General features: G+C 40.9%; 10 protein-coding genes and 2 non-coding genes across 18 annotated transcripts; 5 read left to right on the forward strand and 7 right to left on the reverse strand.

Moving 5' to 3' along the window:
- Positions 1–20,320: 20,320 nt before the first annotated feature.
- dnah2 (dynein, axonemal, heavy chain 2) lies at positions 20,321–82,080 on the forward strand. Its single transcript, XM_053343890.1, has 87 exons — positions 20,321–20,353; positions 20,508–20,672; positions 20,783–21,017; positions 21,838–21,948; positions 22,329–22,567; positions 22,916–23,107; positions 23,710–23,867; positions 24,165–24,252; positions 24,561–24,766; positions 25,509–25,638; positions 25,765–25,947; positions 26,178–26,392; positions 26,579–26,725; positions 27,269–27,425; positions 27,603–27,712; positions 28,080–28,209; positions 32,810–32,998; positions 33,139–33,283; positions 33,542–33,734; positions 33,936–34,136; positions 34,880–35,036; positions 35,330–35,504; positions 36,020–36,183; positions 36,387–36,548; positions 36,802–36,905; positions 37,527–37,683; positions 38,781–38,863; positions 40,253–40,433; positions 40,882–41,020; positions 41,371–41,588; positions 41,807–41,899; positions 42,007–42,132; positions 42,539–42,649; positions 43,152–43,340; positions 43,824–43,927; positions 44,433–44,622; positions 44,724–44,904; positions 45,098–45,225; positions 46,464–46,616; positions 47,318–47,443; positions 48,179–48,397; positions 49,274–49,391; positions 49,637–49,773; positions 50,357–50,494; positions 50,751–50,909; positions 51,111–51,263; positions 51,588–51,679; positions 51,837–52,035; positions 53,534–53,758; positions 54,013–54,117; positions 55,180–55,368; positions 55,709–55,794; positions 55,961–56,091; positions 56,273–56,422; positions 57,168–57,335; positions 57,681–57,841; positions 58,093–58,232; positions 59,020–59,152; positions 59,866–60,005; positions 60,226–60,436; positions 60,575–60,691; positions 60,954–61,095; positions 62,016–62,185; positions 62,278–62,394; positions 63,011–63,175; positions 63,375–63,497; positions 63,706–63,854; positions 64,126–64,192; positions 65,581–65,731; positions 65,888–66,036; positions 66,170–66,303; positions 67,814–67,958; positions 68,203–68,402; positions 68,739–68,865; positions 69,020–69,206; positions 69,828–69,976; positions 70,178–70,361; positions 70,811–71,001; positions 71,183–71,374; positions 71,700–71,884; positions 73,258–73,492; positions 74,856–75,007; positions 75,845–75,959; positions 79,914–80,090; positions 80,478–80,552; positions 81,576–81,726; positions 81,926–82,080. Exons 1-87 carry the CDS (start codon positions 20,321–20,323, stop codon positions 82,078–82,080), a joined length of 13,326 nt encoding a protein of 4,441 aa, XP_053199865.1.
- LOC128384340 (cold-inducible RNA-binding protein A-like) lies at positions 29,126–29,974 on the reverse strand. The gene has a single exon (XM_053343896.1). The coding sequence runs from the start codon at positions 29,917–29,919 to the stop codon at positions 29,440–29,442; it is 480 nt and encodes a 159-aa protein (XP_053199871.1). The 5' UTR covers positions 29,920–29,974; the 3' UTR covers positions 29,126–29,439.
- Positions 82,081–87,603: 5,523 nt separating the features above from the next.
- On the forward strand, positions 87,604–181,804 carry kdm6ba (lysine (K)-specific demethylase 6B, a). 4 transcript variants are annotated; one of them, XM_053343894.1, is made up of 26 exons: positions 87,604–87,642; positions 88,037–88,078; positions 122,982–123,048; positions 153,695–153,756; positions 168,759–168,845; positions 170,780–170,901; positions 171,361–171,484; positions 171,698–171,793; positions 171,911–172,196; positions 172,322–172,399; positions 172,615–172,785; positions 172,897–173,085; positions 173,375–173,929; positions 174,064–177,692; positions 177,928–178,054; positions 178,385–178,490; positions 178,713–178,918; positions 179,091–179,191; positions 179,277–179,345; positions 179,704–179,852; positions 179,969–180,083; positions 180,171–180,358; positions 180,488–180,629; positions 180,920–181,046; positions 181,393–181,563; positions 181,668–181,804. In XM_053343894.1, exons 7-26 carry the CDS (start codon positions 171,366–171,368, stop codon positions 181,683–181,685), a joined length of 6,642 nt encoding a protein of 2,213 aa, XP_053199869.1. In that variant the 5' UTR covers positions 87,604–87,642; positions 88,037–88,078; positions 122,982–123,048; positions 153,695–153,756; positions 168,759–168,845; positions 170,780–170,901; positions 171,361–171,365; the 3' UTR covers positions 181,686–181,804. The 4 variants fall into 4 exon arrangements, with proteins under 4 accessions (XP_053199869.1, XP_053199866.1, XP_053199867.1 ...); XM_053343891.1 differs by lacking the exon at positions 181,668–181,804 and having other exon boundaries at positions 181,393–181,650; XM_053343892.1 differs by lacking the exons at positions 87,604–87,642; positions 88,037–88,078; positions 122,982–123,048; positions 181,668–181,804 and adding an exon at positions 134,111–134,246 and having other exon boundaries at positions 181,393–181,650.
- A 6,335-nt stretch (positions 181,805–188,139) lies between these two features.
- On the forward strand, positions 188,140–194,681 carry tmem88b (transmembrane protein 88 b). The gene is made up of 3 exons (XM_053343895.1): positions 188,140–188,605; positions 190,514–190,927; positions 193,935–194,681. Exons 2-3 carry the CDS (start codon positions 190,520–190,522, stop codon positions 194,217–194,219), a joined length of 693 nt encoding a protein of 230 aa, XP_053199870.1. The 5' UTR covers positions 188,140–188,605; positions 190,514–190,519; the 3' UTR covers positions 194,220–194,681.
- Positions 194,682–196,216: 1,535 nt separating this feature from the next.
- On the reverse strand, positions 196,217–196,381 carry LOC128384842 (U1 spliceosomal RNA). The gene has a single exon (XR_008324574.1). It is a non-coding gene; the product is annotated as a U1 spliceosomal RNA (small nuclear RNA).
- A 2,267-nt stretch (positions 196,382–198,648) lies between these two features.
- Positions 198,649–198,812, reverse strand: LOC128384843 (U1 spliceosomal RNA). The gene has a single exon (XR_008324575.1). It is a non-coding gene; the product is annotated as a U1 spliceosomal RNA (small nuclear RNA).
- A 2,818-nt stretch (positions 198,813–201,630) lies between these two features.
- Positions 201,631–205,063, forward strand: si:cabz01076231.1 (calcium-binding protein 2). The gene is made up of 7 exons (XM_053343012.1): positions 201,631–201,683; positions 201,954–202,080; positions 203,573–203,603; positions 204,220–204,363; positions 204,477–204,586; positions 204,749–204,896; positions 205,035–205,063. The coding sequence occupies exons 1-7, from the start codon at positions 201,631–201,633 to the stop codon at positions 205,061–205,063; spliced, it is 642 nt and encodes a 213-aa protein (XP_053198987.1).
- Positions 205,064–207,281: 2,218 nt separating this feature from the next.
- tdrd7b (tudor domain containing 7 b) lies at positions 207,282–223,296 on the reverse strand. Its single transcript, XM_053343011.1, has 19 exons — positions 223,090–223,296; positions 221,808–221,952; positions 217,806–218,010; positions 215,020–215,102; positions 213,702–213,910; positions 213,031–213,399; positions 212,541–212,848; positions 212,262–212,454; positions 211,950–212,061; positions 211,602–211,804; positions 211,386–211,520; positions 209,996–210,079; positions 209,584–209,718; positions 209,316–209,426; positions 208,980–209,128; positions 208,607–208,830; positions 208,306–208,489; positions 207,950–208,110; positions 207,282–207,502 (listed from the first exon to the last, which is right to left on the reverse strand). The coding sequence occupies exons 1-19, from the start codon at positions 223,294–223,296 to the stop codon at positions 207,282–207,284; spliced, it is 3,438 nt and encodes a 1,145-aa protein (XP_053198986.1).
- A 5,250-nt stretch (positions 223,297–228,546) lies between these two features.
- Positions 228,547–240,511, forward strand: LOC128383378 (dynactin subunit 1-like). 4 transcript variants are annotated; one of them, XM_053343010.1, is made up of 32 exons: positions 228,547–228,655; positions 230,551–230,616; positions 230,752–230,946; positions 231,108–231,180; positions 231,275–231,306; positions 231,412–231,432; positions 232,010–232,033; positions 232,535–232,621; positions 233,230–233,373; positions 233,568–233,591; positions 234,062–234,259; positions 234,507–234,711; positions 234,801–234,879; positions 235,273–235,432; positions 235,574–235,678; positions 235,865–236,056; positions 236,154–236,270; positions 236,393–236,545; positions 236,687–236,847; positions 236,935–237,103; positions 237,259–237,327; positions 237,502–237,714; positions 237,818–237,979; positions 238,099–238,221; positions 238,322–238,447; positions 238,542–238,684; positions 238,812–238,978; positions 239,068–239,189; positions 239,288–239,483; positions 239,597–239,670; positions 239,755–239,844; positions 239,933–240,511. In XM_053343010.1, exons 2-32 carry the CDS (start codon positions 230,575–230,577, stop codon positions 240,068–240,070), a joined length of 3,804 nt encoding a protein of 1,267 aa, XP_053198985.1. In that variant the 5' UTR covers positions 228,547–228,655; positions 230,551–230,574; the 3' UTR covers positions 240,071–240,511. The 4 variants fall into 4 exon arrangements, with proteins under 4 accessions (XP_053198985.1, XP_053198982.1, XP_053198983.1 ...); XM_053343007.1 differs by lacking the exons at positions 232,010–232,033; positions 232,535–232,621; XM_053343008.1 differs by lacking the exons at positions 232,010–232,033; positions 232,535–232,621 and having other exon boundaries at positions 239,071–239,189.
- Positions 240,512–241,164: 653 nt separating this feature from the next.
- LOC128383448 (PC-esterase domain-containing protein 1A-like) lies at positions 241,165–244,650 on the reverse strand. Its single transcript, XM_053343068.1, has 8 exons — positions 244,578–244,650; positions 244,201–244,280; positions 243,843–244,075; positions 243,376–243,526; positions 242,663–242,903; positions 242,038–242,103; positions 241,513–241,722; positions 241,165–241,301 (listed from the first exon to the last, which is right to left on the reverse strand). Exons 1-8 carry the CDS (start codon positions 244,648–244,650, stop codon positions 241,165–241,167), a joined length of 1,191 nt encoding a protein of 396 aa, XP_053199043.1.
- A 1,593-nt stretch (positions 244,651–246,243) lies between these two features.
- Positions 246,244–254,711, reverse strand: rpgrip1 (RPGR interacting protein 1; the record flags this gene model as incomplete). The annotated part of the gene is made up of 30 exons (XM_053343069.1): positions 254,624–254,711; positions 254,421–254,474; positions 254,020–254,137; positions 253,689–253,894; positions 253,472–253,574; positions 253,209–253,349; positions 252,849–252,954; positions 252,727–252,750; positions 252,461–252,607; positions 252,284–252,357; positions 252,002–252,192; positions 251,709–251,815; positions 251,532–251,582; positions 251,251–251,430; positions 251,022–251,139; positions 250,671–250,834; positions 250,241–250,586; positions 249,960–250,120; positions 249,528–249,760; positions 249,129–249,244; positions 248,751–248,971; positions 248,495–248,551; positions 248,228–248,382; positions 247,912–247,990; positions 247,703–247,769; positions 247,332–247,417; positions 247,000–247,189; positions 246,831–246,915; positions 246,602–246,729; positions 246,244–246,428 (listed from the first exon to the last, which is right to left on the reverse strand). Coding segments are annotated over exons 1-30 (3,981 nt in total), but the record flags the coding sequence as incomplete, so codon positions are not given.
- Positions 254,712–256,222: 1,511 nt separating this feature from the next.
- Positions 256,223–259,838, reverse strand: LOC128383761 (E3 ubiquitin-protein ligase TRIM39-like). The gene is made up of 8 exons (XM_053343349.1): positions 259,741–259,838; positions 258,597–259,169; positions 258,374–258,469; positions 258,004–258,237; positions 257,612–257,759; positions 257,466–257,492; positions 256,923–257,068; positions 256,223–256,831 (listed from the first exon to the last, which is right to left on the reverse strand). Exons 2-8 carry the CDS (start codon positions 259,164–259,166, stop codon positions 256,409–256,411), a joined length of 1,644 nt encoding a protein of 547 aa, XP_053199324.1. The 5' UTR covers positions 259,167–259,169; positions 259,741–259,838; the 3' UTR covers positions 256,223–256,408.
- Positions 259,839–287,987: the final 28,149 nt, after the last annotated feature.

Here is a 287,987-nt window from a genome sequence, read left to right on the forward strand (position 1 = left end):
GCTATAGCAATGTTACAGTTTTAATGTTACAGCTTACATGGCTAGGTACTATATATACCAGCAAGCTTATCTTCTACTGCTTGTCAGCCACATCTAATAGCTGTTGAGATATTTCAGTCTGGAAAGTGATGGACCAACCTACAGGCCGAGACTGCCATCCCTGGAGCCTCGCCGCTGGCACGGCTAAAAATGATCTGTCAATTCTCTGAAAGACCAAAAAAGAATGGAAGGCTAAAAAGAAAAAAAAAGAAAAAGCATCAAGGCCCCAATTTATTTTTGGTTTGTGCCCTCCGTTTAACCTTACAGCAATCATAACTTGTCTTGTACACACTTCCCATACACTGACATCTAATGTATTTGAATCATTAAAACAACCCTTTATGGTTTTTATTTTGCACTATAATTGTTTGTTCATTTCACAAAGAAGATAACAACACTAACAAGAGATTCAACATCATGCATTCAACATAATATCACCCTATGTTCCTTTTCTTGATTAGACACTGCTAACCAAGGATCAGATTTTTAGTGATTTGTGGAAACTACTTCTCGAGTGCTGTGAAATATAATGATATGAATAATGAATCAAGTGCACCGGGGTGCAGGTGAAATGTCTCCCCTCTGACTTACTGAGACAAAATTTTCATCATGATGATCACAATGCTGTAACCCTGGAGCTGTAGGATAAAAGATACAAGCACATACTGTTCAACACAAAACAGTTGAGGGATATGGAGGAGATCACAAAGAAGGTGGCAAACCAGGAAAAAGTTTCTGTTCTTATAAGAATCACTCAGACTAGGAAATGAAACTGGTAGTTATAAAAGAGAGAAAAAGTGTTTCCACCCTAACCCCTAACCCCTAACCCTCACCGGTCTGTGTGCTCTTTACATTATCGACAGGAGGAGGCGATCAGGTCGGTAAACTTTAACATAGACAACACATTGGACCGAGTGTTGAAGATGATTAGTCAGAATAATCTTTTTTTCATTGGATAACCTGTCTGATCTCCCCACAGGTGCAGAAGTTAGAGATTCAGGTTCACCAGAGTCCACTTTCACTAATTTGTTTTTTTTCAATTTGTACTGTCCAAGCCTGCAGCAATCAATGAAAGACTAAAACATTCAGGGTCTGGCCTCTGACAAACTCCCAACCAATCACTTGTCAGTACATTGACACACAAGCGAAAGTGGAGAAGGAGTGAACAACGCTTTACGACCTGCGATAATGATGCAGGTTTCTTAGGTGTAAAACAGTAAGTGATTTATATAAAAGATAGGATTTTTGTTTCTCACTTTTGCCCTGTTTCTATAGACTTCTTCTTTAAGTACAGAAATGGAAAAGTTTTAGATCTGTGGTTAGCTGAAGAACTCTTGTGGACGATCCACCCATGCATCAGCTTTGTGTTACATCACTGTCACATTCATGTAGCACTTCCTCCCCTTGTTGTTTTGTTTAATTATTTATGAGATGTGCAAATCAGTGTGTGTTTGCTTCTGGTTACATGTTGACTTTGTGCACATTTGCCATCTTCATATTCCTCTTTGTGTTTTATGATGCTGCTGAATGCCATTTGCTGCATATGCAGTGCAGGTTGTCTCTCTCTCTCTGTGTGAAGGGGAGCAGCTAACAGGAAACTTGGTGCAGCTGAGAGTTTTTACAGAATGTCTTTTGCAGGGAGCTGAAAGTGCTGCAGCTTCACTCTACTGCCTGGATGTGACGGGCACTGACCAACCCACCCCCCCCCCCCATCCCCCCACCATATGCCACGCTGGGTGATTGCTTATGTTGCTCGTGCCACTGGTTACCTTCCATATTCTTTCACCATACGTTCTCCCTTTAAAGCAGTTTAGCCTCAAACATTAACAGGTTTAGAAATGTAATCAGTGTATTGAAAACAGCCTAACATGAAAACGTGAGCTCTTGCACAGGCCTTTGTAATGGAAACCAGGTTTTGTCTGGAGCCGTTATCAACAGAGGCATTGAGGTGAAGTGCATTATGGTCATATCTGAAAAAAAGCCTCTTGATATTTTGAAGGCATTTAGTTTGACTGGATATCAGGGAAGCCATCAGCAGTGGAAAAGCCAGAGAACGCTACAAAGAAAGTTTACAGGAGCTAATGTATCCTTCCTGTTTTACTATGACACAACTTCTGTTCTCAATTTCTCTCATGTGTGTGTATATATAGTCTGCATGCTATTTGTCCTTAAATTTGTAGCAGCGTTCACATGGAGCAGTTTATTTCAGCGGTAATTAAAATTAAAAGTTTCAAAAATATCTTATTGCAACAAACTGGCCCATTGTGAAATAATAAATTCATAAATGGCTAATTAAAGATTTCAGAAACCGTTTTTTTTTTTTTTTTTTCCATCAGAAAGTAAAGCAACAATAGTGTGAATCACTCAGCACAGTCTTTGTCATTAGTTTGCTTGAGACGGATTGCTGAATGTAATGGCTTTGTGCTTGACAGATCTTTTATGTCTGATTACTGAGTGTGGAGCAAGTAAACAAGACTCGTCTGTGATCCAAATGAAAACGACTCGGTTGCGCCAATAACAAATTCAAAGCATAAGTTTCAAACTGTCTGTCGCCCCTAAACTTGATTAGCAAGTACTTTAATACACGGACAACACAAACTGCTAAGATGTGGATGTTTTCTTTGGTTTTAAATGTTTTTTGGGTTTTTTTTTTTAAACATTTGTTGTATTTTTAACACAGGAGTGAAACTGACCTACAGTTATAATCAGGTAAGGCGTAAAATATCGATGTGTGAGAATAGCACACACTTAAATTTAGGTGGTTACAAAAGTAAGGAATTGTACTTAATGTTATTTAGTCATCATGTCTACTTGTTTGTGGAAAAAACCATTTAGAGTAATTGAATTTGGAGAGAATGACGTGTACAGCTGCAGTCTGTGTACATTCCGTCAAAAAGTGACTGAAGTTCTGTTGTTCCCCTTAAAGTCCTGAACGTGTCATGTGAAAGAGATTGCTGTAAAGTTTTATGCACTATCAAAAAGAGAGAATGGGGAAGGGGTGAATCAGGTAAAGGAGAACGAGTGATTAAGTGACCTCTCAATTTTTCCATCATGATCTGTAGGTCACCGTCGATCTCATCCTCCTCGCTCTTTTGAAAATGTCCTTCGTCTCCACAGGACCTCACCCTTCTCTCTTTTCTTTTCTCTGTCCAATTTCTTCCCAGTGTGTGCCATTCAGGCACTTTCTTCCTCTTTGGTCTCGCTGACCTTTCGCTCTCTCGCTCTCTGTTTCTCTCTTCAGGTCTTTGCTCTGCTTCATTGGCCCCACTTCATCCAGCTGCCTGTTCACAAAGTAGCCGCAGCGTGACATTTTGGGACAATTGAGTTGTGGCAGTTATAGATCGCAACTGCAGCGTTTCAGAGTAACGTGTTTGTCTAATGGCAGACTTTGTTCCTTCTAACTTGCCAATAATCAATAACCCTCTCTGTTTCTTTGTCCACTCATTCAGCCATTTTTTGAAAGCAGTAGTAGTACTAGACGTATTATTGCAACTCCCATACAATCCAACTAACCCATGCGGTTATGAAAAATGAACACACTCCAAAGAGACTAATCCCCCTCTCCATCAAAACAAAAGGGTGATTAGCCTACATTGTGCTTAATTTGTCAATAAACACAGTTCTCATTGTGGATTATCCCCCACATCAACTCTTTTTCTATAAACTTGATTTTTTTTCCCACCTTAATTTTCAGTCTTTCCAGAGCTTCAGACAGAGCGCTCCATCCTCTTGAGAATCATGAGATGATTATTTAAAGTTCTGGGGGAAAAAAACTACTGAGTGGATCCCGAGATAAGATTGATTGTCACATGTCTAATTATTGTTTTTGTTCCCAGTGTTTTGGTAGGTTTCATACTTGCTTATTCTTGCAGTTGAGACTGCTGGATCATCATATCAGCTTCAGTTTATTTTTGGAATACATTGTTTCACAAAACCGAGACTGTGAATTTTGTTCCCCCGTCTCTTCAGGAAGGAATCTCTTCACAGCCAGGATGAACAAGCGGAACAATTACAGCAACCAACCACTCTTGAAATGTACTTATGGGTAAGTGAGTATTGTTTTAAGATTTTTTAAAATGTGCAGCTAGCCTTTAAAGAAAGAAGGGATATTTTACAATTGATTTAATGTATTATAGAGTTAGATATCGATAGTGTCATAAATTATATCTCTTTCAATGATGCCACAAAGATGGTATTATCTATACTACTACTTTTATGATGGATCTTAGAGGAATGGAATAACCTTGTGTGATTAAAATATGTGTGCAGATTGGATTAGGTAGAGAGCAGATGAATTGATGCATCTGCAAATTGTACCACAAAGTTACACGTTGTATTTAAATGTTGCAGCTCTTAAGTTTTTTTGGTTTTTTTATTCTGTGGATGAGTAATTGATAGCGATGCTAATTATTTCATGTGTTACGGACTGTGATTGTTTTTAATGTTTGTAATGATCTATTTATCTCTTTTTGTCCGTGGGTCTAATTGAATGGGATTGATGCTCGAGACTGTGGGAGTATAGCGAGATGACGATCTTAATAACAGACCGTAGGAGGACAGGGAAAAATGAAGGGATGATCAGCAAATGAGGGGGTGGATTGGTAGAAGGGTGAGGATGTAGAGAAAAGGAGGGGGGGGGAGAAAGAAAAATAAAGTAAGGGAGTAGGGAGAAAGAAGACAAATAGTAAGTGAAGGAGGACAGAGGGCAAGGGATCTCAAGGAACAGGAGGACTTAGGGGGGAAGGAAGAGGGATACAAAAAAAATAAAAGGTGGGGAAGCCTGGAATGATTGAAGATTAAAAGGAGTGCTGAGGTCAGTAGAAAAATAGTTTAAACAGCTAAGGACAGAGACGAAGAGGGAGAGAAGAGCAGGGATGGTCTGTAAACATTCAATAATAAATGATAAAAGACACAATGTTCATCTCGATACAAATTAACTTCATATACTCCCCTGTTACAGATCGATACAATATACTCTTTTATGGACAGTCATCCTTCTTGTACAGGCACAGTTTCATCCACTTCTTTATTGTTATACTGACTTCAGCAACGGCATGAAACCAGCAGGAAATATTGACATAAAATGATGAAGACACGTAAAGTCTACAACCCAAGAGTAAAGAACAAAGACTCAGAAGAGAATGACTATTTAACACAGCTGGGTATTGTAGAAGTGCACCGTGGAGGTGGAGAGTAGACTAGAGCAGAGACTAATTTCCACTGCAGCAATGCTGATGGATGGACTAAAGGAACCTTATTTTACCTTATAAATTTTTTATTCCTAGATCCTCCAAACTATTAGCTGCTTCTCCTTTGTTCCTTTTCTCTGCCTCTCTACCTTTCTTTCTTTCCCCTCAGTCAACCTCTCCTAAGCTCTCTGCTGGGATCAAACTTTCAGAATAGCTCAGACTTTATTCTAAGTCAGCTTGTTCTTAAAATTACAGCAGAGGCTTTGACACTGCCAGTTTGAACTTGCACTCACAAAGAGCACCATGACTAGAAGCTGGACAGTACTAATGACTTACTACTCTGTACAGTATATGCCATATACTGTATGTGTGGAGACAAATACAACTTCATAATACAATTCTATCATATAAACCTTGGGTACCTAGGTTTGGGTGGGTGTAGGTTAGCTTGTTTTGGGTTTGGTTGAGATGAGAAACAAGTAATAGACTCTCAAGGTATATTATTTAAGATCAAAATCTACTACATACTGAGGCAAACAATAATGTCAAGGAAGCTTTGGTGCAGTAGCAAAACATGATTACATTTGATGAAGAGATGGATTAGATGAATATTGACTAAACTCTTCAGGGAGAAAAGGGGTTGAAGTCACATGAAATTAAGAAGTTTCAAATATTACCTTAGAACTGTGGAGCATAACTTGTGTCCTTTGATCTTGGAAACACACAGTATAATATGCCTTTACAGAACATTGAGTCTGTGCCAGATTGGAGGTATGGTCGGCTGAGACGCCCGTAGAAACAGTGCATGCCAGCCTAAGAGATAAACAGTAGTTGCTTTGAGTTACTGTAGCTGACTCTGTATGTGTGTATTATCTCCTGCATGTACAGTACACGTGCCGTGGTCTGTTTAAGGTCCACGAGCTGCTCTTCAGCTTCCAGATGTGTGCCAAAATCCTGGAGGTAGCTGGCAAACTCAACATGGATGAGTACAATTTCCTCCTCTGAGGAGGACTAGTGAGTATACACAAAACACACTTGTAAATGTATTGTTTTCATCTAATTTGATTTGAGATAATCCAACAGGAGTAACATTTTATTTTCAAAGGCTTGGAACTGCTTAATGCCCCAAAAGGGATCCTGCTGAGATTTCTAAGGTAGAGGTTTTGCTTCCACTCAAAGACAGCCTAAATTCACACTGATTTTTTTCCCCCAAAGTAAGTCCATTTGGAGACAAGCTGAATGAGCAGCATCATGTCTTCTTTCAAACAGTATCCCTAATACTGGAACATTTGGTTTTACCAGCTCTGAGCCAGAGAACGCCACACTACTACTCCTGCCTGTATTGTGAGAGATTTTTATTTTTTCTTTGTCACATTGTTTCTGAAGAAAAGTCCTCCCACCAGGAACATTAAAGTAGAAGTGAACTCAGGTGTGAGGGCGGATGTATTTGACTGTTTGAAAGAGGCAGCTATGTGTATTTACGCCTTTATCATGCTTTCACTGCTGCACATTGAAAAGATTCAAGCTTTTGTTTAAGTATGACACTGTGAAAATCGAGAACAATTGCGCAATTGATTAAAAAACAATCCCCTACTGTGTGTGTATATATCATACCCCGGTTATGATGAATATGTGTCCTCTCCCCCGCTTTTTTCTGACAATTGTGGCTCTATTCATGGGTGCTTCAGTGAAAAGAAGAGAAAGCAAGTGAGTGTGTGGGATTGCGGATCTCTGTCACTCACTCCTGTTGCTTTATTCCATCAATGGGAATTAGATTTGACAAAGTTGAGCTCAATATTAACGTGATCATTGGATTTTACCGCTGCTAGCATTTCTTTCCCCTTCAGCTTAGAGTCAAGTGTTTATCTAGCTCTAGTTAATGATGTAGGGTCATGATTCACGAGTGGTATTAACTCAACAAGTTTGACAAAAGTTTCACTGTTACATCTTCTTAATGAAAACCTACATTAAGCAGTACTTTCTCACCTGTTCCCCTTTCTCCACCCACTCCTTATGTTATGTATTATCTGCCCTTTCCACTTCATTTCTCACTCTTGCTGTCTTGCTTTACACCACCTTATCCATTCACCCATTCTCCCTCACCACTGCCTGGAAACTTCCCTCTACCCTTCCTCTCTGTTGGTGAGTGGAAGAACAAATGTAATGAGCTCCAGAAGATGCCGATTGTGATTGCTCTGTACGTCAGACCAGCTTCTCCTCCCGCATCACCTCCTCCTTCCATTGTCAACATCCTCGGCTCTCGCTTTGTGGAGCTGCTTGCTCTCGTCATGAAAGCTGTGAGTGTCAGCTGTTATCCAATCAGTCCGCATTGCTTCTTGTGACTCTCTCTCTCTCTCTGCCTCTGTTTTTGTCTGACTGAACCCTCCCACCGACACATACAGCACGCTATCATAAGCCCCTATATTTGATTGACTCTGCTGACTAAAATGGCTACCACATACTGAAGCAATGCCACAATGGTACTGTTGGGTGTACGTTGAGAGTGTTTCATGCATCAGTAGACTAATTCTATTAGATTGTAACACACTTGAAAACGGTAACACCATAATGAAGCCCATTACAGTAAGTGTCACCTTGTTAGGTCATCCATTCTTACTTTATTTGTCCCTCTTCACTGACTCTTCTGTCTCTGTCCTGTCTGCGGGTAGTGGAAGAATCCTCTGATCCTTGTTCTGTCTCCCAGGATGGACCCCACAGGAGCCCTGCTGCAGCTAGCTGAGGCCTCTGGCATGAGCAAAGACTTCCACACTCTCGCTATCTGGGCCAGGGACAGGCCTCCATTGCCAAGAGCGCCATCGAAGAGGATGTGTGAAACGCTACACCATCTTTGCTCCGTCCTCCCGCTCTACTCTTCTGTCACAGATTTGTTCTGTTGCTTAACAGTGTTTTTTTTTCCCACAAGTGTTTCTCATAGGCTCAAGTGTCATTTGCGCTTGACAAAGTGCACAAAATACTTGATGAATATTTGATTGATTTGGTTTATTCAGATGAATCTTTCACTGGCTGTATCGACCCACTGTTTCCCTGCTCTCTCATGCTCATCAGCATGATTTGCAGCTATTTATTATACCAGTGGAGGCCTGACTGTCAGTTTTTATGGTTTGTTGCTTTTCAGACACGCCTCTGTGTAACTAGGGAAATGTCACTGTTATACATCAAGCAATTTGTTTGTTTGGGGAAGTCGATTTTTATTGTTTTTCCTTTGATTCATATTCACCCTTCCATGTCCTCCTCCCTCTTTGCCTTAGATGCATAACAGCGTGGGTACAAGTGGCACACAACCAGCTGGCAAGCAATGGAGTTCCATCACTTCATAGCTACTACCATATTAGACTCAAATTCTATTGTTACCTGATTATATCTCCCAACAGAACAATGATTGTAAATAAACTGTTTTAAGATGATTTCTGGAAACATACTTCAGCTGAACAATCAATGTGAGGGTGTTGACCTGGTTGGGATTTGGTGGCTAAATGCTACATGCTAAACACAACACAACATATATCTATTCCTTGCTCTTTTGATTGATTGTTATATGATACTGTGTCATCAAAAAGCAGTTATTCATTTTTCATCTGGCATTCATGTAGTATGTTTATGTCCATTGTTATTTTAGCAGGAGCCGTCCACAACTGTTGAGTCTCACATACAGAACAACACATGTAATTCTCACTGAGACTTAAATGGGCTTCTTTATTGTCATATCAACACAACATTTGTTAAAGAAAGGAATGTTTTAGATGTTAATGCAAGTCCACATTGTTTTTGGTGGTTTTAGTACTTGGTGCTAAATAATGGCAATAATACAACTAAACATGAATAAAACAATGTAGAGAAGTTATATTAGCTCTAGTCCTTTTTGTCTACTCAGGTTACTGGATGCTCCTCACCATCTATCACTGATCTCTGTCCTGGATGCTTCAGCTGGATTCACTGGTGGAGATGCTACAGGTGCAGAAGCTCCACACAAATGTTGGACTTAAACTTCAGGCATGCACTCTAAGCCTCTCCAAATGTCCCCATACAGGCTGCAGGCCAGAAAACAGTATACATAAACAGTAACCATCAAATGTGTTTATTGTGTTGAGCCCCAGAATTGAAACCACTCTAGCATACAGTACAAAGTCACAAAGATGGACATCTTAGATAAGAACATCTTATTCGAGAGAATGAGAAAGTGTGTCCAAATCCTTGACTGGTACGGTCCATCTATGAAGGTAAAAATTTAAACACGTACATTTATAAAAGGTAGAAAAATAGTCTTCATTCCGCCCCCATCGCCCTCAGCATGTAAAAGCTAACATGACCTTCTTTTGTAGTTTTTGCCCTGCGTCCAGCTGGAAAAGAAAAAGTTTCTACTGCTGGACTGGTACATTGTCTGTGGCTTCAACAACTCTGACTTTGAGGTCAGGGCCTTATCTGACACTAAAAGGAACAGCGACAGCTATTGGCATATCTGCCATCAGATGGACTGTCATCAGTCCATTGAAGACGATGATTGTGACAGCTGCTGAACGCTGCAGCTCATTATGTGGTTTTGGTTATGAAGAGGATAACTGAGTGCATGGTTGATGTTTTCCTTGTGATTTATCTGCTCTAAATCACAAATATAGATTTTACTCAAGCAGAAAGGCCATTTTATACTCTGTCAGAGTGGAAACCAATTAGACTAATCGATAGTGACAGTCCAGTTCAAATGCATGAGATTGAATCCTACTTATGGTCTTTGTTCAAATGTCTTCCTCTTCATTCCGTCTTTAATATTTCTGTCTACTTTCTGCAGAAGAACTATTTCATTTGCCCTTGGTGTGCCGTCTAGCATTTCAAAGCCAGTCTGTTGAGACCATCTTCTTGATGCCCTCCTACTGTAAGTGAGTGAGAGTCTGCTGAGTCGGTACCTGGATGAATATTACTTATATGACACCACCATCAAACAGCCATTCTTCAAGTGAGACATTGTAACACACACAGCATTTGTGTTGTAGTACAGCCAGTACTTCTTCAAGTCTGTCAGTCAACAAAAACCGGTGCACAGACGACGTTGGTTAACAAATTATTACAAGGTGTACTGCCGTAGTTGAAATACATGAAATTACTTTGTTCTCCAAATGCATACAATCCACCAAAGTAAAAATCCCCCCTTTTTTCGGTGGAGGTGCACTGCAGCTGCACTCAGCTGGCAAAGACCACTTCAACTCCCTGCTGAAGGTCTTTATGTTCACAGAGTGCCAGCACCACCAAGTGGACTATGACATTTTTACAGCCTAGGAAATATAGACAGTGGCATACTAGTGAACACTGACAGGAACACTTAGTCCTTGCTCTTTTTTTCTTTTTTCCATTTAATCACTTACATGAATGCACACAGGCAACCATGTCCACTTGCTTCATTTCAAACCAACCGCTCTTAAAAGAGTTAAAGCAAGGGCATGCTGCAGTAGAGCAGATAATGCTTTTCCTTATTTATAAAAAGACTGTTGTCACTTGATCCAACTACAATGGACACGAATACAGTTTAAGGACATTTGAATAATTCAGTTTAGTAAACACTAAAAACACCTTCATGCTGAATTCACACCAAATTTTTAGATGGAGCGGCGGCAACTAGTTAATTTTACTAACTTGATGATGATGATTTTTTTATTTTTATGTTTCTACTGTGTTTTGTATTTTACCAAAAAATTTAAAAAAATATAGCCACTAACTTTTTTCAGTTGGCCCAGGCATGATGTAGACAACCACAATCAGCAATAGGCTGTGGCCAGTAGAGTGTAATACATGTGGAGGCAGTCCTGCTTTTCTAACAGTCTATGAAACACAGCTTCTTGTTATACATTGAATGGCAATCTCTTCTGTGCATCATTTGAAAACATGTGCAGTAATAATTGATGGAGCACCAGTGATTGAATGACGAGTACAGTTATAATTCTGTTTGACATTCTCAAGGTTTAGATTTAAAACCCTTTCATCTGGCATTACAGAAAACCAATAGCGTGACATTATCTTAAGTATAAAGGGCAGGAACTCATTCAAGCTTTATAGTTTACAGTGTGGTTGAAGCTGTGCTGAGTCAGTCAGTTAACAATCAAGGAAAATACTATTTGACTGAAGGAGGAACAAACACCTCTGTTAAGTACTAACAGTCGGTCCTTACCAGATTGGCACAGACCAGATGCCCTCGTTTCTGTTTTATCTTCTCACCATGTTATTCCAAAAACATGATTGAATCAATGTACAATGCTGGGGCTGATCTAGACTAGACAGGGAACTGCAAAATTGTATCCAGTTATAAGAAGACTCGCGCACACACACACACACACACACACACACTCAGGATGTACACATTCCTTCCAGTATGGGTGATACTACAAACCAAATTCTTTCAACGCTACAACAACTTCTGCTTTTGATTCCTTCTTTTAATTCCAAAATCTTTTCTTTTTTAGGTTTAATTGTAATGCTGATGCACTAATTTCCTTATGTCCTCCTTTTTTCTCACCTCATAAAGTGGGCAGACTAGCATGAAGAAGCACTGCTTGGATCAATTATATTAAGACTGCTGCTCTTTAGAGACTGAGTGGTCTTGAATAAAACAAGACCAAAAGAAACCCTCTGCTGAGTCAGGATTAAAAGTGTAAAGAAACAATGCTTTTAAAAAGGTAGGAAAAGATGAAAAAGTTATAGGTTCACTGACTTAACCTCCCTATATTCTTTAGGTCTAGTTTTTTTTTCTTCTTTTCTTTTGATCACTTCCACTTCATTTAAGTGCAACAGATTTCTGTGTTACATTTCCATTTAACATTTAGTTATACAGTGTCTTATTCTTAATGATCCTGGACTCTTTTGTATTAATCTTTGTGGTTCTGATCTGATCTGCCCAAATCTATTCTGCTCCCTTCAGCCAGTCAAACAGCTGTAGGCCTTTCTCTGTACTGACTCACTGGTCTGTTAGTAAAGGCGTATTTATCCATCACTCTGCCTGGCTGCACAGACACACACTTATTGTTCTCCTCTGTCCAACCACAGACACACACAGACACACACTTATTGTTCTTCTCTATCCAACCACAGACACACACATACACACACACACACACACACTCACAGGGTGATGGGGTTCTGGCAGCATTCCAGCTGTAATTCTGTCCTAACGCTCCATTCTGGCTTCATTATCACTGGACCTCTCTTTACAGTGGAGAGAGAACACAGGGTGCTGTCAGCCCGGGTCAAGAGGCTAGAAAAGATTCTGGCTACAAGTCTGTGTGTGTGTGTGTGTGTGTGTGTGTGTGTGTGTACGTGTATGTCCACTGAGCAGGGGTCATTCAGGGCAGTCTGTGTTTATATTCAAGTGTCTGATTCTGCCCTTAGTATGGATGGTGTATTAAAGCTTGTATGCAGATGCGTGTGTGTGTGTGTGTGTGTGTGAGTGGCTCTTCATCAGGTGGAGCATACCTTGGTCCTCGGTGGCAGAACAAAGCCAGCGTCTGTGGACTAATCGTAGTGTAATAAACAAAGTAAACCTTCCAAGGCCTGCTCCACTTTCCTAAAAAGACCCTGAGTTCATTGTGCTCTAGCCAGAGGCTTATTACTGCTAGATGTATTGTATGTGCATGTATGTGTGTGTGTATCTATTTCCTTTTATAGGAGTATTGGACAGCTATTAGTTCTGCTGCCTCCAGCTGAGCTTCTCTATTCTCCTGGCCACTTGTGAACTAAACAACTGTTTCTCTTTTCCCTCTCCTCATCTTTCTCATTTCACTAAGTGCCACTGTATATCTTCGGCCTCATCCGGTCCAGGCAGCAACAGCATCCCTTCATAGACTCACTGTCCTCCTTATTTATCCCTCCATCCCTCTCCTCTCCACCCCTCCTTGGCATGGCAGGCTGTCATTAGTTCTGTGCTCGCAGACTCATGGCTTTAATTTTGGCCTGCCTGTTTCTCTGTTTCCGGCCATTATGTATCTGATTTCTTTACAGGGCTCTCCTGTTTGTGTGCCTTCAGTGGTTGTATGGCACATGTGCATGTACAGTGAGAAATTATGTCATTTCTGGAAGCATGCCTGCTTTCATTCATCTAATCCAAACATGCATGTGCATCTTTGTGTGCATACACGTGTTGTTGCTCATGTATATTTATGTATGCTTGGGTTAGTACATGTATGTTAGTTTAAGATTATACTAAGCTATGAGTTCCTTATTAAAATATTCATGACTCTTCAGGCTCTCAATCAGGGTTGTGCATCCATCTAGTCATGTGTTGGCTTACCTGCACACCTCTTATTCCCTCTTTTCAAACTATAATTTTCAGTTCGCACACTGAGTTGATATGAGCAGACAAACTTAATGCTGTCACATTATGTCATCATTAACATGTCTGTTACTGGTTATTTGAAATATTTGAACCACAGAGAAATATTTTTACTGACTAAGAATTCAATTTATTTTGATTAGATACACCCACAAGTTGCACACAGTAAGAAACACACAAATGCAGGCACACATGCAAACAATACAGTTAATCAAGGTGAGGTAAGGGATATTTTTATGCTAATTCACATTTCCCTCAAGCTGAAAAAGAGGACAAAAAGAGAGAGCAACTGAAGGAGAAATGAACCTATTCAAACAAATGAATTCTAATGAAGCTTTACAGACAAGACGTTTGGAGTCGCTCAGAGTTGTGGGAGAGAAGGCCCGGACTTCCCCACTGGAAAGGACTCAGCCCAAACTCCTGAAAGGGATGGAGAGAAAAACAAGAGAAGGACCCTGGAGAAAGTGAGCCGGGAGGAAGAATGGTCCAGTAATGAGAGAGGAGAACCAGAGAGAGGGGGGCCTGAGTTCAAGGTTGTATTCAGACTTAAGGATTGTCCCCCTGAAAGACCAAACACAGACGTCCTCAGGGTTTAAGAGCCTCTTTATCAGACCTATGTCTCTCTCTCTTTCTCTTTCTCTCTCTCTCTCTCTCTCTCTCTCTCTCTCTCTCTCTCTCTCTCTCTCTCTCTCTCTCTCTCTCTCTCTCTCTCTCTCTCTCTCTCTCTCTCTCTCTCTCTCTCTCTCTCTCTCTCTCTCTCTCTCTCTCTCTCTCTGGTGGTGGTCTCTGGTTGGGTGGGAGATGGAGGGGGGCACACTCATAGCAACATGCTGAATTCAAATTCAAATAGGCTTATTCTCAGATCTGGTTGTAACACAAATTTCAGGCTTTAGTAGGTGTTTTATGGATAAAAGCTTCAGTTGCTGTTAATATATAGAAACATTTTAGATGTGTAATTTATTATGGGGTGATTAACTCTTTCATGTCTTACTGAATAACAATGGTGTGAATAGTACTCGACTGTATTGTATGTTTTGTGGCTTTAGAAAAGCCACAAAACATACAGTACAGTTGAGTACTATTCACAAGCTAAAAAGATACAAATTTGCATTTTGTACCATTTTGTTTGACATGGTGTTCAACCTGTGAATGTTTCATTTTGGTGTTCACATTGCCAGGCCATAAACATATTTGCAGAGGTCAATGGAAGCCAGATCCTCCCATTTGTTTTTCCACTTATAAACTGTAAGTGGGTGTAATCTTAAATTCCTAGTTTTTAAAGGAACTTGTGAAGACTTAGTAAATGTCAATGAGTAGGTGTTTCATACAACAATTTACTTAAAACTAGATTCTCTGCAGCCCTGTTAGTAAAATGACCTCTGTCACTTAAGTGGATAAACATGGTGAATAATTTAGTCTTATTGTACTGTCTTTTGCTAAAAATGCTTTATCTGCAACTAGGTGAGGAATCCTTGACAAACACCCTTCGCATCCTTCAGTGCCAACCTTCTGTTTGTTGGCAAGCATTAAAGGGTTTGCTTTAAGTTGTTTTTTAACCTAGTGTAAGAGCATGTTCTAATGTTGGCCAACATACGCTCACACTGATTTACAGTTTATTGAGAAAAAACAGGAACTTAACAAGACATTACTAAACATCTCCAAAACAAAAATTTACTGATTCATCAAGTGGTTCTTCACCCTTAGGTAACAACCACTTCATTTTGAGCTAGTTGTGAGGTGGACACTTGGGGCCCAGTTGTTCTCCAGTTGTTCTCCCAATAGTTACTGGAATTTGGACAAGTTGTACAGTGTTTGCCAGTGACTAGGGAGGTAGGACAGTTAGTGTCTGAGAGTCTTTCACTGAAAATAAAAACTAAAAAAACAGAGGGAGGAGGGGAAAGAGCCATTCATGAGAAACATTTTTTTTTTTAACAGACTTTAGGAATAGACCGTGTTGGACCTTTCGTCTCTGTGAAGTGGATATACCTTTTGTCAACAACAGATTACTAAATCAAAGGCAACTGCTGTTTTATCATTGGAGTAATTTGCTTCTTCTTTCGCATTGGAAGAGTAAGAGGAATAAGAGATGGGCAATATGGGGCTGGTTGCATTCATAGCTTAGCTCAGATTTCTGTGCCTGCACACTCTTCTTGCCTTTGGGCTTTCCTGTGAGTAATGCACAGCATATCCCTTAAGAAATTAAGGCTAATTCATATAATGTTTGTGATAATTGGGACTTTATTCCATGGTGTAGGTCTCTAATCTTTGAATACTGGAAAACTAAAGGCATTAAGATTGTAGTGGATCTGTTTCAAGAGGGACATCTTATGACATTTTCCTAATTACAACAAAGGTTCAGTTTACCTAAGGGGCATGTCTTGTTATCAATACACACACTTCTCCATTGTCTGATATACTGAAATATAGTACTATTGTATCATTTTCATTGGCTCAAAAGAACACAAATAATTTATATTTTTATGTACATTGTTAAACTCTGTGAATTCACTGTGTATGGACAACATTCAGTCCAAATGGAAGAAGGAATTGGACAGTACATACATAGAGTATGACTGGAGAGAGACTGTTTCACTTGCAATAGATTGAGGGAAAATCAATATAAAATGATTTATAGATTACACAATGGATTGTAATCTGTCACCTCCATTATGAATCGTAAAGAGCAAGGGAATTATTTTCATCTTTTTTGCCAATGCAAATCCATTTCACAGTTATGGAATTCTATAGCCAAAGAAGTTAGTAATTACATGTAAGAAAGAACCAGGCTTCTTTTTGATGAGTCTACCTGCTTAAAATGTGTTACCTCCTTTTCTGAAACATGAGCTAGGTGTTTGATAAACTACTTTTGGCAAGAAAATGTGTTCTGTTGAAACAGATTGTGGACATCCCTCCTACTGTCAGCATGTGAGGTGTTTCTGCATGAAAAACCGAACTAAAAGGAAATGTTCAGGAGTTCATAAACTCATGGAAACCTTTCCTGGATCTGCTTTCTGTTGAAACGTACAATGCACTGATGAAAGGACATTGTGCTGTGGAATGAATGGCTTTGAGAAGGGACACTGAACTGTGACCAATGATGGACTGATGATGGGACTGAAAGCTTCAGTCATCTGAGATACAGTGTGGGGAAGGGCTGGACTTTTCAGGACAGTTGTGTTTTTTTCCCCGTTATGTCGTTGAGTCTTAATGTATCTTGATCAGCCACACCTTAAACATTTAGCTGAACTGAATTTAAGCATTTAGGCTTAATATTTAACTGACTGAGCAACATGGTTGTGCAGTGGAGCGAGAAGAAGGGGTTGCATTATCATTTTTCGCTATTTATATTATATTTCAAATAGCATTGTATCTATTTTTTCTGTTCTTTATACTTTCTTCTTGCTATCCCTGCAGCAGTGCAGTCATTCTACCACTGGATGGCGACCCAAGACAGTATGGGGGATGTCCCACCTAAAGAGACAGTGTGTTACTGTCTCCTTACATTAATGTGAATTATGCTGTCAAATGCCATAAAACTTTCCAGTAGGTAAGTAAGTTCAATTCAGGATCACCATTATTTTTCATGAGAATGATGATTTTATACACGATGACAAGGTCACACTACATATGCACATTTAACCTACCTGCCATTCACAATAAAAAATCAAATAGGCTAAATTAACCCAGAGAGACTGGCCTTTCCTCCATGTTAATAAATTGATTTCCATCTGGCTCCCTTACAGCTGCTGTGTGCTTGGTGTTTCTGCAAACTGGACAAGTCTGATGTATTAAAAAGCTGAAAACAGTTATGCTGGAAGAGGATATTCTTTCACCAAATGTTTTTGTTTTTGGGGTGTTTTTTTTGGCATGACAACAGAAAACTTTAATGATTTATTCACAGATCTATAAAACACGGGTTTTCAAAGTCTGAGACTGGGCCTCCCCTTAGGATACCAAAAAGCTTTCTCACTCTGGGAACGTGGGAAAACCGGTAAAATTCCCCAAACTACTGTAGCTCTAAAGTACTATCTCTTCAGCCAAATCACACACATTTAGGCTATTCTATGTGATCTCTTTTTGATAACTGATGTAGTATTTTTTCACTTCCGTTCAAAGACTCTCCATTGAAACTGTTAGCAGTCCCACTCAGGAGACTGAAGTTTAGTTCTCTCCCTTTTGTGGTAAGCGATTTACATGATGTATGACTCATGTTGACTAGTCTGACTTTGCATTTATTTAGTTATGCTAACAGAAGTAGCTTTCACTAAGTTTACTCAAATTCATAAAGTGATGCATTAGGGGACTGCGATTGGAGGATTGCGTAAAGATGTCAGGGCAAAGCTCTGAAGGCTGATGACAATTAAAGTAAACAGTTAAGTTTTTTTGTAATTAATGTGTTATGCATTTTAAACATAATTTGCATGTATTTTTTAATTGCAAAAAATGTAATCTGTTAAGTTAATATCCCTGCATGTTTTGAATATGTTTTTAAGTGTGTTGCATTTTCCAAATGAAACGTGTTGTTAAGCAAACATTCGGGTTCACATTATGTTTACTGTATTCTACATTACATTTTTGACTTAACTGTGCATAATCTGGAACCATCTCTAAGTGCATCTGTGCAGCAATCAAATTATTAAATCATTAACTCTGCACTATGTTTTTCTTAAACCTAACCAAGCATTCAAATCCATTTGCACTGGTAATTGGTTCTGGTTGTTTTAAATTACATGCACATTTCATTATTGTCATGAGGTGCAAACATACTGCAGAATGGGGTTTGCCCACAGACTTGCACAGCTCATGGCACACATCCACAGAGTCCCCTCCTACTCCAGGACACCATGCTTTGGGACACACCACACATTCAGAAACCATGTGGGCTCAGCTATGTGGTAAATGGAGAGGTAGGGCCTGAGAGTTTTTATTGCGCTTCTTAAATATCTCTTGTTTATGTGGTTTATAGTGTTGTATGATGTATCCTGTTGCTCCCCCTACGCTTTCTATGTATAACACTTTATAAAATGTTTTTAAAAAACTGTTTTTAAAGAAAGCCAGAGGTTAAGGCTTCTTTTATTCAAACACCTCTTCTCCAGTTCATGGACCACATATGGAGTTGCCCCATTAGCTGATAGGTGTGTGGATGTGTATGGTTGTATGATTGGTTGGCTGGTATATAAATATTTTCTGCTGCATACATGCCCTATTTAAATGTAGTTTGGAATGTGTATAATGATGTCCTTCTATATATTTAAAGTGTTGCTAGAGTTTTTACTTCCTCAGACACCCCCCCCCCCCTTCTCCATGCAGATTGGAAGTAGATGAAGTTGTGCCAGAGAGCCCCAGGTTACCCTGCTTGTATAGTGATAATAAAAATAATTAATTATTCATCAGTGGATTTGGTCCATATTATCTGCATTCCTTCTAGACGTAGTCAAACTGTCCTGGGTCTATATCTGAAGAATTGGGATAAATAAACAAAATAAAACAAAATGAATTAATTGGAATTTATAAAACAATGTCTAGCCCAAACATTAAAAAAACAAACAAACGCAGTAGGCTACCAGTCAACAGTTTAGACACTTTCTCATTCAACTGAATGGGAAGATGTGACTCCACACACCACCCCCTGCGTGATCCCCTGTCGCCAGGTCTCCCAGGCAACCAAACGTTTCTATGGCAACATGTACACCCAGCCACTGGTTTGACTGGAAAGAGAAGTTGGCCGTGGAAAAGAAGAGAAATGAAAAGCTATCGCAAATAATGACTTTTCGTGAAACATTTCACCCACATACACATACATTTGTTGTAAGTTAGCGGACTCGTAAAAAAGTGAGAAGAAATACTTTTGCCGTTGTTCTGTTTCAGCTTGTGACGACTTAAACGTGATACCTGAGAGGTAAGTGGTTGCTTAAAGTTTGCTAGCTGGCTAAAGCTACTCGCTAGTTAATAACACTTCATACATGACCACTAAACTTTCCCTGTCCGCTAACAAAGGTTGCTTGAACAAATTTGACAGAAAGGCTATTGACCACAACAATTATAGAATTGAATCAATTATAAGTAATTAGTATTGAACTGATATGGTCTCTGATACATTGATAAGTAGAGTATAGTGGATAACAGCAGATATAAATTCCTAAAGAAATCCAGGTTTAACTAACAATATTAATCATGGCTTTATCTCCTTTTTTTTTGGTGACTATTGCAAAGTCTGTTTGATTCATTAGAAGTAATAATTTCTTATTGTACATATATCATAATTCTGATTTTTAAGTTGAATTATTTAGAGAATATGCCTTTATTTTGGCAGTTTGTGTTTTCATACACAAACTGTGATTGTTATATATTGTTGTTATACTGTATTGTATATTGTTAGAAGCCAGATGAGTTGGCAGTTACACGTTGTAGTCCTGCTGAAGACCAGCCAAATCACTGTTTGTACTTATTTATTCTTTCAGATAAAGAAACATCCTCCTTCTTCCAAAACAAAACACCCTCACAATTATTGAGTGATTTGCGAGTGCAACACTGGCATGGCTTATTGAAACCCCTTATTAAAAATGCAACGTTATTTATTTCACAAATCACAGTCTCACATCTAAAAGTGGTCTGATAGGGGTTAGTTTGGACAATGATAGTTAAAGTATAATGCATGCGTATTAGTATAAGTAAGCATAATATATGATGCATTTCAGTATGTGTTGAGTATGTGTCTGTTTGTGCTTAGATGCTTCAGTGATCACTGAGAAAGAGGAAAGAGATGGAAGAAGAATACTTGAAGAGCATTCGTCTGGTAAAGCTGGGTCATTGATTGTAATTTGTAATGTTTACTTCTACTTAAATGTCTGTGTGTGGGATGTGTGCAGACTATCTCACAAAATATCCTAATTTCACCATTTTCCCTCCCTCTATTTCTCCTTGGACCCTCCTTTCATATCCCCTGGAAGTTGTTTATTCGTTGTGTGGCTATTTCTGGTGTAACCGAAGAGTCGTGGTCAGAGGAAAATGGGAAGGCACTGGATCAATTTATTTTGGACACCACCATCACAACTGTGGTGGTCTACTTGCATAGCCAAATGGAGCTACGGGTAGAGTACTCAGTGCCACTCCAGGTACAGCATATTCTTTGCTCCACTTTCTGTCCTTTATTACTTTTGATCTGCCTTTTTTCTCATCATCTCTCATCAATACCAAACCTAAATATTTTTTTGTACATGGACAGCTGGCTGGGGATGAGCAGCTGGCCTATTTTATTCGTGAGCCAGGGGCCATAATCACAGCAGAGACTTTTGATGCAGCAGTAGAGTTTGGCACAGTGAGGTGCGACCCCACCGACAGTGTGCTTCGTTACATGACCTGTTTGCACGCACCCTTAGTCACTCTCAGCACCAACTGGGAAAAGAGCAGCAAGGACAACTACACCAACCACATGCACTGCTACCTCTCTGGCATCACAGGTGGGTACTTCAGTGGAGCAGAAACAGTTCACTACACAAGGTAGTAGTTCAAGGTGCTATCTTTGCCTCTTGTTACCTTCACCATGATTTGACGATGAGAAAGTTTGGTGTCTCCTCTATACGTCATTAAAGAGACTGACAGTGTTTGTGACCGTCTCTGAATTTTTTCCTTTATGCTCCTATTTATTGGACGTTTATTTCCATCCACTGAATAGACCATTAGATTTGCTATTTACTGCCATTAGTCAGCCTGTTAAATTGTGGCCGGCTGCTGAAAAGACAGCTGGTTCTGAAGAAAGTGAGGATAATAATGTAGTATGGTTGGCAGTGGTGTGGAGTGGATGGACTGATGCTTTCATGCCACACTTAAATATGCTCATACACATGTTTAACTGGTGTCTGTATAAAGATAGATAACAGAAACTGCTGTATTTACAACCTAGTGTTTACCAGACATTCAGATGCAGATTAGATAGTGCTCACAGAAATCTTTGTCAATTTTTTTTTTCATCTTGCAAAACATTTTTCAATCAATACACTAAGATTAAAAGGCATTTGAAGGATATTTAATTCCAAGACTCCAATATCTGGCATCCTGAGAAGCCAAACAGCGAAAGTATGTTAGAGAACATAGGTATTCATACAGGTTGGACTCCATGCCAAACTGGTGTGGGAGCAATTATGAAAAGAATAATACACACACAGCATTTGTATGCAGGCAAAATGGTGACCGAAATAAGGTGTTGGCTTCAGTTGTTGTATTTGCACATTTCAATGTTTGTGATGTCTAATGTTTTTTTGTGTAATTATGTTTGAACAGATGATGTTTATAAAAAGGTGGGCAAGATAGTACTCTACATCCCAATGGAAGGCTTGCAACGCAGTGCTGAGGAGGCCAGCAAGGACAAGAAGCTAGTACAGAGAATGGAGAGTAAGTGGGGTTTAGGAGTGTGTGTGTGTGTGTGTGTGTGTGTGTGTGTGTATGTATGTGTGTGTGTGTGTGTGTGTGTGTGAGAGAGAGAGAGAGAGAGTGAGATTGACTTTCTCTTTCCATCTATCTCTGTGGGGCCCTCTTAAGTGCATCAATCCAGTTTGTTCATCGTTTTTGTCTTCCACTCTTGTCCTACCCATCATATTTCTCTTTCAATGTATCTCCATGATTGCTGTCTGTCTTAAAATCCATGTTCTATTCCCTTGCTTTTCTACGCTCCTGTTGTCTTTTTATTTTTTTCATTTTCCGTTCCTCTTAATTTCTTCCTATTGAATCTCTATCTCTCTTTTCTTCTACTCACTTGTTCTCCGTGTTTCTAGCTGTTATGATCAACTGGACAGATCAGATCAAAGAGCTACTGAATGCCCAAGAAATACTGAAGACAGAGGGCCACTGTGGTCCGCTGCAGGAGATAGCCTTCCGAGAGACTCGCTCTGCCAAGCTGTTGGACATCAGCCACGAGCTGCAACAGCCAGGGGTCAGGCACATCCTGAACATCCTGCAGCTTTCCAAGTCACTCTATGTACAGCGCTTCTGTAAATTGGTCGAGGAAATACAGGTACATGGAGTGTCAAAATCACGTCTTATCAGAGGTTAAAAAACAATACATTACAGCCTGAAGTAAAGAACAGTACTGAGTATTCATGCGATATGTTGGAGTTTCTTGTTTTTGATGGAGTATGGTTCATTTCCATTAAACTCAATAGTCTTGATTTATTCTTGTTTACTCACAGACTGAGATGCTGCTCAGTGTTGCAACATTACTGCATCTGTGCTACCCACTCGCTTCCTAGCCAAGCAGTTAGAAAAAAATTATATAAAATCTTTAGTTAACATGGCTTTATTGCAGATGCATGGCATTAGTATCATCATTAACATTGTCATTTTTCCTTTGTGTGTTGCCCAGGATTTCTCTCATCAGGCCCAGTCAAACCTGTCCTTCCTGTCCATGTTGAAGGAACCCTGTGAAGAGCTTTCCCAACTCAAACCTAGCCTTGTTGTTCCTAAGATGCGACACGTTGTCAGTCTTATTCGCATCATCTGGATCAACTCAATCTACTACAACACCAGTGACAGAATCACTGGTCTCTTCCGCAAGGTAACTGCATTACTGTTTTTAATTTCAGTTGGCAGCTCCAAAGGTAAAAATGTTAAACCTCCATTAATTATGTTCTGCCCCACCATTATTGGAATTGTTTGATTCCTTTCTTCATCTTATTTACCTCTGTTTAATTTATAAACATTAGTATTACAAGCAATATGATATCCTTTGCCTTCCTATGTCTGTCTAAGAGAAAATTGGTGTTTTGTTCATTTATGTGAAACTTTACATTGCTCACATGGCAACTGTAATTGTCCTCTTGATGTCAGGAATGTTGCACAAAGAAGACAAGTTAATGGTGGGGTAGCACAGGCAGGCAGACGTGCTTGTTCAAAATGCAATCTAATTCTCTTTTCAACCGCTCACTCAGTTGGCCAGCTTAATAAAGAAATTATAAAGCATAATGCACAAAATTCAGTCACAGCACATAATATAGAAACTCAACACAGAATTTAAAATATATGTAGATCTTGTGTAAATTGCTTTGTTATACTTCATCATTTGAGCGTATAATGAATGTGAAAATGAGTGTTGATAACTTCTCCAAAAATGTATTATTTTTGACATTTTGTGTTTGTTTTCCGCTGTGTTTTCCGCAGATGAGTAATGAGATCATCCGCCTGTGCATACAAAGCATCTCTCTGGACAGGATATTTGAGGGTTATGTGATATCCAGCAAGAAAAACCTCAGCGATTGTATCCAGTGCTGCCTGGCCTGGAAGGAAATTTTCCTGCATGCCTCCCAGATTCACCACAAGTAAAAGAAATCTCAGCCTTCTTGTCATCTGGGTAGCTGTGAGGACTTTTAGCCTGGAAAAGTCTTTTGTCATTTGCTGTAGTGTAAAAATTTAATTGATGTTTAGTTGAGGCAGATTTGTATGTGTTTATGTGCACTTTAAAATATTTTGACTGCTGTAGATACACCTCCAAAATACTAATCTGTTTTGAGATGTGCTTCTCAGTGTAACATTCTCTTCATTTCTATTTCTGACTGTCTCTCCTCTTTCTTTTTCCTCTTTTTGTTTCTCTCCTTTCCCGTTTGTTTTTATATCAGGTATTCTCCAAAAGGGTGGGTCTTGGACCAAACCAGCATTTTTGTCCTGGTTGACGCCTTCATTCAAAGGTTCAGAGACCTGCTTGAGGTGAATTTGTCCCTCACTCACACCTATAGTAGCATACAGACACACACCAGCACACTCACAGCTCATTCATGTTGTTAAATTCCAAGCAACGAGCCCCGTAAACTTGCTGAATCCAAGCAAGAGTTCCACAAGACACTGCCTCTAAATAATGTGCTTTAATGTTGCCAGTACCTGACACCAGTATTGCCAAGTCTCTTTTCTAAATCAACCCTTCTGTGCAAAAAGAGCAATACCAAAGACAAAACACACAGGATTCTTCTGGCTGTCCCCATGGATTCTCCATTATCCTTTTTTTGTGCCTATTTCAGGTATGTGACTGCCAGCATCAGTTTGCCCGTTGGGAAGATGGTCAGCAGAGAGCTGTGCCGTGCTTTAGTGGTTGCCAGGGACCAGAGTTCACACGCTCCCTCCTGGAGATAGAGGGCAACTTCCACCGTGGCCTGCAGAACCTGCGCACCGTTGACAAGGGCATCCTTGATGTCGAGAACACCACATGGTGCAATGAATTTAACAAGTGGGTCTGTTACTCCTTTACACACTCAAGTCACAGACAGTTGTTCTGCTTGGTTTAAAGTAGTAGAATATTGTATAATCATCATTAGACATACACATGTAACATTGTACTTAACCACTTATGAATTTACAGTGAGCTAAGATCTTTAATGATATTTGATCTCCTCTACGTTTTGACTGAGGAGTGAATGACTCACAGTCTTGATTTATTGTAATACAGGAAAATAAACCCAGTAACAGCTTGTCCTCCACAGAAAAGATGCTGTTTTCTAAACCCTTTGTTTGTCAGTCTTCACACTTCTTTTCAGTTCTCCTCAGTTCAGGAGTGTGCTGTGTGAATATTGTTGTTACAACCTGTGTATTTGTTGACATCTCTTATCTGTCAACATAGAGCAGGGAAATTATCTCCCATTACTATTATACAACGGTCAATTTTGTTAACATTAGTAACCATATTTCTCTTACTTTTTCTGTTTAAGTGATTCAATTCAGATAATTAGTCATTTGAATCAGCTGTGTTACAGCACTCTCAAGCATTTGTGGGATCACCAGATTAATTTAATTTAATTATACAGACCTACTATTTCTACCTCACTACACAAACTCAAATAAAAACATAGAGACATTTTATAGTATCTTTTGTTCTGCCTCTCTACATTTTTTTGTGTGTGTTTCAGATGTGTGCATTTGACAATTCATCATCTGATTATGATGCATATGTGTTTTCATGTGTGTACACGCAGGTTTCGTGCATTGATAAAGGATCTGGAGATGATGATGCAAAACCTGATCAATTCATTGTTTAAGACAGTGAACACAATGGAGGAAGGACTTCGGCTACTGGACATTTTTAGGCCTATGTCTACTCGCAAGGTGTCTCTCTCATCAACACGCACATGTATTACTCAAACACACTTTAATTTTGTTTTCTTTGCCACTCAACTTTCTCTTCTCTCTTCCATCTCTTCTCTCTGTTCCATCCCATCTTCTCCATCACAGGCTATTAAGCGCACAACAGAGGAGAAGGTAGAGGAAGTATACAGTATCTTAAATAAGGAGCTCAAAATGGTCAGCAAGGAGCTGAACCAGGGGCCAAGGTCCATTCCTGACCATATGCCCAAGATAGCAGGCCTTACCTTCTGGGCAAAAGCCCTCAGACATCGCTTAGAGAGACCCATGGAGGTTAGTCTATTGGACTACATAATAACATATTTCTTTTAATCTTTGTACATACTTGTTGCTTCAAGCTGCAGAAAATCAGTGTTCAAAGTAAAGACCTGTATTAGAATTGTCTACACTGCTCAGCCTTGGTTGGATTTTAGACATACGTTGACTGTAAACAGATGTGTTCTTGGTTTCCTGCATTTCCTTCATGGACTTCCTCTCCATCTGTTTCCTTTGCTTCCCCCCAGGTGCTTAAGAAGGCTCACTTCATGCCAGAGACATACAGCCGCAAGCAGGTGTTTTACACCTATACACAGATAGTCCAGGTTTTGGATGAGATGGTGAGGAAGAACTTCAGTGAGTGGAGCCAGAGCCTGGATGGACATTACCTCAAGAGACTGGAGCAGCCGCTTCTGATTCGCAGCAAAGACAAGACTGCCAGACTAGACATCAACTTTGACAGGTGGGTTCCACAAACCTTCACATTTACATTCACACAGTCTCTTACACAATGATGTCTTCTATGTTTTTGTGACACATACAAATCCACACACATACATTCATATAGTAACCAAACTGTCTTTCGCATACATGTCACAGGCGTTTGCTGATTGTTTAATTTGTGTGTGATTTTGTGTTTTCTGTCCAGCAACTTACTGAAGCTGTTCTCTGAGGTCCACTACTGGGAGCGGCTAAAGTTTGAGATCCCCCAGTGTGTGTCCGACATTTACCAGGACAAGGAGGACCTCAGAGGCCTGAGGGAGAGAACACTGCTACTGATCAGAAACTATAACAGGTCTGAGAAAGAGACACAAACATACGTGCAACACTGATGTGTTTTCATATTGTAATGATCAGAATTTGTTGTTTTTGGAAGATACTGTGCTTTAAATCCCCATCGGCACCCTGAATTTGTCCAACCAAATAAAATAACATCATGACTGTAGGAGCTAAGCTAATAGTCACAACATTACACTGCAGTAATGTTGTGTGAGGTGTATCACTGGATTTTAGTAGTAGAATCAGTAGTGATAGTGTTTAATATATCACTTATGTGCTACCCTGATGTGAGTTTGTGGTAGAGAGGTGGTGAGCCTTATTTCCTGTCCACCACTGTTGTCATTGTATCATGGCATACACCTTCATAAGCCTGCTTAACTCAACAGTGCTGGAACAAGATAAAAAAGCCAAGTCTGTTAAACATTTTCAATCAACTATTAACATTTAGACAAGACATGAGAGGGTATCATCTCTAAAGACATTGATGGAGTTGTAATTATCCACAATCGACTCCAGCTGTGCTTACTCAGTTAACAACACTACCTTGTGTGTTTGTCAGAATCGTTGAAATGCTGTCTCCTGATGAGCTGGGTTTGTTTCGGGAACGAATTAACTTCCTGGATAAGAAGATTCAGCCGGGGCTGAGCAAATTGTTATGGTTGTCTAAAGGAACTTCTAACGTCTTCGTCCGTGATTGTCTCCAGCATGTTGACAAGGTTTTAACACACAGTTCACCATTAACCAATATGAGCATGTTTACAGTTGCATTGCTACTGTAGTAATTACACTTTTCTTTTTGGGGGCAACTTGAGAAGTTTGATTGGATTGTAATAACTGAACAGCTCCTCTCTTCTCCTCTCCTCTCCTCTCCTCTCTCTCTCATTACTCTCCAGGTCCAGTTGATAGTTGATGAATACAAAGTATCAAATCTCTCTATCTCCAACCTTTGTCGTCAGATCAGTGAAACATTGCTGGTTAGACTGGATGGAAAGACTGTGTACAGGTAACAGCAGATATATGATGCCTTCTTAATTGCATGGGATGCCTAATACTGTAAATACACAAAATAAGATGTGCAGATATTATTTAATATATTAAAATCACATCTCATGGCACAGTTATTATACGTATATAATTAAAATATATTCATGAATTACAGTAAAACAATAGGTAATATATTTTATTATTATTTATTTTATCACACCACCCATTGCTAACAGCTCACTGAGAAAGTCAAACAGCAGACATCTCTACTTCTTGACCTGATGCACATGAGTCAAATCTCAATTGAACTGTTTTTCCAAATGGACATTGGTTTTCCTTTGTTGGTTCTTAAGCATCATGGCTGTTTCTCGTGACATTATTCTCAGGAACTTGGATTTTGAGGATGATCAGAAGACTCACCAACAGAGCCATATCCAAATGCTTCGCTCAGCGCATCAGCACATTGTTGATATCATGACCCGCATCTACAACATCTTCTCTAATGATGGACCTGAGGTATGTGCTCTGAGTTTCTGTAATTTATTCAGTATCAGTGGCATTCTTTTAAAAGACATACATGAAAATCACTCACCTTTAGGCGAAATTCGCCGTTTTGAAACCAAAATAGATGACCTACGTGAATCATGCCGATCCGATGAGATTTTTTTTTGGGGGGGGGGGGGGGGGTCAAGTGGCCAGTGATTGTGATTTGGAGGTATACGGGAGCCTTGAATTGGGAAGAGAAAAAAAAAGAAGAAAAAATACCCAGAGGCCTCCGTCACTTGGTGTTTTTTTTTTCTTCTTGTGAGTAGACCTCATTAATACCATAGATAGACGATTAATACACTTTTTTTCCCACAGTCTGTTTAATAGGCTCCATGAAGAAGAAAAAAGTTGATCATACAAACAAAGTACAAAACTGTTCCCGATTGAAATATTACTCTGGGGAAACGAAGTTACATTTTTCGATCACTTAACAACATTAGTCCACTTTACAGCAAATTTAAAATGCAGATGTTGAGCAGAGCACAGAAGATACCTTGGACAGACTGTAGCATGCTGCAATTTGCAACTTCATGAACAGCCGGCCACTTCGGATGTGTAGTTCACCAGTCTGAAAGGAATTCACTCTTTTGGGAAATTGAACACACAGGAGCCCCAGCTAAACTAAGTGTTTAATAGTAAAAAGAAATTTAGCATACAAATCCCCCAAAAAGTCTATTTCAAATGTACATGAATCTGTTCCCTCACTCAGTTTAAAACCTGGCATGAGGTCAGTCACAAAAGACCGTGAGGGGAAAAAACAAGCCCCATCAGATATCAATATAAAAAAACACATTAATAAATAAGGAATCAAATCAGGAAACACTTCAACGTGCTGGACAAAACTATAGCGAAAGTAGTGGCTGATCAATGAAAAGCCACGTGGAGAGGTGTTGTTGGGTCCCCTTAAATTGGGCCTTACAATATTGATCAGATTACGCAGATGCCTTTTAGTGAACAGACGGCTGATGCCCAATCAAGCAAGATAAAGAGTCCTGAACTGCAATTTGTTTTAACATGGTTCTTTAGGAATGACCAAAACTTCATGGCTACATTTTTTTTTTTTTTTTTTTAAAGATGCTTGAGCTACTACAACAGAACTACAAAACTAAAAAGGTCAGCAATAACACGTGGACATTTTTCTTGAGGAGCGCATCTTTGAAATACAGCCAGCCACGTGATGATCTTGAATCAGGGAGATGCTTACTCGTGTGTAGCATAGCGGTCATATCCATCGCGGTAGGATCCAGAGCGGTCACCATATCCACCCTGTCCCCTATTTTCTCTGTATCCGCTTGAAGAGTATCCTCCACCGCCAAAGCTCCTATCCCCATAACTCCTGTCTCCATCGTATCCGCCGCCTCTCCCCCGGGAACCGCTGAATCTTCCTCCACGGGGTCCTGAGCCGCCAAAACCTCCTCTGGAGCTTCCTCCCTTTCCAGCTTCATCCACGCGAATAGCCCGTCCATCAAGAGTCTTGCCGTTCATGGCCTCCAAGGCATCTTTAGCATCTTCTGCGTTATCGTATTTAACAAAGCCGAAACCACGAGACCGTCCTGTCTCTTTGTCTCTGATCACATCCACTTTCTCAATGGTTCCGTAGTTGCCGAAGGCCGCAGACAGAGACTCCTCGTTGGTCTCGAAGCTCAGTCCTCCGATGAATAGTTTACCTTCGTCCGACATCTTGAGTCCAACTGCTCTCTGTGTGTTTCAAGTGGCTGCTGTGAGGCTGTAGGGCGAATAGGGGGAGCAGAACACGAGCACTCGCCTTTTTCTAGACGATTAGTAGTACACGCACCTATTGTCACCCACGTTGTCGTCGGATACATGTCCTCATTGGCTTTGGAGACACGTGCTGCCTCATCCTAAGCACTGATTGGCTGTGTGTGGTGTCGTATGAAACAGTCACGTGTCCGACAGATGCACGCGTGAGTCAGGAAATGACGTATATGGTTTGTTCCGCGTGTATTACGTTACGTGTTGGACTAAATTGAGGAAAGTATTCCGGTTAGAAGGAAACGGATTTCATATTTCACAAGAATGGATACTTGGCGATCTGTACAGAAAGTCCCGAGTCATAAGATGATCGTTGTGGATAAAGGGAAGACTTTGAAGGTACGTAGCATTATAGCTGTTCTTACTTTGGCTGAGTGGCTAGCCGAGCTAATCGCTAATACTATTACGGCTGTGAGCAACCATATAAGTCGCGAGTGGTCTTGAATGAATCAGGGCAATCTAAGCTTTATAACAATGTACGGCATGAATATATATGTTTAAGGGTTGGTGTTTAAAACATTCAGAAGAACGTGTGGCTACCTCCCAACTTCCGGTCCGTCCCGTAGGCGGAACAGCGTGTTTTAAGTGTCTGCACTTCCGATCCTTCATGTTGGCTGAAACAGACAAGTCACCCTCAAACATGCTGAAACCATATTGAAGTTTGGCCTGCAGTTAGTCTTCCCTAATGTTTATGTGGCTTTGAGGATGTTCCTTACGTTGCCGGTGACAAACTGTGAGGGGGAGCGATCATTTTCTCATCTGGGGAGAATCAAAAATGAGCCTGAAGTCCTTCTCATTACTGGCAACAGAGTCTGAACCTGTTAGAGACCTGGACTTTAGAGATGTTGTGGAGGAGCTTGCTAGGAGAAAGGTCATTGCATAAGGGAACTACTCTAATGTGTATGTGTGTGTGCGCGTGTGTGTGTGTGTGTGTGTGTGTGTGTGGGGGGGGGGGGGGGGGGGGGGGGGGGTGTTGTTAATGTGTATTGTGTTTTTTTTATGACTCTGAAAACATTTGTTGTTGGATGTTTGATATTGTGGAGATTCTAAAAAGAGGTTGTTTGCTAGACTGTTTTGATAATACACACACACACACACACACACTGCATGTGCTGACAGTCTTGTGTTGAATTTATCAGTCAGTGTGAATCCTGTGCAAGTACAGGAGTTTCCAACAACTACTACATCCACACTTGTGCACTAGTAAACTAGTTGTCTGTTGTGTTGGTGCACATACATGTGTGTGTGTATTTAACCATTTCCATATAAATGGGATGGGATAAAGATGTGGTTTTCAAGCAGAAATTTACATTGAACATGTTTCTTTTAATCTTTGCACTTTCATCAAACTGTACTGTCCTCCGTCCGTCTTCTGCCGCTTATCCGGGGTCGGGTTGTAGTTCTGCTTGAATTTCCTCTCAAAATGCAGATTGATGCTTTCAAGCCCTAACCTCCCTAGAGGGGTCGTATCCTTCTCACCTTTGTCACCCATGACCCGTTTCCATGTCTGAAAAGATGTTCTTGCACTTTTAGATCTTAAGATGTATTTATTTATAGGGCTGTGGTCAAAAAATCGATCCGCGATCCGATATCGATTCACGCTGAAAAAGCACGATATCGATCCAAAAATGTCTGGATCGATCTTTTCCAGGTGACTAAAGGCACTATTTTCTTTGACGCGCAAGGCGCACTATAAAAAGCGAGTGCCGGCTAAACGAAACCGAAACTTAAGATAGCGAGATGGCTGAAGCGGCACCACTAAAATCACCTTCTGGAATGAAGGCTGATGTTTGGCAACACTAGCCTGTCTATGCATACTGTATCTTTACCTATTAAATACATAAAAACATTAAAAGCGGAGAAAACGGTTCCCTTTCCCTCCGTCCAAAATGCTGCCATTACGATCAGCTGATAGTCAGCTGACATGACCGACTGGTCTCTCTCTCTCTCTCTCTCTCTCTCTCTCTCTCTCTCTCTCTTTCTCTCTCTCTCTCTCTCACGGCACCACTAAAATCACCTTCTGGAATGAAGGCTGATGTTTGGCAACACTAGCCTGTCTATGCATACTGTATCTTTACCTATTAAATACATAAAAACATGAAACGGAGAAAACGGTTCCCTTTCCCTCCGTCCAAAATGCTGCCATTACGATCAGCTGATAGTCAGCTGATCGTAATGGCAGCATTTTGGCGTTTTATTTTTTTTTCAATCAAGCCATCTGTTACATGAACAACCTGTAAATGGCATTTCACAAGTATCTGGTTGTCAAAGACTGGGTACAGGGGGTTCTTGTAGTTTTCCAATATAGAGGGCCACTTAATTTTAATTTATTTATATTTTATTTGGTCATTGTTGTTTAGTTCTGGTCATTGTTTTAATGCCATGGATATGTTACTGAAATTTCAAATAATACTTGGATTTTTGTCTAAAATAAATACTTGATTCTTGACTCTTCTCTCTCTGTGTCCCTCTTACACGTACACAATCACAAACACATGGAGCACATGGGACAGTATTTATTTGCATTATGTCTGTAAATAGATCGATATCGAATCGAATCGGATCGAATCGTGGATCGAATCGGATCGTGAACTTACGAATCGGAATCGGATCGATCCAGGAAATTCGGATCGATTCCCAGCCCTATTTATTTATTTTAGACTTACTTGATATGATATCCTTTACGTGTATAAGACTGTGGCAGACACTTACAAACACAAGAGACAAGGTTATTTATTTGCAACTATTATGTGGTCAGTACATGTCATGTGTGTACATTTTTATTATGCTGTTTAAGGTCCAGGAGCACTGGGTGACCTACACAGAGAAGGTGGACCACATGGTGGAGGAATCTCTCAGGAGCAACATCATGCGCTCTATGAAAAAGCTATCCAGGGCCATCAATGGAGACAGCAAGACATCGCCCAATCCCTTGTTCAAAGTTCTGGTAGCACTGCGCCAGGCAGCTCCCCAAACCACTCCAAAGGTACCAGCAACCACTCTTCAGTCAATTTTCATTCAATAATGATATGTTTTATTTAGTTATCGTTTTATTTATTTAGTGTAGTTGGTGATTTGAATACTTGGTCTGTGTCTGAGTCTGTGTGTGTTTGTGTGTTCTGACAGGTCGAGTTCTCCCCGACACTTGGAAAGCTTGCTGAGATTGTAAACATTATGCCTCAACTCATCAACACCATCTCTGAATTCAAGCGGATGCCTGAGCTTCTATCCTGCAAAAGCTCACAGGAGAATCCAATACACGTCAACATTGGTTCGAACATTATTAAGAACATGTTCCTTCATTTTATTGAGCATTTTCTCCTTTAGTGAATCTACATTTTCAGAAAAAGAGAAGCAGTGTGCATACCGCTAGGCAGATGTAGATATAAAATCCTTGTAAATGAAGGAATTGCAGAAAGTGATTTCTATGCAGGTCTATATGTATGCACATAATGCTGTATGTAACCATTTCTATCTGTGCTTCTACTTTGCAACCTCATTCTTACCCTGTTCTTCTTTGATCCTTCAGAGCAAGACGAGGAGATAAGGAAGATTCAGGCTGCAGTTGCCACAGGGATGACAGCCAATGCCACCCACCTGCAGGCCTATCTAAAGACCTGGGACAAATACAGAGATATCTGGGAAACCAACAAGGACTCCTTTATACAACGATACCAAAGACTCAACCCACCAGTCACTTCTTTTGATGCAGATATACATAGGTACGGTGCAATAAAAACTCATCTCTAAACACAATTCCTCAGTTGACCTGTCTAAGGGACCAACATGTAGGATTTAGTAGCATGTAGTGGTGAGGTTTCAGATTAAACCCCTCTGTTTATGTACCATAATGAAGCTTGCAGATGCATAAATCTCCATCTCTTATATTTCTGTGTTGTGTCCACGCTCTGGTTCACTTTCAGGTACACAGAAAAAGCGAACAGTGTTCAACAGGAAGAGACGGTGGTGAACATCCGGTTTGTCATGCTGGATTGTTCACCTCTCAAGTCCTCCTTGGTGCAGCACTGCAGTGACTGGCAAACCAAGTTCACTCAGCTGCTCAGCCACATGGCCAGCAACCGCCTCAGAGAACTTCATGCCTCCCTTCAAGACCATGCTAACAGGTGGGGATTTAAGTGAAAGGACTGTATTTTACAGAGCATATCTATGCCTTATTTACAGATAGTAGAGAGAGGTGAAACGAGGCAGTGGTGCCCCAACAATGCTTCATTTTGAAAAAGAGGTTTTGCAATTGAGGTTTGTTTTAATTTGCAAATCTGTATGTGTTGTCTGTATTTTAATTAAATTCAAATCACTTTATTTGTCTCCAAAGGCCAATTGCAGAGGCATGTAGAGACGTACAATTACAAATAACACAATACAGGAAAATGTAAAATACATTAAAAAAAACACATTACATATGGTGCAACAGTGCTGATTTAGAGTGAAAAATTAAGCTATACACATCATACTAATATGATTATAATAGCAATGATTATATATAATATACTAATAATGGTGCAATAACAATATAAAACTGGTAGTAGTGCAATGATATAGATGTAGACAGACAATACTGAAAAAGAAACTTTTTTATGTGGTAATTCACCTTGACCATGAATTACCAGATGACTGTCAGTGCTTGTCTGCAGCCTTGAAATAAAAAGCCCATATCACCATCTGCTGCAGGTGCTCTGGGACGACAGGGCAGCACACACTGCGCAGGATCTCAAATTTTATGCTCAGGAAATGTAGTTGGAGCACTTCCTCTTTACATGAAATAGACAATGTTAATTCTGGTGAAAAATATAAATGAAGAGATATATACTGTGCTAAATGTTGTGTTTTTGTGTGTGTGTGTTTTAAGGCTGAGACAACCGCCCCAGACACTGTCGGAGCTTGGTGAGAGCCTGACGCTCTTGCAAACTCTCCAGGGAGATTTGTCTAAGACAGAGGCTCAGATTCCTCTCATCCATGAACAGTTTGCTATCCTGGACAAATATGAGGTCCCGGTGGAACAGGCTGTAAGCACCTCGCTAATTAATAAAACATTTACACACATATACAGCAAATCCTCACTACACAGGACAATGTGTGTGTGAGATAATTAACTTTGTGCTCATTTGATAGACATATGACATAGCAGCAAGGGTTTATAAACATAAAATCTAATCTAATCAACATCAACTGATGAATTATTCATTCTCTCTGTTTTTGGTTCCAGCAGAATACAGACAAAACACTGACTTCAGTGGTTGTCATGGATTTCCCATTATTGTCAACAGTATTTCAGTCCTACCACTTTGTTCACCCACAGGTCCAGGATTTGCGGGAGGTTCTGAATGGGGAGTGGGTGTGGTTCCAGCAGGTGTTGATTGACAGCGACATCATGCTTCAGAAGCACAAGGAAAGGTTTAAGAACAGCCTCCTCCTCTCCTCTGAGGAATTCAAAACCAAGATCCAGACCACTGTGCAGGAGTTCAACGCCACAGGTCACACACCTCTTTGTTTTTTGTAGCTTGTTTCTCACACAGTCATATACATGATCTGTACTCTCTCTGCTTCCTCTGTCCTTACTGAGCAATTACTGATCTATATGAGGCCTCGTCAGATCCAAACATTTTTGCTAATGCAGTAAATAAAGTACCTGACAAATCCACTTGATAACATTAATGCAAAACAAATCCTGTAAATCTAAAAATTGCCCAAAACAATTAAATACAACAAATCTCTCTCAAGACGTGTGTGCTGGGCAAAATAATGTTTTTTTTTACAGTCCTCATGACAGAGCAGTTTTCCCCTGCTGGTTTTGATGACCAAGTTATGATGGTTTTACTATATTTGCAAATCTGTGTGTATCCCAAAGATACAGGAGATATGTAAGATATGCTTAATGTGTTTGTATTTTTGTAATTCTGTGTGTGGATAAATGTGTATATATATATGCTTGTTTGTGTGTGTTTGCTTTTTCATGGGTGTGTATCTGCTTACTTTTCTGCCTGTTCAGGTCCATTTGACAGTGCGCTGAGCACTGAGGTGGCCTTACAGCAAGCAGCAGGGCATCGAAGCCAACTGGAGGCTCTTAAACGGGAGGAGAGCACCATCCTCCAAGGCCTGGGCTTCTTCATGATAGAACAGCCACCCTCCAAAAGCATCCAAATGCTGGAGAAGGTCTGACACACCATCAGACTTGTAGTTAAAAGATGACATAAACTTATACTGACTCTGATAAGACGTTTTTATATTTTGGGTATTTTTACGATTATTTGATTGTATGTATTTATAGAAAATTGTTTGTATTGCAAGCCTTGTAAGAGTAATGCAAGAGATGTTTAGTGATCATGTTTTGCTTATGTCTGTATGTTTTTGTACAGGACATAGACAACCTGCAGCAGGTTTGGGAAATTACACAGGAGTGGAATACAAACTGGAACATCTGGAAGGTTGGTCAGTTTGCTACGCTCCGGACAGAGAGCATGGAGAGCACAGCGCAGGACATGTTTAAAAATATCCACAAACTACAGAGAGAACTCAAGGTTAGTTCTACCACACATTGAGTAGCTTCAGCAACAATATATTACTTGTGTCTGTTAAGGTTTTGCTACATGCATATAAAAGGCATACAACCCCCCCAACCCCCACCCCCCCACCCTCTCAAAAAAAATACTAGCACTGTATGAATAATATAAACTCTGGTATTTATATCTAAAATGTGCCAAACCAAACTCTGCAGCAACTCTAATATAAACATTAAGCAATAGTAATGACCTGACCTTGGTCTGATTGCAGGATAAGGAGTGGGACATCGTGGATTTTTCCAAGAACAAGATTGATCAGTTCAAGAGGATCATACCTCTCATTGCTGACCTGAGAAACCCAGCCATAAGGGACAGGTACTGATTGGAATGGAAGAATCTATTTGTTCATCATATGATTGTGTTTTTAGTCCAAGTAGTAATAGTAGATAAAGCATTAACACTTAGAAAATGACTGACGTTATATAGACTAATATTAGTAGCTGTGATCAGCAAAGGATTAGAAAATCACTTCTCCATTCAGAATGTTATAACATTTGAGCTAGTTGTGTACTGTAAATAGGCAGCGTCTAATATATAAATATATAATACTCTTGTAATGTTGTAAAATGTAACTTTATTTTAGCTCTGAGAAATCAATTTTTACAGCATATTGCCAGACTATACTGCAAGTGGTGAAGTATTAGCATTTAATAAGTGTGTGTTTTTGTAAAATCTTATAAGCTGTGTTTGTCTTAGTATATATAAGATATAAGATAGAGAGTGTAATGTGGTGTTCAGTTTTTATAAAGCCCTTGGAGGCAAATGTGTGATTTATGAATTTTGGACCGTAGAAATAAAACTGACTTGACTTTCGTGGTGAAAATCAGCTGGGAGGTGTCAGTGTTCACCATTACTTTTTTTTCCTTCAGCTCTGTTTTTGCAGATCTACTCAGGTCTTTCAGAATAATTATACCTCCAATGCTACCTTTCTTTCAGGCATTGGAAGCAGATCTGTGATGAGCTGCAATGCTCCTTTGATCACACTAGCGCTGAGTTTACCCTGGAGAAGATCATATCACTCGGCCTTGACAAGTATACTGACAAGATCTGTGAGATCTCTGGAGCCGCCAGCAAGGAACTCTCCATAGAACAGGTCCAGTCTCTATCTCTAGTCTAGACTAATGTTCAGTGGCCATTACTGTAACTTCACCTGCCTCCATTCATTCTCATAACCAACTCATGGAGCAGCTGTGCCTGCCTCTCAGCTTGTATCAACATCAATCCTGCCCCTAACCCCACTCCACTCCCCACCCCAATCACAGGGGTTGGTGCACTTTCAGGGCCAGATTCATGCATGTATGCGTATGCATATTCAATTTGCAACTGCAATCTGCATGTAATTAGCAGCTGATTTACTAAAGCAGATGGTAATTGTGTAATTAGAATTGGGGACTACATTGTAGGCATGTTCTGTGAGTGAAGTAGAGCCTGAAAGGTGCAGTCATGTCACAGGATTTAAATGTGATTAACCAGATTTTAAAAAGGATCAACCTGTAGTAATTCTTAAAGGGGACGTATTATGTTTTTCCTTATTTTCAGTGTTGGATGTTTATATTAAGAGTGGTCAAAGTGTCAAATAATGAGGTAAACATATGCAAAAAGCACCAGCTTTAGACTACTCTGGATGCTCGGTTTCCCAATGTTTTTTTCTACTTTCGGTCCGAACTGACAGATTTCTTTATATGGTCATCTGCTCTTCACACAGCACACAAGTGCAATGCTATGCTCCACTAACAATATGGCATTTTTCCATTATTTTGGAGGTAGTCAGACCAAGCCAAAATCAAAATATAGAGCTGGAAATGAGCATAATAGACCCCTTTTAAATTGAAATACTACATAAGGTTTCACAAAAATGTGTCCTTATTTTTGGTGTCTAGACATGCCTATTATGATATTACAGTTATTACTGTAGTTACAGACAAGTTTGTAAATACAGTATAATGTCATATCAGTGTTTACTCAAATAAAATGACAGAGAAAGAACAGAATAACATAGTAGAGTGTAGAGAAAAAAGAGCTGTCATCACACTTATTTCCAAAAGGTTCTCCATCTCTGATGTGTACAAGCAGTAAAATTAATCAAAAACTAAAATCAGTGGTCCTGTTATTCATAATCTAGTGATGAACATACAGTGTATCATTAAGCTTGTGTCCTGTTAATATTTCTCCTATTTTCTCCTATTTAAGGGCCTGGAGGACATTACCAAGATATGGGAGGAAACATTCCTGGACATCACACCTTACAAAGATGATGGCCACTATCGGCTAAGGTGAGAAATTGAACCTTAAGTGGAGGGTTCAACTCCCCAGACACTGAAAACACCGTGTGCTATACAGGAACTTTTACATAGTAGTGAAGGTCACAACTGCAAATCATCTGTTGCTTTGTTGTCCTCTTTTTGCCACACACATCTATTACAAGGAAAAAGCTGTAAAAGATGGATAAAACATTTTTATCAGGATTAGACACAACTCTACTAGGTCTAATAGAATCCTAATTGAACGAGCCATCGTTTTTGATTCATTTTAGACTCATACAAAGTCTAATTAAAGCTGGATACATTGTTTTGACTTGCTATTTTTTGTCAGAGAAATTACAAATTGTAGAAATGTGCTTGAATCTGGAATCTGTAACCCAGGCTGAAAGCTGCTCCAACATATGGCTATGTATTTGTGTCTGTGTCTTATTCACCTGCATCACTACATCTCACAGCCCAGTACAGCTCAATACTGCCATCCAGTGATGTCTCACTCTAGCTGTGCCTTTGTAGCATTGCTCTATAGCACAGTGCACATATGATGTGACAATGAATCTCTTTGTTCTTCCTTGTTCAGTCATTATTAGGGAGTGAGTGTGTTGGTTTGTAGTCAGAGATGTGTGAGCAGAACAGAGTTTGGCTGGTGAAAGCAGGAAGGTCCAGTCCATCTGCTTGCATATGACAATAAGTAGAGTCAGACCTTAAGCTCTGTCCAGTTGGCAGCCTGGTCATTGCCACTGATTCCATAGAGGCTGGCTAACGGCTGCCGCTGGCCACATAATGACGAGAGGCAGGGAGAGAGCGATTGTAGAGTCAAAGTAGAGCGAAGAAGAAAAAAAAGTACATAACATGAAACCTGTCAAACATTTAAAGAAATTCTTCTGAGAAATTAACCACTCATGAGAAGAACAAGAAACAGACACGCCAGAGAGCGACATGACTGCTGGTGGATATCAAACATTTTGTAGATGTTGAAAGTGCTGTGTCTGTCTGTGAGGTTGATGTAAAGTATGCAACAGCAGCAATGAAACATACTGTAGTTACCTCACTGGAAAAGAAAAAAATGTGCCTTTTGTCTTCCTTTATAGTATCAAATCATCCATGTGATTTTTTTTTCATGATAAATGATGTAAAATCAAGTAATGATTACATATGTTGTATTAACAGAGGCCTCATTTAACTCTATTATGCACACGAGAGGGGGGATGAATATCATAGTACTTCTCAATATTATGCAAATGTAATCAATAATCAGCAATTATGTGAGGGCATCAGCACTTCCCTTACACAGTTTTAACAAATATGGAACAAAATCCTCCCAAATATATGATTTATTGCCAAATTCATGTAACTGCATTGGACTCAATAGGCTGTTTCATGCTCCCTACCTGACTCTCCCAGGGGCACAGAGGAGGTTTTCCAGGCCCTGGAGGACAACCAGGTTATCCTGTCTACAATGAAGGCTTCTCGCTTTGTCAAAGCCTTTGAGCAGGAGGTCGACCGCTGGGAACGTCGGCTGTCCCTAGTGCTGGAAGTCATCGAGACAATCCTCACTGTGCAGCGTCAGTGGATTTATCTGGAGGTAAAGGAGGCACACTCACATACTATGTCATGTAGTTCTTTAGTAAGCACAAATAATAACTATTCATTCTCTATGAATGTTCATCATCTGATGACATACACATTTTTATTTGTTGTGGTCGTTTGTTATTAGAGAGATTAGATTAGATACATTTATCGCACAGTATATAGTATGAAACCCCTGATGTTATAGAACACAGCTTTACTTGATGACAGACTATGTTGCTGAAAAGTCAATACGATGATTTAAATATAATTCAGTAGAAGTGCTGTTGCTGCTGATTATTCTTTTTACCTGTCTCTATGACAGACATTTGGTTTTGGCCCTTTTGCTTTGCTCCCTGTTATCCTGTTCCTATTTGTGTCATTTACACAGTCAACCTCTTTCCACTACAGTATCTCCATCTTTCTCTGTCATTCTTTACCCCCCTGTTTTTTCACCCTCATAGAACATTTTCCAAGGAAAGGACATCAGGGAGCAGCTGCCTCAGGAATGCAAAGAGTTTGAAGAAGTTAGTTCTAGTTGGAAGACAATCATGGTCCGACTCAATGAGGATAACAACGCCTTGCAGGGAACACACTACCCTGGTATTACAAAATACTGTGTGTCTTTAAAAATGTGCGGTTAACAAAACCATATATATCATCACATTTTATTGGATGTCTTCAGCGTCTGTCTGTACTGTATAATGTATATACATTTCTTAACCGTGGGTTGGTTTTTGCATATTATGATTTATGTATTGAGAAGTTTGATGTGTAACAGGTGTACAGTTGGTAATGCATCTTATATTTCATCCTAACCTTGAACAGGCTGATCCTCTGTATTATAAATTATTATAAATGTGTATTTGATGCTGACAACTTCTACACTGCCAATAATTTGCAAATGTGATTAACACAATCAGCTTCTGTAAGCAGTCACCTGTGTCTTTCAGGCTTACTAGAGAAGCTGTCAGAGATGAGTGCCAAGCTGGAGGAGATCCAGAAGGCCCTGGACATGTATCTGGAGACCAAGAGGCAGATATTCCCAAGATTCTACTTCCTGTCTAATGATGATGTGCTGGAGATCCTGGGGCAGTCACAGAACCCAGAAGCCATGCAGCCTCACCTGAAGAAGTGTTTTGACAATATCAAGAGCCTGCGCACTGAAAAGGCAGGGGACATACACAAACACAACCAGAATCAGAAAAAACAATCAAAGGCGCAACACTGACATACCATACCTGATTAAAGAAACTTCATTTTTAAATTTTCAGGATGAACAGGCGTCCAAATATGGTCCTCAAAACACAGTTTCAGATCACACAGAGTCAGAATGGATGGATCAGTACATAACAGAGAGATGCCACTGTGCGTTTATGTCTTCCATAGATTGCCGTTAAGCCAGATGCTATGGGGATGTACTCTGCTGATGGGGAGTTTGTTAAGTTCCTCCGTCCAGTGCAACTGGACAAACCTGTGGAGGTACAGTAGCAATGATGCTTATGATTGTGGTTATGATGACAGTTCTAGTGATATAATGAAAGTCATGGTGGATAATATGAGTACCTTTTTGTTGTGTGTGCATGTAGCTGTGGCTGTGTGATATTGAGCGGGCCATGCGTCTTACACTGAAGGATCGTCTGAATGACTGCCTTTCTGCTCTGAAGAGGATGACAGCACACAGAGACAAATGGGTCAAAGAATGGCCTGGACAGGTATATTTGTCTTTACGCACTAATCCTGATTTTGACCTATCAATCTGACATTCTGATTGACTGACTGACCCTGAAGCTGTAACATGCTCTTGATTTACTGTCTCTGTCAGTCATAAAAATAAGCTTCATTTTAAAACAGTACAAATATATTTAACAATTTGAAAACCAGTGTGATATACCTAGTGTGTGTAATGCTCCTTTTCCCCAGATGTTTCTTTAAATTGAATCCATGTCACTAAATATTTAAAGTAAGACCTTGCTTTAAGTCTATATTCCCTAACATTAAATTTATAGAATCCTCTCATGCTTATGGAGTTAATAAATGTGTCATTACATTAAAATAAAATTGAAACAGGTTCTTTAAATGGAAGGATTCCCTTTCTTTTGTGTACTCTTCTTTTTTCAGATGCTGATCACAGCCAGTCAGATCCAGTGGACTACTGACGTCACTCACGCTCTCATAACCAGCAAAGAGAGAGCTGACAAGTCTTCCCTTAAATCCATTAAGAAGAAACAGGTTTTACTGGTTTTACTGATATTATTGCTTCTTTCTCTTCTGAAACGTGTGTGATATTGTCTTTATATAGATATTTTTTGAGTGATTATGATTTGTTAACACACTAGTACGTCTCCATCAAAACATTTCATTTTTCAAGGCTACTTGAATGTTTTCTTTATCATACTTACTTTCATCCTGTAATCTACACAAACACATCACATAAAATACAGCAAGTGTGATGACTTTAAGTTTGTAAGCTTGTGTCATCAGTTTCAGATAGTAGCTGACAGTATTTATTTAATGCTTTTTGGATATGATGTACAGTACCAGTCAAAAGTTTGGACACACTTTCTCATTGATGTGAATGGGAAGGTGTGTCCAAACATTTGACTGGTACTGTTATGTTAAAATTTGTTTATCAGCTTTTTTCAGCACAGTGGGCAGCGACATAATGATGTTAAGAAACAAAAGGCTTCCGCTAAGCTCTTGAACCTTTTCTGTAACTGTCTTTTTCTCTCAGGTGTCCATGCTTAACACCTATTCAGAGATTATCCGTGGCAACCTGTCCAAAGTCCTACGTCTGAAGATTGTAGCTCTGGTCACAGTGGAGGTTCATGCTCGGGACGTCATTGACAAGCTGGCCAAGGCAGGCTGCAATGACGTCAATGCCTTTGAGTGGCTGTGCCAGCTACGACTATACTGGGAGAAGGTATGCGTTGAGAGAGCCCAGTAAGAACAAGAGACCGGGTAGAATGTGGTGGAAAAACAGAGCTGATAGGATCTCTTCTATCAAGCTATGATTTCAGAAACATTTCTCCTGTGGTTTTTGGTTTTTGCATGCTTAAGAGTTTTTCCATCCTGCTATTTCAAGAAATATACTCTGAAGTCTATACGAAAAAAAAAGAAAAGAAAAGCTGAAAGCAATAGTTTAATGGAACAGGTGGAGGTGTAGATAAGTAGCTTTTAATTAATCAGTAGTTTGTGGCAGTAAAACAAACACTGCAGCACATACACTTTTTCTCTGCTTCACATTTTTCCCATATTATCAGCCTTTCTTTCTTCCATTCATTTGTTGGCTGGCCTGTCTAACAGTAGCAAGAAATCAATTACTTTGAGCTGAAATTAATTAAAACCAAGAAAACATCCACCTATCTTGTCGATTCCTCTGTTTTTGTGTTTGTTCTCCCAACAGGATGTGGATGATTGCATAATTCGACAGACCAACACACGTTTCAAGTATGGCTATGAGTATCTGGGCAATTCTGGACGGCTCGTCATCACTCCGCTTACTGACAGGTCACAATCAGTCATTCAGTCAATCAATGCACCTACTAACAATATATAATAATATATCAGCTAATTAATTAATCACAGTAATTTACATTGGTGTTATATTCATCTTTATAATGTCACTATTGATTATCAGACTATCAGCTATTTAGTAAATTACATCAGAGCAGACAGAAGCTACCATTAGCACTGTTAGTGCAAGCACTACATCACACTTTGGCTATTTGTGCATTCATAGTTAAAGGATTACTGCTAGTTTTTATGTAAACAAGATGTAACAAAGGATAGATTAGTGATGACATCATATATATATTAGGTCACATTCAGAGCATCTCACATGTTCATAATACAGCATAAAAAAGATAAAAAGCGTACTGTGGCAGGCAGATAAAATGACAACTTGTTTTTTCTTTCAAAGTTAGGTTTATTTAATTTTTTTAATTTGAATTAATATATTTGTACATATCACAAATGAAATATAGAGTAAATGTCGGTTTTTGACTCTGTGCAGGTGTTACATGACTCTGACCACAGCACTCCATCTGCATCGTGGGGGCTCTCCCAAAGGCCCGGCTGGTACTGGGAAGACAGAGACAGTGAAGGACTTAGGCAAAGCTTTAGGGATGTATGTCATTGTAGTCAACTGCTCTGAAGGACTAGACTACAAATCCATGGGCCGTATGTACTCTGGCTTGGCACAGGTAGGAAGAGACATGGATGACTGTAGTCAACATTATAATGATGTGATATTATTAGTTTCTTCTTATTTTTCACTCTATTTAATTGTATCCACCCTGAACAGACAGGAGCATGGGGCTGCTTTGATGAGTTCAACCGTATCAACATAGAGGTGTTGTCAGTAGTGGCTCAGCAGATCCTCTCCATCCTGTCTGCCCTCTCAGCTGGACAAACAAAGTTCCATTTTGACGGGCAGCACATACGTCTGGTCTGGTCATGTGGCATCTTTATCACCATGAATCCTGGTAGGTCAACACAGATGAGCAAAATTCATACATTCCATGTTATGTTACTATATATTAATATGTGGTGTTAACATTTGGTACATGTTGAGCATACAAGCAAACATAAGAGAAGTGGATTAATTGATGGCTCTGTCAGTGTTTGCAGTTACTATCTGTCATCTCTATTGTGTCCTTTGTCTCCTTTTTCCCCTAGGTTACGCTGGACGTACTGAGCTTCCAGACAACCTCAAGTCCATGTTCAGACCTATCTCCATGGTAGTGCCAGACTCTACTCTAATTGCTGAGATCATATTGTTTGGAGAGGGCTTCAACAATTGCAAGGTACAACCACTCAAAGACAGAGAGTAAAACTGAACAGATTTTGGCTGCAGGAAAGATGCTGAGAGGAAGACTTTGAACAGCAGTGATATAGGCTTGGTAAGCCAAAATTGGTCATGTTGTAGATTAGAGACAATGTGTCAAAGTAAATATATTTTATTTCTCTATGTAACTATAAAAGGAAACCTCACTGTAGCTGCTTTAAGGCTTTGTCTGTATAGTTGCATCTGTTTAATGGATTCTGTCAGGGTTCTATTTTTACCCTGTACACAGCTCTGAATGCGCTCTGATTTCTGAAGTATATCTTGTTGAATTATCACAGTCTTAATGAAACGTCCCAGCTTCTTTTATGTGAAGAGCTCAGGCAATCAGTAGATGAGATTGAGTTCTTCCACACTGATAGAGATGCAGTATCATCAAATCAATCTGATGAATTCAATTAAATATATCCTGCTTATGTTTTTCCTGTCAAAGTTACAGACTTACAGAGGTTTTTCATTATTTATTAAGGCTTTCAGCAGATAATTATACTTCACGTGCACGCAAACTGATGTGGACCAGTGGAGATTGGTGCCGGGTCAGAGTGTGAGAAGAATAGTTTGTGTAACTAGTGTGATGATTACCACAGACACAGTCTCTGGGGCCAGTAATGAAACAGGATTAGTGCTGACTCACTTGCAGCTTCATGCCACTCTGTCTGTGTGTGTGTGTGTGTGTGTGTGTTTATTGGGAGACAGAGTTAGTGTGCATTAGTTTAACATTTGTGTTACATTAACTAATATGTGTTCTTCTATTTGTACAAGGACATTTATTGAACAAAAATCTTTCTTGGACCAAGCAAGGTTGTAAATCTAATCTGTAGTGTATTTTTAAAAATGGTGCATAGCTTGATTATGTAAGTGAAGACTAGACTAGATGAAGTTTAAATGGAATAAATTGCAAAAAGAATTCAATATGTATACAAAAATGAGAAATGTCCAAAGTGTTCTTCTTTTTAATATAACTTGTGCAAAGCATTTTTATGCTGCATGTACACACATATAGATACACAACCAACCCAAAAAAGAAAATACACACCTACAGCATGCTGAGTAAATTGCAAATTTTAATCATATTCATCCAAGGCTGATATTAATGTTTCTCCTTCATCCTCCTTTATCTACCTAATTTCATTCTTCGCTGTCTCTACCTTTATCCTACTCTGTACCGCTCTACCTCTGTCTCCCTCTTTGCCTTCATAGCTCCTGGCTAAAAAGGTGTTCACCCTCTACTCCCTGGTGGCGCAGCAGCTGTCTCATCAGGACCACTATGACTTTGGCCTGCGTGCTCTCACCTCTTTGCTCCGCTATGCTGGAAAGAAGCGCCGTGTTTGCCCTAATGTTCCTGGTGAAGAAGTGGGTCTCTCAATCTCTCTGTTGGTCTTTTTCCCACACACACACACACACACACACAAACACACACACACACACAAAGGTTTGAGGACTTGTCACTACAGGGTCATTAAAACCCTCAGTAGCTCAAGATGCTGCCCTGATGTCCAGTTCCAAACAAAGAAATATAATTATAATAATTGTATTGATGATATTGTGGTTGTTGCTACTGATGTTATTCTTACACGATAATTATCATTGTGACAAAACTTTGCATCATGCCAAGCTCCCGTTTAACAGGCCATCACGTCATTGTCTTCAGTGCTGGCAATTCTTTCAGTGGCTAGGTTGAGCTTTATTCACAAACAAAGACAAGAAACAAACTGTTTGTTAGTTGTTACTCAAAAAATGTCATCACTTTTTGAAAAGCCCATTATCAGGCATTTCATAGTCATAGAAGCTGCTGTCATCTTTCTCTCTGTGGGGCTGCCCTGATGACTGAGTGGTCGAGGACACATTTGCATGGGAATGGCAGGCTGCTGCTATAACTTCAAGGCCTGGAATGTGAACCCAAGCTGTGCTGTCATCTCTCTTTTTGTGTCCTATCAATCTGCTGCCAAATCATGCACTATAGATGTATCTGCACTAACTACTTCCCTTTCAAGTGAACTAAACTTTTCTATAGTGAAGTGAACTTGTGAGTGACTATGTATCTCTGTCCCCAGATCCTGTTAATGGCAATGAAAGACATGAACATCGCTAAGCTGACCTCTACTGACCTGCCACTGTTCAATGGGATCACTCAGGACTTGTTCCCTGCTGTGGAGACACCCGTTATAGACTATGGCAAGGTAAGAAGATGATTCATCTCTTAGTAGTATTGAAACTAGATTGATCAGGGTTTCACAACACTTAGACACCCTGCATCCCAGTCTAGACAAAGGCCCAGCCAGAGAAAATTGGCTTGGTGGGAGTTTGGACTGCATAGTTTTGAGGGTGTCATTAGTTTGGCTGGGGGCTCCTTCACTATTAGCTACTAGATTCTCAGTCATCTGCTCTGACAGGCGCCACTGGTTACTCATTCCCACCTTCAAGCTGAGACATCTTTGTGTGGTTTAACTCTTTCTGGCTGTGTGTCTGGTTCACTATCATTCTCCCATATGTCCTTCTCTGTGGTCATCCTTCATACATTTCATTAACAGTCTACTGTCTTTGGTTTGCTTTATTGCAGCTTCCTCCCATAACCTTTGTAGAACCTCAACACTTTTTTGATATGTCAGTGTTTATAAATTCATCTTTATTACTGTAAGTACACTGTGTCAGTATCAGTGTCACAGATGTCACCACAAAAAAATAAATAAATTAGCATTTAACTAGCGTCTAATAAGATTTGAAAATTGAATGGGTTGTACAGTAGTCTAAGCAGAGCCTGAGGCACATTATACATAAACCCAAAATAGATCAACATAAATGTGGCCCTGGCACATCATGGTCAATATATCAGAATGTTCTATATATTTACAGTATCATTCAAGGTTGCACCACCTCTGACTGTCTGTCTGTGTTTTGCTGACATTTTGTTTCAGTTGAAGGAGGCCATAGAGGCAGAGCTTCGTCAGAGAGGTTTGCAGGTGACTCCATTTACCCTGACCAAAATCATTCAACTTTATGAGACCAAAAACTCACGACACTCCTCCATGCTGGTGGGCAAGACAGGCAGTGCCAAAACAGTCACCTGGAAGGTCCTGCAAAGTGCCCTCACTACCCTGCACCGCAAGGAAGTGCCTGGCTATGAGCTTGTCCAGGTGAGTGTGCATGGAAAATAATGTAATTTATTGGTGCTGCTCTACCTTCGGGTACAAATAAAGTTACCTCACCTTACCTTACCTTACCTTACCTTAATCAAAAGGAACATCTTGGGCTCACACTCTGAGGGGCAAAATAAAATTTTAAACCACATCTGGCTCCAAGATTGAGCAATTTATCCAAAAAATCTTCAGCAATTTTCTTATAGAAAATGAGGGAAAAATGATGGTATTTAGGAACACATTGTAAACAATGATTTTGTTGTGAAAACAACTTTTTCTCCTTAGTGCCTGCTTTTAGTGCTCAGATATCTAGGGTACACTTCCCACCCAAGTGCAAGTCAATACCATCGCCCTATTATTAGTTTATCCCCATTTCCTTTCGTCTCTCTCTTCTTTTCCTCTTATTTCTCTCTCTGTTCTTTTCATCTAGCTTTCCTCATACTTATGCCTCTGGCTCCTGCTTCTTCTTTTTTTTTGCTCAGTGCACTTTGCATATCTATTTCAGTCTGTGTCTTTTTCTTCTTCTTGTGCCAGCATCACCAACAAACAATTATTATGTAGGAATTACCCTCTGTAAATCAAATAAAAATGTAACAGTACAGTGAAGGATGGATGCATGGAATGCAGCTGTGTTAACATGTAAACTGAGCTAGTTCCCAAAGCTAATCTTGCAATAGATGAAACATGAAGATCTGAAAAAAGACTGGAAAATCTACTGTGAATTACATTTAGTCCTTTTTAGCTGACAAACAAGATGGTCTGCAACAATTATGAGCTGCCAGTTGAAAGCATATATATCAGTTTTTACAACATTACAATTTATTCATGTTAGTTCTTACAATCATTCTTGCTTTGAACCTTGTGGCACAAAAGGAATATCCTCTGAACCCCAAATCAATGAGCCTGGGAGAGCTGTATGGTGAAAATGACCTCTCCACCAATGAATGGAGTGATGGAGTACTCTCTGCCCTCATGAGAACAGCCTGCGCAGGTACAGACACTAAAAACACACAGCACTAACATCACACATATCCTGGTGGCAGTAACCAATTCAATTTTTAAAACCCAGTTCAGCTGCTAATTTCAGTTATTACATTTTCCAATTTCACAAAAAAAACAAAAACAACTTTCCACTTTAAAAAACGTCATAAGCAGTAAATCTTACTTTATAAAATGTAAATTGTGGTATAAAGATTTACTGCGTGTGACACCTCACTTCTGTTCTCTATTCTTTAGATGAGAAACCAGATGAGAAGTGGATTGTGTTTGATGGGCCTGTTGACACACTGTGGATAGAGAGTATGAACTCTGTCATGGATGACAACAAGGTGCTCACGCTCATCAACGGAGAGAGAATCTCCATGCCTCAACAGGTGAGTGTGGACCGTGAAACGCTTTCCAAATGGCAAAAGGTTTGTTAAAGTAAACATACAATGAAGCTGTTTTGTTTTGGACTCCAACTAAAAGTTTTCCAAAGGTAACAAACTGGGGCTGTTTATGTTTCTGTCTTTTAAATCCAACAAAGCAAAATACCAAACAAAGATTTATAGCTTAAATATGGAGAGAATCCTAGAACATCCAAGTGGTTTGATATTTTTAGCTGACAGTCTCACAAGGCTGTAGAAAGTGAATTAACTATTGATGGATGGTGCTTTAGTGCTTTACAAGCTGGAATATAATACTCTCCTCTTTAGACATATTAACAATAAATATCTAATATAACTTCATGCTTAATATTATACGTTTCTTTGAAATTAATCTCAGCAGTATGAGGGGAACAGCTGCTCTCTTCTCTTAAATGGAGAACATAGTAACATTACAATGTAATATAACTGTAGCTATGTAATGTGGTGCGTGGTCCCACATAAATAATCTATCAACTAAAACTACGTCTAAATATTTGTTGTATGTGAAATGATCACAACAGAACAACTAGAGCTAAGTTCTTTCTCATAGGTGTCTCTGCTGTTTGAAGTGGAGAACCTGGCCATGGCCTCTCCAGCTACTGTGTCTCGCTGTGGGATGGTCTACAATGATTACACTGATCTGGGATGGAAGCCTTTTGTTCAATCGTGGCTCGAAAAACGACAAAAGGTACATATTCTTTTTGTGATAGTTCAGCCAATTTTAACTGTAAAAAGTAAGAAGGAACTTTAGAAATGGCAAAGTTATTTAAATGCATGCTGGTATAAATATTTTTTTTTCATGATGATGATGGAGATTGTAGACTTTTATAACGAATTCATTAAAGGAACATGACACAACCATTTTGCTCTTGCCTCTTTTCCCTGCAACCCCCCTTTCCTCCATGTTCATCTGTTGATCCCTACATTGCTCCATCTCCCTACAGGCTGAGTCGGACCATCTTAAGCGTTTGTTTGAGAAATATGTGGAGAACACGTTGAACTTTAAGAAAAGCAACTGTAAGGAGTTGATCCCCATCACTGAACTCAATGGAGTCACATCACTCTGCCGTCTCTATGACTCTCTGGCTACACGCAGCAATGGGGTGAGACATGGAGAGCACCTTGTAATCCCTCCTATGGACACCTGTTTTCTAGCAACACTTAAGTGTCGACCCTACAGTAAATTGCATTTGGCGCAACTGACTTAATACTAAATCCCAAAACAAAGGCAGACATTATCTCTTTGGCATCAGAAGCCCAGTGTGAAAAACAATGTAATTTTCTGTCTCTCTTCGTCTCTTCAGGTGAACACTTCCGACACAGAACACTTTGAACGGATGGTTGAACTGTGGTTCATCTTCAGCCTTATCTGGTCTATCTGTGCCTCTGTCGATGAGGATGGACGCAAGAAAATGGATAACTTCCTGCGGGAGATCGAGGGCACGTTCCCTATCAAGGTCTTCTGTAGAGCATAATACTTGTTTGCACACTAATGCCACATACAAAGTCAGTCAAATGGCTCATCATTAGGCTGTTTTTAGTGTACTTTTACTGTACAGCATGTTAGCCTGCAAAAACAACAGCTGCCATTCTGTTTAGGTCTTTGTGTTTCAAGTTAGTCTCAATGTCAATCAATGTGATGTGTAGATGGTTTTAAAACTGAAAAGCTTAGATGGATTCATGTTAGCATTTTAAACAGACATTACTAATAACAGATAACACTGTACACGCTGTCTCTGAACTTTTAATGGATTCAACTCTTCCTTTGTGGACACTTTAAGGATACGGTGTACGAGTACTATGTAGACACCAAGAACAAAGCCTGGGCTTCTTTTGAAGAGAAACTGCCCAAGGGCTGGCGCTACAATGCCAAGTAAGTAAGCAGATTTATAACCTTAGTTATGCATGGATGTGTGAGTGTCTGTCAGTTAAGTCACTACGCTGTTAAAATTGAACATATCATATATGATATAACCTATCTCTAACATATGAGATGCATCTATGTCTCTACCTCTGCTCTCAACTTGCAGCGCTCCATTCTACAAGATTATGGTTCCTACAGTAGACACAGTTCGCTACAACTTCCTGGTCAAGGCTCTGGTGTTGGGTCAGTACCCTGTGCTGCTCACTGGCCCAGTGGGCACTGGTAAAACCTCAGTGGCCCAGAGTGTCCTGCAAGGCCTGGATAACGCCAAGTGGGCTGGCCTCACTGTCAGCATGTCTTCACAGGTTGGTGCTATGTGTGTGTGTGTGTGTGTGTGTGTGTGTGTGTGTGTGTGTGTGTGTGTGAGTGTGTGTGAGTGTGTGTGAGTGTGTGTGTGTGTGTGTGTGTGCGTGTGTGTGCGTGTGTGTGCGCCAGTTCTGTATCCTAGATCTGACATTTTTGTAAAAAAAGATTGTTTAGGCTGATACTCAATTTGTCAAGGCTGTAGTTTGAATCAATACACAATAATGTTAGTGTTTGAGTTAGCTTTAGGTAGGATAAAGGCACATAGTGGTGAGGATTGAGTAAAGGGCATAGACAATCTAATAAACGAATAGTTAAACATGTTGTCTATTTGTTATTTCTACTCCATAATCTATCTACAAATTGCAGACTTATGACCTGTTAAATGGGGACGGTTTATCCAATTGGGGACAATCGCCCTGTACCCACTTGGGAAAAAGCTGACTTTTGGGTCAGTGGCTAAGGTTAGGGTTGTGTTGATGGATACAGATAGGGCAAATCTCTAGGAAATGAATACAAGTCTATGTAATGTCTCCAAAAGTGACCATGATCTGATATGTGTGTGCATCACTGCGAGTGTGAGAGAGAGCATCTGCTTCCATCTGACCACATGACAGCTCTGAATAGCCTCCATCTTCCAGCTTCACTACAATTAGAGTAAAAGTGCGTTGCTCTAAGGCGCCGCAATTAGGCTGAGTCACGCCAGCGCTGGACAGTTCTGATGAAGGGCTATTAGAGTGCCAGGGATGATGGAGGTGCTCATCACCCCCCTCAACCCTTACCATCATCATCATCTGTCACCACTACCCCCACAGCCTCCTCCTTCACATCCATCACCATTGCCGCTAAACTTTCCCAGGCAACTACTCAGAGCATAAATCATTCTAATCTGGCAGCTCTCACCCCGCCATTTTTCTTTCCTCTCTCTTATACATCTGTCTCATATCTCGTATTTTGGCATAAGTGCTCCTTTCTTTTTCTTCCCTCATCCACCTCAATTTCATTCCTGTTTCAAGTGAATTAATTTTGATACTGGTAGTAGGCATTCACATATGGCATTAGTACTGATTTTAATAGATGATTTATCACTTAATTGATTCAATATTTTTTATTAACATTAGTGCCTGTGCAGATTGTGTCAATATCACATGTATATATAAACTGTATATATAAATTTCCATTTTCTTTCTTTCCAAATTGTAACAGAATTGTAAAGGAATATTATTAGGAATGGATGTAAAATTTTATCCCATAATGACAATGGTACTCCAAACAGAGGTATTCCATTAACATTCAGTTTGTCTTGTAATAAATGTAACAACACATTTGTGCACACACTTTTTTCATATATTTTCACAGTATGACTCTCAGTGGGGATTGTCACATTGTTTGTCTTGTTTCTTAACATAAACATTTTGAAGGTACACAATGAAACATAATATTCCATATTTGTTTTTCTGTGTTTCTGTCTCTCCCTCCATATATTCATGACTTTTCCAGACCACCTCTAATAACATCCAGGCCATTGTGGAGAGTCGCATAGAGAAGAGAACCAAGTGTGTGTTTGTGCCAGCGGGTGGGAAGAACCTGCTCTGCTTTCTGGATGACCTCAACATGCCGGCTCATGATCTCTTTGGCTCCCAGCCACCACTGGAGCTGCTGCGCCTCTGGATCGACTATGGCTTCTGGTTTGACCGCCAGAAACAGACCCTTAAATTTGTCAGAGTGAGAGAGGACATTCTGTACTGTAGAGGGAGGGAGTGTGGTTAATCATCTCTCTTTTTTACATAATATGTAATTACATGTTTATGTTATAAATGTTTATGATATAAATATAAATACACAAATACACATAAATGGTGTGTGTGTGTGTGTGTGTGTGTGTGTGTGTGTGTGTGTGTGTGTGTGTGTGTGTGTGTGTGTGTGTGTGTGTGTGTGTGTGTGTGTGTGTGTGTGTGTGTGTGTGTGTGAACTGTTAGGGCATGTTCTTGCTGGCTTCGATGGGCCCCCCTGGTGGAGGGAGGACTCACATCTCTGGTCGCCTACAGAGTCGATTCAATCTCATCAATATGACCTTCCCCAATGTAAGTCCTTCTGACCCTGAGAACTAGATTTAAAGGGTAATTAAATATATTGAATATGCCTATAGAATCCATTTGAAATAAATGTCTCATTGCATTCATGTGTATATGTAGAGACATACATTTATACTGAAACAAAGATAGACAGGCTTTATAAACTGTGTAGTTTTGGGGTTATATTCTATTTAACTTGAGGTGGCTTAAACCCATTGTTGGAACCTCTGCACATATAGTCTAGTACAGCATAGCCTCTTCACAGTGTAGTGTAGTTGTGTATTTATTTTTATATTTGAGTGAGGCTACTTAGTTATAGTATATAATTCAGCCTTTAATTGTATTTGTTTTTTATGTATGTCATGATTTTTATGATTCATGTTAAATTGCTGCTCTAAATCTGTGATTTCTTTGGGGTTAATAAAGTAATCCCACTGTCTCTCTATTTTCCTCTAACTATTTCTGTGTATATCAAAGTAAGGCAAGGTTGTTATTTACTTGCATTTTGTTAATTATGTCCACTGCAAATTTCAACAATTTCTAACACCAGTGCCTGGAAATGCTTCTCCCTCTGCTCATTGACTTTCTTCTCACCTGCATCACCTCTCATTTTTTCCTCTTGTCTTGTTTTTTTAATTATGATTTATTTTTGCTTGCTCACTCCCTCTCCTTCTTGTCTCTTTTCAGTTTTTCAATTTTCTTGCAGTCTTTCATCTCTGGTTATTGTGCTCCTTTCAACTTCCCCTGGTCCATTTTACCTTTGCCACTTGTCCCTAGCTCTCTCCTTTCGTGCTCCTTGTTTTCATCCCCCTTATTTGTTTTCATGTCTCTGTCTCCACTTTTTCCTCTCTACACTATTTTGCCACTGCCATAAAAGTACAAAATAAATTTGCTTTGGAAAGTGTCTTGAGTCACTTGACACTTGAACTACCTCTTTGTTACAACTCTCAGAAAAAACCTATGCTGTTTTTCTTTCTTTTTCTTGACAAGCACAACATAGAAATCTGTGACATCTCTGTATAATTTATAAGATCTATCAAACTTGAACAGAAATGTCCTCTCTGTATGCAGGATTCCCAAATCAGACGAATCTACAGCACCATGATCAACCAGAAGCTACATGGTTTTAAGGAGGACGTGAAGCCCATTGGAGAAATTCTCACTCAGGCCACGTTAGAACTATATTATTCAGTTACAGCTCGTTTTCTTCCTACTCCAGCCAAGATACACTACCTCTTCAACCTCAGGGATATCTCCAAGGTGCACATAAGAACATATATATCGATTTATACAACAATACCCACAGCACACAAAAACATAAACTACCTAAAAATGTAAGACTATACAACTGGAGCCTATTTGACACAGTTTAACTAGCCGTGCTCTCTATACTAAGCCTAACATTGGTGATTCTGTATAACCATTTTCACTGGCTACCAAGACAGCAAGTTTTTCAAGATTAACTGAAGGCTTATTTAACCTGTTTTGTTACACAATGTAGGCATGAATTGTATGATCAAATTTCTCTTGCAATAGAAATACTTATCTGCATATCTGCACATTAAAATGTATTTGTTTTTTCATTTGCTACCCCTTGTAGGTGTTTCAGGGTCTTCTAAGAGCTCACCCAGACTTTCATGATACTAAAAACAATATCACTAGACTGTGGATCCATGAGTGCTTCAGGTAAGGTGTTAGCATGTTAGCATTCTTATGTTAGCCACAGCAGTGCTTTGAACTAAATAGTGAGTACAGCCTCACAGAACCGCTAGCATGGCTGTCTTGTGTTTCAATAAATCTCTGACCATCTCACAGTCATCCAGCAAATTTATTGTTTTGTTGTTGATTTCAGGGTGTTCTCTGACCGGCTTGTAGATCACAGTGATATGGAGGCCTTTGTTACTTTGCTGTCAGAGAAACTGGGCTCACTCTTCGACCTCACGTTTCACAACATCTGCCCCAATAAAAAACCTCCAATATTTGGTACATCTATTACAGAGCACACACACATACACACTAATATCAGAGTGCAAAAATGATCTAACAGAAAAGATGATTAAGTGATGAACTGTCATTAAGTGTCAGTAAACTGGTTGACTAATTGATTATTAGATAATTACAATAGGACTGTGTTAATGTGTATTTATTTTGGTGTGTGTGTCAGGTGATTTCCTGAGTGAGTCTAGTGTGTATGAGGACCTACTGGACATGAAGGGTCTCAAGAAGTTCATGGAGACCCACCTGGAAGACTACAACTTGACACCTGGCGTAGTGCCCATGAGCCTGGTGCTCTTCCGTGATGCCATCGAACACAGTGCGTACGAAAACACATTGTACATACCCACACAAACATACACACACACTTGCAATAAAGCAGGCAGCTGTGTGTCTACCTCTCTCCCAGTACACAGTGCAGTAAATTCCGCTGATGGATCGACCCACAGCATCAGTTCCACCGATCCCATTCTGTCCAGGCAATCTAGTGCATTACCTCAATCAATAATAATAATAAGACATACTCATCTGCTGTATTCTGTACTTTCAGCTCTGTATTCGCTGTTTGCCAGTTTTGTGGTTTAGACCCAGTTTAAAACTCCTTTGAAAAACACAGCATGAGGCATGGCTGAAAGCCACCCTGTAGTTGAAAAAGAGAAGGCTTCTCAGCACCAGGCTCTGCTCTCTACATACTTCTGTCAATGTGCCTCTTTACCACATGCCACTGCAAATCAATAGCACTACATTACTATAGAAACAAGATGAATCAACACTACTTTGTTCATGGCTGTGTGTCCTGTGGGTTTGTATATTTGTGCTGGAATTTCTATGCACACTGAAGCTCCATTGTGTAGAGCAGATTGTACACTAATGAGAGCTAATAGAATGGTATGAATGTAGATTCTGTTACATGCAATATACCAATGTATTAGCATCTTATATGAAAACAGATCATCTAAATATTTGTAAGAAACTCTTGCTAGCTGTGCAAATCATCTCATACAGAGCAATTAGAATTAGAAATAAAGAATTTGGTTATTTAATTAATTTTGTTTCCTCCACAGTAACCCGTGTTGTGCGTGTGATCAGTCAACTTAGAGGCAATATGCTGCTGGTTGGTGTTGGTGGCTCAGGCAGACAGAGTCTGTCTAAGATGGCTGCCTCCATCTGTGAGTATCAGGTATTCCAAGTGGAAGTCACCAAGCAGTACCGCAAGATGGAGTTCAGAGAAGGTGAGCTGTTCACTGATATTTCAAAGAAAAAGCATGACTTCTACCATAGCCTTCTACTTAGTATGTAACCTTATTGTCTGGAAAACACAGAAACAGGAAATGTGGAACCAAAGAACAGGAAATGTGGAAATTAAACAAGATTGGTGACAATTGTGACTCATATATTTTATTATTCTTTATTGTTCTGAGTAAAACATGAAGGTGTTTAGCTCCCAACTGATTCACCCAAATGTGTTTTTTGATGAGTTACCTTTGCCTATTTACAGACAGTTTCTCTCATCCCCCCTGCAGTCATCTGCATAACACCTGAGGCAAAATAAGTGATTTTTCTATCCTTGCTTACAGACATCAAGAAGCTGTACCGTTTGACCGGTGTGGACAACAAGCCCACAGTCTTCCTGTTCAATGACACCCAGATTGTAGACGAGTCCTTCTTAGAGGACATTAACAACATCCTGAGCTCTGGAGAGGTGCCGAACCTCTACAAGCAGGACGAGTTTGTTGAGGTCTGTACTGCCGTCACATCTTTCTGGCCTCCTGACTGTCTCTGTCTATTGCCAGAATCTGGATCTTTTTTGTCTATTTGCATACTTGCAAATTTCTCTTATTTAATAAACAGGTATCACAGTAGTGTTAAAATAATATATTTTTCAACCCGAAAGTGGTGAAAATAATTGGTCAGGTATAGCAAACATGTCTCCAGTTAGTTAAAATTTCCAATTCATATTACATGTATCTGTTGTTTGTCCACCTCTAGGTGTGCAATGCCCTTTCAGAGTGTGCCAGGAAAGACAATGTGGTGGAGACTCCTGACTCCTTATTCAGCTACCTGATAGAGCGAGTCAGGAACAACCTGCACATAGTTCTCTGCATGAGCCCAGTGGGAGAGCCCTTCAGGTAGATTCTGACAGTGTTCCCTGTAGCACACTGTGTCCAATAATATATCCTGGTACACAATATGTTCCTGCATGCCCTTTGTTTCTCTTTTTACTCCTCTCCTCTGTTTATACACACAGGCTGAAGAAAAGTGGCACAATATGAATCACATTGAAGAGCTGGGGATTATGTTGTTTTTCTCTTACCTCTGTCACACACAAATTTCCTCTCACAAAAGAACACCTCTTCTCCCTCAAGCATTCACGCCTTGGTTGTGAATAATGGCACAAGGTAGTGGTCAAACATAATGCTGCTAATTGGGCTGACAGGAACCGTTACCCAGAGCTAATCATCATTCCCTGGATGATGATTTATCCTGGCCCTCTGACCACTAGCTGCTAGCAGGATCCATATCACATTGCCAGAGCTACGGGAGCCTTACTACACCAATTAACCAGCTAAACTCACTGATTCACACTGTAGGCGTCTGGCATACTCTGCTATACCTTGCTTCTTTCAAAAGGGGTCTGTGAGGAGCTTTTGTGTCAAGCTGCTTAATGCAAATGTTCTTTACACACTGATTTTAAGGAACCTTTCTGAAAAGGCAGCCTTTTTGAGCAAAGAACAGCATTTCACTGAATGATTTTGAACCATATCCATAATGCATAATGGCTTAATCGTTTTCCTAGATTGTTTGTTTCTAACCAGCTGCCAAATACACCTGCAATAATTTGCAACCATATGATAGGGATTGTTATATCCACAAATTACACTTGAATAAAATGTATAAATCGTTGTTTGCCAACAGGAATCGCATCCTGCAGTACCCAGCACTTGTCAACTGTACTACCATTGACTGGTTCTGTGAGTGGCCCAAAGATGCCCTACTGGAGGTAGCTGAGAGGTACTTGGACAAACTGGAGCTGGGCTCCTCTGAGGGGGTGAGACATACAAACAGACACACACAATTGTGTGGGCTCTCCATTTCACACCGTTAAATACGTGCTTGTTTAGCACTGTGATTCATTTTCACATGATCCTACTCTCCAAAAATCAGTAAATCAAGTCAAGTCACGTTTATTCATATTGCGCCAAATCACAACAGAAGTTATCTCAGGGCACTTTTCACATAGACCAGGACTCTATACTGTAACTATAATGGCAGATGATCTGTCGGCTTTCCACCTCAGTATGAATTAAGTCTCCTCGCCCTTTTTCTGACATGATGACCTTTAGAGCCCTTTAAATTGTATAGCCAGTCTTACATTTGGGAAGACAGAGTGGAGAGGATGACTATCTGGAATAAAAGTAGACACCTGAACATGACTCAAGAAGCTTTGTTTTAAGGATTGACTTCATTGTCAATTTAATTGTGAAATAAAGCTTCAGGTTCCATAATATAATGCAGTATGTCATTTCAAAGTTTAATATCATGATAACTCTTGTGATATAAAATCTGCTTTATGAAAAAATGCAAAGTCTTGAAATAAAATGAAAAAATCTGTCTGTTACACACTTAACAATTAGCACATCAATGAATAAATGGTGAATAATCTTACTCCTGAAGTTGGGTTCTAATTGAGTGTCAGATTTAAAACATCAGGTTTGATTCATTAGATATGAACATTTCTACATGTGGTTTATGACGTTGTAGATCCAGACGAAAGTGGCCAGTATCTTTGTGACCACACACCAGTCAGTTGCACAGGTCTCCGAAAGGATGAAGTTGGAGCTAAAAAGACATAACTATGTGACACCTACCAACTACCTGGAGCTGGTGTCTGGATATAAAAAGTAGGCACCTTCAAATTTACTCCTTCTCTTCTTCTTCTTGCTTATTTTAGACTTCTATACTGTAAATAAGGACAAAAAGGGATCCTCTTGGGAGTAATAATTATATGTTTATTGACGGTGTACGTATAGATGTTGAAAAGCCCCTTGAGGCAAATTTGTGATACTGAACTATATAGATAAAATTGACTTGACTTGATTGTGTGTGTGTGTGTCCATCCAGGCTGCTGGCAGAGAAACGCAGTGAGTTGGGAGAGCAGGTGAGCAAGCTGCGTAACGGTCTTTTTAAGATCAGTGACACACGAGAGAAGGTGGAAGCCATGTCTGTAGAGCTGGAGGAGGCCAAGAAGCAAGTGGCTGAGTTTCAGAAGCAGTGTCACGAGTACCTGTCTGTCATTGTACAGCAGAAGATAGAGGCTGACAAGCAACAGAAGGTAGGCCTTGTTATGGACAGTAAATACTGTTTACATGTACACAAATTATTCATCAGATTACAGTAACAGTTTGATCAAGGTGTTTGTGTAGTCTACATTCATGTGATTATTGATTTATATTTGTGTGTTTGTTTTGAGGCGGTGAGCGCTAACAGTGAGAAGATTGGTGCAGAGGAGCTACAGTGCAAGGCCATGGCTGACAATGCACAGAGAGACCTGGATGAAGCCCTGCCTGCCCTAGAAGAAGCAATGAAGGTAGATATATGCACTGCTGTGCTTCCCTCTGTCTGTAGGTCTATTTGTCCTTTACTGTACATGCACACTTTTTTCATTATTATGTCTAGTTGATGAATTTCTTACTTTTCCTCTGCAGTCAGACTATGTAAGCAGCCTGTCATTTTAGTGTGTGTGTGCTTTCTGTCCGTCTAAATTTGAATTAAATGAAGAAAAAGAAAGTACTACACTCCGCCTTCCTAAATCCACACATTCTCTGTACCCTTTCTATATTTGCACATAGGCTCTGGAGTCTCTGAATAAGAAGGACATGACGGAGATCAAGTCATACGGCCGTCCCCCAACACTGGTGGAGACAGTGATGCAGGCTGTCATGACCCTTCTGGGCAAGGAGCCTACCTGGGCAGAAGCCAAGAGACAGCTGGGTGAGAGACAGCAAGAAGCAGTGCAGAATTTAGGAACAATAAAGAGTCTCAGAAAAATCCTTTAATTGGGAAAAGTCAAGAGAACAGAAAGTAAAGATTATCTGGAGAGGGGACTGTAATGTTAGGAGTTCCCTCTGTAATGCAGTTGGTAAGATTTGCTCTTTCTTTCTGATTACCCTGCTTTCTTTCAACACAGCACTTGTAAGTCCTAGTTTTGCCAGAATAACAATTGATTATGTTGGTAAGGTGCAATCCTCTCCAGTTCATTGGGTCAAAAAGAAAGATACACTCAGTCTGTAGTAACATGACTTAAATAGAACTGATCAAAGAGATAATCACAAAATATTGGGTCAAGTGTCATTTGATCATTTGGCATCATGAACACAGTATATTTCCTTGTTTCCTCTCATCTCATGATATGAGTGTTTTTTACAGCCTTGCTCAAACTCTCTCAGGCACCAGATGTGGTTAAGATCAAAAGTGGGAGTTTGAACTGGCTATTCCAAATTGAGATAAAGTGAAAATGAAAACAAAGTAACTCATTGATGTAGCGGCATAAAAATGAACTTGCAGGGAATCTCTTCCACACCAACGATAGAGAAGCATGAAGCAGTTATTCTGTAACTTTATCTGCACACTCTGTCCACACACACAACAAACTGTATATGTTCAGTGTTTCTTTTGGCAAACACTTTGCAAAAAGTACAGCAGATGATTTTTTTAAAACTTTTTTAAAATTAGATTCTGCTTACAAAAGGATACATATATTTATGTATCAAATTTAACAAGTGGTGCACATTAGGACGACACTTTCCTGAGGCAAAGGAAATCAATCAAACTGAGCTACAAAGAAAGACAGAGAAACAAAAGAAGATGTTGATGTATTCTGATCTGTGTGACTTTGTAATGTTTTTTGGCAGGCGAGTCCAACTTCATCAAAACTCTGGTTAACTTTGACAAGGACAATATATCTGACCGTGTGCTGAAGAAGATCGGCCAGTACTGCAGGCAGGTAGACTTCCAGCCAGATATCATCGGCAAAGTTTCTCTGGCTGCCAAGTCCCTGTGCATGTGGGTCAGAGCTATGGAGGTACAAGAGCAAGCAGTCACACACACAAATGTACTCTCATACATGCATACACCCAGAACAAAAATCAATGGAAGTGATCACTTATCCTCCAGGTCTACGGGCGTATCTTCAGGGTGGTGGAGCCAAAGAGGGCCCAGCTGAATGCTGCCACGTCTCAGCTGGCAGAGAAACAAGCTGCGCTGGCTGAGGCCCAGAACAAACTGCGTGAGGTAAAAAGCACAGTGCTTCTACAGTAACAACCTGATTGATGTTTAGACACTAATTCAAGTCAAGTAATGTTTACATACATCAATGGAATTAAAGTCTAATTTGGTATGATAAGACAAATGTAATAGGTCTAATAAAGTGTACAGAGGTAAAGAGTTGGCTCATGAAAAAAATCCAATAGTTCTTTGTTGTTCTAAACTGACATGGAGATTCAAAGACGGTTCAACAGGAGAGAAGAGCAGCGCACAAAAAGTAGCGCACACTCTTTGCAGCAGAGGACCCAACTCCTCTAATTGGGCAGAGAGGAAGCACTTCATAAACCTGACACTCACATGTAACAGGAGAAGCAGGGCTCAGTGCATCTTAATCAGAAACCCTTGTATTTCTTAAAGGGCTGTGACTGCTTTGACATGGTCTGCTATATCCACTAAAACACATTATTTGGATTACATGAATATTATCAGTGTAAGAGTCAAAGCTATGAATTAGGTCACGGTGGGATACATCCACTATTACTGTATTAAACTACTATATATCTATAACAAGTTGCAATTCTGAATCATTTGGCTGGTATTTCAAGATTGGTGTGTATGTGTGTGTGTGTGTGTGCGTGCACAGGTGGCAGAGAAGCTTGAACAGCTGAAAAAAGAGCATGACGAGAAGCTGGCCATGAAGGAGAGTTTGAGAAAGAAGTCAGATGAGATGGAGGTGAAACTTGACCGAGCTGACAAACTGGTGACAGGACTTGCTGGAGAGAGGGTCCGCTGGGAGGAGAGAGTTACTGTAGGCCACACACAGACACACACACACACACACACACACACACACACACACAACACTCAGGCCTAAAAATTGGTCTTTTCAAGTCACCATCTGTCTGTCTTTCTATTGTTTCTATGAGGCATTTTAGAATGAGACAAATTATTCAAAAGATAACTCACTTGCAAATGCGTGTACTTTAAATAATCTGTGTGTGCTTCAGGGTCTTGAGGAAAACATGGGATACCTTGTAGGAGACTGTTTGCTAGCAGCATCTTTTTTATCGTACATGGGCCCCTTCCTTTCCAACTATCGAGATGAGCTGCTTGCCGTCTGGATGAAGGAGGTGAGACACACATACACACACAACACCACAAATATCTTGGTGTGCAGTTCAGTAAAGTACTTGCCATGTACTTTTTATTGTCGCTGCACCATTACTGGCAACTGACAAATATTTTAAATGTTATTTTAGGTTAACAAGTTTCTGGTTGTATTTCTAGTAATCCCTGTTTTATTCCTCTCTCTCTCTCCCTCCCTCTTGTTCTACTTAGGTACGGGACTTGGAGATCCCATGTTCACCAGGGTTCAGTTTTGCTGTTTTCCTGTCCAAGCCCACAGCAGTGAGAGACTGGAACATTCAGGGTCTACCCTCTGACGCATTTTCCACTGAGAATGGAGTTATTGTCACACGTGGAAACCGGTTAGAACTTTTAGACACAAGTTATTTATTAAATAAGATAGTTGTAGTCCAGTACGCACATAATGTTAAAATGCCCTACAAATGTAAGTTAGTATACTGTTTTTTTTTTACAGTCAGCTGTTTATATATTCTCCCCTTTGTATTTTTCTGTGACACGCCATCAGGACTTCTGATTAGTTTTTATAGGACTTGGTTGCAGGCACTGTACAAAACATGTGTTTCATACCTTAAATACAAATTGACTTCTTTTATGGCTTTCTGTTTCTTCAAGATGGCCACTGATGGTGGACCCTCAAGGCCAAGCTCTGAAGTGGATCAGGAATATGGAGATGAAGAGGGTAAGATATGACTCAGCAAATCAGACCATTCAGACATTACTGTTTATTCTGTCTGTACTGCTGGAGAGTGAGAGAGATTGTAATGTCCACACAGGAGAGTTATTTTTTTGTTTCATACCTCAAATTAAGAAAAAAAAGAGAGAGTCGTTTTGGGGGGAAACATATTTGTTGTTTTACAGGCATTCAGTTTAACATCAATTTCTGCTTTTCTATCTTACCTCCCATAACCTTTCAACAAACTTTCACTTTCTCTCTTTAAAGCAGTTCAAACCTCAACCTTCAACAGCCAAGACCTAACATGAAAACTTTAACTCTTGTTCGGGCTTTAGTGTCTGAAGGAGACAAGCTTGTCTTGAGGTGCCTTGACTATTGTGGTCATATTTAAGGAAGGCTCTTGACATTTGAGGACATTTACTTTGACCAGATATCAGATGAGCCATCAGTGGTAGAAATCCAGGAAAAAGCAACAAAGAAGTTTTTTAGGAGCCCATCCTTCTTATTTTTCCTCAAACTATTGCCTGTTTGAACTTTTTTCCCTCACGGCACCTCTCCTCTCTCTCCCTTCTTTTCTCTGGCAAATTCCTTGTTACAGTGTGTGCTATCCAAACCACTTTGCCCTTTGTAGTGTGTGACCTTTCACTTTCTCCTCTCACTCTCTCTCTCTCTCTCTCTCTCAAAGTCTTTGTCCTTTGTCAACCCTCCCAATTCATTCCGCTGCCTGTCCTCAAAGCACTTACTGTGTGACATTTATGGACAATTGAACTGATTGTTACTGAAGTTTTTGGACATGGCTGCGGCTTGGGTTTAAGGATGGTCAAGTTGGTCCACCACTTTGGTCCAGATGGAAAAATCTTTATAGCTATTAGACTACTACAATAATATTCTCTCAGATGTTCATGGTCCCCAAAGAATACATTCTATTGAGGTTTGGGAAACCTCTCACTTCAAATCCAGAACATCAACTTGCTGGCTGTTATACAGGAAATGTCAAATGTCTGCACAACTATTTATTGCCATGAAATTGTGCACAGACATTCATCTCCCCCTCAGGATGAATCCTTATGACTACTGACATCATTATGACTAAATTCCTAAAAATACAAATCATTTTCCTATCAGCCTCAGCTGTACTTTGTTTAGCACTATTTGGGAAATTTAAAAACTAAAGTTGTTAATGTCATTCCTGCTAAACATCAACATACTGGCATTATTTTTATGAGCATGTTGGTAGAATCAGATCAAAGCATTGCTGTGCCTAAGTGCTGTATAGTACACCTTCCTCCTTCCACTCACAATTTTCCCTTTTGAAGTGATACTTTTAAACATATCCTTTCATTTTTCTCTTTCTGTCCTCCTGTGTGTATATGTGTGTGTGTGCACGTGAGCAGGGTCTGAAGGTAGTAGACTTTCAGATGCCAGACTACATGCGGATTCTGGAGAACGCCATCCAGTTTGGGAATCCTGTTTTGCTGCAGAATGTCCAGGAGGACTTAGACCCCTCTCTCAACCCAATCCTCAACAAGTCCCTGACACAGATAGGTCAGACACACACACACACACACACACACACATACATACATAAACTCACAAATTGAAATACCAACTGTTCGAGTTTTCTGTAGTACCATTAAATATTCATCTGAAAAGGAGGGAGTGTCTGAATCCGCTGTTTTTTTTTGTTATGTTTTTTTGCAGGCGGCAGGCTACTGTTGAAACTGGGTGATAAGGAAATAGAATACAGTCCAGAATTTTGTTTCTACATCACCACCAAGCTGTCCAATCCCCACTACACCCCGGAGATTTCTACAAAGACAACCATAGTTAACTTTGCCGTCAAGGAGCAGGTCTGAATATGTTTTTGGCTTCTGTGTATTTGGTCCCAGCTGATAATGGCGGAAACTAATTTATGCCCCTACCCTCTGAGTTTATGAGCCTTAAACTGTGTGTGTATGTGTTTGTGCTTGTGCCTGCATGCAGGGTCTGGAAGCCCAACTATTGGGTATTGTGGTGCGTAAGGAGCGTCCAGATCTGGAAGAACAGAAAGACACCTTGGTGATCAGTATTGCTTCTGGCAAAAGAAGCCTGCAGGAGCTTGAGGATGAGATCCTTAGGTTGGTCAGCGTACTGCTTATCTTAGACTCTGTGACATTTCACACATATTTGTTATACATATTTTCTTCACAATGGACAAAAAAAATTGAAGTGGAATATTAGAATTGTATTAAATTGTTTTGTTTTTTTTCATCATGTTTTTCATTAATTTATCAGCCACTGTGACAAAGGCCTTGCTTGTATATAAATCAAGTGCAGGGAAGGGTACAACTACTATTGCTACAACCACCTAGTTCTGTTAGTCCTTTACACATGAGACACCTATTAACACCTTACCCAGGTCAGGTGCCATGCACAATAGCAGGCACTTTTAAAAACAAAATACAAAGCAACACAAGCCATGCCAAGTATTTATAGCATGTTAGGTAACCCAGATTCCTTAAAGTCCATGTAAAGTAAGAATAAATATGTGTTCTGAGTTTGACATACCACAGAAAAGTGTGTTGTTAACCACCATGCCAAATTTGAATGATTAAAAAAATTGCCAAATATATGAAATTTGTGTAAAACTCAGCCTTTTTCTCTGCTACCAAACGCCGTGGGAGTGTCCACCAAGTCCGCTGAAACTCCGCCCCCTACCAAGTGTCACCTGTCAATCAAAATCACCACCTCTACCTGAAACATGGACACTATGTCTGAGAGCTTTCTGCTGCTAGCTCTGCGACTAACTCGGCTGCTAGCTCGGCGGCTAGCCAAGCTAACTGGCTAACTGTAGACTGTAGTAGTAGTAGTGTGCGCTGAATGTATTTATACCTCTACAGCAGCAGGGGCGGGTTTATGCTAATCACCGCCGCATGCTTTTCAGACCCACCCACTAAATCCTGAACACAGAAATCTTGGAGCACAGTTTGTGAAGCCTAGCTCCACAATTCAAATCTAAATGGTTGAAATGCTTTTTACACCTTTTTTACACCTTGTGTTTAGAAGAAAAAGTCTGAATTCACTTTACACGGTCTTTAAATGCCATGAAAATTGAGAACATTGCTAACACAGCAAGATTTATGCTGGGAAAAACTTTTTGACAGCTCCTTTAAATAATAATTTATTAGTTTTCATCTCACAGCCACAAATAGCAATGGCTTACAAACCATCCAGGAACACAGCAGCTCAACAATATGAACCTGACAAACACACACAGTACCTCCTCCTTGTTCAACTATAGTGTGTTTTTCTTTTAAGCAGATAATATTCTTTTATCAGGGAGTCCACCAAGAGGTTGTTTTTCAGCCTATGAATGAAACCCACACATTTCTTCAGTTATTCTTTCAAACCTCAAAATGTTAATAGTCTTGGATTCTCAACTACTTGTTATCCAAACATTTTCAAATAAAGTTTCTTTGGTTATTATTATTGTCAACATTGTCTGTGTTGTAAAAACCAGTCCATATTTACCTGACTACATGACCCATGTTTGTTTGTGAATGTTTTTCTTGAATGCTTTCAGTCCCCGGTGTCATGTGTGTTTATGTGAAGGTTTTTTACGTTGCTTATGTGTGTCCACTCCACCAGGCTGCTGAATGAGGCGACTGGCTCACTGTTGGATGACGTACAGCTGGTGAACACCTTGCAGACATCCAAAGTGACGGCTACTGAGGTTTCAGAGCAGCTGGAGAGCAGTGAACAGACCGAAATCGAGATCGACTCTGCTCGAGAGGTGTGTCTCTGAAGGGATTAGTAGAGGTGGAGTAATTAGAAGAGAGTAGAATTTGCTGCATTTCAACTTGCCTTGTGATAAATTAAATACTTGTGTTTTGGTGAAACAAAGTAAACAATTACAAGCCATCACTGTGGGATCTGGAAAGTTGTGATTTAATTGATTAAGCAAATAATGGAGATATTATGTGCATTTGCATGTCTCTTTGGCATACAGTATGATAACAAGTACTCTCTTTTAACAGGCTTACCGTGCATGTGCCCAGCGAGCCTCAATCCTCTTCTTCATCCTAAATGACATGGGCCGTATTGACCCAATGTACCAGTTCTCACTGGATGCCTACATTAACCTGTTCAACCTCAGCATAGAAAAGAGCAAGCGCAGCCACAAGCTGGAGGAAAGGATTACCAACCTAAACGACTTCCACACATATGCAGTATACAAGTAAGCAAGGATGCATGGAGAGAGAGAGGCATTTTTCATCAATGCAAATCTCAAAAATAAGGTTTGTTTGGGTGAACAGAGAAAGCTGTTCAAATAAAGTGAGCATCATACTGCATTTAAGGTGTTTCACTGAGATTTTAAAATATAAAGTATACTATACTTCAAAAGTTACTATAGCATCATATAGTGAGCAGTTTTGTCCTTGATGAAGATGTTCATGTCAAGCCTTCTCAGCCTTCTGATATGGAATTTTAATTTTGTGATGTAATCATTCAGAATAATAGACTGTTGGTGGTTACTCTACCTAACTCAGTGTGTTTATGAATCCTTTTACAGGTACACGTGCCGTGGTCTGTTTGAGGTCCACAAACTGCTCATCAGCTTCCAGATGTGTGCCAAAATCCTGGAGGTAGCTGGCAAACTCAACATGGATGAGTACAACTTCTTCCTTCGAGGAGGACTTGTAAGAAAACGCAGAAAGACACACACAAATGTGTTTTTGTCTAAATCATTTCTTTTTCTTTGCTAGTGAATACTGTGATGAATGTATTGGTTGTTTGAAACACTGATCGAACGATATTTTGACTACTAATCAATAAATGTGTATGTGATTTTAGGTACTTGATAAAGAAGAGCAGATGGACAACCCCTGTACCAGTTGGCTCGTAGACTCCAGCTGGGACAACATCACTGAGCTGGATAAGCTGCCCAACTTCCATGGCATCATGGTCTCCTTTGAACAGTATCCCCGAGACTGGAACCTTTGGTTTACCAGCGCTGAGCCAGAGAACTCCACACTCCCAGGTCTGTATAGTATGCTTTGTGAAAGGGTTTTTATTGTTTTTGTATTTTCATTTTCTTTGGCTTTTTATTACTGCTGCAGCAAATTCTCACAGCCAAAGTTGAAGTGAGCTCAACTGGGAGTTTAGGTGAGAGAGAGAAAGACAGCTTGTGTGCTACTCTGCGTTGACATATCTGAAGTGTTTTGCTTCTGTGAGAATTTGGAACAAGAAAAAGAAAGCAGTCCCCTGCTGTGTGTGTTACTGTATACCCCAGTGTTGTTGAATATGTTTCCTCTGTTTTTGTTTTTCTGACAAGTGAGGATCTATTCGTTGTTGATTCATTAAAGGGGAACAAGAGAGTGTGTGGGTTTGCATGTGTGTGTTTGTGTGTGTCTTCTTCTGCCTGGTTTCATCAGTGGGAATTAGATTTGACAAAGTTTAGCTCATTATGAATATGATCACACAAGGATTTTACTGCTGCCAAGACTTCTCCCCTCATTACATCCTTTGTTCACAACCCTTTTAACGTTTTCACCCTGCTGTATTAATCCACATCATTTTAATCATATATCCACCCCTCTTGTTTCCAAACTGCCCTCCATTAAACCATGAAATCCTTCCTCTCTGTTGGTCCTCCGTCTAGGTGACTGGGAGAACAACTGTAATGAACTCCAAAAGATGCTGATAGTGCGTTCTCTGCGTCAGGACCGCGTCTCTCTTTGTGTCAACTCCTTCATTGTTAACAACATCGGCTCTCGCTTTGTGGAGCCACCTGTTCTCGACATGAAAGCTGTGAGTGTCAGCTGTCAATCCTTCTTGCTTCTTTCTTGAGTTTTAAACAACGTTGAATTTTATTGAAACAAATGTTCCATACGCGTCGGTTGTCTAATTCTGTTAGATTTATACTTACTTAATGCCATGCCATGACAGCCCATTGATTCTCAATTTCTTTCTCCTTCATTGTTGACTCTACTGTCTCTGTCCTGTCTGCAGGTAGTGGAAGAATCCTCAAGCAGTACGCCTCTGATCTTTGTTCTGTCTCCTGGGGTGGACCCCACAGGAGCTCTGCTGCAGTTGGCTGAGGCCTCTGGCATGAGCAAAGACTTCCATGCTCTCTCTCTGGGCCAGGGACAGGCCCCTATTGCCAAGCGCATGATCGAAGAGGGTATCAAAAACGGTATTGCACCAACCGCTCTGTCTTTCTTCCTGCTCTTCAGTGCTATCTCAGATACATTCTGTTGTTGCAGTGTTATTTTTTCCACCCGTGTTTAACAATGTGTAGAAAATACTTGAGTGATGCTTTTTCCTCCTCTTATGGTCACCAACAGGATTATCCTGACACACAAATACATCTTGCACTGACATGAACAATATGCACAAGTGATATTAGCTTTAAAGATGCTATATGTAAGAATTAGCCACCTGTCGAATTCATAATCCAAACAAGGAAATGCACAGTCTCACCCACAGGTCTTGTTTTACCTCTGTTTCTACCACTTCTGTCATTCCTGCCGATCACAGTTTCTAACCAGAGGCAGGTGGTAGTGGTGGTGGCGATAACGATTGCTTGCCAAGAGCTTCAGCCATCGTTGCATTTATAGGAGAGCTCTCTTTTTCTCTGCTCAGGTCACTGGGTCTTCCTCGCTAACTGCCACCTCTCCCTCTCCTGGATGCCTGAGCTGGACAAGCTGGTGGAGCAGCTACAGGTGGAGAAGCCCCACCCAAACTTCAGACTCTGGCTCAGCTCTTCACCGCACCCTGAATTTCCTATTACTATCCTACAGGCCGGCATCAAAATGACGACTGAGCCACCAAAGGTGCATGCCTGCACACACACACACACAACAGAGACATACATGCAAAGCACACAGTGTGACATAGTAAGGGACATTTTTATAGTATAACTGTGTATACAAATCCTCTACAAATTGCACACTTACTGTATGGAGCCATGATTTTAATTGTCTATATTATAACACTGCACTGTGTGGCCCTCAGGGTGTGAAAGCCAACATGAAGCGTCTGTACCAGGTCGTTACGGAGGCTCAGTTCACCCGCTGCTCAAGACCCATCCTCTACAGGAAGCTGCTCTTCTCCCTGTGCTTTTTTCACAGCATCCTGCTGGAAAGGAAGAAGTTTCTACAGCTGGGCTGGAACATTGTCTATGGTTTTAACGATTCTGACTTTGAGGTTGGTGATGATTACTGAATGATGCAGTGACAATAATCATGATGTGGTTGTATCGGATGGAAACAATTGATTAATTAGAATTTCTGCGTGGTTGATGTTTTCCTATACATCTACTCTAAATCACAAATGTACTTTTCTCAAGCAGAAAGTTATTTCATATTCTGTCAGAGTGGAAACCAACTGGACTAATTGATAATGACAGTCCAGACTAAACTCATGTTAAAATGTTTTCCTCTCCATTGCATCTTTAACATTTTGAGCATTATGGTTTGCCCTTGTCTTGCATTTCAAAGCCAGTCTATAAGATCATGCTCCCATACTGTAGGTGAGTGAGAGTCTGCTAAGTCTGTACCTGGATGAGTATGAGGAGATTCCCTGGGATGCACTGAAGTATCTAATTGCTGGGGTCAACTATGGAGGTCATGTCACAGATGACTGGGACAGACGCCTTCTAACCACATACATCACTGACTACTTCTGTGATGGTGCCATCAGCCAGCCCTTCTTCAAGTAAGACACTAACACACACACATTTATTTTGTCACAGCTTAATGTATTATTGTATTTACATACTCTAGAAAATGTATATCTGTACAATAACTTAAGTATAACTAACTTTAACTAAATCCACATTTTATTTATATTATAAATAATATATACTGTAATGACTGATATGTATAAGGCTGCCTCTCGTCCAGTGTCAGCTGAGATTAACTCCAGCTCACCTGTAACCCTATAGAGGACAAGTGGTATAGAAAATGGATGGATGGATGTGTATAATATATTATAATATATATTATTTATGAAGTTATTTGTTATTCATGAAGTTCAAACATTGAAAGTAGGTCATGTATTGCAGCCAAACATTGTTTTCCCCTTGTAGGTATACATTGTGACTGTTCTTAGATAACAGAGGCCATTAAAACTCCCTGCTCAACCTTCTCATGGTAACAGTGTGCCAGCACCACCAAGTGGACCATCAGATTGTTACAGCCTATGAGATTCAGACACACTGTGGCATTACGCTGAACGCTCACAGGAACACTTTGTCCTTGTTTTTTTAGTTTTTAGGTTTTTTTTAGTACTTAATGACACATTTATCCATATATCCATCTATTTCTAACCAACCACCCTCAAAAGAGGGGGGGGGGGGAGGGGGGATTTTTTAATTGTATTTTTTTCCTCGGTCTGCTCCCACTCAACTCTGACTGCTCACTGCAGAAACCCCTTTAAAACATTTACTTCACCAAAACAACACATGCTGTACAAATAAACTGTACATATACATACAGTTTAGTGTATATATATATATATATATATATATATATATATATCAAGAATAAGCTTTCCAGGACTCTATTCATACAAACAGAACAGCTGCTGTGTCCTATAGTTCACACATACTGCAGTGCTACCACTTTAATATAGGGTAGAACAATAAAACATTCATTCAGTACACTAACAATCATGTATGTTTCTTTTGTCATGGAGGATATTATAAGGGTTTTGCATTGCTGTACTTTCATTATTACAGTGAAATACATCAGATAAGATGAAACTAATCTCTACAGGGGAATGAGGGGTCATTTCATTGGTGGTAAGATCAAATAAAAACATGATTTAGAAAAAAATAAAACTTACACTGTGTGCTAAAATTTAAAAAAGCTGTTTTCCGTTAAAACAGTACATAGCTGCAATATATTTGTTGACAGCATCACAGTTTAAATGCATATGTACATCACTAGCTATTTAGATTATTGAGTATACAAATGGAGAATGTTCAGTATGTCTAGAATATGCACAGATAGTGCCAAAGTGTATTGTCAACTGTTCACTGTCAAATTACAGTGTATGATATCATATATCACCTCACTTCCAATCAGGTTGTCACCTTTAACCTCCTATTACATCCCACGTGATGGTCCTCAGTCCTCATACAAGGAGTTTATCAGCATGCTGCCGCCAGCAGAGCACCCTGAGGTGTTTGGCCTGCACCCTAATGCCAATATTGCCAGCCAGATTGCTGAGACCAGGACGCTGTTTGACACCTTGCTGTCCCTGCGACCCCAGGTTTCAAGCCCCTCTGCTGCAGGGGGCGGGCCCAGCCAAGAAGAAAAGGTGAGGGGGAAACAATAGGGTAGCTTTGGAGGGCAGAAATGTGTAAATTGAATGGAAATCCACAGAATGGCGTATGATAAGATGTATAACATTCAGATAATACACTCACACATAATACCCAGATTACATGAAGGCATCACTAAATCTCAAAATGCACAAATAGTCCCAACCCACATAGTTCTCTATATTACTCAGTCTGCATATAGACCTGTATTATGCAGGAAGTAACACTAAGGTCATGATCAGGTTGAATGCTATGACCTAGAAAACCGGTGCAACAAGTTGCATACTTGCATATTTTAAATGTTGGCAGTAATGTGATCAGTCATATACCTTATTGTCATCTAGCTTTCTTAAAACTTCTGAGTAGTCTTCATCACCTCTGTAGTGTTAAGTGAAGTCAATCGTTCAGCCCAGACAGACATAATATATACCATCACCCCAAATGCTCTATCACTACAAGGTGGTTTGTTTTATTACCTTTAGTGTACCTTTTTGTTCTCTTTCATGAGATTAGTTTTAACCTATGGCTTTTTTCATAGTTTTCTCCTTTCATGATGGTAAAAGTATAAATAACCAGATGTCACATTGCTGAGGATTCTTTCTTCTCTTTCTGAGAGTTATGGATAAAATCCTTTATCACCCTGTATATCACAGCATCAGTATTCTCAATTGAAAAGCTGTAAAGAGAAGATAACCAGACTTAGTATTTGATGTCAAACATGAACTATAATACAAGCAGAGATATTAAAGGAATAGCTACTTCAGTATAAACAGTATGACATTGAAAGGACCAATAAATCCTGCACATTGTCGATCATTTATACTCATTTTATTAATGAGGTTTCATTCTGCAGACCTTCGTCTGCCAAGATTCATCAACATGATAAACAATATGTCAAAATCGCTGACTGTTGACTGTGTGTATCATTATATTGCTCAATCCAATTGTCCAAGTGCAAGTTTGTTTATTCATTATACATTTAATCTGCCAATCAGGAGAAAACCTTGCGAGAAGCACATTCTACAACTTGATTGTACTTGTGTGTCGCTCACTTTCACAGTGCTTATGTGGGTCACACATTTTCTTGCATAGCAGCTTTAAATACTGATCTTCCTCTTTAACTATTGTTCACTTTGTGCCACAAAATGTCTGTGATTGTTAAGTATTTGGTATGGCAGTAGTTATCATCTTGATAGTAGGGTGAACCCATATCTGCTTGGGTTTGAGGCAGAAGGTTGGAAGGTTGTCAAGGACTTTAAGTTGTTTAAGCCTGAACTGATTAAATACTTGTGTACAGTGTCTTTGTAAGTTAAACTGTCTCATAAGGTTTTTCACAGTACATTTCACTTGTTCTCCCAGGTGATGGAATTATTGACAGATATTCGCGGGAAGATCCCAACATTGATTGCCTATGAGAGCACCAGAGCCCTCCTTCAGGAAAACCCTTCACCTCTTAATGTGGTCCTGCTGCAAGAGATCCAGAGATACAACTCCGTGCTGAACACAATCATGTATGAACTCTGTGTGTGTGTGTGTGTGTGTGTGTGTGTGTGTGTGTGTGTGTGTGAGTGTGTGTTTCTGACGTTTTTTGTGTGTCAGTGCTTCTTTCTTTGGGTTTGCCGATCTAAATCTCAGCTGGGCGTGTGTGTCATACTGTACCTCTCTCTTTATAACTGCAGTTTTGTGTCATGTAGAAATAATGCAACTCTCAAATGAAGAGAGCTGAAATGTAATAGATTACTCTAAGTATGGTTTACACAGATACAACTAACCACATGAATAAACCAGGAAATGGATTGATGGAATTCTAGATAGGGAATAATGTAAGATAAAGAGAAGGAAGCACATAGTACTCCTAACATTCAGCAGAGGGGGCAACAGACCTATGCTTACTTACTACATGATTACTTACATTGTTTCTCAACCTGAATGAGGCGTTTAAGCCCACTCACACTAGTGTGTCTGATTGAAATGCATACATCAAAACAAACTGCTAATTTTCAAGGGAAACATGCAACACATGGAGGCATCAGCACCAAAGCCGCAAAAAGGAAACAAGCCATGCAACAACAGGAAGTGAAGAAAAGTTTAACTTTATGCAAATGGCTTAAGGCATGTGAGCACCACAACGCAGGCAAAATAATAGTGCTTGTATCAGTTCCTTCAGAAAACTATCACAGCTAATCACCCAGTCATAGCTGAGTATGTCAAAAACAATTTGAGGTAGTGTTCCTCTTTGAACCTGTATGTCTGAATACTATGAATATTAAACACTACACTATACACTACAACAAAAGGGGATAAAGATCATAGATTTTTTACTCTAACTGTGTATGTCTGTGTGTTAGTTCGTCCTTAGTGGAGCTAGAGAAAGGAATCAAAGGCTTAGTGGTGATGTCATCCAGCTTGGAGGAGACCTTCCACTGCATCTATGACGCCCGTGTACCACCACTGTGGGAGAAGGTACCAGACACACACACACACACACACACACACACACACACACACACACACACACACACACAATAAAGCCATACAGTCCTCATATAACATCATCTTTCAAAACAAGTTCTTTTGAAATTACAGAAAATAAATTAACATATCAACATACATATATATATATATATATATATATATAGATATATATACTTTACTGCCTTAATCAGTGTGATTGTGCAATAGCAACTTCTTAACTACTCACTAATAATAATAATAATATATAAATAATGGATCAATAATGCACATACATGAATGTGTGATGCAAATGTTCACACTGCATATGAGATACACATGCAGTATGAGAAGTGAGACCTTTTTTTATTTCACTTCATAAAGTGGACACAGACTACAACACACATTATTGTACTGTATAACCTAATCTTGTCCAAGTATTTCTTTGTGACAGTCACAGGTAGTGTATTAATACAGAAAATTGGTTAATTTTTTCATTATTTAATCTGACTTCATTTAAGGTTCTTCTCTGTACAACAAGTACAGTGCTGCCAGAGAGCAGTTAGAGTTCAGTGATTTAGGACTTCTGTGTATTAATCTTTGTGATTCTGATCTGATCTGCCCAAATGTTGCTCCCTTCAGCCAGTCAAACAGCTGTAGGCTTTTCTCTGTACTGACTCACTGGTCTGTTATTAAAGGCGTATTTATCCATCACTCTGCCTGGCTGCACAGACACACACTTATTGTTCTCCTCTGTCCAACCTCAGACACACACATACACACACATACACACACTCACAGGGTGATGGGGCTCTGGCAGCATTCCAGCTGTAATTCTGTCCTAACGCTCCATTCTGGCTTCATTATCACTGGACCTCTCTTTACAGTGGAGAGAGAACACAGGGTGCTGTCAGCCCGGGTCAAGAGGCTAGAAAAGATTCTGGCTACAAGTCTGTGTGTGTGTGTGTGTGTGTGTGTGTGTGCGTGCGTGTGCGTGTGTGTATGTGTGTGTCTTTGTGTGAGTGTATGAGTCAGTGGAATTTGAGTGTGTGTGTGTGTGTGTGTTTCTTTGTGTGAGTGTAGTTTATGAGTCAGTGGAATTTGTGTGTGTGTGCGTGTTTGTGTGTTCGTGTTTGTGGGTGCGTGCATGTCCACTGAGCAGGGGTCATTCAGGGCAGTCCGTGTTTATATTCAAGTGTCTGATTCTGCCCTTAGTATGGACGGTGTATTAAAGCTTGTATGCAGATGCGTGTGTGCGTGTGTGCATGTGTGTGTGTGTGTGTGTGTGTGTGTGAGTGGCTCTTCATCAGGTGGAGCATACCTTGGTCCTCGGTGGCAGAACAAAGCCAGCGTCTGTGGACTAATCGTAGTGTAATAAGCAAAGTAAACCTTCCAAGGCCTGCTCCACTTTCCTAAAAAGACCCTGAGTTCATTGTGCTCCAGCCAGAGGCTTATTACTGCTAGATGTATTGTATGTGCATGTACGTGTGTGTGTGTGTGTGTGTGTGTGTGTGTGTGTGTGTGTGTATCTATTTCCTTTTATAGGAGTATTGGACAGCTATTAGTTCTGCTGCCTCCAGCTGAGCTTCTCTATTCTCCTGGCCACTTGTAAACTAGACAACTCTCTCATTCTCTCTGTCTCTTTTTTTTCAATCTCATTCTATTTCTGGCCATCATCCATCTCTTCTCATTCACTTTGTCTTGCTCTCTTTTTCTTTCATGTTGTACACTTTGGTCTACTCACAGTCTATTTTGTCTGCCTCACTGTCTGCATCTCATTCCCTTTATATCTTCTATCTTCTTCCATCCTTTCCGCTCTCTCTTTTTTCCCTCTACGTTTTCAGCCTCATCTGGTCCAGACGGCAGCAGCATCCCCTCATAGATTCGCTGTCCTCCTTATTTATCCCTCCATCCCTCTCCTCTCCAACCCCCCTTGGCATGGCAGCCTGTCATTAGTTCTGAGCTCACAGATTCATGGCTTTAATTTTGGCCTGCCTGCTTCTCTGTGTTTGGCCATTTTGTATCTGATTTCTTTACAAGCGTGTGAGTGTTTAGTGGCTGTGTGGCATATGTGAATGTAAGAGATTTCTGAGGGAAAGGCGTATCTGGTATATGAATTTAGAGAGGGAATGCACACGTCACTGTATGTAGAGTCTATGTGGACAGTCCCTTCTGGATGACGAACATGCAAAAATGCTTTCATCCCCCTAAGACCACACAAATGCATGCATGTGTATGTATCTTTGTACTTATGTGTCCTTATGTTTGTTTTTAGAAGGGTTTCGTTTGTTGGGTCTTGCATATTAGCTAAACAAAATTAATAAAAAACGAATTGTTGGTGGCTTTCCAGGCCCTTAGCACAGGCTCTGCGCCCATCCAGTTTATGTCTGCACATAAGGATCAAAGAAGATTATGAAAACAAACAACAGTAAGCATAAAAAATAAACAGACGTGCAAGAGACAAAATCATTTTGTCAATCTTGACAATCTTCCAACAAAAGTAAGATGTGAGAAGTAATCCAAAACAAGACACCCAGTCCTGTCTGCCTGATTTGCACAGGCATGGATCCTGTTGACTTAACCCTCAGCCAAGAAGTCTGTCTGTGGACTAGGATCATAACTACTATATTGGTTAAAGTTGGTCACATTCTCAAAAAGAAACATATATAGCATAGAAAAAAATTGGAAATTGGATCTATAAATCTGTTCAAATGCAACAGTACTGTAAATAAGAAATATAGTTGAAATATACAAGTTTAAGAGATTAAAGAAGACTGAATTTACAGATAAATATATGGGATAAGGATATAGTATCTGGATAAGGGATAATAATAGATTAGCAGGATTAGCAGTGGACTCTCTCACAGGGTGTCAAAAGTTCATAATTAAGTTTGATACCAGGCCAGGTATCACCAGGCTGGACCCAAAGGGGAGAAGAGCCAGTGCAAAGATAGTTATTTTTAACAACAAGAGAATGGTAATATAAACCAATTACAATGTAATGAAGGCAAGGCACAAATAGTATCCTCTGTAATACTAAAACTCAGAATAGATCTAATTTTATCAGTATTCCTGAAGCATGAGGACTCTAAAAGAGGTCTCCTGCAATAGTTGTTTGGTCCTTTTTGGCTTTGAAAGAGGACCAATACAGACATGCTGACAGATTTATGGCAGTGCTCCATGGCACCTTACATTAAGGCAGTGCCTGAATCAGACAAAGCAGGAAACACACCATTATGTATTAATAGTAGCTTGTTTTTTATGAGACTTCACAGTGTGGGGACTGTGTTTCAGCAGTTCTGTTTGGGACTATCAGTGTAACTGCTGCTTTTAACAAGAACATGTGTGAATCAGCTGACTAACAGAAAATGTGTGAGTAACTTTGTGAGGATTTTTTTTACTTTGGTATGTGTGCAGCAAATACATTTGTAGTTTTAACTTTGTGCTCTGTAAAATTATAAATGACATCTCATTGTTTGAATGTGTTATGGATTAAACGGTTAAACAATTACTTGGTAAAATAAACAAAGCAATAAATTAACTGATAATGGAAATAATGGTTACCTACAACCTGAAAACAGATGTGTAAAATGTTTAATTTATATCCTAGACTTGCTCCCACTAATTGTTACATACCTCAGAACCTGTCAATATGGTTGTGTACCTGTAGATTCCTGTGAATGATCTGTGGTTCCATACAAATCTTGTGTATTGGTTATATAATATAAAATCAGCCAAAGATAGTACAGTAGAAGTTGATATCAATATTATCAACAAGGTTTAGCCATAAGTCCACACCTTACTCATGAATTTTTGCACAATCCTCACTCCCACACCCTTCCTGCATCCCTTTAGACGTGTTGATAAGATCTACAGCTGCCATCAGCTGGGAGCATGAAATGACTATAAATTTGCCATGCATTTTTCTCTCACACGCTCTCTTGCGTCACTGTCTCTGTCCACTAGGCGTACCCCTCTCTGAAGCCCCTGGCAGCGTGGACCAGGGATCTTTGCCAGCGAGTCGATCAGTTTGCACACTGGGCAGAAACGGCTCAGCCCCCCAACTTGTTCTGGCTGTCTGGCTTCACCTTCCCCAACGGTTTCCTCACTGCTGTACTGCAGTCTTCTGCTCGACAGCACAATGTGAGGGGTTCACACAGTCACACGTACATAGGCATGGAGACAGTTACTCAGTGAAACAGCACATTAGGAGACACTGCTTGTTTTATCTTGTCTTCTAGATGACCATCATTTAGCACACATACTGTAATTCACACATAAAACACACTTTTTCATGCAGACACACATTCTCAGACATAAGAACCACACATTTTGCCATGTTTTACATTACATTAAAACACTATTCAATAATCTAACAGATATCTATTCACACGTCACTTGTTTTGTATATTTGATTAATCAAATTCTAATATGCTCCACTGAAATGAATAGAAATGTTTGTTTAGTCGAGTAATAGAGACAACATCTTCTCCATCCAACAGTTAACATTGTGTTAAACTGTTTCCACAGATATCAGTGGACACACTGTCCTGGGAGTTTATAGTTTCAACTGTAGATGACAGCAACCTCCTTTATCCGCCCAAGGTGACCCTCCACACACTTTCTCTTTCTATTTCCATAAACCTGCCGTCAGACCAATTTTTCTGAGTCATTAGCTTTCAGCTGTCATCACCACTTTCCATCACATTTTTCATTTCTACTCAAACATTGATTCACTGTGGGGGTTTTCTCAAAGAATATGTATTTTCATTCAAGGCGGCATGCCACTTTATGCCTCTCTCTCTCCCCATTCCTTAAATTCACTCTTGCATTTTAATTTTTTTATGAAGCAGGTTTACAATCCAGATTTAGACAGTGGGGGGGAAATGTTTTCTTTTGTGTAATTGCTCCCACTCCACAGTTGCTGTCATTGTAACTCTTCATTTCTCACGCACCCTTAACCTTATTTTATTCCCCTTGCATCAACTATTCTGTGCCTCCCCATGTTCCTTTTTCCCATTTTCCCTCCCCATGCTATTACAAAACCACTGCACACTTCCAGTCCTTCCTGTCTTTTGTGCTCCTTCTCTCTTGCTTCTTTTTAGCTCTGACTGTTTCCTTCTGTGCAAACTGTTCCTTTCCTTTCTCGCTGCTCTCTCCCTTCTTCTGTCATTCTCCTCCTTCCCTTCCCTCTTTATCCTTGTGTTTTCTCACTTCTCTCCTCCAGCCTCTCATCTATCCACCATCTTTCCCTTCTCCAGTTTTTACCTCTTTCTTCCCTTACTCTCTCCCTCATGACCTACCAGTCTCCTCTCCCTTCCACCTATCCCACTCTTTTTCTTCCTCTCCTATTCCTTTCCTTATGTGTTCTATTTTCTAACTTTCTCTTTGTCTGTTCTATCTCTCCTCTCTCCTTCCCCTCTGCTGCACCCCTCCCTTTCAATTCCTCTCATTTTCGTTACCTAATTGGCATGGCTGTCTGTCATAAACATTTTTTTTTTCAAAGCTGTATGCAAAATGTCACCTCCAAACACTTGTTTGTATCTCTCACCCTCTCTCATCGCCCCCTCCCTCTTCTTCCTTGTCTCTCCACTCATGCCCCCTCCTCCCTGCCTCTCTCGTGTCCAGGATGGAGTTTTTGTTCGAGGATTGTACCTGGAGGGCGCTGGTTGGGATAAGAAGAACTCGTGTCTGGTGGAGGCTGAGCCCATGCAGATGGTCTGTCCCATTCCCACCATCCACTTCAAACCTGTGGAAAACCGCAAGAAGATGGCCAAGAGTGAGCTGTTTGATATGGGCTTTGTCTGGGATTTCATTACTCCCTCCAACTGTCTTTCCATCCTCTTATCATGTTTTTTTTTTTTTTTTTTGGACCTCTTTCTTTGATCTCTTGTTTTCGCCATCTGTTCATGTGTATTCTGTGATGTCATGCCCAGTGTTTAGTCTCATCTCTGTGCCTCTGCCTCTTGTGTGTGCAGGTATGTATCTGTGTCCTTGTTACTACTTCCCTGTGCGTTCGGGCGGGGCGGGCCGAGCCTCTTTTGTGGTCGGTGTTGAACTGAAATCCGGAGCTGTGACCCCAGACCACTGGATCAAGAGAGGGACTGCTCTTCTCATGAGCCTGGATAACTGAAGGCCTTCACACACACATATACATACACACACACCCTTTGACTGACACTTGTTTCTACTAATGTTTAATATTCATTGTTGTCATGCTATTTATTTTGTATACAATTCATAAAAATTTCAACCATATATCACCATGCTTTGCCTCTGACACTTAATTCTTGACTCTGTTTTAGACACACATTATATGATATCATCTGTGTTTGTGGCCTTAAGTTTTAAAAGGCCACAAGGCTGCAATAGACAGGAAATGAAATGTTACATTTATACACAATGTTACTAGACTTTCACACCTGGTGTTTAGCAGTAAACGGACTGAGTCATTGTTTGACACTTTGAAGTTGGTCTGACACAATTCTGGCAAGGTGTCTGTCTCTTCTCTTTCTTTTTTTCTGCCTTTTCTCTGCTGTCTGCTGACAGATTACTCACTCCGCTCCACAGACCTGCATCAGTCTTTCCATGCTGACCCCCTTCTACCCTGCAGAAACTCAGACATCCACACACAGGCACATGCAAGCTTTACATAGTATAATATTTTCTGGCTTTGTACATTTATTGACCAGACAGTCCTGGAAATTGCAAATCACTTTAAATCTTCGAGAAAAAGTCTGTTTCTGGTCGTTTTTCATCTTTAAACCAGAGAACGATATTTTCATTTCCTTTAAAATTAGATTCATGGTTTGACACACCCAGATACACAGTAGTAAACACGCACACATGCAAACAATACAGTTAATCAAGGTGAGGTAAGGGATATTTTTATGCTAATTCACATTTCCCTCAAGCTGAAAAAGAGGACAAAAAGAGAGAGCAACTGAAGGAGAAATGAACCTATTCAAACAAATGAATTCTAATGAAGCTTTACAGACAAGACGTTTGGAGTCGCTCAGAGTTGTGGGAGAGAAGGCCCGGACTTCCCCACTGGAAAGGACTCAGCCCAAACTCCTGAAAGGGAGGGAGAGAAAAACAAGAGAAGGACCCTGGAGAAAGTGAGCCGGGAGGAAGAATGGTCCAGTAATGAGAGAGGAGAACCAGAGAGAGGGGGGCCTGAGTTCAAGGTTGTATTCAGACTTAAGGATTGTCCCCCTGAAAGACCAAACACAGACTTCCTCAGGGTTTAAGAGCCTCTTTATCAGACCCAGGTCTCTCTCGCTCTCTCTCTCTCTCTTTCTGTGTGTGTGCATGTACACTGGTGGTCTCTGGTTGGGTGGGAGATGGAAGGGGGGGCACTCATAGCAACATGCTGAATTTAAATTCAAATAGGCTTATTCTCAGGCGCGGTTCTAACACAAATATCAGGCTTTAGTAGGTGTTTTATGGATAAAGGCTTCAGTTGAAAAGAAGTAGGATGTAAATGTGGTATGGAAACTTTGTTACAGGGTGGCGATGATCTTGCCTGTCTGATAATTGAAGACGACTGGTGTGTTCCAGGACCGTAATACAGTATCCATCTGTGTATCCACTTAGTAACAGTACTAGGAGCTCTTGTAAAATTCCTGTGTTTTCAAAGAATGTTTTGGACAATTTTTTTTTGAATGTCTGTGATGAGAGAATCCAAATATTTTCATGTAAAGGAGTCCTGAAAACTACACCAGCCTCTGCTCGCTACTGCAGAAGATAAACCAGTTGAGATGTCTAATGAGATTATACTGCCTCCTATGAAATGTATTATCATTCAGATGAAACCAATCTTCAGTTAACTGAATCTTTATTTGGGATCTACAAGCCTTGATGAGTCTGCCTCCTGCATTCATTTGATTACCCCACATTCTCTTACCCTAGTTTTCAGTTTCTAGGGAAATGACAAGGACTTGACAAGATTAGCAGACATCCCTAAAGCACAACTTTTGATTCCTCAAGTGGCTCTTGGCCCTTTAGTAACTACTTCCAACTGAGAGCTTGACTCTTCAACCAAATAGTAAGAGGGGGAAAACCTGGTGTCCAGTTGTTCCTCGTTGAATAGTAGTTGATAATGGAATTTGGGCAAGTTTTACAGTGTGTTTGCCAGTGACTGTGGAGGCGGGGCAGTTAATGTCCAAGACTCTTCCACCGAAAATAAACCTGCATGAGGGAAGAGAGAAGGAGAGAGAAAGGGAGAGGAGGGAGGGAGGAGGAGGAAGGGAATGAGCCTTTCAACGGGGACAGAAGGGAAAGAGTCTCCGTTTCAATGGAATAAAAACTGCGCAATTTCTTTAAGGACTGCCTGCTCAGATCGCGGTGGACCGTTCCTCTCCATGAAATGGATATCAGTTGTGTTTTTGGATGATTAGGGAATCCGTGCCTACTGCAACCCCCGCTGCCTTGGAGGCTACAGGAGCTGGCGAATTTTTACCAGATGGTCTTCAGAGGAGGAAAAAAAGAGCTGTGCAATCATTTAGAAAGGCGATATGACTGTGCAGAGATGCAAGATCAGTGACGAGTGATCCGTCATGCCTTGCCCATGGGCGAACACAGTCACGTTTTGCCAGCCTGGGCTGTGATCTATCTGCGTGTACAGTGCTCCCCGTGTCGACGTTTGCACCTAAACCCGTTATGGATGTTGAATGGGATTTCATGTTTTTTTTTGGAAGAGGGCTTTTAGGGGGCTGCGTCATCCATGGACGGGAAATGAGATGGACTGCTTTGCAGATTTTTCCACTATTCCACTGTTTTAACCGCGAGAGTCAGCACGGCACCTCCCCAGCAGATTTTTTTTGGATGGCTCATAAAAGGTAAGTATAACGCAGATCGGGCATGCATGCTGACATGTGAGGCTGCGCTGTTACCTAATTGTAACAGGGAAGAGCCAGAATGAGACTCCATTGAAAACAACCCGAACTACAGTATCCTCATCCTGTAATAAATCTAAAAGGACGCGATCAACATCACAGCAGGAAAAAAGCAACCCACTGTACAGTTAAGTGTCAGGAGTGGAGACTTAAATTCAATCAAGTCATTTAAAGTCAGGATTTTGCAGAGCAGCAACACTGCATCCACTGGAAAACAGAAGCTATATTAAAAGGAGTAATTTTTGCATGAGGAGATGATTCAATGGTGTTATGTAATTGCTCACGCTGTAATAAGATACACAGCTCTAACTTTACGCAAATATGGAAGATAAGTTTGGATACTGCAGCAGTTCAATACGGATGTGTTGGTGATTGCCGTTTTTGTCCCGTTTCCCCAAAAAATTCATATGGAAACTGGAGCGGGTGATGTCATGTTTTTACGGTAAGGAAGGAATAGTTTACGGGAAGGTAGGTCTGGAGTTGGTGATGTCGCAATCGCCTTGTGTTGATTTCGGTTTCAGGTTTATAAATGCGTGAAAAGGCGGTGGATCGTGTGCGTGGGTGTGATATGTAACGCCAGGCTGGGATATTATACCGATTGAGGGTTAAATAGCAGCTAAGTGGATGAAGTGCGTGCTCGCTGGCGTTGGAGGAAGGAGTGTCGCATTTTCTTTCTGAAATGTCATGTGGTTAAGTTGTGGCGGGTTCGCTACTATTTCCAGGAAGAGCGTTTGAATTTTCTTCTTTGGGATTTTTTTTTTCTGTCTCCACCCCTCTTGCTGTTCCAGTTGCACTGCATGCAATGTGCCACTGGGTGGCGCCATAGCACTATAAATGAGTCGGGCCTGGATCAAGGGAACTCCAGTAGGGTTGCAGTATTGATCATGAAAAAAACAGCTGGCACGTTTATATTTGCTTGTTAATAGTTGGAGTAAAATGAACTTCCAGTACAGATAAGAGTGTGCAGTCAGCTCCAGCCAATCCTTCCAGATGTGTCAGAGGTGAAGTTTCAGCCACACACTAGCAACCCTGGAGCAGGTAGGAAGTGCATGAATACACAGCTCAATCTGCAGTTATTGATATTGAGATAATATAGCAGAGATGACTATTGGTGCTTTAACAACATATTTGCACAATACTTTGATAAATAATCATCAGTAATATGGATATAATGACTTAGTGGGTAAAGATAAGCAATAGAGCAGCTACAACAGTCTGGTAAGTTCAGAAAATTACATCATTTTACTGTAATGCAGCCTTTAAAAGCAGGAAAAGACAACACTTATTCCATATCATGATATTATGATGTCCAAAATCTAAGATGAAAACTAGACTAACTTTCAACATAAAAGAAACATCACTTAAAAAGTCAATTAAATGTGTTATTTGAAATTGTAATGTCCACATTATAAAGTGACAAAGAAGATGTCAGAACAAATAATAAGTTCCCCTAAGTTATGAGTGTGTTGCTGATGGACTACTGTCCCACAATGCAGTGCAAGTCGATGAGCCTCTCACAGCTGCAATCAATTGAAAGTAATTATGGGCAGTGGTGGTACTGGAAGAGAACAAAACCAAATAAACAGAACTACAGCTTTTTGACAGATTTATCTTTTATTTTATATTAATTTTACAACAGTAGCAGCTTTCCAAAGACACAATTTGATTGATGTTCAGTAGTTGCTGGTACAAAAAGGTAAAGTGGCTTAATTTATATCATTAAATGTAAAACAAGCAGCCTCCTTTATGTTTATTATGGCTGTTTCGCAATCCATTCAAGTCTGGTGGCCAGCTCTTTCCTATGCATCACAGTGGACAATCGTATTTGTTATCAGATATTTAATTTATTATAAGGTAAAAATAAATGTATGTCCTGTGTTGCGAGTTAACTTTGTGTTACTTGAGTTACTCAGACTCTGATTCATCAGTTATTCCAAACATAAGCATCTGTGCCTATGTGGCGCTGAATTGACATTGACACACACATAAAAATAGTCATTTTCCATATCCACATATAAATTGTTTCATGGCTTCAAATACTGTTACCAGCCTGCTACTGTGTATTACTCCCTGTAAGATAGGCATTTATTTAATGTGAGTGTAATCAATAAGGGAAAAGCTTTTTCCTGGATTCACCTCTTCTTTGAACTTCATGAAAAGAGTAATTGCATGATATCATGTCTGTAGTGTGTATGCAGAATTATGTACATAGTAATAGTGTAGTCATATTTACTGTACAGTATCTCATTTTGCCCTCTAGATGGCAACATACTCGCAGTCCATCTTCAATATGATTGAGCCCTTTGTGAACAGCTGTTAACTTCTCACAGTGCAGTGATGGAAAAAGCAGAAACTGTGATCTCTCTGTATGCTGTAGCTATGCTGTAAAATAGTCTGGATTTTGGCAGCAGATGAAGCCACAATATAATCTGTGCTGCTGTGGCCCAAGTTTTGTCATATAAATAGCCAACATACAATTTAAAATGATGATACTCATTTTTCATATGGACACATGCTGTCAGATGTTATTCTCCACTTGATTTCAGCTTGATTATTGATTATCTTAAAGCGTCATGATCCCGTCTCTTCTCATACGTGTCTTTTCCATTCACAGAGAAGCAGTGAGGATCATGGCAAAGCACTGTCGTACTGAGTTTCAAGATCCACCAGCTCCTGACTGAAGCCATAAATACTGACTGGATGTCCTACCTACTGTTTGCAAGACCGTGTGAGATCAACAGCATGGCCAGTGAAGCTGAAGAGCACAGCCTTGGATTAGAAAACAATCTGCAGTGATGGTGAGGTGAGCTTCTAATTTTATTTGTAGCACTGAAACAGAATGGGTCACTGTAGTGTTAACTTCCCACCATGGTGTATTATGTATCATTGTATTGTTTAGATTGCCTTTTTCCTTTTAATAGGCTCAAAATATCTTTAAAAATCACTTAAGTCAGGTCCTTTCACTCATATATTAGTTTTGACATCAATTTGCAAAGTATTATGTTACCAAACCAACAAAATGAACATCTAAGATATCCCATAAAAATCACAAATGCCATATTTACTGTAGCTTTTGTGTCAGTTATTAGTCGTGGAAAAATGAAGTTCTTTCCTGACTGACGTGCAGCAGGTAATGACAGCAGACTAATTGGACTGATCCATTGTTTACACATTGACATGTTTTGCCTGCAGGGGAGCCATCTGTTGTGTGGATGCAAGACCTCACCTGCTCAGGTAAGACTTTTGACCTTTTACCCAGACTTGACTTGTCCTGCCTGAACACAAACCACAGTGAGACTTTGGATGTTTAGACCTGTCAGGATGTCTGTCGTTTCTGCTTTGTTTGTACAGTTGACGTGTTTTCGTCTGCGTTCCTTTTTAGAACAATGAAATGTTTAACAAACTCAAATGTACTGAAATACTCAACCAGCGCTTACGATGTGTTCATGTGCTCCCTGCGATATTGCGTTGTTTAACCTGTAGTTTAGAAGCTTTCCACTGAGAGACGTAGAGATACATGAATCCCTGCTGATCTGGCATCAAATCACTGTAGCTTTGGATAGCCTTATTAAAAGTTATTTTGTACTTTTTGTACTGGCCTGCTGTTTGCTTGTATTATTTGCCACGATTTGTTGTGTTTTCTCCATTTGTGACGTGGTGGGACATTTTCCAGCAGCTACCTTCTTTTCGTGCAACCTGTTGCTCCTATAAAAGTTCTGCAGTGTTGGATTATATTCACATGACGCATTGACCAATGAAGTTTTAAATGTAAGAATTGTACCTCAGGTTTTAGTAGATGTTTTTAGTAGACAGCAACTAAATTAATTGGGAGTTGGAGCCAGAGGCAAAAACACACACTTTGATTGAGTTTCACACATTCAGCACCCGTACTTAGGTGTCCACACACCTAACCTAACACCAGCTCTGATTCATTTTCACACACACAGCCCCTGACATACATCTCAAACACCCCCACACCCTTCTCACTCACAGTTTAAATCTCTCTCTCTCTCTCTCTCTCGCTCTCTCTCGCTCTCTCTCTCTCTCTCTCTCTCTCTCTTGCTCTCATGCCAACGTCTCCCAGGACCCCGCTAAGTCTCGCACACCTGGGGTTTTCCATCACTGAGCCTGCTCAGCTTTATTACATACATTTACAGCTGGCCATGAATCAGATCCATTACACACATAAATGTGCATTCACATACACACACACACAATCCTGTTTAACACCAAGTAGACACCCTCCATTATGTTTGTAGATGGATAGGCACACACAGACACACATACACGTACATATACACACAGGCTTTTCTGTAAGAAAGGATGTTACTGAGCGGAAAGGAGGAGGAGAAAAAAGAAAGCATTGTTGGAACCAGAATAACTATAATCTATGAATATAACAATAGCTTGTGGTTTGTATATATGAGAATGTACATGATGAGGCTAACCACTCACAGGCACCGTTAAATTTTGAGGACGTCAATGTCCACCATGCTTTTCCTATTAGCCTTTTTCTCTGTTCCCTGGTACCATAATAACTCTTTTGTAGTATTGAACAAATTAAAGTAAACGAAAACAAATGACCCAAAGTATCCAGATGAAGCAGAAGCAGAGTTTTAAATTCTTGAATAGAGATATTTGTTTTCCGAACTATAACTTTGATGGTTACACTCCAGGAAAAATGGATGTAGTCAGCAAAAAGGTTTACTGACAAACACAAACTTGATTCATCAATGAGACAGCAGTTACATATCAAAGTAGGAGTTGAACCACTGTGTTATTCAGGCAGCACACAGGCGACCTTGTCCATTGTCACACCACCACTATACAATTGTTTACTTTAACACCGTCTCCATGGCAACAATCATAAAGCCAGGTCAGCTCACCCGGGAAGACGACAGCTGTCTGTCCCTCACTGTCTGGTTATGAAAGGAGTGTTTCATACATGGCACGAGTATGAAAATAGGAGCAACACACTTTTCTATTCAGGAAGGCTTTTTCATCATAACTCTTATTATTATTTTCTTTATGTTGAGCAATATGAACAAAAATTGTGGAATAAAAGTGCAAAACAGATTAAATGTATCATCATTATTATTATTATTATTATTTTATGACCCAGTAGTTTCTTATCCAGCATCTTTGTTACTAGCATCTTATCATGTCATGTTGAATGACTGAGTTTGTTAATATGTTTGTGAGAGAAAGATGGTGTTACTGTGCATTTTCTTGTTTGGTATGGTTTCATGCCAGCGCTCAGAGCAATCAGTGCGAAAGCCCTCTATATTTCTATCTGAGACACACACACACACACACAGACACTCTCACACTTTAGACGTGGTGCCTTCTGTCACCTTCCCTTTGGGTTTGACTGTCATAGTGGATCTCATCTACTGTCACTATGTGTTGGAGCTTTTTATACAGAGCTACAACGATACAGGCAAACAATGTGCTATGAAGATAATACTGTATGTGGTGGCCAATAACACATGTTGCTTATTATGTTCCTCAAATGTTGTAGGTTTGTGTCTTAATTCACAGCCTTTCTGTGTTGCATTCCTCCTTGTGTGCGCTTTAATACCAGAAAGTCGACTTTAATACCAACAATAAATCTAAAGCCATGATGATGTCACCGTACTTGACTTGTAGAGCTTGGCAGCACCCTTTACACCAGGGTTTTGATGTTGGCTGGTTGTAAGTGAAATAATTCCATATGTTGCACCTGGGACTAGTTTTGTGAGGCTGTTTATTTGGACGGAGATCTAGTTAAAGACATGTAGATGAGTGGCATATGTTCAGCTGCACAATTTAGCTTTTCAGAGCATTAAGTCCACAGTCCTGCAGATGTTTAAGGAATAACCCACAAGTTTAATGGGTCTGACACATATGTCCAAAAAGGAAAATCTATTTGTTTGATGATGATTTTTCAAAGAAATTAATTTCACATTACTATTTAACTGAACACCTGATGTGAATTACAAACGTTCCTGTTAATTAAATGTCGAGGTATCACTGTGATATGGATTTACTAGTGCAAGTTAGATTTCAGCCACTACACAGTTTGCATTAAACCCTTATTCATTCAAACAGGTGACAGTTCAGTGCAGGCATGACACAGATTTGTACTCAGTTTTTTCCATCTGCTTTTTCTACATCTTCCTCCTGCCCTTTCTTCTTTTCTTGATTTCTTTAAATGCACCAATCTATAAGCCTTTCAGAACCTAGTATAAGAATAGCCATATTGTTTATATTTTGAATTCATATTTCCGTTATAACAGTGCTTCCTTTGCTGCCTTTGTTCATTCAGTCTCCCTGTATCTGCTGCTTCAACCTGATGTTTAATAAAAGCAAATCCTTGCTAAATCAAGACATAGCCTCAGACCCTGCGAGTGAAGGGCATGGGATTTCTTTTGATTTAAATATGACAGAGAGAGAGAGAATGAGAGAGGAAGAGAGAGAGAGACATGCAGGAAAAGAGGAAACGAGGTGGTGAGAGCTGAGTCAGGATGGCCAGGGGGAGGATGACAGGAAGCAGTGGGTGAGGAGGAGGACAGGAAAGAGAGGGAGGAGGAGGGACTGTTCTTCCTTGTCCTCTTCCTCCTCCTCCTTCTCCTCCTCTTCCTCCTCCTCCTCTGTCATCATCGGTGGTGTCATCGAGGGAGGAGTGGTGTAGGGAGGGAAGGAGGAGAAGTAGAGCTGACATCATCCACCTCCTGAAGCTCTGCGAGGGTGTGTTTCCACATTTTACTTATTAAAGCTTTTAACAGTCACATTTATGCCATCAAAAGGTTCTCAATTCAATTAAACATTAATCAAACAAAACAATCTCATTCAAGGCATTCTGAATCCATGTAAAGAAAGCTGAAACTGAGCTAGACAACAGAGAGAAAGGCAGTGATGGAAGAACAGACAGCTCAAGATAAGAGGATAGAAAGAAGTGATGCCTATCTGGTTATATAACTTTCCTGTGATAGAAGACATTGGCTTTGTGTGTGTGTGTGTGCGCGCGTGGCTTTGTGTGTTCTCATGTGGGCTTTCTTTGTAGGCTATGTGTGTTTGTGTATTTGTGGAGGGGGAGACAGTTTGCAAAAAAGCGAGATGCCTAACATGCCTCCTGTCCTCGACTGCGTGTTTGGCCTGCGTTATCTAACTGTCACTGGCTTCTGTTGGTATGCTCTGTATTTGTAAAGTGCGTGCGTGTGTATTTGGAACACACACAAACCAGTTTGAGTATTGCTGTGTTTAATACTGCTGTTATACTTGTTTCCGTGCTGGTGAGCACACCTGCGTCTTAAGGCCCACAGTGGTTTCAGAGGCAGTTAAAGAGGTTAGAGGTTGTAGTATTTTAAGCAAGTGGAGGGAATAGGATAATGGGGTTGGTGCATGAGTATAAAAACACTACGATGTGCATTGATGTTACTTTTTTAACATAATAGAACACTCTTTACTTCCAAACAACCCAAATTATACCTATAAGTCTTGAGACGGATATTAGCAGGAAAACAAAAGTCATGTGTTGATAGGGTTATGGCAAACATAAGCTGACATATTTATGACTTTTACCATGACCCTATTCCTAGTGTTGCACAAAGCCTGAAGACATATAATGACCCTAATGTAGAAAGACAACAAGGGGGCGAGATTGGGCAGTGTGTGGTTTTTATTCAGTGTGTCCAGCATGGTTGGCTTTTCATTAAAAGTTCGTCTTTGGTGAAAGGCCGGGGAAAAATAGTGTCTGTTACACTCACACACGGTATAATGATAAAAGACATAGCCACCATGACGTCACTCATTGGTTTGTGGATTCCCTGTTGGCATTTTGACCGTTGCAAGAGACCATATTTGGAGGTAAGGGCAGAGCTGACCCTAACCCTAGCTGCTTGCTTGGTTAGGACTGTGTATTTACATACTATGGTTAACTGTGATAATGCTAATGTTAATTTGTGCTGGCAAAAAGGGCTTAAAACCATGTACTGACATGGTTTAAAAACTGCACGTGTGACTCCTTAGAGGACATTCATGACCTGAAAACAGACTGCAATAGTGACGGCTACAGCTATGCCAATCCTTATTAACCCATGGTTACGCCATGGTTATGGAACCTCACCAATGTTGTCATCATGGTAGCAACTTTAACTTGTGGTCATACCATAAAGCATGCCCTGATTTATGCTCTATTTTACCCTAAATGGGACCACAGTTCACAATATGAACATCATGCTGTACTGAAGAAGACTTGAAACTAGCTAATGACACCATAAACTCATTAGGAAACTGTTTACTGAGGTAATACATCAAGTGAGAAGTAGGCTCATTTCCCCATAGACTTTCATACAATCAGACATCTTTTTGCAGCCAGTGGAGAGAATGCAGGTTTAAGGCACTTCAGCAAAGGCTTCACTTTTCAGACTTTGAACTACCCACATGGTTACACAATAATATTTTTGTTCAGATATATTCTCATTTTATATTGAGTATATGAAGAAATTGTTTCATCATATTCATAATGTTCGTACAAGTCTGCAGTCTTTGGAGTGTGTTAAACTTCTAACAAGAGACACGAGGTGAGGTGGCATGAGGCAACACAGCTGTCTGCCTTGTTGCCACTAGTTGGTTGTTGGTTCTAAGTTGGCTTGACGCTTTAAGGCCCTAGGAGTCTAAATGCCTAATCCCTTTTAAGCAAATTCATCATTAACACCAAAATCGTGAGGAGTCACAAAGGGGACAGTTGACAGGCAATGAAGATGGAGTTTCCAGAAAGAATTTAAGGAAGGATGTGTATGGCTCAAAGGATGGCAATGTCAGTATGTTACTTTGGTTCAGACTGAAATATCTCAAAAAATATTAGTTGGATTGCCATGACATTTTAAACAGACATTCATGGTCCTCAGAGTATGAAGCCTTCAGACTTTGGTATACCCCTGACTTTTCCTGTAGCGCTACCATGAGGTTGATATTTGTAGTTCAGAGTGAAATATCTCGACTGTTGGATGGATTTACATAAACTTTACGATATCCAAGCTACTATTGAAACATCTCGACAACTGTGAGATGGATTGCAGAGAAATGTGGTATACAAAGAGGTAACATGCAAAGTCGCAGCAACTGCACACACATTTATATGTCTAGACTTTTTTTTTTTTTCATTTGCTTTCACTGTATGTGTGTGTATTGCCTCTTTCAGCCTACATGTTGTACTATGAGGAGAAAATGTAGGTCCAGTTGTTGCTGCTGCTCCAAATAAGAGACTCAGCCGGGGCAAGACGTGAACACTATCTGCCTAAAAAAAGAGATGTGGCTAAAACGCTTACACAGGCTTTGGAAGATAGTGGTTGTGTGAGAAAAAGTGTAAATCTCATCAAATCCTAGCTTCTCCCAACTCTCCCAAACCAAATCCCTTTCTTGAACAAATCCACTGCCAAGCCCCCCTTCAAAGTGGAAACAAAAAAAAATCACTGCGGCTATAAGCTGTCTCGTGTTGTGCTCTCTCACCCTCGGACCCTCCCTTCCCACCATATCTCCCCGTCTTTCTCCCCCAGCTCCTGTTCTGGCTTTCTGCCTCTCAGGTTTCTCCCCAACCCCCAGCCCTCTACACCCCCAGTGGCCCCCCTTTGACCCCCTGTTACCCCCCATCCACCCCCCTCACCCTCCCTCTCCCCAGGGCAAGCCCACAGCTCCTAGCCCTTTGTGCCTTTCTTCCCTCCCCTCCTCCTCCACCTCTGCTTCCCCCTGCCTTTGTGTGTAAGAGGCCAGCGAAGGGAGAGAGGAGAGGGAGGCTGCAGAGGAGGAGTGTTAAGAGGTAGAGAGTGAGAGACAGGAGCTAGAGGAGAGGGATCCTATAGATCTGATGTGAAACCATAGTTTGAAGCCCTTTTACTTTTTACATACTCTACTTTACAGGTGGATTTGCACGTCAAGTGACAACGGTACATCAACATTACAGAAATATTGTCAAATATTTCCTGTACACCTGAGCAGTAATGCACTTTACAGATGAATACACAGAGGGTAAACTGGCCCACAACATACAAATAGTGAGAAAAAGTTCTGTTTTTGATTTAGCTTAACTGAGCACATCCTGCATATGAATCACATTCATTCAGATGGTGTGTGATAGTGTGAAACAGTAGTGATGTTTACATGTCAAAATGTCAAATCTTTATGCACACTCAGCATTATCACATAGTACCTTTGTAATTGAGTTTCATCTGAATAGTTTCTAATTTTGTGAAACTTGACCAGCAGCTCCAACATATAAGAAACAATCTAGTGAATAAGTCTTTATAGTTATAGTTAGCTTGTTTTGACCTACAAGTGGAGCCTCTGAGTGGATGGTACAGTGCTGTCTAATAGTAATAATAAACACATGCAGCACACATTCACACACATGCAAACTGATATTAGTAGAAAAGATAAAAACAGTGACCATAGACTATAACATGCTTTAGATGCTTCAGGAACATGACACACACAAGCATGTACGATGCACATACATTTTCTACTTTTGCAGATAATGTGCTGTCATGTCATGTCTAATTTTAAAATCATGCATTCACATGGTACCTTACAAACTTACAGCACATGTAGATAAAGGTTTGTAGTGTGCCTTGTGTAAAGCAATCCTATAGTGTCCAGACACACAGCTGGTTGGCCTCAGTGAACCTATAGACAAGCTGCAGTGAAAGTGTTCAATAGGGGGCGATATGGAGCAGTTTCAACACTGATTTGATAGTGGAATAGTTTTACATGTTGAATTTTAGCTGGTATTCTATTTTCCTGGAGATACTTAAGCGTGTGTGTATATCTAGATACTGTATTTCTACACTAGAACAAACCTGGAACCTTTCAAAAACCTTCCTGAAACCTGTCTGTTGCCACTGTACCTCAAAAACCACTAACTGTCAAAAATCTAGGCCAATAGTAAATGTGATGTTGTGTCTTCATTTTCATATTTGAGAAAGAACATATTTGTTTTCATGAACTTAATGTCCATATGTTAGAATAAAGCCCCTAAATAAAGCGAGCATCTGCTTAGGCCGTCCACATGCAACCCAGAATTCCAAACCATCTGCACAGAATGTATGTGAAGACAGGCATGTGCAGTATATCTGCTCCTTAAATTCAGCAATTTGAATTTAGAAATCTTTGCACAATGCCCAAGAGCATGAGTCCTAGAAGTCATACTTCAGGTGCCTTAAATATCACCTGTTACGAAAAAAATTTCTGAAAGCTACATCCAGAATTATGTGCAACTCATAGAAACACATTGTGGCATAGGTCACTAAGTTCAGACCATAGTTCAGACCATAGTTCAGACGTTGGGAATGGATCATTGCTGAGAGTGCTCTAAGGCCAGCGTGACCATAGTTAAGCAGACAAGGTGGCCAGACACTAAGAGCCTCAGTGTTAGTGTGAGAGTGAAGCTGGTGTGTGAATGTACGTGTTAATGAGCTTGTCTCAGTATGTGTACATGCATTATGCATTTACTGTCCAAAGACCCACAGCACCACACATGCATTTTTTAAAACCCAGGAAAGGTAGGTCACACCGGTGCATTTGTGTGTGTGTGTGTGTCTCTGTGTGTGTGTGTGTGTGTGTGTGTGTGTGTGTGTGTGTGTGTGTGTGTGTGTGTGTGTGTGTGTGTGTGTGTGTGTGTGTGTGTGTGTGTGTGTGTGTGTGTGTGTGTACAGTATATGTGAAATCCACTTGCAGGGAGTGCATGCTCAGTAGGAGAGTATATTCCTGGAAAGCCAGCTGCCACTCCTGTTATCACAGCTAACTTGATTAGAGGAGCTTCTGCCGCCAAGCCCTCTGCTCTGAGAGCTACAAAATGCGCGCGCACACACACACACACACACACACACACACACACAGACAATCACACACACATTTGAGGACCCCTACTCTTGTTGTAATTCAATCAGCCAAAATAAAGTACATTGAATTTCCAACTAATGCAGCGTCTTAACCGTTGCACTTACAGCTTGTGCCAATAAAGTTCCATCATGTATAGTGTGTATATGTACCAATAATATAACTGCCGCTTGAGATGTTGGCTATAGAAGACTAGAGAAGTTTGACACAGCAATATTCATGCCAAAAAATCTATAAGTACATTTCAGGCTCACTGAACCATAAAAATCTGACTTCAGTCTTCAGGAATGTCTGGCATGCAGGTCTTTAAATTAGCTGTACCCTATGTAGCCTCCCAGATGGGATCATGATATGTACTTTTATAAACAGTTAATGGAAAACAGCACTTTGCTACTGTTGCACCAATTAAGAACAGCAAAGCGAAATGTCATTGAGCAAGCCAGCCTTTCATGTGAGGTGCTGACCTCTCCCAGTGATCATGCTAATCATTGATTACTTAGATAAACACAGACTACCATAAGAGCCCATTATTGTCTCTCCAAAAGCCTTCCTATGGACAGTACTTATAATTAGGCCCACGGGTAATTGGCTGACTAATTGCTGTTGGTGGGATACATACATTGCCTATCGTCCAACCCAAGGGGAAGCTCTGCGATTACTTTTAATTACCTGCTGTTACGTTTGACAACTGACCCCAAGCTTAGTTTTTATTCTGTTTTTTTTTTTTCTGAGCGGATGGTCGTTTCATCTTCTGGGATGGGATGGGATACTGGATATCAACCTCCTCTCCAGTGTGGTCACTGCCACAATGGCCCAGATGGATCCTTTCTGTAGTTACACACACATCCCCAAACACACACACACACACACTGCTTGGTGAACAGACACACTTCTCTTGTTGTCCTCCACAGTGGCTTTTTAGGCAGCAGACCCATTCATCATGTGTCTGTCTGTAGAGGAGCTGCTATTCATTGTCTTTCCTCTTGCTTATTCTCCTGGAGCCGGCCTGTCTCTCTCTCTCTCTCTCTCTCTCTCTCTCTCTCTCTCTCTCTCTCTCTCTCTCTCCTCTCTCTCTCTCTCTCTCTCTCTCTCTCTCTCTCTCTCTCTCTCTCTCTCTCTCTCTCTCTCTCTCTCTCTCTCTCTCTCTCTCTCTCTCTCACACTTCTTCTCTCCTTTGTCTTTCTGCCCCCCCTCCATCTCTTTCCTCCTGTCTTTATATTTTTGATGCTCTCCCTCCCTCTCTTACACCCTTTATATATCTCGCCTTACTGAGAGAACAAAGAGGACATAGCTAGTTACCTTGTCTGTGTGTGTGTGTGGTGTGAGAGAGAGAGAGAGAGAGAGAGAGAGAGAGAGAGAGAGAGAGAGTGTGAGAGAGAGAGAGAGAGAGAGAGAGAGAGATGTTAGGGACTCATACAAAGCTAGTTTCTCCGGTGATACAGAAAATCACTTGAACGGTTATTAGTGTTTTATGGATTATACAGGGCTAAGAAGCCAGAACAGACACCTGCTGTGCAGCTGGCTGTAGCCCTTCAGTTAATATCAGCCACTATAATGGCAGCTCAAACTCATTATAGTGGGCACACAGAAGCACAAAGAACCTAAACTGTTAACATGAACTCAGATTACACTGTATTTAAATATACAAATACACGGGCATCACCAGAATGTAACTTATGAAAAGGTGTTAAATTCCATTCATCCTCCATACCCATTTATTCTTTTTCATTTGATATGCAGGTATAAAAATAACAAGATGTATCACTACAACACAGCATGTATGTGTCTCTCTGTAACCATTTTCTAAAAGTAGGATTATTTATGGAAAATGTTTGAGGCCTGTCCACAAATTGAAATTGCAACAATCCAAAATAATAAAAAAACCCTAACTATAAACATATTTGAAAGCAGTATGTAAGGGGCATGTGACCATTTGAGACTGTGTTATGGTGGATTCATAGTTGTGTGCTAAGAGGTTATAGAGTAGCTTTGGTGGCTTCACACTAAGCCACCATAGTTATTCCATTGGATACACTGTATGTTATGCTTTATGGCTATAGCGGCTACAGAGATACCACGTGGATACCATAAGAACTATGAATAGTCATAGCTTGATTGCAAGGCTGGTTGAGTCAGTAGTTAAGACAACATTAAGGGAGTTGAAGAAAAAATAGTAAAGACGTCTCCACTGCAAACCTTGTGCTCATCTCGGCCATATCTCTCTATCACAGTGAATGAAAGAAGGTAAATACAGCGATGACACAGCTGCACTCCTCTGTTCAGTCATTAGACAAGGCAGAACTTATCACTATTGCTCAATATCACAAAATTGCTGTGGAGATATAATTAAATCTCAATATAGCCTGGCTACGGATAACAAATGTGTCTAATTTTGCATTGGTGCTATCAGCGAGTGAAATCCGATGCTGAACTCTGTTCAAAATGAGGCAGGAGGTAACTGTAGGGACTGCATCAAATATAAATCCAGCATTACCCTGTAATCGAATTTCACATCATCGCTTATGTATACAGCATTCTGCTTCCGATATTAAACACCTACGATTGTAGTTTAAAAGAAATGAACTTCTAGCTCTCTTGGGATTATTTTTGAGTTCATACACTTTTGTTTTATACTTATTTAGTTTTTTTTTTTTTTTTTTTTATAAGCAATTGTCAGGACAGAAAGTCAGAACGGTAAAATCATCCGACTTACAGTCTGTTATTATCAAATGCACACTATAGCACAGCTGGCATGCATAAAAAACTGTAATTTGGGTGGCAGCATACAATTAACAACATACTGAAGAGAGAGCATATTTACCACTTTCAGATAAAGTAACCTTTTGCATAGGGCTGGGTATCATTTAAAAAACTATGATACCACTACAAACACCAGTATCCTGAAAGTGATAAAAAATAAAGAACTTAATTTGATACCTTTTTTTTTTATATAGTTCACCAGTACACCATACAACCATACTTTTTGGTAGCATCTCAGCACCTTGAACCGCCAACTCCGGAAAATACACCACACTTGACTTCACTACCACAGACTGTGTGGGCTGTAGCTGCTGCAGGAGTGGACCAACCACACGTTAGATTAAATAAAACAATTCGTGGTGATTGGTTAGCAAAACCATATAGTCATTTGTTCTAGACCTGGGTACAACAAAGTTCAAATGGAGTACCAACACTCAGCTCTACTCAAATAATTTATCCATAAATGTTGCTGCTTTAACTTACACTTGATCTGAGTAGGAAGAGTTATTAAAATGTCACCAGGGTTTGAGAAGGCAAACTGCCAGAGCAGCTTTTACAGAAAATCAGTACATGACACTTATGTATAAAGTTGTTGAAGCATTTATGGATGAAATGTACATTTATGAAAGGAACACTATATCAACACTGCTGCTTCTAACCTTGAGGGTGAATGCAAGTGAGGTAGTTGTAAAGAAGGTTGTGGACAAATACTGACAGATGGAGAAACACAGAGCGTGGCGGTGCGTTTCTTCCTCTCCTCATTATGAGAGGCAGTGGGCAATAATCATAGTATTTCCTGGGCTGTCTCTCTTGGATGAACTTTAATTTACTATGCTACAGCTCTCCAGTGTGCTCTACTGCTTGGAGCACTTATGCATAAGGAGTTATACATTTCACAGGTGTAAAGACTGCTGAGTTAGCGGAGTTAGCTTGTGTGACAAGTGTGTTTTGTTCATATCTTTGGTGCTTCCAGACCAATTGCTTTTGACTGAGCCAATCATGGGTTGCTCAACTTTGTATGTTGTCCAGTGTGTGTGTTTGTGTGTGTGTGTGTGTGTGTAAGTATGTACATACACTACACAGGCCACATCCATGGCCAAACGCAGGGTTGTGTTGCCATGGTGAAAATGAAATCCAAAATGCAGAGTTGCAAGGAAACCCCTGATTGGCTGAGGAGCCATGCATGGGATTGTGATGCATGCTGTCAGCCGGCCAATGGGACGCAGGCTGAGCCAGGGCTGTTGCTAAGGGGAGTAGCTTGGAACACAGTCAGCTGGGTTTTCTCTCTCTCCTCTCTCTCTCTCTCTCTCCCCGTCTCCCAGTCAGTTTCTGGCTTGCTCGCTCGCTCTCTCCTGCTGCTTGCTCTGCCTTTGCCCTCATTGACTCCTTCTCCCCCTCCTTCCTGTCTCCCCATCGCTCTCCCCCCTACACTTTTTTCTTTTTCTTTTTCTTTTTTTTTTTTTTTTTTTTTTACACTTCTACACGTGCGAAAGGGGAAAGAGCACATGTTGAAAAATTCACTGAATATTTCATGCAGCTTGCTGTGTGGGGTTAGGGCCGTATCCATCCAGCCCCACACAACAAGCTGTGTTCGGTGTGTTTGCCTGCTTGATCGGAAGTTTGCATGTTTTTGTTTGTTTGTGTGCGTTTCTCAGTCCCAGCATTGCCGGCTATCACTCCTCGAGATCCTTGTATATGCATGTTGTTGCTCAAATGAATCTCTTTCTATTTTCTGAGTGTTTTGAGATTCTTGTCTCTCATGCATCCATTCTATTGTTTACTTCTCAGCATTTGTATCATTCTGGTCTTCAAGAGGGTACTATTTTTTTTTGTGTGCGTCTGGTTCAGTGTTGGTGGCCTCTCTGGGGAATTGGGGCTCTCCAGCTGGAGTGGGGTGTGTTTGAATTCAAGCCAGGTAAGGAGTGGGTTACGCGCCTGGTGTCACGTAGAGCTGAACCCCCCACCCCCCACCTTCCTCCACCACCATCTTCATAGTACCCCATACCCAACTACTGGCTCATTACCACCCTATTCACTTCACACCCTCTCTGTAGCCTGTACCCTGCTGAACCCTGTAATAAAAGTTCAGTTATGTCAACAAAAGTGTGACTGCAGCTGCTCTTAGTAACACAACCTAGTCAATAATTATACATATAAATAAGAAGAACAGATATGCTGACAAAACATGTTCAGAATATGAAGTCATTCAAAACAGAAAAAGATGGTTATAAATTGTAATTTAGTTAGTCTCAATCTGTGACATGTTTCATGTTGTTACTGATGATTCCCATAATGCATAGCACTTTAATCTGTGTGCAACCAAGGAGTAAGTTAAAGGTATTTATTGATTTCCCTGTTTTTGTGTGTGTGTGTGTGTAGTGGATCGTGCAGCCTTGACAACAGCTTCTGATATACTGTACAGACATAAGCATCAGCAAATGGTGTATTGTAGCTTTACTTTGATGTGGGTTTGCAGGTTTTTTTTCTTTTTCTGGTAGAGATTATAATTTATCTGAATGAGGATCTCAAGAATAAGAGGATGCCGTGTGTTGTTCAGATGGTAAAGCCCTAAGAGACATTTTTATTCATTTGGGCTCTATACAGTAGATAAAACCGACTTGACTTGAAATCAGTCTGGTTTACAGTTTTCTATCTGTTTTGAAAATGAAACCAGTTTACATTATCCTTTGTCACATCTGTCTGCTTTGTTAACGTCACTTTGTTTGCCTCCAGTACTATTATGTGTGTTAATGACACACAATGTGCATAGGAGTAGGCTTAGGTATTGCGTGTGCATCCACTCATGTGAATGTGGGTTAGCATCAGTCACATAGAGTCATCATCAATTATTTATTGATGACAGTGTTGCTGGATGAGTTGTCAACTGTCCGATTGTATTTGTAGAGTTTGATTTGCGCATGTTGCTCTCCAGGCAGTAGATATCTGCGGATCTAGTTCATATCTTGTGCAGGCACGATGAATAAGGAGATCTGAGAGAGTGTACTGAGTCATATCAGTGATCCAACTTTGCCAAAAGGCAGAAGCAACAAATAATAACCTTTTTGTTCATTTTTGGACAAGCAGTACGTCATCCCACAAGTGGACACAAGCGGAAACAAAGCATCCGCTCCCTCTACACATTTTTCTGTCTCTCCCCCTCCTTTTTCCTTCCTCCCCTCATTTCCTCCTTCCACACTTCCTGTTTCCGGCTCTCATCCTGTCTTTGTTCAGCTTTCTCTCTCTCTCACGCCTGCATTTTTTCCCCTTCCTCTGTCATTTTCTTGCCCTTTTTTTTTCACCTTTCTGACTACGTGAGTAATAGATCTGTTGTGCCGACAGCTGCCACAGGAATCACTGAAGTGAAGCTTCCTGCTTATGAATCAAACTGCTGATAGAGGATGCTTGCCTTTTGAGATGACATAACACACACACACACACACACACACACACATATAACAGACACAGACACAGACACTGGCACATACAACCAAACACACACACATGCCAAGGCCTCCCCATGGCCCACAATCATTCATTCATAATAATCCTCACAATCAGTTATTCAGAATAAGAGATGGAGGGAGCAGAGGGATTGGTGAAACATCAGGAGAGGGAGGGAGAGGGTGGCACTCACTCCATGTGAAAACAAAGCAATTACAGGCATTATTAGTCGTGTGTGTGTGTGTGTGTGTGTGTGTGTGTGTGTGTGTGTGTGTGTGTGTGTGTGTGTGTGTGTGTGTGTGTGTGTGTGTGTGTGTGTGTGTGTGTGTGTGTGTGTGTGTGTGTGTGTGTGTGTGTGTGTGTGTGTGTGTGTGTGTGTGTAAAGATGAGATCAAAAGCAAGAGCCCCAGCTGGCTCTTAGCTCTCCCACTGGTTTCATTTGGGTTATCACCATGGTCCTCCTATTGATACTCTATGTGTGTGAGTGTGTGCGTGCATGTGTGTGTCTGCAAAAAGTATTCACATGGTATTAACATCGCTGATTCAATTTCAAATGGAAAGTCACAAAAATAAGTAGGAATGAGAGCATTAAGGTGTGTTTTCAGGAACACACATGCACATGTTTTCCACCTCTAACAATGGAAAACATTATTACATGTGCATGGGTACACAAACACACACACACACACACAGAAAGTTTCCTAGTGTGCACTTGTACAGTCGGTGGGACTTGGAGAGCAAGTAGTCAGCCTGTGCAGGAGTTTAAAAATAGAAATCACGCACACACTCAGCTTGCAGCTCAGAAATGGAAGAAGCGAAAAGCATCTTAGTGGCAGAGCTCAGTCGTTTTTCCCCTTTTTTTCCTCTCTTTTTTTCCCTATGTTTTTTTCTCTTTTTCCTTCTCCGTCTCATCCATCCTTTTCTGGCTTTTTTTGCCGCACACTCTGCCTCGGACAGAAAACAAACTGAAACAGAGAAGGACAGTAGAGAAGCCGGATGGGAAGGAGACATTAAGAGAAAGCAGTTTTCGTGCAAGTAAAAGAGAAAAGCATTCAAATGAAAAGCGTCAGAGGGAATCAAACATGCCGAGTTTGCATCACTGCAGTGCCACGTGCATGTGTTTGGGTCACGGGCACATGCAAGTGTGGGTGCGTTTGATGTTTCATCTGCGTGCCGCTATGCTCGTTGAAGCAGCGACGTCTGCATATATTTGTGGAAGATGGGGACGGTGAGAATTTGGATGATGGAATTTCAGTAATCTTTCTGACTGCTTCACTGGCTGAGATCCAGGCGGAGGCAGAGAAAGCAAAGTGTTCAAAAGCAGGGAAAAAGAGACTGAAAGAGACTGAGTGTGAGGATAAAGCAGGTGTTGTGGTGATATAACAGAACACACTGTTTCTGCCAATATTTATCTGTTTACTCAGAAAAGTTCCCCTCACCTCTCTGCATGTCTTTCCATCTCTTCTGTGTGTGTGTGTGTGTGTGTGTGTGTGTGTGTGTGTGTGTGTGTGTGTGTGTGTTCTTCAAGCAGCACAATGACAGTTTACCGTCGTCTCATCACTGCTGGCTGCCTCTCCACTGACAGAAAGAAGAAGTAAGAAAGTAGAAGTCTGATGTTAGGGGATGAGGGAGAGATAGAGGAAAGGGAGAGAGAGAGAGAGAGAGAGAGAGGAGGTGATCATGCAGTTTTTAAGACTACTACTGGCTGTGAAGAGGGAAGAGATAAAGCTCAGGGGAGGTAAAGGAGGAGGGGAGGAACAAAGCCGAATTTTCTTTCTCTATTTCTTTATCTGCACTCTTTCTCTGTCTCCTTCCATCTCACTGTGTTAACCTTACCTTGCTGTCTTGCTCTGTCTCTCTTTCTCTTCCATAGTTATTTTTATCTCTGACTTACTGGCTGCATGGCAATTCTTCTCACTTTCCCAAATGAGTCTCTGTAAAGGGTAAAGTGCAGTCAGTTAAAACAGGATAAAGTACCAAGGCACAAGCTCGCTGTCTCCTTCATGCCGCCTTTGATACGCTGCTGAAAATATTATATCAAGCTGAACTGCACATGAACGAGACAACAGAAGAAGTCAATTTTAGCACAGCAGAGTTATTGGAGTGTGATGTTTTGGGTGCAGAGGGTATCAAGGACAACAGTTTTAACATATTCACACTGTTGCCCACATTTTATTATACACTGTACTGATGGAAGCACAAGTAAAATACATTAAGCCCTCTGTAAATCTATGGGAGATTTAACCATTTATCTTTAGATGTAGAAATACAATGACAATGGAAAAAACAATCTCGCCACAAATCTCATTAAGTCGCAATTCTGGTGTTTTTGATCATATCACACATGAAAAATATCGAAGTTTGAACATCAATAGCTCCGGATACAGCCACTCAGTTGATCTTGTGAAGAGATTGTTTTCTCAGTAAAGAGAAATACTGTTTCAAAGCACAAAATCATAACATGAAATAACCGTAGTCATGGCTAAAAGCTCTCACACACTCATTTCAGACAGGAGACGTGGGTCGATTGAACACATTAACGTAAGACGGTTGTCACAAGTTAAACTCTGGTCGCCAGTGTTTGCAGAAAGTCTGCAGCATAGTTCCACACACGCTGTTAAACCATAGAATTGCACAGAATTATATTCCATCATTTGATATATAATGAAGTTTCTGGTTCACCTCTTTCTGTTTTTCTTTTGCCCTCTCTTTCTGTCCTCTCAAGAAGTCAGACAAACATCAGTATCAATGGAGATAGCAGTTCTAATGATACACACCTGTCCTTTCAGATAAGATGCTGATGCAGGGTCAACATGAGTATGAGACTGACTGTGAAATATTGTTTGCACGCTTATGGAACTAACACAGAAGTCTTAGATATGATTTCATCCTGCCACAATGTTCTACAGCAATGCATTAGTTTGTCTTGCAATTACACACACATCTCGAATGCTCCTCTTCTTCCTCCTCGTATCTTTTGTCACAGCATCAGGCATCTCTCCACTGCCACGGAGAAATGATACAAGCTTAAATCTTTTTAGTGAGCTCTCAAAGGAATTCGTGATCAGGCTCTCAAATGTATTTATTGCACCTGTCAGGTTTTTTTTGTGTGTGTGTGTGTGTGTGTGTGTGTGCATGTAAAAGAGAGAGAAAGCATGAGTGTTGCTCTTTCTGGAAACAATGTGAGAGTCAGAAAAACAAAACAAGCTTCTCATGAAATCAAAGTTTCCTTTGTAGTTTATTGTACTGAAACATTTGTCACAGTATTTCAGTATGACATGAGACAGTGAACATGTGGGCAAGACCAAAGGGCGTATTTCAGTTTTTTCTAACTTTCACATACACACAAACAAAACTAAGTTCTTGTTAAAGGAAGTGGGCGTTATATTTTTGAACCATTTTTAAGCAAATTTAAGCAGAAATACAGTAGGAAGCTGCAGGTGTTGGCACGTGTCAGCCCCTTGTCTGCTCAGCACTTGAAAGACTTTCCATTCGTCTCAAGGTTGTGGTTTTTATTTAGAACAAAGATTATTCACTTCTAGGCCAAAACCACGTTGCATTTTTTAAGTGCCACAGCAAAAGTTTTGTGTAACATGTGCTAAAAATTTAGATCAAAAACAGTTTTTGAGAAACCCTCTCATTTCTTTCTGTCCTTATACCCTTCTTTTTACATTCACTCCATCTCTCTCTCTCTCTCTCTCTCTGTCGCCGGTATTTGACCTCTTGGGCCAGTGACCTCATCAATAAGGGGCTCATTTGGGGGAAGGGCGGGGTCAGGAGTGTGTATGCATGTGTGTTTGTGTGTGTGTGACCCTGATGGGGCCCCCTAGCATAGTTCGATTAAGAGGGGGGAGGAAGACAAACAGGGAGGGGTCACACAGGTCCCCCATCTTCCGCCATCTTAGGTTTCTGTCCATTGACTGCTTTGGATGCCCCCAGATCTGGTGTGTGTGTGTGTGTGTGTGTGTGTGTGTGTGTGTGTGTGTGTGTGTGTGTGTGTGTGTGTGTCTTCTGTTCTCCTCTCCTCATGGCAATCTTGCAGGTGGACATGACAATCACTCATTCTCATCTCCCTCTATATAAATCTCTGCCTGTCTGAGTGTCCACCATCCCTCCCTCCCATTCACTGTCTTCATTCTGCTCCTCCTCTCCCTCTTTCTGTCTCTGCTCCCTCATCTTTTTAATCCATTTCTCCCTCCCTCCCTCCCTGCCTTTCTCCCTTCCTCTGGTCAGGTGAGAGGGAGGTGAGGGAGACAAGATTAGGAGGAGGAGGAGTATTAGCCTCACTGTCTGGAGCCAGTGGTAACCTTATATCTCTACAGAGAGACACAGAGAGAGGAAGGCTTGGTAACTTGAGCTTTAGTGATTGTACATTCAACACAGAGGTCATTTTTGTAGACACTGGATATGAGCGCACACACACACACACACACACACAGACACAGTCTCCACCCTGCGCCAAAATGTATGTGTGCTTCTAGCAAACTTCCATTTGAAAAGCATATTTTCTTCCCACTATCAATGATGTAATCCTAGTGCAACGTCGCCGTGGCGATTGTCCTCTCCCATCCTCCGGAAACAGAGGCTCTGAGGGTCTTGGCTGATTGGCTTGTCCAGGCAACTGGAAAATGGACTTTAGTCAGCTCTGTGCCCTCGGGCTGTTACATGCTCTAGCACACACTCACACTCACACACACACAGACACACACACACACACACGTACATACATGTACTCAACACAGACAGATGAGCTGCAGGAGAGATGAGGAAAGGAGAAAAAGGAAATGGAGAGATAAGAAAGAGATGGAGAGATATAATAAGAGGGGAGAAGAGAGAATGCATATTTTCAGTTTTGGGAACATATGATCTCAGTTTGGTTATGTATATCATGGCAGTTAATAATTATGTATGTTTTCAATCCAAATAATCCTTCCAGCACAGCAAAAATGGATGACCTGTTGTTTGTTTTTGTAAGTTAACACACTGTACACAGCTTTGGTGTCTGATAAAGCAGTCATGCCAGTAAACTTAATCACTTAATTTAGTTCATTAGGAACAGGAAAGAGACAAACAGACAGAGGTTAGCATGAATAGAGTGAGAGACAGGAAAGGGAAGGGCTTTGAACAATCTGAGAATCTGAGAAAAGACAGGAGAGAGGCTGGAATAAGGGCGGTTTCATTGGGATTTAATCAGTCCTAGCAAGCAATGGTGAAACAGTGTTCATTAGTGAGTGGCTCTGGGCTGAATGCTGTAGTTGCCTTCAAGTTGCTTTTTTTCATTGAAGTCTGATCTTTCACAGCCTCTGCCTCAGCTGCTGAGTTGAACTCAGTCAGAATACTTTCTCGCTTTGATTCACAGACTTTGACTTAGAGAACTTGGCCCAGTTTCTCAAAGTTGGTCCAGCTTGTCCCAATCTCTTGAGTTGGTTTGACTCGTTGACCCGTTGAACATACTGGCCTAATTCCTCTCAAGTGAACTGATCAGATCTCAGTGAGCTGAAAGCCACAGTAATATATCCAATTAGTACACATATGTGATCACAGAACAGGTCATTTCATTAGTACATGAACACACATCTGATCACCAGAGAACAGACTAAGAATAACATTGCAAAATCATAATCTTTTTTAAATGTTGTCATCATCTTTAGCGGGTTAGGTGGCTTAACACCCATTATGGTTTTTGCAAGCAGTTACTTTCTAACTGTATTTGCTGTTGATGAGTCCTGAGTTTCTGTATTTAGTGGACTTTCTAGTCTTTTTTAGTCATAGAGACTAAAACTGTTCATGTGTGTAACCGACCAACTGCTCTTGCAGCTATCGGAAATGGTTTTAGAGTAACCTAACACTAAGTTGATACACAAGGTTTCATTGCCCGCTCTGTTGAAAGTTTGTTGTCTAACCACACTCAGTATCACTGAAGGGTGTGGTTGGGTGATGTCATGGGAGTATACTTCTATATCACTGAAGCAAGATGAGTTAAGCCAAATTAAACCACTGAAGATCAGCAAAAACAAGATTTTGTTAAAGGGAAGGTCTGCTAAGAGTCAGATACCAAAATGAACAATTGCACGTTAGATTAAAAGATCAGTTTTGGAATGTGCTTTCAATGTAAATGATAGGGGGCAGAATTTACTGTTCCTTCTGTGCAAAAATGGATTTAAAAGTTTATCTCAAGCTACTATGAAGCGTCAGCTGTCCAAATTAGTCAAATCATATTTATTTTTCTAGTCTTTTTCAGTACTGAAATTCCTTCTTTTTGTCACTATTGTTCTACCACAGCTCTAAAGGGCAACACTATTTGTAGAGAGTGAATCTTATACTAAAAACACTTCATCTTTGGAATATATCGACTTGATTGTACTTACTCGGACTGATTTGTGCAAATGTACATAAAGATGCGCATGATCAGGTGATGTAATATTCTGATGGCTTCATGCTATTCTACTGATTGATTGTGTATGGTGGCAACACACCACGAAGCATAGCATGTTTGTTTGGCTTCAAGAACATACACAATGGCAGTAAACAGCTTAAATTGTCTGTATTTGCATTACTGAACATTGTCTAAGTAAGTAGTTGGTGATCACCCATAATTCAGTAGTGATATTTTGTTGTTATGTTTACTCTCATGTCAGTGTAGTCAGCCCTCAGGCCACCACATCTCAGGTTAGACCGCAGACAGGTCGCATCCCCACAGCACAGCATCAGGGTGAAGGGGACCAGATGTGTCACGTGGTGGCACAATGCCGGCCCCCACCCCCCACCCCCAGGGCCTGTTGAAGTGCCTTGGGGGGCACTGGATTTTGGATCTCCCCTCCCTCCTGTCAGCCCCCTGTCCCTCTCAGGCCGGGGCTTTTCCTGGGCAGCGTGGCACAGTGTGTGGCCTGGCACGGAGCCAGAGCAGCCAGCCTGCCTGCCTCTGCCAGCCTCCCTCCCCTGAGACCAAAGACAAAGCTGGGACACAGCCAGACACTCCACGCTCTCCGTTTATCTCTCCATCATTCCCCTCCTCCTCTATCTAGACTGTCTTTCTTTTTCTTCTCAATCATTCGTGGTCATTCTGTGTCTTTGTGTACATCCCCTTTTTTATCCGATTTTGTTTTTCTTTATCACTCCATCCCATCTCTTACTCTCTCTTTTTTTTCCACTACACCCATTCCTCTTCATCTGGTTTATCTTAGTATCTAACTCTATCTGCACCGTTACAAATCAAATTATATGTCAAATAATAATACAAATCATTACACACACACACACGGTCACTGCTACCTTGTTCACCACAGCTACACACACATAGTGGCTCATAGGTAAACTTTAACTCCCTCCCTGTACACACACATACCCAAACACACACAGGTGTATGGGTATCAACCTTCCAGCTAAACACACACTCTCTCACATACTCTCCCACACAACTTCTAACCCACTTTAGATTAACACACACAGACACACACACACACACACACACACACACACACACACACACACACACACACACACACACACACACACACACACACACACACACACACAGATTTCCCATATAAATACACATATAGCCCCACTCAACACATCCCCTTCCCACACTCACACATACACCCCCCTGTTCTCTCTGCGGTGTGTGTGTGTGCGTGTGTTACAGTGTGTCTGTCATCCTGTCGCTGTGTGTGGGCTCCACATCAAACCCGCTGCCTAACCAATAAAGGCTAGTGGTAGCCACCAGTCTCAGCCCGGCTAGCATGCATCACTCAATCTGTGTGTGTGTGTGTGTGTGTGTGTGTGTGTGTGTGTGTGTGTGTGTGTGCGTGAGTGCGTGAGTGCGTGCTCCGTCTCCCACAGCCACCCACGGTGCTGACGCTAACTGCTCTGGTTGACTCTGCCGCTTTATGGAGGGATGAGTGGTTCTTTCTTTCTCTGCCTCTCTCCCTTCACATCACACTCATTTCCAACTTTTCATTTATTTGCTCTCTCTTATTTGCATTCTTTCTGTCCATCGTTCTTCAACACAGCACCGTTTCATCTTCCATTTGTTGACTCTGTCATTTTCATTATTCTCCTTCCTCCCTTTTTTTTTCATCTCTCCCATATCTTTCTAATTAGCCTGTCCATCACTCCGAACCACAAACGTCTCACCTCACATGCAAGAACATTTAATAACGTCCCTCTATATGTAAGCGTGGTCACACAGAGTAATAGATGAATTCCTTTCCTCTTTTAAAAGATATTTTTTTCTGATATTTTTTGTATGTCTTCTTGCTGTATGATAGCCTTGAGTCTGGTTACTGTTGCTCTGCTACTTCTGCTCCAGCTTTTGATTTGTGAACTTTTGGCGCCGGTCACGTTTTCGGAAAAGATGAGGGTGGTGAAAAATAATTAACGCTGTCTCCCCTGAACCACCACTGTCCAAAAGCTCCTGTGAAAGGCATTCAGGTCTATATTCAGTTACCGTAGCTGCTTAGTAACGACCAGTTGGAAAAAAGTTGCTGGAGAAAAGAATATGTCAATTTTAGTTGGAAAAGTGCAGTTGAAAAAAAAAAAAGTTAAAGTGAAAAGATGGAAAATACAGAAGTACTACTTTTAGGTGCAGCAGAGGTTGTAGACATTTAGCTCAACTTTGAGAAGATATTTTTATAAGAGTGAGTAAGTGAGTTTAAGAGTCACGTTTTGGTCACTCATTCACTAACTAAGTAAAATTCATGTCGATACACACTTATCCACGGTCACATACACACTCGCTCAGTGTCAAAACGTAAAGTAGCACAACCGTCGCTAAGCCCGCATTCCTCACCGTGAACTGATGTGGCCTTCAAGATGCCCTCCCCCACTACCCCCCCACTCTTCACCCTAACCCCTCAACCCTTACTCACCACATCAAACCCGCACGCCAGAGTTCCCCATTATCCCCGAAACACATTTCTGTAACAGCCTTTCATTAAAGGAAAGGTCTAGCCTATTACAATGTGAGTCTTCTTTTATAACGTTGGTCACCATTTCTATCAGTCATAATAAAACTGCAGCCGCCAAAGTACAAGTTGTAAATACACCAACAGTATAGCAGGGTTATCTTAACTACTTCATCACTATTACACAATTACTACCTAATGCGGAAATGTATTATCTTCCTTTACCATCCGTAATAGTAGAGCAACCTCCCAAGCACGTTTTTGGAGTTAGAAAAAAGTATGAAGTATGAAAGTGGCACAGCTGGTGTTTTCCACACATTTTTAGATGCAATATCTGAACAGCCCCATAAAGAACACAGTCTAACTTGGACACTTGGCATTTTGTTACATTGCTGTTCCACATAAGCTGGACATATCACTATACGCCTGCTGATCAGTACTTAACACATTAACACCTAAACCCCAATGCCTTCACGCTACAACCTCTCTAAAATTACATATAGTTAAAAATGAATCAGATGATACGGTTCTGTACTAAAGGCTTCAGCTGCATTATGTTGAGGCTAAAGTTGAGCGTCACATTTCATTATTCTGACATTGTCTCTTTTACTGCTCTCACTGACTGTGTGTGTGCGTGTGTGTGTGTGTGTGTGTGTGTGGTGTGTGTGTGTGTGTGTGTGTGTGTGTGCTACCAGGGAAAGAAGTATGTGTGTGCTGCGTAGGTAATCTTTTTAATTCAATGCAGTGTTTGAAGTTTTCCCTTGGTCGGCTCCAAACTTTAAGATCAAACGCTCAGGTCACAGCTCTCCCTTCATCTCTGCATCCTCCTCCTCCTCCCATCATCCCCCCCTCTCCTCTCTCTCTCCTTCTCTGTGATCTGGTGAGACTAGCACAGGAGTGTCCTGCAGATAAAGTGGGGGCAAGATTAGACATACTGACGCCCCTACACACACACACACACACACACACACACACACACACACACACACACATACACACACACACACTCTCTCACACACACATACGTGTCACAGAGACAAGAGAGGACACAGACAGTTAGTTGCACCACCGCTGACCAGAGAAGACAATGACAAAGACTTTATGGATCTAAATGCATCAAAAACTTTGTGAGTGTGTGTGCAGCTGGTACAGCCAGTTATTTCATCATCACTCTGTAACCAGGGCTATTTTTACCCCACAGTCAGACCCACAACCCTCTACATGACTCACAACTCACTACAAGCCAGTCATACAAACACACACACACACAAATTAATCGTGGATTTCCACATAGATGTACGTGGTGGTGAAATAGTCTTTCGCTTGTCCCCTGCCCAAGTAAGAAAGATGTGTTTGCCTCTGTTGCTACGGTGTCTGTTTGTGTGTGAGGATTTCTGTGCAAGTGTGTGTGTGTGTGTGTGTATGTGTATGTGTCACGTGCCTCTCAGGCAGACGCTGAACAGCTGCATGTGGTTTGTGTTTGTGTATCTGACAGCGGCCAGCCTCTCTCTCTCTGTCTCTCTCTCTTTCTCTTTCTTTCTTTCTTTCTTTCTTTCTCTCTCTCTCTCTCTCTCTCTCTCTCTCTCTCTCTCTCTCTCTCTCTCTCTCTCTCTCTCTCTCTCTCTCTCTCTCTCTCTCTCTCTCTCTCTCTCTCTCTCTCTCTCTCTCTCTCTCTCTCTCTCTCTCTCTCTCTCTCTCTCTCTCTCTCTCTCCTGTCTGGACTCATGGTGAGTCCTCCTTCTCATTCACCAGCTATCAAAGCACTGACCAAATGACGCTCACTCACACACAGACACAATGCCACATTCACTACACATACTACTTCTTTTGTGTCTTTGCCTAAGAGGAGCCAGATGCAAAGTAACACATGCACATGCTTGTGTTCCTCAAACTGGTGTGTTTGTGTGTGTTCCTGTGTCTTTTTGAAATTTATATGTTTGTGTGCCCGGTCCTTTGTGTTCGAGTTCCCTTTGTTCTTGGCATTTCTGTAACTGTGTGCACGTTTCTGTACTTGCGTGCGTGCAAGTATGTCAGCATACTGTACATGATCAAGACTAAAGTTTTATGTGTGCGCGTGCACGCTGCGTCTCCTCGTTACAGAGCTCATTGTTTTGTCTAAATCTCCTGTCTTTTCTCTTTGGGCTTGCTGACTCAGCTGATCTGGTGCATTTAATAGGGTGTGTGTTGCAGATCCGGCAGCGTTTAATAGGGTCTGTGTGCTTTCTGGGCTCTGATTCACGGCTCATTCGGCCAACAAGTTTCAGAACACAGAGAGAGAGAGAGAGAGAGAGAGGGTTTGTGGCTTGTGTGTGTACTATGATACCATTTTAACACAAGTCATTACAGCATATGTGTTGGCAAAGGTATCCTAGAGAAGTATATGCTGTGATCTTTCTATAGGTGGAAGGTGGAGGAGTGGAGTGTGTGTGTGTGTGTGTGTGTGTGTGTGTGATAATGTATTGACCTTGTCTCTCATTGCGAGTTCCCAGAACGTTGATGAATAAATAAAGGCGTGACGCCTCCCTAGCGAGCAGAGCCTGTGTCTTATGCTAGTAGGAAGACAGAATGACACCACACACTCACACAAAGCTATCTTCCACATTGTTTGCAGGCTTTATTTGCACAGTGAAATAATGTTGGTTCTCTGTGATACTCTGACCTAAATGCTATCTTTGTCTGTGCCTCTGCATTCATATACATTTTATGTGTGTGTGTGTGTGTGTGTGTGTGTGTGTGTGTGTGTGTGTGTGTGTGTGTGTGTGTGTGTGTGTGTGTGTGTGTGTGTGTGTGTGTGGCAAACTAGGCAGTTGTCCAGGTCCTCACCCTTTCCTGTTGGCCCCCTATGTGTGACGCTTGTCTTGTGTTTCATTTCTTACTTGGTTGTGTTCCCAAACTGCATCTAAGTCTCCAGGTACATATTTGAGGTCAGTGTTTAACACTGTCCAGCTCTACATGCTTGCAGAGAAACTCTGCCACAACTCAATATCTGAACACTGCACAGGCAGCATATTGGAGTCTTAAAGTCTCTTTGCATCTATTTGTCCTTTGCTGTAGTTGTGTAATTGTAGGACATGTAGCTTACTGTATGTATAATGAATACACTTTTCACATTGTTTTCACAGGAATAAGCCTTGACCCACATTTTCCCAGTTTTATCATCTTGACCATTTAAAATGTAATTGTTTTATTCACTGTACGGATTTCAGACAAGGAGGGGGTGGATTGTTCCTCTGCACAACAACACTAAATACAAAAGTAATGAGAAGATTTTGAGGTTGATGACATAAAAATGGAGACCGAAAACTGATGCAAAATCCTCCCCAGGGTCCCAGAAATGCCAAGGCTCTCTGTGTGTGTGTGTGTGTGTGTGTGTGTGTGTGTGTGTGTGTGTGTGTGTGTGTGTGTGTGTGTGTGTGTGTGTGTGTGTGTGTGTGTGTGTGTGTGTGTGTGTGTGTGTGTGTGTGTGTGTGTTCAGCAGAAAAGCCTCTTAGGTCAAAGCTTTAGCATCCATATAAATGACTTGAATGTAAAGAGAAGCATGAAGAACACACATGCACGCATTTCCCCTCTCATCCACTCCGTGTATATACTCTACATGTAGGGATCAATGGCCCCCACTGTCATGCCTCACATGCTTACAAAGACTTTCTTATACAGCGTCTCTGGATGACTTCTGCCATACGTTGTGTGACATATTCAGTTATCACATCAAGTCAGAGAGGGCACAGCACTGTAAGGGGGTGACAGGCACTGAGACAGGACTTCAGACTTCCTTCCTGGCACTGATGGTACTGCCATTGGAAAATAGTGTGAGATATGTGCATGGTCTGCTGCTTTACGTAGTAGCTACAATATAGAGATATGATGACTGTAGAATTTTCCCTTTACACGAGCTGCTAAACACTGCTAATACTAGATTCACATCAAACCTACAACCAACTACCAACACAGTGTACATAAATTAAAAACTAATACTGCACGTCTAACTTTGTAGATTTTATGGATTCTCTTCTTAGCAAAGACTCTGGAAGTCTGCAGGAATTCTGCTTGGAGCCTCTTTGGACTTTATGAATGGCGGATTCTCACATTCTCTGTCAGCAGTTCTGTGGGAGTGGTCAATGCAAGACCACTTGCTCAGGTCATGAAGGTTAGAGCTCTGTGAGGTCAAAGGTCAGGCCAGACAGTTAAGCCCCCACACGTGCCCCAAGCAGGTGTCATAGCAACGAGGCCAGACAGAGGGGAGGGGACGTTTACAAATGCACCCTGGCAGAGATTAATGTGAGCAGTAAGAGTCAAACACATATTCTCACTCACATATACACACACACACATTTAGAACCACTTGACAACACGTGCTCCTTCAGATGTGGGATTTTCCTCCTCAGTCTGACTTAGTGCTTTTGCTTAATTTGGTCATCTCCTCCCACTGAAATTCATTACATTCCTCCCTCTAATTTGCACAGCTAAAAGCCTCATTTGCAGCCATCTATCAGAGCAAGATCAACTGTATTTTCATCCAGACATGTCATGATGCATACGAGTGACAAAACTGACTCAATGATAAATTAGGCTGCAACCTCCCTTTAAAATTTCCAAAGACCTCTGTAAGTTACTATTTCATTCTTAGAAGCTAATACTGTATCACATTGTGTTTACACTGTGTAAAGTTCCACATTAAATCTGCAGACTTCCATTCATGATAGGCTGCACTGAAGCCTCCTTCATGATTTACTCACCTTGTTGCATCTGTGTTCCTTTTTTAAATTAGTGTGAGGGGGAAAGTCCGGTCATTGACTGGTCATGTTTTGTTTTCTTTCCTTTGTGTCTGTTCATTACAGTCGCCATTATTTAACTGTCACAGACCTGGGACAAGTGTAAGGACATCTCATTAAAACCACTATAACTCATAATAATGGCTGTCATGAACCCAGGTGAACTGAGCTTATTAGGAAACATAAATCACAATGTGGTAGGTGTATTTATAACCCCTCACTATGTCCCATATTTAAATACATACATACATCCAGACAAATGTTGACTTTCTTTATTATATTTTCTACAGTTTTAATATTTATCTACTTCATTGAGTCACATGATTACATGAAAATGCAATGTTTTACTATGACAAGGTGTCTTGTAATTACTCTTGACAGTTATGAGAAGTGTCGAGGTTGTTTATATTTTTCAGGTGCGCTGCCCAGAGTTTATACATCTCTGCTGAAAGTGCACATTTTCTTTGATACTTTATTTCTGCAACTTACACTTCAAGTCAGCAACACATGGTATTCATAAAGGCGTTTCTGTTTTCTAATTTAAAGAGAAAGTTACCACATGTAGTACATAAAAGTGTGGACAACTTTGATGTGGGCTCCCAGGATTAAGGTCACTATGATTTAAGTAAGCAATAAATTCCTGTGCGCCTTGTCTGTGTCCCTCTTAGACACAACACTCACTCACTCAAACACACACACATACATAAAATGTCTTGTCCCTTTGGAAGTCAGGGTTGCAGACATCAAAGAGAAGCAGGCAGCCACGTCAGTAGCCACTTTCAGACTTGCACTGCTCTCTTTAAGTATTCTGGCATTTTTACGCGTCTACATCAAGTTTGAAAATCATGCAGAGTGATTTGTCTGTAAAAGTCACCTCTGCAATCTAACAGTACAGGACCTGTTGGCATTTCTGTGATTGAATGTAATTACAAAAAGGTGTACAGCACACAGGTTATATACTAGTGCTGTTAAAATGAACAAGATGAACACATTCCTGTATTTCATAGTGCCAGCATGAAGATAATTGTATCATATGAAACTAAAAGATGGGAGGAATCCATTGGTACCATGTCATGCTAGCTTATTTGGAAGGGGGCTAAATAATGCTCCAAAGTTAAGCTTAATTTTGGAAAGAGGAAAGGAGTCTCTTTGGACTCTGTCTGTATCTGTCATGTGTGAAGCTGAATCTTTCCGAGTTGTTCTTTTCATATTTGCTTGGACTATTGTGGATCTTGATGAAATTCAACTGGCATTTGAACATGGAACACATTTGTTGTCATTAATTATTATTTATATTAGAAAATATTGCTCTCTAAGATATCTTATTTTGATAAGAAAACCTGGTTTTGACATTCAACTGGCAGTTGAACATATAAGCCTAGGTTTTCTTATTATTTCTTTTGCTTCTGTGCATATTAGAAATGTCATTCAAGCTGACAGTCAATGGAAATGTGTTGTTCACAGGAGAGAATATTTTCACAGTTAAAAAGAGATTAAACAATAGTGTAAATATACTTCTTCAGTGTTGACTCTGCATTCATTCCAGGATTATATATTTTAATATCCATTAATAGAAGCTTCCATATTAAAAAGAGAAAAGTGATTAATTAGTTATTTTTGTAAATCAATTGACACTCCTATTACATACCAGAGACGCCACATGTATTAGAGATATTTCATGCACATCTTGTTACACAAGACAAAACCAAATTGTCTAATGATTAAATTATAATTTGATATGCATGAAACATAAACAATCAAATATAACAAGTGAGCCAGTGCTCGGTTGCTTTCTCATGGTGCAGACCACAGAAGATTAAAGGGAGAAGGGAGAGGCTTGGAAAATGGCTTCAAGTGATGTTTTTAATGTTTGGTAGCATCAGACCAGCACCATCAATTTTTGATATCTCACTTTCTGCACAAAATCACTTTCAGTACAAATCAGACCAGCAGCATCAATTTTTGATATCGCACTCTGTACAAAATCAGGTTTTGTGCCAAATCAACACAAAAATCACTTTCTCTCTCAAAATCACACAACTAGTTTGAATATTTTTATTCTTCTCGTAATCATTCAAAAATGATCTTCCTCTGTTCGCTTCTAGCCTTGTTCTCTGTCATGTGTAACACTGCCTCTGCCTCTCATGCTAATACACACAGATCCACCCTGTCAGCAGAGTATTGCTTCTCCCATCTTTTCTTCATTGATTAGTTAAGTGTCAGAATGTGGAAATAGTCACACTTGCTCAATCCCATTTCCCACACAGCCTCCAAACCACACCCAGTCAAACAGAGCTGTATAAACACTGTAGGCAATGAGAATAAGGGATTTGTAAGAGATAACTATTTCTATTTTCAATACTGCTTCAGCAATATTTGTCTAATGCGGTAATTCTCTGAGTAATTGAAAGAGGCGGAAGCAGTAAAGAGGTGTCTGTAAGGAAAACAAATGCAAGATATTAAGATATGACGATCGGAGACAAAAGAGACGGAGCAGATTGGAGCAGAGATGGAGAGAGAGAGAAAAGGTGAAAGAGAGATGAGAGCATATGGATGGAGGAGGAGGGAGAGAGAGAACTAATTAAAGAAAGTAGAGTTTTAGTTGGGTGTTGATTCCAGGAGGAGTAATGGTCCCAGGTGTGTACGGGGGGGGGGGGGGGGGGGGGGTAACGGAGGAGAAGAGGGAAAGGGAAGGAAAACCTCATATGCCATATGTTCTCTATCTTCCCCACTTTCTTCTCACTCTCTTTCATTCCCTTTCATTTCAGGCTTTGCATCGGCTCACTAAGACGAGCTGATCTTGAGTTGATTTTTTTTTTTTTTCTTCCCCGCTTCATCGCTACATCTTCCTCGCCATTGTCGTTCTATCTCTCTCCATCTTTAGCAGCTTTTGCAGTACCGCAGGTTAAGTAAGGTGACAGCAGGACTGAGTGGGTGGCGGTTTTAGAGACGGAACGACTTTGTGATTGTTTGCATGTGCTTATGTGTGCGTTGCAGAAATCCTCAATAGCTTCCATGATTTGTCCTCACAATCTAAGGTGTGTTTAGTGTGGATTTCTGTTTGCTGTACTCTCTGTAGATATAGATTTCAGTATTTGTCTTGCACATTCTTTTTTTGTTGTTGTTTAACCTGTGTTTGAGTCGCTCACTGTTTGAATGTGGATTCCTTTTGTGTGTATGGAGTAATGCCGCAGCTTTGACAAAGCACAGCAGCGAGATTGGTTGGAAGTATTATGGAGGTAACACTTTGCAGGTTGTTCTGTCTTGTTTTGTCATACAGATTTGTCAGTACTATGCAAGTCCACATATCCTCACTAGCGTTTCATTCCCAGTACAGTACAGGAGCAGGCCACAAGTTTAAAATGACATGCGGCCTAAAAATAGCTGCTAAACTCACTCACCCTTTCCTGAACACTGCCTTACTCCGGCCGGATAGCCACCCCACCCCCTCCACCCCCCAGCCCCCGGATCACAAATCTCTCCACCCCGTCATGAAATGCAAGCTGCTCCCACTGTACATTCCACTCAGAGGAATGAGCCAACTCCCCTGTAAATTACGGAGCAGGGGGCTAGTCATTGTTTTCTACCAAACAAAGGCAGTTAGCAGGCAGGAGCGGAGCAGTTTCCAAACCCGTGGTTTTGTGAGCTCACTGGCCGGGGACCCAGGGGGAAGCTGCTGCTGTTGTGTCACCAGGTTGGAGTGCCTCAAGGCTCCGTCCCGGGGCCCCTCTTTTGGTCTTTCTTTCCTCTTCCTTTTCTGTAGCGACTGTGTGTCTGTGAGTGTGCCCATGTGCGGGCCCTCAGGCTGTTGTCAGGCAGATCAGTGTTGTGAGTTAGTGCGGCTGTCTGCGTCTGCCTACATACCTCCGTTCCCTAAAGAAGGAGTAAGAAAGGAGTTGAAGGTAAAGAGGGAGACGGGGATCGGGAGGAGGGAGGAGGGGGGGGGGTTATAACAAGAGAGATGGAGTGAGCGCATTCCTCAACGTGCACAAAACATGTCCGCAGGGGAACTGCAAGCCCAGCAAGATTCACAGACTTCCAACTTCTTAAAACAAGTCCCCCCCCCCCCCCACCAACCCCTTCCCCATCCTCGTTATACACCACCACCACCACCACCACCACCTCGTCCTTCAACTCCTCCCCCTCTCCTAGGCCCTAGAGTGGTTTAATCGAAGGGATAATCTGTGGAGGAATTCTAGAAGGCAGGAATCCAGGGATTATCCAAAGAGGAAAAAATGGTAGATGATGGAATATTTTGGGGTTTACATGTAATGATTGCTTGGGTTTTGTGCCTTGAGGTTTGAATCTCTGACAGTTTTGGTTCACAAATGAAACGATCAAAATTAACAAAACAATACAGCATCAACTTAAACAGGATGTGCTGTCTCCTCTGGGAATGTGTGATGAGTGGGACAGTTGCAGTATATTTTGGGAGTCTACTGCAGTGTGCTTCTGTAAGAGCAGCTTTTTCCAAATCCAAAGCAGAAGAGGCTTGTCCAAACAGTAGTGATACTCAGGGTTTATTCCATTGTTTCTCCTTGTGTGAATCAATTGCCTCAACAATAGCTTTGTCTCTTTTTCTTTGATGGCATTGTGGGTATGTATTGTCTTCCCAGGAGACAGTCAGTCTTTAAGCTTTGTCTCAAAAGGAACAGTCTCAAGATTTCATTCTCACCTTGGAAGTGAATTGACACCAGCCTGTAGTGGTCTCCGCCATGTAAGAATTAAGTTACACCAGTCTTTAGTCAGCTCCATCAATCATTATTAGTATTCAGTGTCAGTGTAAGTCATCTGGTATTCAGTTTCACACATAAGGAATGATTAAATGCTGGCTTCTTATTAGCCAATCAGACATCACTGTATGATCATGATAATCAGCCACGTCTTATCTGGGTCACCTAAAAATGATGGTGTAGGAAATGAAATGAATTGACAATTATTCCAGTAATAATTACTGAACTGTATGAGTCACTATTAAATGTATCTACTGCTTCACTTTGTCATTATAAATCAAATGCTTTTCGGACTATTAGTTGGATAAAATAAATTGGAAAAAGTCACCTTGGGCTATGGGAAACAATGATGGCCATTTTTCTCCCCCTCCCAAAGCCATTCTGAATTATAATTATGTATATATAGATGTATGTGTGTGTGTATTTTCTATAGTGAATAAATTAGCTTTTTCCTCAGTGCATGTTTTATCTGCCTGTAAATGCAACATTCCCACAATCCCTCTGGACATTACCTGATGTGATTGACGTCCTCCTTTAGGAATCTGGCTCCAATAAATATATGTTAGCACAGGATGGTGTTTAAGATGCTGTTATACTATCTGTGTACGGATGTGTTATTGTAAACAAGCTGCATGTTTGAGGCTTAGCTCCCCCTGTCCTACTTAACTGGTCGATAAACAGGCTTTAGCTTTAATTATGGTGATGTCTGATAGCCCTATTTCACATTGTTACATCATGTGAGTATCTTGTTTATGTGTTTTGTCTGGCCGTGTGTTATTTTGTGTGTGCGTTTGTCCATATCTGCCACTATTTCTGTGTGTCTATGTGTGTGTGTGTGTGTGTGTGTGTGTGTGTGTTAGAGGATATTATGACAGTGGGTGTATGTCTTGGCTGGCAGCTGTAATCACTACCACTCTGTGCGGTTGGTCAGTACATTGAGTTCTGTTCGCCTTGAGCATTTCTGTATGTGTGTGTCTCTATTTTCATATATACATGCATGGTTACATCAGATCGTGTGTGTGTGTGTGTGTGTGTGTGTGTGTGTGTGTGTGTGTGTGTGTGTGTGTGTGTGTGTGTGTGTGTGTGTGTGTGTGTGTGTGTGTGTGTGTGTGTTAAATGCCTCTGCGTATTTTCTGCTATCCTGTCTTCTTGTCGTAATATTTTGACTGAGTCTCACTGTGTTCAAGTGTGCATGTGCGTATTTACAGGTTAATTTACTGTGAAACCTCCTTCATATAGTCTAAATACTTCACTCATCAGAAGGAAATGGGCATAATTAGCTCCCTTAAAATACTCCAAGTCTTTAAATATGTCTGGTTTGAATGTTCCACTGCATTCAGTTTCACTTTGAGGTCAATTGTTGTCGTTTTCAAGGTGCAAAACTAATGAGAGGAAACTTCAATTCTCTTACTGAGGTGTATTTCTGAGCATAATGTATGTGATTGTTAGGCTCTCATACATTTTTGAGTGAGCTGACACACCTAATGACTATACAGCATAAAGAGACATAGTCAAAAAGATGTGACTGACAGGCTGAGAGCATGGAACTATTCTACAATGTATATATCCTCACTGCCACTGTTATACAGTATGTTGTCTGTCTGTGTGTGTGTGTATCATCACTTATATCTGTGGTATGGTTGCTTTTCAGGTGCAAGCAACATCTGGCCCACCCGTTTACAGTCAGTACACACCCAGAGTGGGCTCAGCAGTGGCAGGTAAGAAGAACAAGCATATCTGTGTGTGTGTGCGCGCGCGTGCGTGTGTGTGTGTGTGTGTGCGTGTGTGTGTGTGTGTGTGTGTGTATGTCTACCCTAATAGATTATCGATGCACTGTTGGGTTGGTTGGCTACAGCAGACTGTGGAAATGGGCCTGGACTCCCCTGAGGAAACTAGATATCTCCAACACACACACACACACACACACACACAAACATCCACACACACATACAGTAGCTACAAACACAGGCACGATGTGACACTGTAGGAAAAAAAAAAGCTGTCATGCACCGGACTATAAAGCACATTTTGTACACTCACACACACACTTACATACAATTAGACACACCATACACCTGCTGGGTCTTTAGAGGAAGCTGAGCTCCATTCTAGCTGCATCTGAAGATGAAAGGAGGAGAGGAGGAGAGGAGAGACAGGCATGAGGGAGAGGATGAGGAGGAGGGATTAGAGAAGAGGAAGAAGAGAGGAGGCGGAGGAGGAGAGAGAAGAGAGATGGGCATGGAGGTAGAGGACAAAGAAAGGGAGAAGAGGAGGAGGAGGACGAATAGGGATGAAGAGTGATAGCCAACTCTGCACATCCCTACCTCTCCTCTCTTCTTCTTCTTCTTCTTCTCTCACTTCCTTTGTGAACAGATGGGTGGAGTTAATAGATTGTGATGAAATACATACATACAGTACATACACACTGGCAGTCACACATGGCTGCACACACACTTTCACTCCAACAGACGGATGCAATACTTTTAATCTCCTCTTGTGCTCATTACTCTTAAGGCTTCTCCTAATATTTCTATTATAAATGACAGTGACTATTATATTTACATATGACATGGCCCCACTGGTGTGTGTGTGTGTGTGTGTGTGTGTGTGTGTGTGTGTGTGTGTGTGTGTGTGTGTGTGTGTGTGTGTGTGTGTGTGTGTGTGTGTCTGAGTATAGCAGTTCTGGACTAACCAGGTCAGGCAGGTTTTGCAATCTCCTTCCCGCAGTGAGGGCACTATACACAAACATGCGGTGTAAAAAAAAAAAAAAAAAAAGTGAAGCAAGACCGAAACGATGTTGATGTTTTTCCTGGACAGAGAGACGGACACAGAGAGCGAGGGAGGTAGAGGCTCCCGGCAGATGATGAATCAGATGAGCGGAGAGGGAAGAAAAAGATAAGGCGGGATGAAGAAAAAAGGGGGATGAGAGGTGGAGGGAAAAAAAAGAGAAGGCATCAAACTTGTGAGCCCTGTGGGTCTTTGCTCACAGAGAGAGGAGGGTAAATGGAAGCATGCTGGAGAATTCAAATGTCTCGGCGTCAGTGAGTTCACGGGCTGAATCCATCGCAGATCATAACACACTCTCCTGCTTGTGCTGGGAACTGATGAAATTTGTGGCATGTAGAGTTAAATTTGGAAGTAAGCATAAGGAATTTTCAGCACTGGGAACTTAAAATGACACCATAAAGGTTTCACATTTAGGAGCTCAACTACCTTGACATATTGTAAGATGGCATCAGTAAGCTCCGCACAGTACACTCATTTATAAATCCGAAGCAGACAACCTGCGATTGCGTCATGCCAGCAGATAACGAAGGCATCACATGGATTGTTGGGTAGGAGAAAAAACAGCCAAGAAAGGAGGGTGAGGGAGGGGTTTACACATTTTTCATGATCAAATCTGTTGTTTAGATAAAGTAAATATTAAATTTTGTGTGCTGATTTTCTACCAGTGACACCAAATATTCCTAAGTGCAAATGAGATGCAGCTCAGCAGTGCAGTTTAGGCTGACAGGGCTGTATTTCTGCATAAAAACTTTCCGGTAGCACTTACAACATGGCTTTTTTTTCTTTTCTCTCTCTCTTTTTTTTTTTTTTTTTTGCTATAAAAAGGATTTAGCATTTTCAAGACTGTTGCAGCTTGGGTGCATTCGGAAGTCATTTTCCTCACATTGACTAAGACGGGTGGTGCTGCATTTCAGATGGCATCCTTTTTCTTTTTATATTTAGTATCTACTGCAGTGGCCTTTTTAGAAAGTACTGCATGCAGTGTTCATACGATTGGGACATACCACTAAATCATAACATTGAACTTTGACCCTCTTGCTCATACATCCTTCGCAGTCCATAGAGCAAAGCATTGTCATCGGTCTCACTCGGCAGTTCAGTAGATGTATCTTCCACTGTGCAATGGATTGTGGGTATAGCCAGCAAAGTATGTTGGCATGCATATAATAAACTGCAGCTGAATGTAGGACATCCTGGTATTTCTGGCATGCTGCATTTGCCAAACTATATATTGGGACATACTAAATCTTACTCTGGCATACTAAATAGCATGGTAGTATGGGTTTTGGAATGCACCCTCAGTCCATAAAGTTTAAACAAATAATGGATGTTGTCGCCATGACATCACCCGTCGGTTCACGGAATTCATTTTGAGTCCTCGGGTTTGGCATTTTGACCATCGCCATCTTGGATTTTTGGAGTCTGAAGTGATAATATTTTGACAATAGGGTGGAGCTGACACTAACACTTACTGCTAGGTTTGTTAGCACAGTGTGTTTACAGTCTGTGGTTAACTGTGAAGATTCTAATGCTAATTATAGCTCAAACAAACAAAAGTTTTACAGTTAACTTTCATATACTGAAAATACACTGAAATATCAAGCGCTATGGCTACGTCTGTGAATCTGGAGTTACACCATGGTTGTGCTGCTGTATCGTCTATTTGACTCTAAATGGGACCATCATTTACGAAATGCACATCATGCTGTATTGAGGAAGACTTGAAACTAGAGATTGAGACCATAAACTCATTAGGGAAGTGTTTAATGAGGTAATAAATCAAGTGAGAAGACATTGTCAGCTTTCTGCCAGTCATGGTGGTCAAATGTACTGCCAGCATGGACTCTGTGCTCCCAGTCAAACAAGTTTAGTTTGATTTAAGTTTTTTTTCTGGCCAGACCACCCTCTCTCTTAACTTTAGCTGTGTTTACATCCAGCTGTCAAATAAATTTTATGCAAACTTTGCAAAAAACGTGAAATGCAAATTTGGTGTTTTCCTTCAGTCAGTTTGAAGTGAATAAATAGGCTTCCTGAATGTCAAAACACTGTGAAAGCTGGAAAGAGTCTTTTTTAAGATTTTTTTTTTCTTCAACATCAGCTGATTTTAGACATATATCTCTCGTTCACCGGAAAAGGCAAACGCACATCTCCACTCAGCCATAAGCTAATATGACAGGTAACTATCATGTCACTATTAAGGGCATTTTATACTAGGAGTTTGACATTTCACCAGGGCACGGTGGCTCACATGTCATAGGGGTTAATGAGAGTCCTGCTGTAGATACCCATTACATTATATTTGCATGGAAAACTGCTATTGCTAGACATGAATGATGATATTGGCCTATTCTACAAAACCCCAAATTATGTTCTGTCACAACGCTTTTTTTAAATGTCCAATTTTAATATGTTCACCTTCTACAATACCTGTACATGGCAACTATGGTATGGTTAAGACAGGCATAGTCATCAATCACGGTTAATTGCAGGTTTTTATCAGATGAGATCTCTTGCTATATAAAGGGCACAATTCATTGCACTGCATTCCTGCCGCATTGGCGCCGAATGCCAATATCATCCAATACGGACATCCACTCATCACGCATCCACAATTACTTGTCGAAAAACGAAATTTGTCACCGAGCAAAAAAGAGGTTCAAGTAAGCATCAATGTTTTAGCAATAACTGACCAAAGTGCCTCCTCTTCATCTCTCTTGTAAGACTTGCTTTAGTGAGGAACCAACAGCAGAAGGAGGAGAGGGTATTATATTTGATGCGGGGGAGGGGGGAGAGGGGGGTGTCGGGAGAGACGGTTCCTAAACCAGTGTTAATTGAACACAGCTGTACCTCGTTAAACATTAATTGGCAATTAATCAGCTCACATCCCCCCCAGTTGAATTTATCTTGAATATATCTTTAGAGAGAGAAAGAGAGAGAGAAAGAGCAAGGGAGGGAGAGAGAGAGAGAGAGAGAGAGAGAGAGGAATAAAGTAAATTATTCACAGTAGCACAAGGAAAGCCTGTTCTAGCTCAGCCTCCATCTCCCTCTACTTTTTTCTCTCTTCCATCGCCTCACTCTTTCTCTCCCTCTCTGTGCTCCATTCAGCCCATTAATCTAGTTTTCTGCCTTTATCTTCACTTCCTTCCCCTCATCCGTCTGTAGTTCTTCCAGGGATGGAGAAGTAAAGAGAGAGTGAGTGAGTGAGTGAGTGAGTGAGTGAAAGAAAGATGTCACAACAAGGAGGAAGTGCCAGAAGGGAAAAGGAATTGAGGAGGAGGAAAGAGAGGCCCTGATACTATTGCATGAAGGGAATAATAAGGAACAGGAATATTTGTGTGTGTGTGTGTGTGTGTGTGTGTGGTCCATGTATTCTTCATGTTGTGGTGACATAAATCACTTTACACAGTTGTGTTGTGAGTAGGCCTGCCATGATTGCATAATTGACTTATCGTTCAGTAACGTAACTATTGGCATCATCACATCCATATATTGACTTATCCTGTGATATATAGACATGACCTTAATCATTGTTGCTGACCTCATTATGGCATATATATATATATATATATATATATATATATATATATATATTGCCAGAATACACAGCTCAACTCACTGTGTGTACTTCATTGATTTGAGGTAAATAATGTGTCTTCCTGTGTCAGCAGGTTGTTTCCTGAAGGTTTCAGCATTCTGATGCATTCATTTGTTGCTCCTGTTGTTAAAATTACAAAAAGGGGAAGACTGCTTGTGAGGCCCGCTCTTCATCAACGTCCACATCACGGGCAGATCTCCCACACTCTGCGTCAGTGGCTAAGACTGGTGCGTAGACTGTTCACGTTACAATGACTAAATAAGTCGTCGCCTCCATTCCTCACTGATCACGCCCCTAGCAGGAATGCGCAATTGAACGGCACTATTGATATAACATTGAAGGTAAATGACTCCATCCCGGTGCATAATGGTGTGTCAGTGATTTTACAGAAACTTAGTGCGCAAACCTCCCATCCCCCTCCTCCCCATTTTGCAGTTCATGGGAAAGATTTTTTTTTTCCTATTCCAATGTCTTAATATGATTTAAGAATTAAAAGTTCATTGCACTTTGAAAGGGCGTGCTTGCATTATCATGCGATTAAAATGACAATAATTTATCACAATTATTTCTGGGACAAAATATCATCCAACAAAAGTAGTTACCATGACAGACCCAGTTACAGGGAGGCTTCCCTTATAGGGACAAAAAGCAAAGCTAGTCCCCTTGCTGTAAATCATTACTGTTAGGGTTACAACTTGGTTTAGTTAGTTTCAAGTCTTTTTTGTAAATGTCTCTATCCTATAGAATATATAGCTTTGTTCTATCCAATGCTGCTCTCTATGATTAACTGCTGTTTTTTATTTGTAATCACAATTTTGTTGTTCTCCTGTTTGCCATCAGACAACTGAACAAGGATAAAAAATGAGGTCTTAAATACATAAATACATAAAATTACAGAAACATAGACTTGTCAACAAAGGAGGCATTTCAGACATATTTTTCAGTTGTGCATCTTGTGCACATCAAACAGAATAGATTACTTCAATTTAAATCAATACAGCTGTTTACACAGACTGTGTACCAGCTCAAGTGTCACTTACACTTTCGCGCATATTTTTACATTTCAAGTTTAGTTCCGTTTTTGTTTTGTTTTTTAACTCGTTTAACTACAGTGTTTATGTCTCGGCTGCCAAACACTTGCTGACCTTCACAGTTACAAGGACCGAAGTTGCTCCTGATACGCTTCTTTCACTGTGCCGCCTGCACCGCTACACTGAGATGTCAATCGAGGCAGCATTAAGTAAACATGAATACAGCTGCGTTGCTTGATCGGCTATGCTGACTTTGGAAATTGGTGATCATAGAGAGAGTGAGCGTAGACAGGAGGTTGTTGACTACTGCATACTCCCTCACCAGACTTTAAAGTTCTCTTCTGATTGCACCGTTTTCACAGCAAACACCAACACCTGCATACTATATAACTGCAGCATCCTCAGTTCAAATCCAGGGCACCTTTGTTGAATGTCATCCCTTATTCTCTCTCCCTGCTTTTCCAGGCCCTTTATCTCTTTTGTCACTACCTAATAAAGGCAAAAAATAAAACAAAAAGTATGGAGGCAGCCTTCAGAGTCATCCACTCTAGAGACTTGTTGAAGAGCCCAGAGCCAAAATGGAGAGAAATACACGTTTTCAAATTTAGCCAGCTAGTGTGTACACTACCTGTCAATGCTGCTGAAGTTTATATCCAGCATACATGGCCACAGGCTCTTTCTGTTCCTACTGTAAGTATTTGAAGGCATACTGTGTGTTGCAGTAAAACCCAGTTTGTCCTACAGATCCACAGTGTCTGACTGTTCTGCCCAGTGCTTCTGTCTCTTATATAACAGTACTGATCACAGCAACAAAGATAACCTGCACTGCCCTCACTGACACACATTCTTTCTCTCCCGCCTTCCCTCAATCTGTCGCTATCTCTTTTACCCGCTCGTACTTGTTTCCTCTTCCCCCTCCAGAATCGCGGCTATTTCCATCTCGCTCAATTAAATGTTCTTTTTAAACGCTTTGTTTCCCTCTGTCACTTTTCATTATCCGTCGTGGCTTCCTCTCACTCTCTCTCTCTCGTCGCTCTTTTTATCAGTGTCAGTTTGGCCGCGTCCCAAAATTCCCAGCTCGCCCTCTCTCTCTCTCTCTCTCTCCGCTTCGATCTCTTTTTCTCTGTTTTTCACTGTCCCCTCTATCAGTCGCCATCTATCTGCCCCTCGCCTCTCTTTCTCTCCCTTTCTCTCCGTCTGGGCTCCTGCTCAAATATTACAAATGCTATTGCATACTGGCTAGGGGCCAAATCAGCAAGGAGATAAATCAATACAGCGAGAGAATTATGTAATGTGCCACCATATTGACTGACCATCTCTCCTCCTCCTCCTCCCCTCCATGGATGGTTTCCTCCTCGGCTCTTGCGCTCTTTTCATTGACTCACCTTGTTTTACTTGTCTTTGTTTGCTTTCTTTGCCCTCATTTAACCCATTTCATTGTCATAAGTCTTATTTATAATATAAGCCTCGGGGTTAGCTCTGATGTTATATTCACTGACATGCAGGTTCATGCAAAGTACAACCACTGTCATCAAACAATCATTAGCTGTTGGAAGTAATGCTAGAATAATTGCTAGATTAAAAAAACACATTTATGTGGAATTACAATGTAATATCCAAATGAGATGTTAAGCCTGACAGTTTTTTTTCAAATCGGTGAAAAGGACACATTTAAAGCCATAGATCTGCTTCATTTTAAGAAACAGTATTGTTGAGCAGTAGATAAGAGTTTTGGGAATTTGCATTTAGTATATTTTTAGGTGCTCTGTTTGTATGCTGGTTCATTTGTTCTTGTGTAACGCTTAATTACAGTGCCCCCGTTTAGGCTGCAGAGCCTCAGAGCCCCAGGCAGTACAGTCGAAATGAAACAGAAAAACACATGTTCCACATATCAAGCAATACTTGCTGATTTTCTATTGTTATAGGCTCATGTCTGAATGATGCTTCCGTGCCTGCAAGACTGTCTTCACGCTCCACTGGTGTGTAGATATTCACATAGGTGCCTCTTACATTTTATGTAACGCTGATGTGTGCACTAGCTATTGACCAAATTACAATGTACAGTAAGAAAGAAGGTCACTTTCTCTGTTCCATTGTTTGTGTCTATGCAGCCTCCAGTGATACAGATATCCTTCCCTGCTTTGATGCATCTGACTGCAGATACACACATGCACAGTTTGATTGTGGATGTGTGTTTGTGTTTGTGTCTCTCTGCCACCCAGTTACCCAGAAAGCATTTACTCTGCAGCCCTGTGCAAACATATGTGTTCATGTAACTTTGCAAAAACCTTAATTCAATATTAATATTTTATGTTCCATCCACTGTGATGATTTTGCATAGTATTGTAAAGGCGTTTAATCTAAGTTTAATGTCTGAATATCTAATCTAATGTAGCTATACTAGAGGCAAATCTGTTTTGTGAATAATCTGAACTTTATAGCTTTATTTCTGAGTGTCTTTTACTGTAAAACTTTGAACAGTATAAAGAGTATGAAATGGACAACAAAGCAATGTGTTAAGTAGACAGATGCCAGATGGAAACTCGATGATAGCAACTCTCACAAAAGATTGAAAATTATTCTTTTTAATCATTTGCGTTGCTGTAAGCTATGTTTAGAACTAATTAGAAGTGGTTATCATCTGCAGTGCATCATCATTTTCCATTACAGCTGTTATGCATACATTAACAACGTTTATGGCCAATGCAACATTTGTATCGGGGTCCAGTACATCTGTAGCAGTGATGCAGCAGAAGCTGAAATGAATTGGAGAGCAGACAGCTGGCACATACTCAGCTGCTGATCTTACGGAAACTAAAGCAACATTTTCTCTGTTACCTGACCATTCAGCTCATGCAGTCTGGAGCTGTGGCTCCTGGTGCCCCAGCTTCTTTATAGAGAGAGAGGGAGAGAGAGAGGGAGGGAGTGAGGGGGGAGCGGTCTATAGGAGTCAGTGAGTGCAGTAATAGTACCTATATTTTCTCCAGCCTATGCCCTGGTCAGAGAGTGCAGCGGCTCCATGCTGTATTTTCCATACTGTCACCCCCTACCCGCCCTCTCTCCCTCCCTCTCTCTCCCTCTCCCCCGGCTTTCCGACTGTACTTTTCTTTTTTTCTTTCTCCACTCTGGAATTCCATCTTTCTGCACGTGGCCGGCACTCAAGAGGGCATGCTGTGTGTGTGTGTGTGTGTGTGTGTGTGTGTGTGTGTGTGTGTGTGTGTCTGAATGTGAGTTATAGGAAACATCTCCTTGTGAAGAAAAGGAAACATGAAGTGTGCATTTTTTTGTGTGTGTGTGTGTGTGTGTGTGTGTGTGTGTGTGCGCAACATGCCAACAAGTGGGCACTACTTGTTCCACTGTCCCAGCCTGCAGCTCTAACATACTGTAGTTTGTCTGCCCACTGTAAATGCAGTACATTCTGTACCAACACATTGACTGAACAGCACAGAACTAAAATATACTTAAACAAAAGGATATTTGTCTGGGAAGAATATATTAGACTTTGTAAATGTCATTTGGACTAGTTTCAGTTATTTGCAGTTCAACACTACGGTGTAAGTGATATTGATCTGGAGAGCTTTGTTCACAAATGTCAAGTGATGTCATTTAAGAAGAAAACACACTGATAAATTGGTGGAAGAGCAGAAAGGAATGACATTCACACACATTCATGATAGTTCCTGAAGAAAGAAACACATGCAGTAAGACAATCATGCAGGATTCTACCAATCACTCAGATAAGCCAAACACATTTGGAAGTGAGAATAGAGGTGAGCTGTGAAATGATTCCTCAAACTGTGTTTTAAACATCCATCTCAGGTTTGACCTATGCTTACTGTAGTTCTAGCACAAAGTTTTTCTGTGCAACGAGAGGGTATTACTGACCTTTTGGGTGCACTCACTTTCAGATCATCTGACTGCTTGTTTTTCTCGCCCAGTTTCACTTTGCTGTAGTGAAGTTGTGTTCCCATCTCAGCAATCACTCTGGTTAGTACAGTGTAACAATAACCAAAACAAAAAAAATTGTAGTCAACCAAAATCATCCTATAAGGTTGAAAATTGACACAAAAGTGAGTTTACAGTGGAAACAGGGGTCAAGCAATTATCTAATCTTATCAAATTGATTTAATTAGACACAGAATTAGATGTAGCGAATCCAATCCAAACACCAAATGCAGCCTGACAGAAGTCAGTAAATGTAGGAGAAGATTTTCTACATCTCCAGATGTTGTGAATGTCATACAGGAAGCCATTGTTCTCACCTACCCACATGTGAGCCAGTTTTTTATGCTAAACCCTCATCGCTGGCTTCACACATCTGTTGGCACAAAGATGTTAGTGTAATAAATTCATATCTGCACAGCACAACGCACACTGCAGAGTTTTATAACCTCGATCGAAGGTTATCTGCATCTGTATCGATTTTGTATGCGTGTGTGTGTGTGTTTTTGTTTTTTTTAATCATCGGTGTGTGGACTGTAGGTCAAAGCATGTCTCTATCAGGCTTACATCACACTAATGAAGAAGAGAAATCGAGGTAGAGAGTGAACACAGAGGCTCCTTCTGCTCTCCAATCCCATCTGTTTGACACACAGAGGGAGGGAGGGAGGGAGGGGAAAGATGGAGAGAGGCAGGGAGGAGAGAGGGAGGGGTGGTAGACGAATGAGAACGAGGCCAGATCAGGCTGAGGGAGGGATGTGGGGGGGGGGGGGGGTGAGGGAGGTGGAGAGGGGGGAGGTGCTGTTTAGAGAAAGGCAGGGAGTGAAAAAAAAAAAAAAAAAATCAGAGGGAGGCAGGCTGGGGGGTTGGGCTCCAAGCCTGTGCATGTGTATGTGAGAGAGGGAGAGAGAAAGCAGCAAGCGAATGTGTGATGTGTATGTCTGTGTGTGTTTGTGCGCGTGTGTGCGCTCGCTCTGTTCCTTTCCTTTCTTTGTTTGACTACTGAGTGGGGGAAAAAAAAGCGAGACAGAATATAGAGAGATAGAAAGAGGGTGAGGAAGAGAAACACAGACAGAGGAGAAGAAGAAGATCTAAAACGAGAGTCACTTTTATTTGTTAGAGAGGGAGAGAAGAAGAAAGACAAAGAGGATTTCTATTTTGGTCTGTTTTTTTTTTCTCCTTCTTTTTTTCCTTGCAGGCTGTTAGAATAAGGGAAAAATATCCTAACAACAACAACAACGCTGCACGCTTTTGACAACAGTGTCATATTCAAGAGCTCTGTGTGTTTTGTGTGCTGGCTCGGTGCATGTGTGTGTGTGTGCGCACTGAGGAGGTGGGGGGAGGCAGCCCGTGCGATTTAAAGGGAAAATACAAGGCACACACAAAGCTGGGAGCGCAGGCAGGCAGGCAGGCAGGCAGCAGGCAGCAGGAAAGGGAAGGAAAGGAAAGGTGGTGGGAATCTGCTGAGCTGGCTGCTGCTTTAACCAACAACCCTCTTTTGGATTTTACTCCACCGAGCCAACCCCTGCGCGTCCCTCTGAGCTCAGCCTGAGCCCCGGCCACGGTAAGACAAGCCTCCTATCCACAACCTCTCAGCTGTTTCACCGCTACCGCTCTGCAGACAAAAGCAGGAGAAAGTTGCTGTGTGTGTGTGCAGATGGAGAGGAGCTAAGCTAAAGGCTGGAGCTAAGGCTAAAAGGCGTGAGGAATGCAGCACAAAGGGAGCTTGTGTGCTCCAGCTGGGGCTGTGCATGTATGTGTGTGTGTGTGTGTGCGTGTGTGTGTGCGTGCGTGTGTGCGTCTTTGTGGACAGGCTTGAATGTTTATGTCACGGGGCTTCCCAAACTTTTGCATGTGAAGGACACCCCCGAAATAGATGTGCACCCCGCACTTCAGAACACCTTATTTTTTTGGAGGAAAAGATTTGTCCCATCCTGGAGATGAAAAGAGAGCAGTCCATTTATAGTGTCTGCTTGTGCTTAACATGAAAGCAAACACTGTGAATTTAAAGGCTTTGTCATTCCACTTGGAAACTGGAGAAAATCCCAGCAATAAGAGTGTTGAAGGTCCCAACACAGTTTAAAGAGCAGTGGTTCATATCAGACCAGGGCTATTTAAATGCCCCTGATGGCTCGGCAGCCAGCTGGCTCACCGGCACGGAAAACAAAAACACAAAAAGTAGTTAATTTTTGCTTCTCTATCTCTTTGTTTCCCCTTCTCTCACTCCTTCATCCTCTTCTCCACTGTCTTTTCTCTCTCTTTCACATGCACTCAGCAGCTCCTTGCTGATTTTTAATGCCAGTTTGCACAAAAGGTTCCTCTCCTTCTTCTTCTTCCTCCTGCTGCTCTTCTTTTTTTTCTCTCTCTTCTTTCCATCGTTGGTATTTCTCCCCCTCTCTATTTCTTGGTCGTAAAATAGACAGGTGACTGCATTGAACATGGGTCTTGTGACTTTGCTGCCTAAGCATTAATCAGTGAATCTTTTCTGCGTGCACACACACACACACACATGCACAGTCAATCTGCCGGTTCCCATTAGCTTCTTGCACACTGTTTGTATCAGTTAATCACACACACACACATAAACAAGCAGAGCTCAATAGTACAAAGTGTGTGTTGTCCCGTCCAGCATGTTGTGGTCTGGGGGCTTCCAGCTTGTTCTTGTCAGTAGTCTGGTCTGCGGTCAGCACCCGTTTTGTAGTTGTGTGTGTGTGTGTGTGTGTGTGTGTTACTGACGTGTAGAGATCTAATAGGAGCCGGCATTCTGTGTGTTTGTGTGTGTGTGTGTGTGCCCGTGCATCCTCCTCCCTGTGTGAGTGTGTGAGAAACACAACACTTGTGCCGGCGTCTGCCTAGAGCTAATATTGGTGTCAGTATGTGATTTTGTGTGTGTGTGTGTGTGTGTGTGTTGGTCCCTGTCCCAGTTTAATCCTCGGCCCTCATGTTTAAACTGATACAAACATTCCTAGAATAAAAGCTTCACTAGAAAGACGTCTCACGCGTACTACTGTAAACTGATCCCTACAGTACTCCTCCACACACACGTGAGCGCCCGGCCCGCACATGCGCACACGCACGCACGCACACACACACACACACGCACGCACTTCCACACACAAGACAAAATCACTGTTACTATTCCATTTGCCGCCCCCACCCTTCCTGTTCCCCTCGGGGAATTTCCTCCTTTCTCTCTTTTCATTAGTTCATTACCAGCGGAAGTAGAGCATCTTCTACCCTCTGACATTTCTCTCTCCTTTTATTCTTTTTTTTCCCTTTTTTCCTTTTCTTTTTTTTCCCTTCTTTTTTTAAAATTCCTCCACCACTTCCTGTCCAGCTGCAATTATCCAATAGTGGTGTGCCAGGCGCAGTTCAGCCAGGGTCGCCTGCTGTGGGCTGGAATACATCATAGCTATCTGACATAGCCTTGCCCGATTAGGAAATACTGTATACAGGACACAGCCAGCGCTAATGCTGCGCTAATCTGTTTATACAGTGCTGCTGGTTCCCATACAGAATGCAGGGCATGGTGTATTACAGGAGAATATGATATGACATTATACGTACAGTAAATTACATCACGGTATGCCAGAATTGATTATGCAAGGATGGAATACAGTTTGGTAGATTTCTGTACGATTGATCAAATGGACAATGTTGTATAAATAGAATACAATGTGCATTTAATTGGGTTATAGAATGACAGATGAAGATGGTTAATACTAGAATATCACTGATTAGGAGACAATTGAATATGATTAAGCGTCATTATATTATAGAAGGAAGTATGTTATTCTGTAATAAGAAGGTTGAACAGTATATGTCACACTAGAGAACATCATGCATGAAAGTAGAATACAACTGATGGTTTAAGTATGCTTGAAATTACTATTTTGACTTTATTTATTATTGTTATTTTGGGGTGGCTGTGGCTCAGGAGGTAGACACTAATCAGAGGATTGGCGGTTTGACTCGTGGCTCCTGCAGTCTGCATGTCAAAGTGTCTTTTGGTAAGAAACTGAACCCCAAATTGCTGCAGAATTAATTTTCTGTACACTTTCAAACAGCGTGTGTTTACTTGCAAATTTGCAATCATCTGTGCACCAAATGGCAGGAAAGGAAAAGCAAATAAAGGCTTTTCTAATTCTCAACTTGAACTGAGAACTGGCTACTTAAAAGAAAAACATGCCTGTTTTCACCTTACTCAACAAAATATTTCATGTTTCCCAATAAAAAGGACAACAGAAAACAAACAAAAGAGGGCCATGTGTTCAGTTGTACACAGATCGAGACAGATTCTATACTTTGGTTTTCTGTCTTTAAGCTACAGTTTTGCATAGTCATTAGTGAGGGGAAGAGGTGACCCGACCCAGCTGCGAGTGAACATGTGTTTGGCCGATGCAGATAAAATATGGGTATGTGGCCCGTGATGACAGTTGATTCTGGAGCTGTCTGTGTAGCAACAAGCCATTTCCTGCACTGAGAGCCATTAGGACGCCACCCAAACCTCCCACCCTTGTCTGTCACTCTCCATGCTCCTGTGTTCCTCTGCAGATGTGCATGCAAACACAAACACACATTGAGGGGGTGGGTTGAGGCGGGGGTGAGGGGGTGTTTTTTTGTGATTGAATTTGCGTGTGCTCTCTCCTCTTTACCCCTCCTCAGCCCCGGGGCAGTCCCCTCACGGCTGAAGGGGGGAGATTGTGCATTCATTGGAATGGAGGCTGAGATGGCAGGGGGGAAGAAGAGGGGGATGTGGAGGGGAGGGGAGGGGAGGGTGTGGGGGGTGATTGAGTGTGCTGCCTGGAGAAGAAAAAGGGAGACAGAAAGAAGAGAGAGGGAGAAAGAGAGAGAGAAGAGGATAGGGGGGAGGGGTAGGTTGCCCTGTGTTTAAAAACTGGGGGGAACTGGGGGAAGAGAAGGAGAGGAGCAGACAAGCAGGAGAGGAGGTGAGGGGGTGGAGGTGAGGGGAGGCTGGCTGGCTGGCTGGCGCCGTGGCTGGGTTGTGTCTGGAGAGAGGGGCTGGAACTGGGCTAATAACAGCCCATGTGAAAGTACAAAATTGAGACACTTTGATGTAAATAAAAGTCTGTTAGTAGCTCTGTATCGATGATTGATATTTCACATTAATTCAAACATTCACATCTGCACTGCTAAACTTTCTCATTCCCCATAGATGTTTCCCGGGAAAAAGTCCTCTGCTGCACAGGAAGTTACATTTCTGTTTAAAAAGCTCTGTTAAAGTTGAGTTTCGTCTCCGTCTCTCATCCTTGTTTTTTAAACTAAACTAAAGAAGCCTCAAAGATACTTCTTCATGTTGGCAACCAAACTGGTGCTCATTGCTTTTATATTCCTCAGTGTTTTTGGAGTTTTCTTTCATTTTTTTGGAAGGTAAAAGCGATGTTAGTTTTCCATCAGAGTTGGAGCTTTCCTTCTTCCAATATATCAGAGCCACGGTGGCTACTGCTCTCAAATCACACTTCTTGTCTAGTTTATCACATGACTTCTTCTGTGGCAGAGGGATACAGCTCCATGCAAATATGTGTTCAGATCTGAAACGGAGTGTTAAAGCAAATATTGGGTTTAGTGTACAGATGACAGTAGGGTGATGCAGTTTGGATATGTGTTGGACGGTGATGGTGATTAGATTTTTTTTTTTTTTTTTACATTTTGTGTGAAAGGAACATTTGTATGTGTTTAGTTTGGAAGGATACATGCATTACTGTGCTTGTGGTGGGTGGTAGCAGCTGGCTTTGCATAGTCTCCAAAGCATTTTCACAATACAATGTGCTGTACACAACAGTATAGACACATAAGTGAAATTGCCTTAAACCACAGCTCTTGTGTTTAAAAGCAGTATATGCATGCAGACTGTACAGTGTAGTCTTGTTATTTTAGTTCTGTGGCTAAATGGTCTGGTCTGAGGCTTTATCTCCTGTATCACTGCACTCATTTTATAATTAAAAGCACAGTTTGTTAAGGCACAGAGGAATAAGGCTTAGGTAGTTAATTCTATTAAGCGGGGGGTCAAAGGGCTCAAGCAGATTAGCTTTGGCCTTGAAGCTAACATCTACCATTGAAACAAAAGATAGCTGCGTATGATTAGCACACAATTACAAAGACATGACGAAAGACAAGAGACAGAAAGGATAGTAAGTCTTTCGGAAGGTCAGGTTCACGTGCTGCAGCCCAACTTCCTTATTTATTCAGGTTGGTCTTGATCTGGGCTGCAGCCAGTCCGAGGGACGCTCAAGAAAAAAAGATGTATTGGAAAAAGCACCAGAGATGAAGAGATGTCTGAGACCGTCAATGAAAAATGGCCACGCTGAGACATTTTGAACGCACACACAGGGTCATTGGCAGAGATAGTATGCTGAGTGTGCACCATGGCTTCTTTGTGTGATGGAGAAGGGCTGGGGTTTGTTGATTTAAGGTAATGGCTTCCAGTTGTCTCAGTCAGGAGAGCGTTGTGTCACTACTACTAGAGATAGACGGGGGATTGGCAGGATGAGTGAGGACAAAATCTATACAACCTCCCAACCCCCCACACACAAGTGACCCCACACACACACACACACACACACACACACACACACACACACACACACTGACACACGGCCAACAAACGTGCACTCACATGCACCTAACTACACAGTGACTGGTATATGGGCCCCTTGTTGGCCTCTGTGTCACAAAGCTTGTGACTGACTTGTGATTTTATGACTGCTTGACAAAGGTCAACAGTACAACTGTGTGTATGTTTATAGCATCTCTTGCATAATGCGTGTGGAGAGTTGTTGGTTGTTAAAGAGTGCTAGCTCTGTAATGAAGGACACAGCCTTCTTTATAGCTCATGATGAAAGGGGAGGCAATGAGGAAGAGAAGAAAGAGGATGTTAAGGGTGGGTTTAACACTAGAAAGACCAACCGGTAATCTGCTGCTTTGAGCTTTTAGAGGTGAAACACATCAGGTATTTGATTCTGCAAGACACTTTGTCTTTGCTTCTGTTGCTGCACCAACCACATCTTTGTTTTCCTTGTTAATGATGCAACAATATTCCTAATATGTAGCAGTGTTTATTAGATGCCATATTAACAACTGGCTGCTTGTAATTTCAGTGAAATCTGCATTGAAGCTCATGTTACTGTCTAACTACCTGTTTACTCTGTTTGAGCAGCTGCTAAATGCCTAAAATGCAAACTTCAAAAAAAGTAGAATGTAAAATATATGCCCCATACACACACATTCACATAAACACACGCAAGCGCATGCCAGTTGGTCCCTGTGTTTTTACTGCACTCTGTAATTCTGCACAACAAATGTGCAGCCGCTTTGAAGGTTTCTGCTCTTAGGCCTTCCTCCCTTTCGTTTTCTCCGTATTTGTTTATTTGTGGTGTTTCTCATCAAGAAATATGGCCCTACCCAGCATTTCATTGTGTGCGCACGTGAGCCAGTTCTTTGTATTCGTGTCTGCTTCAGAGTTGAGGGATTGTGCTTGAAATGCGGCCTCTGGGATTCATTGCCAATGAATGAAAAGGTGAGTGTCTTTCAGCGGCTCTGACAGGAAGCTTGGGTTTACTCGCAGGTATGTGTTTGGCTTCTGCTGTTAATGATGCAAGACTGAGACAAAGTGTTCCATCCTGCCTTGCCTCGCTGGTCTCACTGGTCTCACTAGTTTCACCAGCCTATTCTCTTTACTTCACAGCTGCACACTTAAGGTTATTTAATCATGTGCTCAAATAATTATTTTGTGGTAATATTCAGATGGTTAAGTAAAGAAAATAGTTGGCATCTTTCCTATGAAACAAACTCGATCTTGAATGATCCACAATGCTTTCATAGATTGTTTGAACTGACGGTATCAAGTTTTTTAAGGATAACACACTAACCAAACACTTGCCTAACAATGGTCTACTTGCACACTCAGCAGAAGCCTTGCAACACAGGCATCCCATTGGACTCATTTATCTTTGGTTTGGAGAAGAATATCTCTTTGGCTTGCTAGATGTTTGACTTGTTGCTCGCCAACCGCTCATTTTCTTCGGTTTCTGTCATTACCTGCTCCAGTGTGCTCTCACATTACAGGGAAGTTATTCATTAGATTCAATGTTGAAATTATAAAATTGGTTAATGGATGTTTAAAGTCTAAGACTAAATATTGCCACAGCAAACAGCTGATGAATGGAGGTGTGTGTGTGATAAAGCAGCAATACACACACTCCATCTGACTCCACGGATGATGTCCCATTAATGGCACATGCAAAACACACACACACACGCACGCACACACCAGACCATCTGCCCTCAACCCCCCCCACCACACACACAAAAAAAAAGACATGTGAGTGACCCCACTGTGACTTCTATCGATCCAGCTGATTGGCTTACAGTAATCCATTACCCTGATTATGTTTCTAAGGAGATAGAGGGTAAAGGCTTCAAATGAAAAGAAAAATGAAGGTGTGTGTGTGTGTGTGTGTGTGTGTGTGTGTGTGTGTGTGTGTGTGTGTGTGTGTGTGTGTGTGTGTGTGTGTGTGATTATTTGGTAAGAGGTCCCATTTCCTATTTCCCACTTTCTTCCTCTCTACTGTTGATACTACTTCCTCCTTTCTTTCCTTTTTCTGCCCAAACTTGCACCTCATCTCTTTCCTCTTCCCTTCTACATTTCCTGCTCCTTTTTGGTCTCCTCAGATGTTACATCAAGGCTTTATAACCCATTTCCACACTGAACCCTGACCTCTCTCACTTGTGTAACTTCTATGATAACTGTGCTTTTATCTACGCGCATGTGTGCTCCACAATGTCTCTCGCTCCACTTCTTCTTCTGAGTACGTGACTCACAGCTCAGTCGCAGAGGAGTCGCTTTTTTATCTCTGTAAGAACCAGCTGAGGCTCTCAAATTCGCGACTTTATTACCAGCATCGTTTTCTGTCTAATGTCATCTACCTGCTGTCTCATGACGGAGTTTGAGCTGATTTCTGCAACTGTGGACACAATGTTTCACGAGTGCAGTGGGCAGGTGTGTATTGAGTGTGTGTTTCTAGGACAGGAGTGTGAGAAATCATTGCGGTGTCTCTCTTGGAGTGTTTACGAGGATATCTGTGACTTTGCATGAGTGTGTCTGGAGGGCAGCGGGTGCACTGTGACCTTTATGGGTCTCTGTGTGTGTGTGTATGTGTGTGTGTGTGTGTGTGTGTGTGTGTGTTTGCCCCCAGACTGGTAACGTGATCTGTCTCAAGGAGTCGAGCCCTCCATTCCTCCTCTGTCTGTCTGCACCCTCCCTCTCTTTCTTTCCCTCTCTCCTATATCTTCCCCTACAGTATCTGTTCACAGTCTTCTCTTATTTCTGTCTCCCTCCTTTCCGCTCTTTCATCCCTCTTTCCCTTGTCCTGCTCCACCCCCCACTCCACCCCCCCTAAACTTCAACTTGTAAATTTGTGTCAATCAAAACCCTGAAATACATCTGTCCAAATCTTCAACCCTGAAGTCCAACTGGCTTTGGGCTTCTCTCTTACACACACACACTGTGATCAGATGGCTTTGATTGCAAAGATCAGAGGAGAGAGAAGTAGATGGTGTGTGTGTGTGTGTGTGTGTGTGTGTGTGTGTGTGTGTGTGTGTGTGTGTTTGGAGGGTGGGGGTGTTGGTGTTGTAATTGATTTTCTCTGTTTCCTTTGTTTGACTAGATGTCTGGAAGCTGCCTATACTGTACTGCACTGATACGACATGGTATAGATTTTAAGCGTGTGTGTTTCTACTTCCTGTATTCATTCAGAAGCAACAGAATATCTGCAAAAAGGAAAAGCTGTGACCTTAAATAAATGTTTCACGTCCATGCATTCATGTACTGCAGGAGTTGAGAAACCTTTAATAAGAGACGGCTAAAACATTTAAAAACTCCTACACCCGCCAGCCGATGGCCACTGGCCGACGTGTGTAGGCGGCTTTAATATATTGTAGCATTGTTGTCCTTCTAAGTGTGAGTGTTATTACCCAAACTGAAGTCTTTCACCCTCCCACCGCCCACCGTTACAAAATAGTCCCTCAGAAATCCTCCTATTCACTCTCTCATAAGGCTCATTTTAGGCTCAAACCAACTCCTCTCTGCCTTTTATTCAAAGTTTCCAATCAAACTGGAGCTTTCAACACGGGGCTATGCATGCACCGAGTGGTGTTTGGGCAGTGTGTTTGCAGTTTCCAGGAGCCGTGTGTGTCCTGTACTCTGTTGCCATATGGCGGCTGTATCAGCCCGCAGTGTAAACACAGCTGCCTGCCTCCTGTGGCTGCATGGGTGAACAGCAGTCTGCCTGCAGCTACAAAAACCTTAATATGAGGATCACATTCACTGCTTGTACATTAATATGGCTATTAGGCACATTGGGATTCATGGTGTGTTATTTGTAAGACACATTAGTGTTGATGTTGCAGCCTGATATTCAGACTGTTCGTGTGAAGCTGGTGATTATTACGTCTCTTAAGTGGCAGCTCGTGTTACACTGCCGCGGGCAATTTTGCTCAAATACATTGTGATAATATTTTTAGCGAATATTGCAACTGTAATTGGAAGTGTGCAACATCAGACTGACACTTAAAAACTGTATTCCCTCTGATGAAAAGGCTCATTTGCATCTCTCGAAATAGTAAGTCAATTCTTAAAAATGCTATTATAGAAAATCTGTGACACAAAACAGAATATATGCTGATGCCATAATTGTTTGCTATACATCTGGGTGTCTGGTAAAGGTGTTTATCCAAGAGTAATGCTTATGGTCACCCGGTCTAGAAACACAAAGCAGGAGATAAAGAAGAGAGGAGAGGGCAGGTACTGAACACTGCACATCATAAATAAAATGTCAGAAACACTGGTGCATGCTAGCCAGTGCTCAGGGTAGCGTGAAATCTGCTCTCGCCCCCTCCTTTCTTATCTTCCCTCTCTATCACAGTCCCTCCGCTGCTCTTTGTGTGTGCATGTGTGCGTGTGTGTGCGCAGGGTAATTGAGGTGTGTGACCTTGCTGTAGGCCTGGCAGGTGTGAAGGGAGGGACGGAGGGAGGCTGGAGATGAAATGAATGGGGGAGAGGGTGAAGGGAGGGAGGGACGGATGGATGGATGGAGAGCTCTGCTGTTATATGTTGGCAGACTGATAACCTGCCTATATATGTACGGTTTTGCATTCTGTAGTGAGAAGAAACACAAATGATTGTGTGTGTGGGCGGAAGAACGTTTTTCTGCTGTAAGGTCTGCATGCAACTCGGAAATTAGATTGCGTGTGTGTGTGTGTGTGCGTGGCAGACAAGATGGCAGTATATTATTTTCTATATGTAATAGTGTGTGCAGCTGAATCTGTGTGGATACCAGTGTATATTTACAACATTATTGCCACACTGATATACAGCATAGTAACTACAAACCAATGAAACCAATGGTTGAGATTATTTGCATCTCACACTAGTTCTATTACTATCATTAAGACTACATTTCCTATACAGCTCAACGCTTCCTGCCACAATGATGTTAATGAGCATTGTTTCTTCAGCCTCACTGTCCCTTTTACTGGAGCTTTACAGAAAAGGATAAATATGCTGGAGATCGTTTTTTCCACTGACTCCTTCCCCCATCTTCCCCCATGAGGCCTGTATAGTGTCCTCTGTCTATTTACTGCTGTAAAGCAATCCTGCAAATTTTAAGCAAAGTCTGACCTCGTGACACACATTATGGAGTTCAAGATTGTCTCATTTGCTAACAATAAAATATGAATGATGCCATTTAATGCACCTTTTCTGAAGTAAATTACAATGTGCCATACATGAACAAATCCAAATGAAGTGAAATAAGTAACAATAAAGAGATCATGGTAGGTTAAAATTACAGAATCTACCAGTGCCAAATACTCTAAAATGTACACAGCGGATGTTTCTGTACATAATAATATATTGGGTATATGCATATGCAGATGTGTTCCACACACATCTGCAGTTAATGTGCTGGTATGCACGTACAGTCCGTGGATGTGAGCAGATGACAAAATTTATGTCCGGCAGCCCCTTGAGAACATTTGTGGCCATACAGATGCTGAAAGTATAATTTGGGCGTCAGTCTTAAACCAGGGTTTAGCAAGAGTCAGACCAATCCTGCCCGAAGATCTGGCTCGTGGAGGACTAGCAATTCAGCAATTTAGCAAGAGGCCAGGGCATGAAGTCCCAAACCTCTAAAACCAGCTGTACAGTGATTATAATAGTGTTCCATAATGATTAATTGATGTTAAGATGCTTTATGTTTGCATCTCCACATTCTGCCCACCATCGTCATTTTCACTGAATAGTGTGGAAACCGAGCAGAGAGGCAATGTGCTGTCATACGACCATCCCCCCTCTTCCTCCTCCTCTTCTCTGCTGTCGCTCCCCTACCTCTCTGCTCTCTGCATAGTAGCACAGTGCATCTGTGTCATGTCACTGGGTTCTGGCGTCCCGGAGTAACCCCCCTCCCCCCCACACACCCTCCCATACCGGTGCAATCTCTCTCTCCCTCCCTCCCTCTCTTTCTCTCTGTCCTTGTGTGGCTCAGACTGTCATCCCCGATCACTTCATCTCCTCTCTCTCTCTCCACCTCATCCCTCGCTCCTGTCTGCTTTCTCCTACAGAAATCTCCCCCTCTCATCCTTTTCTGTCATTTCCGCTTTCTCTATGCTTTGTGTGTCAGTCCGTTAATGTCCCTTCTTTTTGTCTCACCCCATCATGCAGCACAAACACACATACACATCATTGTGCTCTCTCTCTCTCTCCCTTTCTCCCCCCTCTCTCTCTCTCTCGCTCACTCTCGCTCTCCCCCCTCCCTCTCTCTCTCTCTCTCTCTCTCTCTCTCTCTCTCTCTCTCTCTCTCTCTCGCTCTCTCTCTCTCTCTCTCTCTCATATGAAGCATACACAAACATAAAACTGTCTCAGTGCATACATTAATAGATCCAAGCTCCTTAGCCGGCTGCTGCATGCATAATCTATCTGCTCATACAGAATGTGAACAGTGCACTTATGAAGCTGTGTGTGTTTGTGTGTGTGTGTGTGTGTGTGTGTGTGTGTGTTTGAGTGTTTGAGGCCCTATGCTGCTCCCTCTAGAGAGAGAGACAGACAGGTGTGGACCAGATTGGGTTCTGCCTCATTTCCTCTGCCCTGTGCAGCTGGTCAAGGACACACATTTACACACACGCACACAAACACACAAAGGCATGTCTTCGACACATGGTTATGCACACATGCACACACACACATACTCTTCAAAGGCATGGACAGAGACGTGTGTACACACCTCAAATAAAGACACAGTATGAGATATAGAAGGATCAAATGCAGCATTAGCATAAACTGTGTGTGTGTGTGTGTGTGTGTGTGTGTGTGGTGCGTTCGTAAGGCTGCCTGCACTCAAATTCCTATGGAAGAGGATTACAGCAATGATTACAACACGATTGGCAGAGTATTTCCATGGCGACGCTGACAGATTTGCGAATGGTGGAAATCCGGTCCTAGTATAAAGTCACTCAAGTCCCACTGCAGGTTGTGTTCATCCAATATGTAACACACACACACACACACACACACACACACACACACACACACACACACACACACACACACACACACACACACACACACACTCCATTACAATATTTATAGCTGTCTTTGGTTATTTATCTTTGACATGACAGTGCTCATATCGGCTGTGCGTTTTTCATGCCGGTATCAAATGTATCAACACTAGGGGAACATTATAATCACACACACACACACACACACACACAGTCTCTCTCTGACTTCAGCAGCTCTGATGTTGATGTCAAGCACACATTTTATAAGGCTCAGGAGAGAAATCTACCACTTTAAGCATTTTTTCCCACTTTAATTTTCTTCCAGACATTTAGCTGATTTATTTAAAGTGGTGATCAAATCTTAGATCACCAAAATGAATATCAGCCAACAGTAAAGACAGCAAAGTGTATCAAAATGAATTGAATGCCCAATAAAGAAGTATTTCTAAAAGCTGGAGTAGAATGAAGCAGTAGATTTTCTTTACCTTCCTCAGGTTGTGTGCAGTGTGATTAGAGGATGTGAAATGTTTCTCATCCACACCATGAAATAGATTTCTGCTTTCTGCTTTATTCTGTTCTGCTTTCTGTCTCCTCGCTTGACTAAGTTTCTTTGTGATGGCATTTCTACCATGATAGGTATTACACAGTGAAGTGTAACCACACACATATACACACACACCAGCCATTGTCTGCAGTATCTATGTATTGTGTACTTTTTCACATGATATTGGAGTCTGGTGTGTGATATAGATGGATCTGTGTGTGTGTGTGCCCGTCTGCTGTGGCGCCCAGCCAGATCAGGAAGTGTGGGGTCATAGTGTCTGGAAGGCGGCCAGCCAGCCCCCCTCCCCTTTTAAATACCCAGACACTGATACCCGCCTTTAAGAACAGTGAATTATACAGATACAGAGAAGGGGAGGGGGGTGATATGTATACATTATGGGGTTCAATGCTTACTTGCTGGTGAAAGTGATTGAGTGCTTGTCATATTGTGTGACTACATATGTGAGTGTGTGAGTCTTTGCGTGTGTGTGTGTGTGTGTGTGTGGTCCTGTGAAGACGGTATGAGCCACCATGTGGGGATCACGTGTGCCACAGCCTGATAAAGAAGTCTTTGTGAGCAGATGCAGAAGATGCAACTCAAGTCACACACATCCATTTGCACACAGACACACACACACACACACACACACACCCAGACACACAGACACTCTATATGTATAAATACACACACAGTAACCTTTACAAACACACTATTTTGCTCCCTCACATGCTGTACTTAGGCTGACTGTCCTTTTCAAACACACCTTCATTGTTACATTCACCGAGTGTGGCTGGTTGCAAATTAGAAATTTCCATTTTCAGCCTTTTATATTTAATAGGTATGAAATCATTGTGGTTTAGAGGGAACACACACAGTGGTGTGAGTCAGGCTTTTTGGTATGTGACAGTTAACTTAAATGACATTGTGCAACTGAATAGTACAGTGTAGCACCTTTGCACAGGTATGTGGGCTTGGGCTTGGCAGGACTTGTAACTGAGGTGCGCAGTCATACACACAGTCATACACACACTCAACCCCAGAGTCAGTAAAAGTGGCTCCCTGGGCTAATGTCTCCACTGCTCTCCAGGCTTAAACACACCTTCTGCATAAACATCTCCTGTTCCAGCTTCACATCACACACACACACACAGAACAACATTATAAAAACAAGAAGTGAGGAAGTGTTGACTCATTATCAGACTCCCATCACTTATCACCTTCAACCAAAAGATTTTCTCTCATTTCTTAGACTTGTGTGTGTACTGCATCTGTGTGTGTGTGTGTGCGTGCGTGCATGTGAAGCGAGTTCAGGCATGCCAGCAGCCTGCTCCTCTTCATTCTAATGTTGTTGTTTTTGAGCTTCCAGGAGTGTGTCAAGATATCTGAGCAATGTTGCTGACGATAGTATTACACAGCAGTGTTCTAACTATTCACTATTACAATGCTGTCATTCTCTATCATTTTACTGTTATTATCAAGTACAGACATACTAAGATCCATATAAGTCATACGTATATTTTCAGATTATCTTTACTTCCAGTCTAATAAAGCACTTTTTTTTTATAGAAACAGCAACATAATGATCAATATACTCTATTCTCCTCTTGAAGTTTTATGACTCCTTTTTACAAATGGAAACTTCAGACTGGTGGAAAAAGTCTTTATCCAACTTGTGTCATGCTTCGCGATCAACATCTTTAATATGTGTGTCTGCTCTGCTCAATATTTGTCCACACCAGTATGATGGATGCAGTTTGTAAGGATGCTGATGACAAGTCAGGGTTTGACGACAAAGCCATGTTTAATTTTGGAGGATTGATGTGACAATACTGTCCCGCCACCAACTGCTGTGACTCAGAATGCTTTCTACAGCTGTGAGGGATCCACGCTGGCCGGCTGCTGTGGTGTGTGTATGTGTGTGTGTGAGAGAGAGAGAGACAGAGAGAAAGAAGGAGAGAAAAAGAGAAAGGACTGTAAGGATAAAAACAGCACATGACAAGTGTTAAAAGGGTTATAGTCATCAAATACTAATTTACAAATGCTCACACAAACATCTCTCACACACACACACACACACACACATAATCACACTGTTCATAGGTCTTGATTTTGGCTGCCTACACTGCCGGCTGCTTTCATTAGCGTCTGTCTAGACACGATTTATTACCAACTGTTCATTCTTGTCTTCTCTACTTCTCTATGTCTGTCTCTCTGTCTTCCTATTTGTCTGGTCGTGGGCTCAGGGCTTCTGGATTTTTCAGACTGTCTGTGTGTGTCTGTCTGTGTGTGTGTCTGTCTGTGTGTGGTGTGTCTGTAGTCGGTGAGTCTGTCTATCACCCTCCTCTTTTTTTATGTGGGTGTCATTTCCCTGCTTGTCCCCAAGAGGAAGTCAGTCTGTCTGTCTTGTCTGTCACTTCATCTCTCCATCCGTTCCTGCATGTGTGTCTGCGTGTGGGAGTCAGAGTGGGTGTGATGGTTTGTGAGCCAGGCTCGGTTTTGACCATGACCTTTTACCGAAGCCATGTGGCAGAAGTCACCGAGCCAAACAGCCCCGACCACAGTCAACCTGACACTCCTCCTCACTGTCTGTAGCTCTGCCAGCTCTGGCCTCACAAGCACATGCATGTTTACAGGCAAATGAGACTGAAAACAGACTCGCAGCCTCTCTCATGAATGCACACAAAAATAAAACATCCTCCACCCACAGTTTAAATCCAGTTTATTGGGCTTGACTGCCGTGACATTTGGTGTATTAGCTACGCAGCTTTTTAAATAGCAGCAGATCTAACAGAAAAAATGCAACAAAACAGATCAGTGTTGGTTACTAATCTTTGGAGTTTTGGATGAGATGTGTAGCGTGTCGAAGAGCATGAAGACACACAAAGAACGCAGCTAGAAGAACACCCTGCTTGCAATCCATGTGACTGAAAAGTGTTGATCAACCAGCTGAATGTAAAAAAAAAAAATCACCCACAATTCCTGGAATCTGTAAACCAGGCTGCACTGAACTCATTAGTGATGGACTTATATGGATTTTTTAATGGTCGATGCTGATATTTAGAGAGCAGGGCGGCCGATGGCTGATACATAATGTTGATTATGTTGTTGTCTGCAGTGCACTGATTTTAAATAAAACATGCATTCACTAAATAAATGTCCACATACAGGAAATCAAATGTTCAAATTCATATATCGGCCCAATTAATCAGTCAGTGGATGAGTAACCACCTCCTTCTTTGATTCAAAGAACTTTCACAGCAGCGCTCTCTTATAAGTGTTCTTATCTACAAGCATCCTGAACACCCACACAAGTGCAGGATGTGGTGAGACAGCATTCCCCAGGGATCTGAATTTTTTCCCAAAGCCAAGTGACTACAGTTGAGGTTTAGCTGTTTGATGTGTGCATGGCGATCAACGTTACATATATACATTATAGTTCCAGCCCCTAGCTGAATGCTCTGCCGGAGGTTGATTTAAGGATTGAACTTGTCCTGTCCTGAGTGACGGCCTTTAAACACCCAATGCAGCAAGCAAAGCAGCCAAATGACCATGCAGAGACAGAGAATCTAGACAGAGAGAGACACTGAAGAAGAAAACCTTATCATTTACCACCAACCCTGCAACAGCCTGCTATTTTGTGTGTGTGCGCAGGTATGAAGCTTGCTGTCCTAACTTGAAGAGAACCACTGAATCACCAGTGACTAAAGACTAGAGCAGCCCAAGCGCGGCCACTCAGTTCACACCATGCAGGTCCTCACACGCTAACAAGTGTGTGAGTGTTTGCCTTTAAGCTGATTTTGCTGTACACTAGGTCAGTATGTACAGCATGCTGCAAAGCAGTAGGGCCGGGCTTCTTTACAAAGGGACAGGTGTCAGATTAGCAGCTTTGTCAAGTGTGTACTGTGTGTGCACATGTGTGTATCTTTCCATGAGAGTGTGTGGGCGTACTTTCATATGTACATGTTAATATTGTTCTATACGTTTCGGTGTGTTTCAGACATTAGCACTGCATGAGAAAATTCAGCCTCCTCATTCATTTCAATGAGACCACTGTGTTGACGGTGGGAATGCAAATGCACAGGCCTCCGGCAGAATACCACACAGTCATTCTGCAAAAAAAGTTCAAACAGGTTTAGCTTCTACTGAACGCAACGCAACATCCTTCTTCATGCTATAGTGTTTTTGGGGTGTGAGAAGACATCAGTGACATAGATTGCATTTCATGTTCTTACAATACAATACAATACAATCCTGTGAGTTTTTTCAACCACAGTGCTATTTTCAGTCTGACTGCTCGCTGGATGTCTCTGCACAACACAAACATTTATTTCTCTCTCTTTTTCTCTTTCCACCATCTCTCTCTGTCAAACTAGACCCGCTCTGTTTCCACTCTTTCCTTATCTCTCTCCACCATATCTCGCCAGTCCTCCTTTTTCATCTTTTGTCTGACCTGCCCTCCCTCTGCCTCTTCATCTCCTCTACTCTCCCTCTCTCCAAGCTGAGTCTTTTGCTCCGCCCTCTGCCTCTCTTTCTCTCTTTCTCTCTCTCTCTCTCTCTCTCTCTCTCTCTCTCTCTCTCTCTCTCTCTCTCTCTCTCTCTCTCTCTCTCTCTCTCTCTCTCTCTCTCTCTCTCTCTTTCTTTGTATCTCTCTCTCTCTCTCTCTCTTTCTTTGTATCTCTCTCTCTCTCTCTCTCTTTCTTTGTATCTCTCTCTCTCTCTGCCGTTTAATGTCAAAGGAAGATGCTCCCACTGGTTAACCTTTAAAGACAAGAGATAAACACCACTTTCTGTATCGTTCTGCCTCACTCAACCTTTTATCATATCTCCCATGTTATTTTTCATATGTGATCGCTCTTCATCTGTAATTGTCCTGCAACTGAAGGTGTATTTCACTTACTTTCTCTTTAATTCTGTATTTCTCTCACGCCTTGCAACACTTCCATCTCCCCTCTCTCAACGTTTCTTTTCCTGCTCAGTCTCTTTATCTATCTCACTGTCGGCTCCGCCCTTGTTTCTCTACCCACAATCCTGATATCGATCAAGGTCAAATGATTAAGTCAAATCTTTGTGACATTTATTCGATGTGTCATGAAAAATATATTCTACCCTTGCAGCAGTTCAGCCTCCGACACACATTTGTGACCTTTTAAGGCAACCCTTCTCAGAATGCGCGCACGTTCTCTCTCGCCCACCTACATACACACACACACACACACACACACACAGGCGTACACACACACACACACCCAGTCCACCTTTACAGTGAGGCCAGCTGTGGCCCTTCAGGGGGTGTGACCCTTGACCCTGAGTTCAAAGGTTGGGGGCCTTAACCACCACGCTGCAAGATCAGTGAAGGCTGAGCCAGCTATATCTGCTTCTTATTGACAAACCTGTCTCTCTCTCCCTCACACACACACACACACACACACACACACCACACGCGAACACACACATGCACACACATGAACACACAACCCGCCTTAGGCTATGTATACTGTGTTGGTTCTGTTTACACGCTCAATAGAGAAACATATGGAAGCCGCCGTGCGTGGGCATGTTTGATGTAGCAGCCCTGTAGGTAGAATGTCGAAAGAGAGAGAATGGAAGAGTGACAAAAGAAAGATGAGGAGAATGAAAGAGCAAGAGGTTTTAAAGCGTGGAAGGATTGTCCTGCAGTTCACTGACATGTGTAGCGACAAGATCATAGACTACCTAAACCCACGGTAGATCATTCACTGCTAACATTTCGGCACGGACATTGACCAGCAGTACAATCAAGGTTTATGTATGTCAAAGTAAAACAAAAGGTGACACAGTGTCTGCCAGTCCCTGTAGGTCAAAGGTCACGTAGATATTACAGAAGAAGATTAGGAAAGGTGATGGGTTATATGTGAAGTGTGAAGAGGAGGAGGTGAGAAGAGGTGACATTTAAGTCACAACTAGTGTTAACCACAACTATCTGTGAGATGGGCATATTCAACGTGTAACTGTTTAAGTGTATAGAGACAGAGAAAATGTATGTGTGTGTGTGTGTGGGTGTGGGTGTGTGTGTGTGTGGGCCACATTTGAGTAACCATGCCTGCTTTAGTGTTTGAGCACCATTGCAGGTGCTGTGTGTTCTCAAGGCGCAGGCGGAGATGTATGTGTGTTTTTAATGTGTGGGTGGGTGTTTGTGTGTGTGTGTGTGTGTGTGTGTGTGTGTGTGTGTGTGTTGGAAGCGGGGAGGTACACCAGAGTGCCACCTGTTCTCAGTCATGTGGCCCAGCACTGACACTGTGAGTCATAGAACAGGCGGCACATGAGGAACACACACACACACAGATGGTCACAGTGCTGGTCCAAGCCCTGCTGTGCATTTTGGCTGACACTCTCTCTCTCTCACACACACACACACACACACACACACAGTGCGGTTTCATAAGCCTCACAGAATGACATATCGACAACATCATGACCACAGAAGAGTCAGCACACGTCACGCATACGAGCAGATGAAATAAAAGATGAGCTCTGGTGGTCTCGTGTAGGCAGAATATGGCGCTGATCGTTTGAACCTTGCCTAAAGAGCTGATGAATTGCTGACCGCTGCTTCAACCCACACTGGAATGTCACAGACGCGTTTGACCCGTCTTTGACGAAAAGTGAAAATAGAAATGCCAAATCATCTCTCACTGCATTCCAGCTTTAACCACAGCTCTGTGTGCAAAGTGACTCAATAAAAAAGCAAAATATTTCAAAGCAGGGCCTTTTGACATGAAAGGGAGCTTTATGTTGATGTCATTCCCTTCTAACTCATTATTTTTGCGTGAATGTTGTGTTCAGCTCCTGGCTGTAGCTGCTTTTGACAGTTAGACCTCTAAAATGACCTTTGTTCCTCCATGTTGTGGTTTCAGGAGGTGGGAGGTGTCATGGTGGCCTGCTGAAGGAGACGGACTGCATTACCCATGAGTACCAGGTAAGACTCGTTCTGTTTCTTTCTGACATTCTTTCGTCAACAAACACACTGGAATGTTAATTGTACTCTAGTAATAGTTAATTAGTCACTGAATCTTCATTGAAGCAGCGCTCCAATGTTATTGTTTAAAAAAACAGGAAGCACTCATTGCATAATGTACACTAGCTCAAGAATGTAGGTAAGACAGGTAGAGGAGCGGGGCGAGATGAGACGAAATAGTGAGTAAGACAGTAGTAGGAGGAAAACAACACACACACATTCATTAGTTAAGAAGGCAGTGGGTTGTGAAATCATGGGTGTGAGTGGGCTGCTCAAAGTAATCACTCATACACACAGCCTCAACTGTTTTTAAAGACTTGCCTAAGTTTTCAAAGAGTTGTGTACTTTCAAAATCAGATATCAGACTTTCAAATCTTTGCTCTTCAAAGCCTCGCCAGAGTAAAAATCGTTGACTTGCTCTTTCTGTTAGGAACTAGCGTTAAAGCACTACAGATAAAAAGCTGTCACTGTTTTTCTACAATGAAATCTAATTGATTAGTTTATCCTCAGCTGAATGAATCAATTCTGATAACAAGGTATGTTTCAAACAAAAACACAGAAATTCACTATATTTCTAGAGGTTTTGGGCTTTTGGTCGACTTTGGCTTCAGGAAACTGTGATGGACATAATTCACTATTTTCTGACATTTCTAGACCAAAGGATTAATGGAGAAAATGATAGCCAGATTAATAAATAATGACAAGAATTGTTAGTTGATGCCAAAAAAGTGCTGCAGTCGTAGTATAACTTAAGAGCTGCTACCAGCTCATTTTCATGCTATTGAATGTTTGTTGCCTCAGTATGTGTTAAAGCCAATCATCTACCAACCAGGCTCGCATGGGGGGAAAATCAACCAATTAGACAACCTCCTGAAAACTTGGCGTATTTCTTTAACAGTCATCCGAGCTTTTTAAGCCCCTCTAAGTGGAGTTTACTTTTCACTATGTATAACTTTGTGATGGTGAGAATATTATGCAATGCTGGAGTACTTAGCTTATCGTAGTGCCACAGTCCGGATTAACCGGTTGTTTGAGGAAGAAGAGGGGAAGCCAGGCTCCCTATCGGCCGCTCTCTCCTTGAATAAGGGCTCTAATTACCCGGGCTGTAGAGCTCCATTCAGCCAGCTACACGGCTGCTATATGTGGGTGTGCTAAGCCAGTCTGTCTGTCTGACTGCCTGTGTGGCTCTCTCTCCGTCTCCTCGTAGTGTGAGTATGTGCGTGGAAGTGATTATTATCGTGTCTGTCCCTCAGTGTACCTAAAAGGCTGACTCACAGTATGCCACACACACACACACACACACACACACACACACACACACACAGTCCCACACAATCCTACGTATCAGGGGCTGAGAAGTACCATCTGTACCAGGGACACGGTCTCCTACGATTGCAGAGTGTACACACCAGCTCACATGCATACTTTCGTTCTTTTTTTCTCTTTCTGGACCCCATCAGAATTATGCACTGTTTATTTTTTAAACGTGTGTGTGTGTGTGTGTGTGTGTGTGGGTGTGTGTGTGTGGGGTGCGTGTGCGCGTGGGGTGTGTGTGTGTGACTGGTATGACAGGAATTTTTGGGGCTCGTACCCATGGGAGTGCTGCTATATATATATATATATATATATACATATATTTGGAGTGTGAGAACTGAGCCGTCCTTGTCCCCAATCTCTTTAATTACACACACAAAGTCCCCACCACACACACACACACACACACACACACACACACACACACGCCTGCCTCCCTTCCACATACACGAATACAAGATTGCTCACCATGCATGAGAGCTATAAGAACTTAAACACACAGTGCTCCACAATTCCCCCCCCCCCCCCCCCCCCCCCCCCCGTTGTCCCTTCCTGCCACACACACCCACACACACACACACACAAACACACACACACACACACACATTTGAGACCCCCGGGACAGACTCTAATGCCTTGACTTCTCTTGTTGTGGGAGAGGAAGGATGGGGATCGAGCTCAGACATACATTTAATATTCTCACACTCTTATTATACAGAAGAGTACATTTATGAGAGATACAGCTGTGTGTGTGTGTGTGTGTGCATGTGTGTGTGGTGGTGGTGGTGGGGGGGCTGTGTGTGTGTGTGTGTGTGTGTGTGTGTGTGTGTGTGTGTGTGTGTGTGTGTGTGTGTGTGTGTGTGTGTGTGGTAGACTGGAGTCCCACTTGTGCCCACATCAATAGGCAATCCTCTTCCTGTTCACTTTGCGGAGCTAATGGTCTTCCACCACACTCTTCACAGTACAATTACACACACACACACACACACACACACACACACACACACACACACACTGCCACACATTAAGCACAGCAAAGTCACACACTTGAGACAACAGGCTCTCTGTCAGCACACCTTAAAGGAAGATATGGTGTAATAAGTTGACCCTCTGGTAGCAATACAGTTCAAAATCAGATAGATTGGGTAAAATGGAAAACAGCCCTTCTCACACACCATAGAATAACACAACATGATATTTGCATTAATGTTTGTCTGACTGTTGTGCAGTAGGGAACACACAGCAGTGAGAATCAGATACCACATACATACAGAATGCAGTAGTTTACAATTTCAGTGTAGCAATTCAGGATGTAATTACTTCCAGATGATGTGGTTTTATAATATCTTTCCGTCTGACATGATATAATAATTATATCATCTGATATTTCATTATCTTAAAGTTTTTAATGGCCTTCATGCCGACATGCTGTGTCATTGTCGCTTTTGGTAAGTAAGTAAGTAAGTAAATGAACCACAGGTGATTAAGCAGTTTCTCGAGCCTAACCTCTACTCTTTTACTCATTTATGCATATGAGCTGGCAGTCGTTAATGCTGCCATATTCCCTATCACAGCTAAACGTGCTATGTCTGTCCCAGTAGGCTGCCGGTGTCTCAACACAGCCTTTAACACACATTAATACAAAACCAAAACATCCATATAAAAAAAAAGCACACTACCACCCAGTGTCATAAAGCCCCCCACTGTGCTGCGCCCCTCCTCTTCCTCAACACAAAACACATTATTGAACATTCATTGTCACTTCACAATAGACTCTAGAAGATGCACACTGGTGGTACATACTGTACATGCCTTGCACTTACTTCATCAGGGGTTTCAGTCTAGCAGCCAGACACACATCTCTCTTGTCTATGCCTTCAGTTATCTCAAAATAGAGTGAGTAACATGTTGTGATATGAGAGAACAAACAGTGAGACTCAAAGCATCACTGGTTTGTACCGAGGCAGAGAGAGATTTCATAATGTTCAGATTTTATTGTTTATGTTCTGTGTTCTGTCCATTATGTCATCCTCTCAGCATCATCCATGACACACTCCCGTCCTCCCTGTGGCGGCTAATTTTGCCTCCTGTAGTCCTGCTGAGGCAGTGCTTTCTAAATATAACCTCTACACGTGTGTGTATGTGTGTGTGTGTCTGTGTGTGTTTAAGAGTTTGTGACACATACTGTTGGTCACACCAATGTGGCTCCTTGGCATTATTACAGAGTACAGGATGGTTACTTTGGCTAGGAAAGGCTGGAACAACCAAATGTTTCCAGCCCTAGAGAGACCGGTTTGTGTTATTCGAAGCCTTGTTTACCTCACACAGGATGTTGGTTGGCTGCTTCTAAGCACACAACATATAATTCTTGTACTTGTGTGTCATGAGATGTAAGATGTTAATATTGCCTACTCGACAGGAGCAGGATATTCATTGGCTTCATAACTGGAGTTTTATTTATAGGTCTAGCCATGTGTACTGTATTGTGATATTGAATAATACATTACTTAGATATCGTGCAACCTTCAATGACCCTTTCTATCTATCTATCAGTTTATTTATTTGTCTGTCTGTCTTTTATAGTATTATATAAACACACTTTAAACTGGTCTGTACCACAACACAGACTACCAACTGTATAAACATAGTATAGTATGTATACATAATGCAAAGGATCTGTACACAAACTTCCAGGTAGGTGATATATGTCATTAGAAAATAATATTCCATTGTTCTATAATGTTCAACACTTTTCAGTGATAAATGCAAAACAGGAAGTATTTGAGCATAGGCACAACAGTGTATACTCATTAACAAAATCACCTCTCTAACAAGGCTGCCTTTGTAAATGGTTTATAACATATGATTAATGACTTTGGTAATGGTTAATAAAGCATCTACTAATGTTTTATAAACCAACTCGCCCCCCTCCTCGTTAATGGGAACATATTTTAGGTGGTCAGGGCAAAAACAATCTCTTTGATTTGATTAGTCATAGTGAGCATTTACTAATGGAAAAGGGATGTGTAAGATCTGAGCCAAACTCCATTCACAAATAACTTGTTAAGTAATAATATACATTAATAACCTTAATAATGTCATTAGTTCAACCTTATAAACACTTCATAATAGGTCTTTAGTTAGAAAGCCATGCCTAAATACATGCCAGGTATAATATTATATCTTCTGTATAACAGGGACAATGTGATATAGTATCATATAATACATGAAATGTGTTTCACAGTTTTTCTCCCTCTAACAAATCATAAAAATGCTTTCTTGATTTATGAATATGATACCTAAAAGACACACGTTTCAACAGTGTATAGCTTCATGTGTGTCATGTATCTACAACCCCATAAGCCTACAGCCTGCATACCATAAATATAGTACATGGTCCTATTAATAAGCTACTACGTCTAATATTAACAGTGTAGTGTGTCTGTCTTCCTGTGGTATTATGGTCAGGGGTGATACTCTCCCTCAGCCAAAAATAGACGCTCACAGGAAATACGCTCACCGACTCCAATGGTCTGTCACGAATCCGCGAAGTGTATTAAAAATGAAAAAAAAAAAGGCTTAAAATAAACAATAAAATCTATGATGAGGACAGAGGGAGAAGAGAGGGGGGCGGGAGTCGTGGAGAGGGAGTCGGACTCGGTGCCAGTTTGCGCTGTCAGGGAATTCCGGGGCCGTGCGGTGACGTCAGGACGGCCGTGTGTGCGCGCCTCTGTTTGGTCGGTGTGTGTTATGTGAGGGAGAGAGAGAGAGTGCGTGGCTCTGTCCCTTTAAAACACAGCTCAGCGCAATACGATCCCTGGCCGGCTGCTTCTGTGTATGTGTGAAAGCAGAGGAAAAGAAAAGAGAGAGAGACAGAACTCGACGCGGAGACACTCCGAGAGAGAGAGAGAGAGTCCCCTAAACGGAATAACAGACAGAATAATAAAAGGACAGGAGAACCAGAGGATCAACTTTTACGGTTGTTTCGAGAAGGAAGCGACGGAAGGCGAGCAGGGATTATAGAGTTGGAGCTTTGCGCTTCGCTCAGCCGACCGGTCGGGAATTTCTCTGCAGACTCGGAGCTCCTAACATACGGATACAAAGACTGGAAAGGCTGCCGCGGACATCAAGGAACCGGATACATATTTTATTTTTGGGAATAATTTTGTTTTGTTTTTTGGAGCGGAACATATGAATGAACGGTGAGTGAAGGCTAGCAGCTGTGAGGATCGGAGCATTTATCAAGTCCTGACTACTTTATGTTTAGTTGTATGAAGCGGGGAAGTGTGTGAGAAGTTAAACCTGGTGGAAGTCAGTGTAGCGCTGCTTGAATTGAGTTGGGTTTGTTGTCTGTTACGTCGGTGAGTGAATGATCGTAATTGATATGAGCGGAACCCTGGATCGCATGTAATCGATGAGGTGGGGGAATTTCGCTGTGTTTTTTCTTCTCACTGCCACAGGTGACCATAATCCCACGCGCGTATGTGTCAATTTCTGCGAATTGTTTTCCTTTTATCCACTACTAATCATCGTTACTGGATATGTTTAATCACCCCGCGCACGTGGATGAGAGTCATTTCTGTGATGTGGCTTTGTCTGGAATTTGGGTTTTCGGTACTTTTTCGGGGCAGTGACCCCCCCAAATAATCCCCTAACTTTCAAGGTTTTGTCCCAGTGATGTATTGCCATTTGAGATATGATTCAATACAGTGATCAACCCGCGTAAGTGGGCGATAATGACAAAGTAGAGCCTCTTATATATCTATTGATGAAATGAAGTGAATATGACCTAATCCTCATATTGCTTTGGGACACTCCGGGTCCCTAGTGAGGTCATTGTTGCTCTGAAAAAACTCCTGAACATCTCATGGTTAGAAAAAGGGGAAGGAGAACTAGAGGACGAGGAGAGAAAATTGCCTGTGTAAGGAGATCTCACGCTATTGTGTGTGTGTGTATGTGTGAGGAGTGGGGGGTGGGCAGCAGGAGCACTGACTGAGGGTCGGCAGCCGTATGAAGTGAATGGATAGCAGCCACCCCCATCACCCTCCAGTCAATCCTTAGGCACACAAAGAGCCGGATTGAAAGGAAGTGATTTGCATCACCTCTCCTTTTTCTGTCGGGGGGAGGGGGGTCGGTGTTTTGGTGCTCTGTCCTTTAGGTCTGGGTTTGTGGAATAGCGAGTGCGCTTAAATCTGACCACACTGTGTTGTTAGGTCAACGTGATCTGTTATCTAATGATCACATTTAGTCCAGGCTGACTGATGGAAGCCACTGTTTGATTAATAAACATATTTTATATTATATCTTTATTTTATTTTGGTCCGTGCTCTCTACGAACATGATTAGAAGCCATATGAGTCAGCTGGGGATTAGTCCTCACACCTTCCCTTCACACTCAGCTGACCTGCATGTCTTTGTTAACCCGTGCGTCTCTGTGCGTCTCTGTGCGTCTCGGCCGGTTTGCGTCGAATTACGCACAGCCCGTCGCGGTTACGATTTAAGTAATTCAAGGGTAAAGGAAGTTAAACGAGGACAAAGTCTTGACGTTGGGGGGGGGGGGGGGGGGGGCGTGGTAATGTCCTTCTGTGATATAATTAATAGTCATTGATATTGCTGATTGTTATTACCTCGCCGCCCACTGACGTTAACCCGTATCCACCGGTCATCTAACAAGCAGTTGAGAGTTTGTGGCCGGCTTGTTTGTCACTTTATTACCCGCAATAAACGAGTCCAGATCAGAAAGAGCGGAGTGTGCTGGCATGGGGTCGCGAAGAAAACAAAAAAAAAGAAAGAAAGAAAGAAAGAAAGCCTTTGAAGAGTCACTTCCGATCAGTCTGATCGATTGACATGGAAACCAGCGGCGCGTTTTGTCACCCCCGTTTGATGTCGGAGGGTTATAAAAAGTTAAAGCTCCAAAAAATCGCTCCACAAACACTCTTGGCCGGCTCTGTGCTGCCTCAGCTCTCCCCCGCCCCCGTTTGTCCCGTGATCTCAATAGGAGCGTGTGTGTGTACGTGTGTGTGTGTATGAATGAACAATCACCGCCCATTCTACTATGAGCGCTGACGAACTTGGAGGAATATTAAAGTGATATACTCACACTCACCAGGAGGGAGATGGACGTGGAAATAAGCCGACTCAACAATAGTAACTGAGTCACACACACACACACACACAGCTACATTGAGTAAGCAGCAGAGGTGTGTGTGTGTGTGTGTGTGTGTGTGTGTGTGTGTGTGTGTGTGTGTCATGAGAAAAGGGTCAGTAGGCTGGCTTAAAAGTGCTTACTCATCTAACACCACCTTGACAGTTGACGGTGATGAAACAAGAGCTCTGTTTGTGTGTGTGTGTGTGTGTGTGTGTGTTCGTTATCGGCTGTATGACCATCAGATTTTTCGGGGGTCTCTAACCCCACAACTACCCCTGCTGCCTCTTACCGAGAGCAAACACGAGCAAGTGTGTGCGTTTGTGTTTCAAAGGGAAGCAGACGGGGAAGTGTTTGGATGTCATGATGAAACGTCTGTCTGTCTGTGAGAGAGTGTGTGTGACACCACGCTGTTGCTGCCTTTCCAGTAAAGGGTGTCGTTTCTGCTCCAAAGAGCAATAGAAAACGAGAGAGAAAGCGAGGGAAGAAGGGAGGTGCAGGACAACATCTGCCCTGCTGATAACTTCTCAAAACACTCCTCACACTTCCCAACAGGTCAGGCGTTAAAACACGAGTTCTTCTACGTGTTAGCTGGCACAACGCTTGGAAAGCAGTGAGGAATTTCCCATCGTTTCACGTCAACAGGAACAGCGAATATTTAAAGAGGCACTATCTCAGCCATTGTTCTCACACTCTTATTTACATAAAAAGCACAACGTAGAGGAGTATTGACTGTACAGCACTGACTGTATTCAGTGCATTGCAGCTGCTCTTAGTGCCGATTGGCTCTCTTTCTATTTCTGCAGTGAAATACCAGTCGGTTTGTCTGTACTTTGGCACACTGAGCTTGTACAGACAGCAGGATAAAGGTTTTAGAAGTTGGTAGGAGCCAAGGATCAGTCGACCATGTGTGGAATTCCACCATGCAGCGTGAGACTGCCTGTTTTGGATCTCGGTCTCTCAAAGTGGGGGCCAGGGCAAAAAGGGAAAAAAAGGGGGATGCAGGTTGATGCAGATTTTTGTAGGGTTCACCATATGTGGATAGACTAAAGTATAAGAGAAGACTAAGGATAGAACATGATATTGTTTAATAAAGTTAATGCAAATATCATTATGTTTTATGTCCCTTGTAAGGTGCAATTACAGGATTACACCAGCAATAGAAGATCTAACATACTGTTGAACTGTAAACACATGAGGGGTTCTACATGTGCAGTCAATTCATACAGTATGTCTCTTAATACACATTAATAGCCTTGTTAGTTTGGAAATATGGAAAAAGCAGCTTGTGTGTGTGGATGAAGTCATGCTCCTTATTGATTTCTCATTACTTTCTATGGAGCAGCAGGGCTCTACTATACAGCCAGCCAACCTCAAGGCACAGACATCCATAACTATAAATATCGGTCATACATGCAGCTGTGGTCTAGCTCCAGGTTCTGCTACGCTGTGTTGTAGACCTGAGAAGACTAAGGAAAAACAGATTGGTATAATTTAAGCCAGAGGTTGAGGAGTGAATTTATTGCGAGCTTTTACAGAAGCAGGCAGCAATTCAAACGCAGCCGCAAGCCCCGGCAAATACGCTAATGCGAAACATGGCAGCCTTTTAAATAGAGAATCAAGGAACGAAACAAAAGAGGAATATGAGATTAAATCCATCCTGGGTGAACAGAGCAGAAAGGGGAAGGGGGGGAGGGGGGGGGTGTTTGTGTCGTGTTTGCTTGTTGAATTAAATTGAGAGAGAAAAAGGGAAAGTGTTCACTCTGAGTTCACTTCCTCTCTGTTTGTCTCTGGCTCTTTGCCATTGATGATGATGCCACAGTGGAAGGGGGGGGGGGGTGTCCAAATCTACATGCTGTGTGTGTGTGTGTGTGTGCGTGCATGCGTGTGACTCATACACAAATATATACACACATGTTCTCACACCTTGGAAAGATTTTCTTCCTTCCTCTTTTACCTCCCCTCACCTCCTGTGACTACTTTTACCCGATCCAACCACGTTGGCAAAATAAATGATAACTCAGCCAGAGGAGTAGGCCTGTTAATAGAAAAACTGGCTCACAGATCCACACTGGTATTTTGGGAATCTGTAAACAGGCGGCGGATGATCTCTGGAGTACGAACAAACAGCGCCGTCATAACAAAGGTGGCAAGCCTGCGTCACGGTCGTTCAGATGAAGTCAATATGATCAGTGCGTAATTACACCCACTGTAAGAGCAACGCTTGACTGGCCATCTGTAAACATGCTGTCATTAACTCTGGAGGCATATAGGACACACACACACACACAAACACACACACAGCCTAATGATGGGACATAATGTTGTTTGAGGATGAGGATGAGGAAGGTGTGTGAGGTCTGCCTGCCCTGCGTCTGAGTAAACATGTTGATCAGTGAAGACCTTTAATAAACCCCATTATGAATTCCTCTCTCTGCCTCTACAGCTTAGTTTAATGATAATAACGTTGGCGAAGACGCGGCCGGTTCCCCCCGACAACCGTTGCCAAGGCAGCCGAGTCTCTCGTCTTGTTTAGTACATTTCTGAGCTGTTAGTCCCGAATGTGGAGTAGAAGCACCTGGAGAGAGACAGAGCAGTACGAGGGAGGGGGATTTTTTTTTTTTTTTTTTGCGAGTTCTGATTCTGGGCCTGTTTTTCCTCTCAAAAGAAGCAGTGTGCTGTTGTGTTCTCTTCCTGAGCTTTTCTTAGATTTGTTTCGCAGTCATCAGGGAAAGGCATAAAAAAAAAAAAAAGTTTGGGGCTTTTCAGGTTACTCAAGCGTGGAAATAGAGAGTGACGCCGATTGAGCCATTGTCAGTTATCAATGAAACGCCCACGTCTGTTCATTTCGTTTCCGGTTTGTCGGGATTTACACGCTGCTTTCCTCTCCTTCACCAGCCAGGTGTTGAGTCACTCTCTCTTTTTCTCTGTCTCTACGGCGACAAGTAACAAAAGTTTGGTCAAGTGTGTCGAGAAATCCTGACTGGTGTTCTTTCTGTAGCGCAGTTTCTGTGAAAGTGAAGCAGTGGAGCAGAAGTGACTGGGAGGAGTTACTGAACACACACACACACACACACACACTCACACACACTCATCTTGGCATCAAATGTTTGTCATTCACTCTTACCAGAAGCTAAAAAAGAAGTGAAACAAGGCTTTTCACTTAACCCCGAGGTTCTGAGCCAAGTAAATGGCTTTTCATTCAGTCGACTGTCTTGTTTTTGTTGACGAGGCTTGTGTGAGTCATGAGTCTGATACACGTGCCGTTCACACAAGATGACTGTGTGTCTGAGGTATATTTTAAGAGCCATGACTGAAACCGACCAGGTTTTTGAATTGACTCTGCAGAGACTCATAATGGCCACATAAGATCACTTTCATCTACTTCATCATATTCAAGGAGCCTGAGAAACGCACACACCGTTCATGTGTGTTCAACAGGAAGCCTGAACATTCAAGCCCCCTCCTCAAGGCCTCCCTGTGTGTATTTCTCTCACATACACATACACATACACATACACAGACATAGACACAAACCCCCAGACAAACCCACACCCCTCTCAGGGAGGCCTGCTTCCTGTGGATGTGACGACAGCTTCCTCTCCCCATGAGCTCTGTTCCCTTCTCTTTAACGTCACACACGTGCATCTGGTGTGTGTGTGTGTGTGTGAGAGAGAGAGAGAGAGAAAGAGATATGTGCCACACTAACCCAGTTGTGTGTTGTCAGTCACAGGCCCAGATGTCACAAGAGACAAAAGGGGCCTCATGTTTTCATGTTTTTCTAGCAGCCCCCCTCCTCCCCTCCTCTGTGCTCTGTTTCTTTTTCCACAAACAGACAAAAATGTAGGCTAACTGTTTCTCGTCAGTTTGTCAAAGCGGGCCCTAGAATCAACCTTTTCATCACTTGTTAAGGGCTTTGCAGCCAGCACGTCTTTGTAAATAATACAAATCAGTGGAAAAAGAGGCAGTAACGGGCCAAACAGCACGTTGACAGGCTGACCACCAACAGCCAAAACGACACGGCGTCAGTCTGGTGGTCTCAGCTACACTAAAGGCCTGCTTCCTCACTGTTGTTTCCAAATCCCACTGTATTTTGAAGTGGGTTCATCCCAGCAGAGGTTAAATGTGAAGATTTTGGGTTTTCCTTCCCTCTGTGCTCAACAGGCTCTCTCTGCCATGGCCTGATTATAAATGTAAAGCAGATGTGATGTGAAGGAGTGCTCATATATAGTGAGGAGACAAAGACAAACAAGAGCTTTTATCAGGCCTGTTATGGCTGGCTGGTGCTCTGGGTGTTGGGTTAGGTCAGCGCTCTGTCCCCAGGATGGAGGCTTGTTGTGTTCATATGGATGCTAGCAGGAGATAATCATCCATCACGTAGGTCAGACACTTCTCTGTGTGTGTGTGTGAGAGTGTGTGTTGCAGGAACAATGTTAGCTCTCTGTGTCCTCAGCTGACCCACTCTCATCTGGAACAGTGCCTTCAGCTTCTCAGTGTGTATCCCTGTATGTGTGTGTGTGTGTGTGTGTGTGGATGTGATGAAGTTAGCCCGCATCACCGTCTTGGAACGGCACGCACTGACGTTAGCGTACGCACAAACAAACAAACACACATGCGTACAAGCACACACTGGGAGCCTGGCAACGAGGCGGGGGTGGACGAATGCAGGGGCTGGTTGTTTCTCTATGAGTGTGTGTGTGTGTGCGTGCGTGCTTGAAAGATAAATGCTTGGTGTCTCCTCCAGAACACGATCTCTATCTGGAACTGATTATGTAATGGCCAAGTTGAGTGAGTGAGTGAGTGAGAGAGAGAGAGACAGAGAGAGAGAGAGAGATAGAGAGAGGGCCATGCATGGCTTTTCCGTTGTCCTTGGATAGAAAGTTGGTGCTGCCAGAACTTTCCCTTTTATTATCCTTTATCTGCCACCTCTTCCTGCCTTATCTGCTCGTTTATTATCAGACAGGCTCCACAGTGACTTTACCAGGGCAGTAACACTCTCCAGCTGCCAGAGTTTACCCCCGCTGGCTCTTTACTGTTCAGGAGGCTCAGCCATTGTCATCGTTCACGCCTCTTACCCCAGATAGTAATGATCAACATCACCCGCTGTAAAAAGTTCAATCTCAAATCATTCAACTTTTATTGAATCAAAACTCTTGACATTTTTAAACAGGCGGATAGAGGACAGCTTTTTTTCAGTGATATTCAGCTTGTTGAATTATTAGACCTCATTTGCTCTGCTGGCAGTGTTTTTGCTTGCCCAGGCGGACATTTTTTTTTTTTTTTTTTGTATTTTAACAGCATATGCCCTCACTGCCTCCCCTCATCTCTCTGCAGTCTATTTTCCTCACATGGCCTCAGTGTTGGTTGTCTGGCTGGGGACCAGTGCAGGCCCTCGGTTGGCGGTGAAGGGTGAGGGCGAATAAATTAAGGCCACTGCACAGAGATAGACGTCATCTGAACATCTTAATTTCAACCATTTGCCCCCCTCCCCAACCCCCAAACCCACCCCCTCCCTAAATCATTTTAGTGTCTATGCAAGCTTTCCTGTGCACAGCAACAAGCTTGTGACTTTGGTTTGTGTGTCACGTGGGATTATGGTCTTTTTTTTTTCCACCAACTTTGTTTGCGTGTGTGTGTGTGTGTGTGTGTGTGTGTGTGTGTCTTTGTTAAACACCAGAGGACTTAACAGAGCGCCTTTTCTTTCTAGCTTCTTGGTTGGTGTGGTCTTCGCCAAAGCTCTCTGCTTGACTCCACCTCCCAGCTGATCGTTGGGGTTGCTGTGACAGTAACTAACTTACGCAACCACGGCAACGAGGGTGTTGACAGGAAAAGCTCTTTCATGTCTGGCGTGGATTGGTGTGGGGGGGGGGGGATTTCACTTGCACAAGATGTACCTTGGGGGAATTTTGGTATAACCGATAATTGTGTCATCTCTTTGGTAATAATTGATTTATAACATCTGTTTATACTTCGATGTCGAGTTATTTTTCGCTTGATCGATCTACCTTCCTGTACTTGAACCCAGCTGTGTGAAGAAACACTCAGGTTTGTTGTGGTAAAAATGAGGTGAAACACTCTTTCAGGCTGAAATTTTTCGGTTTTTAAAGTCATTCCCCCCTCTTTTTTCAAGTGGCTTGGGAGTTAGGAACTTAGTGCTTGAAGTTGGCATTATAGTCATCAACACTTCACCATCAAAACTGCGTCAGCATTTCTATTGAAAATGTGGTTTGGTAATTTGGTTATTGGTTATTTTCTTGGCCATGAAACCCCCTTGCATCACTTCCTGTGTGTCTATCCAAACACGCACGCACGCCCACAATCAACCAATCTGAGGTGACATCACAGAGTCCGAGAAATTCCCACCGCTGTCACATTGGTGGCGCTGAAACACGCCCCCTGACTGTAAGTGGTGTCCCAGGAGGGGCGGAGTTTCATGGGCAGCGTTCTGGGGTAAGCCCTTTTCCCTTTTACGCTTAGTCATCAGGGGTTCCCCGAAAGAAAAAAAAACAAAAAAAAAACAAAGTGCGTAATGCTTGAACGCATAAACAAACTTTCACCATTCTCACCTCTCATGTCATAGCTGGGACAACCACATTTTATCACTTCGGTATCATCTGATAGAACCCGAGCTGGTATGTAACACTGTCTGTCGTCTGTGTACACTATCTGGTTTCAGAGTACTGAGCTTCTCACACTGTGCTGTGAGCAATGCGATAGCCAAGATAGCAACCGGAATAGACGGCCGTTTGGTCACAGCAGACATAAACACGCACACTCTATAAAGGTAGTAATTAAAACCTCGTCACTATGCACTCACCAGTCCCAGCTGGGTCTCTGCTACATCTATCTCTGTTTCTCTTTCTTCGTTTTTCTAACTCAATCCTCTCCCCCTCCCCTTCTCCTCTCCCTACAGTCCCATGTGTTTTTATTTTCTCACTGCATTCCCCCGGTGCTTCTCTTCTCTTTCACACGTTATAGTTGACTTAGCCCACCCGGCTCTTCCTGTTAGAGCAGGATCAGCCGTGTTTGTGTGTCTGCTTGCCCGTTAAGCTGCACAGTCAGTCTCACCATTGTGTCTGTGTGAGAAGAGAAAGAGAGAGAGAGAGAGAGAGAGAGAGAGAGGGAGCGAACAACAGAGCCCCCTCGCTCCCAGTGCGTCGCCCCCCCCCCCCACCCACACCCCCCGCCGATTTTACCCCTTCGCCTCCGAGCCTCCCTCAGGTTTTCCACGCGATGTTCTGAAACCAAGCGTCACCTCAGAAGTCAGCGAGCCAGGAGGGGCGAGGGTAGTGATGACACGCTGTCTAGCAGGATGAAAAGGTTGTTGGCTCATACTGAAAGCTAAGGCCACCCCTCAACTCTGATTTATATCATACGCTTTGGGACTCAAAGTTCAACAGAGGCAAGCCTGCATTGTAGTTTTTGAGGTTTGTGTGTCTGCGTGGCTTCATGTTGCTTTTTGTGACAGCTTGACATGAACGTTTTTGTCTTCTCTGTCTTTCAGTGTTGAGGAGACCCCAGAGAGATGACTGGCAGCCGACGCTGAGCCTTAACACAACTGTGAATCAATAACTTGGTGCTACTCTAAAAGGTACGCTCAGCATGAAGTGCGTGTTTGTATCAGTTAGTCTTAGAGCATGTCAGAAGCAGTCCTGACAGTTAACACCAGCCTCTCTGCCAGCCATATCTTCACATAGCAGCAGCGGCTGGTGGATGATGATCCCTGTACAGTAGAAGGGGGGGAGAGATAGAGAGGGTGGTGTGTGTGTGTGTGTGTGTGTGTGTGTGTGTGTGTGTGTGTGTGTGTGTGTGTGTGTGTGTGTGTGTGTGTGTGTGTGTGTGTGTGTGTGTGTGTGTGTGTGTGTGTGTGTGTGTCACTGTATAGCACCCCTCCTGACAACCTAAAAGTGGACAGCGATTGAAATATCCCCCACTGAGCTTTAAATAGAGACAGAGAGATCCAGAGTTGGTGGGAGGAAGAGAGGAAGAGAAGAGGAACGGGTAGGAGGAAGGAGTGCGTATGACCAGAGCTAATTTGGGAAAACTGCTGGAAGAGTGCTGAGCTGACAGAGCAAGAGGAGTGAATCATAACCTGTGTGTCTGTTAACATTAAGCTTGTTACTCGCCAGCTAATGCATTATACATGACTAGTCACTGTGTCCTTGTTGTACTAATGGAGCTGTAGTGCATTGAGCAATTTGTTACTTTTTTAATGTTAAAGCTTTAACTTATACAGGAGTGTTTGTTTCACTGGGTTGTACAGGTGCAACCACGTCCCTCTCAAGTTTTGTCAGGGATCTCTTTTGTCTTTTTTGAATCCAAGTACTTTGAAATGTGGACGTCTTTGTACCTTGACACCTTCTGTCTTTTGTGTGTGTGTGTGTATGTGTGTCTCTGTGTGTGTGTGTCCGGTGTTTCAGAAGGCAGGAGAAGGGAGGGGAGTTATATCTCAGCTCCTTTTTATGCATTCTCCCCCTCGACCGTTTTCCTTTGTGTCGTCTCTGTGTACGTGTGTACGTGTGGGTGTGTGGGAAGGTGTGTGGGCGTTTTCATGGCACCGTTCCTACTCTCCACTCCACTCCACCTCCCCTCTTCTCCATCTCCATCTTTTCTCCTTAATCTATCCTTCCATCCTGTTCAGGCCGTCTGTCGCTGCTGCTCCCCCCCCCCCCCCCTTCCCCTCTCCCCCCTCCCTTCTCCATCACGCCTGCCGTAATGAGATTAAACCTTAGTGTATCCACCGGGCATGCACACACTTAATACACACATCCTTCAGATCGCTGCAGCACACACACGCACACACACATACACATAGACACACAATCATCCACTTAAGAGTGCACAATATTCTCTCACATGCAGTAAAGCAGCACAAGCCTGACATGGACATGCAGCTTGCACACTTGGCATTGCTTCCAACCTACATACACACACACACACAAACACACACATTTGGCACATGACCAAGGCTTCTCACTCGCAGTCTTTCCCTCTGTCTCTCTTTATCAGAAGGCCCATAGTAAGGATTACAGTAACCCCAGGTCTGTCCTCATAGGTGAGCCCCCCACTGAGCCATCTGGGCCTCTGTAATAATCCTTCTCTGGACTGATTGGTTTAAGTGCGCCTCCTACAGGCTTTCTGACACATAACAGTCACACACAGACAAAGACATCCTTCATAATGTATGACTTCCAAGTGAATTGAAGTTATGTTAATGTTACTTGGGAGAAATGTCCGAGCTAGAACAGAAGCACAAGACATTTGAAATGGGAGAATTTGCGATGAATAAGCAAGCGAGGTTCATGCAGTTTGCCTCTGCAGTCACAGTTTTGCCCGGCTCTCCCCTGCCCTATATTCTCCTTACCCCCTCCCCTCTGTGCTGGCAATCTCTCCAACTTACACACATACACCCACCAACTAGCCTATATAATAGAGATCCCACTGGCATTTATTGACTTTTCAGAGTGTCTCTGTCTCGCTCGTTCTCATAGTGGCTCCCCTGTTCTTCTCTTTGTCTCTCTGCAGCCATAAGGCTTTTAGGTTCTCGGTGCTGAGGACAGAGGAGTCTGACAGTACCCATATTCTCAGTGTTGGAGTGAGGCCCTCTCTGTGCTGCAGTGGAGGGCTTCACATACACAGCTAGTCCGGTGAGTACAAGCTCTCTGATTCACTATAATGCAAAAAATATATATATTACAATAGCTGTGGCAGTGTTGGCTTTTTTTAGTGTCTGAGCTGTCGTCTAACTTAAATAGGGAGGTCTAAAAGTAAAACTGTCTGGATCCTTCAGCTACATACTGTAATTTTGACGGACTAACCGGTAATTGCAGTGCAATAGACTATTAAGGTAATCTGTTGAACCCTGGTGTGTGTTGCATGATGAGACGTCTGCCATTTGACCACAAATCCACCATAGACGCCATATTATTAAACAGATGATGGTACTTTATAACAGGAACACAGTGAGAAATTAGATTTTCTGTCAGTTAAAATATTTAATAGTTAGTCTCAGGTAATTATCAGCTTTTAAAACTGTGAAGCATTTTAGAGTCGAAGTTCTCATAATACTGCACACACTATATGACTGTCATCATTAATATTTGCAGGCTGGATGCATCACGCAGTAGAGCAGTTTGGCGGGCGTGGCACACGGGATTCCTTCCCTTTGGATGGACTCAATCGGGGACCATGGGCTCCCGTGGGCGGCCGCGCCTGGCAGACACCTGCCAGGTCTGTTGCCTTGACAATGTGTACACAAAAACTTTCCCAAACCGCTTTGTTAAGTTTAATCCATCAGGTCTAACCTGTAATTAGACTTTTAAACTGGTGTTTCATCTTTTACAACAGAGCTGATGTGAAAGCTCAAATTAACTTAACAACCTTAGAGTGAAAAATGCTACAATAACAGGAAACTGTGCTGATGTGTAGACATGTCATCATCAGGTGTTCGCCTGGAATGAACCAACACCAGCTCCTTCCCCATCTACCTCCTGGTCCTATGGGCGGACTGAACCATCCCAGTAAATTCTTTAGTAATGGGTAAGTGCACAAAATAATCAGTGAAATAACTTTACAGTTTACAGAAGATAACATGTTGAGGTACGTTTGTATTGTCATTTAGATTTTTGTAATATTTTTTTAACTTTTTCCCTGCAGGCCCATGCGAGGAGGTGAAAAGCTTGAGCTCCCACAACCAATGTTACCTGGTCTGCAGAGGGAGCAACAGAGACCTCCTCATCATCACCTTCATCATCCACCTCCGCACAGAGCCTGGGAGCAACTAGGTCAGCTGTATGAATCCCACCTTCCTCCTCAAGGACATTCTGTTGTGCCCCTGCCCAATGAGCACTCACTCCGTCTCCATAATGGAGGCTATGCAGGCAGTGGTGGGCCTCCCCCCAACCCACATCTTCCCCCCAGTCGGCCAAACCAACTGCTGAAGGTGAGTTAAAGTTTTACTGATGATTTCATGCCAGCTTGTTTACTCCAGAGTTAAACTGTTCTGCATAGATTAAAAACATGAGTGGCTCTCCTCACGGTTTGTTTTGTTTCTCCTGTCTGTTTTAGTTCGGGGGTCCTCAGGAGCAGCTTGCTCCCAGGGGGCCACAATTGCTGGGAGATGAGATGTGGGCTCAGGTGCACCAGGTATGAGCTCTCTAATTGGCTATGATCATGTTTCATCATCCACACAGAGTCAGAACAGTCTCTATTTCTGTCACAACTGCAGCAGACTCCAGTCGCTGTCACTGAGCGTTGGCTGACATTTTCAGAAACATCCATGTTTTTGCACAGACTGTAATAGTTGTACTAGTTGTCCTCATCTGATACAACACTGATCCTTTTATTTTTTATCTTAACAGCAGAGGGGCTTTCCTGTGAAGATGCAAGGGAGTCAACTGAAGAGACCAGGCCCTCCACTGGGGGAGCACTCTGTCATCCAGCACACTCCTCTGCCATCCCTGCACCCATCCTCCCGCCCAGCTGTAGAGGACTCTCCCAGCCCCAGCAAGAGGAAAAAGAGCTCAGATCAGGTATCAGACAGAAACAACCACATTGAGTGGATATTAATAATGCCAGTTTTTATTTTCTCTACAGCTTTTTGTCCTCAAGTCAAAAGATATAACGTTCCTCTATCTGTGCAGGTATCCCATCCTGGGCAGCAGCGTTTCTCCGGCCCTGGCCAATCTTTGTTATCACAGCATCAGTCACCAGTCCACCACCTCCCTCCGAAACCGGCCTTCTGGAACCCCCTTCACAAAGACAACACTCCCTGGCAGCCACAGACGGCTGACCGCAAGAACCCACCATCACTGGAGTTCCAGGTCCGAACAGTAAGGAAATATTCCGACTACTTGGAGCTCAGGGTTCATATTTTACCATTGAACCCAGTCAGTAAAAAACACCTTAATTGGATTGAGTGGTACCATAAAAATGTATTGATTCTATTAGCTGTCTGAACCTCACTAAGCATATGATTTGCTGTGCTGTAAATAACACCAAGACCCAAATTGATTTCCTTTTCCCTGTTTTAAGTCACAGCAGTGATCAGAGCCTTTGTTCATTTTATATTTCTCTAATCAGCCTCTGTTGCTTTCTTGCTCTTTCTCTATTGTTTATCAGGAAACCCACAAACAAGGAATGGGCAGCTACACCCAAAAGTCCTCGCCTGTCTCTTCCACTCCTTCAACACTCTCTCCTCCACCAAATTCCTCTCCTGGTAGCTACAACCATGGATGTGCTACACAGCTACAGAAAGATACGTTCCAACCTCAGGCTGTAAACCAGCAGTCCCCACACTCCTCCTACCCCAGTCCCAGCTCTAAACTGGGGCTGGCTCCACCCTGCCAGGCCATGGAGCCTCGTGGTCTTCACAACCAGAGAGGCCCTCTCATCGGGGGTCAAGGTGGCAGCCAAGCTACCTCTCATACGGCATCTACCCCAACCAGAGATCATCACCTACATGCCCAATCGTCACCAGCAAACCCTCCTGCATCCAGCAACAACAAGATCAACAGCAGTCGTGTGCCTTACAGCCACTTCCAGCCTCATCCAGGGCTGGGGCACCAGGGTCCCCCTCCTCCTCCACCACCTCCTCCTGCCAGCAACACCTCAGTACCTCAGCAAAGTGGGCCCCATGAGGCCTGGAGATACCAGAGGCCCAGCAGTCACTCCCTGGTGAGTACAAGTCATTTATGCAATAGCTCATTTGTACCATGCTTATATTACTTAATGTGTGTGTGATTATTAGTTTATTGGCCGATCATTATAATGTTCGTTCATTGAAATCTTCTCTTTATGCGTCCCTTCAGGATTCGGGCATCTACAGGCCTCCAGGACTGCTACCTCAACGCCAGCAGAGCCACAATCAGGTCGTGGATAGTCAGGTTCCTGTTTCCTCCCAGCATCACCCTCACATCAGCCCTACTCTACCCCCAACCAACTCCACCCGCACCCCTGTAATTACCCCGAATCTCCCGATGTCCCAGTCATCCTGCTCCATTGGCGGCTATAACAGCAGCAGCAGCAACTCTGGTGGTGTAACTGTGGCTGGTATCTCCAGGGCGAACACATCACCCCCCGCTGGTTGCTCTGTGAACAACATCAGCAGTAATAACAGTTGGCAGAGAGGAAGAGAGCCAGCACCTGAAAGATCCACCAGCACCATCACTAGGCCCATCTCTCAGCTGGACACCCTGCTGCAGCCTGGGAGAGGCCAAGCTGCCAACCAGCCCCACCTAAAGGGACTGCCTAGACCACAACAGCATGGACCCACCAAGTCCCAGCCCACGAAGGGGAAGACTTACTGTGCTCAGGCTGAACTGGCGCAAACTCCTGCATTTTCCTCCTCCTCCGCCTCATCGTCATCATCATCTTTGTTCTCCTCAGGGCGCCAGAGGGCAGGAGACAGTGTAATTACAAGCAGAATTTCAAATCCTCTTCCTAGGTCTCCACCTGCATATTACCAAGCTCCTCATTCCAGTGTGAACTCTATCCCTCAGCGATCCAATCCAGCCCTTTCCTCCAGACTAGGTCAGCCAGACTCTGTCCCGACTCAGGCTTACTCTCGGCAACAGATTCGTCCACCAGCCCCAACCTCTGTCCCCCAGTCCATCGAAGAGGCTCTAGACAAACTCGATGCAGAGCTAGAGGGACACATGCAAGCTGAAGAAAGAAGGAAAAGGGACAGAGAGGAGGAAGAGAGAAGAATGAGAGAAGAGGTGAGGCGGAGGAAAGAATGGGAGATGAGACAGAAGCAGGAGGAGGAGAGGAAGAGGAAAGAGTTGGAAAAGAAGAAGGAGGAGGAGGAGAGAAAAAAAAGAGAATTGGAGAGACAGGAGGAGGAGAGAAAGAAGAGGCAAGAAGAGGAGAGGAGGAGGAAAGAAGCCGAGAGACAGGAGGAGGAGAGGAAAAGAAGAGAATGGGAGAAAAAGGAGCGGGAAAGGAAGAAGAGAGAATGGGAGAGGCAAGAGGAGGAGGGGAAGAAGAGGGAAGCAGAGAGGCAGGAGCAGGAGAGGAAGAAGAGAGAACTGGAGAGGCAGGAGAAAGAAAAGAAAAAGCAAAAAGAATTGGAGAGGAAAGAGGAGGAGAAGAGGAGGATGGAGCGGAAGAGAGAGGAGGAACTGTGCAGTGCAAAAGGCAAAGAGCAGACTGCTATTGAGAATCTGGAGAGACTGCTCTCTGGCAACACTTCCTCAACACCCCCACCTCCACCCCTCTCTTCTGTTACTGCACCTCCTTCTGGTGCACCTCCCTCCAGCTCCCAGGCTTCGCCCCCATTCCCCTGGCTAAGCCGTGGCGGTGTTCTCCCCTGTCCCCCAGGCCAGGCGCCCAGCACCACTACTCTAGAAAGACTGCGCCCACCCCCTCTGACACCTCAGACTGAGTATGCCAGAGAAAAGCAGAGGCAGAGAGAGATGTGGAGCAACAATGGCGGAACGACATTCAGTCCCTCATCAACACATAATACCTCAGGGATGAACCAGCCGGTATACCCCAACAAGCCCCCGGCAATGCAAGCCGCACCCAACCAATCCAAAGACTCAGCCAGGGAGAGAGACAGCAGCCAGCTCTCTCTCCCCACCTTGGCACTTAGAGAGCCCCCCAAACTGTATCAGGCTTTTCCCAGAGAAAACCTGCCGCCACCACCTTTATCAACCACCTCCACAGGGGGGATCCTCCAGAAGAGGGTGACAGGAAGCGGGTTGGAAAATGCCAGCAGCTGTGGCACTGACTCTGACAGTGCTCAGTTTGAGGAGGAGCCCTCTGAGATGTCTACACTACTCCCTGATGGTCTGGCTAACATTATGGCGATGCTGGATGAATCTATCAAAAAGGAAGAGGAGATGTTTAACAATGAAAAGACTGGGTCCACAGGTCTTCTTGACAACTTTTCTCCTAGTGGCCAACCTATCAAGAATTACCTGTGTGCCCCAGACCTCATCCCAGCACTGAAGCATCAGCCGAACCAGGAAGACTTTGGGTCCAATCCCCACGCTAGCCCTCCTGTGCTTAGCCGCCAAGGCTCTCTAGCATCCCCTTGCAGCCGGACGTCTTCTCTCAATGAAGAGGATGAAGACTACTTTAAACCCTCTGCAAATGTCCCCTTGAACCCTAAACAGTCAATGGATGTGGGAATTGGAATAGGGAATACGAATACCAACTATCGCCACAGTGACCTGGCTAAACTTTATGGCCTCCCCGAGCAGACTAAAAGTGAGGCTGACGAGGATGACGATGAAGAGGATTCTGAGACCCCATCTTGTTCTCCACCACCCCAAAGACCCCACTTGCACCAAACAGGTGTTAACAGCATGTTCAAGTCTCTAGCAACAGTTCTAGGGAGCCAGAAGTATGCATACCGTGGTGGGCCTTTTGGGAGACCCCCTCCGTCAGCTTTGGTCGGGGTCAAATATTCCTCTTCACTGTCACTGGGCCCCGATATCTGCCGCCAGCAGCAAGGCAGCTCTCCAACGTCAGATTCAACCAATCCACCATTCAGTCCAGCTGTTCCCCCTTCAAAGTCCTCCCCTCCTCTGCTGGAAGACAAGAAACTAAAACTAGAGGATGCAGATGTTTGGAGAGATGATGGACTAACAGAGGAAAGGTTCAAAAAAGAGAGTATTCCTCCCATAAAGCCTATTAAGGTGATCAAGGAGGAGCAGCGGTTGACAACTATCTCTGAGTCTTCTCTGGCAGAGCTGGGAAAGAGCTGCGAGGTCATGCTTAGTCGACATTCACTTCCTAACAAGAGCTCCGATAAATCCGATGTCCACGTCAAAGCAGAAGACAGACACAAACCTGAAAAAGTAAAGGAACACAGAGAGAAAGACAGAAACCGGGATAGAGAGAGGGAGAAAGAAAAGAAGAGGAAGCATGGTCACAGCCACAGTAGCAGCAGGAAGCATGAAGATAGAAAAGAAAAGAAGAAACATAGAGAAAAGCGAGAGGAGATGGCCTTTTCCTCTTCTTCATCATCTTCCTCCACTCATTCCAGCTCCAGCCATAAGCGGCACAAGGATGGCAAGAGCCATAAGGAGAAGAAGGATCGTCGAATTCTTGGAGACCTCAACCTCCAGCGCAAAGAGGGGTCTGACAAGAGTCTGAGTCATTACGACACGGATAAAAAGAAACGTGCGGACGCATCCGGTGCCAGCTCTACTAGTGAAGGGGAGCACGCTGAATGGACCTCAAGAAATTCTGGGGAAAGATCATCTGAGCACAAAAAAGGGGCTGAATCTGGTTCCTCGTTAGGCTCCACAGACTTCTTGAAACTGAAAGCGTTGTCAGATGGGCCACCCAAGGAGCTGAAAATCCGACTGATCAAAGTTGAGAGTGGGGACAGGGAGACATTCATTGCCTCAGAGGTGGAGGAAAAGAGGATCCCATTGGAGGAAATCAGCATCAAGAACAGTGCCAGTGAAATCATCAGGTCCTGCAAGTAAGTGTACTGTGGAGGAAGACTGAAAATGCATTTAATGTCAATTTCACTATGGTTTTAATTTTTTACAGCCCAGTCTAAATTACTTTTCAGATATTTATGTGAATAGGATGAAGTTGAAGTAAAATGCTAATCTAAAATTGTTATACATCATGGAACTCAAGTGCAAATAGTATTAATAGAGACCTGTATAATCTCATGTTCTGCCTCTATTAACATGTTTATCTTGTTCCAGGGGTGCCAGAGTGAAGGGAAAGTTCAGAGAATCTTACTTGCTCCCAGCCTTTTCTGTCAAGCCCATCATAAACCCAGAGGAACTCATTCCAAGAGAGAAACTCAATCCTCCTACACCTAGCATCTATGTAAGTTATGATTTGCACTACATTTCATGCATCTATCAGCTCTCCTTTAGTTTGTCACCTTTCACATAATATGAATAAGGGTATGGAAATTTCATACACGATTGCACAGAGATCCCAAAAGAACAAAATCTACCAACAAAGCAAAGGGTGGCAGCCACTTATGGCAAATGTTTAATCAAAAGGAACAATGTGTACAAAATAGACAGTTGACATTTCAATACAATATGCTGCACATATGCTTGCACATGCTGCCCTCTTGTGGTGCTTTCACTGTACTTGACAATTGCAGGTTGTGTTACTATGCACTGACGTAATTTTTCTTTCCTGTAGTTGGAGAGCAAGAGGGATGCCTTCTCGCCTGTGCTGTTGCAATTTTGTACAGACCCCAAGAATCCTGTTACTGTCATCAGAGGCCTGGCTGGATCCCTAAGACTCAGTAAGTTTACACTAGCAGGGACTAGTAAACATTACATTTACATTAAAAACTCATGGTAAGCACTCCTGACTAAAGGAAATACTGTAGCTTTTTAGTCCAAGCTATTTGATAAACAATTGGTCCATGTTATATACTTACTACTGTACTACTGTATATATGTATACACACATTAATTACATTTACTGGCTCAAAATAATGTGTAATATTCCCTCTCTTTTTCAGACCTGGGACTGTTTTCTACTAAGTCACTGGTGGAAGCCAATGCAGAGCAGGCGGTGGAGGTAAGGACTCAGGTGCAGCAGCCTGCTGATGAAAACTGGGACCCCAGTGGGACTGGTCAGACATGGCCCTGTGAGAGCAGCCGCTCCCACACCACCATTGCCAAGTACGCCCAGTACCAGGCATCCAGCTTCCAAGAGAGTCTACAGGTAAAAGATAATACACACCTCCACTACTTGTAGTTTTCCACCCAATTTATCTATCTTATATACACCAGTACATATTTCAGTTTAATGGTTTTATACATCAGGTATTGTGGTCAGGACTTCCATGTTGCAGTCCAGCTGATTAACATGTTGTGTTTGTCATCTGTGTTTTCAGGAGGAGAAAGGCAGTGATGAGGAGGATGATGAAGATGATGAGAAGAAGCCATCCAATAGTTCTGATACACCAAGCAAGGACAGCACTAAAGAAAGTAGCAGGTAAGGACAGTGTTAAAAAGAATTAAAGGTTCACTAAAACATTTTGTCACTTCTAGTAATGCTTAAATGTTTTCCTCTTCCTCAGTGGTGAGCAGAAACCAGTGGGAAAGATCATTAAATTTGGAACCAACATTGACCTCTCAGATCCCAAAAGGTAAGCAACTTCAACATATTAATAAACAAGTTGCATTGCACTCTAGTGGTCGTCAACACTGCAACGTTATCATTAGCTTCTGTGCAAGTGCATTAGAGCCTTCCTAATAGCGCTTGATGAGACAGGATTATACAGATATTAGGGGGCAACAATTCTAATTAATATATGGGCCAATATTCTTTATTTATTCATATATGTAAATAACCAGCATCTTTATCTACGTTATGTTCTGTAAGGCTTTCATGTTGGCACCTATTAGATAACTTGTATTCCAAACACTGATGTATGTGTGATAGGCCGATATAATCAGTCTTTGTACTTTGTAAAACTTGTTCTTACCTGCTGTCTCTCTGCTAAGGTGGAAGCCCCAGCTACAAGAGTTGCAGAAGCTGCCAGCATTTATGCGTGTAGCATCCAGTGGTAACATGCTGAGCCATGTGGGCCACACCATCTTAGGCATGAACACTGTCCAGCTCTACATGAAGGTTCCAGGGAGCCGAACGCCAGGTAATGAACACAGACACTCCTTCCTGTCTGTAATGGAAGGAATATACCTTTAGTTAAACAATATAATATTAAATGCCATTAAATATAACAGACTGTCTTATGTCCTTGTGCAACAGGTCACCAGGAGAACAACAACTTCTGCTCGGTGAACATAAACATCGGCCCTGGAGACTGTGAGTGGTTCTCTGTCCATGAGAACTACTGGCAGGCAATCAATGACTTCTGTGAAAAGTGAGTCAAATCTGAGAATACCTGCCGAAAATCATATCTTGGACGCTTTACATCAGTATCTAACATGTTTCCCTCTTATCTGTGAAGACATGGCGTGGACTACCTGACAGGGTCCTGGTGGCCGGTGTTGGAGGATCTTTACAGGGCCAACATCCCTGTGTACCGCTTCATTCAGCGACCGGGAGACTTGGTGTGGATCAACGCTGGAACTGTTCACTGGGTTCAGGCCGTAGGCTGGTGCAACAATATTGCCTGGAACGTTGGACCTCTCAACGGTAAGGAATATACCATCTGCATATTATTTCAACAACAATAAAAAATGTCATAGCTTAGTAACAGTAAAGATATATCATTCAAGACAGCAAGTGTTTCACTCTCCAACATTGTTTCATGTGGATCTGCAGCTTACCAGTACCAGCTGGCCCTGGAGAGGTTTGAATGGAATGAAGTGAAGAAGGTCAAGTCCATAGTCCCAATGATTCATGTGTCCTGGAATGTGGCCCGCACTGTCAAGATCACCGACCCAGAAACCTACAAGCTGCTCAAGTGAGTAAAAGCAATTTACACTCAGTTAGCAGCCCTGCAATAAATCCTTCATGAAGGTTATAATGTTCAATTACTGTTATGTAACCTACTGTCATTGATAAGTGGACAAAATATAACAAATCAACAGCACCACAAACTGCAATCTCCAAATTCATCAGCAACACTAGAACTTTCATCAAAGTAAAATGTATTGCAGAGCTGGGTTGCTATGTCCCTTTTGTTAAAGATGTAATATATTCTGATTAACTTCAAACTTAATATTAAAGTTGTTTTCTTTACCTTCCTGCCAGACACTGCCTGCTGCAGTCCATGAAGCACATCCAGGTCCTGCGGGACCAACTGGTTGCTACAGGCAAAAAGATTTCCTATCAGAGTCGAGTCAAAGACGAGCCTGCCTACTACTGCAATGAGTGTGATGTGAGTTGCTTTCTGTCTCTAACCACAAAAAGTTTTTAGCAAGGTATATGTATGTTGTCTATGGTTAACAGTCAATGAAGCCAAAGACATGCATGTATTTGGTCATACTTTGGCAGAAATTAAAGCATTTCAAACATAATTACATACCTTTAACTGTGAACCTGGGTCACTGATGGAGTCCAAGCTGTCATCCTGTAAAAGGAGATAGGTGATGAGTTTTCTGTAGAAGTTTTTCTTCAGCAAATTTGGTGAATAACTGTATACAAAACCCTTTCCTTATCTGTTATTACTCTGTTCTCCAACTACACCTCTAATCTTTAATAATATATTCTCTCCTCTATTACAGGTGGAGGTGTTCAATTTGTTGTTTGTGACAAGTGAGAACAACAGCAGGAAGACATATGTGGTTCACTGTGAGGACTGTGCACGTCACCGTAACCCCAACATGAACAACGTAGTGGTGCTGGAGCAATACTCCATAGAGGAGCTTATGAACACATACGACTCCTTCAACCTGGTAAGCTTTCCCATAATGCCATCTGTCTCCTTTCTGACCTGATATAAAAATAACTGTTATGACGACATTTCATATCTAATTATTGGTTTGTCTTGTGTTACCAGGCCAACTCCTCCCGGTGACAGAACTCTCCTCCTACGTCTCCTCAGCCATAACCAAAACACCTGCAAGCCAGGACAAAAGACACAGTTTCACTTTGGTTTTCAACTTACCCTTTCATTATTTAAGATCATTTTTGCTACTACTACTGCTAATACTTGCCGAACAGCCAGTTGAATACGTTTACTCATCATTACTGTTTACAAGAAGAAATACCAAGCCGCCAATAAAATACCAGTTTACTTTCAAATGGTGCTTTCAACCAGACACCCTGGCAACAGTGAAGTTGAGAACCAGGGGGCAGTTGGTGCTGCCATTGAACAAACTGTGGAGGGTAGTTGATGGTTTCAATGGCGTGTGTTTTCTGTCAGTACCAGAAAGAATTTTTTTCTGTCCTCTTGAATACTGAATTTGTACATGCTGTTTGCAATTTTTGTGGGGTGCTGTCTTTTTTTAAAATGATTTTGTTTTTTCTAAACTAGATCAGCCTAGATATATACCACATTGGCCTTGTCACTTGTATTTAGAAAAGAGAAAATGAAAAATACTAATAATAGAGATATGAACATTTTTCTAAAGCATTAAGAATTTAAAAAAAAAAAATACAATTGTTTGGAATGCTTCAAAACATACGGGTTTTAACGACTTTGTTTTGGGGGGGAACTTCATTTTGTCTTTCAGAATCTTGTATGTGTTGTAAATCTTGTGTTTTTATGAATTATACTTTTATTTCTTCTGGAGATTAATATTCAGTTGTCACACTTCATCAGGTCTTTTTGTTCATTACTTATCTCTGAAAAAAGAAAAAAAATCGTCATCTGGTGTTTGTGTGTTGTACCTCTTGATTGTTTTGTTCCAATATGCAGACTTAGTATTTCCTGGATTTTTTTTTTTTTTTTTTTTTTTTTTGCATTGTACATTTAATTTAAAACATTTCCTCTATTTATTGGATATCAATGTTCTCCCTTTTTTAAATGGGGTTGTACAAGTTTGAATTTATTTCTTATTTTTTATGGTGACCGATTGCTCTGTAAGAAGTGAAACGTGGGGGTTGTGTGTCCATGGGAGTGGAGGCTACTGTTTCTCTGGTGCTTGCCTCACATGTCTCCTGCCTTTTTCTCCTGATATATATTAAATGATATCTTTATCTTGAATATAACGCCACCTTTCCTGTAGACGATAGGCACACTGCTCACGTAGAGAAGATGACTAATGGAATGCTGTGTTTGTATGCTCATTAAGGAAAAAAAAACAACTTTTTTCCAAAGTGTTTTGAGAAATGGTAATTTTTTTATTATGTAGGGGGTTTTAGACGAGATTTTAATGATTTTATGATATCTGTTGAATATGATAACGGGATAGATGGTGCTAAATGTTCTCTTTGAACAACTTTTTTTTTCTGTTTGTCTTCTTAAAATGAGAATTCTATTTTTCCTGTTGCAATATTACCTTACCCTTTTCCTTTTCTCTTTGTGGTCATTTATTTATAACTGCACTGTTTAGAGAATTCACACAGACATACTTGCAGACACACACACCAAACTGAGCCAGACATGTCTTAAACACTTGTGAATTTGTGTGACATTACTATGACTATTAATAATAAACGCTTTTTGATAAACCCAGAAATGAGTACAATCTCTCCCAAATATTTCTAGTACTTCTCACATGCTGTTCACCATAATCTGCCAGCAACATATCTGTAATTCAAAAGACACTTTTTCTACATACAGAATGAAACAGTAGGTCCTTACATAACTTGACTGATGTTAGATCATTCACACTCAGAACAAAGTTACCAGACTACACTCAACTCCTTTCTGTTATCTATTTAAATCAAGAGCATGACATTATAGTAGGCAGTTCATAGTATTGGCTACTTTATAGTGGTGTCTTCCCCTAATTTTATGTTAATAAATGCACAGCAGTACTCTGAATGTAATATTAAGTCTTCAGTATTATCAACACTGCACATAAAGAATGGCTTCTTTGTGAAATGTCTAAGTCCCACACTCACCTAAATGAAGCCATTCCCAACCCTCACAACATGTTAAGGACTCTAAAGCACTGTATGTAGCTTTTTAAACATCAACACTTCTGTACTGGCTCCATTATCCCCAACGGGGTAATTATTTTTCATTACACATCCCCTCCCACCTTTGCTAGAGTAAACAGCAGGGTCGGTTATACAACAGCAGATGCTGCTATAGCTAGATTTCTGTGAACAGTGGATTAAAGCTGGACTTTCTGGTTGAAAATCTTTCTCATCCATTTTCTTTATACCATCACAATCAACTCCCTGCTCTCAAATGTGTCACAGCCCACCTTCAATCCATTTACACTGCACTTTCACAATAACAAGCCATATCCCTCAGCTGTGACAAATGTTTGGCACCGTTTGGTCATTCACCTCCTCACCTTGAGCTTGCTATTGTTAGATATGCGTGTGAGAAAATAAGGCTGGAGTCGACAGAAAAGTTTCCATTTAGACATCGGCATCCAGGGTAAACTAAGGAAGGAGATTATACAAGCGGCAAAACTTAACAGATAGCAGAGCAGGAAATAGCAGGGGGTAGTAACAAGACTGCCCAGACTGCAGTTTCCTTGCTGTTAATTCAATAGAGACTCAGACAGCTTTTAGAAACTCAATATAGAAAAACTACAGTTCTAATACTTAAACTCTTCAGTCGCAATTACAACTAACCAGTATTCTATTCCAGTATGTAGACTGTGCTGCCTGATACAAAGCATTACCTCATTACTATTCTCATACACTGCACTTGACTTGTACAGTGTGCAGAGTCACCAGATTGAGCTCAACGTCTTTACTCTAGAAATATTCATGGAGTTTATTCCAGAGGATCGTTTGCTAAACATGTAACAATGTATTAACTTCAATATTATTTAACTACACATATTCAAGTAGGAAGATAACTAGCTGACACATATACATCCTGACATTACTAACTACAGAAAATTCAGAGAAAGACTTGGACATGCAGATGCCTTCTAAACTTTAAAACATACAATAAATACATGTGCTAGTCTATGTCTGGATGTAAAGGAGATGAATAATCACCCATTTAAAAATCATTTATAAAAAGTTTTTCAAACATAAAAATGTTGACGTGAAAACCTAAAAATCTAAATCACTTAATACTTATTTTAAATAGACATATTTGATAGCTCTAAATATAAGCTTAGCTTGTCAGTGTTTCTATTTAGTGCATATTTAACATATCAAATGAAGTTAATTACTTAAAAAATATTACTAAAGCTAACAGTCAATAGTTTGAGTTGTTTTCCAGATAGAATTTGAAGCAATGATTATTTTTCCTTACAATATTGTAAATCTTTTTAAACTTCAAAAAAAAAAGAAAGACCATGTTCCTGTATTTCAAGAACAGAATTAATTTGTGCTATACATACAGTTACCTGTTTATTTAATCTTTTTAAGAGCATCAGAAAGTCTTTTCTAAAGTCTGCTTTGAAAGCAGTTATTGCACGTGGCTGCAGAGTCTGACTGTTAAAATCATCTTTGTGTTCTAAGGCAGAGTCACTAAGCGACGGCAGGTCGCCGTGTCCTCGGGTTAAATAAGAGGCCATGGGGCCATTGGAGGGCCAGAATATTACTGGACAGACTGAAGGAAATCCTGCTTCAGCCCACACAGGAAAACCACCTCCGTCCGTCCATCTGTCCACCCCGCTGCAGTCAGGTGATGAGGGGATGAAGCCTCTTCCCTTTGCAAAGTCAAAATACTTCAGCTGTCCAATCACCACCACACGATAATCACGATGGACAAAACTTTGAAGTTTGTTTGTGGTGCTCCTGTTGAGCATGAGAAGAAAGATTATGTAGTAACTATTTAATCTGTGATGACAAGTTTCCCCACGGAGAGCCTGTGTGAACTTTTCTGTCACCAGTGACGTAACAGCTAATCAGAGACTGCATTGATGTAATGCTACAACTAAATAAAACAATATCCATTTAACTACCAAATGCATATTAATACTGCTATTTTACAAAGGGGAATATACTGTTCTCCATAGTCTCTAAACACAGTCCTGTTAAAAACATTAAACTAAACTAAAAACTACATGGAAGCAAAGACATGAGTAAGTAAATAAAACATTTCAAGCTCAAAGCAGAGGAAAAAGGGTAGAAAATCAGGATCAGACAAGAATAATTACTCCGCTTATACTCTGATCTTTTCTTATCATTTAACTGATTACTGCCTTCCTCTATCTTTGTTCCTCTTACTTCATCATCCTCCCTTAATCCTGTATTTCAGAGAATCCACGTTTTTTGTTTTTTTTATCTCAACCACATCTTTGTGATAATGCACATATATTTCATCTTATATTGTAAACACTGCTGACTGATGTCTCTCCCTTGACTGCAACCATCTCTTATCTTCACATCATGTAACTGCTCTAAAGCCCTCTGCTCCTCATCTTACTAAACCCAACGTTTGACCCCAGCTGAAATAAAGACTGAGTTAGGCCTCTCCACACACATGTTCAAGCTTCCATACCACATAATCAAACTGATTGAGTTTGAAAACCATTACGACTTCTACATGGATGTCATATGTGCTTCAAAGCTCTAGTTTAGCCTTGTCACGTCGTAAAAACAGGATGTTTTGATGGCAGCAAGGTGACATCACGCTTAGAGACAATGTCCTTCAAGAGGAGGAAACAGGCAAAAAACACTGTTTCCTCTACTTCAGATGTACTTCAGTAAACCCTTTCAGATGAACAGGTGCTAATGAAAACTTGATTTCCCTGTAGAAATGAATAACTGCATTATTCAGAAAGGTGTAACAGTATGCACACTTTTGCATGAAATAATTAATTTGGAATATTTAGCACAGGCACTGAAAACAAGACCGCAGCTCCTACAGAGCACTGAGTTAGATTTCTTGCTACATCTGCTTAATTGCTGCATGAAGATTATTCTCCAGCACTTCAAATATACTCTTAGTTTTGAGCTTTGAAATCCTGCAAAACAAACATATGTAGAGTGTGTGGCAGCAGGAAAAAGTCAGGAAAAGCCTGTTAGACAAATACTTTTTTTTCATCTACTGTGCAGACTAAAAATAAGGAAGCACACTGACTTTCTATTTTATAAATCATAGAAACGATCAAAAATTATGACTTACTTTCTAAAATGTCTAAGAAAACATCATATACATTTGTGGAAAGTCATGACCATGGCCTGAAGTCTTTTTCATTGGTGAATGTAATGTGTTTCAATACAAGACAGTTAACCAGACAAGACTCTACACAAGCACAAGTATGCACAAAGACTCATCCTGCTGATGAACACTACAGATACTTAAAGAATGATGGGTCTCTATCAGTTTACTTTAAAGCACATAACAGAAGAGGGCACTGTTCTTTCAAAACAGATTGTTTCAATGTTTCTAGCAAATTCTGGAAGAGTTAAATGTCAGTAGGGGTGAAAAGAAATCACTCTCGCCCTTCCTCTTCTTCTAGTTCTAAAAAACAAAAATACACTCCAGGTATCAACTACCTACCAAACACCAGTAACATGAGATAGTAGCTACCAACAAGCCTTAACCCTGGTCTTCTTTATGCCAATTATACCAAGATATAATATGAATATTTTGTACATAATACTCCAATACTCTAATCTCACATTAAAACCATAGAGAAATACATCCATTAGAAGAATAAGTATCACTGCACTGTTTTAAAATGCTTCACTTCAAAGTATGAATTTAACAGAAATAATATTTCAGCACATAAAACACTGAATTTTAATCTTAAGAGTTGAAACCTTTTGACTTTGTCAGACAACACATCTTCAATCCTATTACATATCTGAACTGAACAATTACTTTCCTTTTTTGAAGACTCCTACAGTTAATCATTTTATCCTACTTGTTCAACACAAACTTAAGACGTTAAGTGTTCCTGCTCTCTACTACTCTTAACACACAAAAACTGTCTCTGCTGCCCTTCCCCCTCATTTTCTGCTCTCCTGAACCTCAACTTATCAGGCAAGCCCCCTCACTCTGACCCCCAACATATAACACCCAGCCCCCATTGCAACCAGGACAGGGTAGAGAGGGGTGTAGCATGTCCTGGATATGAGAGGTGGAATGCATGTGCTGAGAAGAGTTGTTGGAGAAAGGCAGGGGGGCTGATAAGCCTTGTGGGTGGGTGGGAGGGAGAGGGAGAGGGAGAGGGAGAGAGAGAGAGAGAGAGAGAGAGGGAGAGGGAGAGGGAGAGAGAGAGAGAGAGAGAGAGAGAGAGAGAGAGAGAGAGAGAGAGAGAGAGAGAGAGAGAGAGAGAGAGAGAGAGAGAGAGAGAGAGAGAGAGAGATGGATGCAGGGAGCATGGGAGGAGGGAGGGATGCAGGGAGCATGGGAGGAGGGAGGGAGGGAAGGACAGACAGCACGGTGGACTCAATCAAATGGGGGGTAAAAAGAGGAGGGCAGACAGAAAAATCTGACTTCTTAAGACAAAGACCTCAGTGAAGTTGGTTCTCAGCAGCTGAGGAGGGAGCATCTCTGAGCTGCTGCTTCATCACCACAGCATGTGAATTGGATGTTGCATGTGGAAAAGAAAACAAGAGACTCTGGAACTTAATCAGCTCCACTGACAACTCTGGATAGTAGAGAGAAGAAGCAGCAGGAAAGCAAAGCTGCAGGAAGCCAACATACCAACATACCACCACTACAAAGATAAGACTTTAGGAGGGAACCTCACAAATCGAATGAAAGCTCTTTCAACAAAGAAAGATAGAGAACTTGTGAGAACTTGTGAGTAGAAGGGATTAAGAGAAAACTAGGAGGACGTGGAGAACGTGCGCCTGTGGGACTGACTGGACTGAAGTGTTCTTGAGAAGACGTGAGAAAACAGCAACAATCTGGAGGAGGAACAGCAAGAGGTCCACCGGGCCCCACAGCACAACGTGAGTAGAGAAATGCAGCATCGTCTTTCATTTAAATTATAATATTCTTATCCCACTTCAGATATTTTGGAGGTCTCATAACTGATTATAGTGATAAAAAGGGCTAAAAGTTCCTCTTTAATGTTCAATTTAAAGGAAAGTCTACGAGGTCTGAGACACATAGAATTAATTATTGCAGATGCTTTGTTCCAGACAATAGATTCATACAATAATAGAACAATAGAAAATCTCCCTGCAGCATCCACACATGACAACACTATAAGAACTAGCAGGGCATGGGTTGAGTAGCACATGATTATGAAAACAGTTTAAAATCAATTAAGGCTACGTATTGGGTAAAGACACCTGCATGACACCATGTGGTAGCTACATTAACTTCATTGCATAGAGTTCCCTTATTTAGAATTCCTTAATCTGGGTCAAACAATAACATGACGTGCTGCTCAAAAAAATTCTATTCAAACAAGAACAGTGTGTAAAATGGGTGGAGCAGCTAAATGTATTTTCAGCGAGGGGGCACAATGAATCACCTCACACACACTCACACGTGCGCGCATTACACTTTCCTGCCAGGCCTTCCTGCGTGACCTTCCACCTTAAATAACACTTGAAAAACAATGGCAGACAAACGTGGATAATAAACAACCTGACAGCACCCAGGACAGAGTTGTAATGAATGTCTTCCCCTGTCAATTCTAATATCTGATGAGTGGTGGTGCAGGTATGGGCTTGGCTCTGTCTGGCCTCATGCTGGCTGGATGACAGGCTATTGGATTGACTCAATGAAGATGTTGTGTCCTTGGCTCCTCTCCTAACTTGTTGAATGTACACTGCAGTAATTGCTACACTTGTATTGAGTATTGTGTGAACTAAAACAATCATGATACTGCATCTTCAACAGTTACACTATCATGACAGACTTGCAACCATTTCAATATCAAAATTTTCAATTTAAGAACGGTATGAAAATCCGACCTATCCAACCTGTCTGGTTGGCTAAAATATCAGGCTGACTGGTTAGCTATGACATCATTAGTGGGATATTTCCATTGCACTAGTTTTCTGGCAGTTGACCTGGCCCTGTTACTCACAGAAGCCCCCTATTCAGTCAGAGCATCCCTGTCTCCTGACCTCTGAGAAGTGAGGATGTCCTGTACCAGACACAGCTGTGCACCACATCAGACCTGTTGCAACACAGAACCATACATATGACTAAAAACTACATCACACATTTCCTGTCTGACGGGCTTGGTCTCCAAATCTGAATGTATGAACTTGGACAAAACACAACCCTAACCCTAGCTGCCAGTGTCACGCCATGATCACAACATATGAATCGTAATGCTTTTGACGCCATCATCGAGTTTTTCTACATTATACACATTCTTACATTCCACATGGAGGATATTAGTTCAATCTATGAAGTCAGAGCAGTTGTTTTCTGATTAAAGGCTGACAGTGATTGAGGCTGAACTTCCATCTTTAAAAGCATCTCTACCACACAGACACAGCATATATAAACAAGCACACGTGCAGACAACACGCCCATGTACACAAACACACTTTGATGCCAGCTAGCCTTCATCTCTCAGCTACACACAACATATAGCAATTATGGGGCCCTTTCCTTTCGGCCAATCAGCTATCTGATAATCATCACCTTACAGACTGCATCACACGAGGCTAGCTTCCTGACAGATAAACCCTCTAACCCCTTGGTGAACTCACACTGGAATTTCATTAGTTTAAAAAAATGTGCAATTATGGCACCAGATTACTCATTCATTCTCTAAAGATGGTTTTACCACTAAATGTGATGTGTAACCACGGTGATCATGGTAATTCTATCATCAGCTCAGATCAACATTACATTTCCATATTACACCCTTCTGTTTACTTTGTTCACAGTTCAGTATGAGTATGAGTGGTACTCTAGAGAAGGGGGCTCACCATCAGGCCTTGGACCTGTCTGAAGAACTGCCACCTCATCACCACCATCATCATCACAACAACCACCACCACCACCCGCACCTCCTCCACTCCAACTCTCTGGCTTCCACCACTGCTATGGGTGGGGGCAGAGACACACCTTCGCGTGTGGTCGTACCTCCTCCTTATTCTGCAGCTGAGAGCGGTGGTGGGGGCAGTGAAGCTCCTCTAGAGCTGCGGGGGTCCCTGGACTGCTGGGCCTGCTCGGTGCTGGTGACGGCTCAGAACCTTGTGATCGCTGCAATCAATGCCTGCCTTGCCGGGGTGGTGTTTGGGACCATCCTGACGCCAGCCATTGTTATGGTGGTGTTTGGCTTCCTCTGCCACTCTACAGTAAGCAAAACCAGAGAGTTCACACTGCATTCATGTATTCATGCTTTTTCACCTCATATCATCTCATGCTCATATGACTCACCAATGAGAAGTCACATTAAGAACAGCCTGCTCAAAAGGCATACTGTAATATTTGTCTATACACTTTTTTACACAAATATTTGATTTATTTTTGCCGCTTCATTCTCAGCATTAGGCTCTCTCTTTGTCCTCTCAGTACATGTACTGCAACAAACAACAATGACTGCACCCATTGATATAGGGCAACAAATATGTTTCTTGGAAAACTTCACAAAGTCTTTATTAGATGATTAGATGTGATGGTGATAAACCTCTACACCTGAAAGACTTGCCAATGCACTATTTCTTTTCTCTGCTTTTCACATTTCCATTTTTAGTTTGTCCAAGTTCTTGATGCGAGAATAAATGTTTACATAAATATTTGCTACATCCAAACAAAAGATGAGAGGAACGGGGAGATTTATCCTTTTTTTTGTAAGAGAGTAAGAGTCCTAATCTTTATACTTTGATCCAAAAGTTTGAAATAGTTCTGCCTGGGGCTTAAAGGTGGGGTTTGGCCCCATTAGTGATGAGAGGTTTTAGAAAATCACACAAGTCTGAGTTTCCCTCAGATGTTGAGGAGGTGGGTGGACTGGAGGGGGGACGAAGGGTCAGGAATCTAGGAAGCTAAACATCAGAGCAGAAAAAGACTGCTTGGTAACCAGCTGGGAATGAAAGGACACTTCACAAAAGATAAAATATGAAAATGTGCAGACTGTGATGAGAACATCTGATAATATAAAAAGTAACTAAAACCAAACAGCGTATCTGAACCATCAGTCAGAAAGCATTAACCTGCACTAACCCATTAAGTCATCGTGGTTCACAGACTTTTAACACATACCAATGGTCAACCATCTTTTTAATGACTAGAGAGACCAGAATTCTCTCACAATTAGACCTCATGTGACAGCGGCTTAGTGGGGGATTAACCAGGACATGGGAGGATGGAGAGAGGGGGGGGGGGGGATCAAAAGAGGAAAAAAGAATAGTGGAAAAAGAAAGACACAACACTATTTAAGGTTCCTTGTACAACTTTATATAGAATAGACTCAGATAGGCTAAGTATGTTTGAGGGAATTCTGTTTTTAAAAGTCATCCAAAAATATGATAGAGGCGATTCACATGAGAAAACAACAGTCCAGCCTTTATGGTCTTCATCTTCAAACCCTGGCTGGGATCTGGAGTCATATAGCAGGCCTTACTATGTAAAAACAAACATGGCATACTTGTGTTGAGCCTTATCTGTTACAACTCCTACCCTTGACATTCCCCTGCACCCTCCTATACCATCAACTTTTTTTTTTTTACAACCATGTACTGTAGTTAAAACCATCTCTCACTTAATCTTTCCCTGACTACCGCCCTCCTAAATGTTTTACTTCCCCTCCCCAGTTGGCATCTCTGTCTAGTCAGAAATAACTACATTTATCAGGACACAGGAGTATAATGTTTCTATACTTTTGTGTGAAAGCTCCACAATTACAGACACTTAGAAAATGGTCAAATGCTTTATTATACAACTTTAGAAACTTTCAAGGCTTGGAGGGTCTGAAGATGTGTAATAAAACGTATACCAACTTGTCAGAAATCAACACAATTTTCAATCAACCAACTTTAACTTTATCCTGATTCATCTTAGAGATCAATGATTTTCAGAGACACATTGATTTTTAACTTTCTAGCTTGGCAAGTACTTTGTCAGTCCTCTTCCCTCTAACCTACCATGCAACCCTTTTTACTCATCTTCCGTGGGCAGATAGGGATGATTCAGGCCTGCTGTCTCTCCACTCCTCCACCACACTCAAAATCCTGACCCTTTCACCTCCACTTGTACTCCCCTGCTTTATTTCTCAATAACAAATGTGCATGCTTCGACATTCAGTATATGCTGTTCACCATCTTTATATCTACTCCACAAAGTGATGATGGTTCATAGTAGTGTCTACCAAAGTTCTATGAAGGTTGAATCTTTTCATATTTGTTCATTTAAAAGATTCAGTATTCAGTACGTACTTGAGTGAGAATTAATTCACAGACCAACTGGTGTCTGTCGTCACCTCTTACACACATACCATAAAGACCAGGTCATTTTCTGTCCTTATCTGGTCTTCAGTGCACTTCACTTAGAGGTTTAAATAGTTCAAGTTCTATACACTACGGCTCCAACCAATGATTCATCTTCTGCTTATTTTCTTGATTAATCAGTTTATTGTTTGATTTTTAAAGTGTTCAAAAACTGAAGCTAAAAAGGTATTTAAAGAGAAATATGAAAATCTGAAATTTGAGAAGTTGGCACCAAATCTTCTAACTATCAACTAATCTTTTCAACTGCAATATATGAACAGTAAGAACTGAGTAAAACACTATGCAGTAACTGTGATATAGGATAGAGACAGTGATGAAAGGCTGTAAATCTACTACATTTGCATCATATATTATCTCTCCTGGCAAACATTGTAAAATATGAGTTACCTCATTTGGAAAGAGATCTTTCACAGCATGGCCACTGTTACCTTAGCATCTGCCTTGCTGAAGTGTCCTCGAAGTAGAAAACTACCAGCTGCAGGCCTGCCCAGTTGTATTGTTTCACTTTTGCCCAAGCAATGATACAACGTAAGGTAATAAAAAAAAATCAGATCACAAGAAAATAGGTTTGTTACTGTTATGCAGCTGGTTTGAGAATCAGATCAACAGAATAATTCTGGGTGGGGACTCCTCCACTGGGGCCAAAGTGCTCCAGCTGCTTAGTGTTCAACACTTAAGACTGTGAGTATACTGGTGTGAATGTGTGTGACTGCCTGGGAGGGGAGGGATTAAGGCATCTCTAAATAAGGCTACCCAGGTTAAAAAAGGTTAAAAAAGGTTAACTTAGGTGACACTTTGGCTGAGGAACAAACTCACCTCTGAATCATCCCAACTGCTCTGTCTGTCCTCTTCTCTCCAGGTCCGCCCTCACGGGACGACCCCCTACTGCTCGGACCTGCTGTCTGATGGAGGCTGCGTGGCTCTGCTTGTGGTGGGCTTCCTCTTGGTCACTCCTTTGCTGGTCTTGGCGCTGGCTGCCTACTGCCGCCTGGCCCGACACCTCCAGCTGGGCCTATGCTTCATCCCGTACAGCCGGGCCGTGTACAAAAACCTGCCTGCCACCCAGCACCGTGGCATTGGCACCGGCTGCTGTGGTGGCCGCGATGGATCTGATGGTGGTGGAAAGGGAAAGGTGTGGGTGTGAGATGAAGGTGGGAGGAAGGGGGAAAGAGGGGAGAGGAGTAGCATGTCATTTTCCTTGTTGGTATTATTCCAATGGAACTGTTATTCGACTATCTTGGACATTTCCAGTTACAACAATGGTGTGTTTTTTGTTGTTGTTGTGTTTTTTTTTAAATATTGAGCACAGGAATAAGTGCAAACATGGCATATATTCTCTAAGCAAGATATTTAAGGCACATGCCCAGGTCAAATACATTATTTAATGTGTACAAAGATGCATACCACCTTAACGTTCCTGAATCAGTCACAGGGAATAGCACACCTTGGTTACATTGACACTAAACATAATTGTATCTTATCACATTCATAATTATTATTATTATTAATTTGTTATTAATGAACAACCTTCATTTATTGTCTAGAGTAGTTTTTAATGTCAAACTGTGACAGCAATTTCTTGTGTTATTTCATTTTTATAAATAAAGCTTTTGGATCCAGCTGGCGTTGTGTCCTGTAGTAGGATGGGATGGGTTGAGCTGCTTCTAGGAACAGGAAGGCATTATGTAAGACTGTTCCAAGCTAAGGGGCAAACAAACTGGCCTCACTACGAGCCAACACTAAATGTTAGTGAACACACAGTTCAAAAACACTTCTGGGTACTGCCAAAGCCACGCAGCTTTTCTGTGAAATAACAGGCAGTTGCTATTGTTATGTCCCTTGAGAAACATAAAAATGTGTATAAATACGTGTTAGTAAAACCAGTCTCACACAGCACACCGAGCCTCAGCTATGGTTGGCTTGACTGAGTGGTTAATGTCTCCCCCAAGAGGTCAACAAACAGGACTTAAAAATGACATAGCATGTGATAATAATGTAACCATAATTATAATAAAAATATACTGAGTGTGGGAAAAAAAACAGGTGACAACTTGCAGCACTCCTAGTAGAACACAAGTACACTAAAGGCAGTGAGTCTACAATGTATTAACCTCATCTGAATGAAGCAGTGAATGAAGACCCTCACAAGTTACATACCTTGATATTCTGCTTTCTTTTCCTTTGAATAATACATTTTGAAAATCACTGCTAAAAAAGGACGATGCAGGACGCAGAAATGACTGTAAACCAAATATAATTGACTTTACATTCAGTGTATTTGTGTATGGTTTAAACTCTATATAATATATGAAAATACCACCATGCATTGCTTATTCTGGTGTGAATATATTTATAGAACATAATCCAAAACAAAGTAAGTAACAATAATCTTGAAATCTTGAAACAAAGCTGCAGCATGGTAAAACCAAGAACCGTGCACAGATTGTTTGCAAGCAAACTAACATGGCTTTCACAAGTTGTGAACAACAGTTTTTACAAGTGCAGATCATAGTCTGCTCTTCTTTGGATATATGGCACTATCCTTCCTTCATAGCTTTGTTCATTTATACTGTACACATGAGACACATGAGTCTTAACAGAATATGATGTTAATTCTGTACTACATGATGCATTTATTTACTGAACTTTTCTTTTTTCAGATTCTTCTCTTCTTCACTGAGTAATTTCACATCCTTTTATAGCTGTCCTATACATAGTAGAGAGCTGTCTGACAAATTTCACATTTGAGCCTGAATTAATCTGTTAATTATAATAATGATAACAATAATAATAATAATAACAATAGACAAGATAACAACAACAACAACAATAATAATAATAATAATAATAGACAAGATAACAACAACAATAATAATAATAGACAATTAAACAAAATAATAGTGATGAAATCAGTAATATTGAATCCATCCATACAAATGCAGTGTCAACACTTGCTCAGTAGACGTTGCTATTTGACCATCACATGCTTTGTAACAGTGAACCATCTTCAACACAACTACTTCATATTCATTCATAGTCTTAATAGTAAAATGGTTCTCCTTTCTAGTGACAGCATACTATCAGTACACTAACCATTAACTGCGACGACATTTTTCAGTCATTTTTCATTGAACAACTTATTAGGGGATAGCGCGAACGCAGTCCCCACTATCACAAATTATGCAGTCGAGATTCCCACATTTGGGGAATTCGCACGGGTCAGCAAAAACCGGTTGTGCAATGGTTATGCCTCACCATGGGTGAACCACCTACATGATCATGGTATCTCCCCTGCCAGGTAAGTATGAGTTGTTAGAAACAGACAGAGAGGAGTCATTCAGCCACATATTACTTAGACTGACGGTGTCACACAATAAAAGCAATGATTACATTTTCTGTACAGAGTCATTATCAAATTGTACTAAACGCGTGTACGGGTCGTTTAACATTACCAACTATCATTTTTTTCCTTACATTTCCATTTAATGTGGAGATATCTTCTTCAAATTAATGCATAGTCTAGTGACCGTAGACAGTTACGTCTTCTGAATGGTCCAGAGTCTACAGTGACGGTAGACTTTGACCCAATCGGATTGTAGAGCTCGACTGTAGCCTACCAATCAAATAGAGCTTCGGGAATCACGTGACTCGTTTTGTTTACCCCGCCATGTTGGAAAAACTCAATGACGCCAGCGACGATTTGCAAGCCGTCAGAGTTTATTGCGCATGTTAATTACAACAAGCACTCCGTTTTATAAACGGTCGATTAAACCATTAGACCATTTTAATATAACCGGGATGCTTTTCAAGAATACAAAAACAGTCGGAACGGACAGTATCCAGACGTCTACAATTACCTGATCTACACTCCATCCTCCTACTCTGGACTGGATTCGTGCTTTATCGTGAATGGAAGCGTAAATGTCACTTCATCTTAGTTTACGTTAGCATAAGCTGCGGGTAGTTTAGTGTAATCGTGGCTCTCCTGTCAAAGTATGCATCATCCTATGTGCCAAAAGCTGTCGTGCTATCATCTACCAGGACCATCAACATCTTTACTCACAGAAGCAGTAGAATAGGAAAGACATAAAAACGTTCAGTGTCCCTGATGAGAAAAATGTGCTAAGTCTTACAGCCTCACTACTGAAGCTACCAGATATTTATTTATGAGTATTAAAGTAGCAGCTGGGCTTGTATGAAAGGGAACAACAGATTCAGAGACACTTTTAAGAGCACAGCATACTCTTACAATTTTGCCGGGGCATGCCACATAATTTTCTATTAAGGTCAGTGAAACCTTTGGGGACAGTGCTATGCAAAACAGTGTTTTTAGCAGAGAATTTCAATGACTTTTTCCATGTGTATCCTAAGAGCTTCTCCAAATCAACAGGTTCTAACTGTTTCCTACCATGAGTGAATGTCGAATCTTTAATTCAGCTAGGTAAGACTGAATGGACTCTGACATTGAAATATCTGTCTAGTGGGGTGTCTACCAAAACTAGGTTCCCTGGGAGCAAATGACAAAAAAAAAAAAAAAAAATACATTGCTATGTGATGAATTTATGACTTGTGCAACCTTCCCATCCACTGGAAATAAAACCTTATGGACAGATGGCAATTAAATATTAAACTGTATAGTGTGACTTGTATGCTGAATTACATTGAACACTGGCTAATAACTATTAATAAATATTTCCACACAGTCATGTAACCTGTCTTTTCAAAGTGATTTATTTAGGTCTGACTGCATCTGTACAATAATAACCTGTATTTTAAATAGAGAGCTTTACACAGCATTTTAAGCATAATAAAACATTTATAAAGAGTAATCTACACAAATCCCTGTGCTCACATAGCAAATACATAAAGATAATAATTATTTCACATTAATTAGAGCCTGATTCAGATTCATTAGAGCAGGGGTTTCAAACATACGGTCAGAACTGGCCCGCGGAGGGGTCTAATACAGCCCACTCAATAACTTAGTAATAGTATGAAACCAGGTTTCAGGAGCAAGTTGAGGAGCCTACTTCATGTACATTGCTGCTTCAGGTTTTTTTAACACCCTTACCAGAAAACAATACTAGGAAAAAAACTATGAATATATTTAAAATATTCATATATTGAACATCAATCAGCAGTTTCTGTGCAACATAATCTGAAAAAAAGACTAATCATATTGTTGAAATCATATTTCTTCAGTCATCTCAGGCAATTCATCTGTTTTGTAAATAGATGGTTTAGTTAAGTTATATTATGTATTATTGATTGGTTATTAAACAATGGTTTTACTGGTCCAGCCCACTTGAGATAAAATGCTATATGTGGTCCTTTAATTAAAATGAGTTTAACACCCCTGCATTAGAGCTGAAGTAATCCGTTTTGATAATAGTTTATTTTATGAAATTACAGTAATGAAAAGGTGAACCATCTGCAATACAACTTCATATTACTTTAGTGCTTTAACAACATTTCATACTCCACTCCTTACCTACACAGTAAACTTGCAGTGGGACGCTGATAATGAAGAACAAAGTGCTTCATGTTAATCAATTTTCTTTGAACAAATTATCAGGGGATAGCGCGAACGCAGTCCCCACTATCACAAATTATGCAGTCGAGATTCCCACATTTGGAGAATTCGCACGGGTCAGCAAAAACCGGTTGTGCAATGGTTAAGCCTCACCATGGGTGAACCACCTACATGATCATGGTATCTCCCCTGCCAGGTAAGTATGAGTTGTTGGAGACAGACAGAGAGGAGTCATTCAGCCACATATTACTTAGACTGACGGTGTCACACAATAAAAAACAATGATTAAATTTTCTGTACAGAGTCATTATCAAATTGTATTAAACGCGTGTACGGGTCGTTTAACATTACCAACTATCATTTTTTTCCTTACATTTCCATTTAATGTGGAGATATCTTGTTCAAATTAATGCAAGGTCTACAGTGACCGTAGACAGTGAGCCTCCTGATTGGTCCAGAGTCTACAGTGACTGTAGACATTGACCCAATCGGATTGTAGAATTCGACTGTAGTTATTATCAAATGATATTAGACTCGGGTTCGGGCCGTATAATATATAATAATATATAACATTATTATAAACAACAAATAACATTTAATGTGGTTAGTTAGTGCTTTCGTTTCCCTTCGCGCTTTGCTGCAGTGTCCGGATGTGACGTAATACTTTGTTTTGTTAATATTTGGGCTCAATAAACAATCCCAGGATACACACTCAACTCTGCAAGTCTCACTTGGCGTAAATGTTGCTTCTAGTGAGAATTGCCTTTTTACGTTTTCGTGGCATTTGTTTCCACAGAAGCACCGCTGATAATATTACTTTCTCTAAACACACATTAGCCGACTTTATCCTCTATTAATCTACATCCCTCTGCAACAAGAAAAGCGGACCGTGAGGAGCTTTTTATACACACACACACACACACACACACGCGCGCGCGCGTACAAAACATTAACATTACTTTTCCCATTCTGTTTTAGGCTTCTTTATCATCACATGACATTTCAGCTATTTCCCTTTTTTTAATGATAAGTGGGCAAACTGTCTGTCTGATAATCCACTGCTGCAGAAAAATTAGGTGTCTGCGAAACAAACTAAGCAACCAGATAATGTGTATATGCCCCATGATTAATTATTTTATAACATAATGACACATAACATTAGGCTTTGGCGCCATCAAGTGGAGGAGCATAAGTACACCATAGTGCATATGTGCTTTCCATGAGTGAGTCACTACGTTAAAGTGATGAAACTCATTATCCTAATAACACTAATGTGTACAACAAATAACGTTTGATATAAGTTATTGTGCATCAGTCCCACACATGTTAGAGTTAGAGTAAATTATAATTAGCCTATTAAGTAGTAGTAAAATGTCAAACTGTATCTTACTGTTATGTGTGAGATTTAAATTAGTAATTTAAAAGAAAAGTAAGGAATTGCTCGAGTAGCCTAGCGAAAACCACCCTGTTATGTCACTGAGTTAAGAGCCCTACAGCACCTCTCAAATAACTATCAGACCCATGAAGAAAAAGCAGTCAACGTTATGACAATAATTCACTAAATTCAAAGCAACTTGGGGCCAAAACGCGGCCTACATCCCTCACACTCCGCTCATGACCTCCTAGTGGGTAATTGCACCTTGAAATAAAATTTTAAAAACCGTCGACTATTACCTATATCAACTCAAAATTATTTTTGTATGCACATAAAAATGGACATATTACCGAGTTACGTTATTTGTAGGCTATACGCTATGAAGTTTAATTTCTTTCTGCGCCATGCTCACCTGGATGGAGAAAGTTTGGGGAAGACGCCATTTATGAAGTAACAGAAGACTGGACCACTTTAACTCATGTCCATCATGTCCCAGCCATTGCTCCAGGGGCAAAATATGTATTCCATAAAGCGTTTCATAGATATTGCATATTTATTTTTATTGCTAATAACGAGCACTGGTAACGGCACGTGCAAGGGACAGGTGAAAAAAAAAAAAAAACTTAATGAGCCGACCGTGTGCACGTGCTTCCCTAATCACCCGGAAATAGAGGTTGGACATCAACTCCTTTGATTATTTCTTGAACGTAAAAGAAAACGTAGTTACATGTTTCATGTTGTTGGTGAATTTATACAAAAAAATAATAATGACAAATTCCTTAAAAAATGAGTTAACAATATGTATATTAAAAGTCATGACAGGCAATAAAAGAAGGCAAATATAAACTCATGTATTAACACTAAAGTTTAATTACATCCATCATAACAAACACCTGGTTTGACAAAATCACATTAAGCCACTGGATTAAAAACATTTTAATAGTTCTCAAAGTGGGGTCCAGGAACCCCAAAGGATTGTTGAGGGAGCTTCACCCTGTACTCAGCAAAAAGGGGAGTAATTTATTCTCACTATAATGCCATCCATAAGTAACAATGGCAAAATGTATGACTATTTTGGTTAACTCAGCACAGCTAAAAGAATTCATAAAAATGAAACTCATTTCAATCACAAGAGCCCTGAAATAAGCAACATTTGAAGCTGGGGTCTGAGCCAAAACGTGTGACGTCAGTCACACTGACTTTACACGTTTTGCTTCCTAATCGTTGGCTGCACGTTTAGCCAGGTAAACCTGCTAAGCCTCTCTGTGGGAAGGAGGTCAAGAGGAGAAGGAAAAACAGAACAGAAAGGATAGCGTGCAGCCATAGACAACACAGGTAGAACACTAGTCAAGGAGGACAAGAGGAGCTGTGCTGCTCAACTTCCTTTTTCTGTTTTTTACCTTTTTAGTACAGGAAACCAAGGTAAGGAAATAGTAATGAAGTAATTCATATTCAGGATTTGAGAAAGTTAAGGAATCAAGAAGTGACCTTTTGCAACATCGCCTTTTGATCCCAAAAGTGCTTTATGTCTCATTTTAAGCATATCTAAAGCAATTTATCTGTATATATATCTAACAAATGCAGATTTAACTTTAAAGTGAATGTTACTGGATACAAAGTGTATGTAAACCTCTGTTTATCCACAGCATGTCTAAGGAAGGAGAACGAACCCCTTCTACAACTTCTGTTGAGTCAGACGCGTACGTTTACACTTTTTCTTACAGTATTTGTCTATTTTCTCTGAATATGAAACACAATTAAAGTGGAGATGCAGTGATTCCAATGTATCCTACAGGTTGCCAATCATCAAATATATGACCCAAGGAAAACATGTCTTTATATATTTACTGAATAGCTGACAAAACATTTTAACTGTATAATCAAGCTGTCTTATCTCATAATCTTACCTTATATGTTATGTATGCATTTTCTTTTTTGGGTTTTAATTGTTTGATTTTCCATGTTCTTAGCAATTCTGTTCAGGCGTCTCCATCAGGTTCAGTCTCTGAAGCGCCCAAGAAAACAAAGAAGTCCAAGAAAAGCACTGAGAGTATGAACAAAGTCTACACCTCTGTGCTCAACAGCGTTTTTGGAGCGGTAAGTAGGCACAACACACGTTTTGTGATTTAAAGTAAAGCTGAACTGGATTCAACCACCCTGGTTTTGGTTGTCCTGGGATATGACATTTTGCTATGGGATCTTTGACCTATTCCCTCACAGCTTTGTTAAAACTACTTAAGTTGCAATGAGTAAATTACTCATGGATTGTGACAGGTTTTTATTTTCAAGGTGCTAATTTCAAACACTCTTTTAATCCAAAAAATATGTGATAGTCTTAATGTTATTTATGTGGAACAGCTGAAAATACAGCTCTTCCTTACCAACTATTTTAAATGCCTCAGTCTTTAAATAATAGCCACGGTTATGGGATAATACAGTCATTAAAAACCTTATGGAAACCTTGATATTGTCCTGTCAAGAACAGGTTGGATGTGAGCTATAAGAGATGGGCTAACACGGTCTCTACCCACACACAATACCTTCTTTAATCAAGGGACACAGCAATTTTAAGACTGTATTGGGGACTCTAAGAGGTTCAAATTGCAAGTACAATCTACATAAAACCAAAATGGAAAAAGGGAAAGTAAGAGTTGCTTTCAGAGGGTGTTTGGCTGGAAGAGTCTTAGTAGATACTTAATCTCACCTGTTCACCATTCTTCTCTCTGCTGGAGGATTTGTGGCTCCTAGGAATCCAACGATTATATCACTTGTTTTGAACATTTCAAGCAAGTAAATACTGTTTGTTGTAAAGATTATACAAAATTAGTGCTAAAATTACTTTTAATTGGTACAAACTCCTCTTTGGGCTTCTATATGTAGTATCTACTAATATTAAAACAATTCTGAGTGCAGCTTACAAGGAAATAGTTGAAGCCTGACACCCCATCAATAGAGGGCTGGTATGATATTCTTCATGAAATCTTTGAAATGGATAGAATCACCTTCTCCATCACACTTAAGGCAATTAAATTTGTAATTTATAAATTAAAACACCCTTCTTTCTTTAGATTTTCTTTGTCAAACAAAAGACCGCACAGCCTATTTTTTTTGTTTGATAATTACGCTGGAAACTGAAAAAAGAAAACACAAAAACAGAGAGGCCTGACAAAGAGTCAGAGCAGTCAGTTGAGTTAGATGTGTGGTGGAAGTCTGATAGTGTTCTTACGGCCTCTTTTCCTGATCTTTCTAAGCCTGGTATGTCGGTAGTATTAGTAGCTCATTGCTGAAGCTTAACGTCACAATTCATTAGGTTTATCCTAGTAAAGAGGGAAGTCAAGACACTTGGGTCATTCCACTTGAAAATCGTTTTTTTTTTAATTTGCATGTATTTGTATTGTTGTCTCATGTGCAAGACTATATAAACTTTCATGAATCACTTTTCACTGTGTCTTCTGTCATTCTGTTAAGGTAATTTCAATGTTAACACACTTACTACTTATAAGTAAGCACTACAGACATTTAATCAAAAGTTACATACTTTGTTTTCCTAATTACACAAATCTAATATGTTTGATTGCTGTTTCTACAGGAGAGAGAATTAGCGCAGGCTGAGTTAGATGGTAAGTCTCACTGCCACAGCTCAATGCCCATGTCAAAGGAAATTACAGTATTATTAAAATTAATGGCTGAATCTCCAGTAATGTTAAAAGCCTAAACCCTACATAATGGTTTCAGTATTGATATATTGCATTGAACCAGTAATATACCATGACAAGTGATGAATTACTGTTAATATGGCTCACACCACAAACTGTCATTATTGGTGTTAATTTGTTTGGTTTTATCATTGCAACATCAGTTTCCTGCTAGTATCTTTCCGCTTTTACAAATTCACACCCATTTGTAACTAACTGATTCTATGGACGTCACAAAAGCAGTCTTTTTAAATAGATATTTAATAAATAAATGCCTTAAAATATTTCTAGTGTCAGTGTAGAAAAATTCAAACAGAAAAGTTGTCAAAGTTTGGGTTGTCAGCTTTTCTATAAGATAGTTAACTAGACTAGAGTGGTCTGCTGTCTGTTTGTTTTAAAATCTCTATATCTCTATCTGTCTTTTATATGATGATGTATTAGAAATATTATCAGAAATTCTATAAACATCAACAATTTTACCCTAAAAAACCTGTTGTGGAACTGTTCTAATGTCTTTGTGACCTCTTGAACTTTCTTACAGAGTTACAAGAGGCCTTTAAGGAGTTTGACTATGACCAGGATGGTTACTTGAACTACAAGGATGTAGCTGAATGTATGAGGACTATGGGGTATATGCCCACAGAAATGGAACTGCTGGAGATAGTGCAACAGATCAAGATGAGAAGTGAGTTGATGAGAGCCCGACTACAAGCTTATAGAGACTATAAAACATTATACATTGCCTTGACTTGACATTGAAATCCATTTTCTGGCTGCTGACATCTCTTCTCTCCACAGTGGGTGGGTTAATGGACTTTGAAGATTTTACTGAATTGATGGGACCCAGAATGATGGGAGAGACTGCTGACATGCTGGGACTCAAAGAGCTCCAATCAGCCTTTGTCCAGGTCAGTCGATTGATGATAAATAAATCTGTGCAGTTAATGAATTATAGCCAATGGATTGATGAATTATAAAAAAATGATTGCATGTTATGTTGTTGTGTCTAAATTGTATTTCATTAAACTTCTGTTTTTATCTAATTTCTGTCATTTTCTCTGTTTCCAAAGTTGGATGTAGATGGAGATGGAAAGATCAACCAGGAGGAGATGAAGGAGGCGGTCAAGGGCCTGCTGGGGGAGAAGCTGAAGAAAGGAGAACTGGAGGAGATCCTAAAGGAGTTAGATATTAACTCAGACGGAAACATTGACTTTGAAGGTGAGAATCAGAAATCGTTGATGTGATGTGCACTGTTACAAGATGCTCTAAACACCATTGATTCTTTGTTCTTTGGTCAGATAAACTTAGCACTTACTTGACCAGCTGTTATCTTGATTTCTCTCTCCTCCTCTTTAGAGTTTGTGATGATGCTCTCCATTCGCTAGCTGCTGGAAAGACTCACAACATGGACAGAATAAACTACTGTGTCTGAATCTTTCCAGAGATAGTAAATACAGATGTGATGAAATATTCACAATTTGGTAAGCTATATTTATAATGTAGGTGAATGATGTGTGCCTAACTCTGTAATAACTGTATGAATGATGAATTGTTGAAAAAGCAGTAATGATAACAAATATGGTGCAAGCTGTCAACATTGTGTGCAGATATATGAACTTTATGCTGAAATGAAACATGTAAATAATACTGAAATGATTTGCTATTTTAATAAAACATAATAAACATTTTCCAAATGTGTCTTTCATTGAAATATGCTCCAATTTTAAAATACTGAGAAATAATTGATAGGACTTGTCACATTTAAACCTCTCAAATGAACTTTATTCCAAAAACATTTCTCTTATTACATCCATATCATTGTTAAACAAAAATGGAAATGGTAATGTAATGATCATGTTTTAGAGAAGATAAGTTAAATATAAATTAAATTAATGTCAGTTGTTAACAACAATGCAGCTTTGAGCTTTGTCAGATCTGTGCGCTTCATAATTGAAGAAGCAAAAAAGGAAAAAAAAAAAAACCACGATGCAGGTGTGTCAGAAAAAAAAGTCACGTTTCAGAAACAAATCCCAAATCAGGCCAACATTTAATGGTGGCACCGGAACTAACCAGAAGTAGAACTTATCTCATATTTGAAAAATCTACAAGCTTAACACTACTGGTAACTTAATCTTCTTATTATTATAACATCACTATATGTGCACACATTTTAGCAAGATCTGCAACATGCAGCACATGTAATCTGCTGAAATATAATCTCATTGTCAGACAAGAAACGGTATAGTGAGGAAGAGATACTAAACTCCCTAAAAAGCATAAAGCCACACTGGAATCAGTGTTTCATAGGTGGAGAAGAGATGGGTGAGGCACTGCCATCACATGAGTCAGGGGCCGGGCTTTAACACATGCACACTCAGCATTTTCTGTCCGACGAACTGCCTGTGTGTTCTTTCTCTGCACAAAAGAGATTCGATTCACATTTAAATTGTTCACAGTGCGTCACAATATAACTTTGCCGCTTTTCGTCAGACTTCATTCATTCAATTAAATGGAAAACGCTAAGCACAGGCTGTTCTACTGCGCCAAATTTCATGACAGTTTACTCCAGAAACTAAAAGATCATAGCTGACATCAAATATATATTACTTCTTACCAAAACTTGTTAACTTGTGTTAATGTAACTTTGTCAGTAACCAGAACACATGAGTGTGCTAAAATAGGAGAAACAACAAAAATAAAAACTGTTTCTCATTAACTTTAACAGACTTCCTGTCAATTACCAAAAAGATCAATATTGCAGTTGGGATAAGAAGAATTCACTGCAATCATGCCTTGGTAAAATAAAGGAAGTCTCACCAGCATTTCAGCAAACATGAAAAATGTATTTCCATTTAAATTGACTAAACTTTGTACCTACACAGCCTCTTATGTCTGTCTCCCATGACTCACGACTCCTCCATTTCTCCTCCACTTAGGGGAATGTTTGCTCTAGCTTTTGTAAACTTTATGACAATCAGAAATACCATCTAAAAAGCAGATTTTTGTAAACAAATGCATGTAAGTCTTCCAAGCATGTGAGACCTTGCTGAGTAAAATCGAACATTTTGTGCGCTGTGCATGTTGCTCACATTGGCAGGGTTGAGGGTATTCAGGCATCTGCTGGATGACACACTAGATAATAAAGGTGGATGCACTCATTGTACTTAAAGATGCTGCTTCTGATCAAAGCCTGTATCGAATTGGATCATTTCCACAGCTTTGTGAAACTATGATGGGTAGATCAGAAGTTTGGTATACTGTAGGACCAACATCATGCGTGGGTGTATGAGCACACTGCAGTCACTCAAAATCACATCACAACGTCCTTCGTTTTACAGCCCATAACACAACAAGCAAGTAGCTACAATTCCTATACTTCTTCACAGTCGTTCTGTCAATTTCCTATCAAGCCTCTCACATTTCCATCCTGCTTTCGACCTCTCTAACTTTTCCTTCATTTTTTCATCCCTTTCTTCTTTCAGTCCCCCTAAATGGTAGATAGATGGATAAGTGCCTTCTATTTCGTCTATCCACAACTCACAGTATCATGAGCAACAGGACAACTGCTTGGCTAGTAAGCCATATTTGAAATTATTCTTTTGTCTACATCTCATTGGTCAGCTCATCAGCAAACTCAGCCATGATGTCATGCACCCAGATGTCCCTTTCTTCCTGTGAAGTGTCGACCAGGAAGACTGTCAACTTCCTGTCCCACGGATTTGAGGCTTCCTGTATGGCCTCCAGCTGGGCCACAAGGGGTTTCTTCTCCACGTGGTTTCTGAAAACGATGGAAGCCTCCTCTGACCACTGCCTCGGCTTTACTCCTGCGGGTGAAAACAGTTATGATGATGATGCTCTCTTTTATCTTAATGACACAATAATAACATTTAATGTATAAAAATCACAAAACATTCCAGATTTTCACTTGTAATGCTATATCATCAAATGTTGTCCCTACATGTTTTCACTCAGAATAGATTGAATTGAATGAGATTTTATATATTACACCAATTCTAGCCTCTAGTTATATCAGACTTTAACATGCTTCTTAACGAGCTTTGATTTTAGCCGTGATAAGCAATGCAATAATGCAGAAATTTTGACTTGTCATAGTATATTGTCTATTATGTTTGGAAAGATGAGTGATCAGACATTCCCTGTCTTACACAGACAAACAGGGAATGGCAGGTACTGAAGCTAGAGTTCATATGGAGTTTCAGCATGAAATCAATACAGCCATCAGACTCTATTTGCCGCTCAGCTCTACTCACCAGCCAACTGAGCAGTGATGCCCTGGAATGGCAGCTGTCTGAACTCCTTGATGAGAGGTCTGAGCTGGGTGCAGCTGACCAGTTCGTGTTTACCATAGTCCAACTCGTACACAGACACCAACCCATTGGTCAGAACTCCCTTCACTAGCACACGATGCCAGCTGAGAGAGGAGATGGAGGAAGATAATGTTTAAATTTAAGCAGAGCACAACTGCTTTCACATCAGTGAATATCCATCACAGACAGAAACAAGACCGAAGGCACCACACATACTTACTGAATCAATGTGATCACATTTCCACTTGTGCCCTTTGTTTTCATAGAATTACATTAAATCAAATCACTGTTTAACTCACTTGTTCTCCACTTTAGCGGCGTAAATCTGATTCTTCTCTATGTTAAGTGGTTTCTCATCCGTTTTGTTGTAGTAGAGAATCATCTCTCCCATCAGCACCACCAATTTGTACATATCTCTCCAGGGCTGCAGCACAAAGTGGCCTGGATGGCACGCCACTGACACATAGACATCTATGTTGCTTCCTGAGAAGAAAAATACCTGATTTAAATATGATTTTCTCGGCTTCAGTAAAACAAACTGCTAGATTAAATTGCACAGAACCTGTCCTTAATAACTAAGATTTCAGTTACCATCATTACCTGCTGGGGGCAGCTCTTGTAGTGGTGGCAGCTGGAGAGAAGGTGAGGGGGATGATGGTGTCTCTGGTGTACTGATGGTGGTTGTGATGCTTCCTCCGCCTACTCTCGGTCCGGATAGAGCCCTTCTGAGATGAGGCTTGCTTGGGATAGTCGTTGATGTTGGACTGCCATTGGTGGACTCACTGGTGTTGGAAGTCTTGGTGAGTGTGGAGATCTTGACAGGGCTGTGAAATGAAATTTTATGACCAAAAGGTTTAAATTCTATTTCAAGTGATTAATGAAGAAAAAAAGTGAATAGATTTGTTTTACTATTGAGAACACTTTGGCTATAAAGCAATGGGATAATACAGGTAAATATAAAAGCAGCAGATACCTGTGGCTCGTCAGGAAGACATCTGGCTGCTGTTTGAACAGGTCCGACTGGGCCATCTGATGGTTGAGGCTGCGGGCCGGGTCATGGAAGTTCTTGTCAGTGAACAGGTGGACGTAGACGCAGCGCTTGCTTTCATCCACTTTGGCAACCTTGGAGGGAATGACAAGGTGAGTGTGGTGAGTATACACAAAGAACGAGATGAGATCAGATGGTGAAGATGCAACAAAGTGTAGAAGAGAAAGAGAGAGAGAGATGGATGTTAAGAAATTACTATAAAAAAGTGAGGATGAAATAAAGACAGTAATTTGAAGATTGTAGAGAAGAACAGACAATTACCTTCATGCTACAGTCAGTGGTGTTGAGCACTTTCTCTCGAAGCCACTGGACAGCATCAGGAGTCCAGGATCCAACACTGACAGCCAGGTCGGCCAGACAGCACTTCACAGCCTAAACACAAGTTGTTGGATGTCATTTTTCTCACAGGATGTGCAGTGTGAGGAAGTCAGGAAGTACATAAAACTACAATATGACATGGCACAAATCGTCTTTGAATATTAGGTTACTCTTGACTGTTTTTCCTTGTCTGTCCATCACAAATGCTGACCTGTGGTGGGATGGCCATAAGGTCACGGAGGAATGGTGGCGGGATCTCTCTTAGCTCAAACACCTCTACAGAAGCCTGGACGCCCACATCAATGAACAGGATGTCTAACACTCTGCTGCCGTGCAGGTTGGTTATCTAAAAATAGAAACACAGTCAAAGTGAACAGAATATCCAACACAGTAGTTTTTGTTAGATTTAATGATAGTTTCTTTTGTCTCAATAAGCAACATAAGGTATTATAATATTTTGGATGGTGATACACCTTCTCTAATTTTGTTAAATTACTACACCTGAGTCTGTTATGCAAATGTGTTTTTATTCCTTTTGTCAGTTACTAGTTAACATCAATAACTTGTAAATATGTTTAATAATTCACAGTGAAGCTGAGCTGCCAGGAACATTGCCATCTTACCTCAACGCGAGACCATTTTCCTTTGTATCGTGCCAGACATACTTTCCCACAGAAAGGTTTGGACACCAGGAATTCGGACGTAACCTGGAACAGAAATGTGTTCAGGTGTCATCGTAAAAATACCATAGCTGATAAGACTATGTTTTATTTAACCGTGCTTCCTTTGGATTGGTGAGGTTACTGTGTAGGTGTAACTGCTGCTTTATGACTGCAATAAAATAATACTGTAAAAGTTGAAACAAACATTTCACAGGTCCACCCAGTCTGCTGTGGGTGTACTATCTGTGATCTATGATTATATGAAATAGGGAAGACTTGTTGATGTTTAAGAAAATAAGGATAATGGGTCATTTAGAAGAGGTTCTTGTTACCATCTCTTACATTCATGTTTCCCCCTTCTTCTTATCCTATTTTTTCAGGCTGTGAAACTAATTCAGGTATGAAAATATAATTACCTCTCAGAATGCTAAATAATTTGAAATACACAATATATATAATTCAGAAAAAGCAATGCAAGCTTGCAAAGAGGTGGTTAAAAAAAGACCAGACTGAGTACTGTGTTTACCTGAACACTTACGCACAGTGTAATGACGAGCTTTAAAGGACATCAGTGGCACATCTAGAAAAAGCATCAGATGCACTGTGCTGCTAACACATTAAGTGGCTTGGCAATGTCTTAACTCCAGATTATCAACCTAATCTCAATCTGTCCACAACTCCCCCTGAGAGAAGCAACACCAAACAAATGCATTCACAAGAGGCTTTTGAGATGAGTGTGTGAGTCCTCTACTCCATACTCTCCCTATTAATACAGTACTTACTTCAATTAACACACACATGCACACACACACTTAAGGTTTTGATAAAACGATTCCTTTTAACACTTATCAGATATATACCGATTGATTTCATATTAATACAGATATATGCTTGAAGAAAAAGACCTGGATTTATAAAATGATCATAAAGTAATTAAGTACTCTGAATACATCAATTAAACATAAGACCTTAAAGTGTTCATAACTATGGAAATTGAACTACTGAGAATTCACTTTCAACCTCATGTAATTTCCTACATATTCATAATAAAATAAATAACTTTAAAATACCTACTGTGTTTGTATATATGTCACTGACATCTTAAATAAGCCATGCCTCTTAGATATGAAAGAATCATATTTAATTACTACCTTTAATTACTAAAATATGATGTCTATTCCTCAACATGTGACATCCTCCCAGCTATGATCCCATTTCGTTACACTAATGTGATGATAATATTTTTAAATGTGAAAAAGCTACTACTGCATTCACTCACTGCACACTTTAGTACCACCAACTAAATAATAATAAACGCTTTTAGAGACATGAAATGAAGCATGGTGTTAACCTGTGAGTGGAAGTACGTCTCAATTTTCTCCAGTATCTCATTGAGCTTGGCAAGACCTCTGGAGGGCAGCTGACAGTAGATGGTCCCATCGGAGCAGACGCTGCTGACGGTCACATTCATATAAGCGCTGTTAACCTGAGGAGAAACATTAATAGTAGTATAGTATACTGTATTCTCTCACACACATAAACACATACATACAATTGGCTCATATACCTGTAATGGACTGGCAAGTGTCTTGTCCTGCAGGGCTTTCATGCAGGCAGCGTTGATGTTGACGTCATCATCCTGTGACGTGTCATACAGAACAACCAGAGGGGTCTGGCCTCTCTGTAGGATCTCAGCCAACAGGATTCGTCCACTTGCCATTGTTTCAAATTTCTTCAGCACAGCAGGCTCCTGGCAGAAAGGCTCCAGGCCTGAACGCACACACATAATAATCAGGGCATATGGGAAACACGAGGAGGTGACAGGAAGGATAAAACAAGAGTGTTTTTCCTGTTCTTTTCTTTTCAAGATGATTTACTTTTTCAGTGACCTGATGTCCACGAGATTCAGACTCACCTGCCAGTTTACACTTGGTTGCCTGGAAAGGCAGTTTGAAAAACTTCTCGTTCAGCTCAAACACTTTGGTTTTGCTGATCACTTCCGAAAATCCATGATCCACATAGTACACCTATAGAGGGCAAAAAAGCAAAGGGGTGACTAATATTTCTTCTGACTATATATTAAACAAATCATTCTTTGTCTTAAAGGTCACATTTGAGCCTCTGAATTATGAGAACTTTCTACAGTTTTTTTCTATTTGTTTATCCTGACTTATTTGAACAGCCTTCCATGCTAAGTGTTTGGTTTTTCCTGTTTTTGACCTCTCACCTTGACCTTCTCGGCCATGACTTCGCAAACTTGAGCCCTCAGAATCTCTTCCTCCTCCTCAGCCCTGACAGCAACAAGTTGGCCTGAGGATGGAGAAGACAAAGGACTTGGACTGGTTTTGTCCAGGCCGTAAAACTCCCTCATTTCATCTTCCATGGACTCCTGGGCCTGGGAATAACCTTCACCAATGTACCTGTAAGAAAAGAGGAGAAACAGGCAATGAGAGATTTATGAACTGTCCAGTCTCACAGCGCATTTAAACATACAGATCTCTTCTACCTGAGTATGACTCCATTGGTGTTGGTGGCTTCCACCACCAGTATAGAAGGGTACTCTTCTTTGGGGATCTGCAAAGAGGGCACCGCCTGGTTACTGAGCCTCCTCCCGAGCTCCTGCCTCACCCTCATGTCCTCCTCACTGGCTGAAGAGTTCCTCCTATTACAGTTCTCGTCTTCTCCTCCTCCACCTCCAGCGCTGCTCCTCCTGTACAGGATGGCTCTCTTAGGGTTGTCAGGCATCGGGTAGTCGATGGTGCAGAAATCAGAGAGGAGGTGAAGGTTCTCCAGGACATGTCCGGGCAGTTTGGTCTTGTGAAATTATATAAATAAAAAACTGATAAATATAAATATAACATTTAAAGCTATTTAAATTAGCATTTTCTTAAGCATTATTTAAACCTTTTGACACCTTTGTCCTACTCTATTCTTAGTTAGATTATATTTATAGTGATGTCAACATATTCATGATAGTTTTTCAAAATGTTACTGACTTTGTATGTGTCCTGGAACAGCTTGGGTAGTGCGTGGGCCCACAGGCCATTGGAGTACTTCACCAGCAGCTCCTCCAGTTTCAGCTTCAGGTCGGGGGTGAGGGTCGCGGGGGAGGATGGAGGGCTGGGGGACGAGGAGGACGATCGAGGCGACTGAGGAGGGTTTGAATTGGAGCGTGTTCGATGGGAGTTAGGGGGTCTCTGTTGGGCCGGGGACTGCACGGGTTTGTCTGTTGGGGTGTTTAAAGTTGGGGCAGGGGCAGCAGTGGAATTTGGGTTAAGGATTATCGAAGGGGAGGATGTAGTGGTCTGTTCTTTGGCGGGGTAGAGAAGCAGCTCTGATGGGTTGCTGCTGCAAGTTTTCTCTACCTAGAAGAATAAATAGAAAGGAATGATTATACTTTGCAAGTTATACAGACTGAAAATTAGTCCTTTGCTCTCATCATCCTGTGTGTATACTGTATAACATAGACTGATGCATAATTGGAAGTGAACTGCTTAACATGTGCAATTAATGATATCATAACATTTGTGAATGTTAACTGGAGAAGACTGAAAAAAATATTTAAATCAATTATTTGGATTTTCACAGGAAAACAGTGCATATGAAACAATTATTCGTAATCATTGTCTGCTTCTTACAGTGCTACAGTGACAAAAGGAGTATTTACAGTGCATATGTGTGTCCAGGTATCGAGGTCTTTGATGGCCTCAGTGGGCATGTCCTGCTTGTACAGCTCTCTGTAGATCTGAGGCAGCTTGGACACCCAGAAGCCATTACTGTACTTCCCCAGGATCTCTTTGATACGACCCTGGACCTGCTGAGGATTGTAGGGCTTTCCTTTCCCTGAGCCAACGCTCTCATTCAGATTCGAAGGAGCTACAGAATTGGAGAAAAATGCAAGATTACACAGACATACACACACACATGCAGGCAATTACTGCTTCTGCAGCTTTGATCTTCTTGCCCCTGACATTGCTGGATTACATGGCGTGATTTTCCCCAAAACAAAGGCACTTGAGTCTTTAGAAGGTGAATCAAAAAGAGAGATTGGTGCAGGAATGATTCTGATGCATGTTCAGAACCTAATTCTTTCTTCCTTTTTCCCCTGAATGCGAGCTGAAACTAAAATGAGGCTTTAGGCTTCTTTTCCGTTAATAAAACTTAAACTGAAAAAGTGGTGAGCCTTTGGAAAATTCATGCTGACTTTTACTGATACACATTAATACAGTCATTTGCCAAAGCCTTAACTAATTTAATTACTCTGAAATAAATACACCAGGTTTGCAGGATAGCAGTCTAAATAGCACCAAATTTCTGCCATTTAATATGCTAAATTACCAAATCTCTTTTGCAGCAAACGCCTTGCACATTTTGTCAACATGGATGTCATATGAATATAATTTCCTCCTCACTCAGAGATGTTTATTCACACACAGGATACACAGGCCTTTTAACCAGTATTGCAGCTTGAGCAGTCTTCTCTGTGTGTACGGGCCTCAAATACCCTTTAAATATGTGCCTCAAAGCTATGCAGTTTATTAGAGGCCAATGTTTTTCTCAAGGCAGGGAAAAAACACTGGCCTCTAATAATCAGCAACAGAGCACTTCTCAAAAAAAATCAGGTTACATGACAAAAACACATAATTGGTTTAAGTAAAGGTTTGTAGGAGAGAAGTTAAAGGGTAGGGAGGCTGACCAGGCAGACACCTGAAAGCTTATTTGACTTGAAACCTTTTAAAATACTCTTCATGTCTACAGGAACATCATGTTTACAGAGATACTCAGTGATGAGAACCAGCTGAGATGGGGTTGATAACTGTTTCATGAAACATGGAGGTGGAGCATCATAAAACTTAAAATCTCCTGGCCTCCATTTGAATTGTCCACAATAATTTGATTGTTCCCAATGTTTCTTTTGGTTTAGAGGACAAAAAGCCATACAAAATGTATTTTTAGCATTATGAAAAGGAGCCCGTCCTACTTACAACTAGTCTGTTGGGAGTTTCTGGAAAGGTGAGCGTGTACCTCCTTCTGAAACCGTGATGGGAGGGTCATCCTCTTGTCTGACCTGGACACAAAAGAAAAGACCAAGGAGGAAGGTTACAGTGTTGAATAGGACAGACTTTAGGACCTTTAAAACCTGTGACATACTCACATCTTTGAGTATAGGGTTATTATGCAGCATCGCTAAATTTAGTCTGAGGTTTCAAATCTTGGCAAGGTCTGGCTCTGTGTTGCATGTCAGACCTTAATCTCCTACTGTATGCGCCAGAGTGCGCCCAGAGATCCTCAAGAAGGACTCATTACATCACAAAGTCTGGCGAGATAACAGCCTGTCTGAGTTTTTGGATCGTCCTCAGTATCACAACCTATTAATCAAACGGAGACTGCACTGGTGTAGAACAATGGGTGATGAGAAACACAGGGTACCGTGCTGCATGTGGCTGCAGATTAGGTGCGACTACTTTGACCTAAAAAACAACAACCTGAAAGCACACAAAAATATCCGACTTGTATAAAGTATCCACCTCTTTTTGTACAAATAACATGAACATATTTCAGTTCAGTGTCTTGTATATGAGTGCTGTTAAGTGTGTGGACTGTTACAACGTGATGCTTCCCATCCTTGTCATGCCTCAATGATACAGTAACTGTTTTGTTTAAAATGTAAACTCTTGACTCAGCTCCTCTATCCCCTACTTGTTCCTTTCACAATCCACAATGGTTGCTGGTTTTCCTACTAATGCATATTCAATATGGGAAGATATGACTAAAAATACACCTCATCCCTAAATGTGCAAGCTAATTGTATCAGGATCAACCACTAGTAATGACTCTATGGTCTACACACAAACTCACTAAAGTATTAGGAGACAATCACTTTAATAGGTTTCAATTTGTGGAAACTGAAACTACATTTCATGGACAACTGGGCAAACTCCATCTGCAAAGGAATGATGCAATCAGAAGCTCCAGGGCAGCTAAGGGGTGGACCATGTGGTGACATTGATTTTGTCAAGTACAAGCCCTAGATTGTGCTTAAACTATTTTCTGAAACCTGTTAGACTCTGTTTACCCTGACTTTTTCTTTTGATTTTGAAAAAGTAACCTTTGACTTGAACATGAGCAACTTGTTGGATTACAGCCCTGTCACACAACCCCGCCTTCATACTTTATCTCACCAGGCGGAGCCACATTTGCCTGAAGCACTAAAACACTCACCTATCCAAGCACAGACTACCTGCTTCTACTCAGTTCACCTGTGCTGTTATATTAATAAGAATGTGTTTTGTTAAACTGGAATTCTATGTGAACTGTGTCATTTTTGTCATTTTGTGAATTTACCACTTGTGCTGGCACGCATCCAATAGTCTCACTCACACACACACACACACACACACACACACACACACACACACAGTGATAACACAGGCCGGCCAGCACACTGTCCAATGAAAGATCTAGAGGGATCCAGAGAGATGTGCTGATTCACTCTGTGTCGGTTTAGACGCGTTAATCTACAGGAGAATAGAGCAGGGATTAGAAAGGGCTCACATCCCCCCTGCTCTGGGCTCGTGTCCCCTGCCAACACACCAGGCTTCCCACCCTGCCGCCCCATTGTGCTGTGGAGGGACACCAGCCCACGGGACACCCATGGTGACACAGACAGAGGACTGATGTCAGTTGTTTTCACAGTGGACAGACGAACAGAGCCGTGTATGGATGGAAGTGGGAGAACCAGTCATTGAGCTGAATTAATCTTGATTCATTGTTTGAGCAATGCAGATAGATGGATATCTAGCTATGTGAGATGCCTTCTTTAACAACAGTGAATCAGGTTTTTAACTCATTCTAGGTCGTGGTGGATGACAGCACCAGTCTGAAACCAAAATGTATTGCAATGGCTATTGTTTGCAAAAAAAACCCTGATATATTTGACAAACAAAAACAAAGCATTAGAGAGTGGTAGCTTGACAGTGAAGAGAAGAGAGTTATTGACAGAGACAGGCAGAGAGAGAACCAGAATAAACTAGAGTGCACATCATCAGGCCAGTGCTGAATAAGCAGCAGCAGGGAGGTTGTTTGCACTCAGAAACCAACCAGAGTTCAACCAGGCTCCCATTCAGCAGCAGCCTATTCTGATTCAGCTCAGACCACACAGGTGGGAGGAGAGGAGGGGGCACAGAAAGAGACAGCACTGAGAGAGAGAGAGAGAGAGAGAGAGAGAGAGAGAGAGAGAGAGACAGAGAGGGAGAAAGAAAGAAAGAAAAGAAAGAAAGCCACATACGATGGACAACATGTATTCATTATTTCTTTCATTCTTATTATTTATTTACTTAATTTGAATGTTTTTGAATAAAATCTTGGCTTGCTCTATAGTTTACATATCAGCAAGTGACACAAAAATGTAACTCCGGAGGCATTTTGAAAGCATGCTGCACTGGACAGGGAGTCTACAGGAAATGAGGCTAGTCTCAGTATTTTAGTTTTTGGTTTCCTGAGAAGTGTGGGAGCCTGGATGGTGACTTGTACATATAATCATGCTGTAAAATCCCACAAATATGTAGAGATTGAGCTTTAGTCTTGGAATGTGAGCTACAGCTGGCTTTTCATCCTAAAGCTGTTTTTATCCTGCACCAAACACCATAAACTGATCAATTAAAGTGATCTAATTTCATACTGTAATCTCATTTGCAGTGTAAAGTTACATAAGCTCTTCTGTATCTCTCTGCGTATGCCTGTCTATTTCTAAACCATCTCCATCACTCACTTCTCCGCAGGGGGGTTTGATTTCCTGTTGGTGTTCTGATTGGACATCTTGTTTGGATGCGCCCCAGTCTTGCCCTCCGACTGGCCATCCCTCATGTCCCTCCCCTGTTTAAAGTCTCCATGTCCAGCCCCGCGGCCGCCGCCTCCTCCTCTACCTCCACCTCGCCCGCGGTGGTTTGGCTGTCTCAGAGAGGTTTGAGGTTTGGCTGTGTAAAAAGAGAAAGCACACAAGATAAGTAAAACTATGGACTTTCAGCACAGACACACACCTACACACACACACACACACAGAGACACACACTGACTCAGCTAAACCTGATGCTGAGACAGGCCACAGTGTCGTAGATCTTATAATATCTATAGACACAGTACACCAGATAAATAACCTCATAATCAGTGAGCCAGCAAGGAGCAAGAACACAATATGACAAATTATAGATAACATCATCCTGAGCGGCATTTCTCCTTTGCGTATGGTAACTATGGCTGGACACAGTCAAGGAAAAATGCCTATTCACTTTCTTGCTGAGAGTTAGATGAAAATCACTCTCATGTTTGTGCATTGATACTGGAGCTAGAAGAGGGGGTCAATTAGCTTAGCTTAGCATAAAGACTTGAAACAGGTAGAATGAGCTAGCCAGGGTGTCTCCACAGTTAAAAAATCAACAACACTTTTAATCACTGATTAAAACATTGGGGAAGAAAAGGACCAATAGCACTGGAAGAAAAAGTAGTTAGCTATAGCACACAGCTCCTTGCTAAACCATAACTTGAGGTTTTTACATAACTGTTTGTGTACATTTAAGCAAATGAGATATAATGATTATCTACTGAGCTTTAGAAGTGCTGTTGTGTATATTTTTGAACCCAGTCAGGCTAGCTGTTTCCCCCTGCTTCCAGTCTTTATGCTAAGCTAGGCTAATTAACTTCTAGCTCCAGCAAGGACAGGAGAGTGGTGTCGATTTTAAAATCTAGTTTCCTACAAAAAAGGGATTACATGTACTTCACAAAATTTCAAAGTAGTATTCTAAGGACTTGCATAATTTAATAACAACTTTCTAAATAGGACTAACTTTATCTACTGTTGTAATTCAGGAGGCTGTGTTTGCTACAGGAACAAATGAGGTGAATCAAAGTATCTGTGAGTATGAAGTAGGACACTGCTGGAAAAGAGCATACTACTGCACTGCTACCATACTATAAATGCTATATACTTAGCCTAGGCAATGTTTTTGTTGTTGTTGCAAACTCTACATATAGCACATGTAATACTAAGTAACCAGAATATTCTAATATGGTAACAGAGCCGAGAAACTGCAGTTACTGTATGACGAGTGTAAACAGTAGAAGTCAGACTCTTAAAATCCTAAAACACAACACTTACCAGTCCAGCCCCTCGTCATTTTGATGTAACATCATTCACACGCACGCACACACGCACACACACACACACACACAACATGGCCAGCATGACATCACATTTCTCCTGAGTGACATCACCATTACACTGTGTTATGCATAACCCTTAGTCATTTCCACTCCCACACTCTCTACATCATGTTCAGTTTCTCCTCCTACTGTCTCTTATTTTCGCAGGACTCTTTTCCTCTGGGAGATCTTCATTTTTTCATCCTTACTCCTCTAGAAAGATCTCATTAAATGTTTCCAGGAACAAAACACAACAGACAGCTTAGTCAGTGTGCATCTTCAAAGCTGATCAATAAGATTAATAATGAGAGATTTTCTGTTTCTAAATCTCATTAGTTTCTCCCTTGTTCCATCTGTTCAGAGTAGATATGCTACTATACTGCATGGGATACTGGTAGTCAACCAATTAATGCATTAGCCAGTTACTTAATTAATCAATAAATCTTCCAGGCACTCACACAGTTGAACAAATACAGTCACACATGCAGGCAGGCACTAGCTTACATTCACATGCAACTACAGGCAAGCACACACACACATGCTCAGAGCAGACGCCGCGTCACCTCACCGGCATGGACGCACAGTCTGTGTTCTGTCTCTGCCTGAATATCAAAATCCCAGGTGGTGAAGGAGAGAATGAGAGGAGGAGGAGGAGAGAGAGAGAGAGAGAGAGAGAGAGAGAGAGAGAGAGAGAGAGAGAGAGAGAGAGGGAGAGATGGAGAGGCTGATTTGTGAATCAGCTGCTCCTCGCTGGCAGCTGAGTCTCAGCTGCTATAGGCTACATTAGACTCCAATCTCAACAGCCCACCCCACTCTCCCTTGTTCTCTCTTTCTAACTCCCTCCTTCCCTGTCATCTGTCCACCCCCTCTCTCTCTTTCCCATTTCACCATCTCTCTGCCTTTCTTTCCCTCCGACTCTCTCTCTCTCCTCCTCCTCCTCCTCCTGTTCTCTCCTCTCTGCACTACCACCTCCCACTTCCTCCTCTGACTCTCTAAGAATATTCTGCAACATCACATCACACAGTCAAGAGGAGGTGAATGTGCTACAAATAGGTCAAAAGAAAAGAAAGGTGTGTATGTGTGTGCATGTGTTGTAGTTATTATATGTGGTTGTGTTTAGACAGTAACTAAAAAGATGAAGAAAGATTGTGTGTGAAACTACAGTATGTGTTTTGTGTATACTTGTTTTAACTAAACTGACACCTGCAAAACCTAGTACACCTGCACAGTCCTGAACACTGTGTATCTGCTTATGCGTGTCATTATGTGTGATGTTTGTGGTGCAGGAACTGCTGGCCTCCACGCAGCAACAGTTAAAACAGGTCACTCTTTCATCCACAAACTCTCCGGCTGCATCAGAGACGATGTTTTGCTAATGTTGCATTGTCATAGTACTACATTGTTCTGCTGCAGTACTGCTGCACTGTGGCATCAAACCCAGAGAAGGCTGGAAAAGGTTTGGAAAATTGAAGTCATTCTAGGGTTGTTAAAGTGGAAAAGCTGTAGGGAAACTTTACACAAGCCATAATTTAGAGTGGGTTTGATTAACTTAATCAGTCTCATAGTTTGTTGAGTAAAAATGTGCAAGTGTATAATTACAGTATTTTCTAAGGAAATAATCAGTAAAACTGTTTTTTATTCATCTCATCTTATCAGCTGTAGCTACCACTGAGGACACTGATGGGTTTTTTTTCATTTCATTTCATTTTTTGTATGGGGTGTACATCCTGTAATTAAAAGCACCTCAGATCCGATGACATTAATTTTGACTCAGAATAATTCAGTTTGACTACTTTTAGGCCAATCCATAAACAAATCTTTATTTCTCTACCAGAAGTGTATTCCTGGCAGTATGGAGATGGATTTTTGTGTCAGCAAATAAAATCTACAACAGTATTACATCATCTAAGTAATTTTAAAAACTCACACTGTGGTGTCTGGGGGAGGGAGGCATGATGACCTCAGTACTTCAACAGTCTGAGCTCTGGCCTGCAAAAACTGACCAACTATACCGAACTCTTATGTTCTCCCACTCTGCTATTATAGACGGCTTTAGTATGTATAATCCTTACATTTAAGGAGTAACTGTAATGACATTTATTACAATACTTCACTGATTTAAAGTCACCTTGTGACTGCGTACATGTCAGCCAGAAGCATCTGTGTAATCTGATAAAGCTAAATGTGAGCTAAAATAGAACTAATTGTGTGTTCTCCATAAGAGTTTGGCAAGAGAGGGAGGGTCTATAAGATTACAGAGATTGGATTATAGGCTCCTACTTAATACTGTAACTTTGCCATTTTCCTCCTAAATTACTGAATGTATTACTTTGTGTCTGTTTTACCGAAACTGTAAATTACCGCAGGCATAAAGGCCATGTGTGATGTTTTCAAACCCTCCATAACTCAGTATTACTTGGAATTTAGTTGTTCAGCCAAAACAACCCTCCCTGTGATGTGATCAAAATAGTTGTGTGTCTAGCTGCAAGCTTTGCATGCTACTGAACGAAAGAGTGGGAGATGGTGAAAACATTTATTAAGTTAACAAGTTATCATCATCCTAATCAAATCTTACCATTTAGGACGAGTGGGGCGGCCGGTTTGACCCTCATCTGTGTGTTGACCAGGTGGGGTCGTCCCGTCTTCTTGGAGCTGCGCTGGCGAGCCACCACCTTGGCTACATGGGCCGTCTCATTGGCCCCTGTGGCAAAATACACCGTCTGGAGAGAGGGTAGATAGACTGATATCAATAAGAGCAACTCCGCCAGCAATAAAAGATCAATTCTAGATCTTTTATCTTGATATATAGACTTTATCACGCTAATTATTTTTAGTTAAGTTATTTGACATCATGGAAGGGAGAACATTACATTTTGGAATTTTTGACCACTGGCAGTGCTATGGAGCAATGTTCTACGAGTGTGTCCCTATTTTGAGTATATTGAGCATGAGCATGAGGATGCACGTGTATATGCTCGAGGCAAATGGAGTCACATTATTCCTCTCAGGTAGCTTAATGTGCCAAGAAACGCAGCAATATGACAGCAAAAGGCAATGAAGAACAAAAATACTAGCAAGTAAACATTAAGGTAAAGAATGCTGTGTTCAAAATGTTCAAAATATCAGCTAACATATGTTTTATGATCTTTTATGTGTCTTCTAAATGTTTCTTAAACACTGAAGGCACACATTGTGTGTTATAGTGAGAAACACTAAAATTCCACAGAGCATCTTAAACTTACACACAACTATGTTGACGATGACACATTTAAGTCAAAGACTTATTTCCATTGTTATCTGATCATTATAGTTACAAACAATTAATTGTCTTTGTCTTTTGACATTTATGAACTTGTTTTAAAAGTTTTGTTTGTGACAAAAAATTATTTAAAGTTTTTTTTTATCTGAAGCATTACACCAGGCAAATATTTTTTTTGTCACTACATTGACCTAAGCTCTTTCAGTGCCACAGTCATGCTAGTGTATATTTTTTTAATTCTCAGTTTTCAACAATTATGTGAACATGCTAGTGAGTATCACTGTTTAATGGACATTCGTGTTTTTTTTTTTTTAGCTCTATCTGCAGTTTCTTCTCCTTTGAGGAAGCAAAGCATTTGTCTGTGTTGTCCTTTTTACTTAACACATATTAGATTGCTTGCACTTTGTTGTAAAACATTTTGCTGCTCAGAATTTATAATGATGTGATACTCCTTGCTCCTACCAAGCTCATCAATACTCATACAAGGTTTTGCATTTGAGAATGAAAAAAGGGAAAGTATTGACATTATGTAATCATGACTGAATAAGTGTACACATCATCCATCCTTCAACCATCCCTCAGCCAGCAATACACACACCTCTCCGGAGCGGTTGCGCTCCATGCGGACTACAGTGGGCATGCTGGATAGCAGAGCATCAAGGTGGTTATGTCCCATCTGTTTATGTGGTATCTGTTCCCCGGTCAACTCCTTGTACTCCGACTGCATACGGGACAGTGACACTCCACCCTTGTTGGCCTGGAGGACAGCCCGAAGCATTTTCTTCACCAGATCAACGTCAGCCATCTAAAAAAAAGCAATACCACAGATAAGCAAGCAAATAAACAAAATAAAACTGAGGAAGATAGATCCCATGAAAGGTGGAGATTGAGGCTATCCAGTGGAACCAAGCCATTGCATTTTATATAAAACTAATTTTAATAAAAGCATTTTTATTAACCTTTCAAGGTAAGAAGTGATTGAGTACTGATTACCATTTTGAGGCAAACTCATTCAAATTTACATCAGCATACATTTACACTGGTTCCCACCTTAGGACCAGTGTCAGACTGGTTAGGCAAGTTTGTATTAAATGCTGATCAGATTTCTAAGGCAGTGTATTTAAGTCAGGCTAAACCTTTGTCGCTGATTACAATAACAATGAGACATATTGGTTTTAAATTTTGAAAGGGGACTGATGTTTTATAATGAATGTGGTACAGTAGATCTAATATAACGATGAAATGAAATTTGTCCCGTGCGCTTCCTTCAAGTTTAGGACAGATTTGCTTTAAGTTCAAGATGGTACTGATTTCCTTCGTTGTACAGCCAGCACATTCCTTCTCCCTGCACACACTTTCAGTTTTCAGCCTGGCTGAAGCCAAACCGCCCCGCAGAGGAATTTACAATGTTACGGTAAAGTATACAAACCTGAGCGATGTATCTCCATGAAAAGGATGAAAAAACGACGAGATCACAAGACTATATCGATGAATATCAATTCAGGCGGTCGTGGAGACACACCCTCAACACACACAGTCCACTATGCAAACACTGCCATCCTCACATTTATATTAAATCTAAATATTATGTTCGGAAAGACATCCTTGTTTGCAAAACAGCTTCTTTCGGGTTACAAAGCCTTGAATTAAAGAATTTAAATACATGAAGGCTACAGAAGATAAATATGGTCCTGGTATGAAGAGAAAGGTTGTTTAAAAAATAATGCTGTATATACAACAAATGAAATGAAAGACAGATTTACCCTGTTGGTTGCAAGAAAAATATTTAGGATTCAGCATTAGAGGAGTTCAGGCCACTTGTTGATATATGGTGACTTTTTGCAGCGCAGACAACAGACGGGACAGTGAAACTATGAATGACGTAACGTGTCACACTTCCACTCCACACCCTCCATCGGGACCAAATTGTTTGGATGATGTGTTCAGGCCTTATTCATATGTGTGAGCAAAAACTGCATTTAGAAGGTTCCAGATAAACTCAGTTTTATAGCCATAGACTGTAAACGAGCCGGTAAACAGCGCGCAATATCGAGTTAAATCCTCCTGCCACCTTCGGGACAGTGAGTCGTCAAGGTAACCAGGAAACGCGATCAAAATACCAGAAGCATAGAAATCTGTCCTTCAAAATAAAACGACCCTGAGTTAGAAAAGCGTTATACTAAGGATATTCGTAACGCAAGATTTAATTGTGAAAGGAAAAACCGGAAGTCAAGTTGTGTATGCTAGCTATCTTGAAAGCTTTCGAGCCGGGAGTATAGAAAGCGATAAAATAAACAACCGGCAAAACTTTACCAGGGCGTAGAGTTGTAAAAGTCCACGTTACTCAAAATAAAATATACATATATGTAAAAATATTCTACCTTGCTCTTAACAGACGGGGTGGTGAGGTTTGACAGGTCTGGTCCAGTCAGTGCTGTCAGCGCCACAGGGCTGAGCTGCGGCCGGAGCTCTGTCCCCGCCCGGTGTGTCTGCCAGCCGGTCCAGGCACAGCCTCTCCTCCGCCGCCTGATTGGTCGGCTGTGCATGGGGCCTCTGGCTAATTACACGTCAATGCATCCAGGGGCCGGAGCACAAGACAGAGGGCACATGAGTGAATTGTCACCATTTATCGCTGATCATATCTACCCTCTGTTTCCTGATTACTTAGGAAAAACGCATTGTTTGGATTCACTGATCATCACAGGAATCTCTGACAGCACTTTTATTTGATTTTCCTCACAAATTTGACCAAGTTTTATATTCAGCAAAGAGCCAAACTTTTTAGAGCTGACTGTGCTTATGAAAAATAGGTACATGTATTCAATATCTGAATGGCTCAACAATAAAAAAATGTTAACTTTATAAAGATATTTATTTAACTTTTTATTTATATAACTCAACTTGTATACACAAGGTGTTGCAAACAATACTTGTTTCAATAAAGTTGTTTATTGGCCATGTGTTATTCAGCTTTTGTTAACACTTAAATTGTGAATTCATGGATATTCTAGAATATTTTTTCAGTTGATTAATTGTCTAGTTTATAAAATGTCACAAAGTAGTAAGAAAATGTCTATCACAATTACCCAAAGTCCAAGGTTGCATTGTTATATTGTTTTGTCCAATCAATAATCCAATACTCAAAGATACTGAAATTATAAATCATGAAACAGACACATGAAGCAAATCCAGAATAATATAATACACAATTTTGCACTAAAAAAGACGATACTCGCTTGACTTGTTTACAGTTTTTCACAGTTGCTAACACCCAAAAAGTAAAAATTTGGCACAATTTGCACAACCTTCACTTCATGTACCAATTGCTCGACCCAAGTTGGCACTACTTCACACTCCCTTATCTGCATTAGAGTCTGACTTTCCGTCTATACACTCTCATGTCAATTACAAATCACCTTGCTGTCAAAACAATTTTCGGTTGTTGCACACACTTCTCAAGTAAAATCTCAAAGCATCAACCTACAACACACAAATATTCAAAACACTACACACAATGTTCAGTCGTTGAACACACTTCTCAAATAAAATCTCAAAGCATCAAACTACAACACACAAAGATTAAAATCTCTAAACTTTCAGGTCTGTTGAGCAATTTGCAATCAGGACTGCAGTATAAAAGTGCCTTGAGCCTCTGTTTTGTTTGGTGAACAATGGAGAACATTGGAGAGAACCAGAGAAGGAGAGAGGTAAGAGTGAGAGGAGGAGGAGGAGGATGACAAGGGGAAGGAGGAGGAGGAGGACGAGGACAAGGGGAAGGGGAAGGAGGAGGAGGACAGAGAGGAGAAGGAAGAAGAGGAGGAAGAGGAAGAGGAGGACGAGGAGGGGGTCAAAGAGGAGGAGGAGTAGGAGGTAGAGGAGCAGGAGGGGGACAAAGAGGGAGAAGAGGAGGAGGACAAGGAGAAGGAGGAGGAGGAGGAGAAAGAAGAAGGAGAGTTAACATCTCTAATGAGATACGGGCAACCGTGGTAGACCATGTTCTCAACCATGGTTTGAGCATGAGGGAGGCTGGCCAGAGGGTCCAACCCAACCTCAGCCGCTACACAGTTGCTGCCATCATAAGAACCTTCAGGGTGGAGAACAGGTACGAAATCTATTTGCCTTGTTTACTGTAATACTGTATATCAATAGAATACAGTGTGCTCACAGTATTTACATTTTTCAGGACTGAAAGAGAACCACACCGTGGAGGAAGAGCACGGATTTTCACAGAGGAGCAGGAGACAGATGTTGTAAATATTGTTTGTGAGAACAATACAATCACACTCCGGCAACTACAGTCTAGGATCCTGGCTGACCATGGCACTTTCAGGGACATCCACACTGTCAGCCTATCAACATTAGATAGAATCCTCCGTAGGAATCATGTTAGGATGAAGCAGGTCTACAGGGTCCCATTTGACCGTAACACAGACCGCATCAAAGAGCTCCGGCGAGAGTTTGTGCTTGTAAGTCCCATACTTTCAGCACTGACACATGCATGTATTGTACCTGTAATCCAATATTACTGTAAGTGTATTTACATGGCTTGTGGCGACGTCAGTGTGGAGGCCTGTCAGGGCTTCATTCGCCACTCAAGGCGATTCTTCCAACGCTGCCTAGACAGGGAGCACATTGCCTGTGATGTCGATGAGGCCCTCTGGCCTGACAGGAACCGGAGGCATGATGGCTAATTTTGTTTTTGTGAGGGGGGGACGGTTTACTGTACTGTACTGTTCTGTGTGTGCTAAAATTAAACTTTTTTTGGTTGCATATTTGTGTGCTGTTTTATGTTTGACTATACAAAAGTAGGCCTACAGACATTTTACAAAAGGAGAAAAGGCACATTTTCCAAAGTCATTGTCATTCATATGGTGTGTTCTGTTTCTATAACTGTGTTTTCAGTTTTGCACCTAAGTGTGCTGTAAATGCTTGGTAGTGTGCAGACAAATGCTTAGTTGTGTGTACTCAATGAATGGTATGTGTGTGTCATTTGAGAAAATGGCTGTGTGTACCAAATGAAAACACGAGTTCCATTTTGTGAACAGGTAAGAGATTTGATGGCAAAGAGTCGTCTTGCAAAGGGAGTGTCAGGTTTAGCATTTTGTGTGTGAGGTTTTCAGATCTGTGTGTTCAGTTTGAAAAAAGCTGTTATTGTTTTGAGAAACGGGTGTTAACAATTGTGAAAAACTGTAAATCACTCAATTGTAAACTCATGAAGTCTCTCAGATGAATAACTAATGTCATTATCTTATTGTGTAACTCTGAAAATGTACATCTGATACTTGTCTCTCTTGTAAACTGTTCTATCTGGGACACTGTTTGGTCCAGTCGTCCTCCCCATCCATATCTGAATTAAAATGTCAATAAACCAACAACTAATGGATTGCTTGTGTTCTGTCAAGTCTGAAATACCAAACTCATCCACTGCAGTGTTATTTATTAGTAGATTGCTGTGTAAATCCTGCCAAATAGCAACAACATCTCATGAATTCATGATAATACATATTTTCTCTCCCATAGTTCTCTTTCGTTTGCCTGTACATGTCTAATATATTCACAGACATATTGCCAAGTTGAGTGTATTTTAGAGCTCTTAGCACAGTTGTAGTACCAATACTAACATTACGAGTCTACAAAAACACATGATTCATATATTCTCAAGAGGTATATAACGTCCATCTCCTGAAAAACCTCATAGAGAAAGGTAAATAGATAAACTAGTAAATATTCGCAGCCAAGATGATCAAATAGTGATAAACGACTGAGCCACTAGGGGCGCTAATCTTTATCTTGTCAGTCCACAGTAATATATAGATTTTTCCTAGGATGGTGAAGTCATGACCCTCCCTACTGTCCCTCTGATTGGCTAATACTAGGTAGCCTCGTTGATTGGATTGGTTAGGTTTGGGCCTGGGGAGTGAGATTGGTTAGAATTAGGGTAAAAATATCACGGTGAACCAATTAGAGACAGAGTAGTAAAGGCCATGACTTTGCCATCCTAGGAAGCATATGTCGCCCACCGGACGTGACCTGTCAAACAAAACGGAAGAGAGTACCGGATTTCCAAGCTAGGCAGCCAAAAGATAATAACAGAGGATTATTGTTTATCTGTAGGAACATCTTTAGGTGCTATACTTGAATAAGCGAATTTCTGTGTATGCCAGGTAAGTGACAAAATAAAGCTATACAACTTTAGCTTCTCATAAGTAGCTAGCTGTAACCTTACTTGGTGCTAACGTTATAACTTAAACCGGCCGGTGTTAATGTTAGCTATGTTAATACTAGCCAGCTCATGAATGTAACATTAGGTTCATTTTAAATCACGACACTCAACTACTATGACATGTAGCTGTCAGGAGTAATTTGTTTGTAGTTTAATTAGAGAATGTAGCCATATTAGCTTCATTGTATGCCATTGTATCTAGCTACATTTTGCTACGTGGCTAGTTTAACGTTACACCCTAAATATATGCTGTTTTGGGTATAACTTTGCAAGTGTTTCATGTAAATATTAATGTCATTAGATTATATAAATACATACTTGAATTAATCCTGCCCCGGCTTTCTATTAGTAACATTACCAAGTGGATATTCTGAAGTGAGCCACGCAGGTCACTTTGTTGTTTTGATTAAATGGGCGTCATTGTTAACCTTGGTTTGCTAGTGAAGGATTGCGTTACAATGATTTATGTTGTGTTAAAAGCAGGAGTCACGACAGGCGAGTCACGACAGGCTAGGCACGTCATATAAATATAGCGAGCTATGGATGACGGTAAATCGATTATCTCATCACTATTTATGCAGCGTTACGTCAAGTATCCAGCATGCCGTTTGTAGTTCCTGTGGGAGACACAACAGCTTAGATATTGCCCTCCCTCCCTTTCTCCGTTCAAATCGGCGGTGTGGTGACGTTTTGTGATGTATTACTGTGATCCCTCCCTAAAATTACAGTCGTGTATTATCCTCTTCTCCAACTGGGGAAAGAGGAAGGGATGTGAGTGTGAGTGTGGAGAAAAATCAGCTCTGGAATTATATTATTGTACTGGAAGTGTAAACATCTTAACTTATTATTATGGCTATGAGCAGGCGACATTCGTATACCCCCCGGGTGAGTAACATGAAAATTAAATATGGAACAGTATCTTGTATTAATACTAACTTCAGTGCAGTCCATCAGAAGAAGTTATTGCTATGTAATTCCTCTAGCAAAAGTGATTAAAAAATGAAAGGGTTTGTGGCACTTACCATACAATGGATACTCGATTCACCTCGCTGCATTTTCTTTCTTCATCAGATGAAATGTGTATGAGGGAACTCTCGGCTAATCTGTAAAGAAGATGAAGTTACCGCCTGTATATTTAACCCATAATCAAGCTGTTGCTCCCATTAATTTAAGGTAGCATTTTTTTCCAGAGAGTGGAATCTGCAAAGCGTCTCTGAAAAATAACAAAATCCTTTGCCCACTGCTTCTCTCATAGGACTGTGATAAACCTTCTCTATTCATTTTTCTGCCCTGTGGTTTTAAAACTGTTAGGCCGTGTGAATTCACATGTCCTTGCAGTGCCATAAAAGGATTACACTCTACCGCAGTCCTACTTTGTCCTGAATGAACGTCTTTGTGTGAAAAAGGCCAGAGAAGTAGCTTGTTTATTAGGAAGCCCATTGTGGTCGGGGACTTATGACTGGTTGCGTGAGTGTGTTTCTGTGCTCTGCGGCCTTAAGATTCTCGTCATTGAATATTGTTGATACCTAAATCTTCTCGTGGTAATTGCTGGAGAAGGAGGAATGATAGGTCACAGTGATGCCACTTTGTCCAGTGAAGAAATCAGCTGGTGACACATAAACACACAACTTTTATAGGCCAAATGGACTGTATGAAAAATGATTTGCCCCTGCAATCCTACTGAATCATGTTTACTACTAGACCAAGACTGAGATTTTAAATATTAAATACTGAGGAATTATTCAATTTAGACAACAGATCTAAGTATGAAATGACCTAATCATCTTTCTTCACTTGTCCTCCTCCCCATCTGTATTCATTCCCACAATCCTCCAGCTGACCAGCCAATTGATCAGCAAAATGAGCAGCGGAGGAACCATAGAGAGTGGTAGACCTCCAAAGGTAGGTCCATTCTCAATGAAGATATGAGAAATAAAGTAGAAGAAAGAAAATAATAAACATAAATGAACTGCTATCACCTTTTTGTTTAAGGAGTTCCAGAGTCTTATCCTCTTCTCTCTACTCCTCCTCTCCTAGATTGGCTCTGTGGTGGAGGTGACAGGGAAGGGTCAGCGTGGTACTGTCGCTTACATCGGCGCCACCCTCTTTGCCTCCGGGAAATGGGTGGGTGTCATACTGGATGAGGCCAAAGGCAAGAACGATGGCACTGTGCAGGGGAAACGCTACTTCACCTGCGAGGATAACCATGGGATATTTGTCAGACAGTCCCAGGTTAGTGAAAAAGATCAAGGAGTGACAGTTTAGTCAATTTAAGTAGCAGAGACTAGCAGTCTTATGTGTTTGAGAATACCTTCTTTACTTCTTAGCTTCTGTCTCTGTATGCATGTTGTCCTGATCACACATGGTTTATGTCTTTCTGTCACTCTCTGCAGATCCAAGTGGTGGAAGATGCCACCTCACCAGATGCTCCTGAGTCTGGTACTACTAAGATACCCAAACAAAGAGGTAAGCAGGGACCACAGCTATGCCTAAAATTCAATACCTAAATGTAGATATTAATATCAATAAATAATAATAATTCTTTTTTTCCCCCTACCAGACATTCCCGAGACTCCCAAAACATCCAAACAGGTAGGTAATGAACATGGAGAGAGCACAATGGGTAATGAGTGTTTCTTAAGCCTCTTGGCTTTTGGGTCGAATTCTCATTTTTGTTTTTCTGAATCCTTTTGGCAGACACCACTGAGCATTAAAAAGGTAGAAATATTTAAATCCATCCATTTGCCTTCTCGTCTTGATTAATCACGCTTGAGCAACTCATCTTTTGTATGTCACGCTGTCACTTTTGCACAGGACATATGGACATCGCTTGTATTACATCAATGGATGTAATCTTTTCCTCTTGTTTTCTTCACTACACTCCATTTTGTAATGCAGATGGATTGTTGTTTGCTTGCTCACTTTATTTTATTCAAGTTCAATTTATTTATGCTCATGAAGGCATCCGGCATGCTCACACATTTTGTGAGTGTCACTCTTGTCCTCATGACTTTTAACATTTTTGCATGAGTTCACATTTTATTCTGGAGCTATGGCTGAAGTCATCAAGATTATTCTTTAAGACTGATGGTAAATGGTGCATGCAGCCTTTTAAAAGCTGTGTTCAGTGAATATTAACTAACAACAAGGTGTATTTCTCATGTGCTGCTAATTTCTTATCTTGCTGCACCACTGGACATGTGTGGGCGCATCTCTGTGTGCGTGTGTTTGTGTGCGTGTGTGTGTGTGTGCGTGCGTGCGTATTCTTTTCCCTGCAACTCCTCTTCTCCTCCAGTCCTCTACCCGCCGCTCTGCCAAGGTGAGCTTATGTACAGCAGACTGGGGAGGTGTAAGGGCACTCATTTGAAACAGCTGTTCATTCCTCAGATGTTTGCAACATTTTGGAGGGCTATGCATTTTTTTGTGTAGAAACATAAGAAGCACATACTTGTTCTCAATCTCCGGTAAAGGAGAGACATGTTAGAAATGGATAAAGCATTGGACTGAAGCCTGGCAGTTTTAACTGTTCTTAAAATAGAATAGGATTGTGATTTGGTGGTGACTCGGTGGAGGTGCATGTCAGTTAACTGCTATTAAAGACACATTAATGACACTGTGAATGTTTCAAGTTCATAAGACTACAGACAAAAAAGTTAGTCAAATATTGCGAGTTATTTCCAATTAGATGGAAACTCGCCCTTAAGTTATAATCACATTTTAAACAGTGCTACAAAGGTTTCATCGAGGCTGACTTTGCAGTTGAGTTTCACATATAACCCATATGAGTCCTAACACAGTCTCTATGATCACACTGTGGCAGTGGAGCACACCAGGTCGCCTAACACCTGCTACTTCCCTCCCCTCCCTCTTGGTACGCTCCACCGGCCGCTCCAGCCTGTCACTCAGGGTACGCTCCGTTACATGCAGGAATCTCACAGGGAGCGGTGGTGAAATGGGTGAAAATGGGTGAATTTGTCCTCTGCGGCTCAAATGAGACACAGAGCTCTACTAGTTAAACTACATCAAAGGTGGTGTCTTGTAGGGGAAATAAAATAACTGGGGAGGTGAAATGTTTGATTCAGGAAGACACATGAAGTAGGGGAGTACAGAGGCAATTGTAACACACTCAATTCCTCCAACCAGAAACAAACGAGAGTGATAAAACTCTCACTTGGAAAAGGAGCAGGATCATTTAATTGTATCATTAATTAGTGCACATGTATGTCAATGTATGTCTATTATATCAAAAGATGACTAGTGTATTTCAAGTAGTCTGTGAAAATGTAAAAAATGTTACAATTGCCCCCAACCTCCCCTCCTGTCCTTTACAAGGTTTATCAAAACTAAGACTAACTTGTTCTGACATTTGGATTTTATATTGAAGTTTATATACTTTGCACCATAGAAATGAAGCCTGTGGAAATGTCTTCTAGTCTGTATGATTACTCACTTCTCATCATTTTTCTCTCCTATCATCTTCCTCTCGCCACGTTTCCACACACCTTCTCTTGCCAGGCGTCTCGTGAGAGCCTGTCCTCCGCTGATGTCAGTGAGGTGGGCCTGTCCTCCCATCAGGGTGCACTGGGGGCCCCGGTCATGCCTCAGCCCAGCGGGTCGCCAGCAGCAGCAGCAGCAACTCCGGCCCCCACTACAAGCAAGGTGGGTCACTGACAATTACAACAGCAACCAGTTTTAGTGTCAGTAGAACTAAAAAAATAATCTACCCACAAAAACCTATAATCAGAATGTGTTTCGTCTCAAGTTTCATCTCCATCATTTTGTTTTTATTTCTGTCATATTAATTTTTTTAAAGAGCTTGTTCCATTTAATCCATGTTGTCACTGTTTAACCAGGTGGAACCTGCCATATCCAAGCAGGTAGAGTTTTCTAATGGCTTCATGCATGCTGATGATACCTGGCATGAGTTCACTAACAAATTCAGAACATTTGAGAGCAAAGCCTCCCTTTGCCTCAACATGGTTTTGTTACATCCTCACACTGGATTTTATGGCATGGTTTATCTTTCTGAGTCACTGAATACACAACAGAATTCCACCATTGTGTTCGGAGATTAATGGATTAATCTTTCGACATTGCCATAAAATGTTTTGGCGTTGCTGTTGAGGCCGTTTAAGCCACTTCATGTAGGGAATTATTTGCAAATTAATTTGGGGCAGTGAAATTAACATTTCTCATCCTGGTCTGGGTTTAGGTGGTGGGACTTGAGCAATGTCTTTGATAAATTTCCTTACTGCTTGGAAAATCAAATCTTTGATTCTATGGCTCTTACTGAGCTGTTTTGCACTCTTGCTCTCCCATGTTCTCACCTTTTTCCCCACCTTTTCAGGAGGAGGAGTCACTGAAGGCACAAGTCAAAGACCTGGAGGAGAAGCTGGAGACGCTGAAGATGAAGCGAACAGAGGACAAAGCCAAGCTGAAGGAGCTCGAGAAACACAAGATCCAGCTGGAGCAACTTCAGGAGTGGAAGAACAAAATGCAGGAGCAGCAGGCCGACCTGCAGAAACAACTTAAAGAGGCCAAGAAGGTGCATAAAAAAGTCTATAATATGACAAATAAATACACATTTGTCAGGTAGAAAGTGTTACTGTCATCTGAACAAATAAACTGGGGAAACAAGATTCTTTACATAAAAAAATACACAGAAAATGAAAAACCTATAGAAATGTGACGAACTGACTGAAAAGCAAAGGAGGCACAAGACATCTGTAACATTAACCTTAAAAATGAAAGAAGCAGTTCCACTGTTACAATACATGACTTTTTCCTTCCAGGATGCTCGTGAGGCACAGGAGGCCAAAGACCGCTACATGGAGGAGATGTCAGACACTGCAGACGCCATCGAGATGGCCACACTGGACAAAGAGATGGCTGAAGAACGGGCCGAGTCTCTGCAAGTGGAGGTGGACTCACTGAAGGAGAAAGTGGATGAGCTCTCCATGGACCTGGAGATCCTTAGACATGAGATTTCAGAGAAAGGTTTGTACTCTACTCACAAATCCATTGGCCTCTCTCTCTCCTTCTGGTCTTATATCTCCTTTTATTAATTCACTCTGTTTCTCCTGCAGGATCAGACGGAGCTGCTTCAAGTTACCATGTCAAACAGCTGGAGGAGCAGAACAGCAGACTCAAGGAGGCTCTGGTCAGGTCAGTAAAAAGTCTCCATTTAAATTGCCTGTAAAAAGTTAAGAATAAAAACAAGTACACTCTGATTGCAGTCATAATAATAATAAATAATGTGTTCATCTTAAAAGGTCCTGAAAACTTGGTTTCAAATCATTAGTATTTCAGGGACAATTATAGGAACTTTACACCTTAGAAACAAGTGAAGAGAGGAGGCACAGGTGGATAAAGCAACCTGTTTTCAGCTGTTCATTTTTCAGTAGCTTCCAAAAGCTTTCAGTTTAGCTGCCAGTGCAAAATGGAACCAGTGAAACCTGTGACTGCAGAAATCCTAGCACATCACAAATATAAAAAAAACCATAAGCTGCAAATAACTAAAAAAAAATCTTGTCTTAACTTTCCCCTGTTCCTCCTCAGGATGCGTGACTTGTCTGCATCAGAGAAACAGGAGCATGTGAAGCTGCAGAAGCAGATGGAGAAGAAGAACACTGAGCTGGAGACTCTGAGGACTCAGAAGGAAAAACTGCAGCAGGAGGTTAAGAATGGGGAGGCCACGATTGATGAACTGAAAGAGCAGGTAAAGTCAGATGTGATGTTATAGAATGGGCTTTCATGAGGTTACACTACAGTGACTGACTCTTGAAAAACAAATGGAGTTACTAACACAAAAGTTTTAGGGAGAAGTTCTGGACATTTAAAAGTTTTTTTTTCATTCCAGGTGGATGCAGCTCTGGGGTCAGAAGAGATGGTGGAGACCCTGACGGAGAGGAACCTTGACCTGGAGGAGAAAGTCAGAGAGCTGAGAGAAACCGTGACCGATTTGGTCAGTGCAGCTGCATTTCTGATTCCAGTCTTCAGTAATAATTGCAATGAAATGTCTATTTTCTAACCAACACAAGCTAAACCCACAATGTGCGATTCCCATTTTCATGTGAATTCCTGGAAAAAATAGTACGGTCATACCCGTTGAACCTTAACAATATTCCTGCTTTTTTTTCTTCCTCAATAGGAGGCGATCAATGAGATGAATGATGAGCTCCAAGAGAACTGCAGGGAGACAGAAATGGAGCTGAGGGAGCAGTTGGACTTGAGTGGAGCGAAGGTCAGAGAGGCAGAAAAAAAGGTGGAGGCTGCACAGGAGACCGTAGCTGATTACCAGCAGACCATCAGCAAATACAGAGAGCTCACCAGCAACCTACAGGTAGGTGGAGAGAGCAGATGGATGTGGAATCATTAAACCTACATTTTGTGTAGGTGGATGCCTTGATGTTATGTTTTTCTTTTGTTGTGTGTATCAGGAGACCAACAGAGAGCTGCAGCAGCTGCAGAATGCCAACGCTGAACAAGTTCAGCAACCTCCTGCAGAGCTGTTTGACTTCAAGATCAAGTTTGCAGAGACCAAGGCTTATGCCAAGGTAGGTGACCTGCGTGTGTTACCCTGCTAAGAGTAGTGATTCATGGGAATTTTACACCCTTGAGACCAATGCTCTTGTTGTCCTCCACTCTCTCATTTAAAACACATAATCTATGTCTCCAGGCCATCGAGATGGAGCTGAGGAAAATGGAAGTGGCTCAGTCGAACCGACAGGTATCCCTCCTCACCTCTTTCATGCCAGACTCCTTCCTTCGTCACGGTGGAGACCATGACTGCATACTGGTGCTCCTGCTCATCCCCAGGCTCATTTGCAAGGTATGAGGTTGTGTTTATGTCTGTGTTTGTAGCTGCATTTGTAAGAAACCATTTAGATCCCTTTGTCTAATCTTGATCTAAGCTCCTGTTGTTGTGCTTCGTCTGTTTCTGTAACCTGTGTTTGTGTCTTTGCACCTGAAGGCTGAGCTGATCAGTAAACAGGCCCAGGAGAAGTTTAACTTGAATGGGAACCCGGCCCCAGGCACAGGGCTCAGGGGCCCTCCAGGAGAACAGCGCAGCTTTGCCTCAGGGCTGGTGTACTCCCTCAGTCTGCTGCAGGCCACCCTGCACAAATATGAACAGTAAGAACTGCGACTTCAATAAAAGTAATTGTAATTGTGATTTTTTTGCTGTGCTGTTGTAACAAAATGGATCTGTTCTGGTTCTAGGGCTCTGAATAGCTGCAGCGTAGAGGTTTTTAAGCGCATGGGCACCCTCTACTCTGAAATGAGCTTCCACGAGCGCTCTCTGGATTATTTCATCGACCTGCTGCATAAAGACCAGCTGGATGAGACCGTTCAGGTGGAACCTCTGACTAAGGCCATCAAGTACTACCAGGTACACTGAAGAAAAGAGTGAAATCCTGAATGTTAATACCATAATCTTTGTACAAGGACATAAAATTGTCCAAGTCAGTGTAAATACTAGTTACTAGCAAATACAAATAGTGTATTTTATGTAGAGAAGTAACTCACTGTTGTTCTGTCTTCTAGCAACTGTACAGCGTCCATCTGGCCGATCACATTGAGGACTGCACAGTGCAGCTGGGTGACCACATCAAGGTACATGAGGCTTCTTCAGTGGTGTTATTTCCTGTAGATTTAAAGATTTTAGTAGTATCTCTCCCAGTATGTGGCTAATAGAAAATTCCCATTTGCAGTAGGTGATGAATTGTCACATTTGATTGTTTCAATTCAACTTTTTTTTTAACCTCACCCACGCCCTCTCACCTCCAGTTTACCCAGAGTGCCCTGGACTGCATGGGAGTGGAGGTCGCTCGTCTGCGGGCGTTCCTGACGGCCGGTCAGGAGAGCTCTGGCCTCTCTGTGCTTCTGAAGGATCTGGACACTTCCTGCTCTGACATCAGGCAGTTCTGTAAGAAGATCCGCCGTCGCATGCCTGGAACAGACGTAGTCGGGGTGCCAGCGGCTCTCAATTTTGTGCCACAGGTATGAACAAACACACGAATGACACACAAAACAATGGCTTTAATAACAAACATGAATGAGCTGCAATATATGTTTTCCTGACGTGTCATGTCTCATCCGGTAGGTGTCCGAGACGCTGACGGAGTGCAGACGGCAGCTGACCCGCGTAGTGGCGGTGCTGCAGGAAGTGGCTGCAGCTGGAGCTCAGATGGTGGCACCGCTGGCCGAGCAGGAGGGACTCAACGCTCTCAAACTAGAGGATATTGCCTGCAAAGCTGTGGAGCAGGTGAATCATCTTTCACCGTTTGCCTGACTCTCTTTTGTGTTCAGAGATGTTAGTTTTGGAGCATGAGCACATGGATTAGTCGGTTTAATGTTGCTCTTTTTTTTCCCCCCTCCACAAAGATGTATGGCGCTCATGGCACTGAGTGTCTGCGTCAGTCCTGCGCCTCTGTCATCACTACCATGAACAAGATGGCCACAGCTATGCAGGAAGGAGAGTATGATGCTGAGAAACCTCAGGGCAAGGTATTTGCACGTCTTAACTTTTTCACATTGCTGTATCAAAACGATGTATTCGGACATTGACATATTTCTGCTCTTTGTCACCTCTTAACCACGTCTGTAGAGTCCTCCAGTAGAAATGAGAGCATCCACCGTCAGGGCTGAGATGACTGACGCTGAGGGTCTAGGAGTTAAACTAGAAGACAGAGAAACAGTCATAAGAGAGCTCAAGAAGTCCCTCAAGATCAAGGTAATGCACTTAAGCAAACAGCTACAAATATTTCCCTTACCCTCCCTCTGAGAAATTCAGTGTTCATAAATACCCCTCTCTCTCTCACACACAGGGTGAGGAGCTGAGTGAGGCCAATGTCCGTCTGAGCCTGCTGGAGAAGAAGCTGGATACCTCCACCAAAGACGCAGATGAGCGGGTGGAAAAGATTCAGACCAAACTGGATGAGAACCTCGCCCTGCTGAAGAAGAAAGAAAAGTACAAATTCAAAACAATCTTTCTTTCATCTTTATTTCCCTCAGTTCTGTCCAAAATGACTTCTGTAGCCCTCTGCTCACTCACATGCCTTTTTTAAGAAATGTTTTTTAAATTAACACATCTTCAGGGAGTTTGAGGAGACGATGGATGCTCTTCAGGCTGATATCGACCAGCTGGAGGCGGAGAAGGCCGAGCTGAAGCAACGCATCACTAACCAATCAAAGATGACCATTGAAGGACTGAGAGGTCAAGCTGCCTCTGGAATAGCCTCAGTTGTTCAGGGATCTGCAGGAGGCAAGTGGCTTTTCGATTTGCACTTTACATCCGTTTAAAAAAAAAGAGAAAAAAAATAGCAATAGTGATTGAATGTCTGTCATTTCCAGCAGGTTTGCCTTCATCCCTGGCAGGGCCGGTGCAAGTGGTTGACTCCCCTCTCCTCAGGCAGCAGGTTGAAGCTCAGAGACTGGGCATTAAACATCTCAAGAATGAGAACAACAGACTTAAGGTATCCTGCTGATTTTGGATTTGCTATTATTTCACTGTGGTGCTGTGCTGGTTGTCTAAACTCTATTAATGTTCAACGTATGTATGTTTTCTCTCCAGGCAGAGAAAATTAGAGCCCAGTTGGCTTCCCTGCCTCCACTCTGCCCCCCAAAACTGCCACAGGTGGCCAAAGAAAGCTCCATGCCACCAGAGGGACTAAACACAGGCATCTATCGCAGGACCGACCAGCTGCTGGCAACTCTTCTCAAACTGAGTTCTGAGGTTAAAGTGGTGGACATTACTGGGAAGACAACAGGTGTGTGTGTGTGTGTGTACATGTATGTTTCACCTGTGTGTATGTGTGTGTTTCCTGCTGTTTTCATCAAGAGGGATCTGATTCATTTTCTGGTTTTCCTCTTGTTTTTCCAGTTAGTGCCAGTGCCCAGCTGCTGGAGCAGACCGCTCGACTGCAGAGTCTCAGTGATGCTCTGGACAAACTCAAGGTAACATCTTCAGAATCACCTTATATTCTTCTTGCCATGTCCATCAGATGAAAATGGCTTTTAAAACATTTGTTTGTGTCTCAGGGAGAAGTAGCCGAACATGTGGTCTCATATCAGCCTGGTGCGAAGGTGTCGTCTGACTTTGCAACCTTCCCAGTCTCCTCCTTTGTTAAGGTATTACCAAACAGCACACACATACACATCCTAGCAAATCCAAGACTCTAAAATAATGTTTTTAATTTTTTTGTGCTCTGTCTCCTAGGCCAAGGAAGAGAAGAAGGGGGGAACAGTGTTTGTAGGTCGGGTTGCCATTCCCTGCACACACGGACAGGAACAAGTCCACCGCCTCGTCCTATCACAGCAGCAGCTGCATAAAGTGCACCGCCTCCTCATGGCCTGAAACAGTGTACCATTGGCCTACAGCCTCAATTAACACATCAAGAAAAGCTTCTTTTTTTTGTCCTCCCTCTTTATTCTCATTCCATCTTCAACATTCTCTATTTTCTCATTTTGCTTGTCACTACTCTCAGGTAATTGTATCCAATATTAAAACTATAGCACTAATAAAACTGACAGCAGTGGCTTCTCATTTATATTGGCGTCAAACGGATCTTGAAAAGTCAGAATGGATTTCACTCCTGAATGTCACATTGTGTATTAAGGTGTCATGTTTTCGCCATTGAAACTTTATTTGTACGCACCAGTTTTCTCCTCCTCTCTGGGGAAAACTTGCAACAAGCCATTTATAATGTACTTGCACCTATTCTGTTTTTTCCCCACTTTGTATCTTTTGTATTTGTAATAATTCAGACAATAAATCAAACACTTCTCTTCATCGCAACAGTCTTGAGTTATGTGTAAATCTATTTCCAATTTTGTGTGCATAGTAATATTAAGACGGAGGCCAAGTTCCACAGCCAAGTGAGTACATTATGGAAATGTGGATAATGGGTTGTTGACTAAATAAACCAAAGCAATGACTTTGATCAAATAAGATCTATTGGCTCACTGCACTTTGTCAGAGTCTAAATAATTAAAATTTTTAGGCCAAAAAGTCCCCCTGATTTCAACCTTGAGACAGGATCATGAACCCTGAACAGTAACAACTGATAAAAGATCTTCAGGTTAACAGTCCTATCTTGAAATCCAAGCATAAACTTTATTTAAACAGCACCTGATGAATTCTAAGTGCACAATAAAAATGCTTTCAAATGAAAAAAATTAAAAATCTTTTCGTAACAAAAAGAACAAACTAAGAATATAAACAACTTAAGTACTAATGAACAACAAGAAAAAGGAACAGTATGTGTGAGGTATGTCTACACATTCACTGACAAATAAAATCTCAAGGTTAGACTAAGTTGATGGATTTGTCCTTCCTGCTGGTTCTAAAACAAAGGACTGTTGTAAAATAAACACATGGATGACGCAAAAGATAAGAACTGATAACAAGTGGACATTGATCGGGTTAGAATCGTGTGGAACGCTTTTGCCTCAGTAGTAGTAGTGACCGTGGTGGTTGTGTTGACGGGGTCTGTGATGGGTATATGGAGCGTAGTGATGTCTGGTGTGTCGGCTCCTCATCACGTACTGTTGGTGCTCAATGTGGCGAGGAGGCCTGTAGTTGGAACCTGAGAAACACAGAGGACATGTTAATAGGCTAAAGCACAAGACACCCGTCATCCCCTAGTGAAAAAGACCTCAAATAATGTGGATTTGCAGATAAGAGAACAAATGTTGAGACTGAGCAAAAAGCCCAACACAAAAAGCCAAAAAAAAAAAAAAAGTTCCACATCACCAATCTGTCTGTCCACTCTGCCACATTTATGTCAGCACACTTACTGTTTCTGTCGTCTGCATGTTTGTCTTGACGTCTGTTGGCAGGTAGATGAGGCTGTGGCTGGGCGGAAGATCTGGAAGCTCTTGCGCTCGCATGCCGAGGTTCCTGCTGCCGCGGGTTGTTCTCTTCAAAGTTCAAGAAGCCAGAAGGGAGGGAATCGCTATAGAATTCCTCCCTGTAGTCGTTATAATGTCTCTTTGGTTGGTGCGAATCTGAAAGACAGACCAGAGTGAGGGACACAGGCAAAGAAGACAAAAACAGGGGAGATAAGCATGTCTTCCCATTTTTAAATAGATGTTTATTGTTGATGTTTCAGAAGCCTCAAAATTTGGCAATCACACTGCACTATAGGAGGAGCTAGAATATTTCAATTTTACTCCAATAGTTTAAAGGCATCTTCAGATGATTTGTTGTTTTTTTTTTTTTTGCACCTGAATTTTAAGCAGTTGTTTTTTTTAACCCTTTTAAAACATCAATCAAGGACACTGCCTTTAAAAATAACTTTGTGTAGTGGTTTTAAATCTAACCTGTGTTGGAAAAGTAGTTGCTTGGAAGAGGGCAGCGATAATTGGAGTTGTCTGCTCGAAGCACTTCTGATGAAGCAAAAAAAAAAAAAACATTAAAAAACGGGTAATCTCTAATCTGTTGAAACATTGTTGATATCATGTGTTGAAACAATTTTATCTTTTAACTAATATAAAATCTAAAATAAACAAAAATGGAGAGCAAAACAGTCAATCTCAAATATCAATGCAACATTACATTAATATGCAACTTTTACGATCCGTTATTTTTGCCCATATTGGCTCACCCTCTATCAATCAATCTATAGAAATACTTAACAAATCAGATATTTTACCTGCATGTCTTGTAGAATTTCCAAGAGCTTGCTGCTGCTGATTATTGACATTGTGCTCTAAAAGACAACAAACTTATGTCAACCTAAAATAATCAAATATACATTCCTTTAAAAAAATGTAAAAAAGAAAAGCCATAAAACGCAATGCATGTCTGTTCTTGGAGTGTATTAGAAAAACACCATCCCATTACAGAAGTATGCCTAAACCACAAGTTCCATCTTACAGTGTGTGTGTGTGTGTGTGTGTGTGTGTGTGTGTGTGTGTGTTTTGTAAAAGTCGTCTTCCTCCTCACCAACAACAGCCAGAGGACAAGACACTCCCCAGGCCTGTGCGGTGTGCTGTGCCAGCAGTGAGGTTATCCTGCGGTGGGCGAGGGCGTTCCAGTGGACTCCGTCATGCGTGCGGTGCTGCAGGGAGAAGCGGAACTGGAAGTGGAGGTCCAACACATCCATCCCGTAGCTGTTAGCCAGAGTTCCGCTGTAGAAGTTGGCTTCAATCACATCGTAACGCAGCTGGGGAGCCTTGTGTGCAATCTGAAGAGGAGCAGGGAGAGATTATACAGCTATGAGTGGAAAAGCAGCAGTACTCTGGAGGAAACAGAAATAAGCCTCTTAACCCTCCATCACATGTGGAAAAAATATATACAGACTGTATATATGGCTCTTCTATTTATAGTGTTGTCTTTTAGCTTAAGACAATTGAAAACTGTCCTGATACAAAACAACTGCTTCCCTCATTGAAGATTAATGACAGAGATACTTAGTAAGTGGACAAAATATATTGCTGTAATATTTAGTGATACATTTTGCACATTGACAGTGTTATGGGTGTCTGCAAAGGTGTTTGTGTCTGCTATGATGCGGCACTTAAAATCCAACCAGTTGACTTTTAAAGTTGTTGGACATGCCTGTGGTAAAATGTGGAAGAAAGTGAAAGGAGAGATTTCGTGACACTGATTGTGCACCAGTTCTTAAGCAGCAGTCCAGATGGTTGGTGATGATGTACCTCAGGAACCAGGAAACCGCCTTTGATCCTCTCTCCCAGAGGCATGGTGAGGTTCCATATGACCAGGGTCTCCTCTGGCACACTCAAACTCAGCTCATCAAAGAACTTATTACAGTTCTCCTTGTAGTCAGTGATCCAACTGGAATTGTATCTACAAAACCCAACACAGATGCATACACAAAGTCACTGTGTACCAAACCAAACCGATAGGAATCTGGCTACGAGATTGAAATGATTATGTGCGTCTGCTCCAGTAGAACTATTAAGTGTACTTCAACATAGAAAAAGAGATGCTTCATTCCCAAATTCTAGTGAAGGACTACCCACACTACTTATTAATAAAAAGAGATTCAACAACACTGAAGGTTGAGTGAACAGTTTCAGGCCAGCCCAAGTTATATTTTAGTTAACAGTGCCTTGTCCTCTGCCACCACTGTCCGACCATTACCATTACTAGTACCGCCTACCTGGAAATATCCCAAACACAGGAGTTGACAATGACCACATCTGGTTTCAACCCGTGCCGGAAGTCTTCTAGGATGCTCTGCATGTAACGAGAATGGATGCGAGTCACAAAGTAGAAGCGGACCAAGTGGTGGGCGGACTGAAACTGCCGGACCTCCTTGTACTCTATTCCATTATTCATTGGGTTCAGACAACCCCCTTCTATCAGGCAGTCCTGTTCAAAGGTCATCTCACCCTGAAGGAGACATGATCAAGTGGAAAATGTTACAGACAACAGTAAACGAAAACACTCATGTCATGAATATGTTATTTCTATGATACATCTATTTTATCAGTAAACCTGAATAAATGATCACTTGCCTTGGACTTGAGTTGTTTTACGGAGAGATATTTGTCCTTCTGCAAAAGGACAACAATGTCTTTGTATACAGACCGCTGAACTGGTGGCATAAAGAAAAAGAGTATTAAAAGAGGCAAGCTAAAGAGCCCATCCATGTTCACAACAACCCACAAATCCATAGAGGATGATTACAGAGTTCTCTATGACTGTTGGAAGCTGGCCAGGCCTGAACACTATCCCCAATAAGCTAATTAGTCACATTGATTAATACATTATTGTTAAATGGCACTGAAACATCTACTTATTTATACATATCAGAAAGGCAGAGACATTTTAGTGTAAAACTTGAGATGCATGCATATTTTCTTTAAAGTAGTGAATCTAACGTGATACTTACTGGAATCTCCCAGCACCACAATGAACTTGTTGTGGAACAGCTGGCAAGCCTGCTGGTGGCTCACACACTTCATTTTCTCCTTCTAGTTACCAACAAACCAAACATTTAGCTTCTTGCTCAAGAGTTGGCCATAAACAATCATTAAGCAGCAACTTACTACATTAACGCTAGCAGTCAATGCCTAGTTTCACTCATTCATTAGCGTTTAGCTAAATTAGCTGGCATTAGCTTAAATTAACATTACGGATACTTACCATTGTTGAAGTCAGGAGCAATTTTTTTGGAGTTATGTAATGGCTGTTCAGAAATACTGAGTCTAAAATTAGCTAATTAACGGCAAGTTAGCTAACTTTACTAGCAGGCGAGGTCATCTGTTGTTGGCGTTTCTGGTGAAGTTAAACAAACCCGCTTCGGCTTCACCAGCTGGCTTCTGGTTCAACTTTTAAAATACTTTAATAACTCAAACAGTTACGGTAGCTCTTTCATTGTGTAGTTTAAAAATGAAAGCTGTAACCTGCGAGTCTTTATCCGACAGTCAACACGTGAAGCTCATCAGGTGAACTACACCTGTAATGATTTTTGGGCGCGGTTTGAATCATAGTCTCGCGAGGCGAATCTAAAAATAAAATAGATTCAGTTTTCATTCATGTATTTGCATTGAATGAAACTACAGACTTTTTAGAGTATACACTATAGTCAAACATTATATTTATAATGTTTAAGAATAAATTAGAATTATTAATGCAATTCCTGATGTTGGCCAGTAGGGGGCGATAGAGGGTCTATCAATAATACCAGTACCACATTTTAAAAAACGTTTTACATTTGCCAGTTAATATTCTGTTCACTTTTCATCTTCTAATGAAATGTGAGCTTGAGGAAGTTAAAGCCCTGCAAGAAAACTGCAAAAATCTGGGCCAATATTTGTTTTTTGTATATGTTTTCAAGGCAGTGTAATACTTCACTATGCAACAACATGATTTTTATGGTTTTATTTAAAAGTTGCATTACAGGAGTTCAGGGAAAGGCGGGACATCTTATATACAGTCTATGGACATGACATGCCACAAAGGAGATGTTGTGGTTCATAGTTGTTGCTGTAATCCCAGAGCCTGTCAGGGCATCCAAAGCTTCATAAGCAAACATGAATTAAGGAGCTAAATAATCACTTAAGATATGCTGAAGAACTCCACATAGCTATATTATCAAAACCCTCAAGTAACTTATTCCTGAAATTACCAAGTTAACGGCTGTAAAGATCATCCGTTTAATAATCAAGCACACAGTACATCATTATCTCCAAACTCTAAAATAATTCAAACAAACACTACTTTTGTCACACCTCAGTATGTAACACTTGTTTAAAGAGTTCTGTGCTCCGAGTTTGGTGAAGAAACATGTTGCACAAGTAAGATATACATGGTAAAGATGTACTGGATGAAATGGGAGCTGGACAGAATTGGACATCACATTTATATGATCCATGAATAAACTTTGACGATCAGCCTCAAATGCCTTACAGACAATAATTCTTTATTTGGAAACATTGGAAAAGAGGCTACTTCTTCTGTTCCGGTCATACTTTTTGCTTTCAGTTGTCACTGTCCTCATCATTATCTGTCGCTTCTGTGTGCTTTGTCTTCTCCTCTTCTTCTTGGTCCTTCTCCTCCTGCTCTTCGTCCTCCTCCTCCTCCTCCTCCTTCTCCTCCTTCTCCTCCTCTTCGTCTTCTGTCTCATCTTCTTTCTCATGTTCACGGTGAAACTCCCTGTATATACCAGTGAACGCTTTCTCTGCTTCCAGAGACACTTTCAGATGTCCTATTACCTCCTTCTCTTCATCCACACTTACAACTGGAGGAAAGGGGAAACACAGGAAAAAGACAGTATGAATCTGAAGGAGGGCAATGTATGGGACAAAATCTTTAAATCACAAAAGTTTTATTATAGGTCAGTGGCATCTGCTGGTGCTGTTTTTTTTCTTTACAAAAAAGGAGAAAAAGAACACACAAAGTACAAACACCTACTGTCAATTTGTCGTTCAGTAACATCTCTTCCTGTGAGCAACAGTTCCTGTAGGTCCAGGAAAGCATGTCCAACGTCTACACACTCCTCGTCATCATCCATTGGCTCACTGACAACTGTGAACTTTAACCTGTCACAACACACATTTAAATTTTGTGGTTTGGGTTTACAGACATCCATAAAGAGTAGAGTCATACACACACATACACACAAATACACAAATTTCATTACCTGCCCTGGTTGGGGTCACTGCCCTCCAACATGGTGTAAATATACTGTCTGAGAGAAGCTGACTGTGAACCATCCACATAGATCACTGAGAGAAACAAAGAGAGTGATTTGGAGTTTAGAAATGAAAAGTTTAGAGCACAACTCACACACAAAGCTCACCCACTCTCACCTCGTGTGAAGTTGTAGTGAATCTCCTCCCCCTCTGTGGGTTTGCGGAGGGACATGGGTGTTTCTGTCGTCTCCATGGGGACGCCCAGCAGCCGATATTCCACATAAAGCCGCTGCACTGACTCGTCCAGAGCCACGTGAGAGGATGGTTCAAATGTCAGCGACAGAATCTCGACTCTCAGCTTGTCTCCCTGAAACAAAATGAGAATCTATTCAGTACTTTTATTGCAGCAGCAACCATCTCATAAAGTGTGACCTGAAGGAGTAAAACATCAACATCCACATATGTATAACGTTAAAATGTTTTGTGTCAGTCCCCCAGTTAGATCATACTTTTCTTATTTTTCGTCTTCGTGGAATGATGATAATGTCACTTTGTGATGAATTTGACTCTGAAGACTCTGCAGCTTCACTGTGACCTGCAGCTGTACAGCAAAGACATTAACAGAAGCTTTTCATTCATCAAATCTAATATGTTGACACAGTTCACAATATATTTTCCATGAATAGAACTGGACATATACTTGATTTAAAAAAAAAAGATTAAGAGAAAAGGATTAAGGTACATACAACTAACATATATCAATCACTGACTAAATATGTTTAATTTAATTGAAACTGAAAAAAAAGAGTCAAACCAAGTCAGATTGATTAAGTGTAGTTCTGCTAAACAGAAAAAGAGAGTTGTACATATGAATATTTACCACTCTCAGTCCTTTCTTCTCCCTCCTCTTCTTCATCCATTGACACCTGATCCATAGAGGGAAGGTCCTGAAAAGAGGATGTAGTACATGATCTCAGTTTTCAATTGAAGTCAATTATTTTTTAATGACTCGATTTCTCTTCACAACACTGTTTGGACTGACAGTTGTTTCCTGTGAAAAAGACTTAAGGCCTTTTAATGAGCTCCTACCCGAGTCCTGGTATCGCTGGCAGTGCTTCTCCTCGACAGTGTGGCTGATGATTTTCTGGAAGATGTTGCTGCTGAAGATCTTAAAGACGATAATGATTTAAAAGGCGTTTTCAGTAATTGCTGTTGCAGTTACATAGAAGACACTTTTTAGAAAACGTGAAAAATATGACAAAGAAGAACGAGTGGTATTGCACATTTCATCATTTTATATATTTTGAAGTTTTATAGCTAGATTTTCATAATGAATGAGTTTGTCTCTTCTCTCCGAGAGAATAAATTCTGAAAAGACTTTAATGCAAAAAAACCAGTAACTTACTTGCGAGTTGGAAAACGAGAGGGTGTGATTGCTCTTGGCTCAGGCATCCTCTTAGTGGATCTCTTACTGTCTGTGGACTGACGAGAAGCCAGCGGTTTCACAGAGGGGGTTCGCTCTGGTCGTCCGTCCTTCTGTTTGACAGATGGAGGCCGAGGCTGTAGACAGACAGATATACTAGTACACAGAACACTCTTGTATATTTGTATTATCATGACACCACACAGTTCAGCTATGAATATACAATTTCAGGTGCAATAAAAGAATTACCCAGGCTTTTGTTTCTTTCTGCACTGCTTTGCTTTCTCCTGGTTCAAGTAGCTGGGTCTGTGGGAGAGTCAGAGTAAAACAAGCATGAAGCTACAGAATGGGAAGTCTAAACCTCTCACAATAAGTAAAATAAATCTCTTACAGTAATTAAGATCAGATTTTTTGGGACTTAATTTCCCAGGAGTCCCATGGTGTGTTGTTAGTAAATGAAATACACCCATTGTTCAATAGCATTAATTCACTAAATCAATATCACCTTCACTCTGGGCTTTGCTATGGGCCTCTGTGGCACCTCAGCCTCCTCTCTTCTCCTCTCCTCCCACTCCGTTCTTTCCATTGCTCTGCCTTGTTTTTCCACTCCTCTTCCCGGTCTTCCAACCACTGTGTCTGCAGGTGGTTGAAAGGGGTACTTCCATTTTAACATGATCCTGACCATGCCTTTCGGTCCACCGGCTGGATCCCGCAGAACATAGTCACCTGACGATACAGAGAGGAACATTTCTGAATACTGAACACTGATGCCAGAAATGTATTATGTTATTATGGGACTAACTGAATCAATTGTCATGTGATAATATATAATACTATGTTTACCTCAAATGTTTATCTTACTTTAATTTTCTCTCCTACTCACCTCTGATCTCTCTGCCTGTAGCCAGAGCTCGCAGTGGGATTGGGGTCTTGGCCAGATAGGCTGGCGGTATCTGGTCATCACTGTCATCAAACACATACACCCACAGACTGCTAGACCTGGACAGAAGCATAGTTTAATATTATCAGTAGTTTCCAAAAAACAGGGATTCTATGGCATTGACAATTAATGGTAACTTGTTTAAAAACTGTTAAGAATTTTCTGGTGTTTCTAAGGAGATTGGGCCAAGACTTTGTAATTAGGGGAAATTTAAACTAAAAAAAACATACAACTAAACAGTGATCAGAAAACTGGTCAGAACAGTGTGTCATCAAATGAATGAATGACTCAAAACAACTGCAATGATTTTCAAATATATTTTCTGTTTCCAGAGTAGCATACCTCAGGTAGTGCAACACATCAGCTGTTACTGCTAGTGGGTAGCTGGCAGTATCGTTAAAGACCGGGTCAGTAGAGCACTGGACTGTTTCAGAGACGTGAGGTGGCAGGTCATAGAGCCTGTATGTTAGGTAGGCATCAGGAAGTAGTCCCGGCCAACGTGCACTGAGGCCCACACAGCGTTCCAACACTAACATCAACTCATTGGGTATCCCTCCACCGTAGTCATGTAACTCCTGCGGTAAAGGATAAATAATGTTGAAAGCACAGATCCTGAACATGCTGAGAAGTAGAACATCTTTGCTTAAAGGGTAATTTCACTCAGATTAAAAAACAAAATGGTATACCTCTAGTAGTATCTAACTACTGGTTGAAAAGGAACTTTTGGGCTTAAATGTTAACACAGTAGAATTTGTTCCTCTCTCTCATTTTTACCTCCTGACTGCTTTCTTGCCAGCCAAGAGAGACCTGCACAGGACTCCTCTGTGTGGCTGTCCTCCTGCCACCTGTTCTCTCTACCATGGTGTCCATCGGCTCTGCGGGAGGGTACAGGCGCACCCAAAAATCCACAACGCCAATAATAACACCCTCAGATCCTTGGAGAGGAGACACAAAAAGACACAACGATTTGTAGACATGAGCTGCTGCCTTCATCTATTTTTTTTACACTGCAAGCATCAAATCTAGTACATTACTTTTTTTGTGACATTACTCACCTGTAATATTGATTCGCCCACTGATGCGCTCTCCTATCTTCTCCATGGCACCCATGAGGGCCATCTGCCCACTTCCATGCGTGACAAACTTGACTCCTCCTAACACCTGGTGGAGCTCCACTTTGACCCTTGACCTCTGGCCTCCCAGCTTGCCCAGGTCACGGGCTGTGAGAGCATAACGTGAGGTGAAGCCATAGTTGGGTTGGCTCCCTGACACCAGAGGAGTGGAGTGCACCTCAAAGTCCAAGAGGCTGTAGGTACAGAAGGTCACAATGTCCTCGCCTCTGTCCGCTCCTGGATGAATGCGGCCCATGCTACGAAGTCCTCCTGGAGTGAAGGTGGCAGCCTGGAGGTGGAAAGACAGCAGATATAAACCTCATGGGAAAGTGATTATGAATATTCAGGTACAATATTTGAGGTTTTTTGTTACCTTAAGGTGAATTTCCAACAGCGACTCCCCGGCCCTCAGCTGAGAAAAAGACAAGTTGTCCTCAATGGGCTGTACCACTTCCTGATCTGCAGCTGGCCAGGTGTACTGTATTGGTATGGTCCTATTGTAGTTCCTCGGGCTGTATGCTAACTCTTTCAACTGGGCTTTAGAGTAAAAATAGAGAAAAATGTATATAAAAAGTTTCATCTTTGTCTTTTGCTGCCCATATTAAGTATCTAGTTGTATTTTGTTTCTTTCTGATATTTAGCGTAAGAACTATATTTTAAAGATTCTGCGTACTCCTGTCATACTGTTACTACAGGAATTAAAGTTACTGAAGCATGTTTTTACCTTGTAAAGTGTTGATCTGAAGAGCTCTTTTTGCTAAAAGTTTGTCTTTCTCTGTCATCCTCACCCTGGTCTCCTCCCAGTCTCTCGCCATCTTTTGTTTGATTGTGTTCAACTCTTCCTTGGGGAGCAAACAGAGTGTGATTGGAGATAAGTTCAGTTAAAATGGGAATTTACTTTGAAAAACGAAATCACAGGGGAATAAACACTGATTATGATTCACTGCTGGTACCTGCAGATCTTTAGTGATACGGTGCTCTACCAGAAGAAGGTTTCTGGTTTTCTGTAATTCCAGCACAGTCTCAGCATGCGATGCCTGGATGTTCACTAGCTCATGGAATGACTCGTCCAACTTCCCATCAGTCTTAAGAAAGCGTAGACCCTCCCTGTTCTCCTGCTGAATCCTAAATGCCTGGAGTTGTAGAAAGAGCATACCACAAGGTTTAAAAACAAACTATTTTGTTGCAAATACAGCATATAAAATTGTTTTTACATAGAAAATACAGTACAAACCTTGATCTGCACAAGAGTCTCACTGAGCTCCTCAACACTCATGTCGAACTCCTAGAAGAGAGGAGAGGGAGAGGATAGAAACTGTGTCAGGATATGTGCGAAACACATAAAACAGGAAAGAGACTGATGTATGAAATAACTGTTCAGAGGTATAATATTCAGCACTTCATTTCTGACCTTACTAACAGAGTCCAGTCTATTCTGCAGAACAAACACCTGCTCTTTGTACTCAAGAACCTGACGTTCCAGATTCTCTCGTTTGTCTCTCATCAGCCCAGAAAACTCTAAACTCTCTGAAACAAACAGGACAACACAACTTAATACAATTAATTTCTTTGACATTACACATCTAAATTAGTGAAAACCCTCATATAAAAGTCATGTTTATCTTCATTAATTCACCCCAATCCATTTGTTTTTCTTGCTGTCAACCTGCTGCACACACAGTACCAACATGCTGCAACTCCTACCTGTTTCTCGCTCCCTCCGCTCCTCCAATAGCTGCCTCTCTTGTCTCAGTTTCTCCTTCTCCAGTTCCAGCATTTCCTGAAGTCTGTGATCATCACTGCTGCGAATCCTTTCTCCTGATTCCTCCCTTTTTCGCTCTGGCGCCTTGTATTTTTCCACTTGGCCATCATGTTTGCTGTGAGTAGATAAAGTACTAGGAAAAAGAAAAGACAAACATGGCAGTGCAATTATATATGGATGCAACTCTAGGTAACTTAGTTGCAGATTTGTCAATAAAAGATTACCTCTCTAGTAGAGTGTCATAGTTTTCTTTTATCTGATCCCTCTCTCCCTCCAGGTCTGATATCCTCTCCTGTAGCTGGAAACGAAAGAATCAAATAAAGATCCCTCCTGACAGAAGACAAAAAAACAAATGTCTACTTCTTTCTGACCCAGTCTGTATGTATATAGAGATGCAATACCTTCTCTAGAGACTGTAGAGACAGGGTGGAAGTGGTTAGTTTTCCCTCCAGTGTCAGAGCTCTCTGTCTCTCCTGTTTCAGCTGTTCAGTCAGCTCCTCCACTCTCTGCAGCAGAGCTCCCTGGCTTTCCTTCAGCGACCTCTGACTCTGAGGTGAAAACATGATTAAATTAATATGAGCTGTATTTAATCTCTGTTTAGAGATGGAGTGCTTGCTTAATATATCAATTAAGCTTTGTGTGTAGGTATGCGTTTGAGTGCTTTTACCTCCGCTAGCTGATTCTCAAATGCCTGGAATAAAAACAAATAAGCAAAAACAAGCAGCAATTAATCATGTGAGGGTAAATTAATCAGTTAAGAGAACATTTTTTTAATAAATGGTCTCTCACCTCTTGTAGGTCATTGAACTTCTCCTGAGTGACTCTTAAGGTGGTGCTCTTTTCTGACAGCTGCTTTTGTAAACGGATCAGATCCACGTTCTCTCGAATATTTATTCTGAAAATTCGGGAAATGTGATTGTTGTGATCAGTTATTACTTTTATTCACCTTTTCAGGGTAGAAGCAGTTGTTGCAGTGCAATGGTACGAGTGACAGTGTTGAAAGAGCACTAACAGTGTGTAGAAAAAGTATACTACTTCCACATAAATGTATTCTAATAAATACTTATCCTAAAAAGGAGGCAAAAAACACACAACCGACTGCAGTGGTAGCAGTAATATTAGCATTGGTAATATTTCTGATGTTGCCACCTGTGTCTGTCAGCCTGCTGCTTCCTCATCTCTTTCACAGTTCCATCAAGCTCTTTCTCTTTCTCTCTCAGTGTGTCTCTGAGCGACTGGGTGGTCAGCTCCAGCTCCGACATCCTCATGTGCTCTGTCACACTGGATCTGCTGAGAGTTAGAGAGGTGCAGCCACAGAGGGAAGTCATGTGTCATGTGGATCCTTCCAACAAGTATTTTTTCCTGTTTTGGGTTTCTGTTTTGTGTCAATACATCACACATTCAACGCTTACAATCTCTCCATTTCTGCCCTGGTGTCGTCCAGCGTGGGGCCGTAGCGGGGCGGGGCTGTCTGTGCTGCCCTCCTCACCCCACCCTCTACTTCCATACTTTTACCTTGAAAACAAGGAGAGGAAGAGACAGAGGAAGGTCAGAGGAGGAAGAAGGAGCTAGAGTCATTTGATTTATTTTCTACACCATTCATCTTCCTCTACACATATCCACACACACCTTTGCTGATCCTGTATGGTGTGCGTCCTCCCAGGTCCATAATGTGCTGCTTGGCCAGGCTGAGCTTGTTCTGTAGTACTCCCTTCTGGCTTTCCAGCATGGCCACTCGAGCTTCCAGCTCCTGTACAGTGTCCTCCATTTCCCTCTCCTTAACACAGCTAGACCCAGGCCGGGACTGTCGAAGACGCGTCAGTCTGGTGGACATTCTGGGGATATAGAAAGGTTTAGAGGGGTAATTTTAGGGGATCCATCTGTTTAAATTTCACGTTGGGGGGATGGATATTTTTTCTCAAGTATCTGGTGTTATAGAAAGTATGTGCTCATTTGTTACCTGCGGAGCCTCTGCTCCTGTGTACGTGTGTGCTGTCTCAGCACATTGTTCTCCTCCTGCAGGCGAAGACACAGGTCTTCCAGGTGCTCCCTGGGAAACCGAAACAGGCGCTGAGGATCTGTGGAGAGAGAGAGGCAGCAACAAATATAAAAAGAGCACTTTCTTTTTATGTGTCGTTGATGCATAGACAACTGTAGACCAAAAAAATAAAATTGTTTACAGTACCAATTAAAAGTTTGGGCACATCTTCCCATTCACTCAAACAAGAAAGTGTGTCCAAACTTTTTGACTGGTTCTGTATATTAGGAGGAAAGGAAAGGCATGGTATTGTTGTATAGTATGCCTGGAAACTTGAGTTGAAATTTGAAATCTGACAGGATGAGTTAACGAAGTGGTGTCACCTTTTATCTTCATGGTGTGATGCTTCTTCCATGACTTCACATCACGTACATTATCTGAAAAAACAACAGGAGGGTGACATTTACACATATATTTACACACACACGCGCACACACACACACACACACGTTCATTTCCTAAACCTGCAACCCTTACCTTCAATTACCTGCTAGAAAAGTACACGAATACACCAACACACACAAACCTGGGACAGTTGGCATAAGTCCTCCTTTCATCAATCCCACATCTCTCACTGGGAGGTCCCCTGCTGTCTCGTCCATAACTGGTGACATCACACCTCTCCAATAAGACTCAGCCAATCAGAAAGTCCCAGTGTTTGAGTTGTCATAACAGTAAACTGGTGAAATTGACATTTGGTGCTGGTTCACCGGCCTCCAGCCAGGTGAAGCTGCAAACTGAAAAGAGGAGAACACATGCATGTTATATGACACGTGTTTAAGCCAGTAGCACAATAAAAAACAAAAACAAAATAGTTAATTGTAATGACTTGAATTTACATATTGTATTTGTGTCATTAAATATCCTCATCCTCATTCCTTTTCTAATTTTTGTCATCATAGTGAGAGTATTCCACCTTTTTTTATGACTTAATCACAAATTATGATATGTCTTATTGCACATATACATTTATTTATACATTTAAACACAATTATAAAAGGTCGGGGATTTAGGGTAATATGTGGTCTCTGTTGTGAAGCTAATCTACTTTCTGAGTGACAGTCAAAAACATCACGTGAATACTTCATACACGCTGTGCATAATCTGCTCAAGGCTGGAGAAGCTGTCAACTCCCAAAAGGTTCAGCTTTACTACAGATGAACATATGAATGTATTGTTATGAATGTATTAGTCAAAATTGACAATCAAAGACAAATTCACAAAAATGGTTTTAGCTGGTCTAAAATACACTGCTGTGCAGCCTGAGATAAACAAATCATACTGGTAGACAGTGGTGTGTATTTTGATATCCTCTTTCACATGCAGTCAGATAGTAACAATAAAAACTATATTAAGAAAATGCAATGAATACAGTTTATATTTGACTTACCCTTGTCTGCTGGGCATCCAAAAAGATTTCAGCTGTAGTAAAGAAATGTGTAGTGTTCCTGTTTTATCCTGTTGCCCAGTGTGATCTGTAGGCTCTCTACATTTGTGTGTGTCTCCGCCCTGTGCTTGGATGATATCAGTTTTAATCCCTCTTCATCCCTTCCTCTTTTCTTCTTTCTAAACCTCTTTTAGCTCCCTCTTTACATGTACGTAATATTCCTATTTGCAATTCAGGAATAGCATTAGATGACTATTTGCAATGACTGTGCAAATATGCATTTGTGTGCATTCATTCACTACAGTGATATACCTTTGTATGTATGTGTGTGCGTGTCTGTGAGTGTACATAGCATCCTCCCAAACTTGAAGTCAGTCTCAGTGCTCCATCTGCCACCAAGCTAATCGTGCTAATCAGATTAAGTGTCAGGATGTAGAAGCTAAGCTATGGTCTGAAGTCAGTTTGGTGATTTAGACTGTAATGAATGAGGATAGCTGTTGTTAGAGTGATGCAGATCTAAGATCTGTGCTCAATGTGTGACTTCTTCAAGGAGCACGAGTAAATGGGTGAAGAAGAAGGAGGAGGAGGAGGAGGAAGAGGAAAGGAAAGCAGAGGAGGATTGATACATACAGCAGTTTAATAAAGGAGGGGGACCAATAATAAAATATCAAATAGTGATTTCCTTTATTAACAATACTTCTGTTTTTGTACAGTATAACACCACTTGTAGAACAATTTCAGAGGACAGTGTTTGAAATGTGTGAAGCGAGAGCACAAGTGTTTGAGATGATGAACTTTGAGTATAATTTACACAATATACAATTTCACTCCATGATTACATATCTGTGATTTTTACTTTTGCAATGATTGTTGGCAGAATAAACTAAATCAGTTCTTGCTACTGAGGTTTCAAATAATATATTATTATATTGTGATGCCATCTAAATCACCTCCTCCACTGACAGGGCAGATTATGAGTGGTGATTTGTTACTGTCACTGTCACTCATTTCTGGGTTAAAAAAGGGAAACATGGCCTCAGTGAATTTGAACTGTGTAAAGGAATAGATGTGTGACTTTGCCTCTGCATTATAGAAGGACACCGTCCCGTCCTCATAATCCAAAAACACTCCAATAACCCGCGGCCTTTGAGAGAGACACAGCAGATCTGCCTTTTCTGCACATGCCCTGTACTCACTGCCCTTCCTTAAACACATAGTCCAATAACCGTTCTCTGGGCTCAGTGTGACTAAACCTTTCCTGTTGATTGATTCTCGTGCCACACCCAGGTCCCACGCTGTCTTGTCTCCCACGTCCACCTCCCAGTAGTGCCTCCCTGTGGCGAAACCCTGTGTGGCAAGATAGGGTGAGGTCATCGTTTATTGTTGAAATATGAAAGAGAGACAAGATATCTTTACAAGAATATATAAATATCTTTACCCAGGTTGCGAGCACACATGGGGCCGTGTCAAAACGCTTAGGCAGGTCCACCAGGTTCTGTTCAACATCTCCATCCTGGACCTGTCTCCCATCCTCAGACAGAACTAGCCATGGGTTAGCAGTCATGGGGTCCAGATGAACATCAGCTGATAAATGGACACAGTTAATATTATTTTAACTCCATCATCCTTTCCCCCTTCTGATACAATACTGTTGGAAAAAAACATGGAATACTTTTTTATATAGAGAAAAACTGAACAAACAAACAAACAGCTGATGAAAAGTTAACCAAATGATGATTAATAATGCCGTTACCAATCCTATTAAGTTGCATGCAGCATTTGAATGGCACTTGCTGTCATGAAACACAAGAATTGCCCTTATCAGACTAAATTATTCTGACAGGATGTTTGGACTTTGGTCGACTGTCAATGAAGATGTGCTGATAGCCACACCTCATTTATGGTTTCAAATCAAATGTTGAACAACGTATTTGCAACCGATAATCCAGAATTCAGAATGACGTAATTGAGAAATAAATACCTGCATACTGTTGTATCTTTTCTTGCTCTGAAAGTAAGACAAAGTAGAATCATGTATTAATTCATTGATCAAATCTGATATAATATAAAAGCAGTTGTTTTATTGTAATGTGGTGATATGGATAAACAATAGTTTTAGAAACGGACCTTGCATGGAAACCTTTTTTAAAGCTGACTGCAGTTGCTGTTCAATGTCGGCCAGCATTCTCCTTACAGTCCCCAAACATGTGTCCGAATGGACGACGATGTTGGAGCAGGTCTTAATGGCTGAAGAGGAACTCAGAGCTGGAAACCTCTGACACAAATAATTCAATGAGAGAAAAATCACTTTAAATGAGAGACGAGAACAGACGAGACAGGAAGTATAGGAATGAGCGAATAAAATAACAATGTTGATTTTCATAGTGGCATCACTGATTTCCTCCTGTGTGACTATTTTAAAATGTACATGAGGTTTGAGTGTACAAAGTTTAAATGTAGACATTTCTAGTTTTCATTTCTCGCTCATCTGTTCATCAGACTGTGACACGACTCCTGACCTGCAGAAGATGGAGGTGGTCGTCTGTGTGGGAAAGCCGCTCCATCTCACTTCTTCTCCTCTCCAACTCAGTGATGTCCAGCTGCAGCTCTGTGATGAGGCTCACCGCTCTCTGCTCTGCTGCTGCCTGCTTCCTCTGGATCATCTCCACCAGCTCGGCCTGGCTTCTCTCCAGGTAACGAAACAGAGCGGCGTAGACCTCCATGCTTTCTGTTATGTCTCTCTGTGAATTCTCCTGAAGACAATGAATACAGAACAAAAAAGTTGATCATTTGGAGTTTTTCCTGTGTGGAAAGTGTTCTTACATTCTTACTGTACATAGGCTGTGGCACACTTTTCTTTTAGTAACCATCCAATTCTAGTCAACTCACTTTGCTGAGCTCCACCGAGTGTTTAATCTCCTTCACTTTCTGCAGTCTGTCCTGGATCATCTGCTGAACGTGAGCCTCGATCCTTTTCATCTGAGCCTGAACGTGAGAAGTGGGGGAAAAAAAACAAAACTGGGATCAAAAAGTCAAAATCGTAATACAGCATCAGGGCTGCCAAAGCATTTCGATGGGATGATGGCACGATGATGATGAAAAGCAGTTTCACCTTCTTCTCCTGACTCTCTCGCTCCACTGGGACGGTGTCATGGCAACGGTGGTCAGTCTCGGTGCACAGGACACACACACACCTTTGGTCGCTCCTGCAGAACAGCTCCAGGAGCCTTTGGTGCTTTTTACACATCCGGTTCTCCAGCATCGCCACAGGTTCTATCAGCTTGTGAATCTTCAAGGTTGGGACTCTCAGGTGAGGCTCCAGGTGACTCTCACAGTACGAAGTCAGACACACAAGGCAGGACTTCAGGGCCTTTGTTTGCTTCCCAACACATGCGTCACAATGGATGGATCTTCCTACAGCTGATGTCATGCCGTTTTGCCTTTTCGCTCGGATCTGCTCAGATATCTCCTTGGCGAAAGAGTTTTCACAAAGCTCTGGGCGGCCCTCAAAGACTGATTGACATTTTGGACAGCTGACGGAAAGGCTTTGGTCCCAGTGTGATGTGATGCAGGTGAAGCAGAAGCTGTGACCACAGGGGATGGAGACTGGCTCAGAGAACACATCCTGACAGATGAAGCACTGAAACTGCATCTCTGAAAAGAGAGCGCTGGGAAAAGCCATGACCTAATGATTAAAGAAAGAAGATGAAGGTTAACTGATTAGGAACTGTGAGTGTGAATAAATGTGGGTTGGTTCACATTTACTTAAAAATCTAAAACAAATGTTGGAAAAAGATAAACACAATGTTCCAATGTCTTCATTATCTTGACATTTTTCAGTTCCATGTGTTTACATTTATTAATGCAGGACATTTAGACTTCCTTATAATTATTAAACAATTCAAGCAGCCCAGTGACCAAAGTCCAGCTGCTCAGTCACGTGACTCAGCCTCTGTAATATGAAACTCACCCTCTGAATTCAGCTTAAAACATGGGCTGAATGCACACCTTAGAAATCTAAACACAAACATTCCACCTTATGCAGTCCATTATCCTGCAAGTGTTTTAATGAGTTAAAACATTAAGGTATGCTCGTGGGCTGAGCATAATTCACTGCTCAGACCACAAGCTTTACATATTATTCCACTTAATGTTGTGATTTAGCTGCCTCGTACTAGACAAAAGCAGAAACTTTCACAGGCATTACTCTATTTGTTTAAACAAGGTCCAGCCATTATTTTTTATCTCAGTCTTACCTTGTCGCTCAATGGGAGACTCGACCTTTGAGGTAGCAAAGGCAAACACTGGGAGTGTGGTTGTGAAGACGAAGCCCAGCACGTTTCACTATTATCACTTCCTCTGGGACTTTTTTTTCCTAACTACCATGTGGTTCCAGAGTAGGAGGGGTAAAGTCCAGATGATGTGCATTACTGGGTGTGTATTGTGTTGTAGTTATTTGTATTTCATTATATAATCATACTGTATTTGTATTGCATTGTGAAACAAGGAGGACTTACTTGAATAAAGCTCAGTCACATTCATCACTTCAACATGTACTTGCCATGTTTCCATGGCTCTTTATTTATTTAATATATATTATTTTATTACTGCAATACACATTATCAACACTGCAACAATCATATCTTAACAAAACAAGACAAACATTTCACACAGCTAGAAGTTATTTTGCTTTTGGAAAAACTTGCTATAACTGCACTTCATCCAGTTGTAGCAGCAGCAGGGTTCACAAATATATTTACAATTCACCTGGATTGTTGGTGTATTTGTTTTGGGAACAAACCCTGCAAGTTTTAAAGGTTTTTTTTTTTCAAATCTTCTAAATCAAGTGGTTTTGTTTCATTTATTGTGACTGCTCAACATTATGGTGTGTCTCAAATCCATATTACACACTGCCCAGGTTTAGAGTATGCTTCTCACTGGAGGATGAAAAACTCATCAAGGTTTTTTTGATTTGCTTAATGGAAAACAATTTAAAAAAAAAATACTAAATGACTTGTTAAAACAGATCCATTCTTCATTTCTATTTCAACAAGTCTTTTCACGTATCACGTCTTGACAGATTGAATCTTCAGAGAATGTGACGGGAGTCCGTACTTTCGGAGGAGCTGGATTTAAAAAAAGCCACACAAACACACGCACACACACACACACACACAACAGACACAAATACTAACGTTAATACTGAATGTAATCATTTTTAGATTATTTCAATTAAAAGTGAGAAGAAACCTGTTATATGGACAAAGAATAAACTGAAACAGCATATTCTCACCTCCTCTAACAGACTCTGTAAGTCTGAGTGTGACAGCTGACCATAAGACTGCAATCTGACGTCCAGTCCAATAACATACTCTGTTGACACAAATATAAAATATGTTACATAGAATATACATCATAATATACATTGTAGTATTAAATAAAAGTATTTAACATCACTTAAAAATGTTGACCATACTATACTACTATACTTAGATAATTATATACTATTAGTTGTTATAATAGTATTTGTAGTATTACTGCACTGTTTAAAAAGCTACATTTTAATGTCATAACATCCTGATATGTATTACAAAAGAAGGACATCTGCATAATACATAAAATAAGTACAAGAAAAAAATGTAAAAAATAAGTATAGATATAAGATATAAAAGAGAAATACAATACAGTTGTGATTAGGATATTGATTACAATATAAATCTCATGAAAATACAATTATCAGCTGTGCACTTAAAGCAAAAACTCATGTAATGAATGTAACAAATGCATATACTTACCAGGCCCTTTATCATAGTCAAAGTCATTTTTGGCAGTCATTGTTCACATGGGGAAAAAATTGTATAAAGAGGAATTAATATTTTTGTTGTAATTATTTATACAACAATAAATACAATGAAATGTGTACATTTTTCTATAATGCCATTTAAATGTAAGCTACATTATGTATGTTTGTATATATGTATGTTGTGGATGGTAGAAAAAATAGTGTCAAGGAAAGGTGAAGTTATGTTCAGTGTGTCATTTAAAATGTGCTTGAATGCTGCAAAAACAAAAACAACGACAAAGACAAAGAAACAAACAAAAACAGGAAAACATCGAAGGGAAAAATATAAAAGGGGAATTCTTAAGTGTATGAATGAGGAAGAGGAAACACTGTCAAAACTAACAAGGAAACAGCTGTTACTGCTGCTAGTAATATTTACTGACTGGTCACTGTCATTGTGATAACACTTCGCCTTGTTGTCAGTTCTGGCTACTGCTGATCCAAAATGGATTTGCTGATGCTTTCTTGTACTCACTGGTAATGGCCACCAAAACATTTCAACTAAACCATCAGTTACTAACTACGTTGGTAATACAGTGGTAATTATAATGGTGATATAATTTCATCATCTATTCTAGCACATTGATTTGTGTACACTGCTAACACGGTGCAACAGTGTTGTGCCTGGTTAAACACATAATAGTGAAGTTACATAACTCACCAGTGACTGCAATGATGTTTACTCCACTGCTTCTGATGTTCTCAAACACAGAGAAGAGAGTGAATGTGTATCTAGTTCCAGCAGTGAGAGATGAGACTGTGTGAGTTACTGCTCCATCTCCATCTGGTGCAGTGATGTTTATCTCTGTACCATTAAACTGGAGAATAAAGCTGCCAATGTTGTTCACTTTATTCCACTGCAGAGTGATGCTGGTCTCATTTTGTCCTGTTGATGTGAAACCTCCTGCATTTGCAGGAGCTAAGACAGAAAAAAGACAAGAAAGTACATTAACTGTCTGTAAAAAGTGTAAATGTTCCATCTAGTATTAAAGATGGTCCATTTGGCATCCCTACACCAATAAGAACTTATGCTGAATGTATATTATCCAGTTTGCACATTTTAAAATCAAACTGAATGTGCTATATTTGACAACAGAAATGTGTGAATGAAAAGAACCATCACAGCTTCAGAAAAAGAGTGGATACGTTTTCGTCTTTCATAGAACACTGAAAATGAATTGATAGCTTGTAAAGGTGATTTAGTGCATACCAATGAAGTAACATATCTCACCAGTGACTGCATGAATGTTTACTCCACTGCTTCTGGTGTTCTCAAACACAGAGAAGAGAGTGAATGTGTATTTAGTTCCAGCAGTGAGAGATGAGACTGTGTGAGTTACTGCTCCATCTCCATCTGGTGCAATGATGTTTATCTCTGTACCATCAAACTGGAGAATAAAGCTGCCAGTGTTGTTCACTTTATCCCACTGCAGAGTGACGCTGGTCTCATCTTGACCTGTTAACTTGAAGGCTTGTGCATTCAGAGGAGCTGAGAAAGAAAAATACAATAAGAAATCTTATGAACAAAGGATTGCCTGTATGAAGTGTAAATGTTCTGTCTGGTATTAATGATGGTCTATTTAGCATCCCAACATCAATAAAAAATTATGCTGTATGTATATTATGAAGTTTTTACATTTTATAATCATATTTTTTTTTTAAAGAAACACCATAGCATCAGAGAAGAGTAGATACGTTTTTGTTTTACATTAGTGCACTGAACATCAGATGACGGCTTGTTAAGGTAATTTAGTGTTTAGCAATGAAGTGAAATATCTTACCAGTGACTGCAATGATGTTTACTCCACTGCTTCTGATGTTCTTAAACACAGAGAAGAGACTGAATGTGTATTTAGTTCCAGCAGTGAGAGATGAGACTGTGTGAGTTACTGCTCCATCTCCATCTGGTGCAGTGATGTTTATCTCTGTACCATCAAACTGGAGAACAAAGCTGGTATTGTTGTTCACTTTATTCCACTGCAGAGTGATGCTGGTCTCATCTTGTCCTATTGATTTGAAGGCTTGTGCATTTTGAGGAGCTGAGAAAGAAAAATACAATAAGGAAGTTTAATATTGGACTGGCTCTTGAAAGTGTAAATGTTCTGTCTGGTATTAAAGATGGCCCATTTTGCATCCCTACATCAATAAATACTTATGCTATATGCATATTTTCCAGTTTTTACATTTTATAATGATGCTGAATACACTATATTTGCAACAGAGATGTATAAAAAATGAAACATGTCAGAGGAGAATAGATATGTTTTAGTTTTACACTAGTGCACTGAAAATCAGATGATTGCTTGTTAAGGTGATTTAATATTTAGCAATGAAGTGAAACATCTCACCAGTGATTACACGAATGTTTACTCCACTGCTTCTGATGTTCTCAAACACAGAGAAGAGAGTGAATGTGTATTTAGTTCCAGCAGTGAGAGATGAGACTGTGTGAGTTACTGCTCCATCTCCATCTGGTGCAGTGATGTTTATCTCTGTACCATCAAACTGGAGAATAAAGCTGGTATTGTGGTTTACTTTATTCCACTGCAGAGTGATGCTGGTCTCATCTTGTCCTGTTGATTTGAAGGCTTGTGCATTTTGAGGGGCTGAGAAAGAAAAATACAAAAGTTCATGAATATTAGACTGCCTGTATGAAGTGTAAATGTTCTATCTGGTATTAAAGATGGTCTATTTAGCATCCCTACATGAATTAAAAAAACCCAGAAAGATGATAGCGTCAGAGAAGAGTAGATACGTTTTTTCTTTTACACTAGTGCACTGAAAAGCATCTGATAGCTTTTTAAGGGGATTTAGTATTTAGCAATGAAGTGAAATATCTCACCAGTGACTGCATGAATGTTTACTCCACTGCTTAAGATATTCTCAAACACAGAGACGAGAGTGAATGGGTATTTAGTTCCAGCAGTGAGAGATGAGACTGTGTGAGTTACTGCTCCATCTCCATCTGGTGCATTGATGTCTATCACCATATCACCATCAAATATGAGCATGAACCTGATATTGTTGTTCACTTTATTCCACTGCAGAGTGATGCTGGTCTCATTTTGTCCCGTTGATGTGAAACTGTTTGTGTTTGGAGGGACTGCAAAAGAAAAAGAGTGGGGATTGATTTCCTTGATAACATAACTACATTTATAGTTGTTAACATGGCTGCTACTAACTGGCATTGAGCAGCTTGTAACTGCCACAACAACTCAAGTTAGTTCATGAACAGTTTGGGAAGCATTCACACCCCTGAATATATCTTTCATCATAAGTATGTGTGGGTGGGTGTATTGTATTGTAGTTGGGATATCTGTGTGGTTACAAAATGAATAGTAGTTAAAAAGGTGTGGGAAACTAAAAAAGTATTGCACTTCTTCCCATTCCTTTTTTGAACAATGTGCAGTGTTTGGTTATATATCAGCACTTTATATGATTCATTTTTTTTTTCTTTCTTTTGTATGTACAAATTGTTACATATATATATATATATATATATATATATATTTTACATATGTTCGAAAATAAATAATCAATCAATCAATCAAAAGTATGTAAATTAAATAACATATAACAACTGTGATTCTTATCTAGTTAAACCTTTTTTTATATATCGTACCAGTGACTGCAGTGATGTTTACTCCACTGCTTCTGGTGTTCTCAAACACAGAGAAGAGAGTGAATGTGTATTTAGTTCCAGCAGTGAGAGATGGGACTGTGTGAGTTACTGCTCCATCTCCATCTGGTGCAGTGATGTTTATCTCTGTACCATCAAACTGGAGAATAAAGCTGGCAGTGTTGTTCACTTTATTCCACTGCAGAGTGATGCTGGTCTCATTTTGTCCCGTTGATGTGAAACCTCCTGCATTTTGAGGAGCTAAGACAGAAAAAAGACAAGAAAGCACATTAACTGTCTGTAAAAAGTGTGAATGTTCCATCTATTAGTATTAAAGATGGTCCATTTGGCATCCCTACACCAATAAAAACTTATGCTGAATGTACATTATCCAGTTTCTACATTTTAAAATCAAACTGAATGTGCTATATTTGACAACAGAGATGTGTAAATAAAAAGAACCATCACAGCTTCAGAAAAGAGTAGATATGTTCTCGTTTTTCATAGAACACTGAAAATGAATTGATGGCTTGTAAAGGTGATTTAGTGCATATCAGTGAAGTAACATGTCTTACCAGTGACTGCAGTGATGTTTACTCCACTGTTTCTGATGTTCTCAAACACAGAGAAGAGAGTGAATGTGTATTTAGTTCCAGCAGTGAGAGATGAGACTGTGTGAGTTACTGCTCCACCTCCATCTGGTGCAGTGATGTTTATCTCTGTACCATCAAACTGGAGAATAAAGCTGGTATTGTTGTTCACTTTATTCCACTGCAGAGTGATGCTGGTCTCATCTTGTCCTGTTGATTTGAAGACTTGTGCATTTTGGGGAGCTGAGAATGAAACATACAATAAGAAAGTTTAACATTGGACTGGCTCTAAAAAGCATAAATGTTCCGTCTGGTATTAAAGATGGCCCATTTTGCATCCCTACATCAATTAATACTTTTGCTATATGCATATTTTCCAGTTATTACAATTTATAATGATGCTGAATACACTATATTTGCAACAGCGATGTGTAAAAAATGAAACATGTCAGAGGAGAATAGATATGTTTTAGTTTTACACTAGTGCACTGAAAATCAGACGATTGCTTGTTAAGGTGATTTAATATTTAGCAATGAAGTGAAATATCTCACCAGTGATTACACGAATGTTTACTCCACTGCTTCTGATGTTCTCAAACACAGAGAAGAGAGTGAATGTGTATTTAGTTCCAGCAGTGAGAGATGAGACTGTGTGAGTTACTGCTCCATCTCCATCTGGTGCAGTGATGTTTATCTCTGTACCATCAAACTGGAGAATAAAGCTGGTATTGTTGTTCACTTTATTCCACTGCAGAGTGATGCTGGTCTCATCTTGTCCTGTTGATTTGAAGGCTTGTGCATTTTGAGGGGCTGAGAAAGAAAAATACAAAAGTTCATGAATATTAGACTGCCTGTATGAAGTGTAAATGTTCTGTCTGGTATTAAAGATGGTCTATTTAGCATCCCTACATCAATTTAAAAAAACCCAGAAAGATGATAGCGTCAGAGAAGAGTAGATATGTTTTTTCTTTTACACTAGTGCACTGAAAAGCATCTGATAGCTTTTTAAGGGGATTTAGTATTTAGCAATGAAGTGAAATATCTCACCAGTGACTGCATGAATGTTTACTCCACTGCTTAAGATATTCTCAAACACAGAGAAGAGAGTGAATGGGTATTTAGTTCCAGCAGTGAGAGATGAGACTGTGTGAGTTACTGCTCCATCTCCATCTGGTGCATTGATGTCTATCACCATATCACCATCAAATATGAGCATGAACCTGATATTGTTGTTCACTTTATTCCACTGCAGAGTGATGCTGGTCTCATTTTGTCCCGTTGATGTGAAACTGTTTGTGTTTGGAGGGGCTGCAAAAGAAAAAGAGTGGGGATTGATTTCCTTGATAACATAACTACATTTATAATTGTTAACATGGCTGCTACTAACTGGCATTGAGCAGCTTGTAACTGCCACAACAACTCAAGTTAGTTCATGAACAGTTTGGGAAGCATTCACACCCCTGAATATATCTTTCATCATAAGTATGTGTGGGTGGGTGTATTGTATTGTAGTTGGGATATCTGTGTGGTTACAAAATGAAGAGTAGTTAAAAAGGGGTGGGAAACTAAAGAAGTATTGCACTTCTTCCCATTCCTTTTTCGAACAATGTGCAGTGTTTGGTTATATATCAGCACTTTATATGATTCATTTTTTTTTCTTTTTCTTTCTTTTGTATGTACAAATTGTTACATATATATACATATTTATTTATATATATATATTATTTATTTTCGAACATATGTAAAATATATATATATATATATATTTTACATATGTTCGAAAATAAATATCTATCAATCAATCAATCAAAAGTATGTAAATTAAATAACATATAACAACTGTGATTCTTATGCAGTTAAACCTTTTTTTATATATCGTACCAGTGACTGCAGTGATGTTTACTCCACTGCTTCTGATGTTCTCAAACACAGAGAAGAGAGTGAATGGGTATTTAGTTCCAGCAGTGAGAGATGAGACTGTGTGAGTTACTGCTCCATCTCCATCTGGTGCAGTGATGTTTATCTCTGTACCATTAAACTGGAGAATAAAGCTGACAGTGTTGTTCACTTTATTCCACTGCAGAGTGATGCTGGTCTCATTTTGTCCTGTTGATGTGAAACCTCCTGCATTTTGAGGAGCTAAGACAGAAAAAAGACAAGAAAGCACATTAACTGTCTGTAAAAAGTGTGAATGTTCCATCTATTAGTATTAAAGATGGTCCATTTGGCATCCCTACACCAATAAAAACTTATGCTGAATGTACATTATCCAGTTTCTACATTTTAAAATCAAACTGAATGTGCTATATTTGACAACAGAGATGTGTAAATAAAAAGAACCATCACAGCTTCAGAAAAGAGTGGATACGTTTTTGTTTTTCATAGAACACTGAAAATGAATTGATGGCTTGTAAAGGTGATTTAGTGCATATCAGTGAAGTAACATGTCTTACCAGTGACTGCAGTGATGTTTACTCCACTGCTCCTGATGTTCTCAAACACAGAGAAGAGAGTGAATGTGTATTTAGTTCCAGCAGTGAGAGATGAGACTGTGTGAGTTACTGCTCCATCTCCATCTGGTGCAGTGATGTTTATCTCTGTACCATCAAACTGGAGAATAAAACTGCGAGTGTCGTTCATTTTATTCCACTGCAGAGTGATGCTGGTCTCATCTTGACCTGTTGCTATCAAGGCTTGTGCATTCTGAGGAGCTGAGATAACAAGGAGGAGTCAGAAAATGTATTAACAAAAGACTATATGTAAACAGTGAAATATTGTGCCTGCTTGCTGTTAAATATAGCCCGTTTGGCATCCCCACACATAACGAAATGTATGTTGTACGCAATAAAACTATGAGGGTAATAAATAGTGTGTCTTTCTAATAAAAATGTTTCTTCTTATATTCAAATGTATTGCACTATGTATAACAACAATTTAAAAATCAAAGCATCAAATGAGTTCTATACTGAGTAAATGCATTTTAGGTTCATATTAGTGCACTGAAAAAACATGATGGCTTGTTCAGGTGATACAGTGCACAGCAATGAAGAGACACATCTCACCAGTGACTGCAGTGATGTTTACTCCACTGCTTCTGATGTTCTCAAACACAGAGAAGAGAGTGAATGTGTATTTAGTTCCAGCAGTGAGAGATGAGACTGTGTGAGTTACTGCTCCATCTCCATCTGGTGCAGTGATGTTTATCTCTGTACCATCAAACTGGAGAATAAAACTGCCAGTGTTGTTCACTTTATTCCACTGCAGAGTGATGCTGGTCTCATTTTGTCCTGTTGATTTGAAGCTTTCTGCATTCTGAGGAGCTGAGACAGAAAAGAGAAGGTAATCGACCAGTCAAAAGAGGACTTGAAATGAAATAATTAAAAATAATAATAATTCATAATTAAAAATATCACACCGTCTATTTGACAAGATGGATATAGTGAACAATGAGCAAGGAATTTCAAACATTAAATGCCTTTAGGATGGATTAATGTGTGTGACTGAAATAGTTGAATGTGTTGGCTATTACTGCACATGAGTGGAGGCAAAAAATTAAGTAACACAATATCAGACATAGTAAATACATTTTAGTTTCATACTGTCAGACTAAAAACAATGTGATGGCTTGCTATCATGTTATGTAAGTCTCATATCTCACCAGTGACTGCAGTGATGTTTACTCCACTGTTTCTGATGTTCTCAAACACAGAGAAGAGAGTGAATGTGTATTTAGTTCCAGCAGTGAGAGATGAGACTGTGTGAGTTACTGCTCCATCTCCATCTGGTGCAGTGATGTTTATCTCTGTACCATCAAACTGGAGAACAAAGCTGGTATTGTCGTTTACTTTATTCCACTGCAGAGTGATGCTGGTCTCATCTTGTCCTATTGATTTGAAGGCTTGTGCATTCTGAGGAGCTGAGATAACAAGGAGGAGTCAGAAAATGTATTAACAAACGACTGTATGGAGTGAAAAATTGTTCCCTCCTGCTGTTAAACATAGTCCATGTTGCATCTCCACACATATAAAAAAGTATGTTCTACACAATAAAACTATCAAGGTTATAAATTGTGTGCCTTTCTAATAAAGATGTTTATTCTTATAGTCAAATTTATTGCACTATATACAACAACAGAGGTGTAATCAGCAATACATTTAAAAATCAAGACATCAAATGAGTTTTATACTGAGTAAATGCATTTTAGGTTTTATTGGTGCACTGAAAAAAGACGATGGCTTGTTAAGCAATGAAGGGACATATCTCACCCGTGACTGCAGTGATGTTTACTCCACTGCTTCTGATGTTCTCAAACACAGAGAAGAGAGTGAATGTGTATTTAGTTCCAGCATTGAGAGATGAGACTGTGTGAGTTACTGCTCCATCTCCATCTGGTGCAGTGATGTTTATCTCTGTACCATCAAACTGGAGAATAAAACTGGTATTGTCGTTCACTTTATTCCACTGCAGAGTGATGCTGGTCTCATCTTGATCTGTTGATTTGAAGCCTTGTGCATTCTGAGGAGCTGAGATAACAAGGAGGAGTCAGAAAATGTATTAACAAAAGACTGTATGTAAACAGTGAAATATTGTTCCCACTTGCTGTTAAATATCCTCCATTTTGCATCCCCACACATAAAGAAATGTGTGTTGTATGCAATACAACTATGACGGTAATAAATTGTGTGTCTTTCTAATAAAAATGTTTCTTCTTATATTCAAATGTATTGCACTATGTATAACAACAATTTAAAAATCAAAGCATCAAATGAGTTCTATACTGAGTAAATGCATTTTAGGTTCATATTAGTGCACTGAAAAAACATGATGGCTTGTTCAGGTGACACAGTGCACAGCAATGAAGAGACACATCTCACCAGTGACTGCAGTGATGTTTACTCCACTGCTTCTGATGTTCTCAAACACAGAGAAGAGAGTGAATGTGTATTTAGTTCCAGCAGTGAGAGATGAGACTGTGTGAGTTACTGCTCCATCTCCATCTGGTGCAGTGATGTTTATCTCTGTACCATCAAACTGGAGAATAAAGCTGCCAGTGTTGTTCACTTTATTCCACTGCAGAGTGATGCTGGTCTCATTTTGTCCTGTTGATTTGAAGCTTTCTGCATTCTCAGGAGCTTAGACAGAAAAGAGAAGGTAATCGACCGGTCAAAAGAGGACTTGAAATGAAAAATGCTTCTTTCTCCATTTTTATGATAATGTTAGTCCAATTTACATCCTAATGTAACATAATGACGGCTGTGAGAGCAAAAACAATTCAAGATACATTTTTGTTTAGCAGGAGTGTTGTTGAAGACAGTTGTCATGTTTCATAATTAAAAATATCACACGGTCTATTTGACAAGATGGATATAGTGAACAATGAGCAAGGAATTTCAAACATTAAATGCCTTTAGGATGGATTAATGTGTGTGACTGAAATAGTTGAATGTGTTGGCTATTACTGCACATGAGTGGAGGCAGAAAATTAAGTAACACAATATCAGACATAGTAAATACATTTTAGTTTCATACTGTCAGACTAAAAACAATGTGATGGCTTGCTATCATGTTATGTAAGTCTCATATCTCACCAGTGACTGCAGTGATGTTTACTCCACTGCTTCTGATGTTCTCAAACACAGAGAAGAGAGTGAATGTGTATTTAGTTCCAGCAGTGAGAGATGAGACTGTGTGAGTTACTGCTCCATCTCCATCTGGTGCAGTGATGTTTATCTCTGTACCATCAAACTGGAGAATAAAGCTGCCAGTGTTGTTCACTTTATTCCACTGCAGAGTGATGCTGGTCTCATTTTGTCCTGTTGATTTGAAGCTTTCTGCATTCTGAGGAGCTGAGACAGAAAAGTGAAGGTAATTGATTGATCAAAAGAGGATTTTCAGCGAAAAATTCTTCTTTTCTCCATCTGGATTATAATGCTGGTGCAATTTGAATCCCAATGTAACACATGGCTATGAGAGTAAAAACAATTACAGACATTTTTTTTTAACAAGTATTGTTGTTGGAGAGTTATCATCTATTATAATTAACAATACCATATTGTCTATTTACCTAGATGGATATAGTGCACAATAAGCAAGGAATTATAAATGTTAAATGCCTTTAGGATGGATTATTGTGCATGACTGAAAGAGTTAAATGTGTTGGCCTAATACTGCACATGAGTGGAGGCAGGATATTCACTGACACAATATCAGACATAGCAAATACATTTTAGTTTCATACTGTCAAACTAAAAACAATGTGATGGCTTGCTATCATGTTTTTTAAGTCTCATATCTTACCAGTGACTGCAGTGATGTTTACTCCACTGCTTCTGATGTTCTCAAACACAGAGAAGAGAGTGAATGTGTATTTAGTTCCAGCAGTGAGAGATGAGACTGTGTAAGTTACTGCTCCATCTCCATCTGGTGCAGTGATGTTTATCTCTGTACCATCAAACTGGAGAATAAAGCTGCCAGTGTTGTTCACTTTATTCCACTGCAGAGTGATGCTGGTCTCATCTTGACCTGTTGCTATCAAGGCTTGTGCATTCTGAGGAGCTGAGATAACAAGGAGGAGTCAGAAAATGTATTAACAAAAGACTGTATGTAAACAGTGAAATATTGTTCCCACTTGCTGTTAAATATAGTTCATTTTGCATCCCCACACATAAAGAACTGTATGTTGTACGCAATACAACTATGAGGGTAATAAATTGTGTGTCTTTCTAATAAAAATGTTTCTTCTTATAGTCAAATGTATTGCACTATGTATAACAACAATTTAAAAATCAAAGCATCAAATGAGTTCTATACTGAGTAAATACATTTTAGGTTCATATTAGTGCACTGAAAAAACATGATGGCTTGTTCAGGTGATACAGTGCACAGCAATGAAGAGACACATCTTACCAGTGACTGCAGTGATGTTTACTCCACTGCTTCTGACGTTCTCAAACACAGAGAAGAGAGTGAATGTGTATTTAGTTCCAGCAGTGAGAGATGAGACTGTGTGAGTTACTGCTCCATCTCCATCTGGTGCGGTGATGTTTATCTCTGTACCATCAAACTGGAGAATAAAACTGCTAGTGTTGTTCACTTTATTCCACTGCAGAGTGATGCTGGTTTCATATTGTCCTGTTGATTTGAAGCTTTCTGCATTCTGAGGAGCTGAGACAGAAAAGAGAAGGTAATCGACCAGTCAAAAGAGGACTTGAAATGAAAAATGCTTCTTTCTCCATTTTTATTATAATGTTAGTCCAATTTACATCCTAATGTAACATAATGACGGCTGTGAGAGCAAAAACAATTCAAGATAAATTTTTGCAGGAGTGTTGTTGGAGACAGTTGTCATGTTTCATAATTAAAAATATCACACGGTCTATTTGACAAGATGGATATAGTGAACAATGAGCAAGGAATTTCAAACATTAAATGCCTTTAGGATGGATTAATGTGTGTGACTGAAAGAGTTGAATGTGCTGGCTATTACTGCACATGAGTGGAGGCAAAAAATTAAGTAACACAATATCAGACATAGTAAATACATTTTAGTTTCATACTGTCAGACTAAAAACAATGTGATGGCTTGCTATCATGTTATTTAAGTCTCATATCTCACCAGTGACTGCAGTGATGTTTACTCCACTGCTTCTGATGTTCTCAAACACAGAGAAGAGAGTGAATGTGTATTTAGTTCCAGCAGTGAGAGATGAGACTGTGTGAGTTACTGCTCCATCTCCATCTGGTGCAGTGATGTTTATCTCTGTACCATCAAACTGGAGAATAAAGCTGGTATTGTCGTTCACTTTATTCCACTGCAGAGTGATGCTGGTCTCATCTTGACCTGTTGCTATCAAGGCTTGTGCATTCTGAGGAGCTGAGATAACAAGGAGGAGTCAGAAAATGTATTAACAAAAGACTGTATGTAAACAGTGAAATATTGTTCCCACTTGCTGTTAAATATCGTCCATTTTGCATCCCCACACATAAAGAAATGTATGTTGTACGCAATAAAACTATGACGGTAATAAATTGTGTGTCTTTCTAATAAAAATGTTTCTTCTTATAGTCAGATGTATTGCACTATGTATAACAACAATTTAAAAATCAAAGCATCAAATGAGTTCTATACTGAGTAAATGCATTTTAGGTTCATATTGGTGTACTGAAAAAACATGATGGCTTGTTCAGGTGATACAGTGCACAGCAATGAAGAGACACATCTCACCAGTGACTGCAGTGATGTTTACTCCACTGCTTCTGACGTTCTCAAACACAGAGAAGAGAGTGAATGTGTATTTAGTTCCAGCAGTGAGAGATGAGACTGTGTGAGTTACTGCTCCATCTCCATCTGGTGCAGTGATGTTTATCTCTGTACCATCAAACTGGAGAATAAAGCTGGTAGTGTTGTTCACTTTATTCCACTGCAGAGTGATGCTGGTCTCATCTTGTCCTGTTGATTTTAGGCTTTCTGCATTCTGAGGAGCTGAGACAGAAAAGAGAAGGAGATCGATTGATCAAAAGAGGACTTCCCATGAAAAATTCTTCTTTTCTCCATCTGGATTATAATGTCCGTTCAATTTGTATCCCAATGTAACACATAATGATGGTTATGAGAGCAAAAGCAATTACGGACAATATTTGTTTAGCAGGAATGTCGTTAAAGACAGTTGTCATGTTTCATAATTAAAAAATATCACATTGTCTATTTGACTAGATGAATTTAGTGAACAATAAGCAAGGAATTATAAATGTTAAATGCCTTTAGGATGGATTATTGTGCATGACTGAAAGAGTTAAATGTGTTGGCCTTATACTGTACATGACTGGAGGCAGGATATTCACTGATACAATATCAGACATAGCAAATACATTTTAGTTTCATACTGTCAAACTAAAAACAATGCGATGGCTTGCTGTCATGTTATTTAAGTCTCATATCTTACCAGTGACTGCAGTGATGTTTACTCCACTGCTTCTGATGTTCTCAAACACAGAGAAGAGAGTGAATGTGTATTTAGTTCCAGCAGTGAGAGATGAGACTGTGTGAGTTACTGCTCCATCTCCATCTGGTGCAGTGATGTTTATCTCTGTACCATCAAACTGGAGAATAAAACTGGTATTGTCGTTCACTTTATTCCACTGCAGAGTGATGCTGGTCTCATTTTGTCCTGTTGATTTGAAGCTTTCTGCATTCTGAGGAGCTGAGACAGAAAAGAGAAGGTAATTGATTGATCAAAAGAGGATTTCCCACGAAAAATGTTTCTTTTCTCCATCTGGATTATAATGCTGGTTCAATTTGTATCCCAATGTAACGCATGGCTATGAGAGCAAAAACAATTATGGATATTTTTTTTTAAGAAGGATTGTTGTTGGAGAGTTATCATGTTTTATAATGAACAATACCATATTGTCTATTTGCGTAGATGGATATAGTGAACAATAAGCAAGGAATTATAAATGTTAAATGCCTTTAGGATGGAACATTGTGCATGAGTGAAAGAGTTAAATGTGTTGGCCTAATACTGCACATGTCTGGAGGCAGGATATTCACTGATACAATATCAGACATAGCAAATACATTTTAGTTTCATACTGTCAAACTATAAACAATGTGATGGCTTGCTATTATGTTATTCAAGTCTCATATCTTACCAGTGACTGCAGTGATGTTTACTCCACTGCTTCTGATGTTCTCAAACACAGAGAAGAGAGTGAATGTGTATTTAGTTCCAGCAGTGAGAGATGAGACTGTGTGAGTTACTGCTCCATCTCCATCTGGTGCAGTGATGTTTATCTCTGTACCATCAAACTGGAGAATAAAGCTGCCAGTGTTGTTCACTTTATTCCACTGCAGAGTGACGCTGGTCTCATTTTGTCCTGTTGATGTGAAACTGTTTGTGTTTGGAGGGGCTGCAAAAGAAAAGAGTGGGGATTGATTTCCTTGATAACAGAATTACATTTATAGTTGTCAACAGCTATGGCTGCTACTTTACTAATTGGCATTGAGCAGCTTGTAACTGCCACAACAACTCAAGCTAATTCATGAACAGTTTGGGAAGCATTTGCACCCTTGAATATATCTTTCATCATAAGTTTGTAAATTAATTAACACAGAACAACTGTCATTCTTATGTAGTTAAACTTTATGCAAAATATCTCACCAGTGACTGCAGTGATGTTTACTCCACTGCTCCTGACATTGTCAAGCACAGAGAAGAGAGTGAATGTGTATTTAGTTCCAGCAGTGAGAGATGAGACTGTGTGAGTTACTGCTCCATCTCCATCTGGTGCAGTGATGTTTATCTCTGTGCCATCAAACTGGAGAACAAAGCTGGTATTGTCGTTCACTTTATTCCACTGCAGAGTGATGCTGGTCTCATTTTGTGTTGTCACTTTTAAATCTTTTGCATTGGGTGGAACTGGACAGAGACAACATACAATACAGATATGACATGACATGGAAATGACTTTGGTACATCATGATGATATACTATATCAATGCCATAATCACAATTGTCCATGACAATCAACCCTCACTTGTAAATCAGTTGATGCATTTACTTTCCTTAGCGTAGCTAATCTAATACTTTCTCAGATCAAACAGTATTGTATTGTTTAGACACATTAAAGTAAGACATACTAATAATAGATACAATTTGTAATGAGTGTTATTTACTGTATGTTTAGACACTGGACAGTCAGTGTCTTTAAGCATAAAATTTTGTATTTTTGACATTTTTATGACTCGATTTTTGTCTTATTTCTGCTTTTCATACACTCTTTTAGACAGATATTGATGTACATCACAAATCTCAATTAAGCCGTCTTCTTGACAATATATTGTTAGCTGCCTTATTCCAACAATGAGACTGTATGTGAGAGAGGGGTGCATTACTTGGTTTGTAACAGATGAATGGAAAACTGAGGGAGCAGTTATCATCAAACCACTGTCCTGAGTCACTAAACGATGTGGTGACACATTCTTCGTCGCTGGAGTCTGGCTGCAAGTTGGCCCAGTTTCGAAATAGAGAGTCGCTCCCATCAGACCATACTTTTTCTCGATGAAGACCAATCCACACAAATGAGTTACCTGTCAGGTTTGTGATGATGTTATTTTCTGTCTGATTTCTTATGCTGTAAGAGAACAGTAACACATATATAGAAAAGTTGAGCATAGCTGAAGAGGAAAAAACATGACACACACACACACACACACAAAGAATTCACTGACCGAGAATATATCATAGAGCTCAACCACACAGACAATGTGACAATTGAGCTAACACAGCTTAAAGTCATCATCACAACTATCTGTGTTTCTTACATCCTTTTAAAGCCTTAAAGACTTGTGGTCACCTTGCCAGTGTTAGATGATTTCATTTTATTTTTACGTGATAAGCCTGATATTATTAACAAAAGAGATCAAAATATACTGGGTCTGGATTGTTTTGTGTCTTGGATTCTTCATTAGGATATACTGTACCTGGCTAGATCCACATAGTTCTCCCTGCAGTAGCTCTGAGCTTCAGTCCAATTTAAATTTGTGTTGACCAAAACAAAGGATGCAGTGCCATTTACTGTACCTGGTAATATACAAAACAATGTCAGGAAGACACTAATGTTGCTGGAATGAATGAAAGAAATCATAGAAAGACTTGATGATCTGGATAAAGTAGAGGGATTAAGTATTGCTCATGTCAGTTTCATGTCAAATGTCATATAAAAGGTTTATTTGGATCTTTATTCATTCTAGCTCAATTAGAAAACCAACCGTTGTAGCACACAAAGGATTGTTGGTTGCTGCATGCAGTGTCTCCCCATGTGCCAGAAGCGGAACCAAAAAGCTGCACACAGTACTGTTGCCCATTAAGATTGTTGGGTTCACCAGTATCCCAGTTTCTATACTCCGTCTCTCCTTCACCGTAGAAGCTGCTATCATTCAGAGACCATCTCCAGCTATCTACCAAGTCATCATGGAGACCTATCCAAGCCTTGCCTGTTCAAAAACATTTTCATCATATAATACAGCTGCAATATACAGTAAACTGAGAAATATCTCACAATATAATGGATATTACTTCATAGAGATCAGTTGATCTGTTCTGAATGCTGTGTCTCCTCTATATACCACTATTAACATTACACATCATAATGTAATTATTTTATTTGTTAAAAGTTTACTAAAATGAATGCATGGTTAATATACAGTATGGTACATTCCAGCATTGAGAACTTGCCTGTGTAGTTTGATGCGAGGCTGTTAACAGCACTGACGTCAGCTGTGTTTTCTATGGTGGCCAGGTCAGTGTAGACCTGTCTGCAGTAGCTCTGTGCTTCAGTCCAAATCCGTGATGAGTTCACAAAGATGTACTGACGAGATTGACCAGAGGTAACACTGACCAATGCTCCTAAAACAAAGTATATTCATTTATTTTTATCACTTCCTACAATGTGAACTTTCCTTGTTCTTTTATAGTGAATATGGGAAAGCACTAATTGTTTTAAACTTCCTTCTCACTGATGAGAATACATTAACTTGTCTGTTTCAAGAACAGGAAACAACACTTGTTCAGCAGGTGTTGAGTTTTATACCAAAGATTTTTCATTTATTCATAATTACATTTATATATAATAAAATAACCCTCCTACCCCCCTATGTGTGTCATGTATTGACTGTATTGACATAAATCATCACTGCAGTGAATGAAAACATTGAATGCTTGACTGAACCTGAACAAAACAATCCACACAAGACTTAATGTCTAATGGCATAAGTATTTGCCTGGAGCCACATTATGTTTACAGCTGTATTACTAAATCAGGGTTCAGTATCCACTACAGAGAAAAACAGTAAAAGTTCAATTATGAGCTACAACTGCACATAAAACATGAACTGTTAATGCATTGGATTACAATGAGATAAAAAGTGATTTATTTATCCTTACAGCTCATTTTTATTCAGTCTGAGTTATACACACATTCTCCTCCTATTGTTTTGTGTAGTGATTGAGTTTCTTTGTAAATAAAAATCATTGCATGATAATCTTCATTTAAGACTATGATTTGAATAAATTTGCCCCAATTACAATATTTTCTGACACTAATCCATCCCCCCACAAACCTGTGCAGATTGCAGTACTGAGAAAGATTAAAAAAGCCAGGATAATCAAACAAGAGGCACCAACCTGTGAGCACACAGATGATCAGCCTGTAATCCATGTGTTAATCCTTTGAAAACATGCATTTGAAAAGTTACATAATGTTAATTTAATCTTTCTTCTCAACTTTTAATTTCATGGATATGCATTTGTATCAGTATATAAATGTCCAAACTAAAATATTTTAAAAAACAGTAGTTTGACTCTACTTACCATTTTCTCTTCCTCCTTCCTGCTTTAAAGTGCAAGTGCATCAAATGCCCTTGACTGTCAGCTTGACTGTGTAGCTTGGTAAGAACTGGTTTGATTCTTATCAGTGCTCCGCTGATTACGTTTTCAAAGTTCTTAGTAAAAAAATCAGGAAGTAAAGAATAAACCTGTTTGTTCACTGTCTGCATTTTTCGTCTTTCAAATGCAGTGAAAAGGAACATAACCTGTTTAACTGTGTGTCTGTCTGCCATCCTTTGTCTCACACAACAGCACAGAGCAATAGCTTTTGTCCTTTACAAAAGCACTTTTGAGCATTACTTTTACTAAATAAGAATACCGTTTCACTTCATTTTAAAATCACACCCATTACAAAAAAGCACTAAACAAAATCGCATCAGAGATACATTGTCAATATTTGGTTGGTAAAACCATGCCAAAATCACTCCTGCCACACACCGATGTTTCAGAAAGCCTTAATAAGGTAATGATTAAACGTCCTCCTCTGTAATGTTACAAATGCCATGCTTAGAGGAAGAAGTTGCCTACAGATACCATGGAATTTCCCCTGTAACTCAGTAGCAAGAAGGAAGTTTTTTCAAAAGGTATTTTCACATTTAAATACCTTTAGCTGAAAATGATTCCACCTTCAACAGGTTTCCTTGGTCGTATGTTTAATTTTTTAGGCACATAAGGTTGACATTTTTCACTGCAAATCACAGACAAATGTTAAGTACCACTTCCTCTTTCCTGTTTTGCTCTGTCAAACACTAACTAGAGAGCAGAGAGGAAAGTTCCAGCACAATCATAAATTAAACCAAATCCATATCTTCTGATGCGCTGAAGTACAGATAAAAGTACCAACCTTAAAAATACCCTAACAATCCAATTCCTATTCAGAATCATGCTTCTGCATAACAATCTCTGAACTTTGAGCAAACTGTATCTTTACAGTACACCCTTTCCTGGAGTGTGTCATCCTTTCATCTGCAGATCAGGAATGCATCCAGTGCCCCAATCAGCCTGATGCCATCATCTGTAACTGTACTAACTGATTCCATATCGGTACTCCAACAGGCAATGGTATGATAATGATATAGTGGTGTAAAACGCATTTACATTCACTAGCGCACAAAACAATAAAACAACTCTTTTTTTGTCTCTCCTGATTGAAATAATGATCGCTTCATCCAAACACTTATCTTGAACAGCTGCTGACAGAAAGCAGAGCTCTTTTCAGCACACTCCCTCCAGGTTAGCATGAGTTAGCAGTTGCTGCACAGACCTCTCCTCTCCAATCGTCTTTATTTTGATTTAAAATTGTAGTAATATCTTCTGTGTTGTTCTCGTCACTAACGTTGCGCCTGGGTTCAAATTGGAAAGGCTCAACAGAAGATATTTTATGCTGCTGTAGTGTAAACAAATGGGGACTGAAGACTGCTGTAACCATTTGATGTCACTACCCATAATCCCTTGCGACATAGGATTATTCTTAGTTAAGTTATTCTTATATCACATTTATATAATTGATGACAACATTAATTTAATAAAGCCTACATTTGAATTATGCTGTGTCACTGTATATAATGATCACATGCATGCTCTATACTCCAATAGTAGTGTCACTACTATTGGAGTATAATGCTGCTGCCACCTTGTGGCAATAGATTCACACTTGGAATTAGATAGTGTGTCATCAATGGCAGTAGGTCATTGAAAAGAAGGATGAAAAATGCAAGCTGCAATCACTTATAAAACATAAGCCAAACTTCATAAATGTTATCACAAATTGCCTTGAAATATCGTATATAATTTTGAGGCTGTATCGCCCACCCCTATAACTAGGTTCTTATGCTTAAATAGGAAGGAGAGTTAGATTGAATGTTGCCAACAGTTGGCAGATTTATTTCAGTTTAACATAAATAAAACTCAGAGTGTCAATTTCCTTGAGTGCTTCTTTTATTCCTTTAGTGTTTCTTGTATACATTTTTCTTCACTATCCAAGTAGGCTAAATGAGTGTGTAATGGTCTGGCTCTCCATCAACTTTAGAAGAATTGCTCATATAGAACTGCATATAGTACAGAACAATCACATTAAATAAAATGCTGTCTATGTGAATAAGATCTCATTCATTTCTTCAGTAATCCATTTTTTAACACAGTGTTCTATTCAAAGATGAATTATTTCATTTTAGTTTCATGAAGATGTGAATTTCTCACATTTCTCCTTTAACGTTAGCATGACATTGAAATAATTTCACTAGAATTGAGAACAAGTCCCATTAAAATTTACAACAGTGGTTTTAACATAATGAATTAACACAGAGGACACATTTGAAAATATCAAAAAGCAGGTAACGTTAGCTAAATTATTAGCTTAGTTAGCATAATTAATTAACTCACCAGAGTTTCAAGGGGAAAAAAACACAAAACTCTGAACTCTGTGTAACCCACTATGTGCCACAGGTTTTAGAATATATGGACCAGCGACTAGGTTCGTAGTAGGAGGGCTGAAAAGAGGAGTGACAGACACAATAGATAAATGGAGCCACAAGGTGCGTTTAAGGTAAGTTTACTGTATTGAAATATGAGAAAAAGAAAATAAAATTCAGTGCAATAACCACTGGTTTATTGATATTTCAGTCTTTCACAAAACATAACCCAACTGAAAGTGTTCATATGGAGTGTAATGTTCCTTAAGTGTCTGTGTTGATATCAGTCAGCTCGCTTAAGTCAAGTCAGGGGGGAATTCAAGTAGTCAGGTGTGTGGTGGTCCTACCACACTGAGACATGGGTGAAGGTGAAGAAGGGATGTGGTGTCCTCTTCAGCCATTGGTTCTTCACTCCTCAGATTAAGGAGATCTCAATGGAGGCTCGCCATCTCCCCTCAACAGGGAGAATCCAGATCCAAATGTAATGGTTCTCAAAAAACCCAGCCTGTATAAAGACAGGGCTGTTATTTACATGACATCACTAAACTACTCTTTTATGGCCATATTAAGTATATAAATCTCAACATATTAATGATTAAATTAATTCTCTTTTTAACTATGCAGTTTCTTTTTATCTCAATGTAAGTATTTCCCAAATTTTTATCCAATATTTTATACGTTTTTAATCAACATAAATAATTTTAGCTGTTTAACCATGAATTATGATGGTTTAAACTTGTTTTTGTTACAAATAAACATATTCAGCAGTCCTTATCATACTACACATCATAAACAGTGCATGTCAATATAACCACACACACACACAGCAGCAAAATAAACATTATACCTCACTTTCTAGCAGGTTCTCAGAGCAGAAAGATGCAGCTTTTATTATTACTACAGTTGCACAGTAAACAGCAATGACAAACCAGGTTCAAGTGTTCACAGAGCAAAGACACGTTTTCTGCCACCTCTCCTATCAACTCACAATGTTGTTAATACCATTAGCTTGCGCTAGTGCTAGCTAGCTCGAGCAACTCACCATGACGCTGCCAAAAGTAGAGTTACTCCTGGCTCACGGACCTTCAACCACCTCTCGGTCTCAGGTAAGTATACTTTAATGGTTATTCAGTGTGTTAACAACCACTGTTATGACTTTCTCCTCTGTATCTCTGGTCCGCTCCAACCGCTGCTCTCACTGTGCTGCTTTGACTCTGACGCGTGTATCGCGCCGCCCGGTGCGAAATCGCGTTTTTGCATTGATTTTACATGTAATCTCGACGGGCGTCATCGCGTCATCGCGCTTGGTGTGAACACCCCTTGAGTCTGATGCTTTGACTCTGCTGCTTTGACTCACTCCGCTAGTGTGCAGAGGGTGGGACTTACTCCTTCTGACCAATCATATATCTACTCTATGTACTGTGACAAATAAGGACTGAGTGTGCATAACATTTCTGATTGACACACTAATTAACAAATGAAAATAATATGAGGAATAATTACATTGAATGTTACATGTGTGCCTTACTAATAAAGATGCTTCTTCATCTGCTTGTCATATTCTATAGTGAAATGTATTGCACTATATTTGACAACCAGGTATAATCAACAATACGTTTAAAATCAAGATCTTAATCTTGAATGCAGCCCCAGGCTTGGCTTCTCTTTTTGCAGGTTGCCTCCTGCTGCTGCTTTCTTTGCCTGCCCTGTTTAGTACAGTCTTAACTGTATGTCTGTTGTACTAATATTGCTGTGTAGTGCTGTGCCTACACTGGTGAGTATACTGTATGGTATATGGTACTGTATATGGTAGCACCCCTAGAAACACCTCTGCGTAGCCTGCCACCCACCTGCTAGTCCCAGTCCATTTATGTTTTGTTTTTCTTTAATTTATTTGTATTATATTCAGTGTAAAAAAAAAATATTTTAAACTGATTCTGTAATAAAATACTTTTATAAATGTGTCTTAATCACTTTTTCACCCCTCCAGCCCCCAGTTTTGAAAAATGTATCAAAAAAACGTATATTACTATTTATTTTGGAATCATGTCTCTGTCCCCCAGTGAATGTATCTGCATGCCTTGTTTAGTTTTTAGCTTAAGGTTATTGGTAACACTGATTTATTTCAGTTATTGATATTTCCTGGGGTTTAGTCCCCAGGTGGCGTAGTTGGTCTTACTGCATTTAGTCATTTCACGTCCTTTCATTATTATGGTTTTCTTCTTAAATATGTCAATATAACAGTGCAGATTTCCACAGGATTTTGTCTTCTCCTTTTCTTACACTCTTTTAGACAGACTTCTTGTAAATTTATTAGCAGTCTTATTCCAACAATCAAACTTTATTCATATAGAACCTTTAATACAGAGCTTTACAGTTGATTAACAACCTCACAAGACAAAACATGACAAAATGATCATTTTTTAAAAAGGAATAAAACAAAAATTGAGACCAATGCTAGCAAGAGAAAAAAATGATTTGTTAAAACATTTAAAGAAGTGAAAAATAAAAGGTTTTAAGTTAGGGTAAAAACTCTAGGTTAAAATAGATTAAAAGAACAAAAGTTTAATAAAAGATGAACTAAAGATAAAGATTAAAAGAAAAAAGAAATAGACAAAATGTATGAATTATGGAATGATTAAAATAAAGTAGGCAAAATAAAAGAATACAATTAAAACATCAAACACAATACAATGAAGACAAACTACTAAATGACTGATCAAAAGCCAGGCTAAACAGGTAGGTTTTGAGTTTCTCCACACTTCTAACTAAACACTGTCTCGCCGTAGGTTTTAGTTTTGACTTTTGGAACAGCTAAAAAATTCCTGCTCGAGGACCAACAAAATAATTTCAAAAACAATTCAAAAGCTAACAGGTAACCTATGTAAAGATTTTTAAATGGCTGTTATGTGTTTTGAATCAGTTGTAGCTGATATTTTTTTGATTATTTTTTGAGTTTTGGGTAGACTAGAAAGAAGAGAATTACAGTAGTGCAACCTGCTTCTAATAAAAACATGCATCAGTCTCTCAGTGTCACTCAGAGAGAGTCAATTGGTCCTGTGTCATCAGGAGACACAGGTACATAAAGTTGTGTCATCAGCGTATATATGGAAGAAGATGCCATGCCCCCTAATGACATCGCCAAGGGGTAGCATGTGGAGATTAAAAAGAAGAGGCCCCACAAATTGATCCTTGAGGGATCCTATAGTCTATCCTGGATGTTTTAGGTACATTATCATTAAGTGCAACAAAGAAATCTCGATCAGAAAGATAAGATAAAAACAGATTAAAACAGTTCCAGATAGACAATATGGTCCCTTAGTCTATTTAAAAGAATTTCGTGATCAACTGTGTGAAAAGCAGCAACAAAAAATGAGACTGCATGTGAGAGAGGGGTGCATTACTTGTTTTGTAACAGATGAATGGGAAACTGAGGGAGCAGTTATCATCAAACCACTGTCCTGAGTCACTAAACGATGTGGTGACACATTCTTCTTTGCTGGAGTCTGGCTGCAAGTTGGCCCAGTTTCGAAACAGAGAGTCGCTCCCATCAGACCATACTTTTTCTCGATGAAGACCAATCAACACAAATAATCCACCTGTCAGGTTTGTGATGATGTTATTTTCTGTCTGATCCCTTATGCTGTAAAATAAACAATAACACATACATAGGAAAGTTGAGCACAGATGAAGAGGCAAAACATTACACACAAACACACACACACACACACAAGAGTTCACAGATTGTCACTGAGAATGTATCATAGAGCGTTATCAAGTTATTTGAAGCATTTGGTAATCAGTTCAATCACATGGACAATGTAACAACATTAAATGTAGAACAGCCTTAAAGACTTTGATTTTATTTTTTATGTGATAAGTCTGATTTTATTAACAGAGAGTTACCTGGCTAGATCCACATAGTTCTCCCTGCAGTAGCTCTGAGCTTCAGTCCAATTTAAATTTGTGTTGACCAAAACAAAGGATGCAGTGCCATTTACTGTACCTGGTAATATACAAAACAATGTCAGGAAGACACTAATGTTGCTGGTATGAATGAAAGAAATCATAGAAAGACTTGATGATCTGGATAAAGTAGAGGGATTAAGTATTGCTCATGTCAGTTTCATGTCAAATGTCATATAAAAGGTTTATTTGGATCTTTATTCATTCTAGCTCAATTAGAAAACCAACCGTTGTAGCACACAAAGGATCGTTGGGTGCTGCATTCAGTGTCTCCCCATGTGCCAGAATGGGAACCAAAAAGCTGCACACAGTACTGTTGCCCATTAAGATTGTTGGGTTCACCAGTATCCCAGTTTCTATACTCCGTCTCTCCTTCACCGTAGAAGCTGCTGTCATTCAGAGACCATCTCCAGCTATTTACCAAGTCATCATGGAGACCTATCCAAGCCTTGCCTGATCAAAAACATTTTCATCATATAATACAGCTGCAATGTGCATGGTGAATATACAGTATGGTACGACATTCCAGCATTGAGAACTTGCCTGTGTCGTTTGATGCGAGGCTGTTAACAGCACTGACGTCAGCTGTGTTTTCTATGGTGGCCAGGTCAGTGTAGACCTGTCTGCAGTAGCTCTGTGCTTCAGTCCAATTCCATGATGCGTTCACAAAGATGTACTGACGAGATTGACCAGAGGTAACACTGACCAATGCTCCTCAAACAAAGTATATTTATTTATTTTTTATCACTTCCTACAATGTGAACTTTCCTTGTTCTTTTATAGTGAATATGGGGATATGATTGTTTTAAACTTCCTTCTCACTGATGAGAATACATGAACTTGTCTGTTTCAAGAACAGGAAACAACACTTGTTCAGCAGGTGTTGAGTTTTATACCAAAGATTTTTCATTTATTCATAATTACATTTTCATACAATGTCAAAAATAACTCTCCTACCCCCCTATGTGTGTCATGTATTGACTGTGTTGACATAAATCATCACTGTAGTGAATGAAAACATTGAATGCTTGACTGAACCTGAACAAAACAATCCACACAAGACTTAATGTCTAATGCAATAAGTATTTGCCTGGAGCCACATTACGTTTACAGCTGTATTATTAAATCAGGGTTCAGTATCCACTACAGAGAAAAACAGTAAACGAAACTGTTCAATTATGAGCTACAACTGCACATAAAACATGAACTGTTAAGGCATTGGATTACAATGAGATAAAAAGTTTATACTTATAGCCCATTTTTTACATAAAGTAAGTAAACTAAAAGTGTGTACAAGTTTCCAGCCTGAGTAATACAAACATTCTCCTCTAATAGTTTTGTGTACTGATTGAGTTTTTTTGTAAAAAAAAAAAAAAAAAAATTGAATAAATTTGCCCCAATTACAGTATTTTCTGACACTAATCCATCCCCCCACAAACCTGTGCAGATTGCAGTACTGAGAAAGATTAAAAAAGCCAGGATAATCAAACAAGAGGCACCAACCTGTGAACACACAGATGATCAGCCTGTAATCCATGGGTGAATCCTTTGAAAACATGCATTTGAAAAGTTACATAATGTTAATTTATTTTTTCTTCTCAACTTTTAATTTCACAGATTTGCATTTGTATCAGTATATAAATGTCCAAACACATTGCCCTAAAAAAATTACAGTCCAGTTATTGATTGTACTTACCATTATCTCTTTAATGCCTTCCTGCTTTAAAGTACAGGACATCAAATTCCCTTGACTGTCACCTACTGTATGCTGACAAAACTATTCAGGAACTTTTTAATAAAGGTTAGCTTTGTAACTGAGATCTTCCCCACACAATAAATAAACAATGAAAGAATGGGGAATTGAAATAACATAATAAGGAACATAAAACATCCAAATATCTGATCTAGTGAATCAATGCTGATGATACCAAATTCACCAGTTGATATAAATGGTAAACAGAATGTGTTTTGTCTATGGTTGATTAGTGCACATCCTGTTTCTTCTTGTTAGGGGAAACATACTTCACATCTGGAAAGTATCCAGTTATACCATATACTTCTAATTCCTTGCTCAGGGGCACCACTTTCTTCTTGATATGCACACTGTACATCTCTCATTGTAAGTCATTATTTCAGGTGCACCATATATGTAGCCAAGGGGAATTGTTTAGCATGCTTTAAAGCTAGTGAATTCAATCTCCCTCATGTCTGGTATGAACACTCAACTAATGTATATAGCATGTGCACAAAATGCAAACGATTCTCAAACTTCCAAATTGAAAGCTAGACAGGGTTAGCCTTTTATCCTTTCATCCTGATAGTAGCCCCACAACACTGGCGTGTGACAGGACTAGTAAAGGACTACAGCAATCCAATATCATATCAGCCTCACATCAAATAATGAATTGTTTATGGAGAAAACATCAATTTCATAAAATCTACATCAAAAACATGGATCTATTGCAACTTAAATGTGTCTTTTATGTGTGAAAGGTGTCCTGCTATTAGTTCACCATATGATTAAATGTGGCATTGGTGTAATTATATTTAATTCCAGCAAGGGGTGCTCAGAGTCAGAAAAGAAGGCAGTATTCATTCACAATGGTATTGCAATACATTTCTGAAAGATATTATACACATATCCAAAAATATTTGATAGGCCATAAATGGAAATATTGTAAATGACAACA

Source organism: Scomber japonicus, chromosome 22, assembly GCF_027409825.1.
Source record: "Scomber japonicus isolate fScoJap1 chromosome 22, fScoJap1.pri, whole genome shotgun sequence".
In the NCBI taxonomy this organism is placed as follows: domain Eukaryota; kingdom Metazoa; phylum Chordata; class Actinopteri; order Scombriformes; family Scombridae; genus Scomber; species Scomber japonicus.

Coding starts and splice junctions, on each gene's coding strand:
- tdrd7b (XM_053343011.1), bottom strand. CDS start 223,296: ATGGCTGACGTTGATCTGGTGAAGAAAATGCTTCGGGCTGTCCTCCAG. Junction 212,849..213,030: donor TGTTCCAGGACACATACAAA/GTCAGTAACATT, acceptor TAATTTCACAAG/ACCAAACTGCCCGGACATGT. Junction 212,455..212,540: donor ACCAATGGAGTCATACTCAG/GTAGAAGAGATC, acceptor CTTTTCTTACAG/GTACATTGGTGAAGGTTATT.
- si:cabz01076231.1 (XM_053343012.1), top strand. CDS start 201,631: ATGTCTAAGGAAGGAGAACGAACCCCTTCTACAACTTCTGTTGAGTCA. Junction 201,684..201,953: donor ACTTCTGTTGAGTCAGACGC/GTACGTTTACAC, acceptor CCATGTTCTTAG/CAATTCTGTTCAGGCGTCTC. Junction 204,587..204,748: donor TCCAATCAGCCTTTGTCCAG/GTCAGTCGATTG, acceptor CTGTTTCCAAAG/TTGGATGTAGATGGAGATGG.
- LOC128383448 (XM_053343068.1), bottom strand. CDS start 244,650: ATGAAGTGTGTGAGCCACCAGCAGGCTTGCCAGCTGTTCCACAACAAG. Junction 244,281..244,577: donor TGTGGTGCTGGGAGATTCCA/GTAAGTATCACG, acceptor TTATGCCACCAG/TTCAGCGGTCTGTATACAAA. Junction 242,104..242,662: donor TTGTCCTCTGGCTGTTGTTG/GTGAGGAGGAAG, acceptor TTGCTTCATCAG/AAGTGCTTCGAGCAGACAAC.
- LOC128384340 (XM_053343896.1), bottom strand. CDS start 29,919: ATGTCGGACGAAGGTAAACTATTCATCGGAGGACTGAGCTTCGAGACC.
- dnah2 (XM_053343890.1), top strand. CDS start 20,321: ATGGAAGAAGAATACTTGAAGAGCATTCGTCTG. Junction 21,018..21,837: donor CTACCTCTCTGGCATCACAG/GTGGGTACTTCA, acceptor ATGTTTGAACAG/ATGATGTTTATAAAAAGGTG. Junction 68,866..69,019: donor TCTTCCTTCGAGGAGGACTT/GTAAGAAAACGC, acceptor ATGTGATTTTAG/GTACTTGATAAAGAAGAGCA.
- tmem88b (XM_053343895.1), top strand. CDS start 190,520: ATGAGTATGAGTGGTACTCTAGAGAAGGGGGCTCACCATCAGGCCTTG. Junction 190,928..193,934: donor GCTTCCTCTGCCACTCTACA/GTAAGCAAAACC, acceptor TCTTCTCTCCAG/GTCCGCCCTCACGGGACGAC.
- LOC128383761 (XM_053343349.1), bottom strand. CDS start 259,166: ATGGCTTTTCCCAGCGCTCTCTTTTCAGAGATGCAGTTTCAGTGCTTC. Junction 258,470..258,596: donor GAGAGAGTCAGGAGAAGAAG/GTGAAACTGCTT, acceptor TCTCACGTTCAG/GCTCAGATGAAAAGGATCGA. Junction 257,760..258,003: donor ACCACCTCCATCTTCTGCAG/GTCAGGAGTCGT, acceptor TATTTGTGTCAG/AGGTTTCCAGCTCTGAGTTC.
- LOC128383378 (XM_053343010.1), top strand. CDS start 230,575: ATGAGCAGCGGAGGAACCATAGAGAGTGGTAGACCTCCAAAG. Junction 231,181..231,274: donor TAAGATACCCAAACAAAGAG/GTAAGCAGGGAC, acceptor TCCCCCTACCAG/ACATTCCCGAGACTCCCAAA. Junction 232,034..232,534: donor CTACCCGCCGCTCTGCCAAG/GTGAGCTTATGT, acceptor ACACTGTGGCAG/TGGAGCACACCAGGTCGCCT.
- kdm6ba (XM_053343891.1), top strand. CDS start 171,366: ATGCATCACGCAGTAGAGCAGTTTGGCGGGCGTGGCACACGGGATTCC. Junction 171,485..171,697: donor GCCTGGCAGACACCTGCCAG/GTCTGTTGCCTT, acceptor TGTCATCATCAG/GTGTTCGCCTGGAATGAACC. Junction 178,055..178,384: donor CTCCTACACCTAGCATCTAT/GTAAGTTATGAT, acceptor TCTTTCCTGTAG/TTGGAGAGCAAGAGGGATGC.